The sequence below is a fragment of the Oncorhynchus nerka genome, linkage group LG9a, assembly GCF_034236695.1.
Source record: "Oncorhynchus nerka isolate Pitt River linkage group LG9a, Oner_Uvic_2.0, whole genome shotgun sequence".
NCBI classification, from domain to species: Eukaryota; Metazoa; Chordata; class Actinopteri; order Salmoniformes; family Salmonidae; genus Oncorhynchus; species Oncorhynchus nerka.
This window is the reverse complement of record NC_088404.1, coordinates 23,432,391-23,665,877: the sequence shown is the minus strand read 5'-3', so window position 1 is coordinate 23,665,877 and position 233,487 is coordinate 23,432,391. Positions and strand designations below refer to the sequence as shown.

Here is a 233,487-nt window from a genome sequence, read left to right as displayed (position 1 = left end):
CTTTTTAAACAAGTTTTTTTTCCCAGTTTTGTCCAACGAACAGATTGTAGTGGTAAAATAAAACGGGATACATTTTTAATGGAATTCTAAGCATCACTCTAGTCAAAACAGGCTCTGCGAACGTTCGATTACATTAATTTGCTATGGGCTCGCGCTAGTGTTCCAGTTTAGCCAACGTTCTTAAAACCTCTTGAAGCTGGGGGGCACTATTTTTATATTTGGAAAAATAACGTTCCCAAAGTAAACGGCCTATGTCTCAGGACCAGATGCTAGAATATGCATATAATTGACAGATTAGGATAGAAAACACTCTAAAGTTTCTAAAACTGTCAAAATATTGTCTGTGAGTATAACAGAACTGATACTGCAGGTGAAACCCTGAGGAAAATCAAACCAGGAAGTGGCTTCTATTTTGAAAAATCCATGTTCTATAGCCTGCCTTTGCTCCATTTAAAGGGATATCAACCAGATTCATTTTCCTATCGCTTCCTCAAGGTGTCAACAGTCTTCAGACATAGTTTCAGGCTTTTATTTTGAAAAAACGAGCGAGAAAGATAACATCGCGTCAGGTGTTCGCATGAGTTTTGCTTGCGCAACAGAGTTTGGGCTGCCATTGCCTCTCCCTCTCCTACTGATAAAGACAGTTACGGTTGATATATTATTGATTATAGATTTGAAAAACAATCTGAGGATTGATTATAAAAAACATTTGACATGTTTCTGTGCACATTACAGATATTATTTGGAATTTTCGTCTGCGTTGTCGTGACCACTCTTTCCTGTGGATTTCTGAACATAACGCGCCAAACAAACGGAGGTATTTTGGATATAAAAATAATCTTTATGGAACAAAAGGACCATTTATTGTGTAACTGGGAGTCTGAGTGAAAACATCTGAAGATCATCAAAGGTAAACGATTAATTTGATTGCTTTTCTGATTTTCGTGACCAAGCTACTTGATGCTAAGTGTACATAATGTTTTGTCGAGCAATCGATATACTTACACAAACGCTTGGATTGCTTTCACTGTAAAGCATATTTTCAAAATCTGAGATGACAGGTGGATTAACAAAAGGCTAAGCTGTGTTTTGCAATATTGCACTTGTGATTTCATGAATATAAATATTTTTGTAATATTATTTGAATGTGGCGCTATGCAATTCAGCGGTTGTACATTTGTGTATTTTTGTTGAGATGTTGAGAGCAAAACCTTTTCATTTTCAATCAAAAATAATTGTTCTGATAGCAACTTTTGTCCGACATATAGGAAGTCAAAGCGGACACCTACGCGGATGGCATCTCAGGTAAGCAGCACTGGACTGTACTGACATATCCTAAAAATGACATCTGCTGCTTAAGATTGAATGGTCATGTCTCAGTTATTGTTTTCATATCTATAAAAAAATAAGCTGTTTTCTTTACTTTCAGAGAGCGAGCTGACCAAGGGGTCGGAAATGTAGATATTGCCAGATGTTCACTGTCCGAGGAACAGGCCGCGGAAGCTTTATTGCTGGCAAAAGTGTCCATAACCAGAGGTAATTAAACTGTTCTGTGTTGTTTTTCTCCATCTCTGCCTGTCTTGTTGTAAATGGAACCTGTCTCACATGCATTCATTTGTTTATTTTATTAAGATGTCAGCTGCTAATTTTCAGATTTACACCACATAAACACAGCCATTTTCACTGGACTATCTGTTGCTGCCACGGCAGGATTTCCCTGGGGGTTAGCCTTGCAATAAGCAAGTGGTGAGACACATAGCCCTCTATATTTAAATGTTTCAGGTACACTCCAATAGGTGTCTGCGTCACATACATTATCTTCTATTGACATTATCTTCTATTGTTTGTCCTCAAGTATCTGTTTTCAGTATAAAGTACTCTGTAGCCACTTAGTGTGGACAGCAGGTGAGACCACACACACACAAAATAAGTCTCTCTTCTTCACTTCTCTTCACTTAAGTCTCACTCACCCTTCTCCCTAAATCCTCTAGGTTATATCAGCTGTGTTGGTGAACCCCTGCTGCATCTGAACTGGCTGACACAGAGGGCACAGCATGTTCATAGGTGAGATGTCACTTGGTCGGGTCAACAGGAAGAATCATTAAAGAGATGCTTTACATTGAAATACAGACAGAGATGTAGTAATCCCAAAGTTAATGATCCAAGGTCAGTTTTGCATTTCACCTCCTGATTTAAGATGACTGACCGTGTTAGAATAAAAAAACAAGGCTTAATCATGCTCTCTTGTCTGCAGGTATGTTTTGATATGAGAGAGGAAGCCAGTCCCGTCATTGTCACCTCACCTGCTCTTAAGATAACCTTCGGGAAAACTGAGAGCCCATGGCTGGTTAGGAGACACCGCAATTGAAATGAACTGAGAGAAGATTATGGTAGCACTGTAAGTCATGAATCATACGCTGTCTGCCGCTGTTCTTACCTCTTTCCCTTTCTGTCTTCTACACCTCTCTTCCCACCTCATCTTTCTTCCTCGTTTTATAATGCACACCATATGTGCATTGACGTACAGATTGAACTTGTATTTATAATACTGCAATTATCCTAATTATAATGGATTTATGTATCTATAACACCTGGATAATGAACTTTTTCACAGTCTCCACTGGTTGTAATTAAGTGTCTCACTGAAATACTTTCCTGTGTCCTCAGATTAATGCAGACGAAGGGAGTTAGATATGCATAGTTTTATTTCTGTATATATGAATTACAAATCAATCATGTTTCAATGTGTAATCATTGACATCCCAGGAGCCACAGGTGGTTAACACTGTTGAAGTGTATAATTGTAATACATACATGCAGACACAGCATCATTCAAATAATGGAGTTTGATATGACTGAAAAATAATGTTTCAGAGATTCATACCTGAACCTCACCTTTATTTACCAAGGAAGAGTACATGATCAGTGAATATATTAAATGTACAGACTACAATGTGGGAATCTACAGTACATGTGTATATAGGACTTGCATCCTTGGCACAATAAAGTTATTATATTCTACTCAATCCATAGGCTTCATTAAAGCCATTTAGACTTGAAGTTGATACAACAACTATGATAGCTGAGGTTCATAGACTGGCATGAATATTAGTTCAGAACCTAACGTTTTAGGGTCCGTACACAGATCGGCTACATACTGTAGCTAGCTGCACATGCATAGGCATACAGTTATTTTATCCTCCACTACACAATAAGCAGCTAAATAGTTAGCTAGCTATGTTACTTCAGCTGTATTGCAAGGCAAGCTTACACAATTGTACATTCAATTTGCAGTAAATACTTTAGCTAGCTAAATTCATTACATCCACTGTTTCACAAGACAATAGCCTGGTTTGCTGGTTTTCCCTAAAAGGGAGTCCCTAAAAGGTCTAACCTCTTGAACCTCTGGGGGCAGTATTTCATTTTTGGATGAAAAACGTTCCCGTTTTAAACAAGATATTTTGTCACGAAAAGATGTTCGACTATGCATATAATTGACAGCTTTGGAAAGAAAACACTCTGATGTTTCCAAAACTGCAAAGATATTGTCTGTGAGTGCCACATAACTAATGCTACAGGCGAAACCAAGATGAAACTTCAAACAGGAAGTGAGCCAGATTTTTGAGGCGCTGTGTTCCAATGTCTCCTTATATGGCTGTGAATGTGCCAGGAACGAGCCTACACTTTCTGTCGTTTCCCCAAGGTGTCTGCAGCATTGTGACGTATTTGTAGGCATATCATTGGAAGATTGACCATAAGAGACTACATTTACCAGGTGTCCGCCTGGTGTCCTCCGTCGAAATTGGTGCGTAATCTCCAGCTGCATGTATTTTTCCATGTGATTCAGAGGAGAAACCAAACTGCCACGAATGACTTATCATCGAATAGATATGTGAAAAACACCTTGAGGATTGATTCTAAACAACGTTTGCCATGTTTCTGTCGATATTATGGAGTTAATTTGGAAAAAAGTTTGGCGTTTTGATGACTGAATTTTCGGGGTTTTTTCTTAGCCAAACGTGATGAACAAAACGGAGCGATTTCTCCTACACAAATAATCTTTTTGGAAAAACTGAACATTTGCTATCCAACTGAGTCTCCTCATTGAAAACATCCAAAGTTTTTCAAAGGTAAATGATTTTATTTGAATGCTTTTCTTGTTTTTGTGAAAATGTTGCCTGCTGAATGCTAGGCTTAATGCTATGCTAGCTATCAATACTCTTACACAAATGCTTGTTTTGCTATGGTTGAAAAGCATATTTTGAAAATCTGAGATGACAGTGTTGTTAACAAAAGGCTAAGCTTGAGAGCCAATATATTTATTTAATTTCATTTGCGATTTTCATGAATAGTTAACGTTGCGTTATGGTAATGAGCTTGAGGCTATAATTACGATCCCGGATACGGGATTGATCGTCGCAACAGGTTAAACAACACAAATACAAATTCATTCTCCTAACACTAGCTAGCTGGCTAATGTTAGCTAGTCAGATAACTTGCTAAATAGCAATTTTCGTAAATTAACTTTATGACAAAAAAATATGCACAAACTTTTGTCTCTACATTAACATATTCTCAATTGTACATGTTCTGCTTGACTCGTTATGACTTTATAACAATTTACATCTGGTTCCACCATAATGTTTTGTCAGCCATCTTTGTTGAAGAACGCCACAAGGTAAGGGTGGCTTGCAGCAAAATTTGTCATTGAAACCACTCAATATTTTTGGTCATATAAAAACCTTGGGACCCAAATGCATAATGAGTGCTCTAACTCCCCCTTGTGGTGGTCTGGAGCAATGAAGCCGTGACGCTGAGTACCTCTAAGTCCCGCGGTGCAAGTTCACAACTTTTAAAGGAGGAACCACTGTATGCCCCCTTTATTTATCATACAGATCTGACTTGGTGTACAGGGAGAACACTGTAAGAACCGCCTAAGTTCTGAATTCTGCCTCTGTGCATATAAAAAGTGCTGAACAAATAGTTATATTGACTAATGTTGCGTCCGTCCTAGCTCGCTCATTAATGTCTTAATTGAAATTACGGATTGCCTCTTTTCCGCTTGTTGTCCCCTTATGCCATAGTTTGTACATCTCAATTGTCATTTGAAACCACATTTGTTTAAGCAAGTCAGCCATATTAGCTATGTCTTTTTTAAAGGCAGTAAATGACGCTGAATGAACTATTTCGCTGCCAGACAAGGATCCGCTGAGGTGCCAGGTGTAGCAGTGGTAAGATGTTGGAACTGCTTTTGGGACAGCTTTATGTAGGCCCTAACAGTTTGTGGGCACTGTTTGTCACTGTTATAGTGCAATTAATGTATTGTTTAGTGTTGTGTTGTGTAGTGGCATTGCTGGCAGGCATAGCACTTAAAAACAAAATGTACATGCTAAAATCGATGCTGCACCATTGTCCTGTCTTTATCGATAACATTGTGCACACAAGCATAAAAGCACAAGCTACATTGGCTACTGTAATGTTTGTAGGCTAGGCTATGTTATCGAGATAACAAAATATTTTCTATTGCAATAGCCTCAGTGCAGTGAAGGTGTCTGTCGGCAGTACACACTAGAATCCCACTTGACATCAAAAATCTCCTGAGGCCAACAGTTTATAGTTTCTTCTCAAGGTAAGAACAGTTGTCCAGAGAGGACATATGAATAAAACAATTGTTCCCTTATGTCAAGATCACAACTTATTCATCTCATGATCATGACATAACAAAAGTTGTTTTGTCAAGATCACAAGATAATAAAAAGTATCACGCATCATCCATTAGTTTTTTCAGATGCACGATAACCACCTCATCAAGGAGCCATGTGATTGCAATGCACCCATGGGGCATTTAAGCACTGACCAATGTCTAACAGGTAGCCCTGTCTCCCAGACTGTGTGCTCCCCGAAGACCACAACCAGTCACATGCAAGGAACAATGCAGCTAACTCTAACTTGGCTAATCTTGTTAGCTAGTTAGCTTGTTATCAATGCTGGTTGTTAACTTGTATAACTGATACTTTTATAATTATAAGGGACACATTAAATGTTTTGTGGATAATATTTACAATGGGTGAGCTCCACTCCTGACAGGCTAATCAGATTCAATTTCAGCCTCAGAGCTTGATCAGATTTGATAGCAGCCTCAGAGGCTGATGTCAGGATGCTGACTCGTAGGCTGTTTTATAGGTAAAGCTTCTTGCAGGCAGATTAGCTGTCAGCGCTTTATAGGCTGATGCATATAATCCAAAAGGGGGTGAAGTTTATTCCTGGCAGGCTGATCAGATTCAATAGCTGCCTCAAAAGCTGATAAATCAGTATGCTGCCTTGTAGGCTGTTTCTTATCTAAGGCTCCTTGCAGACAGACTACAAGGCTGATTTATCAGCCTCTGAAGCTGCTATTGAATCTGATCAGCCTGCCAGGAATAGAGCGTACCCACTCTTGATCATATACAGAACCAGTCAAATGTTTGGACACACTCTTTCAAGGGTTTTTCTTTATTTTCACTATTATCTACATTGTGAAATCAAAGCAAATGTTATGGGTCACATACACATAATTAGCAGATGCTATTGTGGGTGTAGATAAATGCTTGTGTTCCTAGCTCAGTGCAGTAGTATCTAAAAACAATTCACAACAATACACACATCTAAAAGTAAAATAATGGAATTAAGAAACATATAAATACTAGATTGAGCAATGTCGGAGTGCCATTGACTAAATGTAGAATGGACTACAGTAGAATAGAATACAGTATATACATATGAGATGAGTAAAGCAGTATGTAAACATTATTTAACCATTATTAAAGTGACTAGTGTTCCATTATCAAAGTAGACAGTGATTCCAAGTCTATGTGTATATAGGGCAGCAGCCTCTAAGGTGCAGCGTTGCATAACTGGGTGGAAACCAGCTAGTGTAGACTGTTTCATCATTGTTGGTAATCAGGCCTACTACTGGAAACCTGATGATTGAGTTGGAGGCGTGCGTGGCCACGCAGTCATGGGTGAACATGGAGTACAGGAGGGGGCTGAGCATGCACCCTTGTGGGGCCCCAGTGTTGAGGATCAGCGAAGTGGTGTTGTTTCCTACCTTCACCACTTGGGGGCGGCCCGTCAGGAAGTCCTGGACCCAGTTGCACAGGGCGGGGTTCAGACCCAGGGCACCGAGCTTAATGATGAGCTTGGAGGGTACTATGCTGTTGAATGCTGTGCTATAGTCAATAAACAGCATTCTTACATAGGTATTCCTCTTGTCCAGATGGGATAGGGCAGTGTGATGGCGATTGCATCGTCTGTGGATCTATTGTGGCGGTAAGCAAATTGAAGTGGGTCTAGGGTGTCAGGTAAGGTAGAGGTGATATTATCCTTAACTAGCCCCTCGAAGCACTTCATGATGACAGAAGTGAGTGCTACGCGGTGATAGTCATTTAGTTCAGTTACCTTTGCTTCCTTGGGTACATGAACAATGGTGGACATCTTAAAGCAAAGGGGACAGCAGACTGGGATAGGCAGAGATTGAAGACATCAAAACTATGAAATAACCCATATAGAATCATTTAGTAACCAAAAAAGTGTTAAACAATTAAAAATATATTTTAGATTCTTCAAAGTAGCCACCCTTTGCCTCTGAAAGCTTTGCACACTATTGTCATTCTCTTAACCAGCTTCTCCTGGAATGCTTTTCCAACAGTCTTAGAGGAGTTCCCATATATGCTGAGCACATGTTGGCTGCTTTTCCTTCACTCTGCAGTCCAACTCATCCCAAACCATCTCAATTGGCTTGAGGTCGGGTGATTGTGGAGGCCAGGTCATCTGATGCAGCACTCCATCACACTCATTCTTGGTCAATTATCCCTTTCACAGCCCGGAGGTGTGTTTTGGGTCATTGTCCTGTTAAAAAACAATTGATAGTTCCACTAAGTACAAACCAGATGGGCTGGCGTATCGCTGCAGAATGCTGTGGTAGCCATGCTGGTTAAGTGTGCCTTAAATTCTAAATAAATCACAGACAGAGTCACTAGCAAAGCACCATCACACCACCTCCTCCATGCTTCACGGTGGGAAGCACACATGTGGTGTCTCCCCTGAAAAGTTGATGTTGAGATGTGTCTGTTTCTTGAACTCTGAAGCATTTATTTGGGCTGCAATTTCCGAGGCTGGTAACTGTAATGAACTTATCCTCTGCAGCAGAGAGCAGAGGTAACTCTGGGTCTTCCTTTCCTGTGGCGGTTCTCATGAGAGCCAGTTTCATCATAGTGCTTGATGGTTTTGCGACTGCACTTGAAGAAACTTTCAAAGTTTCAAAATTGACTGACCTTCATGTCTTAAAGTAACGATGGACTGTCATTTCTCTTTGCTTATTTGAGCTGTCCTTGCCATAATATGGTCTTGGTCTTTACCAAATATTGCTATCTTCTGTATACCACCCTTACCTTGTCACAACACAATTGATTGGCTCAAATGCCAATCACAAATTCACTTTTAATAAGGCACACCTGTGTGCATGCAAAGAGCAAACAACAAGCTGCACAAGAACTCACTACTGTAATGGTCCAGGTTACAAAGTGGCTCAGTGACTCATGTTTTCATCTCAATGTGAAAAAACCTTCTGCATGTTTTTCACAAAAATGGCAACTGATACTACTGAGCCAGATCTATGTCTATGTGTCAGGGGAGAAGCTCCAGGTGGTATCTGATTTTAAGTTCCCTGGCATCATACTTGATTCCAACCTCTCTTTTAAAAAGCAGGTGAAAAGGGTCATTCAAATAACCAAACTCAACCTAGCTCATTTCCGATTTATACGAAATAGTTTGACTACAGAGGTAGCAAAACAGTAAATCTATGATACTCCCCCACTTACAACCTCTACGGGCTAGGGGGCAGTATTTTCATGTCTGGATGAAAAGCGTGCCCAAAGTAAACTGCCTGCTACTCAGGCCCAGAAGCTAGGATATGCATATAATTGGTAGATTTAGATAGTTTGAATCATGTCTGTGAGTATAACAGAACTGATATGGCAGGTGAAAACCTGAGAAAAATCCATCCAGGAAAAAAAATTGAGGTCACTCTCTTTTCAAGTGGTTTTCTATGGGGATCTCGATTTCTGTGGCACTTGCCTGCAGTTCCTTTCACTTCCACTGGATGTCAACAGTCTTTAGAAATTGGTTGATGTTTTTCCTTTGAGTCATGTTGCGCGAGTTGGAACCAGTGTTTTTCTGGATCAAACGCACCAAATAAATTTACATTTTGGAGATATAACGACGGAATTAATCGAACAAAAGGACCATTTGTGATGTTTATGGGACATATTGGAGTGCCAACAAAAGATCTTCAAAGGTAAGGCATGAATTATATCGTTATTTCTGTGTTTTGTGTCGCGCCTGGCGGGTTGAAATATGAACGTCATGTGTTTGTTTGGTGGGGTGCTATCCTCAGATAATCGCATGCTTTACTTTCACCTTAAAGCCTTTTTGAAATCTTGACATGTTGGCTGGATTAACAACAAGTGTAGCTTTAATTTGGTGCATTGCATGTGTGATTTCATGAAAGTTTAATATTTATAGTAATTTTATTTGAATATGGCGCTCTGCCATTTTACCGGATGTTGTCGAGGGGTTCCGCTAGCGGAACGTCTAGCCGTAACAAGTTTTAACATACTGCTTGAGTAGTTGGGCCCAAGCTTGCTGTACAACATTAAAACCCATTCAGTGTGTCTACAAACAGGCTCTCAAAGTGCTTGACAGAAAGCCCAATAGCCATCGTCACTGTTACATCCTCAGAAAGCATGAGCTCCTGAGTTGGAAAAATCTTGTGCAATACACCAACGCATGTCTTGTATTCAAGATCCTAAATGGCCTGGCTCCCCCTCCACTCAGTACTTTTGTTAAACCTGGCAGCAGATCCACAAGGTCTGACATGAGAGGTCTGTATAGTTCCCTTAAGGAAATTCACCTTTAGTCAATCTGCTTTCTCTATGAGAGGTTCCCATGTTTGGAATACACTGTCATCAGACACACAATACTGCACCACCTATCACACTTTTACAAAAAACATGAAGACATGGCTAAAGGCCAATCAGATTTGTGAACATAATCCCTAGTTGTGTATTGCTGCTTTCCATGTTGTCTGTAGCGTGTGAGGTGTGGAAACATCTTGTTGCTTTTATGAATTTTGTCTTGTTGCTTTTTGTGCTATTTTGCTCTATCTTCATGCTATGTCTTGCTAGTCCTATGTTGCTCTGCGTGTGCTGTTAGGGTTGCGTCAATTTGAATCTGGTATCAGGATAAATATGACATTGAGTCAACAATTGTATATTATGTATTTTTTATTAGCTAAGCAATAAGTGGTAAATGCAATTTTCGTATTTACGGGTTCTCTGTTCCACCTCGCAGAGCAAACAGAGAACTGACTTGTTCCTGACAAAGATATTATAAATATACTGACAGAGGTAGTTCCTGCTTCCGAGCCGGCCTGTCAGAGTAGAGACTGGGCGTGGTTTAGACTCACTCAGCCTATCGTTGATTGTTGGCACAGAGGCTGGTCCCAGCCCCCTAAGCGCTTCAGCGGTCAGTCGTTGTAGTTGTGTAGAATATACAGTTATCAGGCACCTGGCTCCTGTTATCTAGCAAAATACTGTTTGTTCTCGCAACACTACGTTTTGAATGTGCCCCCCCAACTCATTGCACAGGTCCTGTCTTCATGTCATTCTGTATTTGTCCACCATGAGAAAGGCCCATGGCCCTGAAACTGTTAACAATGTCTCAAGTCAGCAATGTTGCATAATAACACATACATCCACACAAGCCAACAGCAGATAATATTCAATCACATATATGGTAACGGGCTATAGTGGATAACACAGAATCTCACAGTGCTCACTGCTCAATGATTGTCTGTATTGTTACTGTAATTGTTTTTAATAACCTGCCCAGGGACTGCGGTTGAAAATGAGCCGGCTGGCTAAAACCGGCACTTTTACTGAAACGTTGATTAATGTGCACTGTCCCTGTAAAAATAAAAAATAAACTGAAACTCAATTGAAATGCATTCCAGATGACTACCTCATGAAGCTGGTTGAGAGAAAGCCAAGAGTGTGCAAAGCTGTATTTGTATTTATTATAGATCCCCATTAGCTGCTGCCAAAGCAGCAGCTACTCTTCCTGGGGTCCAGCAAAATTAAGGCAGTTTCTTTTAAAACATTACAATACATTCACAGATTACACAACACACTGGTGTGCCTTCAGGCCTCTACTCCACCACTACCACATTTCTACAGTACCAAATCCATGTGTATGTATTGTGTGTGTGTGTGTGTGTGTGTGTGTGTGTGTGTGTGTGTGTGTGTGTGTGTGTGTGTGTGTGTGTGTGTGTGTGTGTGTGTGTATGAATGCATGTGTCTGTGCCAAAGTTTGTGTTGCTTCACAGTCTCGCTGTTCCATTAGCTGTTTTTAATCTGTTTTTTTAAATCTAATTTTACTGCTTTCATCAGTCACTTTATGTTGAATAGAGTTCCATGTAGTCATGGCTCAATTTAGTACTGTGTGCCTTGTTAGGGAGTTGGTTCCGCTGTCGGGATCAAATCAGCGGAAATTTCAAGAGCGCCACCTATAGTTTTTGATAAAACTCAAACTTTCATTAAAACACACATGCAAGGTACTGAATTAAAGCTACACTCGTTGTGAATCTAGCCACCAAGTCAGATTTGTAAAATGCTTTTCGGCGAAAGCACGAGAAGCTATTATCTGATAGCATGCACCCCCAAAGTACTGGAACGTCACCTAAAACAACAGATTTTGCGGTAGCCGGCGCTACCCAAAACGCAGAAATAAAATATAAAACATTCATTACCTTTGACGAGCTTCTTTCTTGGCACTCCTATATATCCCATAAACATCACAATTGGGTCTTTTTCCCGATTAAATCCGTCATTGTATAGCCAAAATGTCGTTTTCCTTAGACCGGTCTAATCCAGGAATATTCCATTTTACAAGACGCAACGTCACTTTTTAAAATTACAAAAATTGCCTATAAACTTTTACAAATCACTTCAAACTACTTTTCTAAACCAACTTTAGGTATTAATAAACGTTAATAATCTATACAATTCATCACGGGGCGATCTGTATTCGATAGCAGCTAGTCTTGAAATCAGCGTCCATGTTTTACATTTTCATAACATCCTGTGGAGAGACTAAAACAGGAAAGGCCAAAACGTCATACAACCAAGGATTAAGTAGGCTGGAAATGCCAGCACTGGCGACATCGTGTGGAAGCTGTAGGCGTTTACAGGGCATCTTCATTTATTTGTAGTCGCCTTAAACAATACATTGACTGGCGGATTAATATATTTTTTGTGTTTTTGGAGAACAGTTTTTCGAGGGATTTTTACTCCTAAACACGTTATGTTATAGCCACAGACACGATTTAACCAGTTTTAGAGACTTCAGAGTGTTTTCTAACATTTAACATTTAACATTTAAGTCATTTAGCAGACGCTCTTATCCAGAGCGACTTACAAATTGGTGCATTCACCTTATGACATCCAATGGAGCAGCCACTTTACAATAGTGCATCTAAATCTTTTAAGGGGGGGTGAGAAGGATTACTTTATCCTATCCTAGGTATTCCTTAAAGAGGTGGGGTTTCAGGTGTCTCCGGAAGGTGGTGATTGACTCCGCTGTCCTGGCGTCGTGAGGGAGTTTGTTCCACCATTGGGGGGCCAGAGCAGCGAACAGTTTTGACTGGGCTGAGCGGGAACTGTACTCAGTCCTGTCCTCAGTGGTAGGGAGGCGAGCAGGCCAGAGGTGGATGAACGCAGTGCCCTTGTTTGGATGTAGGGCCTGATCAGAGCCTGGAGGTACTGAGGTGCCGTTCCCCTCACAGCTCCGTAGGCAAGCACCATGGTCTTGTAGCGGATGCGAGCTTCAACTGGAAGCCAGTGGAGAGAGCGAAGGAGCGGGGTGACGTGAGAGAACTTGGGAAGGTTGAACACCAGACGGGCTGCGGCGTTCTGGATGAGTTGTAGGGGTTTAATGGCACCAGCAGGGAGCCCAGCCAACAGCGAGTTGCAGTAATCCAGACGGGAGATGACAAGTGCCTGGATTAGGACCTGCGCCGCTTCCTGTGTGAGGCAGGGTCGTACTCTGCGGATGTTGTAGAGCATGAACCTACAGGAACGGGCCACAGCCTTGATGTTAGTTGAGAACGACAGGGTGTTGTCCAGGATCACGCCAAGGTTCTTAGCGCTCTGGGAGGAGGACACAGTGGAGTTGTCAACCGTGATGGCGAGATCATGGAACGGGCAGTCCTTCCCCGGGAGGAAGAGCAGCTCCGTCTTGCCGAGGTTCAGCTTGAGGTGGTGATCCGTCATCCACACTGATATGTCTGCCAGACATGCAGAGATGCGGTCGCCACCTGGTCATCAGAAGGGGGAAAGGAGAAGATTAATTGTGTGTCGTCTGCATAGCAATGATAGGAGAGACCATGTGAGGTTATGACAGAGCCAAGTGACTTGGTGTATAGCGAGAATAGGAGAGGGCCTAGAACAGAGCCCTGGGGGACACCAGTGGTGAGAGCACGTGGTGAGGAGACGGATTCTCGCCACGCCACCTGGTAGGAGCGACCTGTCAGGTAGGACGCAATCCAAGCGTGGGCCGCGCCGGAGATGCCCAACTCGGAGAGGGTGGAGAGGAGGATCTGATGGTTCACAGTATCGAAGGCAGCCGATAGGTCTAGAAGGATGAGAGCAGAGGAGAGAGAGTTAGCTTTAGCAGTGCGGAGCGCCTCCGTGATACAGAGAAGAGCAGTCTCAGTTGAATGACTAGTCTTGAAACCTGACTGATTTGGATCAAGAAGGTCATTCTGAGAGAGATAGCGGGAGAGCTGGCCAAGGACGGCACGTTCAAGGGTTTTGGAGAGAAAAGAAAGAAGGGATACTGGTCTGTAGTTGTTGACATCGGAGGGATCGAGTGTAGGTTTTTTCAGAAGGGGTGCAACTCTCGCTCTCTTGAAGACGGAAGGGACGTAGCCAGCGGTCAGGGATGAGTTGATGAGCGAGGTGAGGTAAGGGAGAAGGTCTCCGGAAATGGTCTGGAGAAGAGAGGAGGGGATAGGGTCAAGCAGGCAGGTTGTTGGGCGGCCGGCCGTCACAAGACGCGAGATTTCATCTGGAGACAGAGGGGAGAAAGAGGTCAGAGCACAGGGTAGGGCAGTGTGAGCAGAACCAGCGGTGTCGTTTGACTTAGCAAACGAGGATCGGATGTCGTCGACCTTCTTTTCAAAATGGTTGACGAAGTCATCTGCAGAGAGGGAGGAGGGGGAGGGGGAGGAGGATTCAGGAGGGAGGAGAAGGTGGCAAAGAGCTTCCTAGGGTTAGAGGCAGATGCTTGGAATTTAGAGTGGTAGAAAGTGGCTTTAGCAGCAGCGACAGAAGAGGAAAATGTAGAGAGGAGGGAGTGAAAGGATGCCAGGTCCGCAGGGAGGCGAGTTTTCCTCCATTTCCGCTCGGCTGCCCGGAGCCCTGTTTTGTGAGCTCGCAATGAGTCGTCGAGCCACGGAGCGGGAGGGAGGACCGAGCCGGCCTGGAGGATAGGGGACATAGAGAGTCAAAGGATGCAGAAAGGGAGGAGAGGAGGGTTGAGGAGGCAGAATCAGGAGATAGGTTGGAGAAGGTTTGAGCAGAGGGAAGAGATGATAGGATGGAAGAGGAGAGAGTAGCGGGGGAGAGAGAGCGAAGGTTGGGACGGCGCGATACCATCCGAGTAGGGGCAGTGTGGGAAGTGTTGGATGAGAGCGAGAGGGAAAAGGATACAAGGTAGTGGTCGGAGACTTGGAGGGAGTTGCAATGAGGTTAGTGGAAGAACAGCATCTAGTAAAGATGAGGTCGAGCGTATTGCCTGCCTTGTGAGTAGGGGGGAAGGTGAGAGGGAGAGGTCAAAAGAGGAGAGGAGTGGAAAGAAGGAGGCAGAGAGGAATGAGTCAAAGGTAGACGTGGGGAGGTTAAAGTCGCCCAGAACTGTGAGAGGTGAGCCGTCCTCAGGAAAGGAGCTTATCAAGGCATCAAGCTCATTGATGAACTCTCCGAGGGAACCTGGAGGGCGATACATGATAAGGATGTTAAGCTTGAAAGGGCTGGTAACTGTGATAGCATGGAATTCAAAGGAGGCGATAGACAGATGGGTAAGGGGAGAAAGAGAGAATGACCACTTGGGAGAGATGAGGATCCCGGTGCCACCACCCCGCTGACCAGAAGCTCTCGGGTGTGCGAGAACACGTGGGCGGACGAAGAGAGAGCAGTAGGAGTAGCAGTGTTATCTGTGGTGATCCATGTTTCCGTCAGTGCCAAGAAGTCGAGGGACTGGAGGGAGGCATAGGCTGAGATGAACTCTGCCTTGTTGGCCGCAGATCGGCAGTTCCAGAGGCTACCGGAGACCTGGAACTCCACGTGGGTCGTGCGCGCTGGGACCACCAGATTAGGGTGGCCGCGGCGCGTTTGTATGGTCTGTGCAGAGAGGAGAGAACAGGGATAGACAGACACATAGTTGACAGGCTACAGAAGAGGCTACGCTAATGCAAAGGAGATTGGAATGACAAGTGGACTACACGTCTCGAATGTTCAGAAAGTTGAGCTTACGTAGCAAGAATCTTATTGACTAAAATGATTAAAAATGATACAGTACTGCTGAAGTAGGCTAGCTGGCAGTGGCTGCGTTGTTGACTTTGTAGGCTAGCTGGCAGTGGCTGCGTTGTTGATTCGGGGGCTAGCTGGCTAGCTAGCAGTGTTGATTACGTTACGTTGCGTTAAAAGAACGACAATAGCTGGCTAGGTAACCTAGAAAATCCCTCTAGACTACACAATTATCTTTGATACAGAGACGGCTAGCTGTTGGCTAGCGGCGCGTTTGTATGGTCTGTGCAATGATCAAACAAATCAAACCGTTGTACTGTAATGAAATGAAATGAAAATGTGATACTACCTGTGGAGCGAGGCGGAATGCGACCGGGTTGTTGAGTTCTAATCGGTAGACGTTGGCTAGCTGTTGGCTAGCTAGCAGTGTCTCCTACGTTAAGGACGACAAATAGCTGGCTAGCTAACCTCGGTAAATTAAGATAATCACTCTAAAAACTACACACTCTAAACTACACAATTATCTTGGATACGAAGACAGCAAAGACAACTATGTAGCTAGCTAACACTACACTAATCAAGTCGTTCAGTTGAGGGTAATAGTTTCTACAGTGCTGCTATTCTTATTGACTAAAATGATTAAAAATGATACAGTACTGCTGAAGTAGGCTAGCTGGCAGTGGCTGCGTTGTTGACTTTGTAGGCTAGCTGGCAGTGGCTGCGTTGTTGATTCAGGGGCTAGCTGGCTAGCTAGCAGTGTTGATTACGTTACGTTGCGTTAAAAGAACGACAATAGCTGGCTAGGTAACCTAGAAAATCGCTCTAGACTACACAATTATCTACACAATTATCTTTGATACAGAGACGGCTATGTAGCTAGCTATGTAGACGGTGGGCGTCAGCTAGCTGGCTAGCTGCTGGGCAGATACGTTAGGACGACGAAATACGATAATTACGCAATTATCTTTGATACAAAGACGGCTATGTAGCTAGCTAAGAAGAAATTGCTAAGATTAGACAAATCAAACCGTTGTACTATAATGAAATGTAATGAAATGTAATGAAAAGTTATACTACCTGCAGACCGAAGTGCGGATGCGACTGCTCGCTCCAACCCGGAGCGATTATACACACATACTTATCATTTGCATATACTATATTCCTGGCATGAGTAGCAGGACTTTGAAATGTTGCGCGATTTTTAACAAAAAGCTGCGAAAATGCGCATGATCCATAACACATTTTTTTCAGAGAGTTTACTAAAGGTTGGTAACAGGCTGATTGGTCGGCTATTTGAGCCAGTAAAGGGGGCTTTACTATTCTTGGGTAGCGGAATTACTTTAGTTTCCCTCCAGGCCTGAGGGCACATGCTCTCGAGTAGGCTTAAATTGAAGATGTGGCAATATCGTCAGCTATTATCATCACTCATTTTCCATATAGATTGTCAGACCCTGGTCGCTTGTCATTGTTGATAGACAACAATATGTTTTTTACCTCTAAATCGCCCAACATCAGTGTCTGACCTCACTAATGCACTTGAGGCTGAATAGAAGCAAGTCACCACAGAAATGTTCCAACATCTAGTGGAAAGCCTTCCCAGAAGAGTGGAGGCTGTTATAGCAGCAAAGGGTGGACCAACTCCATATTAATTGCCCATGATTTTGGAATGAGATGTTCAACGAGTATGTTCAAGTAAGAGGAGTGTGATTTAAGGTCCAAATCTTGGACAGCAGAAAAGATTCCATAAAATAAAAACCAAAAACATCTGTTTATATTGTCTTGAGTAGCAGCACTGGAATTGGGTCAAAATAAATCCTTGGAGGATTGAGGTCACCCAGGAAAACAGACCATTCACACCCCCACTGCCTCTGCTTTGTTATTACCAGGGGACTCAACCTTGACTTCAGCACATGCTTCTAAAAACAAGTTTACCTCCTTACAAAGGCTAGAAACACATCTAAGCAATAGAGAAATAATATTACATTCTACTTTTATATTTTAGTCATTTACCAGATGCTCTTATCCAGAGTGGCTTACAGTTAGTTTTCAAGGTAACATCTCATTTGCTCTTTTGTTGATTTGCTTTCATTGTGTTCGTGTGGTTTTAAGTTGACTTGAGACCATATAGAATAACTACTGGCTGTCCCCTATAGGAGTTTCCCTAAGACGTGTGATGTGTGTGAGGAGATCCTGATAGAACACACTACTGACCTGCTCGCCCTCAAGTTTGCCCACAATGGCTTCTTCTACCTGGGGGCCCAGACCCAGATGAGGGGCTCTGCTCCACTGGAAGCCCCACATGACTCTCTATAGGTAGTGATTACACAGAAATGCTATTGTTAACTGTCCCAAGGGTACCCTTATCTGATGAAGCTTGTCGGGGCATTGCGATAGGTTAATGGGACTTACCATTTCTCAAACAACATGAAACTCAATGTATCCGTCAGATATAGCCTTCTTAGTAATACTGTATTTGTCCTAGTATGTGAACTCATGAGGGAACTCCAAGGCTCATAGTATTGCAGTAGTATTCTGTCAGGGGCTGGGGCCTGCCTATACATTCTCAGCCAGACAGTAATGGCCTCTGTATATTAGTGCTTACTGTGATCAACAATCACCACTGGCAGTCTGACCATGAAACTAGTCACAACAGTCGATTCAAATTGAATGATTCCATTGAATTTTCTCAAACACATTGATGGCTATTTATAACAAGGCATTATCATTAATCCTTAATTGTTTTCCTTGTCAACTGTGCTCTGCGATCCCACAAAATCAATGCATGCTTTATTATTTCACTAAAATAATGAACTAGCTAGCTAGCCTTGCGTCTGGCATTGCTGTATAACTGCTTTCATACCTGTACAATATCTACTGTATTGAGATTCTCTGTACTTTTGCCTGCAGGTAACTAAAAGGATTCTATTCTTTTGGACTTTTGGAGACTGATTTATACGACCAGGCTGAGAAAATGGCTAAAGAGGTCAGATGTTCCTCTGTGTCAATTTGCAGCTGTAAATCTTTACATTTTGTCCTCATAAAACGATGACCTCCGCTGATTAAATTGCCATCAAGGTAGGACAATCAAACCACATTCAGAAGACATTATAATTTGTTTTACATTTGAGTCATTAAACAGACATTCTTATCCAGAGCGACTTACAGTTAGTGCGTTCATCTTAAGATGGCAATGTGGAGCAACAACATCACAGTCATAATTAATAAATGTTTCCTCGTTAAAGTAGCTATCAGCAAAGTCAGAGCTAGTAAGAAAAGACAAGTGTGAGTGTTTAGTGCAAGAAAGGCAAGAGTGCTACTTTTAATTTTTGTAGAATACATTATGACTGTGCAGACGATTCATTTACATAGACAATCAACTCTACTTGACTGGACTGACAAATGTGTTACCATGGCTTTATTTAGACAGGCAGCCCAATTCGGATCTTTTTCCACTAATTGGTCTTTTGACCAATCACATCAGATCTTTTCACAAATGTTTTTCAGAGCTAAAATATATATATATATTAATATATATATATATATCAAAATATATATATCAGATTTGGGCTGCGTAGCCCATGAGAGGTGTAAAGTTGATTATAGTAGGAAATTAATTTGTATTGGACTAGTGTGCATTATCTGTATAATGAACTTTAAAGCTGTAATCCTTAATGGTCAAACTGCCATGTACGTTTACGATAATACAACAAAGTAGTTACTACAAACAACAAACACTGTTATTTTTCCCTCGGACATCATTGCACCCACAGTATATGTACTAAAATGTTTATCCCTTGATGTGCAACACTCCCCACCTCTGCTGACCATGGTGCTGTTTCCCACCACTGTGGATTCTATCTTTAAAATGCATGCTTGTTTTAAAATGTTAAAATATGCTCTGAACATATTCGATCAGCCAGGTTAGTGCTCCCAATAAGTTCATCAAGGGTCATTTGGCTTCGTAGACCGTGTACCAGAGGCCTTCCAAGACTCATCCTGTAGCAGCACTTAGGGGAGCAGAGTAAAAGGAATATGGTGTTGTGCTTCTGAGTGCTGCATACTGGGGTTCAGTCTGTTTCAAGTCAAATGGATGTTCAATCTGTTTTTGTTTATATGAAACCCGTGTGCTATTCCTCTGGGCAAAGAGCTAATCCAAAAATAATGAAAAGATGGTAACTAAAGTTACATGATGTCCCTGGGCTATATGGTGACATTTTATAATATGCCATACTGCAGTCAAGTCACCCTTATCATTGTATGGCTACATTGGGAATGGATAGAAAATGACTGTATCAATTTAACCAAGAAAGTAAAGAAAATATGAGCAAATTGATATTCCCTTGTTGGAGAGGCATTTGATTAGATCCGAGGAGGCTGCTGAGGGGAGGACGGCTCATAATAATGGCTTGAATGGAATACATTTATTGGTATCCAACACACCAAACACATGGTTTCCATGGGTTTGATACCATTCCATTTACTCCATTCCAGATATTATTATGAGCTGTCCTCCCCTAAGCAGCCTCCTCTGGATTAGATAGTCAACCATATGGCTGCAGTCTGCTGATCAGAAGTGACTGTTTCCCCTTGAGTGTCTCGGCACAGTAGGGCTTCAGCGGCCATGCTGGACGCCTGCTCCATACTCTATAGACTGGAGATGGAGGGTTAAACAATATTTCTACTGTACTCTTATTATTACACACCATGTGCTACTGTTCAACAACCTCCACTTCCTCATGTTGTCGGCGCCTACTTGAGGGTCTCCGGGAGTGGGCCAAGTGAGCACCACACCGCCACTACCACAGGCGCCTTACAGAACATAAGATGAGGGAAAACAATAAATGAGTGGTGGGGGGTACTCAGAGAGAAAGAGAGAGGGAGAAACCTCAGAGTAGAAAGGGGGCAGGACAGATGTGTCAATGCAGAGGTTTTCCTCCCTCTGACAGGCTCTGTCCTCCTTTCTCTCTCTCTCTCTCTCTCTCCCTCCCTCCCTCCCTCCCTCCCCCCCTGACAGGCTGTCTGTCTCTCTCTCTCTCTCTCCCCTCTCTCCCTCCCTCCCTCCCTGACAGGCTGTCTGTCTCTCTTTGTCTCTCTCTCTCTCCCTCCCTCCCTCCCCCTGACAGGCTGTCTGTCTCTCTTTGTCTCTCTCTCTCTCTCTCCCCTCTCTCCCTCCCTCCCTCCCTGACAGGCTGTCTGTCTCTCTTTGTCTCTCTCTCGCGCTCTCTCTCTCTGTGTGTGTGGCTGGTGATGGTAACATATGTGGCTGTAATGTGTTCTGACAACCCAGACCACATGCTCTATACAATGCATGTTCCTCAGCACACAACCCCATCTGAAACAAGAGCTCCATTAAATCAAATTCTGAGCAGATGTCATGTTTCAGAATGTTATGTTTTGCAACATGAACATGTAGTGTGGAGGCAGCGAAAGCACCTTTGGGACAATGCAGCTGTTTATTCAAGTGAAGCGAGGGAAACTCGATTCCATTATGCTGCTATTTTGAATTGGCCGACATGGCTCTTTCCCATGTATGATCTTTTGTTAAATGAATTTCCTTCGCTTAATGCATTCCTTAGACCCTGACACATAGAGTAGGCTGACCATAGAAATAGAATGTTTCAATATACACTTTGTCTATTCTATTTCTTTGAGGCTTCCTTTTATGTTTCCATGTTTGTGAACAGTGATGCATGCATGGTCTAGTCTAGAGATGGAACGCTGTCTGGTTCCATGTTTGTGAACAGTGATGCATGCATGGTCTAGTCTAGAGATGGAACGCTGTCTGGTTTGCTGTATTGTCCTTTTACAGTTTCACATAATTCTCTCTGTTGCAGTCACATGCTGTCGTGTCCTACAGTATCCATTGTCAAATGTTATTCTGTTGTATAACTTCAATTTACCGTTATTCCTGGTCTGGTCCTGTGTGGTTCAGTGAGTAAGAACATGATGCTAGTTGTTGGTTAAACTTCTGCAGGGATCACTACACAGAAAATGTATGTTCTCACTGAACTGTATGTTGGCTAATGCTTTGGACAACTCCATTGTCTTCTATCTTCACTCCTTCTGTGTGTCCAGAGCTCCAGAGGAGATATAATCAGCACCAGCTGGCTGGCAGCGTGAGTCTTCCCATGTGTCAGGACCTGCTAGAGTATGACCAGGGAAACTACAGCTGCATCATGGAGCTCCTGCAGGCCAAACTCTACCGCATGATGGAGATGGGGGCAGCGTCATGTGATCCCCCATGTGTGAACCCTCGGGGGGTTTCAGGAGCTCTATGGACTTCTGTGGAATTTCCTTTAAAATGATGCCTACACCTGGCCTAAAAAGCATGTTCAATGGGGAATCTCCTTTGAAGTGCTTTTTAGACCAGGATTAGCTATAATCTAGGTCAGAGAAAATGACCCTTGTGCAGTTTTTGACTGTAACACCAGTGTTCCACTAGTGGTTCATACACCCTTATGTTATATTAGGGAAATTGTATTTCCATAGCTAGGGCTGACAGTGAGGACTTGTGAAGAGCCCAATCAACAACCTCTGCATAATCAATTTACACCATTGAAGGTGTAAACTAGTGCTGAGCAATTTACCGAAATTACGATTATTTTGTGTTTTTTAAACAACTAATTGACCTATGTCTGTTAATTTATTTGAATTCCATTTCGTTCAGGTTTTTTCTGTGAGCTCAATGCAAATATGGCTGCAGTTTATCTAGAGATAAATCAGATCATGCCCGAACTGTGCGTTGTAGTATGGAGTTGTAGTTTACAACAGGCCAATTTTCTACATAGTCTAGCGCAATGACCATAATCCATTGCACAGTTATTGTCCGGTATTTTTCTTTTGCGCTTGCTATGCAAGAGACCTAAGAATGTGTGATCAAGAGGGCATACAAAGAGATCAGTTTCTTTGCGATATCTCGACCTGAAAATACACAATCAAAGTGATTTGATAGTTGGTATTCAGCAGTCTTAAAATATGCCTTATTTACTTTGAAGAACTAGTAAAATTGTGGTTTTGTCAGACAGCATATGCAGCAGCTCTATAGAGATGATGACTTGGAATGAAATGATACCAAGTCATCAAATAAAACAAATGTAATATACAAAACAACTGAAATATTTGATTGAAGTAAATGTGAATAAATTAAGTGGAGCCAGTTCAGAAAGGAAACCCTAGTGCCCCGCCTCAGGCTGATGCATCAATTAGAGGCTAGTACTGTATCAATCAGGCCTACCTTATTTGGCTGTGTATTTAAGCTGACCGGGTCTGCTCACTCATCCTACAGCCGCTTGCTGCTACTGCAACTATGAGCTGGCTTCTTTTTCTGCATTGATGCTGTAGCTAGCTGTTCTTGCTATGCTGCTGTTTATGATATAATATTTTCCTTGGGAACGCTTGCCAGCTGTGTTTGAACCTCCCACTGCGTTGTTCAATATGCTCATGTTGCAATGTTTGGCTGCTGCAGTGATGTCATTGATTGCGAGGATCAGCCATGTTGCTTCTCCACTGTTATCAGTCAATAGCCGGCTACAAACTAGCTAGCTAAGTAGAATTAGCCTCGGAGTAACCAATCATATAGCCTACTAGTTTGTTCCCAATAACAGTTTAAGGGCAGAGTCAGAGCGCTCTGTCAACACACATCCCATCATGAAGAAGCATCCCCACATCCATACAAGAAGGAAAATGTTTTCTGATCATGAGCAAGAGATGGTGCTTATCACAGTGATTCGATATTATTTTAGTCTATGTGGATGTTAATTGATTTAGTGCAGCATCAATATCATAGCAGCTATCACTGCATGCCGCGCAGCTCATGAGACCCCTGCAATCAATGCACCCAGTGACGGCCTACATTTTACAGGTCATCCCAGTCACATTAGTTAATATGACTTGCGCCAACAGTCACACTTTTAATGTTGTATAAATGATTCTGACTATGGTTATTATTCTTTGGAACCCTATTGCTTTACACAGTTTAAGCTAGAACGCATTACATTTAATTTGCGGACTGGACTCAATTAATACGAATCTATAGCTAGCTACACTTTTTCTGCTCTGAGCAAATCAGTATGTATGTATGTAAGTATGTGGACACTTAAAATGTGTGGATTCTGCTATTTCAGCCACATCCATTGCTGACAGGTGTATAAAATCGAGCACACAATCTCCATAGACAAACATTGGCAGTAAAATGGCCCGCACTGAAGAGCTCAGTGACTTTCAACGTGGCACCGTCATAGCATGCCACCTTTCCAACAAGTCCATTTCTGCCCTGCTTTAACTGCCTTGGTAAACTGTAAGTACTATTATTGTGAAGAGGAAACGTCTAGGAGAAACAACGGATCAGCTGTGAAGTGGTAGGCTACACAAGCTTACAGACCACTGAGTACTGAAGCGTGTAAAAATCGTCTGTCCTCGGTTGCAACACTCACTACAGAGTTACAAACTGTCTCTGTTCCTCGGGAGCTTCATGAAATGTGTTTCCATAGCCGAGCAGCTGCACACAAGCCTAAGATCACAATGTTTAATGCCTAGCGTCGGCTGGACTGGAATAAAGCTCACAGCCATTAGACTCTGGAGCAGTGGAAACACGTTATCTGGAGTGATGAATCACACTTCACCATCTGGCAGTCCGACAGACGGATCTGGGTTTGGTGGCTGCCAGGAGAACGCTACCTGCCTGAATACATAGTGTGAATTGTAAAGTTTGGTGAAGGGGGAATAATGGTCTGGGGCTGTTTTCCATGGTTCGGGCTAGGCCCCTTAGTTCCAGTGAAGGGAAATTTTAATGCTGCAGCATACAATTACATTTGAGATGATTCTGTGCTTTCAACTTTGTGGCAACAGTTTGGGGAAGGCTCTTTCCTGTTTCAGCATGACAATGCTCGTGTGCACAAAGCTAGATCCATACATAAATGGTTTGTTGAGATCGGTGTGGAAGAACTTGACTGACCTGCACAGATTCCTGACCTCAACCCCATCGAACACCTTTGAGATGAAGTGGAATGCCGACTGCAAGCCAAGTCTAATCGCCCAACATTAGTGCCCGACCTCACTAATGCTCTTGTGGCTGAATGGAAGCAAGACCCCGCAGCAATGTTCCAACATCTAGTGGAAAGCAGTGGCGGTCCGTGCCATTTATGATGAGGGAGGACAATACATTGTTTTCATGAGTATGGCCTTATTTCTATTACAGCATGTTGGATGACTGTCATTCATATTCTATTCACCCAGTTCAATGTAACATCGATAGGTTTAGGATACTACTTGACACTCAAATGTCCCCTATACCCATCATGAGGTTGCCACAACCTAGCCTATGAATGAAAGTTTACAACATACAGTATGTGCACACAGGTCGAGATACCATTTTTTTTTGACGGACAGTGACACATTCAATACAGACATGCACACTCTTGCCTGCATCTAGCTTATCTAGTGTGTAATCATTAGTCCAACAGCTGCAAACAATAGTTTATTTTGGACAAATTCAGGTAGTTTTATCCCCTTTTAGGTTGCTTCCATTTAAGAAACATTTTTCAACAGAATCGGTGGAATGAATACACCCCTGATCACGCATAAACACAGTTCACTTCCATAGCAGCCATGTTCTATTCACTCTAGACTTTATCCACTCTCCTCCTCTCACCTTTTCCCTTCATTTGTGGACTTCAATGAGCAACACATTAGCTGTATGTGACCAGGCGAAAAAACCTTTCCAAACCTTGTCATAACCGTTACAATCCAGCCTACATCGTTGTCCCCATATTAGCTAAAGTAAGGTCCTAGTCAACATAGCTAATATAACTAATATGTTAGTTATTCCGCTACAATCATGCAGTAATGTTACGGTGTATAGTCAGTAAGCAGTTACACCGAGGGGCCACGGTGGCAAATAATGAAATGGAAGAGTTCCAGTGTTGTGTTGGATAGTCATAGTCAGCTAGCTAACATAGCATCCGTCTGTTTGAGCAACTAAACTAGCCAGCTGCATTTGCTAGCTAACTAAGTGAAACTGAAAAAAAATGGCAATCACTCTCTCTCTTGCTTCTCCTTAATTTTTGAAGAAATTAATTTGTTAAAAACTGTTCAACTATTGTGTTTCTCTCTCTTTGAGTTAACTACTCACCACATTTTATGCACTGCTGAGCTAGCTAGCTGTAGCTTATGCTTTCAGTACTAGATTCATTCTCTGATCCTTTGATTGGGTGGACAACATGTCACTTCATGCTGCAAGAGCTTGGATAGGTTGTGTAAGTCTATGGAAGGAGGAGAGAACCAAGAGCCTCCTAGGTTTTGTATTGAAGTCAATGTACCAAGAGGAGGACGGAAGCTAGCTGTCCTCCGGATGCACCATGGTGCTACCCTACAGAGTGCTGTTAAGGCTACTGTAGACCTTCATTGCAAAACATGGTGACATGAGTATATTTAGTATAGTTTCATCAGAAAAGGATAACCTTTTCAATGTTTTACAATTTTATTTTTATGAAATTCACTGAGGAGGATGGTCCTCCCCTTCCTCCTCTGAGGAGCCTCCACTGGTGGAAAGCTGGTATATTAGCGTGCTCTAATCATGTGTCATGCATGTTACATCTTCCCTGTCGGTCCATCTTTGCGTTCTAGTAATATTATTCTAGTGACTGTTCTTATTCTACCTAAGGTATTGTATGCTATTGTAGCAATCACTTCATTCTAGTCATCACATATTAGTACTGTTATTCATTCTAATTTGTCTTGCTTTGTGTTACAGTATCTTCATGTCTTACATACTAGATCTATCATGTGATTAAGGTTTAAACTCTGTGTGGTGAATGTTCGCACATTCAGATAGGGATATTCTTCCTTCATTTTCTACACACAGTATGCGTGGCTGCCAATATTTGCATTGTGGTAGCACGTGCATGGTTAGGCTCCATTATATCACCTTGCTGAGGTGAATTTGGTGCTAATTCATACTGTTATGTTCTGTATCATCTGCACATGGTCATTATGGCATGGTTGCTATTATTGCAATTGCAAAGAGCACACCATTTGGTCGTGGTGACAGAGGCCATCACTAGCTATCCCTTCCACAGCATCTGCTTGGAGCATGGCAGTACAATGGCATATACTTTTAGGATAGTTGTAAGCAAGTTTACATGCGTTATCATGTATGCTTGTACATATGCAGGCATCTTATAGACCTGATGCAGCTCAGTATGCTACAGTCATTTCAGTGAGCGTGACTCATATCTACCACAATTGTTCTGGCCCAAATGCTGTGGGCCACCTCATGCACCATTCAGCAGTCGATCAGTGTGATATCTTGCGCTACTTGAATGGCGGTAGTCTGTCGTCGGCTAAACATTACTGGTTCTTTCCATCACTAAGCATATATTCTAAAATCATATATTCACTGTGTATGTACGCAGATACTGCATTTCACTATACCCGCAATAACATATTTTAAATATGTGTATGTGACCAATAAAATGTTATTTGATGCTGCCGAGCATTTTAGTAGGACATGAGGCTATTTACATAACCACCATTACTAACGTTTAGTTGCAGTTGTGGGGGGTTTGTTAGTAATACTCTATGTTTTATGTGATGGTATGTCATGGCTGAGCTGTGCCGCTCTACAGAGGCTTACTCTATGCTATTGTCTCTGTACAATGTTTTCTTCTATATAACCATGTATGCCTTTTCTATTCCAATTTCGGTAAGGCAAATGCAGCCTTATAATGCTCCAAAGCAGTGATTTAGTTCATATTGGGCGTCAGGACCCTTCAGCATGCAGTCTGCTCAGGAATCCATCGGTCTGCCTACTCTTCATGAATGAACATGCATATCAGAGAGCATCTCTCCTCTCTCAGTAGCAGAAGTTTGAGTTCACGTTAATTAAGGCAACAGTGTTGGGTTTACATTACGCTTCTCCAGAAGCTGTCAGTATGATGGCTTTATGGCTTCTTTAGTCTGAAATGCACACTAAATGTTTCTTCCCTTTCATTTTTGCATGATCTCTTAAGTTATGTTTGCATTATGGACTCTCACATGCTAAACATACTCTCATACACCCTTAGATGAAAGAATTGGCATGGAACATTGGTCATCATCACCAGATCGAACACTGCTTTGTCCACTCTTTCATATTATGCTGCCTGCATGCTGAGCACGGGCAGAACCTGGGGAACCTCTGTTCAACATTGATGCTGGCAACCAATGACAAGATACTGGAACTCATAGCTATGGGCCGCCCAATTCGGCATCGGTACTGCTTCTCAATTAATCCCGGCTTCACTCTGATCCTCTGCTGCTATGCAGTTACATTGATTGATTCTGAGATGAGATTGTGTAACCTACATGAGTTCCTGCAGTATTGCTATATGATCATGATTCTGCCAGCCCAATGTCCAGTAGCTATGTTGCATAGGTAGAATATCCTCATACACCAAGATGACAGCTCTTTGCCTCAATGGCCTTCAAAAATATCAATCTTCAGGCAATGACAAAAGACTACCTATCACCTTCACTCGATTGCAAAAAAAATGTTAAGGGGAGGGTGTTTCGGCTCATACAATTATACAATAATATTTTATTAGAGGCAGTCCGTTTTATGGCTTTCTATGGGTTTTTACAGTTGGGGAATACACTTTGTACTAATTTCTATTTAATTATAGCATAATCTAACCATTTCTGATTTAATTATGGACATTCACATGTTCATTGTGTTGGTAAAGCATTCTTAAACTGCTAGGAAGAGTAAAGGTACTCCAGTTGTCATTGCTCAAACTAACACTGCTTTCTGTCCTCTCGTTCATGTTATGGTACCTGCGATGGCAACCACTGGCCATGCCAGGCAACCCATTACTCATCACTGATGCAGCAAAGCAATTACGAGATGTTGGTTTTCATCATGGCTCCATCTCCTCTGCCAACGCTATGGGCCATCTCCTGAGCTATACGCAGCCATTCATTTTGCATTGGCGCTGCTTCAACGGCTTCTCTATCTGTCCCTGCATCCATACTGATGATCATGTGGTGAGTTCCTCTGCTTCCTATGAATGCTATATTAGATTAAACGCTAAGGAGATTTTCATGGCCCAAGGAGATTTTAGAACTCTGGGATTTCCATGGCGTATATAGTTCGATATGTCGGCATTCAGCCCACAGTCAACAGCATTGCTTTGGTGGTTAGTGTAATAAAGTTCAGTGCATATTAGCTACAGGTGGATGGCTGCGTGCATATTGCTTAGGTTGCTTGTTAGTAGACATTTCATGTAGGCCCACAGATGATTAGGCTACTCGTATAGTTCAGTGAGAGCACTTGGTGGTATGTCTCTAGAGTGGCTGGATTCACACTGCTATGTTGGCAAGATGGGAAGATAGTTCACACGTGCCAAGATGAAAGTCATCTTGCCTCAAGCGAGGGTACCCGGTGGTATGTCACGAGGGATAGAAGTCATACGTTGCTCAGTTTATGACACACATGGTTAACATTCTCACATAGTATTCATTATTGTGATGGTAGGTTTACTTTAGCTGGTCTACTTAATATCTAAACGGCGCGCTGCCATAACTACACATAGTCGGCTGACGTTAGGTTCTGCTGTTTTGGGGGATTGGTATAGTTTACCAAGCTCACTGCCTGCAGGCTATTTTATATTGATGCTTTGCTTGATCTGTGAGCTACCTGGAAGAATTAGAGCCTACACCGCCAAGACTTGCATTATTCATTGCTTAATAAATGGTTAAACATATTTCCACGTGGTGTTTTTCTTTCTGAAATTAAGCAGAGCCAGTTCAGAAAGGGAAACCTCAGTGCCGAACCTCAGGATGACAAATCAGCTGAGATTGCATCAGAGGTTAGTATCAATCAGGCCTACCTTATTTGGAGGTCTATTTAAGCTGACCAGGTCTGCTCACTCATCCTGCTGCCGCTTGCTGCTGCTGATACTATGAACTGGCTTCTAGCTCCCACCACCACCCCAGCATCCACCTGTTAGGTTCTCTGTTCCTGCTGGGGGATTGGTATAGCTTGCCACGCTCACTGCCTGTAGGTTATTTTATATTGACACTTTGCTTGGGCAGTAAGCTACCCTGAATAAGCAGACCCTATACTGCCAATAATCCCTGTGATGTTTTTTTCCTGAACTGATGGTTAATAAGCGATCAACAGTCATGGGTAGTCATTACCATCATGGGACTTTTGTTAATTATTATTTTCTATGTTACTGTCACGCCCTGGTCTTAGTATTTTGTGTTTTCTTTATTATTTTGGTCAGGCCAGGGTGTGACATGGGTTATTTATGTGGTGTGTTTTGTTTTGGTTTTTTTGTAGGTTATGGGATTGTGGTATAGTAGAGTTGTCTAGGTAAGTCTATGGTTGCCTAGAGTGGTTCTCAATCAGAGGCAGGTGTTTATCATAGTCTCTGATTGGGAACCATATTTAGGCAGCCATATTCTTTGAGTGTTTCGTGGGTGATTGTTCCGGTCTCTGTGTTTGTTTGCACTAGATAGGGCTGTTTTGGTTTTTCACGTTACGTTTTTGTATTGTTCGTCATTATCTTTATTAAAGATGTAACAAGATAACCACGCTGCAGTTTGGTCCGATCCCTGCTATACCTCCTCTTCAGAGGAAGAGGAAGAAGAAAACCTTAACAGTTACAGCATTCAACCCACAATGCATAGTGCATTTAAAGTTTTTTTTAAACAATCAAAATTGTGATCATTTAAAAAATAATCAAACAGAAACAACCTAAAAAAAAGCAGTAATCACACTAGTATAATCCCATGTTCACAGTTATTATGTAAACGCCGCCTGAAAGGCCTGAGCTGCCTTGCCTTGGCCCCAAGTCAGAGCAGGTCCACCAAGGCCATGGCCCAGTGAGTCCCAGGAGCCAGGTTGTGCAGGTGTAAACACAAAAGTCTAAGGCTTTGGCTAAATATAACATAATTACACCACTTCATATCTACAATACAAAATGTATAATACCACCATACAAAAATATTACAACGTACAGTGTCACGTCTGTCGTACGAAGGAGACCAAGGCGCAGCGTGGTAAGCGTACATTCTTCTTTATTATAAGAAGAAACACTGAACAAACGAACAAAATAAACCAACTGTAGTGCAGACAGGCAACTAAACATAGAACAATAACCCACAAACACAAAAGGGAAAATGTCCACCTAAATAAAATCCCCAATCAGAGACAACGATAAACAGATGCCTCTGATTGGGAACCATATCAGGCCACCATAGACATATAAATACCTAGACCTACAAAACACCTAGACATACAAAAACCCTAGACAATACAAAACTTGCTTACCCACCTTCGTCACACCCTGGCTGAACCAAAATATAAAGAAAACATAGATATTAAAGGTCAGAGCGTGACATACAGTTGAAGTACGAAGTTTACATAGACCTTAGCCAAATACATTTAAACTCAGTTTTTCACAATTCCTGACATTTAATCAGAGTAAAAATTCTCTGTCTTCTGTCAGGTAGGATCACCACTTTATTTTAAGATTGTGAAATGTCAGAATAATAGTAGAGAGAATGATTTATTTCAGCTTTTATTTCTTTCATCACATTCCCAGTAGGTCAGAAGTTTACATACACTCAACTAGTATTTGGTAGCATTGCCTTAAAATTGTTTAACTTGGGTCAAACATTTCGGGTAGCCTTCCACAAGCTTCCCACAATAAGTTGGGTGAATTTTGGCCCATTCCTCCTGACAGAGCTGGTGTAACTGAGTCAGGTTTGTAGGCCTCCTTGCTCGCACACGCTTTTTCAGTTCTGCCCAAACATTTTCTATAGGATTGAGGTCTGGGCTTTGTGATGGCCACTCCAATACCTTGACTATGTTGTCCTTAAGCCATTTTGCCACAACTTTGGAAGTATGCTTGGGGTCATTGTCCATATGGAAGACTCATTTGCAACCAAGCTTGCAAATTACTGATGTCTGACTGATGTCTTGAGATGTTCCTTCAATATATCCACATAATTTTCCGTCCTCATGATGCCATCTATTTTGTGAAGTGCACCAGTCCCTCCTGCAGCAAAGCACCCCCACAACATGACGCTGCCACTCACTCTGCTTCATGGTTGGGATGGTGTTCATCGGCATGCAAACTTCCCATTTTTTCCTCCAAACATAACAATGGTAATTATGGCCAAACAGTTCTATTTTTGTTTCATCAGACCAGAGGACATTTCTCCAAAAGGTACGATCTTTGTCCCCATGTGCAGTTGCAAACCATAGTCTGGCTTTTTATGGCGATTTTCAAGCAGTGGCTTCTTCCTTGCTGAGCAGCCTTTCAGGTTATGTCGATATAGGACTCGTTTTACTGTGGAAACCTGTACTTTTGTACAGGTTTCATCCAGCATCTTCACAAGGTCCTTTGCTGTTGTTCTGGGATTGATTTGCACGTTTCACACCAAAGTACGTTCATAAAAAAGTAGAAAACTAGGAGACATGTACACTTCTTTGGAAACTGTGTTAACAAACCTCCAAACGAGCTTCAATGCCATTCAACACTCCTTCCGTAGCCTACAACTGCCATTAAACACTAATAAAACTAAATGCATGCTTTTCAACCGTTCGCTGCCCGCACCTGCCCGCCTGACTAGTATCACTACTCTGGACGGTTCTGACTTAAAAGATGTGGACAACTACAAATACCTAGGTGTCTGGCTAGACTGTAAACTCTCCTTCCAGACTCATATTAAACATCTCCAATCCAAAATTGGAATTGGCTTTCTATTCCACAACAAAGCCTCCTTCTGTCAGGATTTGGCCAGGGTTGTTCCGGTTTTTGGTCACTAGATGCCCCCATTGTGCCTTTTGACCTTTTGTTTTCCCTTGATCCCCATTATTATTTGCACCTGTGCCTCGTTTCCCCTGATTGTATTTAAACCCTTTGTTTTCCTCAGTCCTTTGCTCTGTGTTTGTATGTTAGCACCCAGCCCTAGTATTCTGTTAACTCTTGTTGATCCCGGTGGATGCTCTTGTGGAATTCTGTTTTTTGTTCTTGTTTATTTATTTTTGAGTATCTTTTGAGGCTTTTTGTGCTATACCTACCACCTTGTGGATTTACCTTTTTTGTCTTGGAGGATTACCTTTGTTCTTGTGGAATTCCTTTTGAGGTTGTGGAGTTACATGTGTTCCTGAAGGACTTCACTTTTTACTACATTAAATACACCGTCTCAAGTACTGCTGTGTCTGCCTCATCTTCTGGGTTCTGCCGACTATTCGTGGCTCAGTTGGTTAAGTGACTGTTTTTCACTCCGGAGACCCGGGTTCGTAACCGGGTCCTGACAGAAAAAAAGGTAAATCCACAAGGTGGTAGGTATAGCACAAAAAGCCTCAAAAGATACTCAAAAATAAATAAACAAGAACAAAAAACAGAATTCCACAAGAGCGTCCACCGGGATCAACAAGAGTTAACAGAATACTAGGGCTGGGTGCTAACATACAAACACAGAGCAAAGGACTGAGGAAAACAAAGGGTTTAAATACAATCAGGGGAAACGAGGCACAGGTGCAAATAATAATGGGGATCAAGGGAAAACAAAAGGTCAAAAGGCACAATGGGGGCATCTAGTGACCAAAAACCGGAACAACCCTGGCCAAATCCTGACACCTTCACTCACGCCTCCAAACATACCCTAGTAAAACTGACCATCCTACCAATCCTCAACTTCGGCGCTGTCATTTACAAATAGCCTCCAACACTCTAATCAGCAAACTGGATGCAGTCTATCACAGTGCCATCCGTTTTGTCACCAAAGCCCAATATACCACCCACCACTGCGACCTGTATGCTCTAATCGGCTGGCCCTACCACTGGCTCCAAGTCATCTATAAGTCTATGCTAGGTAAAGCTCCGCCTTATCTCAGCTCACTGGTCATGATAACAACACCCACCCGTAGCACGCACTCCAGCAGGTATATCTCACTGGTCATCCCCAAAGCCAACACCTCCTTTTGCCGCCTTTCCTTCCAGTTCTCTGCTGCCAATGACTGGAACGAATTGCAAAAATCGCTGAAGCTGGAGACTTATTTTTTCCCTCATTAATTTTAAACATCAGCTATCCGAACAGCTAACCGATCACTGCAGCTGTACATAGCCAATCTGTAAATAGCCCATCCAATCTATCTACCTCATCACCATATTGTTTTTATTTACTTTATGCTCTTTTGCACACCAGTATTTCTACTTGCACATCACCATCTGTTCATCTATCACTCCAGTGTTAATTTGATAAATTGTAATTACTTGTTACTATGGCCTATTTATTGCCTTACCTCCTCACGCCATTTGCACACACTGTATATAGACTTTCTTTTTTTCTTCTATTGTGTTATTGACTGTACGCTTGTTTATTCCATGTGTAACTCTGTGTTGTTTGTCACACTGCTTTGCTTTATCTTGGCCCGGTCGCAGTTGTAAATGAGAACTTGTTCTCAACTAGCCTACCTGGTTAAATAAACTTAAAATAAAAAAAAACATGTCTGTTTGTACAGATGAACGTGGTACTTTCAGACGTTTGGAAATTGCTGCCAAGGATGAACCAGACTTGTGGAGGGCTACAATTTATTTTCTGAGGTCTTGGCTGATTTCTTTTGATTTTCCTATGATGTCAAGCAAAGAGGCACTGAGTTAGAAGGTAGGCCTTGAAATACATTCACAGGTACACCTCCAATTGACGTCAATTAGCCTATCAGAAGCTTCTAAAGCCATGACATCGTTTTCTGGAATTTTCCAAGCTGTTTAAAGGCACAGTCAACTTTGTGTATGTAAACGTCTGACCCACTGGAATTGTGATACAGTGAATTATAAGTGAAATAATCTGTCTATAAACAATTGTTGGAAAAATGATTTGTGTCATGCACAAAGTAGATGTCCTAACCGACTTGCCAAAGCTATAGTTTGTTAACAAGAAATTTGTGGAGTGGTTGAAAAACAAGTTTTAATGACTCCAACATAAGTGTATGTAAACTTCCGACTTCAACTGTGCGTGTGTGTAAAGTGCATATGCTAGCACTTGTGTTAGTATGCGTGTACTGTACATATTGTTTTTCTCATCCATTTCAAAACTCGAGCTTTGATGACAACATATCAGTTGGTGTAGCACTTGCAAGGCACAGCAGAGCATAAATTGAAATAGTTAGCTTTTTTATTTTACTGGACTGATGGTACCTGCATCTGATGGTAATGGAGCTTTCAAGAAACTGGGAACAGGGGGAAAAAAATTGGTCAAATCATGACGTCAGTGATCTTCAGGTCGGAAAATCTGAGCTCTAGAAAGATGCCAGTTTCCAACTTGGAATTCCAAGTTGGTAGACCTTTTAAAACGATTCTCCCCAGTCAGATCTAGTTTTTTTCAGAGTTCCCAGTTGTCTTGAATGCACTGCAGTCGAAAGTCAGAGTTACTAGTTCCCAGTGGTTTTGAACACGGCATTCGTATCACCGGAGGGAGGGATGGAGAGAGAGAGCAGCAGAGGGTCCGCCTCTCATGGTCCCTGCACTAGCCTTCCTTTCTTCCCTTGAGACTGACCAGAGAGAGACAGTTTTCCACCTGATGGCAAAACTCGAGTCGCACCGCATCTGCACAAATTCATGTTGTTCCTATGACCTGAGAAAGTTACATATTTTTAATATTATAATAGACAATGAGCTGCTAATAATAATAATAAAAATTCTGAATGAGTAGCCAAATGTATCGATAGCCCTATGTTGTCACGGCTGTTCAAAGGAGAGGACCAAGGTGCAGAGTGGTGAGCGTACATTTTCTTTATTTTAATCAAAATGACACCAAACAAAACACTAAACACTACAAAAACAAACCGTGAGCTCAAAGGCAAAGTGCTCTAAACAGTGACAACCTCCCACAAACACAGGTGGGAAAAAAGGGCACCTAAGTATGGTTCCCAATCAGAGACAACGATAGACAGCTGTCCTTGATTGAGAACCATACCCGGCCAAACACAAAGAAATAGAAATTATAGAACACAAAACATAGAATGCCCACCCCAACTCACGCCCTTACCAAACCAAAATAGGGACATAAAAAGGATCTCTAAGGTCAGGGCGTGACATATGTTATGTAATAGTGTGAGCTTATTGCTGAATGAAAACTTAAGACATGAACTCACTCATAACAGCAGCTCTTGGCTGTATTCTTTGAAAGTCTCTCTCTGATCATGGTTTTAAAAGTAGGCTAGTATCAAACGTTGCTGGTTGTGGAAGCTGTAGGAACGGTAATTTGAGCTATCCGATTGGCCTTTGCAGTAAGCAAACTCCCTTTAGCCACAGATTTCCCAGTCCACTGGGCAGGCGGAGTTTATCTTTTCAGACAATTAAAATGGTTTAAAATGGGAACACTTTGACAACCTGGTGTGCAGGGCCTTGGAATCAAGTGCTTCCTCCAACAGAGCAACACAAATAATATACAAAAAGGAGCGCAAGCCTTTGTCATCGGCTTTTCAACAGAAATGTTTGGTGAGCGACTAGGAATACTTTGAAGATTGACCAGTCGATCGTGATCTTCCAGTCTATAGGGATGGGAATGTAAAGCACAATGTAATGAATGTAAAGCACTTTCTAATGAGTGATAAATCATTTAAACCTGTGTTGGCTATCAATGGTCGGTCCGTAGGAAAACAATCCCTATATGTAGGTACAACACCAAGGTTGTTTTCACGTGGCACAAAATGTAAGCAAATGGGACGAAACGGGCAGGTGCAACCCAAACTTGGCCAGTAAGAATCGTTTGTTTATGTTTTCTGCTGCACAAGGTTTTGAAATGGTGTGCCCTAGTGAATACGACCCAGAGGAGCGGATACAGTACATTCTGTGTTGAAAACAAGTTTTGTGTCTTGTGTACTGTAATTGCCTTGTTTGTTCACATTTCTCTGAGAAATGTCTTCAGTCTGTTGCTGATTCACGTGGCCATGAAGTCAGAAGGGACGCATCACCAGAAATTTGCCAGGTACAATACATTGAGCTTCCAATTGAAAGGCCTTTAGCCCTGAATCACAACATTATTAGTGCTGCGGTGACTTCCATTACTGTTTCACTGTGATTCAAAATTGGCATAGATTCAGTGCATGTTACTTTCTCAAAATGTCCATTGATGAGAAAAAAGTGAATGGCTAAACACACAATTGGTATCTCTGTATAACATTGTTTTTTCCGTTTCTCCATAAATACACGACTACGAAAATGGTCCTCTCTCTGTCCAGTAAGATTCTTGTTTTTTTTCTGCTGTCCGCTCCCTCGTTAACATGAGGCATGTTTGTAAACCACAATGGGAGAAGAAGAAAGAAAATCTTGATAGTGCAATCTTGACTGTTAAATCAGTATGTTCTCATGGCTAAGCTTGTCCTTTTTGACGCTCCCGCGGTCTGTAAAATGCATAATGTCTAGGTGCAATACAGACACAATTCTCTGTGTTGCGTACACTTTGTACTGTATCCAGTGGTGACCCGTCATTCATATTTTGAGTGCCACCTGTTTAGCATTTAAAAAATGTTGCCTGGTTTTCATGTTATTCTGGCATTAATACGTGTCACATATCAGTTTGCAAACAATGAAAAAAAAAATAATAATTCAGTAAAAAAGCTCTCTTTTCTGCTTTCTTTAGTAAGATCCAAAAATGTGTTTCAGCCTAGCTCAGTGCTTCCTGCGGTGGTTGGGCAGCCAGCAGAAAATACGGAGCTTAGGGGTTGGTAATATTCTCTAGTTACGCCGTGATTGGCTCAGTGTTCTGTCACTCATGGGGACACTACGTCACCGTGAAATCTACGGGGAGAGCTTGAGAATTCAGTGTTCAGTGGAGTGTGTTTGTGGTCCAAGTCTGTGATTAAGGGTCTCTTTTCCAAGCTTAAAAGCATAATCATTCAACACCATGGACCAGAAAAGTGTGAATATATTGGCCATGCTGTCAATCCAGTATGACTTCTGCCACGTTCAAAACAACTGGAAACTCGGAACTGGGAAATCTCAGACTTCAATGAGTTCAAGACAACTGAAAATGAGATCCGACTGGGAAAATACGTTTTGAACGATAATCCAACTCGGAATTCCAAGTAGGGAACTTGGGCCTCTTTCTACAGCTCCGACCAGAAGATCACTGACGTCGTGGTTCGACCTTGTTTCTTTCCGAGTTCACAGTTGTCTTGAAAGCACCATAAATCCAGAGAATGCCAGACGTTGATGACAAAGTTTGATGACAGGAAAAAAATCACTTCTATAGTAAAGCATTGCATGCAATATCATCGCTGTTTCTTACTGGCATAGAGCAATAGAGTAGAGAGAGGCGCTTGCAGAAGTTGGACACATGAGGAACATTTTTGGTGGCCTAGGGTCCAGGGAAAAAATGGCCTTTATAAATGCATTTCATACAATTCTTCATAATTTGAGATGACTGGAGACTTAAGCAGAATATTTTTTAATACCTCACAAATGATCAAAATGACAGGCAATACTGACACTGACAAACTGAGAATCTGAGATCAATGAAAACGACCTTGTCTTGAATCAATCAAGCCTATAGGTCTGTGGAGACACATATTGCAGTGGTGTAAAGTACTTTAAAATACTTTAAAGTACTACTTAAGTAGTTTTTGGGAGTATCTGAACTTAACTATTTATATTTTTGTCAACTCCTACTTTTACTTCACTACATTCCTAAAGAAAAGTATGTACTTTTTACTCCATACATCTTCCCTGACACCCAAATGTATTCCTTACATTTTTATGCTTAGCAGGACAGGAAAACGTCCCTACTGCCAGAACATGACTCACGAAACACAAATGCTTCGTTTGTAAATCATGTCTGAGTGTTGGAGCATACCCATGGCTATCCTTAAATAAATAAAAAAACAAGACAATTGTGCCATCTGATTTGCTTAATATAAAGAATTTGAAACTATTTTTAATTGTAACAAGGACACCCTGTCATTAACTACCCGCAATTTTCAATGTGTTCATTTTTATGTTATGACCTGGCTCAAAGGCTATACCAAATCAAGTGTAACGTTAGAACAATATAGTTACATAGGATCTACTTGTAATTGTCATGTACCTACCCAGGAGCAAGCAACTCAATGTAACGTGAAACCCAGTAGGGTATAACCTTTATAATTACTATGTAGTTACAATGTAACAACCTTTGTACGGACACTAGTCTAAACAGGAGAAATTAGGAGACAGGACAATATTAGGTATAAAACTTTTAGTTACATTGTATGTACAATCTTTAATAACCAACCATGTAATTACAATATTGTTACATGGGATATGCACTGAGTGTACGAAACATTAAGAACACCTGCTCTTTCCATGACAGACTGACCAGGTGAATCCAGGTGAAAGCTATGATCTCTTAATTATGTCACTTTTTAAATCCACTTAAATCAGTGTAGATCAGGTATTCCCAAACTGGGGTACGCCAAATAAAAATGTGATTGGTATAAAATGTATAAAGGCGTGGGGGGACAAAATAAATGTATGCACGATGGCGCAGGGCTCGCAGCCGGTTTTGGTTCCGTGTTATTACCAACGCTGTATTGTAATCACATCGTTCGTGGCCAGTGTGTGCTTATTTGCAGCTATGACAGTGCTACTGGTAGTAGTGGTGTTTGCCCTTGGCTTACACGTGCAAATTCATCACACACAACATTCTATAATAGAAGTGCTATTTGACATGTCAAATTAAAAGCTTATCTAACGCGTCAAATAGTGTTATATGATGTGTATCTTTTTTGACACGTAAAGACCCAAACGGCGTTCCATAATTATGCCAAGTGCCTACTTTTCCCACCACTGCATATTGTACAATATGAGGAAATTATAGTCCTAAAAAAGCTTTCCAGTTTCACTGACTCACCCAATTACGCGCAGTTCATTTGCCAGCAATGGCCGATGTGCTCGTGCCAAAAGCTTTATCTCTCGCTCTTGTTTTACTTTGAAAACATTGTCTTCGCTCAACAGGTCTATTTGGAAGTTCATAACTTGGTAGCCTACAGACAGATTGGTTCTCTCTTTTCAGCAGGATCTGTGTTTTCCCGCGATTGTATTTGAAATATCGCGTGAATGGCCTGTTTGCTGACAGCAGTAACTATATAACTTTGGCAAATGTATTTTTAATTTATCAGGGGTGCTGCGGCACCACCAGCACCCTTCCCGCGCTATGATTCTATAAGGAAATAAATTATTAAGTGCAACACTGGAGAGATGAGAGTTGCATGCTCATGTTTATCAGAGCAGGGAGAGAGATCACGGAAAGGTAATCTCATTCTAGTTCTGTGAGAGATACATGCGCTTCTCTCTCTCACCACAACAATAGCTATGCGTTGGTCTATATAGGCTACAATGTTGCGCAAACCATAAACACCAGCCAGCCCAACACCAATCAATTCTTAGAATATCAGGCAATGTTTTCACATTACATTTTATAAGGGCCCGTAAGAATTACATAGGATAATTTTGAATGAACTCTGATTGCTTTAATTATAATTTTTACATTGCAAACAGTGAAAATAATGTTTAATGTCACAAGAGGCACCGGATCCTGGCAAATGGGTTCTACAATGAAACAGTCCAAAACTGAGGGGTGCTGGATCCTGTTCTGGCAGGACCCGGCTCAAATTAAGCATTACATTTATACATTTAAGTCATTTAGCAGACGCTCTTATCCAGAGCGACTACAAATTGGTGCTTTCACCTTATGACATCCAGTGGAACAGCCACTTTACAATAGTGCATCTAAGTCTTTTAAGGGGGTGAGAAGGATTACTTTATCCTATCCTAGGTATTCCTTAAAGAGGTGGGGTTTCAGGTGTCTCCGGAAGGTGGTGATTGACTCCGCTGTCCTGGCGTCGTGAGGGAGTTTGTTCCACCATTGGGGGCCAGAGCAGCGAACAGTTTTGACTGGGCTGAGCGGGAACTGTACTTCCTCAGTGGTAGGGAGGCGAGCAGGCCAGAGGTGGATGAACGCAGTGCCCTTGTTTGGGTGTAGGGCCTGATCAGAGCCTGGAGGTACTGAGGTGCCGTTCCCCTCACAGCTCCGTAGGCAAGCACCATGGTCTTGTAGCGGATGCGAGCTTCAACTGGAAGCCAGTGGAGAGAGCGGAGGAGCGGGGTGACGTGAGAGAACTTGGGAAGGTTGAACACCAGACGGGCTGCGGCGTTCTGGATGAGTTGTAGGGGTTTAATGGCACAGGCAGGGAGCCCAGCCAACAGCGAGTTGCAGTAATCCAGACGGGAGATGACAAGTGCCTGGATTAGGACCTGCGCCGCTTCCTGTGTGAGGCAGGGTCGTACTCTGCGGATGTTGTAGAGCATGAACCTACAGGAACGGGCCACCGCCTTGATGTTAGTTGAGAACGACAGGGTGTTGTCCAGGATCACGCCAAGGTTCTTAGCGCTCTGGGAGGAGGACACGATGGAGTTGTCAACCGTGATGGCGAGATCATGGAGCGGGCAGTCCTTCCCGGGAGGAAGAGCAGCTCCGTCTTGCCGAGGTTCAGCTTGAGGTGGTGATCCGTCATCCACACTGATATGTCTGCCAGACATGCAGAGATGCGATTCGCCACCTGGTCATCAGAGGGAGGAAAGGAGAAGATTAATTGTGTGTCGTCTGCATAGCAATGATAAGAGAGACCATGTGAGGTTATGACAGAGCCAAGTGACTTGGTGTATAGCGAGAATAGGAGAGGGCCTAGAACAGAGCCCTGGGGGACACCAGTGGTGAGAGCGCGTGGTGAGGAGACAGATTCTCGCCACGCCACCTGGTAGGAGCGACCTGTCAGGTAGGACGCAATCCAAGCATGGGCCGCGCCGGAGATGCCCAACTCGGAGAGGGTGGAGAGGAGGATCTGATGGTTCACAGTATCGAAGGCAGCCGATAGGTCTAGAAGGATGAGAGCAGAGGAGAGAGAGTTAGCTTTAGCAGTGTGGAGCGCCTCCGTGATACAGAGAAGAGCAGTCTCAGTTGAATGACTAGTCTTGAAACCTGACTGATTTGGATCAAGAAGGTCATTCTGAGAGAGATAGCGGGAGAGCTGGCCAAGGACGGCACGTTCAAGAGTTTTGGAGAGAAAAGAAAGAAGGGATACTGGTCTGTAGTTGTTGACATCGGAGGGATCGAGTGTAGGTTTTTTCAGAAGGGGTGCAACTCTCGCTCTCTTGAAGACGGAAGGGACGTAGCCAGCGGTCAGGGATGAGTTGATGAGCGAGGTGAGGTAAGGGAGAAGGTCACCGGAAATGGTCTGGAGAAGAGAGGAGGGGATAGGTTCAAGCGGGCAGGTTGTTGGGCGGCCGGCCGTCACAAGACGCGAGATTTCATCTGGAGAGAGAGGGGAGAAAGAGGTCAGAGCACAGGGTAGGGCAGTGTGAGCAGAACCGGCGGTGTCGTTTGACTTAGCAAACGAGGATCGGATGTCGTCGACCTTCTTTTCTTTTTCCTCCATTTCCGCTCGGCTGCCCGGAGCCCTGTTCTGTGAGCTCGCAATGAGTCGTCGAGCCACGGAGCGGGAGGGGAGGACCGAGCCGGCCTGGAGGATAGGGGACATAGAGAGTCAAAGGATGCAGAAAGGGAGGAGAGGAGGGTTGAGGAGGCAGAATCAGGAGATAGGTTGGAGAAGGTTTGAGCAGAGGGAAGAGATGATAGGATGGAAGAGGAGAGAGTAGCGGGGGAGAGAGAGCGAAGGTTGGGACGGCGCGATACCATCCGAGTAGGGGCAGTGTGGGAGGTGTTGGATGAGAGCGAGAGGGAAAAGGATACAAGGTAGTGGTCGGAGACTTGGAGGGGAGTTGCAATGAGGTTAGTGGAAGAACAGCATCTAGTAAAGATGAGGTCGAGCGTATTTCCTGCCTTGTGAGTAGGGGGGGAGGTGAGAGGGTGAGGTCAAAAGAGGAGAGGAGTGGAAAGAAGGAGGCAGAGAGGAATGAGTCAAAGGTAGACGTGGGGAGGTTAAAGTCGCCCAGAACTGTGAGAGGTGAGCCGTCCTCAGGAAAGGAGCTTATCAAGGAAGTGGAGAGAGAGAGAGAGGTAGGGAGGGAAGGGGAGAGAGAGGGAAGGGAGAGAGAGAGGAGGGTAGTAAGTTGTTAGTAGCACATGTGCCTCACCCTAATAATTTGGTACTTTCCCCCTCATAATTTAGCCTACTGTTCTGACTTGGTGGTGCACATGTAGCCTATAGCCTGTTTTAGAGAAATGTAATTATTGAATATTGTAAGAGCTTTCATTGTCTGCTTATATACCCCCTTTATTTATCCTATGGTTCTGACTAGATGTACAGGGAGAATACTGTAAGAATGGCCCATGTTCTGAATTCTGTCACTGAATTCTGTACATTTCAAAAGGGCTGAACAAATAGTTATATTGACTATGTCCATCCTAGCTCGTTCATTAAAGTTTTAGTCGGTCCCAATTCTCCCCTCATTTACTGGCTGATCCAGAGAGCCCATGTCCTGCATGCCTAGCCTAGGTATCCTGGGCACAGAGGGCCTAAAGCTGGACTTCATTTGGTCTGGACCAGAGGCAACTTCAGGGGTACCCTCCCCAAATTGCTTAGATGTTTGGCTGAAGAGTATTGCCTTTATTCTTCAGGTATAGTGGGGCAAAAAAGTATATTGACAGCCACCAATTGTAATTTTCAGCATAGGTATTGGTAGATTTGGATATAAAACACTCTAATGTTTCCAAAACGGTTAAAATGATATCTGTGAGTATAACAAAACTGATATGGCAGGCAAAAACCTGAGGAAAATCCATCCAGGAAGTACTCTTATTTTTTGAAGGCTGTTTTTCCATTGAAAGCCTATCCACCATACAAAGACTTAGGACCTAGTTCACGATCTCTACGGCTTCTTCTACGTATGGCCAGTCTTTAGGCATTGTTTCAGGCTTTTACTCTGAAAAATGAAGGAGATACAGCACTTTCAATGAGTGGACAGTGGAAATGTCCAGACATGAGTCCAGCGCGTGATCGGGCGCACGCATTTCTTGTTTCTCCTTTTCTATTGACAAAGCTTTTGTCCGGTTGAAATATGATTGATTATTTATGAAAAAAACAACCAGAGGATTGATTTTAAACATCGTTTGACATGTTTCAACAAACTTTTATTGTACTTTTTTGACTTTTCATCTGGATGTTGAGAGCGCGCTTTGTGCCTTTGGATTACTGAACTAAACGCAGCAACAAAACTGAGGTTTTTGGACATAAAGAGGGACATTACCGAACAAAAGAACATGTATTGTCTAACATGGAGACCTGTGAATGCCACCAGATGAAGATCATCAAAGGTAAGTGATTCATTTTAACGCTATTTCTGACTTTTGTGACACCTCTCCTTGGTTGGAAAATGGCTGCATGGTTTTCTGTGACTAGGCGCTGACCTAACATAATCGCATGGTGTTCTTTCGCCGTAAAGCCTTTTTGAAATCAGACACTGTGGTTGGATTTACAAGAAGTCTATCTTTACAATGGTGTATAATGCTTGTATGTTTCAGGAATTTTAATTATGGGATTTCTGTTGTTTTGAATTTGGCGTCCTGCAATTTTACTGGCTGTTGTCGAGGTGGGACGCTACCGTCCCACTGGTACCAGGGAGGTTAAGGAAGATTGTTTTGAATACTGATGTTATTAACCTTTCTGGTTGTAACATTTTTTGGCAAGACAGATCTTCCAAAGGTGGGGGAGTGGCAATCTTTACCAAGGATCACCTTCAGTGCTTGGTTGTCTCCACCAAGTCTGTCTCCAAACAATTTGATTTGCTGGTTTTAAGCATTTAAACTTTCAAATAGCTCTTTGTTGACTGTTGTTGGGTGCTATCGTCCTCCATCAACGCCGGCCTGTACTCTACATGCCCTAAGCTCTCTCCTGGCCCCTTACACTAAGTCTGAATTTGTCCTGCTAGGTGACCTGAACTGGGACATTCTTAAACCATCTGACCAAGTTCTAAAGCGGGGAGGCAGATGGCCTCCTGATTAGAGTGTTGGGCCAGTAACCGAAAGGTTGCAAGATCAAATCCCAGAGCTGACAAGGTAAAAATCTGCCAATCTACCCCTGAACAAGGCAGTTAACCCACTGTTCCTAGGCCATCTTTGTAAATAAGAATTTGTTCTTAACTAATTTGCCTAGTTAAATAAAGGTTAAAAAAAGCAATTGGACAAATCTTTCTCAGATTATTACCAATCCCACAAGGTATGACTACAACCACCCAGAAAAGGCTCCTCTCCTCGACGTTATCCTCACAAATAATCCTAATACATATCAGTCTGGTGTTTTCTGTAATGACCTTAGTGATCACTGTTTTACAGCCTGTGTTTGTAATGGCTGCTCAGTGAAACGACCTGTCCTGATTTGTCATAGACACTTGCTAAAAAATGTAATGAGCAAGCCTTCCTTCATGAACGGGCCTCTGTAAAGTGGTATAAAGTCAGCTTGATCCCCTCTGTCGAAGAAGCTGTCTGTGAGTATAACATAACTCATATGGCAGGCAAAAACCTGAGAAAAAATCCAACCAGGAAGTGGGAAATCTGAGGTTTGTAGTTTGTGTCTATGGGGTCATATTGCACTTCCTAAGGCTTCCACTAGATGTCATCAGTCTTTCGAACATTGTTTGAGGCTTCTACTGTGAAGGAGGGGGGAATGAGAGCTGATTGAGTCAGGTGTCTGGCAGAGTGCCATGAGCGCAGTCTCGCACGCTCATGGCACTCTTGGCTGCTCAGTGAAACGACCTGTCCTGATTTGTCATAGACACTTGCTAAAAAATGTAATGAGCAAGCCTTCCTTCATGAACGGGCCTCTGTAAAGTGGTATAAAGTCAGCTTAATCACCTCTGTCGAAGAAGCTTGGCTCTTTCATACCGTCCCTGGGAGGGGTGCGTCACCTGAGTGGGTTGAGTCACTGATGTGATCATCCTGTCTGGGTTGGCGCCCCCCCCTTGGATTGTGCCGTGGCGGAGATCTTTGTGGGCTATACTCAGCCTTGTCTCAGGATGGTAAGTTGGTGGTTGAAGATATCCCTCTAGTGGTGTGGGGGCTGTGCTTTGGCAAAGTGGGTGGGGTTATATCCTTCCTGTTTGGCCCTGTCCGGGGGGTGTCCTCGGATGGGGTCACAGTGTCTCCTGACCCCTCCTGTCTCAGCCTCCAATATTTATGCTGCAGTAGTTTATGTGTCGGGGGGCTAGGGTTAGTTTGTTATATCTGGAGTACTTCTCCAGTCCTATTCGGTGTCTTGTGTGAATTTAAGTGTGCTCTCTCTTTCTCTCTTTCTTTCTCTCTCTCGGAGGACCTGAGCCCTAGGACCATGCCTCAGGACTACCTGACATGATGACTCCTTGCTGTCCCCAGTCCACCTGGCTGTGCTGCTGCTCCAGTTTCAACTGTTCTGCCTTATTATTATTGGACCATGCTGGTCATTTATGAACATTTGAACATCTTGTCCATGTTCTGTTATAATCTCCACCCCGCACAGCCAAAAGAGGACTGGCCACCCCACATAGGCTGGTTCCTCTCTAGGTTTCTTCGTAGGTTTTGGCCTTTCTAAGGAGTTTTTCCTAGCGACCGTGCTTCTACACCTGCATTGCTTGCTGTTTGGGGTTTTAGGCTGGGTTTCTGTACAGCACTTTGAGATATCAGCTGATGTACGAATGGCTATATAAATACATTTGATTTGATTTGATGATAAAGAAAATGAGACTTAACTTCTTGGTGACAGGGGGGCAGTATTGAGTAGCATGGATGAATAAGGTGCCCAGAGTAAACTGCCTGCTACTCTGTCCCAGAAGCTAATATATACATATTAGTAGTAGTATTGGATGGAAAACAATCTGAAGTTTCTAAAACTGTTTGAATGATGTCTGTGAGTATAACAGAACTCATATGGCAGGCAAAAACCTGAGAAAAAATCCAACCAGGAAGTGGGAAATCTGAGGTTTGTAGTTTGTGTCTATGGAGTCATATTGCTCTTCCTAAGGCTTGCACTAGATGTCAACAGTCTTTAGAACATTGTTTGAGGCTTCTACTTTGAAAGAGGGGGGAATGAGAGCTGATTGAGTCAGGTGTCTGGCAGAGTGCCATGAGCTCAGTCTCCCGTGAGAGCGGGAGTCTCTAGAAACTCAGTCTCTGCGTTTCATTCCATTTCTACAGACAATGGAATTCTCCGGTTGAAACATAATTTAAGATTTCTGACAAAATCATCCTAAAGATTTAGGATTTGACAGCTTTTGACATGTTTCTACGAACTGTAATATGACTTTTCGTCTGAACTTTCGCCTGGACTTGCCCGCGCCTCGTGAGTTTGGATGTGTAACGCGAGAACAAAAAGGAGGTATTTGGACATAAATGATGGACTTTATCGAACAAAACAAACATTTATTGTGGAACTGGGATTCCTGGGAGTGCATTCTGATGAAGATCATCAAAGGTAAGTGTATTACTATAATGCTATTTCTGACCTCTGTTGACTCCACAACATGGCGGGTATCTGCATGGCTTGTTTTTGTGTCTGAGCGCCGTACTCAGATTATTGCTTTTTCCGTAAAGTTTCTTTGAAATCTGACACAGCGGTTGCATTAAGGAGAAGTGGATCTAAAATTCCATGCAAAACACTTGTATCTTTTAGCAATGTTTATTATGAGTATTTCTGTAAATTGATGTGGCTCTCTGCAAAATCACCGGATGTTTTGGAACTACTGATAATAATGTGCCAATGTAAACTGAGATTTTTGGGTATAAATATGAATTTTATCGAACAAAACATACATGTATTGTGTAACATGAAGTCCTATGAGTGTCATCTGATGAAGATCATCAAAGGTTAGGGATTCATTTTATCTCTATTTCTGCTTTTTGTGACTCTCTCTTTGGCTGGAAAAATGGCTGTGTTTTTCTTTGACTAGGTACTGACCTAACATAATCGTTTGGTGTGCTTTTGTCGTAAAGCCTTTTTTAAAACTGGACACAGTGGCTGGATTTACAACAAGTTTATCTTTAAAATGTAAAATACTTGTATGTTTGAGGAATTTTTATTATGGGATTTCTGTTGTTTTGTATTTGGCGCCCTGCAATTTCATTTTGCTGTTTGCGAGGTGGTACGCTACCGTCCCACATATCCCAGAGAGGTTAATACAAGGTCACATGTCGAACTGAGAGATTGAGCCTTGGGACTGATATTATATTAGAAACTGGCATCTGGTTTTTGGGTTGAAGATAAACTTCCTGTGGACCAATAGATAAGCCGCCAGTGAAAATGAGTGGTACTCACTGAACTCAGTATGAATGATTGAATAAGATCCTTTTTTGACCATTTCACAAAACACCAGTCTCAACGTCAACAGTGAAGTGGCAACTCCGGGATGCTGGCCTTCTAGGCAGAGTTGCAAAGAAAAAGCCATATCTCAGAAAATATTAAGATGGGCAGAACACAGACACTGGACAGAGGAACTCTGCCTAGAAGGCCAGCATCCCAGAGTCGCCTCTTCACTGTTGACGTTGAGACTGGTGTTTTGCTGGTACTATTTAATTAAGCTGCCAGTTGAGGACTTGTGAGGCGTCTGTTTCTCAAACTAGACACTCTAATGTACTTGTCCTCTTGCTCATTTGTGCACCGGGGCCTACCACTCCTCTTTCAATTCTGGTTAGGTCCAGTTTGTGCTGTACTGTGAAGGGAGTAGTATACAGCGTTGTACGAGATCTTCAGTTTCTTGTCAATTCGCATGAAATAGCCTTCATTTCTCAGAACAGGAATAGGCTGACGAGTTTCAGAAGAAAGGTCTTTGTTTCTGACCATTATAAGCCTGTAATCGAACCCACAAATGCTGATGCTCCAGATACTCAACTAGTCTAAAGAAGGTCAGTTTTATTGCTTCTTTAATCAGGACAACAGTTTTCAGCTGTGCTAACATAATTGCAAAAAGGTTTTCTAATGATCAATTAGCCTTTTAAAATGAAAAACTTGGATTAACTAACACAACGTGCCATTGGAACATAGGAGTGATGGTTGCTGATAGGGCCTCTGTACTCCTATGTAGATATTCCATGAAAAATCTGCCATTTCCAGCTACAGTAGTAATTTACAACATTGACAATTTCTACACTGTATTTCTGATCAATTTGACATTATTTTAATGGACAAAACATTTGCTTTTCTTTCAAAATCAAGGACATTTCTATGTCACCTCAAACTTTTGAATGGTAGTGTACCATTTAAAAAAATATATATTTTCGTTTTTACATATTTTTCTTCGCATATCTTTGAAAACATTTTGCTAAACCTCAGCTTCTAAATACTCTCCTGCAACCCGCCTCACCCAATGTAGCTATTTTTCCTAAAGTATTTATATTTACTTCGGATCCGGACCCCCTCAACTGAAGCTAGCCAGCTAACTACCAGCTATGCTAGCGGTCTTCAGCTAACCGGTCATCAGCTAACCTTTAGCTCGGAAAGCTCTCGCCAGTTCGAACAACGCGACTCTAACCAGAGCATAACGGACCTATTTATTTTTTTATCCCCGGATTCCCACCCCAAACGGAACATTTTTCAGCTGGATCTTCACAACTAGCTATCTAGCTAAACCGCAACCCCGGATGATTACTCTTGGCTAGCGTTTCCACCCACTTAGCTTGAAGCTAGCCCGGCCAGAGCCCCTGTGCTACCACCGTAGCATACTCCTGGGCTACAATACCCGGACCCACGACCGGTCTATCGATGTCACCGCATGAAGAGGAATAAACAGACTCACCCCATCGCGACGTCCCCCAAAGGCTAACTCTCTTGCCCTTGCTATCTCCTTGCCTGCTAACTCGGCCTGCTAACTGCTACCTTGTTTAGCCCCGGCCTACTAACTGTTAGCGTGTTAGCACAGGCCTGCTAACCGTCTGAATCGCCGCTTCCCAAACACTCACTGGACCCATATTTACTTTCTATCTCTTTTCGATTTTTTATTTGTTTATACCTTCCGGTAACCTGCCTCACCCAATGTGATACGGAATCGCTATTATTTTTAATTTTTAGAACACACTCAAGAACCTCCAGAAGCTAACCAGCTAACTAGCTACAAGCTATTTAGTCATTGTTAGTTTTTTTTAACCTGGATAACACTCGCCAGTCCAGCTTCCCTGCCCCATCCACCGCTGCCCCCTGGACACTGATCACTTGGCTACATAGCTGATGCACGCTGGACTGTCCATTAATCACGGTACTCCATTCTGCTTGTTTATGTTTTATCTGTCGGCCCCGTTGCCTAGTCCCGCACCCCACCATACCCATGTCTGCGCATTATGCCCTGAATATATTCTACCATGCCCAGAAACCTGCTCCTCTTATTCTCTGTCCCCAACGCTCTAGGCGACCAGTTTTGATAGCCTTTAGCCGCACCCTCATACTACTCCTTCTCTGTTCCGCGGGTGATGTGGAGGTAAACCCAGGCCCTGCATGTCCCCAGGCACCCTCATTTGTTGACTTCTGTGATCGAAAAAGCCTTGGTTTCATGCATGTCAACATCAGAAGCCTCCTCCCTAAGTTTGTTTTACTCACTGCTTTAGCACACTCTGCAAACCCTGATGTCCTTGTCGTGTCTGAATCCTGGCTCAGGAAGGCCACCAAAAATTCTGAGATTTCCATACCCAACTATAACATCTTCCGTCAAGATAGAACTGCCAAAGGGGGAGGAGTTGCAGTCTACTGCAGAGATAGCCTGCAAAGTAATGTCATACTTTCCAGGTCCATACCCAAACAGTTCGAACTACTAATTTTGAAAATTACTCTCTCCAGAAATAAGTCTCTCACTGGTGTCGCCTGCTACCGACCCCCCTCAGCTCCCAGCTGTGCCCTGGACACCATTTGTGAATTGATTGCCCCCCATCTAGCTTCAGAGTTTGTTCTGTTAGGTGACCTAAACTGGGATATGCTTAACACCCCGGCAGTCCTACAATCTAAGCTAGATGCCCTCAATCTCACACAAATCATCAAGGAACCCACCAGGTACAACCCTAACTCTGTAAATAAGGGCACCCTCATAGACGTCATCCTGACCAACTGGCCCTCCAAATACACCTCCGCTGTCTTCAACCAGGATCTCAGTGATCACTGCCTCATTGCCTGTATCCGCTACGGAGCCACAGTCAAACGACCACCCCTCATCACTGTCAAACGCTCCCTAAAACACTTCTGTGAGCAGGCCTTTCTAATCGACCTGGCCCGGGTATCCTGGAAGGACATTGACCTCATCCCGTCAGTTGAGGATGCCTGGTCATTCTTTAAAAGTAACTTCCTCACCATTTTAGATAAGCATGCTCCGTTCAAAAAATGCAGAACTAAGAACAGATACAGCCCTTGGTTCACTCCAGACCTGACTGCCCTCGACCAGCACAAAAACATCCTGTGGCGGACTGCAATAGCATCGAATAGTCCCTGCGATATGCAACTGTTCAGGGAAGTCAGGAACCAATACACGCAGTCAGGAAAGCTAAGGCCAGCTTCTTCAGGCAGAAGTTTGCATCCTGTAGCTCCAACTCCAAAAAGTTCTGGGACACTGTGAAGTCCATGGAGAACAAGAGCACCTCCTCCCAGCTGCCCACTGCACTGAGGCTAGGTAACACGGTCACCACTGATAAATCCATGATTATCGAAAACTTCAACAAGCATTTCTCAACGGCTGGCCATGCCTTCCGCCTGGCTACTCCAACCTCGGCCAACAGCTCCGCCCCCCCCGCAGCTCCTCGCCCAAGCCTCTCCAGGTTCTCCTTTACCCAAATCCAGATAGCAGATGTTCTGAAAGAGCTGCAAAACCTGGACCCGTACAAATCAGCTGGGCTTGACAATCTGGACCCTCTATTTCTGAAACTATCCGCCGCCATTGTCGCAACCCCTATTACCAGCCTGTTCAACCTCTCTTTCATATCGTCTGAGATCCCCAAGGATTGAAAGCTGCCGCAGTCATCCCCCTCTTCAAAGGGGAGACACCCTGGACCCAAACTGTTACAGACCTATATCCATCCTGCCCTGCCTATCTAAGGTCTTGAAAGCCAAGTCAACAAACAGGTCACTGACCATCTCGAATCCCACCGTACCTTCTCCGCTGTGCAATCTGATTTCCGAGCCGGTCACGGGTGCACCTCAGCCACACTCAAGGTACTAAACGATATCATAACCGCCATCGATAAAAGACAGTACTGTGCAGCCGTCTTCATCGACCTTGCCAAGGCTTTCGACTCTGTCAATCACCATATTCTTATCGGCAGACTCAGTAGCCTCGGTTTTTCGGATGACTGCCTTGCCTGGTTCACCAATTACTTTGCAGACAGAGTTCAGTGTGTCAAATCGGAGGGCATGCTGTCCGGTCCTCTGGCAGTCTCTATGGGGGTGCCACAGGGTTCAATTCTCGGGCCGACTCTTTTCTCAGTATATATCAATGATGTTGCTCTTGCTGCGGGCGATTCCCTGTTCCACCTCTACGCAGACGACACCATTCTATATACTTCCGGCCCGTCCTTGGACACTGTGCTATCTAACCTCCAAACGAGCTTCAATGCCATACAACACTCCTTCCGTGGCCTCCAACTGCTCTTAAACGCTAGTAAAACCAAATGCATGCTTTTCAACCGATCGCTGCCTGCACCCGCATGCCCGACTAGCATCACCACCCTGGATGGTTCCGACCTTGAATATGTGGACATCTATAAGTACCTAGGTGTCTGGCTAGACTGTAAACTCTCCTTCCAGACTCATATCAAACATCTCCAATCGAAAATCAAATCAAGAGTCGGCTTTCTATTCCGCAACAAAGCCTCCTTCACTCACGCCGCCAAACTTACCCTAGTAAAACTGACTATCCTACCGATCCTCGACTTTGGCGATGTCATCTACAAAATTGCTTCCAACACTCTACTCAGCAAACTGGATGCAGTTTATCACAGTGCCATCCGTTTTGTCACTAAAGCACCTTATACCACCCACCACTGCGACTTGTATGCTCTAGTCGGCTGGCCCTCGCTACATATTCGTCGCCAGACCCACTGGCTCCAGGTCATCTACAAGTCCATGCTAGGTAAAGCTCCGCCTTATCTCAGTTCACTGGTCACGATGGCGACACCCATCCGTAGCACGCGCTCCAGCAGGTGTATCTCACTGATCATCCCTAAAGCCAACACCTCATTTGGCCGCCTTTCGTTCCAGTACTCTGCTGCCTGTGACTGGAACGAATTGCAAAAATGGCTGAAGTTGGAGACTTTTATCTCCCTCACCAACTTCAAACATCTGCTATCTGAGCAGCTAACCGATCGCTGCAGCTGTACATAGTCTATTGGTAAATAGCCCACACATTTTCACCTACCTCATCCCCATACTGTTTTATTTATTTACTTTTCTGCTCTTTTGCACACCAATATCTCTACCTGTACATGACCATCTGATAATTTATCACTCCAGTGTTAATCTGCAAAATTGTAATTATTTGCCTACCTCCTCATGCCTTTTTGCACACAATGTATATAGACTCCCCCTTTTTTTCTACTGTGTTATTGACTTGTTAATTATTTACTCCATGTGTAACTCTGTGTTGTCTGTTCACAATGCTATGCTTTATCTTGGCCAGGTCGCAGTTGCAAATAAGAACTTGTTCTCAACTAGCCTACCTGGTTAAATAAAGGTGAAATAAAAAAAATATTTAAAAAATTTAAAAAAACATGCAGGAACCAATATTAATAATGAATAATGTAAATCATACATATGTGACTTGTTTGTGTAGCAGTATATAAGAGTTGAAAGGGAACGCCCTTTTCAGAGTTTTCATCAAGCTTGGATTGAGTTTGTGAACCTCTCTGGCCATGATAATAAAGATTGATTCATTTTAATTGAGTTAGTAGTGAATTTCCGTGACATTAAATCCATAGATTAGGGCCATATTGAATTTATTTCAAATGACTGATTCCCTTACATGAACTGTAGCTCAGTAAAACCTTTGAAATTGTTCCATGTTGCGTTTATATTTTTGTTCAGTATAGATAGCTAGCTAGCTACACACACTGGACCGGTGACCACATCTCTCAAGCCATGCATGTTTGGATACCGGGCGCACGCAATCTCCATACAAGGCAGACTGAGCAAAAGGCGCAACTGGGAGCCTGCAAACTCCGTACAGGGCAGATCAACAGGCACAACCAAAGGACATGGTGGGGGCTGGCGATCTTGATGAGAACTTGCGGGCAGTGTGTTCCGAACAACATTGACAAAAATGTATTTAAAAAATATTTTTTAAAGTATACCACCCAACAGGGCACTTTGGAGAATGGAAGGGAAAAGTCGCATGTGTTCTACACATGTAGAGCCCTATCTGTGCACATGCCTGGTTGTTCTGTAACACTGTAAATGTTGTATCTCATAGACCAAGTTTTATTAGCAAACATACTACATTGAAATCTATAAATAATGTTAAAAAATATCCTCATGTCAATATAAATGCAGGCTATCAGATAATAGCTTCTTATGCTTTCGCCGAAAAGCATTTTAAAAATCTGACACGTCGGCTGGATTCACAACGAGTGTAGCTTTAATTGAGTATCTTACATGTGTGATTTAATGAAAGTTCGAATTTTATAGTATTTTATTTGAATCTGGCGCTCTGCATTTCCCCTGGCAATTGGCCAGTTGAGACATTTGCGTCCCGCCTCTCCCTAAGAGGTTTTAAGAGAGGGATATTATGTTAGGAGCCATAAGAGATAATAGTTTTACATAATTTTGTGACAAGTCACGATACTTCCAATGTCAGCCTTGAGTCGTGTATGTCCAACAATGAGTAAGACGGAACACATTTCTATATGGTCTATACACAGCCCATGAGAAGATGCTCCGGAGGCTGTGCAGTGTAAGCATAGAAGTATGTCCTAGACTGGAGTGGCTCTCAAGTAGCCAGTAGTTTTTCACTCACTGTTTTCTTCCTTCTTGCCGGGCCATTCTGTTCTCTTCTTTGAGTCAGTCGGGACATTCTCTTCTCACACTGAGCTGATCTCATCCTGCATCTGAGATATGAGGATCTGGGAGAGAACAATGCCTGCAATCTGATAGAGACCAGAACACACTAGCTATGTACCGAATGGAACCATAATCACTACACACAGTGAACGACCTTCGTCCAGAGCCCCACGGGCCCTGTGCAGGACCAGCTCAAGCCTTTTGGGGGCTAGAGCTGGACGAAGATTTGGTTTTCTGCAGTTCTACACATTTTGCCATGGGGTAGAGAGACATTGTTTCAGACATTTTGCATGACCTATGCGATGTTAATGCTATCTGAGTGAGAGTGACTAACAAAATCAATGGGGGCCCCTGGAGGTCAAGGCCCCTGGGCAAATGCCCAGTAGGTTTTCTGCCATGATTACTACAAGTTTAGATAGCTGACTAGACTACTTTACTAATCTGAAAATGATCAACTGACATGGCTAATTGAGTGACTGTCTGTGACTGATATAAAAGCGAAAAATTGCGTTTGCACAACGAAATCAAATGTATTTATATAGCCGTTCTTACATCAGCTGATATCTCAAAGTGCTGTACAGAAACCCAGCCTAAAACTCTAAACAGCAAGCAATGCAGGTGTAGAAGCACGGTGGCTAGGAAAAACTCCTAGAAAGGCCAGAACCTAGGAAGAAACCTAGAGAGGAACCAGGCTATGAGGGGTGGCCAGTCCTCTTCTGGCTGTGCTGGGTGGAGATTATAACAGAACATAGCCAAGATGTTCAAATGTTCATAGATGACCAGCAGGGTCAAATAATAACAATCACAGTGGTTGTCGAGCGTGCAACAGGTCAGCACCTCAGGAGTAAATGTCAGTTGGCTTTTCATAGCCAACCAAATTTTTAATTTGCACCTTGTGTATTCTACTATGCTTTCGCTCAACAGTAAGTTGAGACCCTGACTGAGTTAATAAAAACATTTACTAGGTCGGGGGGCCCCATAGCAGCCTGGGGCCATAAGCGACCGCTTATGCCTGGAGCTGGCCCTGGCCCTGTATATGGAATAGGGTGCCATTTTTGACGCAACCTGAGTGTTAACTCAGTCCAACACACACTGTTACATATGGAAGATGTAACAGTGTGGAAGAAATCTCTTAAAGCTGAATACACCTCACTGAGAACAGTTTCTGAAGGTTAAAGCTTGAATGGCTTTACGATGCTCAGTGGATAAAATTATACTGCTTTGCACATTTCATCATCTCAGTCTAGACTGATATTTATTACTTAAATTAACACATTGTGTTTTCTCTAACATGCGTCGATAGGAACCTTTTATTGTGCAAGTGTTCAGAACATGGGGTGATGTGTACTATGCTGAATAAAGGGGAGAGAGAAGAAAAGAAAAGAGGGAGTGACTCCTTCTCATGACAACGACTCCACATCAAAGCTGTTGGAATTGTAATGTAATTGTTTTGACGTGACTCATGGGTAATTCACACACTTCTCTCTCGTAGGAAAAGTCCAGGACCAAATCAGAGAAGAGAAAGATGGAGAGAGTAGTGAGAGCAGATGCATGAAACGGAGGGAGAATAGAGCGCAGCCCATTTCATTAGTAACAGTTCAGTTGAGCTTTAACCAAGTGTTGGCTTGAATCTAAAATCTACCTGTGCATGATTTTGTGGTGTGCAGATCCACTCTGAGAATCCTGTGTTCCCCACTCCACCTCTGTATGTGCATTCTTAGAACAAAGGGGTTCCAGGTAAAAAAACAACACTTTTGTGTTATATGTAGAACCCTCTGTGGAATAGGTTTTGAATGGAACCCAAAAGGATTCTTCCTGGAACCAAAAATGTTTTTTAGGTTACAGATAGCAACTTGTGTATGGTTAACTGAGGCAAGGAGAGAACCAGAGCTAGGGCCCTCATCAACATCAGATTGGACTCGATCCACAGACTCGCCCTGCTTGCCCACACAACGCCATACACACTGTCTGCCATCTGCCTGGTACAGTTGAAACCGAGATACATCCATGAAGATCACGCTTCTCCAGAGTGCCGGTGGCTATCGAAGGTGAGCATTTCCCCACTGAAGTCAGTTACGATGCCGAACTGCAGTCAGATCAAGACCCTGGTAAGGACGACAAGTACACAGATGAGCTTCCCTGAGATGGTTTCTGACAGTTTATGCAGAAATTATTTGATTGTTCAAACCCACAGTTTCATCAACTGTCTGGGTGGCTGGTCAGACGATCCCGCAGGTGAATAAGGTGAAGAAGGTCCTGGGCTAACGTTGTTACACGTAGTCTGCGGTTGTGAGGCCTGTTGGACGTACTGCCAAATTCTTTAAAACAATGTTGGAGGTGGCTTATGGTAGAGAAATTAACATTCAATTATCTGGCAACAGCTCTGGACATTCCTGTATTAAGCATGCCATTTGCAAGCTCCCTCAACTTGAGACATCTGTGGCATTGTGTTGGTGACAAATCTGCATATTTTAGAGGGGCCTTTTATTGTCCCCTGCAAAAGGTGCACCTGTGTAATGATCATGCTGTTTAATCAGCTTCTTTATATGCAACATCTGTCAGGTGGATGGATTATATTGGCAAAGGAGAAATGCTCACTAACAGGGATGAATTTTGTGTGAAATGGTCTAACTCTCTCTGAATGTAGTCCATGAGGTTCTGCAGATCCAGGTCATCCCTATAGTACACAATAGATTGTTTCACAAACTTCTCCAGAGCGTCTCCGGTGTGGGGTTACAGAGTAGATGGGGGTTTCAGATGAGTAAGATCTTTAAGTACATTTGTAAAGCACTATCTTCATGTAAATCGGATTGTGTGAACATGGGAATGGTCCCTAGGGGACCCGTGTTGAGAAGGCTTCACGTAGGGGCCCATGGGCTGGAAGCATCGGGTCCTAATGTGCTATGACTGGTTTTATACCATATGCTTTTAGAGTGGTAATGAGCTTGCGGTTACCCTGGAGAATCTCCCCCTACCACCCCTCTCCCTCCCTTGCTGTCTCGCGCCGGCCTCATGCTAGCATGCCAGTGCACATCCAGAATGTCAATAGCAGCAAACTTCTTTTAAGGGATCTTGTTGAAATGGAACATTTGGTTCCACTTTGAAGTGGCAGAACATTTTGAATAATTTAGCGGATGTGGAGAGGATGATGCGAGCATTGTTTAACTGCCCTGTTTAGAAGTGGAGGATAGCACAGGTAGAGAGTAGGAACAAGACAGGCACCAGACAGTAGGTACAGTACCAGACCCCAGGCAGTGTAGAAACAGTACCTGGTCTGAGTAGAATAAGCCTAGGACAGCTATGGCCAGCTGACCAAAGTCAGACTGAAGGAGAACTGGAGAAGAGAGCAGTGTGGGTACGGACAGGTAAGGAATGGACAATAAAGAGTATCCCAGAGAAAGTATTTGGTCTGAAGGTACAGAAAGAAGTTGCTCAATAACAATGTTCCTAGTCCTGACCTTTGCCAATAGAAGGCTAAAAAGTATTTGTGCTCAACATAATTGTAGAGCACTTCTCCCTACTGCATAGTATGAAGGTGGGTTGAAATGAGGAAAGGAGATTAGAAAATGATTGGTCTTACTGCCTTCAGAAGGTGAACGTTCTCTCGCAGGGCTCCGCTGCAGCCGCAGAAGGTGATGAAGAACATGACCACGACCATCACAACCAGAATGACTCTGCAGGGTCGTTCAGGAACGTGTCTATGACCGTGTCTTCAAGAGATGATCACAGAAAACCATGTGATCTGACCCACTAGCACAACCTACTAGGAGCTGGGGCATATTTCTGGGCACCACCACTGGTGATTCATTTCACAGTTTCATAATGATATTGGAAAACAAGAAAGCAAACCATGGAATTCTATGTTTATTGTAGAAAGTCAGGTATTGATTCATATTTTCAAATATGGTTTGGTATATGCTGAAAAAAATTGGTCATACCTGTTGCTTTTTAACCTTTGCATATACCCCTATAGCAACAGTCAGCAAGTAGAAGACCTGAAAGAGAAGAAGACATAGATATGCATATGATCTCTTTACAATAGTAATAAAGAGGGAGGGGGGAGGGGGCTATCCTCCACACTTCCATCTTATGTAGCGCAAGTGAACAGCAAACCTGGTTTCAAAAAACAAATAAAGCAACACGTCACGGCACAACGCCTCTCCCCCTTGTGACCTACTTGTTGTGTGTATACACTGACATGTATGTGATAGATGTACACACACACACTACATGTGAATGTTTTTAATTGTATGTAAATTGTAAAGTATTTTGTCTGTAATGTCGTTTCTGTGTCGGACCCCAGTAAGACTCGCTGTCGCCATCGGCGCCGGCTGATGGGGATCCGAATCAAAAATAACTTTTTACAGACAGTAATTACATAGCAAAAATATATTTATTTGATAGACATTACATCTGGATAGATAGTAGTAAAAACATATCCGGTATACATTATACATAGTGTTTTATATATAGTGTCTTCAGTCATAACTATGTATTATACACTAGATCATAAGCCTTTAATCCCCTCAGCTACTCTTAGCCAATCCCATTACCCTTTTATGATTTCCATTTGCTGTATATTTTTACATTTTGCTCTGATGTTTCATATACATTCTGAACCTTTTTAATCGCATAGTATCCACAGGTTGTAAATTAAGATGAATATTTTTACTAAGGGCTCTATTCAATCTGTATCGCTGAAACGTATAGGGGCGGCAGGGTAGCCTAGTGGTTAGAGCGTTGGACTAGTTACCTGCAAGTTCAAACCCCCGAGCCGACAAGGTACAAAAATGTCGTTCTGCCCCTGAACAGGCAGTTAACCCACTGTTCCTAGGCTGTCATTGAAAATAAGAATTTGTTCTTAACTGACTTGCCTAGTTAAATAAAGGTAAAATTTAAAAAAAATAGCGCACTGGAAATGTTAAGGTCATTTCCTATTGAGCTGACATCTGCAGCGTTTACCATGAATGCAGTCTCCACTAAGGCGAGAACATTGCCTTTAAATTTCAGTCACACTGTAAAGCTGAATTTATGCAATATACTTGAATAGAGCCCAAAGAGCATTATTATATTGTTGATTGATTGACTATGGCTTTCCAAATCTCCCAACAGTGCTTTTTGTAGGATTAGTTTGAATGTGATTGTTCAGCCATTCCTGAATCTACGATCAGAAACAAGATACAGTACATGGGGCAAAACCAGAATAAGTGATCTAATGATTCAGTCTCTTTGGTGGCAAAATATAGTCAGAGTTGAGATGGTTGTATGCCCCATCATATACATAACATTCTGTTGGTTGCAATAATTTTGTATAATAATTTAAATGGAAAAACGAAGTTTTGAATCAATCGTTGTTTTGTGTATCAGTTCATAAACCATGTGCCATGGAATCGACACATCGAAAATCTCTTCCCCCAACTATTTTGGTGCTTCGTTCACCATTTTGTTCAACAAATGAAAATAATATTTTTTTTGTCAGATGATTTTCTTTTGCCAATTTTGATATTTAATAAAGGGCAGATAAACAAATTCCCTACCATCTCCCCTTTTCACCTGCCTCCTACATTTTTGCGGTAATGCTGCAATCAGTTGGTTGTAATTTAGGATAGAGCTAACATTTCCATATATTTTGTTAACTGCCCATGTGACATAACTCCACCATTCCCATTCATAATATAACCAACAACAACAAATAATCAAATCAAATCAAATCTAATTTATTTATATAGCCCTTCGTACATCAGCTGATATCTCAAAGTGCTGTACAGAAACCCAGCCTAAAACCCCAAACAGCAAGCAATGCAGGTGTAGAAGCACGGTGGCTAGGAAAAACTCCCTAGAAAGGACAAAAGAGCCAGAAGAGGACTGGTTCTGGCCTTTCGGGAGTTTTTCCATCTACACCTGCACTGCTTGCTGTTTGGGGTTTTAGGCTGGATTTCTGGACAGCACTTTCTGACATCAGCTCATGTAAGAAGGGCTTTATAAATACATTTGATTGATTTGATTGGTCAGAGCGATGGGCCAGTAACCGACATGTTGCTAGATCGAGTCCCCGCGCTTACAAGGTAAAAATCTGTTGTTATGCCCCTGAACAAGGCAGTTAATCTACTATTCCTATGCTGTCATTGTAAATAAGAATTTGTTCTTAACTGACTTGCTAGTTAAATAAAAATGTATGCAACAGAATTGTTGCACTGACCGCTGGAGATTACAAAACCTGCTCATGCACACACAAAAATGTTTTGAGGCAAGCTTAAGTCCGTAGCCGATGTCTATGTCCCTTTGTCGGTCATTGGTCAACAATTCAACAATTCAATTAAGTGTCTGTTGTTATTCAATGATAGACGACTCGATTTCATGCACATTTTTGCACTTGAGAAATACTGCAACAAACCTCTTAGTTAGATTTAAAATTGTGCAACTATCTCTTCGGCAAATACGTCAAAATTAGTGATGAATATCTTGAGTTATCGTAGCTTAATTTGGACTATTTTGAGAAAGTGAATACTGGCTACGACGACACAGGACAAACAGTACTATTTATACTTTTTTTCGTTTTTCAAGAGAAGGTCTTTTAAGGGAGTATTGAAGCATACTAGTTCGGTTCGTCTAGCCAAGTTCAACTAGTCGCCAGCCGAACCGAAGCATGCAGAAACCTTTAGTCCCCTCCTGTACTCCTTGTTATCTCACGACTGTATGGCCACGTACGACTCCATCACCATCATTAAGTTTGCTGACAACGGTCGTAGGCTTGATCACTGACGACAATGAGGCAGCTTATAGGGAGGAGGTCAGAGACCTGGCAGTGTGATGCCAGGACAACAACCTCTCCCTCAACGTCAGCAAGACAAGACAGCTGATTGTGGACTACAGGAAACAGAGGACCCAGCACACCCCCATTCACATTGACGGGGCTGTAGTGGAGCAGGTCGAGAGGTCCTCGGTGTCCACATAACTAAGGATCTATCATGGTTCACACACACCAACACAGTCATGAAGCGGGCATGATGTGGCTCAGTTGGTAGCACATGATGCTTGCAATGCTAGGGTTGTGGGTTCAATTCCCACGGGGGACCAATATGAAAATGTTTGTACTCCCTACTGTAAGTTGCTCTGAATAAGAGTGTTGACTAAAATGTAAAAGGAATGAATAGACCATTTCAGTGTCCTCAAAGAAATAAGTTGCATTTGCAAAGTATTTCAAGAAACTGGAAAACATATACAGTATAAATTTTCACTGCGTGCATTTTTCATTTTTGCATTGCATGCACCCCCTCGGCGCAGCATCCCCACCCCCAAACTACTTCCTGTGGCTTTGAGTGAGTCATGGTTGAATACATCAATTGTAACACATTTGGTGCATATTTGCCCATTTTCTATCCAGTCTGCTTGTTTTGTAATATATTAAACTTGATCATTCTTGAATAAAATGCCTGGTATAGTGTGTTTTCGAAGAGAAACTGTGTTGCTTATGCACACCAAGGACGCATGAGGGAGTTAAAATGATTTGTTGTGTTGTCTTTCCTTTATCAAATCATAGTCTGAAAAGAGTTGCTGTCATGACCTTCTTGGTTGGAGAGCGAGACCTAGCAACAGTGTTCTTTTCCCTATACCACATCCAGACAATACATCTGTAACACAGCAACACAGCTTGATTGGAGCTCCTGGGTCTTCTAATCAATACTGTAATTGCTGCTCTTAGGTTGGTTGGCTGACTGAAACATGACAATTGTATTGGGAGACTCTGTGGTGAAAGTATTCCAGATATGTTTTCAGGCTTTGAAAGGGGAGAGTCTGAGCCAGGCCAGGGGGACAAGACAGGAACAAAGGGCTGAAGGATTAGGCTGCAATACTGCAGTCTGGAGCCTGTCTCAGATACACACACACACACACAACTAGCCTAGTGATGTTCGGCTGCAACTGGTCCCCTGGCCTGGACGGTTCAATAACACACATTCAATCAATAAATCAATCAATCAAATGTATTTATAAAGCCCGTTTTTACATCAGCAGATGCCACAAAGTGCTATACAGAATCCCAGTTTCAATATATTCCAGGTGGGAGTTGCTCCTGCACAGTGGTGGAAAAATTACCCAATTATCATACTTGAGTAAAAGTTAAGATACCTTAATAGAAAATGACTCAAGTAAAAGGGAAAGACACCCATTAAAATACTACTTGAGTAAAAGCCTAAAAGTACTTAAGTATCAAAAGTAAATGTAATCGTTAAAATACACTTAAGTACAAAAAGTAAAAGTAGAAATAGTTTTAAATTCCTTATTAAAACCTTTCTGGGATAGTGTCTAGTTTCCTGAATTTCTTCCTGACAGACGTGCCCAAAGTAAACTGCCTGTTAGTCAGGCCCAGAAGCCAGGATATGCATATAATTGGTAGAATTGAAGTTTCTAAAACTGTTAAAATACTGTCTGAGGCTACAACAGAATTGATATGGCAGGCGAGAATCCAAAGAAAACCAAGGCTCTTATTATGGAAACCTATTGTTTCTATGTAAATCTGTCTCCCAGATTGCAATTCCTATGGCTTCCACTAGATGTCACCAGTCTTTATTCAAGATTTCAGGCTTGGTTTTTGAAAAACAAGCCAGAATTTGGAGTTTTGGTGAGAAGAGCACCGTAACAATATCAGTCTTTCGGCGCGTGAGGGAGAGGGCGCGATCGTACTAATTTTCATACTACTTTCCATATGAAATTTTATAGTTTATTTACATTTCAGAGTACCTGGGGATGAAATAGAAACGTCGTTAGACTTGTTTGGACAAAGTTTAGCGGTAGCTTTTTGGACTCCTTTGTCTGCATGTTGGACACAGATCATCCTGTCTTCAATTTTAACGATTATTTATTTAAAAAAATACCTAAAGTTGTATTACAAAAGTAGTTTGAAATGTTTTGGCAAAGATTACAGGTAACTTTTGAGATATTTTGTAGTCACGTTGCGCAAGTTGGAACCGGTGTTTTTCTGGATCTAACGCGCCAAATAAATGGACATTTTGGATATATATCGATGGAATTAATCTAACAAAAGGACCATTTGTGATGTTTATGGGACATATTGGAGTGCAAAAAAAAGAAGCTCGTCAAAGGTAAGGCATGATTTATATTTTTATTTCTGCGTTCTGTGTCGTGCCTGCAGGGTTGAAACATGTTTTTCTCTCTTTGATTACAGAGGTGCTACCCTCAGATAATAGCATCGTTTGTTTTTGCCGAAAACCCTTTTTGAAATCTGACACGTTGGCTGGATTCACAACACTTGTAAGCTTTAATTTGGTATGTTGCATGTGTGAGTTCATGAAAGTTTGATTTTAAGAGTCATTTATTTGAATTTGACACTCTGCATTTTCACTGGCTTTTGGCCAGTCCCACATATCCCATAAACTTTGGTGTTCAAGACTTACTAGAAACACAAGCTCTACATTGAACAAATACAATACAGGCCAACTAACCTACAGATGTAGGATCTTAATTTGATCACCCTGTTGAGGGGGACTTTCCTGCAATGCAGAACATTTAAAATGTTTAAAACATTTGAGGTTCAAAAACACTTCTGAAGTTTGTAATTTCCACATTGAAATTTCAGACATGATTTAGCCTTTCGAGAAATGCATCAACCCCTACAGAAATGTCAATTAATTATAATTCACATAAAAATTCATATTTCCTGTTGCTGCAGGATTAGTTTCCTGCTGTAGCAAACTGGCTCAAATTAAGATCCTATATCTGTATAGGCTTAGCATCTACAGTACAACAAACTTGTGGTTTTGGGCATGTACTGTAAAACATTTCATGAAACTATTGTACTGCACATTTTGGATAATCAAAATTTCTCAGCACAATGATCAATTTTGTTTAGATTTTAACACAACCCCTGAGACTTCTGGCAAGTTTTGAGTATTAATTAAGGTTGCAAAATTCATGAACAACCATTGAAATGTGAAAGTATTTTTCACCCACAACACATTTAATTTAGATATTGTTGATGTGAATGTCTAAATATTACAATTGTGAATTATCCAAAGGGAGCGTCTGCCTGCTGTTTTCATCTGAATGACATTTCCATGTGTAATTCACAAGTTTTTGTGCATGAAGTTGCATTAGGAGAAATCCCATGAAGCCTTGATGGAACATGGGAATGTGAGATGGAATCTACACCTCTAATATGATGATAGAAACCCTCATTATTTTGTTGAATGCTTTTTTTGTTGAATGCTTTTTAATTTTGAGCGTATAATGTCTATATAGCCTGCCATACACTTTCTCAGTCTGAACTTCTAACGTGAGTGGGGTGGTGGGGCTTCGTGACATTGATCGCAAGAGCAGCTGCTCACAGATTTGACAGCTATCTGATTGAATCTAGGCTTTATTAGAGTATAAAAGAAGATAGTTTTGGTCATAAAGTCAGTTTAGTCTAAAACAGAGATGTGGTAATTTGGCAAACTTTCTTTCTTGTACTTTTTATCCCTCATTTGTAGTTACAGTCTTGTCCCGTCACTGCAACTCCCGTACAAACTCATGAGAGGTGAAGGTTGAGAGCCACGTGTCCATCAAAACACAGCCCTGCCAAGCTAATGTGTTGGAGGAAACACTGTACAACTGGCAACCAAAGTCAACATGCATGCGCCCGGCCCACCACAGGAGTCACTAGAGCCATCCCCTAACCCAGACAACACTGGGCCAACTGTGCGCCGCCTCATGGGTCTCCCAGTCACAGCCAACTGTGACACAGCATGGGATTGAACCCAGGTCTGTAGTAACACCTCTAGCACTGCGATGCACTGCCGTAGACCTCTGCGCCACTCGGGAGGCCAACATTTCTTAATTAACAAAATCTAAAACAAAGCTAAATCAACTAATTGATGTGATCGAGTCCTTCAGCATTATGGCTGAAGCCTGAGAGAGAAAGAGTTTCTAACCTTGAGTGGTTCAAGATAGCCTTCCAGTGCAGGATGGAAGGAAGTTAGAGCACTGAGACTGAGATGTGATAGCCTTCCAGTGCAGGATGGAAGGAAGTTAGAGCACTGAGACTGAGATGTGATAGCCTTCCAGTGCAGGATGGAAGGAAGTTAGAGCACTGAGACTGAGATGTGATAGCCTTCCAGTGCAGGATGGAAGGAAGTTAGAGCACTGAGACTGAGATGTGATAGCCTTCCAGTGCAGGATGGAAGGAAGTTAGAGCACTGAGACTGAGATGTGATAGCCTTCCAGTGCAGGATGGAAGGAAGTTAGAGCACTGAGACTGAGATGTGATAGCCTTCCAGTGCAGGATGGAAGGAAGTTAGAGCACTGAGACTGAGATGTGATAGCCTTCCAGTGCAGGATGGAAGGAAGTTAGAGCACTGAGACTGAGATATGATAGCCTTCCAGTGCAGGATGGAAGGAAGTTAGAGCACTGAGACTGAGATGTGATAGCCTTCCAGTGCAGGATGGAAGGAAGTTAGAGCACTGAGACTGAGATGTGCTAGCATTCCAGTGCAGGATGGAAGGAAGTTAGAGCACTGAGACTGAGATGTGATAGCCTTCCAGTGCAGGATGGAAGGAAGTTAGAGCACTGAGACTGAGATGTGATAGCCTTCCAGTGCAGGATGGAAGGAAGTTAGAGCACTGAGACTGAGATGTGATAGCCTTCCAGTGCAGGATGGAAGGAAGTTAGAGCACTGAGACTGAGATGTGATAGCCTTCCAGTGCAGGATGGAAGGAAGTTAGAGCACTGAGACTGAGATGTGATAGCCTTCCAGTGCAGGATGGAAGGAAGTTAGAGCACTGAGACTGAGATGTGATAGCCTTCCAGTGCAGGATGGAAGGAAGTTAGAGCACTGAGACTGAGATGTGATAGCCTTCCAGTGCAGGATGGAAGGAAGTTAGAGCACTGAGACTGAGATGTGCTAGCATTCCAGTGCAGGATGGAAGGAAGTTAGAGCACTGAGACTGAGATGTGATAGCCTTCCAGTGCAGGATGGAAGGAAGTTAGAGCACTGAGACTGAGATGTGATAGCCTTCCAGTGCAGGATGGAAGGAAGTTAGAGCACTGAGACTGAGATGTGATAGCCCTCCAGTGCAGGATGGAAGGAAGTTAGAGCACTGAGACTGAGATGTGATAGCCTTCCAGTGCAGGATGGAAGGAAGTTAGAGCACTGAGACTGAGATGTGATAGCCTTCCAGTGCAGGATGGAAGGAAGTTAGAGCACTGAGACTGCGATGTGCTTTTTCAACCATTCGGTCAAAGAGATAGCTGAATGTGTAAGCTGAAAAACACTGGTAAAACAAGTGGAAAACATAAATTCTATGTTCGACATTGAGGTGCTGGGACTGCGAGGCCAAAATGCTGTGGATGCCAGGGAATGGAGTGAAAACGTCAGGAGGACTACATGAGAAGACTACTATAGGGGTTTTCTAGTTTTTACTTCTACTGATGAAGAAAAAATACAGTATTACCCTATGCTGGAAAATCAAAAAAAAAAATCCCCATTCATCATTGATTCTAATCACTTTATTTCAATACATATTACTAATACAAAATAGTATGTACAAAGGCTAAACTAGGTATTTTTTGCATAGACGGAACAGTGAGGTTAAAGAAAGCCAGAATGGAATGGCACAGTAAACTCCAATAACTACCACACAGGAAGGACAGATGACTTCATGGGGTAAAGCTCAGTAAAAAAGAATACTCGTACCCACATCAAGCAGTAAAAATACTAGATAAAATGGCCAATGTTATCGGATGCTCATCATCTGTAGAAACCAACTCATAAAATCAGAGAGAGAGAGAGAGAGACTCTGATGACAACTGTCATTTGAGTTTCTATTGAGATAGTTCATCACACTGTCTGCCGTACCGGTCCCTTAGGTTTAATTTAATTTAAAAGAGCACATTTGGGGGGGGGGGGTGTTTTGCTTGGTGTAGCCTAACCGCTGACAACAGCTCACTCATTGGTTCACTGCTGTTTGAAAATCTTACAATATACCAAAATGTTCTGTTTTTTAGATTCAAACATATACGGTATAGTTTTTTAGATTCAAACATATACAGTATAGTTTTTTAGATTCAAACATATACGGTATAGTTTTTTAGATTCAAACATATACGGTATAGTTTTTTAGATTCAAACATATACAGTATAGTTTTTTAGATTCAAACATATACGGTATAGTTTTTTAGATTCAAACATATACGGTATAGTTTTTTAGATTCAAACATATACGGTATAGTTTTTTAGATTCAAACATATACGGTATAGTTTTTTAGATTCAAACATATACGGTATAGTTTTTTAGATTCAAACATATACGGTATAGTTTTTTAGATTCAAACATATACGGTATAGTTTTTTAGATTCAAACATATACGGTATAGTTTTTTAGATTCAAACATATACGGTATAGTTTTTTAGATTCAAACATATAGGGTATAGTTTTTTAGATTCAAACATATATACGGTATAGTTTTTTAGATTCAAACATATACGGTATAGTTTTTTAGATTCAAACATATACGGTATAGTTTTTTAGATTCAAACATATATACGGTATAGTTTTTTAGATTCAAACATATACGGTATAGTTTTTTAGATTCAAACATATATACGGTATAGTTTTTTAGATTCAAACATATACGGTATAGTTTTTTAGATTCAAACATATACGGTATAGTTTTTTAGATTCAAACATATATACGGTATAGTTTTTTAGATTCAAACATATACGGTATAGTTTTTTAGATTCAAACATATATACGGTATAGTTTTTTAGATTCAAACATATACGGTATAGTTTTTTAGATTCAAACATATACGGTATAGTTTTTTAGATTCAAACATATATACGGTATAGTTTTTTAGATTCAAACATATACGGTATAGTTTTTTAGATTCAAACATATACGGTATAGTTTTTTAGATTCAAACATATATACGGTATAGTTTTTTAGATTCAAACATATATACGGTATAGTTTTTTAGATTCAAACATATACAGTATAGTTTTTTAGATTCAAACATATACGGTATAGTTTTTTAGATTCAAACATATACGGTATAGTTTTTTAGATTCAAACATATATACGGTATAGTTTTTTAGATTCAAACATATACGGTATAGTTTTTTAGATTCAAACATATACGGTATAGTTTTTTAGATTCAAACATATATACGGTATAGTTTTTTAGATTCAAACATATATACGGTATAGTTTTTTAGATTCAAACATATACAGTATAGTTTTTTAGATTCAAACATATACGGTATAGTTTTTTAGATTCAAACATATACGGTATAGTTTTTTAGATTCAAACATATATACGGTATAGTTTTTTAGATTCAAACATATATACGGTATAGTTTTTTAGATTCAAACATATATACGGTATAGTTTTTTAGATTCAAACATATACGGTATAGTTAACAGTGCCAACAAAAAAGCAACACATCAACAATGTCAGTCTTCAAACATGAAAGGCAAATGAGTGTACAGGGTATCATGGAATTTTGCGACACACTTTCCTTTATTTCAAAAATAGCAGGATTTAAAGAATGAAATGTAGTGCACCACCTTATATTCAGAGTGATTTTACATGTAGCAGAGAAACTCCACAGAACAAGGCTGACATGTAGCAGATAATACTGCCGTTTGCCACGACACTACATCAAACACACTATTCAAGAGCATACACTTCAGAACAGCTCAGATAGTCAGCTTTAGTGGAGGGGGATTAGGGAAGAGATTATAAAAATATGTCAAAGGTGGTACATAGAAATGAGCTGCTTCCTTTCAAATTCCCTCATAGCCGACAAAACCCCAACAACCATTCTTCCCTTTCCGTCTCTAGTCTGTGGCAGTGTTTCCATGTGAAGAGAGTCAATACTTAATGCTCATTCCAACTCCATGCATGAAATGTATCTCTCACTACAAGCTGCAATAGTGTAAAAACATGAATACAGTACTAACCTCAAAAAACATATGAACATTCATATACACTGCTCCTGAATGAAAATGTACAAATGCAAACAAACTATCAAAGGAATAAAATATTAATAAAATAACAATTAATGGGTAGGATATTAGTTAACACCCATACAGCTGAGAAAATGATTTCCAAAAATATACAGTCAGAGAGAGCGTAGGTGTTAGTTGGTAAGATCCTGCTGTCATTTAGAATTTCATTTCATATCAAATGATGCCAATAGGTATTAGGTTCATGAGTTCCTTCCTACTGTAGAGGTGCAACTGCAACAGTTGATCATTTGTGAAATTAGATTATTTACACTCAGAACTAGCATAATCTTAATGCAGTAAAAGGAATTATGTTGCTTAGTCAGTGTCATCTGAGATTTAACACATTCCACAGGGCAAGGTTGGGCAGGCATTTATAAAAGTGGTACAGGCATGGCTAAAGACATACCGCAGATAATAGAATAGCACTCTTAATTTAAAAGATCTTCGTATATCGTCCTACTCTGACTGCATGTTCCTCCCTCAAAACGGGACTTGGATAAATGCCTGTGGCAAAGTTAAGACAGGAAGGTGGTTTAGTTGCACCTTGAACAGGAGAGTTTCTTTTATCTTCAACTCTCCCGTCTAACTATCCTTTTATAATCCCAAGGATAAAATACTAATGATGTTATGTTCTCCGGATAACTGACAGTGAGCTTCAGACAAAACAAAGCCAAGTAGAACATAGTAAAACAGCATATTGTATAAAAGCAAGAGACAAAAAGAATTTGTGTTAAAGTAACAGGCCTTCTTATACTGCACCCCTACGAACATGAACAAACAACAATTGTTAAAACACTGAGAAACCAATTGACGATGGGAGAATGTGAGAGAAGCAAAGACATGAACAAATTCCCTCAGAAGAACAGAAACATTTCTGAATGGTTGAAAACTGACATTTCAAAGAGGGCAGTGACAGTTACACGTTACATGAATGACAACGGAAAAACAGTTTGGGATTTTGAGATGATTCTTGAACCACGTCTGACATATAAACAGTGTGAAGCTGGTTCGTCTTCAGGATTTTAAAATATATATCTATCTTCATGCTGAAGAGGCTATTCTGCATTTCATTCAACATCAAACCATTCCACCCGAAATCAGTTCACACAATGTGGCAATGTCAGACTTTTACAATACAGTAATGATCACAGATATGATCAGTTAAGTCTATGATGTTAGATGCAGTATTACTTCTGGGAGCAAGCATAGTGACAAATAAAACGCCCCTCACCACCACCCAATCTTACTCAAGGGAGAGGGTGCAAGGATTTACAAGGGAGGTACAAAGGATACACATGTAGGTCTACACTCTACAGCAAACAAGTTCTTAAGGGACCAAAAACAACTGTCACGTCGCTACAAATGTCTATCCTGGCATGTACCTTGCAGAATTTGCTGGAGCGCTAAATTGTGACGACTGTTTGTGGATGCACCCAGGCTGAGGGGATGTGAAGCCTGTGCTTTACATCAGCAGCTGTCATGTTTTCCCTGTGGAGTATGACGGGGGCATCCGGCGAATCAGAGGTAAAGGTGAGCAACAACCAACTGAGCCTGTGACGCAGCTACACACAAACCAGCATCTACTGCAATCTACCACTATGTAGGGTATGTACATCCCAATATGTTCAAATAAAGATGTCCTAATCAGCCTTAATGAATGACCTTAGATGATCCTGCAGATGATCCTTGCTGCAGACGGAGAGTGTAAAAGCTAGGCAGCAGTGTCTCTGAGTTAGCTGTGTTTGGTTACATTACCTCTACTTCCCCTTTATTCTTCATGTAGCAGTAATGCAGTGTCAGAGTTCTTACACTTCTTATCCCAAGCAGAATCCTAGCCCCTAACCCTCCTACATTTGTAAGATCACATTTATTAGGGCCTCCCGGGTGGCGCAGTGGTTAAGGGCGCTGTACTGCAGTGCCAGCTGTGCCACCAGAGACTCTCTGGTGGCTGCGACCGGGAGGTCCGTGGGGCGACGCACAATTGGCCTAGCGTCGTCCGGGTTAGGGAGGGTTTGGCCGGTAGGGAAATCCTGGTCTCATCGCGCACCAGCGACTCCTGTGGCGGGCCGGGCGCAGTGCACGCTAACCAGGCCGCCAGGTGCAAGGTGTTTCGTCCGACACATTGGTGCAGCTGGCTTCCGGGTTGGATGGTGCTGTGTTAAGAAGCAGTGCGGCTTGGTTGGGTTGTGTATTGGAGGATGCATGACTTTCAACCTTTGTCTCTCCCGAGCCCGTACGGGAGTTGTAGCGATGAGACAAGATAGTAGCTTCTAAACAATTGGATACCACGAAATTGGGGAGGAAAAGGGGTAAAATTAAAAAAAAATTAAAAAATTACATTTTTTAGCTTTGCAACTTCTGGGCCCGATTATCTAACTTCTTATCAAATTTCCCAAAGTACAGTAAACATTAAGCCAGTTCAGCATGTTAATGATGAATCAGTTTATCGATTACTACAAGCAGACGGTTGGCAGTGAACGCCTCTTAAATTTCCCTCTTCTTCTGCACGATGACATGTTAAAGGAAAACTGGGTTGCGTTCATTAGGGCAAGCATTGGAAAATGTGCGTTTCCAGGTAGTCCCACACTGTTTCGGTCTGTTTTGATGGAGCCTAATGGACATGATCCTGTTGGTAAAGCCCTCCTAAGTAGTTTAGAGTGTAGATATCCAAGTGGCCTGAACAGAAGTACACTTGTTGTTCAGGACTCCTGTGGTTGAGCCAAACATTGACCTACGTTGTGGCGCCAGTAACAGGACGCATTGCCGTATCTAAACCACTGCATCACCTTTTGATCCGATTCCCTCCCTCACCTTCCACCCCCTCTGTGACAGACTGAAGCAGGGGATGTGCTTTGAAAACTACAACAGCAGTAGCATCCAGACTAGAGGTAGAGATAGATACATCATCACTTAGTCTAGAAGGAATGTCAGTGGAAATGTGTACTGCGAAGAGTTTCTATCTCTCCTGCCATTCTGACATGTAAAAAGAAAGAGAGAGAGGAAGAGGAGAGAGCGAGAGAGGAGATGGAGAAACAGAGGGATTTTTTAAAAAGAGTTCAGGTGTGCAAGAGGAGAAACAGCAGAGAAACTCTTCAGACGATCAATGCTGTTGTAGACGTTTGAAGGCAGCCATCCATCCAGCAGTTCTGTTCTCTCTCTCCTCTCACATCTCACACTGCCTCCACTGCAGTAGCAGCTCCATCAGTCTGATCTAATGCTGCAGTCACTAGTCTCAGCCCTCAGAGAGAGAGAGAGAGCACCAGATATGTGCCAGTCCTGACGGGCCCGTATTAAACACATTCATTTTGTAACCGTCTATTTATTTGATTTCAGAATGGAAGTACTGGTGGTTATAGACTATCTTAAGATTAATGCACTAATTGTAATTCACTCTGGATAAGTGTCTGCTAAATTACTAAACTTTGAAATGTAAATGTAGGTGGAAGTTGAAACGAGAACAACACTGGTATGTTTCTTTGTGTGTTGCGTGGTGAGATGGTTATCTGGGTGATTTGGTTGAAATGACTATTGATTTCAAGATTTGTAATTCTTCCTATCACAGAACATTCCTGACGTTCCAAGAACCTGTCTGAATCCAGAGCACCACGCACTAAGGACTCCTGGCATTATAACCTTGATCCTAACCCCTGACCTCTGGCCATCCACAGCCTCAGCCTCATCCATTTTACAGCTCTGACAAGAGATAAGACTTAGCATATCAAACACTCCATTCCATATGAGCATAAAGAAAACATTTAGGAAAAAAATCATGTTGTAATGGGGAAAAAAACATTGTTGTCTGACATTTTCAATAACAAAAAGTTCCAGGGAGTAGAAAACTAGCATGCTATGTTGGAGCCTTTCATCATTTACAAGGGAAAGTTAACATAAATAATCAACACAACAAAATCCATGAAAGCCAGGAGGGAACTACAATATCTGTTTTGTTGTCTTCTCTTTCTTTGCCTTGCAGGGGGATGTGAGTATTAGTAAAGCGTTTGTCGTTTCACAAAATTCGTACTTCCCACAAAACTGTTAGTACAAGCACCCCAAAAATAGAAATGTACTTCTGAAGAGGAGAGCGATAACCTAAGGGTTCCTTGCCAAAAGTATATTTGTCCTTTTATCTTCCAGTCCCATTTTTCTTTGGCAAATGAATGGTGGAGTGGACAGAGCAGAGGAGGAGGGTGACACAGCTGCAGTCTGTACAGGGTTTCTGGGAAGAATGGGGAGGCTTAGTGATGCAGTGGGTAAGGGGGGATAGGGGGCCATCCAGAGTCTTTCCCATCAGGCAGCGTATGGGGCTCGTTTCACTGTGTGCCGTCTGTCACCCGCTAAGCGTCGTACTTCTTCCCCGTTCTATGGATTTGGTGGAACAGTGTCATGGAGAACGCCATGCCGAGGAGCTGCAGAGGAGAGGGAGAACACAGTGAATTTGAAGTCTAAATGGGTTTTATTATTGTTATTGACACAATGAATGGTACAGTGCAGCCAGCTCTGAGTGATGTGTATACAGATGTAAGATCTTAATTTGAGCCAGTTTGCTACAGCAGGAAAAAATCTTGCAGCCACAGGAAATGCAAATTATTATTTGGATTATAATTAATGGATATTTTTGTCAGACATTAAGTATCTGGTATAAAAAATATATATTGTCTGTGTCAAAACAAATTGTATTAGTCACATGCGCCGAATACAACAGCGAAATGCTTACTAACCAACAGTGCAGTTTAAAAAATATATGGATAAGAATAAGAGATAAAAGTAACAAGTAATTAAAGAGCAGCAGTAAAGTAATAATAGCAAGACTATATACAGGGGGGTGCCAGTATAGAGTCAATGTGCGGGGGGCACCGGTTAGTTTAGGTATTATGTACATTAAGGAAGAGTTATTAAAGTGACTATGTATTGATGACAACATAGAGTATCAGTGGTGTAAAGAGGGGGGGAGCATTGCAAATAGTCTGGGTAGGCATTTGGCTAGATGTTCAGGAGTCTTATGGCTCTTGGACCTAGATTTGGCGCTCAGGTACCGCTTGCTGTGCAGTGGCAGAGAGAACAGCCTATGACTAGCGTGGCTGGAGTCTTTCACAATTTTTAGGGTCTTCCTCTGACACTGCCTGGTATGGAGGTCCTGGATGGCAGGAAGCTTTACCCTTGTGATGTAATGGGCTGTTTGCACTACCCTCTGTAGTGCCTTGCAGTCGGAGTCCGAGCAGTTGCCATACCAAGCAGCGATGCAACCAGTCAGCTCTCGATGGTGCAGCTGTACAACCTTTTAAGGATCTGAGGACCCATGCCACATTTTTTCAGTCTCCTGAGGGGGAATAGGTTTTGTTGTGCCCTCTTCATGACTGTCTTGGTGTGCTTGGACCATTTTGGGGCGGCAGGTAGCCTAGTGGTTAGAGTGTTGGACTGGTAACTGAAAGGTTGCAAGAGCAAATCCCTGAGCTGATAAGGTAAAAATCTGTCATTCTGCCCCTGAAGGAGGCAGTTAACCCACTGTTCCTAGGCTGTCATTGAAAATAAGAATTTGTTCTTAACTGACTTGCCTAGTTAAATAAAAAAATGTCTGTTTGTTGGTGATGTGGACACCAAGGAACTTGAAGCTTTCAACCTGCTCCACTGCAGCCCCGTCGATGAGAATGGGGGCGTGCTTGGTCCTCCACTTATAAGTATTTTCAAATACACAGTCAAAAACAAGTACTTTTATTTGAGTATTTGAATCGTTAATTGTAAAAAAAAAAATAAAAAAAAATACTTGACCAAATTGCATTTAAGAAGATTTTCAAATAATTCTTTAAAAATACTATTTTTAAATACCTGGGTAAACGCATGCAAGTGTATTTGAGTCAGTGTATTCACATTTTTTTAATACTTCCCAAACTTCGGACGTTTGTGATATTTGAAATCGTATTTGAAACCTGGTCAGACTTTTGTAGCGGTTGATTTTTTGTAAGGTAAAATCAAGTCTGAAATTTCTAAGGGGAAATGACAAACTTCAGAAGCCTATTTAAACCTCAAATACTCTACAAGTTGCAGAAAGTTCTCCTGCAACAGGGTGATAAAATGAAGATCCTACATCTGTACTGTGCTACACTAGTGTTGTGTTACCTCTCTCTCTCCACACATAACAAGCTTCCTCTGTATCTCACTGAAGGAATAAAGTCAGATAAGTGAGCACATTATGTCAATTAGGCAAATTTTGATGCACCTGAAAAAAATGGTATTCTCTTTGAAGTTTTCCATTAAGAAATAGCCTGTGATACGCACGACTACTTTCACATCAAACAAAGTCGGAAGGCTGATCCTAAATTCTTTATCTGAAGCAGTAAGGACAGAAGTGAGTGGTACTCTTTATTATAGAACAGACCTGGGTTCAAATATTATTTAAAATATTTTAAAAACTTTCAGCGTTTGCCTTAGCCTGCCTGGAGTGCCATATGGATGGGGTTTACAGTTTTGAGACTGAAACCAGGTCTGTTACAGAAGCAGACTGCACTTACTGCAGCCAGAAGTTACCTTGAGTGTGTAATCACAGTTATTATACCAGTCTCCAGAGCAAGGCTAAGCACACACCACAGATCACACCCAAAACCATACACTGTCACACACAGACCCACACCCTTGTTGTGTATGTACTGACATGTATGTGTAAACGATAGATGCACACACACACTACATGTTCATGTTTTGAAATGTATGTAAATTGTAAAGTCTTGTCTGTAATGTCTTTTTCATTAGGTGTCGGACCCCTGGCATACAGGTGTACTGTACTGTCTCACTAATGGACTGTGGGATGTTATCTAGGTGGTGGGGTCAGGTCAAAGGTCAAAGCCCTGCAGAGGAAAGGGGTATATTGCCCTTCTGCTGCTGCATGCTCAGCCTATTATATACTATGCTTTAGAGGAGATCCAGATCCCCATTCTCTCTCATTCTCTTTCCTGCTCTCTTTCTCTCCCTCCCTCTCAAACACCCTATGCAAATGTTAGGTGTGTTTGGGATTTGTGTGTGTGCAGACAGAAGCATACCATCCCTGTGGTACAGTCTCAAATCATGGTGACTACACTAGTCTACATGAAAGAGATTGGGCTCTGCTGCCTCTGAGACAGAGGGTAGGTGATAGCAGAGTGACAGAATGCTGGAGTTAGACAGGTAGGGAAGACAGGAAGGGTAGACAAGGAGACAGACAGGTAGGGAAGACAGGAAGGGTAGACAAGGAGACAGAAAGGTAGGGAAGACAGGAAGGGTAGACAAGGAGACAGAAAGGTAGGGAAGACAGGAAGGGTAGACAAGGAGACAGAAAGGTAGGGAAGACAGGAAGGGTAGACAAGGAGACAGAAAGGTAGGGAAGACAGGAAGGGTAGACAAGGAGACAGACAGGTAGGGAAGACAGGAAGGGTAGACAAGGAGACAGACAGGTAGGGAAGACAGGAAGGGTAGACAAGGAGACAGACAGGTAGGGAAGACAGGAAGGGTAGACAAGGAGACAGACAGGTAGGGAAGACAGGAAGGGTAGACAAGGAGACAGACAGGTAGGGAAGACAGGAAGGGTAGACAAGGAGACAGACAGGTAGGGAAGACAGGAAGGGTAGACAAGGAGACAGACAGGTAGGGAAGACAGGAAGGGTAGACAAGGAGACAGACAGGTAGGGAAGACAGGAAGGGTAGACAAGGAGACAGACAGGTAGGGAAGACAGGAAGGGTAGACAAGGAGACAGACAGGTAGGGAAGACAGGAAGGGTAGACAAGGAGACAGACAGGTAGGGAAGACAGGAAGGGTAGACAAGGAGACAGACAGGTAGGGAAGACAGGAAGGGTAGACAAGGAGCAGACAGGTAGGGAAGACAGGAAGGGTAGACAAGGAGACAGACAGGTAGGGAAGACAGGAAGGGTAGACAAGGAGACAGACAGGTAGGGAAGACAGGAAGGGTAGACAAGGAGACAGACAGGTAGGGAAGACAGGAAGGGTAGACAAGGAGACAGACAGGTAGGGAAGACAGGAAGGGTAGACAAGGAGACAGACAGGTAGGGAAGACAGGAAGGGTAGACAAGGAGACAGACAGGTAGGGAAGACAGGAAGGGTAGACAAGGAGACAGACAGGTAGGGAAGACAGGAAGGGTAGACAAGGAGACAGACAGGTAGGGAAGACAGGAAGGGTAGACAAGGAGACAGACAGGTAGGGAAGACAGGAAGGGTAGACAAGGAGACAGACAGGTAGGGAAGACAGGAAGGGTAGACAAGGAGCAGACAGGTAGGGAAGACAGGAAGGGTAGACAAGGAGACAGACAGGTAGGGAAGACAGGAAGGGTAGACAAGGAGACAGACAGGTAGGGAAGACAGGAAGGGTAGACAAGGAGACAGACAGGTAGGGAGGACAGGAAGGGTAGACAAGGAGACATACAGGTAGGGAAGACAGGAAGGGTAGACAAGGAGCAGACAGGTAGGGCACACAGAGAATCACACAATAACAGAAGATAGTCAGACAAAAAGGAAAGTGAGTCAGACTTCTGAGTTGGGTACTTTAGGTTAGTCAGAGAGACAGACCACAAGGACAGAGAGACAGACAGGTACTTTAGGTTAGTCAGAGATCAGACCACTAGGACAGAGAGAGAGACAGGTACTTTAGGTTAGCCACAGAGACAGACAGGTACTTTAGGTTAGTCAGAGGGACAGACCACTAGGACAGACAGAGCGAGAGACAGGTACTTTAGGTTAGTAAGATTGCACACCACAAGGACAGCGAGACAGAGATGTACTTTAGGGTAGACAGAGAGTAAGACAAGAAGGACACACATGAGGAACATAGAGATGCAGCAGCATGCTGAGATCTCTTTATCAGGTCTCATATCACTTCCAAGTGTCTGGCTCTGGATCCACCTCCAGTGTTCGGCACAGCGCCAGGGGGATTTCATTCCCTCAGACAGGACCAGGGTGCACCAGACACCATCTTCAATATTTCAGTATGGCAGAATGTGTGTGTGCTACTACACCCACTGAGCATGGACCTTATTACGGGGCTGTCTCTCACAGGCAGGGTGAGAGAGGAGTAAGCTTGCTGCTTACCTGTACTACCAAGATGCACATGCCAATGGTTCCCATGAGATGCTTATTGTCATCGAGCCACTCCTCCACCTTCTCATAGCAGCCCTAGGGGACAGAAGGATAACAATCGAAGAGTGAGTGGACACTAGCACCTGACAGAGAGAGAGTGAGAAAGAAGAGAGAAGAGAGAATGATACAGGGCGATGGAGAAGATATAGAGGAATAGTGATAGTTGATGGAGATGAATAATGGTCTGCCGAAATTGTCAAGCAATATAACACGATACATTTTGAATGTGGGAGACATGACATATTTCAGACAAACAAGGGTATTCAGAAAAGAACACAGACGCAGTAAAATCACTGTAGCTATCATCTCTGGTTCATGCATACGGTTAGATGTTATCGCGAGTTCATTCGCAGGTCACAATTACTATCTCCATCCTGTCTATACTGAAACATACATGACTATCTGGTCATCCCCGCTGGGCAGGATTAAATGGCAAATATTAGAACTGAAGTCCCTGATGTTTTGTATTGTAAATGCTCAGGACCGGCATGTTGTCCGGTCCTCTAGCAGTCTGTATGGGGGTACCACAGGGTTCAATTCTCGAGCCGACTCTTTTCTCTGTATATATCAATGATGTTGCTCTTGCTGCGGGCGATTCCCTGATCCACCTCTACGCAGACCACACCATTCTGTATACTTCTGGCCCTTCCTTGGACGCTGTGCAATCTAACCTCCAAACGAGCTTCAATGCCATACAACACTCCTTCCATGGCCTCCAACTGCTCTTAAACGCTAGTAAAACCAAATGCATGCTTTTCAACCGTTCGCTGCCTGCACCCGCACGCCCGACTAGCATCACCACCCTGGATGGTTCCGACCTAGAATATGTGGACATCTATAAGTACCTAGGTGTCTGGCTAGACTGCAAACTCTCCTTCCAGACTCATATCAAACATCTCCAATCCAAAATCAAATCTAGAGTCGGCTTTCTATTTCACAACAAAGCCTCCTTCACTCATGCCACAAAATTTACCCTCGTAAAACTGACTATCCTACCGATCCTCGACTTCGGCGATGTCATCTACAAAATAGCTTCCAACACTCTACTCAGCAAACTGGATGCAGTTTATCACAGTGCCATCCGTTTTGTTACTAAAGCACCTTATACCAACCACTGCGACCTGTATGCTCTAGTCGGCTGGCCCTCGCTACATATTCGTCGCCAGACCCACTGGCTCCAGGTCATCTACAAGTCTATGCTAGGTGAAGCTCCGCCTTATCTCAGTTCACTGATCACGATGGCAACACCCACCCGTAGCACGCGCTCCAGCAGGTGTATCTCACTGATCATCCCTAAAGCCAACACCTCATTTAGCCACCTTTCCTTCCAGTTCTCTGCTGCCTGTGACTGGAACGAATTCCAAAAATCTCTGAAGTTGGAGACTTTTATCTCCCTCACCAACTTTAAACATCTGCTATCTGAGCAGCTAACCGATCGCTGCAGCTGTACATAGTCCATCGGTATATATCCCACCCAATTTACCTACCTCATCCCCATACTGTTTTTATTTTATTTACTTTTCTGCTCTTTTGCACACCAATATCTCTACCTGCACATGTTCATCTGATCATTTATCACTCCAGTGTTAATCTGCTAAATTGTAATTATTCACTCCTATGGCCTATTTATTGCCTACCTCCTCATGCCTTTTGCACACAATGTATATAGATAAAAAAAATTCTACTATGTTATTGACTTGTTTATTGTTTACTCCATGTGTAACTCTGTGTTGTTGTCTGTTCACACTGCTTTGCTTTATCTTGGCCAGGTCGCAGTTGCAAATGAGAACTTGTTCTCAACTAGCCTACCTGGTTAAATAAAGGTGAAAGAAAATATTTAAAAAAAATTGAAATCAAACTGCTTTACGCATAATGAAAGCAAAAGTTTACATGGTGACCAAAAATGCAGAACCATTTAAAATCGTAATGATATTCAAAACAATTTAATCCTTATCTTAACACACTTGCAAATGAACTAGTTTAGTAATATAATAATATAATAATAACAATAATAATAGTATAAATAATAATATAATAACATATGTTATTTAGCTTTTATCCATTTAAAAAATATAGATTTTTTTTTTCTGAGCAGAAAAGTACTCTTTGTTTCCCCAGGCTTGTGACATTGGAAAATACATTGGATTGTTGCACATTACCTACAGATGTAGGATCTTAATTTGAGCCAGTTTGCTACAGCAGGAAAAAAGTCCTGCAGCCACAAGATATGAATTGTTTTCTGGATTACAATTAATGGACAAGGGAAAATCAAGTCTGACATTTCAAAGGGAAAATTACAAACTTCAGAAGTCTTTTTAAACAAGTTTAAAATCTTGTGACTGTGAAATCTTGTGACTGCCCAGTGCCCACCCAGTCCGCTCACCCTTGTCCAAAACATGTTGGTGGAGTTGCGTCCGCATTCTTGGTAGTGCTCCTGGCAGCAGCGATCGGGCACCATTTTCTCCTTGAGGGCCTCATGCCAATCTGTGTACCCCACCACCCCACAACACTTCCACTGCATGACACACACACACACACACACACACACACACACACACACACACACACACACACACACACACACACACACACACACACACACACACACACACACACACACTTAGTGCTACCTGTCTGTGAGCCCTTAAACCAAATCTGATAAATACCACAGTAAGTAGTCTACTGTAATGATTTATGCTCCCTGTACAATGCAGTCCCTATGTAGCTTCAAGGAGCCCATAGCATATTTGAAGAAACAATATGGACTTTCCATACTGGATGTTCCGTTAATAATACATTTTTAAACATTCATGGTAAATAAGGCTTCGTAAATGCATTTTTGCACTATCCTGAGGTGAACTTGTGTCCACATGAAAGTTAGTGTGCAGTCATGATGATCCCAGAGTGTTCAGTGTGTTCACATACTACAAACCTCTGCTTGGATGATGTTCCATGCATTCCTAAGGCCTACGTTGTTGTCTGTGTTGTACAGAGACAAGCCATCCTTCAGGTCCTGCTTGGCATTCTCACTGACCTGAGGACAGATCACAGACAACACAGAAACCTTGATTACAACAATACGTGCTTCGCATTCTCGCTGACCTGAGGACAGATAACACAACCCTGGGTTAGATAGATAGCTTCAGGTGAGCTAGAAATCCAGAAGAAACATTGAATTATACTGTATATCTATTTGACTTTGACTGACGTCACTCGAATCCCTCCACTGAGCTTACATTTAAATATGCCTTATGTATTGCTATAGCATTTCCCTCTCGACTGGATCTTAACAATAAGGCTCATGCCATATCTAGTGGAGATACATATTTCAATTCTTGGCTGTTCCACAGCAGCCCTGTATACCCAGAGGGCTGGGAAACTGCGATAGAATATTGTAGACGGAGAATGGAGATGAGAGTCATTATATTGGGAAATTACACTGTGGAGTGGTTGCTGATAATTTCACAAGGAAGGATGGAACGGGGCTGGGGCTGGGGAAAGCAATTTGTATCATATTGAAATCTTAAAACGTAAGCACGATGTCTGTAGAAGTACAAGATTTCCCCCCATTGAAGTGAATGGCACATTAATTGTGCCAATGCGGTCAGTGGAAGATACAAGGATATGCAGTGTGTCTGTCATCTCTAATCTACACTCTGAGATGAAGCACAAACAGACTGACTGAGGAAAAGTGGAACAGTTTCCATTTACATTTCAGTCGTTTAGCAGACGGTCTTATCAAGAGCGACTTACAGTGAAGTGTATTTGTCTTAAGATGGCTGTGTGAGACAACAACATTGTTACTAAAGACTGGCTCGTTGTTTGGTAAAAGGTGAAAATTAATATGAAAGGACCGGACATCAAAGTACAATACTTCTGGACAGGAACTGAGCAGCAAGAGAATAACAACAATCGATTCTTGCTGAGGACATTGAAATATAAGATGACCCTTTGAAAGACCAGTAGTGCCCTACTATTCTGTGTCACAATCAGTGAGCCACAGCAAAACATTTGAACTCATTTGAATTATCTTGAGTGGTACATACTGATTCATAATCGGTGTGAAAAAAATAAAACAAGTGTAAATAAATGATTTGCTGAATTAATCATAAGAGAGGAATTTGTTTCTTCAGAGTAATTATAATTTCACAAAGAATAAAAAATGATCATTAATCATGCATAACCCACTTAAATTCTCCCAAATCTTTGAAATAAGATTACTATAATTTCAAATCATCCTTTTTTTCTCCCTCTCTCTGCCAAAGTGGAGCAGTGTGTGCGTAATGTACCTCATCAGTCGGGAGGAATCATCATATCTGTCTCTTAATGCTCTCCATCATTTCCCTGCACAATCATCCATCTCTCCCTCTCTCAGCCCCATGTCTCAATCTCTCCACTATCATCCATCTCTCCCTCTCTCAGCCCCATGTCTCCATCTCTCCACTATCATCCATCTCTCCCTCTCTCAGCCCCATGTCTCCATCTCTCCACTATCATCCATCTCTCCCTCTCTCAGCCCCATGTCTCCATCTCTCCACTATCATCCATCTCTCAGCCCCATGTCTCCATCTCTCCACTATCATCCAGCTCTCTCTCTTAGCCCCATGTCTCCATCTCTCCACTATCATCCATCTCTCCCTCTCTCAGCCCCATGTCTCCATCTCTCCACTATCATCCATCTCTCCCTCTCGCAGCCCCATGTCTCCATCTCTCCATCTCTCCACTATCATCCAGCTCTCTCTCTCTTAGCCCCATGTCTCCATCTCTCCACTATCATCCAGCTCTCCCTCTCTCAGCTCCATGTCTTCATCTCTCCACTATCATCCATCTCTCAGCCCCATGTCTCCATCTCTCCACTATCATCCAGCTCTCTCTCTCTTAGCCCCATGTCTCCATCTCTCCACTATCATCCATCTCTCTCTCTCTCAGCCCCATGTCTCCATCTCTCCACTATCATCCAGCTCTCCCTCTCTCAGCTCCATGTCTTCATCTCTCCACTATCATCCATCTCTCAGCCCCATGTCTCCATCTCTCCACTATCATCCAGCTCTCTCTCTTAGCCCCATGTCTCCATCTCTCCACTATCATCCAGCTCTCCCTCTCCCAGCCCCATGTCTCCATCTCTCCACTATCATCCAGCTCTCTCTCTTAGCCCCATGTCTCCATCTCTCCACTATCATCCAGCTCTCCCTCTCCCAGCCCCATGTCTCCATCTCTCCACTATCATCCATCTCTCTCTCTCAGCCCCATGTCTCCATCTCTCCACTATCCTCCAACTCTCCCTCTCTCAGCCCCATGTCTCCATCTCTCCACTATCATCCATCTCTCCCTCTCTCAGCCCCATGTCTCCATCTCTCCACTATCATCCATCTCTCCCTCTCTCAGCCCCATGTCTCCATCTCTCCACTATCATTCAGCTCTCCCTCTCTCAATCTCTCCACTATCATCCAACTCTCCCTCTCTCAGCCCCATGTCTCCATCTCTCCACTATCATTCATCTCTCCCTCGCTCAGCCCCATGTCTCCATCTCTCCACTATCATCCAGCTCTCTCTCTCTTAGCCCCATGTCTCCATCTCTCCACTATCATCCAGCTCTCTCTCTCTTAGCCCCATGTCTCCATTTCTCCACTATCATCCATCTCTCCCTCTCTCAGCCCCATGTCTCCACCTCTCCACTATCATCCATCCCTCCCTCTCTCAGCCCCATGTCTTCATCTCTCCACTATCATCCAGCTCTCCCTCTCTCAGCCCCATGTCTCCATCTCTCCACTATCATCCAGCTCTCCCTCTCCCAGCCCCATGTCTCCATCTCTCCACTATCATCCATCTCTCCCTCTCTCAGCCCCATGTCTCCATCTCAGCACTATCATCCATCTCTCCCTCTCTCAGCCCTATGTCTCCATCTCTCCACTATCATCCAGCTCTCCCTCTCTCAGCCCCATGTCTTCATCTCTCCACTATCATCCAGCTCTCCCTCTCTCAGCCCCATGTCTCCATCTCCCACTGAGTCTCTCTCTACTCTCTCCCTCCTTCCTACCTATCTGCTCTCTCTTGCTCATTACTGCTCCCCACAGCCACACAATCACAGGAGAGAACAGGGGACCAGTCATCATTGAGCCCAAAAGCACCTTCTTCGAACCTGGCTTGAAATGCAACATAATGATCAAGTGTTTACCGCAGTTAGCGAGGCATACTAATGACTGCAAAATAAACGACAGGCTTGATTTCTCACGACTTTGATCAATTTTTCTCTCTTCACAGCAGAAATGGTTGCAAACACATTGTGTGAGTTCTGATAAAACGCTTGAATCAAGTGTATGCTGATGGTGAAGTAGTTCCCTGATAGCAAAACTATGCCGTTCCTAGAGAAAAATCACTCATGATGAGATTAACTTTCCTCAGCACCTGTCAAAATGCATCAACAGAATACCTAAAGGAGACATATTGACAGAGTGTAAAATGTGTCTCATTATGGAGCACACTGTACTGGCTTCCTCTGGGCTGCAGATCCACCTGCATCAGCAGAATAGGATGGGAGCGAGAGAGGCCATCCATCATGTCCAAGCAAGCCAGGGGGATGCGGGCTGCAGGCTGGAGCCATGGCCAGGTGGATGGGATGGACAGTGAGAGGGAGTAAGAGAGAAAGGCCATTACACTACTGTAAGTGATTAGATAAGGAGCCAGCTTCCCACCGGTCACCGTGTGTCTCCGGTGCTGGAGACAGACACACTAACATAGAGGTGGGTTGTGCTGTTTGGTGTTGTCATGACATTAGCCTCTTTGGGTATAGCAACCCCATCCCCCTCTCCCTGCCTCCCCCTTTCCTCCTTCAACTAGGCTGCTGTGGTCAGAGGTCGTAAATTCCTGAGAAGACCCTGCCACATGGCCACATAGTAGAGAGAGATAGAGTAGATTTTCATGGATAACAAAGGAAATCCTTCCACCTCACAGAACTTCAGGTACGAACAAATGTCATGTTCCGGAGAAAGTATAAAAGATTGGTGAAGAATCCAGCTACGAACTGGTGCGTTTGTCACAACTTGGGGAAGCTCATGGGAGACGTGTGGCCACATTACCATAACGCTCTTTATATAATAGCCTCAGATATGAGGTTTACATCTAATTGTTGTATAAGATGAATGAGTGAGTATGATACTGTTTGTATAATTGTGTAATATGATTTTGGACTGTTTAATGAAGAAAAATACAATTCCATTCTGAGTTGAACTAAATCAGAGGACCGCCCCTGAGCCCAGTTAGGGTCAGACATCCTGGGACAGACATACTGAGCGTAAATATATATATTGATTGCAATTGTTCCCGAATGAGTGAGCGTTCATGTGCAAGGGATTAGCATTTCAATTGTTAGAATTATCAACTCTGTAGTGACTTCTTAGTCGATCCCCACTTCCCTTTTGTCTAACAAACCGCCATGCCAGTTTAGCCCACTAGGGCACATTCTCCTATCATTTAATGTAACCACATTTACCTTGTTTGTTTGTTTGTTTGTTTATGCATTTCTGTGAATTACTTAGTTAGTAATAAATAAATTATTTAAGACAATTGATGTATGGATGACTCATAGTGAAGACTGGGTTCGTGCAGATAACCAACCATTTACGACGTTTGGAATGAGACTAACGTGAGGTAAAGTAAATAATTCATTCATTCGAAGACTAATTGATCAGATAAAATATCTGAAAAGTTATTTTTAGGAAATGATAACTTTGTAATCTGAATATTTTTCCTTGGTGCCCCGACTTCCTAGTTAATTAGTTACGTGATTAATCAGTTGATCGCGTAATAACTAATTACAGAGAATCTTTGATAAAACTATCAGTCTTCAGTTAATGATAGTAAAGACACAACAGTGTCAATGTGTCCTGCCCTGGCTGCAGGGGGCAAGTGGCTCTGAGATCACTGTAAAGTGTTTCAGAGCAGACAGCCAGTGTGAGAGAGAGGAACACTGCTACCCCCTGCCTGCTAATGACCTACAGACCTGGAGGATGCCTGGCTCCTCTGGCTCCTTTGTCATGGAAGACAATGGCCCTGTCGGAAATCTCTCTTGCCTACTACTTACTAAAACTATACATTGTATACTTATCATAATATTTGTCTTACTTTTTAACTCTATATTGTATAGGGTTCGTAAGAAAGCATTTCACTGTAAAGTCTACACCTGTGGTATTCGGCCATGTGACAAATAAAATGTTAATAAATGTTATTCTCTTCCTCAATAGTGTACAGCGAATTTTACCAGATGAAAAGCCTAAATGAGTATGACATCCTGGCATTTAAAGCATACACATTTTCCTACATTTCACATACTATGAAAGGTCATATTTTCCACATACGGTCTAAGTAGTAGACTGCTTGGGTAAGTACAGGCATTTGGACACGGACCATGATTTTCCTCTGTCATGGAAGACAATTTCTTTCTCTCTCTGGGGCTTGGGTCACTTGTCCAGGTGAATGTAAAGAGAATAGCTTTTTAGTATCAAAGCTTTTTTAAGTAAAATATCCCGTTTGAAAATATACAACATTTTTTTGAGGACATTGTCCATTGTTTTGTTCACTTTCAGAAGTGACATGTTTACATGCTATTATTTTCTTATTTGTGGTGCAGGGAATTACAACTCCAGCGATTGCTACTTTGTAGAAAAGATAGCAGAGGTGATAGCTCCCACACACATCACCTCTGCTACCACTGTTTATCGTGTTGTCGTTTCAAGGTCAGAAATGGATTGGAATTGAAAATGAGAATTAGATGACGTAGTTGGCGAACCTGGACAAATAAGGGTTACATTCAGGTAAAAATAGGTAAGAAAACCACTAAAGGCTGTGTGACTCACCACACATCTTACAGCTTACATTGTGGTGCCTTAATGCTCACTGAGGGAGAACTATATTGTTGATCAAAGAGAAAATATTTCTTAGACATTCCCACGGTCAAATCCTAGCGTAATCCTCCTGACCTGCTGCCGTTGGATTTATTCTATCCACAGTTCACTGAACACTCCGCTACCTGGCCAGGGCTGCTACTGAGCACACCTGGGTTCAGATACTACTCACAATCGTTCAAATCATTTTACTGTTTGCTCTAGCCTGCCATTAATTGCCAGATGGTCAGGTTTGGCACTTTTGCTAATATTTTATTGGTTCCATTGAGACAGGCAAGTTCAATCAAGCCCAGCAAAAGTATTTGAAATTATTTCAAATAGTATTTGAACCGAGGTCTGCTATTGAGTCCCAGCCACACCACCTGGGACACTCTACGATACAGACAGACACGCACGGGTGTCCATGCTAAGAGCTGGCACAACAACACTCAGCCAGGCTGGGTACCACATGGTATCAGTCACATGGTTTGGAAAGGGACAGAGCACCCCACCCAGTGTCCCTTGCTAGTGCTCACGTATATGAGGAACTTGGGTTCTACTGTCCCAGTGCCCCACCCAGTGTCCATCGCCAGTCCTCACATACAGTAAGATACTCTGGGGGTCATCCCATGTCTGTCACATGGTTTGGAACTGGTCCCAGAGCCCCGCCCTTTCTATGCCCCTTCCTCAACAGTTCACATACACAGATCTCCTCCTCTGACCACTAACGGCTTGTTCACTGTCCCTCTAACAGAGAGAAACAACACCAAAAACAGCAGGGCAAAGCCAAGAAGCAAAAAGAGCCCAACAACACAAGTTCATTAATAGAGCTACTCTAATCTCCCTCTATAGACTGTAGAGTGATTAAGGTCAGTGCTGCCTGCAGGGGGTCCTGGCTGTGGACTGATAGACAGGGCAAGAGAGTGTAATTGAATGGTGGATAAATAATGTATGGGTGGGGATTTATAGTACAGTACTACTTTAATTCTCCCCATTTGTCCAGCACTGTGAGATGCCAGAGGGGCTCACAACCCCATACACACTCAAATGCTGTTGCGGTCTTCTAGCAGGGGCAAGAAGGAGCAGCAAAACCTCCAACCACTCCTGTAACCCTCTAGGGCCCGGACATCGCCCCGTCCTCCCTGATTCTCCATCCTCCCTTTCCCCAAATCAAACCAAATGTTATTTGTCACTTGCTTCATAAACAACAGCTGTAGACAGTGAAATTAAATGCTTACTTACAGGTCGTTTTCCAACCATGCAGAGTTCAAGATACAAGTAGAATAAAACAGAAATAGCGACATGAGGAATGGATAATGCATAACAATAAGGAGTAAAAAATAACATGGCTATATACAGGGAGTAACAGTGCTGAATCCATGTGCAGGGGTACTGGTAATTGAGGTAGCTATGTACATATTGGTAAGGGTAAAGTGATTAGGCAACAGGAAAGATAATAGACAGTAACAGCAGCATATTTTACATTTACATTTAAGTCATTTAGCAGACGCTCTTATCCAGAGCGACTTACAAATTGGTGCATTCACCTTAAGACATCCAGTGGAACAGCCACTTTACAATAGTGCATCTAAATCTTTTAAGGGGGTGAGAAGGATTACTTTATCCTATCCTAGGTATTCCTGAAAGAGGTGGGGTTTCAGGTGTCTCCGGAAGGTGGTGATTGACTCCGCTGTCCTGGCGTCGTGAGGGAGTTTGTTCCACCATTGGGGGGCCAGAGCAGCGAACAGTTTTGACTGGGCTGCGCGGGAACTGTACTTCCTCAGTGGTAGGGAGGCGAGCAGGCTAGAGGTGGATGAACGCAGTGCCCTTGTTTGGGTGTAGGGCCTGATCAGAGCCTGGAGGTACTGAGGTGCCGTTCCTCTCACAGCTCCGTAGGCAAGCACCATGGTCTTGTAGCGGATGCGAGCTTCAACTGGAAGCCAGTGGAGAGAGCGGAGGAGCGGGGTGACGTGAGAGAACTTGGGAAGGTTGAACACCAGACGGGCTGCGGCGTTCTGGATGAGTTGTAGGGGTTTAATGGCACAGGCAGGGAGCCCAGCCAACAGCGAGTTGCAGTAATCCAGACGGGAGATGACAAGTGCCTGGATTAGGACCTGCGCCGCTTCCTGTGTGAGGCAGGGTCTTACTCTGCGGATGTTGTAGAGCATGAACCTACAAGAACATATGAGCATATGTAGTGAGTGTGAAAGAGAGTGTGTGTGTGTGTGTGTGTGTGTGTGTGTGTGTGTGTGTGTGTGTGTGTAGCGTCAGTATGCATTAGGGATGCAACAGTACGTTGTCGAACCGTTCGGTATGCCCCCTACGGTTCAATACGCACCCGTGAACCGCAGAATTACAATATGCCTGTCATTTTCCTATAATTTCCAAAACTTGCTTATTGTGCTGCAGACTACATGCACGTTGTACATTCAGATCCACAGAACCAAACACGCAGCTTGTGAACAGGCAAGGCAGGCAACTGCTTGGGGCCCCAGGCCGTTAGGGGGCTCCTGCGGGCTGACAAACTTTACTCCACAGCAATGTCTCAAAATGTAGCAACTGCAGTGACCGCAACCCTCCCCCTTAAACAACCTATGGACAATTTGCAGTGACATGTCAGTAGGAAACCTCCCTAAAGGGGACCCATGAAGAAAGGGAAAACTAAAAACAAATATTCTCTCAGCTCCAACCTGACAATGGCGAGCGATCGCGAGACAGAGTGAAGCAAATTTGAAGAGGCACCGCCGTCTTTCAAATCTGCTGTGTGGGAACATTTTGGATTCAACGGTCAATACAATGACGAGAGTAAGAAGACCATAAACAAACAAAGTACAGTCTGCAAGCATTGCTTTATCACCATCAGCTACTCAAGTGGAAACAATTCTTACATGTGTCAATTATGTGGCCATCACCTGGCAGTATCCCTTGCAGGTGGAGCAAGGAGAGTCCACTCGTTAGCCAAAACACAACAATCTCTCGCCATTGCCTTCCAACGACAATTTGCAACAAATTCAGAAAAACAAAGAAATAACGAAAGCATTGGGAGTATTCATAGCCAAACATTTGCAGCCCCATTCGCGGTGGTTACTGATTCAGGATTTCATCACCTGATGAAACAATGTGACCGTGTTACAATGTCCCCTCCCGCACACATTTCAGCGGAAAAGTAATTCCCAAACTCTATGAAACATCATGGAGAGAAATTGAAAACAAATAGACACATCCAACCTATCTAGCTCTCTCCACTGATAGTTGGACATCCAGAGCAACTCAAAGCTACCCCTCTGTGATGGTTCACTATGTACTGGAAGCTACCTCACTGCGATGGTTCACGATGTACTGGAAGCTACCTCACTGTGATGGTTCACTATGTACTGGTTTGGGAGATGAAGAGCTACGTGTTGCAAACAAAATAAATGGATCACTAGTCACTTTAAATGATGCCACTTTAAATAATGCCACTAATAATGTTTGCATATCTTACATTACTCATATCACATGTATATACTGTATTTTATAGCATCTACTGCACCTTGCCTATACCGCTCGGACATTGCTCATCCATATACTTATATGTACATATTCTCATTCACCCCTTTAGATTTGTGTGTATTAGGTAGTTGTTGGGGAATTGTTAGATTACTTGTTAGATATTACTGCACTGTCGGAACTAGAAGCACAAAGCATTTCGCTACACTCGCATTAACATCTGCTAACCATGTGTATGTGACCAATAAAATGACATTTGATTTGATTTTGAGATACACACAGGAGACAGAGGGCTCAGAAACCACTGGAGCTATTGACTGGATTTGAATACAACTAACTTGAGACAACTCTTACAGTAAAGCCTAAAGTCGGTCTTACAGCACAAAAGGGTCCGTATTTACGAAGCCACTCCAAGTAGCAGAGCTGATCTAGGATCAGGGCCTGTATTCATAAAGCCTTTCAGAGTCTAATCAAATCAAATTGTATTTGTCACATACACATATTTTACAGATGTTATTGCGGGTGTAGTGAAATGCAATTAATGAACATGCACCTGTGGAACGGTCGATAAGACACTAACAGCTTACAGATGGTAGGCAATTAAGGTCACAGTTATGAAAACTTAGCACACTAAAGAGGCCTTTCTACTGACTCTGAAAAACACCAAAAGAAAGATACCCACAGTCCCTGCTCATCTGCGTGAATGTGCCATAGGCATGCTGCAAGGAGGCATGAGGACTGCAGATGTGGCCAGGGCAATAAATTGCAATATCCGTACTGTGAGACGCCTAAGACAGCGCTACAGGGAGACAGGACGGACAGCTGATCGTCCTCGTAGTGGCAGACCACGTGTAACAACACCTGCACAGGATCGGTACATCCGAATATCACATCTAAGGAAGTCTCTAGATTTTACTCACCTGAAGTAGTGTATATTGTGATAAATTGCAGGCCACACTGCTTGCCAATAGAGTTTTCAGCTACACTTTTCGTGGCTGTTTATTTACCACCACAGACAGATGCTGGCACTAAGACTGCACTCAGTCAGCTGAATAAGGAAATAAGCAAACAGGAAACCGCTCAGCCAGAGGCGACGCTCCTAGTGGCCGGAGAATTTATTGCAGGGAATCTTAAATCAGTTCTACCAAATTTCCATTAACATGTTAAATGTGCAACCAGAGGGGGAAAAAATCTAGATCACCTGTACTCCACACACAGAGCTGCGTACAAAGCTCTCCCTCACCCTCCATTTGGTATATCCGACCACAACTCTATCCTCCTGATTCCTGCTTACAAGCAAAAATTAAAGCAGGAATCACCAGTGACTCTTTGTTCACCCACGACTGCATGGCCAGGCACGACTCCAACACCATCATTACATTTGCAGACGACACAACAGTGTTAGGCCTGATAAACAGCCTATAGGGAGGAAGTCAGAGACATGGCCGGGTGGTGCCAGAATAACAACCTATACCTCAATGTGACCAAGACTAAGGAGATGATTGTGGACTACAGGAAAAGGAGGACTGAGCACGCCCCCATTCTCATTTACGGGGTAGTGGAGCGGGTTGAGAGCTTCAAGTTCCTTGGTGTCCACATCAACAAACTAGAATGGTCCAAACACACCAAGACAGTCGTGAAGAGGGCACGACAAAGCCTATTCCCCCTCAGGAAACTAAAAATATTTGGCATGGGTCCAGAGATCCTCAAAAGGTTCTACAGCTGCAATATCGAGAGCATCCTGACTGGTTGCATCACTGCCTCATATGGCAATTGCTCGGCCTCTGACCGCAAGGCACTTCAGAGGGTAGTGCGTATGGCCCAGTACATCACTGGGGCTAAGCTGCCTGCCATCCAGGACCTCTACCTGGCAGTGTCAGAGAAAGGCCCTAAAATTTGTCAAAGACCCCAGCCACCCCAATCATAGACTGTTCTCTCTACTACCGCATGGCAAGCGGTACCGGAATGCCAAGTCTAGGACAAAAAGTCTTCTCAACAGTTTTTACCCTTAATTAAGCCATAAGACTCCTAAACAGGTAATCAAATGGCTACCCGGACTGTTTGCATTGTGTGCCCCCCCCAACCCCTCTTTTTCTGCTGCTGCTCCTCTCTGTTTATCATATATGCATAGTCACTTTGACTATACATGCATGTACATACTACCTCAATCAGCCTGACTAACCGGTGTCTGTATGTAGCCTCGCGACATGTTTTATTTCTTTACTTACCTATTGTTCACCTAATACCTTTTTTTGCACTATTGGTTAGAGTCTGTAAGTAAGCATTTCACTGTAAGGTCTACACCTGTTGTATTCGGCGCACGTGACAAATAAACTTTTATTTGATTTGACCTGTGGGACAGGTACAGGATGGCAACAACAAATGCCAGTTACACCAGGAACGCACAATCCCTCCATCAGTGCTCAGACTGTCTGCAATAGGCTGATAGAGGCTGGACTGAGGGCTTGTAGGCCTGTTGTAAAGCAGGTCTTCACCAGACATCACCGGCAATGTGCACAAAGTCATCGTCACTGGACCAGACAGGACTGGCAAAAAGTGCTCTTCACTGATGAGTTGCGGTTTTGTCTCACCAGGGGTGATGGTCGGATTCGCATTTATCGCCGACGGAATGAGGGTGAGAGCTAGGGCCATTCCCCCCAGAAATTTCCAGGAACTTGCATATGCCTTGGTGGAAGAGTGGGGTAACATCTCACAGAAAGAACTGGCAAATCAGGTGCAGTCCATGAGGAGATGCACTGCAGTACTTAATGCAGCTAGTGGCCACACCAGATACTAACTGTTACTTTTGATTTTGACCCCCTCTTTGTTCAGGGACACACTATTCCATTTCTGTTAGTCATATGTCTGTGGAACTTTTTCAGTTTATGTCTCAGTTGTTGAATCTTGTTATTTTCACACAAATATTTAGACGTTAATTTTCTGAAAATAAACACAGTTGACACTGAGAGGATGTTTCTTCTTTTGCTGTGTTTACATATGAAATGAGTAAAGCAGTATGTAAACATTAATAAAGTGACTAGTGTTCCATTATTAAAGTGACCAGTGATTCCATGTCTATGTATATAGGACAGCAGCCTCTAAGGTGCAGGGTTGAGTAACCGGGTGGTAGCTGGCTAGTGATGGCTTTGATGCACCTGTACTGACCTTGCCTTCGGATGGTAGCGGGGTGAACAGGCCGTGGCTAGGAGTGGTTGATGTCCTTGATGATCTAAAGTAGGAGTGTCTTTGCCTTTTAGATCTTAATGAACAAGATTACATTGACAGAGGGGTACTGATCCTATAATCAGCACTCCCAAGTCCCCCTGTCTATTTATACCCGGTAAAATAAGGTTAAAAAAAAAGATATATAATAATAATCTAAAAGGCTAAACTGATCCTAGATCAGCACTTCTACTCTGAGTGGACATGAGCCCAGGCTTCTCTGACTGCCGATCACCCCACACCTTCACAGGTGATCTGAGACTGCTGTACTGCTGTTAAGTACTCTCCTATAAGATCATTTTGAAAGGCTCTCGTTTGGGTTTATGATGTTAAGCTGGTGATATCTGGAAATAAGGCTACGGCAGACATATTAACTCCTGATAGTGTGTGCCTGCCTGCCTTCCTGGGAGACAGGGATAGATTAAAATCTCTGAATGGATTGGGTGCTAACTGCTAAAGTCATTCCTTTATCTGTTGGAGAAGCTGAATTTGAGCAATAACCTCAGAACAAAGAGAATTAACTTATGTCCCGGAGGGAAACGACTTAGAATATATATAGAAAGATTTTTCCCTGACTCATTTTAAAAAATTTCATACAATGCCCTTGGACAAAAGAGGATACTTTCACAATTTCATTGCTAGTCCATTTGACCTACACAAAATGTATGTTTATTCTGTTATATACTGTTGTTTACTCAGTGTGCATGTACATTATATACTGTATTCTCAACATAGCTCGTGTTAATTTAACTACTACGGTACATACCATTTTCTTTCTGTCATTTCTTGGTTGATTGTTTAGATGTCTTTTTTGTGTGTATTTGCATTGTATTTACGTGACATTCTACTGCACGGTTGGAGTTAGTAACATAAGCATTTCCCTGCACCTGCTATAACTCCTGCTAATCTATGTACGTGACAAATAAACTTTGATTTGAAATATTTGGGTGCGTCATCTATCTGTGAACATTTATAGGTTGATTTTAAGACTTCACCCATGGCGGTCAATAATCTCATGAGCTTTACATGCTATCCAGTGTTCTCAGATTCTCAGACTCTGGCCATACATAGCAGCACATAGCAACATCCCTGGCTCTAGGGGTCATGGGAAATGCTGATCTAAAGATTTAGGTGGGGGAAATAAGAGAGTGGGGCTAAAACAGAGCTCAGGAGCAATTACACCGAGCCAACTGGCCAGGGGTTAGACTGCATTGTGCGGGCTGACCTGTGATCTTTTTAACCCTGGGGGTCACCTCTGACGGGTGAAGACGCTTAAACTCTCGCTGTGAGACAAGTGTCTTTGAAAGGGGAGACTGAGGACACTCAGCATAGAACAACTGGGCCGTGCTTATGTACATGACACCAGTACCCTATTTCATTTGTTTGTAACAATATACTCTTCAAACACGTCAAATTTCCAGATTGGGTTCTCCGGTACGTTTAATGATATGACCCAAATTATACATATTGATTGACATTATAGGTTTTTAACCAATTACAGCCTTCCTTTAGGACTGCACATTCAGCAAATCACCAGAAGAGGGAGTTCGCTTTGAATCCATTTTCCCATTCACTGTGTTGGTGGTGCTGGTAAAATGTACCTTACCTTCAGAATTAGCAGAGAGCCCACACTGGAAATGTGCTGTACTTGAAGAGTATATTGTTCCAAACAATGTCTTAAGCAAAGTCAAAAAGGCAACTTTTCAGATATTAATATTTGTAATATTGAATCAATTAAATCACACACTTTTTAATTCAAAATGAAGACATACTTCATATTTTAGAACAGCATACTATAAGGAATATAATGACATCAATATGTTGTTTGTATTATTAGGAGATGGCTGGAGTTTTACGGTCTGCTAACCAATTGTGCTATTGTGTGTGTTTTTTCACGTTATTTGTAACTTATTTTATACATAATTCTTCAGCCACCGTCTCTTATGCCCGAAAAGAGCTTCTAGATTTTCATAGCTATCTATTTAGCGCCATAAATCAATGCTGGCACTAAGGACACATGCAATGAGCTGTATAAGGCCATAAGCAAACTGGAAAACGCTCATCCAGAGGCGGTGCTCCTAGTGGCCCAGGGTCTTTAATGCAGGGAAACTTAAATCCGTTTTACCTCATTTCTACCAGCATGTTAAATGAGCAACCTGAGAAAAAAACTTGAGACTACCTTTAGTCCACAAACAGAGATGTGTACAAAGCTCTCCCTCGTCCTCCAATTGGCAAATCTGACCATATTTCTATCCTTGTGATTCCTGCTTACAAGCAAACTTGTCAATAAAGAAGTGGTCAAATGACGCAGATGCTAAGCTACAGAACTGTTTAGCAGGCACAGACTGGAACATGTTCCGGGACTCTTCCAATTACATTGAGGAGTTCACCACATCAGTCACTGGCTTCATTAATAAGTGCATCAATGATGTCGTCTCCACACTGACTGTACGTACATACCCCAACCAGAAGCCATGGATCTTTCAAGGAGTGGGACTCTAACCAGGACACGCTTACAAGAAATCCCACTATGCCCTCAGACGAACCATCAAACAAGCAAAGCATCAATACAGGACTAAGATTGAATTGTACTACACCGGCACTGACGCAACACTGAAGCATGCATGAGAGCATCAGCTGTTCCAGACGACTGTGTAATCATGCACTCTGTATCCGATCCGCTGCGCCACTCGGGAGGCCCCTACTTAGCTATTTTTTACACTTATTTTTCTTAGCTGCATTGTTGGTTAAGTACCTGTTGTACTTGCCGCATGTGAGAAGTAGAATTAGATAAGATTTGTATCATGTATGGTTCACAGATCATAGGGTCTTACTGGAGGCATGTAGGTCTAAAAAGGGCCTAAAATGGCCACTTTCATCATGATTTTCAAAAAAAGTCATACAAATGTAAAAATCATCCTTCCTCCCAATTAAGTTTATCTGTGAGAATTGCCAGAACAATCTGAGATACACATTTTTTGGGGGGGCTACGCTGGCATGGATTCTCCCAATTCTGATGACAAACATTGTGACTTCGTACAGCTGGGGTAGGTTACCAACCCCCGACCTCAGCCTGAAGCTATTTTCCTGCTGCAGAAGGCCACTTCACACCTATGTGTTAGGGACCTGGTTGCCATGGACCCGGTCAGCCAATCAGTGGTATATCCTGGGGTTGGAGACACCAGTCTGGCCCTGAACTCTTTTGTTGTCTCCAGGAGGGCAGATTGAGACAACCTTTATAAAGTCCTGTCCTCCACCTCAACTCACTTCTGGACCCCTGCAACATGAACAATCCTTCTTCTGGAGTCCCTGACTGGTGTTAGTGAGTCTTTGACCAAGCAAGTGTTCTAGTAACTGGTTAGGATTCAGTTGATATACAGTACCAGTCAAAGTACTCATTCAGGGGTTTTTCTTTATTTTTTACAATTTTCAACATTGCAGAATAATAGTGACGACATCAAAACTATGAAATAACACATATGGAATCATGTAGTAACCAAAAAAGTGTTAAACAAATCAAAATATATTTTATATTTGAGATTCTTCAAAGTAGCCACCCTTTGCCTTGACAGCTTTTCACACTCTTGGCATTCTCTCAACCAGCTTCACCTGGAATGCATTTCAATTAACATGTGTGCCTTGTTAAAAGTTAATTTGTGGAATAACCTATCTGGTAAAAGACCAAGTTCATATTGTGGCAAGAACAGCTCAAAAAAGCAAAGAGAAACAACAGTCCATCGTTACTTAAAGTCATGAAGGTCAATCAATAGAGACATTTTCAAGACATTCAAATGCAGACGCAAAACCCATCAAGCGCTATGATTATGAGGACCGCCACAGGAAAGGAAGACCCAGAGATACCTCTGCTGCAGAGGATAAGGTCATTAGAGTTACCAGCCTCAGAAATTGCAGCCCAAATAAATGCATCACAGAGTTCAAGTAACAGACACATCTCAACATCAACTTTTCAGAAGAGTCTGCATGAATCAGGAAGAAGAGAAGAGACTTGCTTGGACCAAGAAACACCAGCAATGGACATTAGACCGGTGCAAATCTGTCCTTTGGTCTGATGAGTCCAAATTTTAGATTTTGGTTCCAACCACCGTGTCTTTGTGATATGCAGAGTAGGTGAACAGATGATCTCCGCATGTATGGTTCCCACCGGGAAGCATGGAGGAGGTGGTGTGATTGTGTGGGGGTGCTTTTGACTGGTACTGTCCAAAAATGTATGTAGCAACTACAGATTTCCTCTTAAGTCTATCAAAAGTGTGTGAGTTTGAGCATGTGTCCATTAGGCCTACATATTTATTTTTTATCAGCATGAATTAGATTGAGCAATAAAAAATCCACTTTTATTCCATAGGCTTGGATCCGCACTATGCAGCTGTTGCAAGAGCACATTTTTCACTGGCCGTCCACTGGTTTCAGAAACAATGATTGATAGGCAGGTTAAACTTCTTGACTTCAACCATAATTGGGTTCAAATACAAATGTAGATTTGTGAACAGGCATCCACAACATCCAAAATCTGTAAGGCGCAAATAGATAAAATGATAGAGCAGCAGTGTGATTCACATTAATGCGCTTTGTAGATATCAATAATAAGTGATATCCGTATTGCCGTAGACTACACCACTACTGTCATCCTTACCTCCAAACGTTTAATCAAGTTGGATAATCTTTGGGTGCCGACAGCAGTCGCACCATTGGAAGACATTGGACTGTAGCCTACAAAAGCCTATTCCGTCTCTTTTCCCGCGATCCATCAAACATATTTGGTGTGTCATCATAGTCTCTGACTTGTGGTCAGACTCGCTCAGGTGGAACAAATTTAAACTTGCACCTTTTTTCAATGCTGATTTGAATGTCATTGAGAAAACAGAGAAGTGTCAAAGATGTTTTTCTAGTTTTTCAAAAATCTGTAATCTGATTACAATATTTTTTACTGGTAACGTAACGGATTACAGTTACCGTTTTTTGTAATCCGTTACTCCCCAACCCTGATTGTAACCCTGTCTCCTGCTGGTCATTATCAGTCCTCTTGCCAGGACTCTGGGACAGTTGTACCTATTTCAAAGACCACCACTTGGTGGCGCTCTTTTTCATGGTCACTGAGAAGTACTCTTGGGCAACTGTAAGGGTTTTCTGGAGTATCTTATAATGTATCATAGTCAAACACTCTTAACATTGGGGACATTAAAGTATCCTTACCTTATCTGAATACACAAAGAACAGGATGAGTAGTATCAGCTCTGCCAGCAAGATTATCAGCAAGACAATGAAGAACTGCAAAAGAAAGGGAGATAGAGAGAGGGGGGAGAATAGAGGGAGACGAAGAGATACAGAGGGAAAGACAGCAAGAGAGGGAGGGAGAGAGATGGAGAGAAAGTGAGTGCCCGAGGGCCAGTGAACATGCGTGGGGGAGGTTTAATTGCTCTACAGATTCATCTCCCACGGACGGACGCAGCCCAGTGCCTCCTCTCTCCTTCAACTAAATATTTACTCTGTCCCTTCTTCACAGCATGGGAGCGCAGCAACCGGCACATTCAGAAATTCAATTTGTGTAGAGTTCTATTAATTTTGTTATGCGTTTATTATTTGTGTCACGGTCTGTATGAACAAGGGATCACAGTGAAAACCACACAGACAATTGTTTATTGAATCTTTAGGTGGCCAGTTCAGCGTTAGATTGTTTAATTGAATGTTTTGTCTTTTGTTGGCAGGTCCCACAAAGTTTGTTTGTCATATTTCCTCTGGGTGTGGAAAGTTTCAGGAACAGCTTGTTTAGACAAAAAGTTAGTGCTCTGATTACGGTGTGTGTGTGTGTTTGTGTGTGTGCGCGCACGGACACATACACACTCACTTTCATGTCAACAATGTCGGCCGAGTGTGTCACACATAACAATCTTGCCCTTTTGCGATGGGCTCATTCAACTTGTCTAGCCTAGGCGCAAGCTTCCTGATGGAAAAGGTTCTCTGAGCTTTATACATTTCAAATAGTTCCAATCTAAAGAGAGTTTGTTCACAGAACAATTTGACAGATAATATGTCAGGCCGGTACCTCAGATCTGATTGGCCCAAAGAGGGCTAACTCCAATCTGATGTTTCCAAACAGACACAATTTATCTTCCCAGGTTTGGGAAGGTTTGGGCGAATAGCAATCAATCAAATTCATTTATAAAGCCATTTTTACATCAGCAGATGTCACAATGTGCTATACAGAAACCCAGCCTAAAACCCCAAACAGCAAGCAATGCAGATGCATGAAATACTCATTGGCTCAATATGATACGGCTTAAAGATGCATGATGCAGAAATTACTGTGCCAATTACTGGTTGCTAAAATTCTAATAGTTTGCCTAATTTCAGTTTATGTGGCAAAACAAGTATAGTGTGTAGACAATCATTGTACCATCTAAATCACAGTAAAATATATTTTCCATAACCAAAAATACTGTGTTTTCAGCTGTTTGAAGCTGGTGCACAAAACCAAAAGTAAAAAATGCAAAAACAAAATTGAAGACCTGTGTGGCTCATCTGGTAGATCGTGGCACTTGCAATGCCAGGGATGTGGGTTTGACTCTCACGGGGGACCAGTATGAATTCAAATGTATGCACTCACTGCTGTAAGTCGCTCTGGATAAGACCATCAACAAAACAACTCAAATGTAAAACCGGAAAGCAAGGAAATAGCACACATAGAACAGATCACCTGCTTCTTAGACTTGCTTTCAATGAGAATGACAGATCTTTAATTTACAGGAAGTTTACATACACTTACATATACTCATTTTTCAACCACTCCAAAAATGTCTTCTTAACAAACTATAGTTTGGGCAAGTCGGTTAGGACATCTACTTTCTGCATGACACAAGTCATTTTTACAACAATTGTTTACAGACTGATTATTTCACTTATAATTCACTGTATCACAATTCCAGTGGGTCAGGGGTTTACATACACTGAGTTGACTGTGCCTTTAAACTGCTTGGAGAATTCCCGAAAATTATGTCACGGCTTTAGAAGCTTCTGATAGGCTAATTGACATCATTTGAGTCAATTGGAGGTGTAGCTGTGGATGTATTTCAAGGCCTACCTTCAAACTCAGAGCCTCTTTGCTTGACATCATGGGAAAATCAAAAGAAATCAGCCAAGACCTGATTGTAGACCTCCACAAGTCTGGTTCATACTTGGGAGCAATTTCCAAACGCCTGAAGGTACCACGTTCATCTGTACAAACAATAGTATGCCAGTATAAACACCATGGGACCACGCAGACTTCATACCGCTCAGGAAGGAGATGTGTTTTCTAGAGATGAACGTACTTTGGTGCGAAAAGTGCAAATCAATTTCAGAACAACAGCAAAGGACCTTGTGAATATGCTGGAGGAAACGGGTAGAAAAGTATCTATATCCACAGTAAAACGAGTCCTATATCGACATAAACTGAAAGGCCGCTCAGCAAGGAAGAAGCCACTGCTCGAAAACTGCCATAAAAAAGCCAGACTTCGGTTTGCAACTGCACATGGGGACAAAGATCGTACTTTTTGGAGAAATGTCCTCTGGTCTGATGAAACAAAAATAGAACTGTTTGGCCATAATGACCATCGTTATGTTTGGAGGAAAAAGGGGGAGGCTTGCAAGCTGAAGAACACCATCCCAACCATGAAGCATGGGGGTGGCAGCATTATTTTTGGGGGGTGTTTTGCTGCAGGAGGGACTGGTACACTTCACAAAACAGATCGCATCATGAGGCAGGAAAATTATGTGGATATATTGAAGCAACATCTCAAGACAGTCAGGAAGTTAAAGCTTGGTTGCAATGGGTCTTCCAAATGGACAATGACCCCAAGCATACTTCCAAAGTTGTGGCAAAATGGCTTAAGGACAACAAGGCCAAGGTATTGGAGTGGCCATCACAAAGCCCTGACCTCAATCCTATAGAAAATTTGTGGGCAGAACTGAAACATTGTGTGTGAGCAAGGATGCCAACAAACCTGACTCAGTTACACCAGCTCTGTCAGGAGGAATGGGCCAAAATTCACCCAACTTATTGTGGGAAGCTTGTGGAAGGCTACTCAAAACGTTTGACCCAAGTTAAACAATTTAAAGGCAATGCTTCCAAATACTAATTGAGTGTATGTAAACTTCTGACCCACTGGGAATGTGATGAAAGAAATAAAAGCTGAAATAAATCACTCTCTCTACTATTATTCTGACATTTCACATTCTTAAAATAAAGTGGTGATCCTAACTGACCTAAGACAGGGAATTCTTACTATGATTAAATGTCAGGAATTGTGAAAAACTGAGTTTAAATGTATTTGGCTGAGGTGTATGTCAACTTCCGACTTCAACTGTACATTTCTATGTGAATTTGGTCAGGGTTGCCCAAAAAGTTACATATTACAGTGATGTGTTATGAAGCTTTTACACCAGAGTTCATTATTTATAACTGTGGTGTTCTGGCAAAGATCCAGGCCCTCCCTCTCTCTTTCTATTTTTTATCTCTATTTTTGTCTCTCTCTCTTTCCTTCTCTCTATTTCTGTCTTTCTCTCTTTCCTTCTCTCTATTTCTGTCTCGCTCTCTGTCCGTCTCGCTCGCTCTCTCTTTCTCTCTCTCGCTTCATGCTATACAAAATTGTTAAAGCACATAGTGCAGACGTAGTGATTTGCTGATGCGGAATATTCAATATGCTTTTAACTGATGTTTGAGATAGCTGCTCCAAGGGATTGGAGGTGTTTGAAATTCCAACTCGTCTCATTTTCAAGTTGATATAAAAAGTTTTGCATTCAGTTATGTAAACCTACTCGTGCGTTATCTTTTCAAACTTTGCTACTTAAATAACACTTGAGATACAACTCTTAAGTTAACAGTTCTCCGGGAACAACATGAGTCTAGACAAACAAGAGTATTCTTTGTATTAAATAATTAAATAAATAAAATAAATAATTATTTTTACCAATACAATGAATGTCTAATCTACATAACTCAAGCATGTGACAGCATGTGACAAAGGGCCTCACACTGACAATTCTTTCAATCAGGCTGTGACCATGGCCATGGAGGAATGGGAGACTCCCGCAGTGCCTGGCACTCGGGTCTAATTTTATCTGTGAGCCCCCAAGGTTTTTACTGAGGATTCATCTCCCCCGTTGAGCTCGTTAGCCTGACTGCTCTACTGAAGGCTGGTGTGTGTGTGTTTGTGTGTGTGTGTGTGGGACTGGGGTAGAGAGAGAAATAGATAGAGGGAGAGAAGAAAGACAGAAAGACAGAGTTGTATAAATGTGCGTGTGTGTTTGTATGTCTGCGTGCGTGGGCAGGCCAGTTCTTAACTCACACTCAGAAGCAGGCACTTGTTCTCCTTGATGGCTCCCAGGCAGCCCAGGAAGCCGGTCACCATGACGATGGCGCCGATCGCGATGACCAGGTTGGCAGCGGAGAGCGACGGGAAGGAGGGTGAGAAGGTGGCAAAGCTGCCCTGGGACACAGACAGCCAGATGCCAACGCCCAGCAGCCCACAGCCACACAACTGCAAAGCAAGAGATACCAGGTAAGAGAGGTTTAAAATAGAATCATCAAAGAGACATGTCTGTTCTGAATTAATTGGAGTTGGCAGAAAACAAGAGGCTTATAGTTTCTTTGCAGTACTGAAATGAGCATGCATATTCACAAGGGATGCAATGGTACACAGTATGTTGTCGAACCGTTCGGTACGCCCTCTACGGTTCAATACGCACACGTGAACCGCGGAATTATGATATGCCTGTAATTTTCCTATAATTTCCAAAACTTGCTTATTGTGCTGCACACTACACACAAGTTGTACATTTAGATCCACAGAACCAAACGCGCAGCTTGTGAACAGGCAATGCAGGCAACTGCTTGGGGCCCCAGGCCGTTACGGGGCTTCTGCGGGCTGACAAACTTTACTCCACAGCAATGTCTCAAAATGTAGCAACTGCAGTGACCACAACCCCCTCCCCTTAAACAACCTATGGACGATTTGCAATGACTTCTCAGTAGGAAATCCCCCTAAAAGGGCCCCATGAAGAAAAGGACAACTAAAAACAAATATTCTCTCAGCTCCAACCTGACAATGGCGAGCGATCGCGAGACAGAGTGAAGCAAATTTGAAGAGGCACCACCGTCTTTCAAATCTGCTGTGTGGGAACATTTTGGATTCAACGGTCAATACGATGACGAGGATAAGAAGACCATAAACAAACAAAGTACAGTCTGCAAGCATTGCTTTGTCACCATCAGCTACTCAAGTGGAAACAATTCTTACATGATGTGTCAATTATGTGGCCATCACCTGGCCGTATCCCTTGCAGCTGGAGCAAGGAGAGTCCACTCGTTAGCCAAAACACAACAATCTCTCGCCGTTGCCTTCCAACAACAATTTGCTACAAATTCAGAAAAACAAAGAAATAACGAAAGCATTGGGAGTATTCATAGCCAAACATTTGCAGCCCTATTCGGTGGTTACTGATTCAGGATTTCATCACCTGATGAAACAATGTGACCGTGTTACAATGTCCCCTCCCGCACACATTTCAGCGGAAAAGTAATTCCCAAACTCTATGAAACATCATGGAGAGAAATTTAAAACATATTGACGCAGACACAACATCTAGCTCTCTCCACTGATAGTTGGACATCCAGAGCAACTCAAACGGGGTGGCAGGTAGCCTAGTGGTTAGAGCATTGGGCCAGTAACCGAAAGGTTGCTAGATTGATTCCCCGAGCTGACAAGGTAAAAACCTGTCGTTCTGCCCCTGAACAAGGCAGTTAGGCAGCTAGGCTGTCTTTGTAAATAAGAATTTGTTCTTAAAACTGACTTGCTTGGTTAAAAATATATTTTTTATTTTAAAAAAGCTACCTCACTGTGATGGTTCACTATGTACTGGAAGCTACCTCACTGTGACGGTTCACTATGTACTGGAAGCTACCTCACTGTGACGGTTCACTATGTACTGGAAGCTACCTCACTGTGACGGTTCACTATGTACTGGAAGCTACCTCACTGTGACGGTTCACTATGTACTGGAAGCTACCTCACTGTGACAGTTCACTATGTACTGGAAGCTACCTCACTGTGATGGTTCACTATGTACTGGAAGCTACCTCACTGATGGTTCACTATGTACTGGAAGCTACCTCACTGTGATGGTTCACTATGTACTGGAAGCTACCTCACTGTGATGGTTCACTATGTACTGGAAGCTACCTCACTGTGATGGTTCACTATGTACTGGAAGCTACCTCACTGTGATGGTTCACTATGTACTGGTTTGGGAGATGAAGAGCTACGTGTTGCAAACTCGTCCCCTGTATGAGAGTCATACAAGTGCCGTTACCGTACGGTACCGTTACGGTACAGTTACCGTGACCCACAAACCGTGATACATCCCGAACCGTGGGCCCACTGTACCGTTGCATCCCTAATATTCACAAATAATGAAAAAATATATATTCATTATGTATTTTCATAGTCTTCACAAAGTATAAATCCAAGGTAAGTGAGCATATAGATATCCCCAGAAAGGCTGTAGCAGTAGGCTGACTACCCTCTACGCATCAGGGGAGGAGAGAACAACTAATCAAGAGCATTTACACCCATTACAGCATATTAACTGATTCTGTTAAGACAATAAGAGCTCTACCAATGATTAGGAGCAGAAATGCGTTCCGCCAGTCTGAGCAGCTTACTGGCATAGAACAAACACAGAATAACACACCGGCACCCATATGACACCAACCTGCCCCCCTCTACCCACCCACACCCACATGACACCAACATGCCCCCCTCTACCCACCCACACCCACATGGCACCAACCTGCCCCCCTCTACCCACCCACACCCACATGACACCAACCCACACCCCTCTACCCACCCACATGACACCAACCCGCCCCCTCTACCCACCAGCACTCACACGACTCCAACCCGCCCCCCACCACAAACACACACACACAGACACACACAATGCAGTCTAGGTTCATAACACTGTAGGGCAGGGGTATTCAACTCTTACCCTACGAGGTCCGGAGACTGCTGGTTCTCTGTTCTACCTGATAATGAATGATAATGGTGTCCCAGGTCTAAATTTGAGTTTGAGTTCCTCCTCAATACACTGCCCCTCTGCCCCTACAGAGACTGACTGGAACTTGACTGGACACCCAGGAACTTGAAGCTCTCAACCTGCTACACTACAGCCCCGCCGATGAGAATGGGGGCGTGCTCGGTCCTCCTTTTCCTGTAGTCCACAATCATCTCCTTAGTCTTGGTCACGTTTAGGGATAGGTTGTTATTCTGGTATCACCCGGCCAATAGGCTGTCTCGTCGTTGTCGGTGATCAGGCCTACCACTGTTGTGTCGTCTGCAAACTTAATGATGGTGTTGGAGTCGTGCCTGGCCATGCAGTCGTGGGTGAACAAGGAGTACAGGAGGGGACTGAGCATGCAACCCTGGGGGTCTCCAGTGGTGAGGATGTGTTGCTACCTACCCTCACCACCTCACCACCTGGGGGCGGCCCGTCAGGAAGTCCAGGATCCAGTTGCAGAGGGAGGTGTTTAGTCCCAGGATCTTTAGCTTAGTGATGAGCTTTGAGGGTACTATGGTGTTGAACGCTGAGCTGTAGTCAATGAAAAGCATTCTCACATAAGTGTTCCTTTTGTACAGGTTGGAAAGGGCAGTGTGGAGTGCAATAGAGATTGCATCATCTGTGGATCTGTTATAGTGGTATGCAAATTGGAGTTGGTCTAGGGTTTCTGGGATAATGGTGTTGATGTGAGCCATTACTAGCCTTTCAAAGGACTTCATGGCTACTGACGTGAGTGCTACGGGTCTGTAGTCATTTAGGCAGGTTGCCTTTGAGTTCTTGGGCACAGGGACTATGGTGGTCTGCTTGAAACATGTTGGTATTCCAGACTCAATCAGGGACATGTTGAAAATGTCAGTGAAGACACCTGCCAATAAGGTCAGCACATGCCCGGAGCACACGTCCTGGTAATCCGCCTGGCCCTGCAGCCTTGTGTATGTTGACCTGTTTAAAAGGTCTTACTCACATCGGCTACGGAGAGCGTGATCACACAGTTGTCTAGAACAACTGATGCTCTCATGCATGCCTCAGTGCTGCCTGCCTCGAAGCGAGCATAGAAGTGATTTAGCTCGTCTGGTAGGCTCATGTCACTGGGCAGCTCGCGGCTGTGCTTCCCTTTGTAGTCTGTAATAGTTTGCCAGCCCTGCCACATAAGACGAGCGTCAGAGCCGGTGTTGTATGATTCAATCTTAGCCCTATATTGATGTTTTGCCTGTTTGATGGTTCATCGCAGGGCATAGTGGGATTTCCTGTAAGTCCCACACTTTGAAAGCGTCAGCTCTACCCTTTAGCTCAGTGCGAATGTTGCCTGTAATCCATGGCTTCTGGTTGGGGTATGTACGTACAGTTACTGTGGGGACGACGTCCTCAATGCACTTATTGATAAAGCCAGTGAATGATGTGTTGTACTCCTCAGTGCCATCGGAAAAATCACGGAACATGTTCCAGTCTGTGTCAGCAAAACAGTCCTGTAGTTTAGCATCTGCTTCATCTGACCACTTTTTTATAGACCGAGTCACTGGTGCTTCCTGCTTAAATTTTTTATTGTAAGCAGGGATCAGGAGGATAGAGTTGTGGTTGGATTTACCAAATGGAGTGCGAGGGAGAGCTTTGCACGCGTCTCTGTGTGTGGAGTACAGGTGATCTAGAAATCTTTTCCCCTCTGGTTGCACATTTAACATGTTGAAAGAAATTTGGTAGAACTGATTTAAGTTTCCCTGCATTAAAGTTGCCTTGGCTCTAGTGATAAACGCAGACCGGACAGACGCTGGGATGCATCGCAAATGTTTTATTTTATTTATCCATTATTTTACCAGGTAAGTTGACTGAGAACACATTCTCATTTGCAGCAACAACCTGGCGAATAGTTACAGGGGAGAGGAGGGGGATGAATGAGCCAATTGTAAACTGGGGATTATTAGGTGACCGTGATGAGACACAGCCTGATACTGTGATGTTAGCAAACAGTGATGCGCTGCAGCCCGCCAGTGAAATGTAAGCGGAGAGGTAAGTAGTGACATTTTCCCTCTGCCTAATGGAATGAAATATCCCATGCAATCATGTCGTGAATAAGAAATCACAACAAGTTGAAATATGGTTAGACGCCGTGGTAAATCATAGCACCGCCACTCCTCCCTCCATCCTTTCCCTCAAATCAAATCAGTCACATGCAGATGTTAATGCGAGTGTAGCGAAATTCTACACAGTGCAGTAATATCTAACAAGTAATCTAACAATTTCCCAACAACAATAGATGGTATAAAATACAGTATATACATATGATATGAGTAATGTAAGATATGTAAACATTATTAAAGTGGCATTGTTTAAAGTGACTAGTAATCCATTTATTAAAGTGGCCAGTGATTGGGTCTCAATGTAGGCAGCAGCCTCTCTGAGTTAGTGATGGCTGTTTAGCAGTCTGATGGCCTTGAGATAGAAGCTGTTTTTCAGTCTCTCGGTTCCAGCTTTGATGCACCTGTATTGACCTCGCCTTCTGGATGGTAGCGGTGTGAACAGGCAGTGGCTCGGTTGGTTGTTGTCCTTGATGATGTTTTTGGACTTGACATCGGGTGCTTTAGGTCTCATGGAGGGTAGGTAGTTTGCCTCCAGCGATGCATTGTGCAGACCGCACCACCCTCTGGAGAGCCTTATGGTTGAGGGCGGTGCAGTTGCCTTACCAGGCTGTGATACAGCCCGACAGGATGCTCTCGATTGTGCATCTGTAAAAGTTTGTCAGGGTTTTGGGTGAAAAGCCAAAAGCCTCCTGTTGCGCCTTCTTCACCACACTGTCTGTGTGGGTGGACCATTTCAGTTTGTCTGTGATGTGTACGCCGAGGAACTTAAAACTTTCCACCTTCTCCACTGCTGACCCTTCGATGTGGATAGGGGGGGGGGGGGGGGGGCTCCCTCTGCTGTTTCCTGAAGTCCAAGATCATCTCCTTTGTTTTGTTAATGTTGAGTGCGAGGTTGTTTTCCTGACACCATACTCCGAGTGAGCTCACTTCCTCCCTGTAGGCTGTCTCGTCGTTGTTGGTAATCAAGCTCACTACTGTTGTGTTGTCTGAAAACTTCCTTGTTTGCAGAGGACACTCCCTCCTTCCTTGTGATCACACCAGTGCTTTCCAACACATTAACGCCTGTCAGCAATATATGGAGCTGTGTACTGTACACTAACCAACCTGGAAATCTGCAACCCACCACAGGAACGCAGGCAAACCTGGACACAATAAATAATTAATCACACGTACCCACAAGCTAAATGAGTTGGTTAATTGGACTGACAAATAGCGCCTTTAATACCTCTAAGCACTGAGCACTTAAAGCCGGCTTACATCCAGAGATGACTAATGGCTCTGTCAGCCTCTCTCAACATCATCGACACCCTCATCTAAGAGCCCCACGAAAGTGTGACTTTACTTTACAGTAAGAAAGAAACAAGTGTCTGAGTTAAAGTAAGCGTCTTCCACACTGCTGGTGTATATGAGTGGGAGTGGGGTCTGGGAGGGCTGTGTGATGGTTATGTGAGGGCTGTGTCAAGAGGGGCCGGCCAGAGGGGTAAACTTCTGTCTGCTACTGATGGTGGTGTCAAGAGACATCTCAATCCTAATGATTCCTACGGGGTCTGGAACCATGGATATATAAACCTGAGTCCAGGTCGTCAACCCCCCCCACCCAGTGGCCTTCTGTTGAGTGGGGGATCACCCGAATTAACCCTTGACATCTCCATTGTGAGGGCTGTGTGGCCTGTGTTTGTGTAGGCTAGAGTCGACGGGAGATTATATCGCTTCACATATACATGGGGGCTACAGGGGGTCTGCATAACCTTTTAAGACCTGAAATGGATGGAAAACACTCCTGTAATAAGTACCTCAGTCCCTTGGCAACAAAAGGTTGCCGAGTTGAATGTACTGAGATTCTACCACAGAGAATGTGTTGCCAGGGGCCCGATCCCGACTGCCTGACTAAAATTAGACCCTCTATCATAACAAACAAAAAGGAGAGCCCCTGTGAAGGTTAAAGGATGGAGCAAGAGATGAGTCCATGAAGCCTCAGCGAAGTACAGCGTTCGATCCCTCCGGAGCGGAAGATAAGATTGGCCACCCGATGGGCATCCTATTCAAAGGGACACAGGGAGCATTTGCTCCTTCCCTCAGAAAAACAGCAGTAAAACAAACAACTAACTTCTGTGTGGCTAACAAAGAGAGAGACCGACCCAGGAGTTGTTTGTTTGAATTGCATTAGATCAAGGGAGCATCAGCTCAGTACGGGGCCTCAAGAATGCTACAGTATAATTGTCACTCTGGATAAGAGCATCTGCTAAATGACTACAATGTAAATGTAATCATCTTAATAATACATAACCAACCACTCTCTGGGAGGAGTGAACCAGGAGTCCCCGATTAAACATAGAAAATGAAAATGTCAACTAGAAATGCTGTGAAAGGTCACGTATGTCTTTATGCTGAGTGGATATGAAGATAGATTTCCCAGCTCATGAGGCCACTGCCATAGCAATAGAATAACTAAAACGTTCCCTTTCAAGGCTTTCCCTTTCATGTCAATGGGTCTGTGATGGGTGGAGAGGCGGCCATATTGAGTGTACCTATAGGAGTAAAGCATGCTTTTTTCCGTTCTAATTATTCTCTCTCTATGGCCACAGTTGCTGTTGAGGGAGAGGGTTCATTGCAAGGACATGTAGTGGCGGTACTAGGTACATTATGAGGGCAGACAGGCTGTATTTACGAAGATGGAGCGCAGAGACGTTAGCCAGTCCAGGTGGAGGTAGGATCCTGTGCCTAGTTGATTGTGAGTAATGCACGAACGCGTCCAAGGGTGTCTGCTGTAAGTGACTGTGAAGCCATCCAGCCCCCACCCAATCTGTCTGATCTCTGTCTGTGTAATCTCTGTCTCACAATACCACTACTACCAGCCCTAATGTCAAACGTGAACAGATGTTATGTAGGGAAGCCCAGAGTAGAGAGTGATTGGTCGTTTGACCTTCGATGGTCGCGACTGACCTCAAGCCTGCCTACTGAGATAGGCTTTTTTTCACATCCCATCTGTGTGGATCAAATCAAATTTGATTTGACACATGTGCCGAATACAAGAGGTGTAGTAGACCTTACCATGAAAAGCTTACTTACGAGCCCTTAACCAAATAGGGGTGTGCTCGGCCCGCTTTCACTTGAAGCACACAATCAGCTCCTTTGTCTTGCTCACGTTGAGTTGTTGTCCTGGCACCACACTGCCGGATCTCTGACCTCCTCCCTACAGGTTGTCTCATTGTCATCTGTGATCAGGCCTACCACCGTCATGTCGTCTGCAAACTTAATGATGGTTTTGGAGTCGTGCCTGGCCACGCAGTCATGGGTGAACAGGGAGTACAGGAGGGGACTAAGCACGCACCCCTGATGGGCCCCCGTGTTGAGTGTCAGCATGGCCAGCGGTGTGTTGTTGCCTACCCTCACCACCTAAGGGTGGCACGTCAGGAAGTTCAGGATCCAGTTGTAGAGGAATGTGTTTAGTCTCAGGGTCCTTAGCTTCGTGATGAGCTTGGAGGGAACTATGGTGTTAAACACTGAGCTGCAGTCAATGAGCAGCATTCTCATGTAGGTGTTCCTTTTGTTCAGGTGGGAAAGGGCAGTGTGGAGTGCAATAGAGATTGCATCATCTGTGAATCTGTTGGGGCAGTATGCAAATTGGAGTGTTGATGGTGTTGATGTGAGCCATGACCAGCCTTTAAAAGTATTCCATGGCTACGGGGCGGTAGTCATTTAGGAAGGGTACCTTGGCGTTATTGGGTACAGGGACTACGGTGGTCTGCTTGAAATATGTAGGTATTACAGACTAGGTCAGGGAGAGGTTGAAAATGTCAGTGAAGACACAGCTGCTCAGCGCATGCTCGGAGTACGTGTCCTGGTAATCCGTCTGGCCCTGCGGCCTTGTGAATGTTAATCTGTTTAAAGGTCTTACTCACACTGGCTATGGAGAGCGTGATCACACCGTCGTCCGGAACAGCTGGTTCTCTCATGCAGGCTTGTGTTACTGGGCAGCTTGCGGCTGGGTTTATCTTTGTAATCGATGATAGTTTGCAAGCCCTGCCACATTCGACGAGCGTCAGAGCCGGTGTATTAGGATTTGATCTTAGTCCTGTATTGACACTTTGCCTGTTGAAGGTTGTCGGAGGGCGTAGAGGGAATTCTTTTAAGCGTTCGGATTAGTGTTCCATTTCTTGAAAGCAAGAGCTCTAGCCTTTAGCTTAGGGCGGATGTAGCTCAGTGCGGATGTTGCCTGTAATCCATGGTTTCTGGTTGGGATATGTACATACGGTTACTGTGGGTACGACGTCGTCAATGCACTTATTAATGAAGCCGGTGACTGATGTTGTATACTCCTCAATGCCATCGGATGAATCTCGGAACATAATTCCAGTCTGTGCTAGTGAAACAGCCCTGTAATTTAGAATTCGCTTCATCGGACCACTTCCGTATTGAGCGTACTGGTACTTGTAGAATTTTAGCTTCTAAGCAGGAATCAGGAGGATAGAGTTATGGTCAGATTTGCCAAATGGAGGGTGAGGGAGACCTTTGTACGTGTCTCTGTGTCAGTGGAGGCTGCTGAGGGGAGAACGGCTCATAATAACGTCTGGAACGGATCAAATGAAATGGCATCAAACACCTGGAAACTATATGTTTGATGTATTTGATACCATTCCACCTATTCCACTCCAGTCATTACTACGAGCCCGTTCCGCCCAATTAAGGTGCAACCACCTCCTGTGCTGTGCGTGGAGTAAAGGTGATCAAGAGGTTATTTTCTCTAGCTGCACATAACATACTGGTAGAAATTTCAGTCTTCCTGCATTAAAGTTCCTGGCCATTAGGAGCCTCTGGATGTGCATTTTCTTGTTTGCCTATGGCCTTATACAGCTCGTTGAGTGTGGTCTTAGTGCCAGGATCGGTTTGTGCTGGCAAATTGACAGCTACAAAGAATATAGATAAAAACTATTTTGGAAAAAAGTGTGGTCTACAGCTTATTTTTTCATCTTTATTTAACGAGACAAGTCAGTTAAAAACAAATTCTTATTTTCAATGAGAGCCTAGGAACAGTCAGGTTTTTACAGAATGACAGATGGTTACCTTGTCAGCTCAGAGATTTGATCTTGCAACCTTTCAGTTACTAGTCCAACACTCTAACCACTAGGCTACCTGCCGCCCCATCATGAGGGTCTCCAGGCAACCAAAACCTAGGCAACCTTAGGCAACCAAAACCTTGAGACTTCCACTAGCTGTTGTTGACAAAGAGACACACACCACCCCCCGATCTTACCGGAGGCTGCTGTTCTATCTTGCCGCTGCATGTAAACATCCAGCTAACTGTATATTATCCATGTCCTTGTTCAGCCACGATATTACAGTTTTTATTGTCCCGTCAGTAGGATAGTCTCGAACGGAGCGCATACAGTTTATTCTTCCGTGATTCCACGTTCACCAGTAGAAAAAGGGTAAAGGCGGATTATCCACTTGCTGATGCAGTCTCGTCAGGCATCCGGCTTGTCAACCTCTGATGTCCAGAAGCTCTTTTCGGTCATAGGAAACGATGGTGTAAACATTATGTCCCCAAAAAATTAAAACAGCTCAAAACAGCACACAAAATAGAACAATTATTGGTCAGGCCACATTGAATGGCGGCCATCCCCATTCTTTAACCAATGGATCTCTTATTATTTTACTGTAGGATCTCAAGATACTGAATAACTCAGAGCGGTCATAAAACAGACATAATGCACACGAGTGTACAGTAGTTAAAAGCCACATGAAAATGATGGACCAAATGTCCTTCCACATGTGAAATAGTTAGATCTTCATCCCACATGGTTCCACATTCCCTAAAGTTATGTGGTAGTAGTCCTGCATTACCATACTTCCAAGTCTTGTTTCTCATTAAACTGGTGGGAGAGGGAAAAGCCTGGAGTCGAGGCTAACTATGTGGGAATAGGGAGCCATATAAGACAAAAGCATAGTTTAATGTTGAGATGAAAGTAATGTGTTGGGTATTTTGGTTCTGGCTGCCTCCCTTTGCCGCATGGCAAATCCTGCAGTAATTAACTTTGCATCGAACGGGGCGGAGAGAGAGAGAGAGGGGCGCGTTGGGCTCTGACATTCTGTCTTAGCTCCCACAATCCCCTGGCTCCCTGTGCGCGCCCTTGCAGCGACACAGTCTCTCCCATTAAGCCAATGCTGGGAGTGTGTGGGGGCGGTACGCTGCTTTTTACTACTTCTCAGCCAGCGTTAACAAGCTTTTACTGGCTGATGGGGATGTGTTAACAAGTTTTTACTGGCTGATGGGGATGTGTTAAAAGTTTTTACTGGCTGATGGGGATGTGTTAACAAGCTTTTACTGGCTGATGGGGATGTGTTAACAAGCTTTTACTGGCTGATGGGGATGTGTTAAAAGTTTTTACTGGCTGATGGGGATGTGTTAACAAGCTTTTACTGGCTGATGGGGATGTGTTAAAAGTTTTTACTGGCTGATGGGGATGTGTTAAAAGTTTTTACTGGCTGATGGGGATGTGTTAAAAGTTTTTACTGGCTGATGGGGATGTGTTAAAAGTTTTTACTGGCTGATGGGGATGTGTTAAAAGTTTTTACTGGCTGATGGGGATGTGTTAACAAGCTTTTAGTGCATCATAACATTCAAATATGTATAGCATTGGCATACTGTACATACAGTGAGCTCCAAAGGTATTGGGACAGTAACAAATTGTGAGTAAGTTACATATATCATACACCCCCCAAAAAATGTCTTGAGGGTATGATATTTGTGCATCTGTAACTTTATCACTATCATTATTCACAATTTATTCAGGACTACCCGTAATCATGGTAGCATCCACATTTATCTCTTCATTCAAAGACTCAATCATGGACACTTACTAACAGTTGTGGCTGCTTTGCGTGATGTATTTTTGTCTCTACCTTCTTGCCCTTTGTGCTGTTGTCTATGCCCAATAATGTTTGTACCATTTTTTTTGTGCTGCTACCATGTTGTGCCGCTGCCATGTTGTGTTGCTACCATGTTCTTGTAATGGTGTGTTGCTGCCATGCTATGTTGTTGTCTTAGGTCTCTCTTTATGTAGTGTTATGTTGTCTCTCCCATCCCCACCCCGCAGGAGGCCTTTTTGCCTTTTGGTAGGCCGTCATTGTAAATAAGAATTTGTTCTTAACTGACTTGCCTAGTTAAATAAAATAATATAAAATAATAATGTAGAAGTGTTAAGAAACATATTCTATTCTTATTTACAATAAAAGTGACTCCAAAATGACACAATATAATATTTACCATTAATTTATTTTGGGCACAAAATAATCTGAAACACAACCAAAACAAACAACAAATGCATCCAACAAATGTGTAGAGTCACAAGCTTGACGTAATCCTTACGTGCTATGAATGTGGGACCAAATACTAATCATTTGACTAGTTGAATACACATACATACATTGCATTCTGAAAATATTCAGACCCCTTGACTTTTCCACAAAACTGAGAAATCGGGGGAGAAGGGCCTTGGTCAGGGAGAGAACCAAGAACCCGATGGTGACTCTGACAGAGCTCCAGAGATACTCTGCAACACTCCATCAATCAGGCCTTTACTGTAGAGTGGCCAGACATAAGTCAGGCATATGACACCCCGCTTGGAGTTTGCCAAAAGGCACCTGAAGGATTCTCAGACCATGAGAAACAAGATTCTCTGGTCTGATGAAACCAAGGTTGAACTTGGTGAAGCATGGTGGTGGCAGCATCATGCTGTGGGGAAGTTTTCAGTGGCAAGCACTAGGAGGCTAGTCAGGATCGAGGGAAAGATCTGAAAGAACGGAGAAAAGTACAGAGAGAGATCCTTGATGAAAACCTGCTCTAGAGCGTTCAGGTCTTCAGACTGGGGATAATGACTCTAAGCACACAGCCAAGAAAACGCAGGAGTGGCTTCGGGACAAGTCTCTGAATGTTATTGAGTGGCCGAGACAGGGCCCGGGCTTTAACCCGATCGAACATAAAGGTGTGCCAAGCTTGTAGCATTATACCCCAAAACACTCTAGGCTGCAATCACTGACAAAGATGCATCAACAAAGTACTCTGAAGGGTCTGAATAGTTATGTAAATGTTATATTTCCGTGTTTAAAAAAAATGTATTATACACTACCGTTCAAAAGTTTGGGGTCACTTAGAAATGTCCTTGTTTTTGGCAGCTTCATTAAATAGTACCCTCAAAACACTCGTCTCAACGTCAACAATGAAGAGGCGAGATGCTGCCCTTCTAGACAGAGTTGCAAAGAAAAAGCCAGATCTCAGACTGGCCAATAAAAAGAAAAGTTTACGATGGGCAAAATAACAGACACTGGACAGAGGAACTCTGCCTAGAAGGGCAGCATCCCGGAGTCGCCTCTTCACTGTTGACGTTGAGACGGGTGTTTGCTGGTACTATTTAATGAAGCTGCCAGTTGAGAACTTGTGAGGCGTCTGTTTCTCAAACTAGACACTCTAATGTACTTGTCCTCTTGCTCAGTTGTGCACCGGGGCCTCCCACTCACCTTTCTATTCTGGTTAGAGCCAGTTTGCACTGATCTGTGAAGGGAGTAGTACACAGCGTTGTACGAGATCTTCAGTTTCTTGGCAATTTCTCGCATTGAATAGCCTTCATTTCTCAGAACAAGAATAGACTGACGAGTTTCAGAAAAAAGGTCTTTGTTTCTGGCCATTTTGTGCCTGTAATCGAACCCACAAATTCTGATGATTCAGATACTCAACTAGTCTAAAGAAGGCCAGTTTTATTGCTTCTTTAATCAGGACAACAATTTTCAGCTGTGCTAACATAATTTCAAAATGGTTTTATAATGATCAATTAGCCTTTTAAAATGATAAACTTGGATTAACTAACACAACGTGCCATTGCAACACAGGAGTGATGGTTGCTGATAATGGGCCTCTGTAGATATTTGACACGCCCTGGTCTAAGTATTTTGTGTTTTCTTTATTATTTTGGTCAGGCCAGGGTGTGACATGGGTTATTTATGTGGTGTGTTTTGTCTTGGGGTTTTTGTAGGTTATGGGATTGTGGTATAGTAGAGTTGTCGAGGTAAGTCTATGGTTGCCTGGAGTGGTTCTCAATCAGAGGCAGGTGTTTATCGTTGTCTCTGATTGGGAACCATATTTAGGCAGCGATAGTCTTTGAGTGTTTCGTGGGTGATTGTTCCTGTCTCTGTGTTAGTTTGCATCAGATGTTTCGGTTTTGCACGTTACGTTTAGTGATTGTATTGTTCGTATTGTTCGTTATTATCTTTATTAAAGATGTATCGAAATAACCATGCTGCAGTTTGGTCTGCCTCTCCTTCGACGGAAGAAAACCGTAACAATATTCCATAAAAAATCTGCCATTTCCAGCTACAATAGTCATTCACTATATTAACAATGTCTACACTGTATTTCAGATCAATTTGATGTTATTTAATGGACAAAATAATGGCTTTTTTTTTTTTTGCTTTGTCCTTATGGGGTATTGTGTGTAGATTGATGACAAAGCATGTAAATGTAATCCATTGTAGGGGTGGCAGGGTGGTTAGCCTAGTGGTTAGAGCGTTGGACTAGTAACCGGAAGGCTGCAAGTTCAAACCCCCGAGCTGACAAGGTACAAATCTGTCTTTCTGCCCCTGAACAGGCAGTTAACCCACTGTTCCTAGGCTGTCATTGAAAATAAGAATTTGTTCTTAACTGACTTGCCTGGTTAAATAAAGGTTAAAAAAATGTATAAATAACAACATGTGGAAAAAGTCAAGGTGTCTGAATACTTTCCAAATGCACTGTGTAAGTGAATTTGTCCCAATGCTTTTGGTCCCCTAAAATGGGTGGACTGTAATTTAAGTGCTGTAATTTCTAATTGGTTCACCCGATAAGGATGAAAATACCCTCAAATGAAAGCTGACAGTCTGCACTTTACCCTCATAGATATTGTATTATTTCAAATCCAAAGTGCTGGAATACAGAGCCAAAATAACAAAAAAATGTGTCACTGTCCCAATACTTTTGGAGCTCAATGTATATATACTGTAGGGCTGTACATACAGTATATACTGCACACATATATATAGGCCAGTAACTGAAAGGTCGCTGGTTCAAATATGCGGGCCGACAAGGTAAAAAAATCTGTTCTTGTGCCCTTAACAAGGTACTTAACCCTAATTTGCTCCAAGGGTGCTGTACTGCTATGGCTGACCATGTAAAATAACACATTTCACTGCACCGATCTGGTGTATGTTACAATAAAACATATTTCTCGAGATACCTTTAAGTTACTCTACATGACGTTGCTGCCTGAGGTGGGAGAGTGTAGGGGTTAGGGAGAGATGCAGTTTATCGAACCGTAGAAGTGAAGGACCTCCAGATTTCAGAATGGCTAGGAACATTCTATTTTTTGGTTAAAGGGCTGTAGTACACAATCCCTGGAATACATCAAAAGAAAAGATCCAAGTCAATACAAGTCTACAGCTCTTAACATCGAATATACAGTAACTTAGAAATTTGGGGAGATGATAGAAAGAGGACATTGAGTTTCAAGGTTCAGCTGGATGAAAAGGGTCCTACGAGGGTACCAAGGAGATAAAGGCTGAATGAAGACCAGGCTTGTTTTAAATTTGTGACTAGACTACTGTACCTATTCCTTTAGCCCTTTAAGACTAGATTGAGTTATTCCCAAGTCAAAAGTCCAAATGGCATTGGTTACTAGCTGGCTGTCAGTGTTGTGGCTTTTGTGAGAGAGGACCGAAGCAATAACCTTATTAGCTTTTGGGAAAAGACTGGAGGACATGATAGAGAGCTCTATTTGACTGGAGGACATGAGAGAGAGCTCTATTTGACTGGAGGACATGAGAGAGGGCGCTATATGACTGGAGGACATGAGAGAGAGCTCTATTTGACTGGAGGACATGAGAGAGCGCTCTATATGACTGGAGGACATGAGAGACCGCTCTATATGACTGGAGGACATGAGAGAGAGCTCTATTTGACTGGAGGACATGAGAGAGCGCTCTATATGACTGGAGGACATGAGAGAGGGCGCTATTTGACTGGAGGACATGATAGAGGAAGCTATATGACTGGAGGACATGATAGAGAGCTCTATTTGACTGGAGGACATGAGAGAGGGCGCTATATGACTGGAGGACATGATAGAGAGCTCTATTTGACTGGAGGACATGAGAGAGGAAGCTATATGACTGGAGGACATGATAGAGAGCTCTATTTGACTGGAGGACATGAGAGAGGAAGCTATATGACTGGAGGACATGATAGAGAGCTCTATTTGACTGGAGGACATGAGAGAGCGCTCTATATGACTGGAGGACATGAGAGAGGAAGCTATATGACTGGAGGACATGATAGAGAGCTCTATTTGACTGGAGGACATGATAGAGAGCTCTATTTGACTGGAGGACATGAGAGAGGAAGCTATATGACTGGAGGACATGAGAGAGGGCGCTATATGACTGGAGGACATGAGAGAGGGTGCTATATGACTGGAGGACATGAGAGAGGGCGCAAATGACTTAAGGACATGATAGAGAGCTCTATATGACTGGAGGACATGATAGAGAGCTCAATTTGACTGGAGGACATGAGAGAGGGTGCTATATGACTGGAGGACATGAGAGAGGGCGCTATATGACTGGAGGACATGAGAGAGGGCGCTATATGACTTAAGGACATGATAGAGAGCTCTATATGACTGGAGGACATGAGAGAGCGCTCTATATGACTGGAGGACATGAGAGAGGGCGCTATTTGACTGGAGGACATGATAGAGGAAGCTATATGACTGGAGGACATGATAGAGAGCTCTATTTGACTGACTGGAGGACATGAGAGAGGGCGCTATATGACTGGAGGACATGATAGAGAGCTCTATTTGACTGGAGGACATGAGAGAGGAAGCTATATGACTGGAGGACATGATAGAGAGCTCTATTTGACTGGAGGACATGAGAGAGGGCGCTATATGACTGGAGGACATGATAGAGAGCTCTATTTGACTGGAGGACATGAGAGAGCGCTCTATATGACTGGAGGACATGATAGAGAGCTCTATTTGACTGGAGGACATGAGAGAGGGCGCTATATGACTGGAGGACATGATAGAGAGCTCTATTTGACTGGAGGACATGAGAGAGCGCTCTATATGACTGGAGGACATGAGAGAGGAAGCTATATGACTGGAGGACATGATAGAGAGCTCTATTTGACTGAAGGACATGATAGAGAGCTCTATTTGACTGGAGGACATGATAGAGAGCTCTATTTGACTGGAGGACATGAGAGAGGAAGCTATATGACTGGAGGACATGATAGAGAGCTCTATTTGACTGTAGGACATGAGAGAGGGCGCTATATGACTGGAGGACATGATAGAGAGCTCTATTTGACTGGAGGACATGAGAGAGGGCGCTATATGACTGGAGGACATGATAGAGAGCTCTACATGACTGGAGGACATGAGAGAGGGCGCTATATGACTGGAGGACATGATAGAGAGCTCTATTTGACTGGAGGACATGAGAGAGAGCTCTATTTGACTGGAGGACATGAGAGAGGGCGCTATATGACTGGAGGACATGATAGAGAGCTCTATTTGACTGGAGGACATGAGAGAGCGCTCTATTTGACTGGATAAATGGGAGCCCTGCTGTGTGGGTCCTTCTCAATGCTCAAGGTCAGGGTAAGTTAAACTGTAGAGACAAATTCACCAGTTGAGAGAAGAGAAAGAGAGGATGGAGAGAGGGAGGAGAGCGAGGGAGGGAGAGAGGGGGAGAGAGCGAGGAGGAGAAGAGCAAAAAGAAGAAGAGAGGAAGCGAGAGCAGCACTTCTCATGACACTGTCTGGGTGTTTTATCAGCAACCTGCTCAGTGACATGGAGAGTCACGCTACGCAGGACGCCACTTCAATCTTCCCCCTCAGTGGTGCAAGCAGGCCAAGCAGGAGGGACGTGACTTGGAGAGGGCCTGAGACTGGCGAGTGTGGGCGGGAGGAGTTGAACTTTTCACACTCTCTCTCTGAGGTCACAGCCGCAAACAACCCGGAATGATGGCTTTGATGGCTTTTGTTAAATAAAACTGCTTCAGCTCTTTTTTTGGGCTCTTGATATTACAATGGAGGTTGATCAGGGGTTGATTTCTGAAGGGGTTTGGTGTGTGTGTGGGTTGGTTCTTCTATCCTTGTGGGTACCTAAAATCCCCAAAAGTCCTCACAAGAATAGTTCAACAAGAAAGATTCTCCCTAGTGGGTACATTTCCCACATCCACATGAGGACAAAGGCTATTTTAAAGGGATTTTATGTGATTTTGGCAATGGCGCCCTTGATCTACTTCCCCAAAGTCAGATGAACTTGTGGATACCATTTGTATTTGCAGTTTGAACTAACACTAGCACAATTGCTAACTAGCGTTAGCACAATGACAAAGTCTATGGGTATCTTCTAGCATGCTAGTAAAAAACCCTAGACTTCGAGTCATTGTGTTAACACTAGCTAGCATTGACGCATGAAACTACCTCTAACTTCCTTCATACTGGACAAAGAAACATAACAATGGTATTCACTAGTTCATCTGACTGGGGAAGTAGATAAAGGGCCTGATGGCCCAAATCCCGAAGTATCTCTTTAAGCTTGAAAGTTAGATTTAGAGTTTTGGTTACAATTAGGTTAGGGTAAGGGGTTAGTGGTTAGGTTTAGCATTAGGGTTACAGGTTAGGGTAACGGCTAGGGAAAATAGGATTTTGAATGGAAATCAATTTTAGGTTCCCATGAGGATAGAAGAACAAAACATGTGTGTGTGTGTGTGAGTGTGTGTGAAACTGACCCTCCAAACTACTCGCTCACCTCAACCTGTTTATTGGCTTGACAACATAATTTTGCAACACAGAGGCTGAAACTGATGACTGACCTGGCCAGCTCAGAAGTCATCCATTCTGGACACAAAACTCTTCAGGAGTGTAATGGTTCAGTGAAAGTGTGTTTTGTTAAAGTATACCTCTAACATTACAGACTGGTGACAAAGCCCCCTAACTGTTTTGGTTCTGAGAATTAGTGCTCCATTATCCCTTTATCATTCCCAGCCACTCAATTCTTCACTTCATTGGAAAAAACATATTTTTAGCAGCAAACATGATTGCCCACCTTTAAAAGGGCAGTTAGCTCTCATTGATTTTACAATGAAATAACCCTGGATACTGTAATGAAGACAGACAATGTCTAACACCTTAGATTAAACGAGGGTGGGGCGACTTAATTATAATTTGTACACTCCAAATTCACCACAACTAGCCCAAAAAAATTTGATTGATTACATTTTCAAATCAAAAAATAATATAGCCCTTTTCTGATACAAAGTGCTGTACAGAAACCCAGCCTAAAACCCCAAACAGCAAACAATGCAGGTGTAAAAGCACGATCACTTGTCTCTTCTTTTATTTGTGGGAATATTTGGGAACAGATTTCCTAAACTAAACGATTTGTTTGCTGAATTCCTGGTTAAAGAAAATCACTCTCAGGACGCTTTTTAGAGCTGGCAGCCTGTTGCCGACCCATGATACAGGCCTACAATGCTGCTTGGAGATTGTGGCATATGGCCATACTATAGGCACATGGACAAGTTCAGGAAATGTACTTTTGACATAGGAAAATATCTGAAATGACTGAACAAATTAAACTTACAAATTACACAAGAAATTCTATAATTTCCTTTCCGTACTGAATCATGACTCTAAATAACGTTAGTCTAAAATAAATGGGAAAATGTATTTCTCATGAAATCCATCGTAAATCAAAAGGATCATATATACCAGTCATCTTTCCAGAACCAACCTTTTCAGCCTGGATGTCAAGTTAACTGTGCACAAGTCTAGTCTTGACTCATACAGCTTGGCAAAAGCTGCCATCTTTTTAGATGAAAAGTTATGAATAAATATAGGGAAATGTAGTTTCTATGATGAATACAATATTTTGGGGGACTTAAGCAAAACAGAGTGATGAGAATAGCAGTGGCGCAGCATTCTAAGGCACTGCATCTCAGTGCAAGCGACGTCACTGCAGTCCCTGGTTCGAATCCAGGCTGCATCACATCCGGCTGTGATTGGGAGTCCCATAGGCCATCACACAATTGGCCCAGTGTTGTCTGGGCCTAGCTGGAGTAGGCCCTCATTGTAAATAAGAATTTGTTCTTAACTGACTTGCCTGGTTAAATACATTTTATTTAAAAATAACATCCCTTATGCTTAAAAATGTATTCCTCTTGCTTGGCTCTCATCAAATACTAATGAAATCACAGTCGTCATTATACAGAACGTCTTACTTGATTATGTGTTAAATTGGAACGATCGGGGAGAGGGGCAGTATGCTCTCTTGTTGCCCTCATTACCCAGCAGAAACCAACAGACAGATGAATCTATGTTTGACGTAGTTTTGGCTGTTCAACATAACATTGGTTATGATCATACACTTACATCCTTTAAAAACCCAGGTGCTGGGCTTATAATAATGTGTACACTTCTGTGTGATCCGATGAAGATCCTGTTCGGATCGTAACGTTGCCATTAAAGGTAGTATAATAAGCATACGGAGTATGGGCCTTTCTGTTCTTTTCATGTACAACATAACAGCTTGAGTATTGTCAGTGGATTCTTGTACGGTTTTCTCATACCGGAGCGTAGTCTGTGAGTGTGAGCCATACAATATCCCAGGTAGATGTCTCGAACAGGAGCCCCACTGGGCAAGCACTGGTTGAATCAACGTTGTTTCCACATCATTTCAACCAAAGAAATCAATGTAATGGCGTTAAATCAATGTGGTAAACTGATTGGATTTGCAAAAGTAATCAACATAAGCGCATTTCATATTTTGTTTGACTAAACTTTTAACCTAAATCTAATGACATGGTGACATTTTGAATGATTTCACGTTGAATACACGTGAACTAAACATTGAACTGATGTCTGTGCCCAGTGGGTAGAAACTATTTTATCATTTACATTTACATTTAAGTCATTTAGCAGACGCTCTTATCCAGAGCGACTTACAAGTACAAGTGAAGTACAGAGTGAATATAATGACCCACAGCTTCTCACCTCGCTGTCTGGTTCAAAGTCCACGTATATATATATATATATATATATATATATATATATATATATATATATATATATATATATAGAAAGAGAGAGTTATGTTCAGAAAACTGTTCTGACGCTGAACAATACAGAAGAATCTCTTCTGCAGCTCAGATGAAATTGGAGGGCACCATCATACTGTGTGTGTGCGCGTGTGCGCTCAATATTGATTGGACTCGAGTCTGTCTAAACTATACTTTGGCACAAACAAATATACAGCATTTATAGCCCCGTCTCGATCTACATGACTATTGTTTTGCAACACCCAGCAGGCACTACAAACAAACACAACCAATGACTGCTGCCTGCTGGTCCTTATTACATTCAGGAAGCCTTTCTCTCTGCTTTACAGTAAAACACATCCTATGTACTGTACACTATCTCCTTGGTGTGTTCCTGGGTTGCTACTCTGCTCCACCGTCCTAGGTTGAGTATGGTACAGTAAACTTCCCACTAAATAATTCAGTAGGGCAATTTCGAGAACAGCACAGTGCTCTCGGGGATGAGAATAAACATGAAAAATACTTAAAAAGTGAGACAGATGCAGAGTATGAGATTAAAAAGCAGTAGCACCTGCTTAAAGTTTAATTCGGGGCACCAGAGAGTCTTTGGGAATTCAATTTTACATTAAAAAAAGCACAGTTGAAGGCAAAGCTGTGTAACAAAGTACTGTGTAAATGGGACTATCGCCAGTGGCTTTGAAATGATGCCTCTGTTGGAATGTTAATGTGAATGCCCCAATACAGTCCTGCTTCATTAATGCCCCATCCAGGTTTGCTTCTCCATCAGAGTCTTAATCAAGCGTTCCGATTCAGAGCGAATTCTGCTGACTGCGCCAGTTGTGCCCTATACACTGTCCTGCTAGCGGCTTGGTTGAGTTCTCTGAACCCAGTATGTGTAAGATTGGCTAGTTTAAGGGCATTTAGTACTCTCTGGAGAGAGTGAGAGAGAGATAGAGAGAGAAAGATACAGAGAGAGAGAGACAGACAGACACACCGGGACTGATACATAGACATAGAGAAAAAGAGCGAGAGAGAGATACAGAGAGAAAGAGAGGGAGACAGAGATACAGAGAGGAAGAGAGGGAGAGAGAGATACAGAGAGGAAGAGGGAGAGAGATACAGAGAGAAAGAGAGGGAGAGAAAGATACAGAGAGGGAGAAAGGGAGAGAGATACAGAGAGGAAGAGAGGGAGAGAGATACAGAGAGAAAGAGGGAGATACAGAGAGGAAGAGAGGGAGAGAGAGATAGAGAGAGGAAGAGGGAGAGAGAGACAGAGAGGAAGAGAGGGAGAGAGAGATACAGAGATGAAGAGAGGGAGAGAGATACAGAGAGAAAGAGGGAGAGAGAGATACAGAGAGGAAGAGGGAGAGAGATACAGAGAGAAAGAGAGGGAGATAGATACAGAGAGGAAGAGAGGGAGAGAGATCCAGAGAGAAAGAGAGGGAGAGAGAGAGACAAAGAGGAAGAGAGGGAGAGAGAGATACAGAGAGGAAGAGGGAGAGAGATACAGAGAGGAAGAGAGAGAGAGATACAGAGAAGGAGAGAGAGATACAGAGAGGAAGAGGGAGAGAGAGATACAGAGAGGAAGAGGGAGAGAGAGATACAGAGAGGAAGAGGGAGAGAGATACAGAGAGGAAGAGGGAGAGAGATACAGAGAGAAAGAGAGGGAGAGATAGATACAACGAGGAAGAGAGGGAGAGAGATACAGAGAGGAAGAGGGAGATAGATACAGGGAGAAAGAGAGGGAGAGAGAGATACAGAGAGGAAGAGGGAGAGAGATACAGAGAGGAAGAGGGAGAGAGATACAGAGAGGAAGAGGGAGAGAGATACAGAGAGGAAGAGAGGGAGAGAGAGATACAGAGAGGAAGAGGGAGAGAGATACAGAGAGGAAGAGAGGGAGAGAGAGATACAGAGAGGAAGAGGGAGAGAGATACAGAGAGGAAGAGAGGGAGAGAGAGATACAGAGAGGAAGAGGGAGAGAGATACAGAGAGGAAGAGGGAGAGAGATACAGAGAGGAAGAGGGAGAGATACAGAGATGAAGAGGGAGAGATACAGAGATGAAGAGGGAGAGCGATACAGAGATGAAGAGGGAGAGAGATACAGAGAGAACGAGAGGGAGAGAGAGATACAGAGAGGAAGAGAGGGAGAGAGATACAGAGAGGAAGAGGGAGAGAGATACAGAGAGAAAGAGAGGGAGAGAGAGATACAGAGAGGAAGAGGGAGAGAGAGATACAGAGATAGAGTGAGGGAAAGAGATAGAAAGAGAGAGAAAGATATCCATCTGTCTGCCTCCTGAGCAGCACTGAAGAGAGGGAGAGAGGAGTGACTCGAAATCAATCGGGTCGGGTCAGGAGAGGAGTACTAAAGGACAGGGCTCTATCTCAGCCTGTCCCACGCAATCCCACTCTTGGCTCTGACGCTCCTCCTAACAACTATCTCCAAAGTTAGGAGAGAGGAAAGAGAGAGAAAAGAGGAAAGAGAGAGAAAAGAGAAAGGAAAGAGAGAGGAAAGAGAGAGGAAAGAGGAAAGAGAGAGAAAATATACAGGAAAGAGAGAGGAATGAGAAAGGAAAGAGAGAGGAAAGAGAGAGGAAAGAGAGAGGAAGGAGAGAGGAAAGAGAGAGGAAAGAGAGAGGAAAGGGAGAGGAAGGAGAAAGGAAAGAGAGAGGAAAGAGAGAGAAAAGAGGAAAGAGAGAGAAAAGAGAAAGGAAAGAGAGAGGAAAGAGAGAGGAAAGAGGAAAGAGAGAGAAAATATACAGGAAAGAGAGAGGAATGAGAAAGGAAAGAGAGAGGAAAGAGAGAGGAAAGAGAGAGGAAGGAGAGAGGAAAGAGAGAGGAAAGAGAGAGGAAAGGGAGAGGAAGGAGAAAGGAAAGAGAGAGGAAAGAGAGAGAAAAGAGAGAGGAAAGAGAGAGGAATGAGAAAGGAAAGAGAGAGGAAAGAGAGAGAAAAGAGGAAAGAGAGAGAAAAGAGAGAGGAAAGAGAGAGGAATGAGAGAGGAAAGAGAGGAAGAAGAAAGGACAGAGAGAGGAAAGAGAGAGGAAAGAGAGGAAGGAGAAAGGACAGAGAGAGGAAAGAGAGAGGAAAGAGAGAGGAAGGAGAAAGGACGAGAGAGGAAAGAGAGAGGAAAGAGAGAGGAAAGAGAGAGGAAAGAGAGAGGAAAGGGAGAGGAAGGAGAAAGGAAAGAGAGAGGAAAGAGAGAGGAAGGAGAAAGGAAAGAGAGAAGAAGGAGAAAGGAAAGGGAGAAGAGAGAGAGAGGAAGGAGAAAGGAAAGAGAGAGAGAGGAAGGAGAAAGGAAGGAGAGGGGAAAGAGAGAAGAGAGAGAGAGGGGAAGGAGAAAGGAAAGAGAGAAGAGAGAGAGGAAGGAGAGGGGAAAGATGGGAAAGAGAGAGGAAAGAGAGGAAGGAGAGAGGAAACAGAGAGGAAGGAGAGAGTAAAGAGAGTAAAGAGAGGAAAGAGGACAGAACAAGAAAAGCACTGTAGATCTACATGCAGGCAGCCCAACGGGATTCTTCAATCAGCCGGGGCAGTCACCTGCACTTCAATTATGCATTGAAACAAGGACAGACAGAGAGACAGAGAGAGAGACAGAGGGAGAATGAGAGAGTGAAAGAAAGAAAGAAAGAAAGAAAGAAAGAGATAGACAGAGAAAGAGGAGGTGCTACTACAGTGATTGGAGCTCTAGAACAGCCCATGCTGCAAAGCAATAGAACAGCCCATGCTGCAAAGCAGTAGAACAGCCCATGCTGCAAAGCAATAGAACAGCCCATGCTGCAAAGCAATAGAACAGCCCATGCTGCAAAGCAATAGAACAGCCCATGCTGCAAAGCAATATAACAGCCCATGCTGCAAAGCAATAGAACAGCCCATGCTGCAAAGCAATAGAACAGCCCATGCTGCAAAGCAATAGAACAGCCCATGCAGCAAAGCAATAGAACAGCCCATGCTGCAAAGCAATAGAACAGCCCATGCTGCAAAGCAATAGAACAGCCCATGCTGCAAAGCAATAGAACAGCCCATGCAGCAAAGCAATAGAACAGCCCATGCAGCAAAGCAATAGAACAGCCCATGCTGCAAAGCAATAGAACAGCCCATGCAGCAAAGCAGTAGAACAGCCCATGCTGCAAAGCAATAGAACAGCCCATGCAGCAAAGCAATAGAACAGCCCATGCTGCAAAGCAATAGAACACCCCATGCTGCAAAGCAATATAACAGCCCATGCTGCAAAGCAATAGAACAGCCCATGCTGCAAAGCAATAGAACAGCCCATGCTGCAAAGCAATAGAACAGCCCATGCTGCAAAGCAAAGCTTCACCCTTTACTTCTCTGCTCTGTGAGTAGACTAAAGCAGCCATCAGAGGCAGCTGTCTCCTTTCCTCAGCGGAGCCACAAAGCACCCAAACAGTTTTTGAATCGCAGATATGAAGGATCACAAACACAAACCATCCTTGATGTTCTAATGAGGACAAAACAATACAAAACATAAACAGAGTTGATAAAGAAAGACACTACAAGAGCAACTGATTAAAAGAGCCAACTGCCGCTTGCTGTTGACATCAAACACTGGGGTTAACAGAACAAGTCATGGAGGTCCCATAAAACTGGAAGTGCTGTAAGAAATAGAAATATCTGTTAATGTGGCACTGGGTATACTAGTGCAACATCCCCTCCACTAAACTTCTCATCTATCGAGGCACACAAACACACACATAGAACAATCTGGCTCTGTGACTTGCCAGTGCATTTATCCCTTTCATCCAATGGTGCAGACAGTTAGACTGACGCTTGGCCTCCCTCCAGCCCTGTTTCTATCTAGAGAGATGCTTAATGAGGGGCTGTGCTGGCTCATCAGAGTAGGTGTGGTACAGGTTCAGAGGCAGCTCTAGCCTAGATAGTACAGCTACTTGGCCCGGAACAAAGGTCCACAGGGCTGCAGGTGATGAAAGGGCCCATCGGGCATGGCCTCATGGGTGAGATCTAAGATTTTTACTGTAGTACAGTAGACTGAGCTATTAAAGACCGGGACCGTGAGAGATACAGCTCACCAAGCACACTGAGCAATTATTACCAGGTCTGCTGATCTGTAGGGACGTACAGGCTCAGAGTGGACTATAGTGCAGATGATACACACACACAGTAAAGGGGGTGGTAAGCGGAGTTATATCCTCTGGGCTACTATGCATCGGCTGCATACACTAATATGTCCACTGATGTAGCTGTCCAAAGGCTGCATATCTAAAAGAGAAACTCTCTCCCTACATTAAACACAACAACATTGTTGCTGGGCTTTCCAGGCATGCAGTGGGACTGTCAGAGCTGAGCTGTCATGACTTTGGAGTCAGAGAGGCCTAAGTAGAGCCAGAGGCACTGAAACGCCAATACAAGTATATTCAAAGTGTCTGAGAATAGTCCTATAGTTAGTCTGAAGTGGTCTGGTCTGAAGTTGCCTCTCTGGCCTGGCCTGGGAACAAGTAAGGGGCTTGGGTGACTTGGGTATCAGGGTGATGGTATCCGAAAGGTCAGCCATTTTGACCTACTGCATAGAGAGCAAAGCCACGGGGGCTTCTGGGTCTATTGTGAGCCTCCCGAAGGGGTTTATTAGCTCATGTCTAATTCAAGGGCATTGACCGCTGTGGCCTCACTGCTGCCTTGCCTGCCTGTGCTATTGGGTCTGACAGGTGACTGAAAGTGGGCTCTGGTTACCACATAACCACCTCTCATCTTCAGCCATGGTCCCCAACATACATCAGACCCAGTGGCACACAAATGACTGATAGCATTTCAACACAACGTGATGGGAGGTTGGGTTACCATCGCTATCAGAAATTAGATAGACTTTCACTTAGACTGGAGGGCTGCACGAAACTGCACATTACTTGAGCGACTGTATGCGTATCAAGACATCAAAAGATGTTGACTAGGTATTGTGGTTCAGTTTGTGTGCCACTGCTACCTGTACCTGTTTCGATGATATGCGGAGTACCTGTCGTTTCACAAATGCATGGTTCATTTGGGAACATTGAACATGCTTATTCCAGAAGCAATCTGACTGTGTGCTGGAAACACACTTGTGTTATGCAATGTGCATAACATTACGCATCCCCTGGGAGGGAAGGAATACTCAAAATATGCACATCCACTTAAGTACAAACAATACGAGCATCATCAGGTATCTCCCCCCTAGTAAGAAAGACGAAGTTCACCATGGTGGGCGTCTAATCAATAGCCACTTTAAATCCACGCCACTGGCTAAAGGTCTATTTTCCCTCCATTTGAGGCTCTTCTTCATAACCCACCTTCTCTTCGTGTTGTAAACAACCTTAAGGCAGAGACAGAGAGAAGGAGAGGAAGAGAGAGAACGAAAGAGGTGACTGCTAAAGTTGTTATATGCTGCTGAGGGGAGAGAAGAGGATAGTCAATTCTGCTGTGTAGAGATACAGTGGCCTGGAACTACTCTATACAGTGGCAAGAAAAAGTATGTGAACCCTTTGGAAATACCTGGATTTCTGCATAAATTGGTCATATAATGTGATCTGATCTTCATCTAGGTCACAACAATAGACAAACACAATCTGCTTAAACTAATAACACACCATTATACATGTTCATGTCTTTATTGAACACACCGTGTAAATATTCACAGTGTAGGGTGGGAAAAGTATGTGAACCCTTAATAACTGGTTGACCCTCCTTTGGCAGCAATAACCTCAACAAACTGTTTTACGTAGTTGCGGATCAGACCTGCACAACGGTCAGGAGGAATTTTGAACCATTCCTCTTTACAAAACTGTTTCAGTTCAGCAATATTCTTGGGATGTCTGGTGCTCTTGCAGTCATCTTTGCAGGACGGCCACTCCTAGAGAGAGTAGCAACAGTGCTGAACTTTCTCCATTTATAGACAATTTGTCTTACCATGGTCTGATAAACATCAAGCCTTTTAGAGATTTTGTAACCCTTTCCAACTTTATGCAAGTCAACCATTCTTAATCTTAGGTCTTCTGAGATCTCTTTTGTTGGAGGCATGGTTCACATCAGACAATGCTTCTTGTGAATAGCAGTGTTTTTAATAGGGCAGGGCAGCTCTAACAACATCTCCAAACGCATCTCATTAATTGGACTCTGACTCCAATTAGCTTTTGGAGAAGTCATTAGCCTAGGGGTTCACATACTTTTTCCAACCCACACTGTGAATGTTTAAATGATCTATTCAATATAGACAAGAAAAATACAATAATTTATGTGTTATTAGTTTAAGCACACTATGTTTGTCTATTGTTGTAACTTAGATGAAGATCAGATCAAAATTTATGACCAATTTATGCAGAAATCCAGGTAATTCCAAAGGGTTCACATACTTTTTCTTGCCACTGTAAATGTGGACACCCCTTCAAATGAGTGGATTATGCTTTTTCAGCTACACCCGTTGCTGACAAGTGTATAACATTGAGCACACCGCCATGCAATCTTCATAGACAAACATTGTCAGTAGAATGGCCTTACTGAAGAGCTCAGTGACTTTCAACGTGGCACCGTCATAGGATTCCACCTTTCCAACAAGTAGGTTTGTACGTTTTTTGCCCTGCTAGAGCTGCCCCGGTCAACTGAAAGTGCTGTTATTATGAAGTGGAAACATCTAGAAGGAACAGCTCAGCCGCGAAGTGGTGGCCACACAAGCTCACAGAACGGGACTGCAAAGTGCTGAAGTGCGTAGAGCATAAAAATCAAGCAAGTCAGTACAATAATTGTTCATTGGGAGCGTCATAAAAGGGGTTTCCATGGCCAAGCAGCCGCACATAAGCCTAAGATCACCATGCGCAATGTCAAGCGTTGGCTGGAGTGGAGTAAAGCTCGCCGCCATTGGACACTGGAGCAGTGGAACTGCTTTCTCTGGAGTGATGAATCTTGCTTCACCATCTGGCAGTCCACCGGATGAATCTGGGTTTGGCAGGTGCCAAATGATTTTATTGAGTTACAGTTCATATAAGGAAATCAGTCAATTAAAATACATTTATTAGGCTCTAATAAACGGATTTCAAATGAATGGGCAGTGCACTTGTGTAATGCTCATGCTGTTTAATCAGCTTCTTGATATGCCACTCCTGTCAGGTAGATGGATTATCTTGGCAAAGGAGAAATGCTCACTAACAGGGAGAGAAATAAGCTTTTTGTGCCTATTTCACCATTCTGTGATTTTTTATTTCAGCTCATGAAACAATGTTGCATTCATATTTTTGTTCAGTATAAAAAAGAAATACAAATACACAATTTTTAGCTACATATTCATTTGAAAGAGGTAATGAACTGCTTCAATCAATCCCTACTAGAGTCGCGCCGAGAGTCGCGCACGACTATTATCTCTCTGTTTTATATTCTGTAATGAACCAGAGTTTAACCCTGGTGTGTTTTAGTACTTCCTACAAACTCGGCTCATTCCAGACAACAGGTTGCACATGCTGAATCAACAGATTTAGGCATTAACAAGCATTTGGAATACTACCAAATGGTGTAAAACCCCACAATCACACACACTGTATACACATGCGGTGCACACACCCACGCACACGTACACACTGGCACTTGCACCTGAAAATAATCCCAAATCCAGTCAGCTGATGTTCTGTAAGAGCTACAAAATCTGGACCCCTACAAATCAGCTGGGCTAGACAATCTGGACCTTTTCTTTCTAAAATGATCTGCCGAAATTGTTGCCACCCCTATTACTAGCCTGTTCAACCTCTCTTTCGTGTCGTCTGAGATTCCCAAAGATTGGAAAGCAGCTGCAGTCATCCCCCTCTTCAAAGGGGGGGACACTCTTGACCCAAACTGCTACAGACCTATATCTATCCTATCCTGCCTTTCTAAGGTCTTCGAATGCCAAGTCAACAAACAGATTACTGACCATTTCAAATCTCAGCATACCTTCTCTGCTATGCAATCTGGTTTCAGAGCTGGTCATGGGTGCACCTCAGCCACGCTCAAGGTCCTAAACGATATCTTAACCGCCATCGATAAGAAACATTACTGTGCAGCCGTATTCATTGATCTGGCCAAGGCTATGTCTCTGTCAATCACCACATCCTCATCGGCAGACTCGACAGCCTTGGTTTCTCAAATTATTGTCTCGCCTGGTTCACCAACTACTTCTCTGATAGAGTTCAGTGTGTCAAATCGGAGGGTCTGCTGTCCGGACCTCTGGCAGTCTCTATGGGGGTGCCACAGGGTTCAATTCTTGGACCGACTCTCTTCTCTGTATACATCAATGATGTCGCTCTTGCTGCTGGTGAGTCTCTGATCCACCTCTACGCAGACGACACCATTCTGTATACTTCTGGCCCTTCTTTGGACACTGTGTTAACAACCCTCCAGGCAAGCTTCAATGCCATACAACTCTCCTTCCGTGGCCTCCAATTGCTCTTAAATACAAGTAAAACTAAATGCATGCTCTTCAACCGATCGCTGCCTGCACCTGCCCGCCTGTCCAACATCACTACTCTGGACGGCTCTGACTTAGAATACGTGGACAACTACAAATACCTAGGTGTCTGGTTAGACTGTAAACTCTCCTTCCAGACCCACATCAAACATCTCCAATCCAAAGTTAAATCTAGAATTGGCTTCCTATTTCGCAACAAAGCATCCTTCACTCATGCTGCCAAACATACCAAACATACCCTTGTAAAACCGACCATCCTACCAATCCTCGACTTCGGCGATGTAATTTACAAAATAGCCTCCAATACCCTACTCAACAAATTGGATGCAGTCTATCATAGTGCAATCCGTGTTGTCATCAAAGCCCCATATACTACCCACCATTGCAACCTGTACGCTCTCGTTGACTGGCGCTCGCTCCATACTCGTCGCCAAACCCACTGGCTCCATGTCATCTACAAGACCCTGTTAGGTAAAGTCCCCCCTTATCTCAGCTCGCTGGTCACCATAGCATCACCCACCTGTAGCACACGCTCCAGCAGGGATATCTCTCTGGTCACCCCCTAAACCAATTATTTCTTTGGCCGCCTCTCCTTCCAGTTCTCTGCTGTCAATGACTGGAACGAAGTACAAAAATCTCTGAAACTGGAAACACTTATCTCCCTCACTAGATTTAAGCACCAACTGTCAGAGCAGCTCACAGATTACTGCACATGTACATAGCCCATGTACATTTGCCTTTACCTTATCTCACCTCATTTGCTCACATCGTATATAGACTTGTTTATACTGTATTATTGACTGTATGTTTGTTTTACTCCATGTGTAACTCTGTGTCGTTGTATGTGTCGAACTGCTTTGCTTTATCTTGGCCAGGTCGCAATTGTAAATGAGAACTTGTTCTCAATTTGTCTACCTGGTTAAATAAAGGTGAAATAAAAAATAAATAAATAAATAAATGTGGTCGTCCGTGCTCTGTGAATGTTGATGATGCTCACTCTGGCCTGCAGCTGTCTCCACATCAGGGGAAAAATGTGTGTACGTGTGGTGTGTACGTATGTGTGCATGCATTCATGCTTGTGTGTTATTTCACCTTTAGAATGAAACCAGACGCATACACAGTGCCTGTCTAAAGGCTAAACTCTCCCATATTATTCATGATTATGAAAAGCCCATTCAAAGACACCACCAGGTTGGCATAAGGATAAAACAGACTTGACTCAGAATAAGAATCACAATGAGTCTAGCCTTGACAGCTCAGTGTATACTGATTAGAATCAGAGGAGGCATACATTTTCCTCCGGCTACAACAAAAATGATAAGAGAGTGGCTGAGTGTTAAGGGAGCTCGGATAAAAATAATGAAAAGAAACGTCCTTCAGAAACTTATGCAGGTTTCTGTAAAATCCCATTCTAGCTTCTCAGTATCTCCTCTAGAATCGCCTGTTGATTTTTTTTTTTTTTTGTGATTTTTTTTTTTTTTACCCCTTTTTCCTCCCCAATTTCGTGGTATCCAATTGTTGTAGTAGCTACTATCTTGTCTCATCGCTACAACTCCCGTACGGGCTCGGGAGAGACGAAGGTTGAAAGTCATGCGTCCTCCGATACACAACCCAACCAGCCGCATCCAACCCAGAAGCCAGCTGCACCAATGCGTCGGAGGGTACACCGTGCCCCTGGCAACCTTGGTTAGCGCGCACTGCGCCCGGCCCGCCACAGGAGTCGCAATCCCCTGTTGATTGCACAGCATCCATCTCGCTCCCCATCTCTAATCTGTATTATCTAGCACCATTCACTGAAGGACTGTGTGTGATGGAGGGGGTTGGATTGTGTGCTTCTCTATACGTGTGTGACAATATTAAGGTTCTCATGGAGGGTTCCCTAACACACACTGACATCAGTCACACCTCATTCTGATGACACTGAATAATAAAAACTTACCCTCCCTCAGCCTCCACCTACACACCCACAAAACTAACCATAGACATACTGTACTGACACCCTCATCACCAGTGTAGGGGTAGTCCCTTCAACACTACCAACCCTTCATGCCCCTCCACTCCCCTTTGACCTGTGGAAAGGACAGGTTCTATGGTGCTGGGTGCAATGGAGCAGGGAGTATCCACCACTAACTTGCCCCCACTCCCCCTCCACCTTAACGGCTCATCGGAGGCAACTTTACAGTTGACATGCTAGTTAGCACAAAGGGAAGGCTTATGGGGTGTGTAAGGGCTCAGACACACTAATAGCGTTTGCTGGCCAAGAGTACTTAGCCTCTCTGAACAGAGTGCCGGACATAATTTCTGAACTGAGTACGCACCGATTTTACATGCAGAATTGCTTGAAAATGTCGTCAGTCAAACATTTACAGCGAGTGGCCCCTAAAACACACCCAGCTGTACAATCGGCAGACGAAATCCACATTCGGTGCGATGTGTGCGAGCCTTAACCAGTCTGTTCTAGTCAGCGAGCTCCTGAATCTATCACCCCCCCATCCCAAAGCATTGGAACGCATACATGGAGGTTTATTACAAAACCATATCCACACATGAATCCATTCTCTCATATTATACGTGTGAGGAATAACGCAGCCATTGGAACAGACCCGGGGCGAAGGAAGGGGAGCGGTGAGGGATCATGTAAGCCTGTTCTGACAGTTATGTTCCTCCAGACTGATCGGCTGGTAATGGCATACAGACGATGACCTCCACTGCAAAGGAGGCTGGGTAGTGCTGAAGGCCAAAAAGCCAAACGACCTAATCAACTCCCCCATCGCCCTGCTCCCAACTCTGCCATAAATGAATAGAAAAATGGTCCGGGACGAGGAGAATAAGCCATAAAGCATGCTTGTCATTTACACACAGGTAGTCCTAGCTATACACACATGACGTAGGCACATTAATAACATCAACTCACAGAGCCAAGTTTGAAGGCAGGGGAGGAAAGTAGAGACCCCCTCCACAAAATTGAAATATTACAATGTTTATCTGATTGTTCCAAGGTGAGGACGTCAGCGCATGGGGAGAAAAGTAATCTTGGTTTATCCAGAACTAAAGTATTGCGTAATTGGTCAGATGCTCGATTAAGTTCTCGGTCCATATGTGTTAATAGAAGAGATTGAACAAGGATCGAAACGGAACAAAGATCTCCACCCTCTCTCTCATTGCAAGTTACGGGCAAGTCTATGGGCCAATTGTCCCCTCCCTTGCAAAATTGTGATTTATCCAAAGTCCCCGGAACTAATGCTGCTCGTTATCTCACCCATCTCATTGTATCAAGACTGATCTATGCTACAACATCTGTCCAAGAGAGATTAGAAGAAAAGACACTGGGAGGAATGGGGACAATATGGATAATTGGCTTGCTCCTGAATAAATCAATACTCAGTACATAAGTATGAAAAAAAATACTGGTTAAATAAAATAAAACAGGGCCCCCCACGTGGCGCAGCGGTCTAAGACACTGCATTGCAGTGCTAGAGGTGTCACTACACATCTGGGTTCAATCCCGGGCTGTGTCGCAGCCAGCTGCGACTGGGACATGGGGAGGGTTTGGCAGACCAGGACATCCTTGTCCCATCATGCTCTCTTGACACCTGTGGTGGGCTGGGCACATGCATGCTGACACAGTTGCCAGGTATATGGTGTTTCTTCCGACACATTGGTGCTTCTGGGTAAAGCATGGCTCTCCCGAGTCCGTACGGGAGTTGCAATGATGGGACAAGACTGTAACTACCAATTTGGGAGATTAAAAAAACATTTATTCTTAAAGAAAACACTGTGGACTACGGCGCAGTCCCCCAAAAACTATATGAATCATTCTCACACCTGTAACATAGTCCTATATGTGTGCTATTAGGGTGTTCTGTCAATCCTCCACAGACTCCCAAAGGTATAATAAGGCAGTGATGCCTATTCCCTCTGGGCCTAGCTACAGTAGGTGGGGTTGCTAGAGTTCTACGAACGTCTGGGGTGGGGTTATGGGGTGCATTGAGACAACATCTCAGTCCCTCCCAGGCAGCTAGGTCACCTGTCACCAGACACGGGTTCAAAGACAAAGCCAGGCAGCAGGAGGAGTGAATGCCAACAGGAGGTCATCTCTCTCTGTGACAACTACACCTCTTTCCTTCCATACCGTTGGTGGTTAGCTTGGAGCTTAGTCCCTGGCCAAGACTTAAGGCACACAGGGGGAATGTGACATAGCTTGTCATGGGGTCTTCAATAATAAATTATGGTAATCCCCCAGACCTCAACCTTTCCTATTCCCTAATTCCAATCAATGGTGCTGTAATAGGGTCGTCATGATTCTTAATATAACCGATTGTTGTTGCAACTGTTGTATATTGTCTTGATAACGGCATTGGTATATCAAGCCAGTTAAATTGCTCAAAGATAGGACACAGGCTAACCCGAAATGGGGCAGCAGACTACTACTCAAACATCAAAGTCATCAAATATGTATGAGTGTTTTTGACAAATTCTAATTTCCGTACCCAATTAACTTTTTTGAAAAGATTTTAAATATGAAGACATCAAAGCGGGGGAAATGCACTCTCATTTCGAAAGGGGAAGGTTGATTATACACTTCAGGGGGCTTTTGAGATGTGATGCTGATAATTTGTTTACTTAGCACGAAAATACACAGATCTGGAGGACGTACTGCTGAGTGCACTTGCTGGGCAGCAGTAGTAAGACACTGACATCTACAGACTCACAGGGATTTGATGCAGATTTGATACAGACAGACAAATCTCTACTCTGTCCCTAAAACATGATTACAGAATGGCGAGATCTAACACTAAAGCTCTTGGCCTCCAATCGGTATGCTCCTCCATATTCAACCATCCATATTCTATAACATGAATGAGTACTGCCATTTGGCAGACAATTTTATCTGAAGCAACTTACAGTCATGCATACATATACATTTTGTTTGGGTGGCCCCTTGAATCGAACCCACAACCCTGACATTGCAAGCGTCATGCTCAAACAACTGAGCCATACACACTTGTAAAGGTGCTGTGTAGTCAACTTCCATGAAGAAGAAAAAATGCTGTGACAACTGGTTTGGAAATGAACCAGTGTTAACATGTAGAGGTGGTCGGGTTCAGATGACACAATCCTACTAGAGCACACCATAGAAATATAATATCCTGTTCTAGTAATATGGTTAGCCCTGACTTGTAGAGGCAGATCATCTAATCTTCAAATGTACCGAGCTGTGAGAACGTCCCACCCTCAACCAGGTATCTTCCACCGAGCATCTTCCACCGAGCATGCAGAAAGCCATGAGTACCCTCCGTCCTCCTAACCATAACCTGTTCCAGGAATAGAGGGGTGTTTGAGGAAAATGCTCCAGCCAGGCCTCTCGGGTTGCTTTTGTTAAAGCACCGGAGCCTGTGGCCCAGGTCAAAGTGAGACGCTAGTCAGGCTTCCTCCAGAGAACACACATCATACTGTCATAAGAAAGTTGAAATATTCTGCAGGAAACAAGAAATACATGCAAACAGCTGTAGGGAAGAGTAAACACTGCAGGGTACAATATTGACGTGGGAGTTGACAACTGTTAGGATCACTTGTTATCTGTTGAGCTGTAGAATTCAAGTTAAAAAGAAATAGCAGGCGGTGAATGCTGCCTTCGAGCTCGGATAAGTACTGTCAATGCACCCATAGAAAAAAATGTGCTATATAGAACCTAAAAGGGAGATCCCTTTGAAGAACTATTTCCACAGAGGGATCTACATGGAACCCAAACGGGTTCTACCTGGTTCCAAAAAACGTTTTACCTGGAACCAAAAAGGCTTCTCCTTTTGGGACAGTCACAGAAACATTTTGGAAAACTTTTTTCCAATTGTCAGTCATGTACCCTAAGAAACGGTTATTTCTGTGTGGTATAGAAGAAGCCTATTTTGGAGTAAACTGACATAAGCAATGACACACACCGAGGCATAGATTTCCCTTCAGGAGGCGCTCATGGGAAATGTTGGTCAATGTGACCTCTGGCTATGGGGTTGTCCACCTTGGACCCCCTATGGATTTTCTGCTCTACATCTTCACATACCAACGATCCCTTTCTCATACCGACAATTCCTTCGTATGTATTTCAGTCCATTCTGCTCTCAAGGTCTCATAAACACCTACTGTCAATATCTTACACCTACAGTGTCTCTCACATCTATTTGTATCAAACCAGGCAACATGTCACTTTGCATTCTGCCATTTTTGTGACTTATTCAAATATATTGTCTTTGAATTAAACAAGATATGTGTGTGTGTGGGTGGTTGGTTGGCTGAAAAGAAACAGAACAAAAACTGAAGAACAGTTCTGAAACTTTTGCAAAAGCATGAAATGAAACAGGTTTTATTTTATTTGTAAAATGAGTGGAAATGGCCATTGTCTACACAGATAATCTCTATTGGGTAGGATAATATCAGGTTGAGCAGGTAGTGTCTTGTCCTAGCTACTGTATCTGTGTGACTGAGACCTCTCAGGTGTAGGGGTGTGAACAGTATCATGTCAGCCTGTTTACCTCACTCAGCTGTTTCACAATTCCCACACCAGCCAGTCAGAGGTTATTGCTCACCCATGGCAGCTAGGGCTCTCCCAGTGTAAAATCACGGGGCCTCTCTACCCCATTTAACACTGTAAGGTCATGCCAAGTCCAGCCAGTCACTCAGCTGATGAAGGGGGGGGGGGGGGGGGGGCATATTTAGAGACGTCACTGAGCCAGCAATGAGGGGATCGCACACTGAACTGTTCCTGCAGTGCTATCAACCCAGCAGAAAGAAAAACGGAGGACGTAATACCGTGGCATATCAATTATAATGAAACTTTATAGAGACAGAAACGATAACAATATTTCCCCTTAAGTGTATTGAACCAATTCAACATAAATAGATAAGGATGATCCATGAAATGCCATTGTGGGAGGCCACAGCCACCACAGCAGAGTGGGAGCAGGGCATGGTCAGCAGGGGGTATGGAACCGTTTAACTGTGCCTTAGAGGGATCATGCCCATGGGATTCAGATCATTTGGACATAATCTGAATAGCATTGTGTGCCACTGTGATGTCAATGTCTATGGGCTATGTACTGTATGTGGACACATGGGCTGCAGTAGAAACCTACAGTGTAATCCCCGGGCACCATCACTCTAGGCATGCCTGGCGTAGCAGACATGGAACAACACCGGGTCCCTGAGGGCAATGCGGCATTCTGGGTACTTGCAGTGTTTCATCGGTCTCATGGCATAGCATGGCTGAGATTTTTATGCTGGCGCTTATAAAATCTAGTTTAAATTAAAGGGGTCAGATTGGGAGATATATTTAATTGTTTCGTTAATTTTGGTGTCCGCTTATAAATATCTGCCCTCGTTCTCTGATGTATTTATTCAATCTTAATTACATTTGAGAAGCTTATTGTATGGAAACCTCCAGAAATACAGTACATAGGCAAGCCACTTGTCTTGCCTGTTGAGGAACTAGGTGAGGAACTAGTAGGAGGTGATGTTTAACTGGTGAGGAACTAGTAGGAGGTGATGTTTAACTTGTGAGGAATTAGGAGGAGGTGATGTTTAATTGGTGAGGAACTAGTAGGAGGTGATGTTTAACTGGTGAAGAACTAGGAGGAGGTGATGTTTAACTGGTGAAGAACTGGTGGAGGTGATGTTTAACTGGTGAAGAACTAGGAGGAGGTGATGTTTAACTGGTGAAGAACTGGTGGAGGTGATGTTTAACTGGTGAGGAATTAGGAGGAGGTGATGTTTAACTTGTGAGGAATTAGGAGGAGGTGAAGTTTAACTGGTGAAGAACTAGGAGGAGGTGATGTTTAACTGGTGAGGAATTAGGAGGAGGTGATGTTTAACTGGTGAGGAACTAGTAGGAGGTGATGTTTAACTTGTGAGGAATTAGGAGGAGGTGATGTTTAACTGGTGAGGAACTAGTAGGAGGTGATGTTTAACTTGTGAGGAATTGGAGGAGGTGATGTTTAACTGGTGAGGAATTAGGAGGAGGTGATGTTTAACTGGTGAGGAACTAGTAGGAGGTGATGTTTAACTGGTGAGGAACTAGTAGGAGGTGATGTTTAACTGGTGAGGAATTAGTAGGAGGTGATGTTTAACTTGTGAGGAATTAGGAGGAGGTGATGTTTAACTGGTGAAGAACTAGGAGGAGGTGATGTTTAACTAGTGAGGAATTGGAGGAGGTGATGTTTAACTGGTGAGGAATTAGGAGGAGGTGATGTTTAACTTGTGAGGAATTAGTAGGAGGTGATGTTTAACTTTTGAGGAACTAGTAGGAGGTGATGTTTAACTGGTGAAGAACTAGGAGGAGGTGATGTTTAACTGGTGAAGAACTGGTGGAGGTGATGTTTAACTGGTGAAGAACTAGGAGGAGGTGATGTTTAACTGGTGCAGAACTGGTGGAGGTGATGTTTAACTGGTGAAGAACTGGTGGAGGTGATGTTTAACTAGTGAGGAATTGGAGGAGGTGATGTTTAACTGGTGAAGAACTGGTGGAGGTGATGTTTAACTGGTGAGGAATTAGGAGGAGGTGATGTTTAACTTGTGAGGAATTAGTAGGAGGTGATGTTTAACTTTTGAGGAACTAGGAGGAGGTGATGTTTAACTGGTGAGGAACTAGGAGGAGGTGATGTTTAACTGGTGAAGAACTAGGAGGAGGTGATGTTTAACTGGTGAGGAATTAGGAGGAGGTGATGTTTAACTGGTGAGGAATTAGGAGGAGGTGATGTTTAACTTGTGAGGAATTGGAGGAGGTGATGTTTAACTGGTGAGGAATTAGGAGGAGGTGATGTTTAACTTGTGAGGAATTAGGTGGAGGTGATGTTTAACTGGTGAAGAACTAGGAGGAGGTGATGTTTAACTTGTGAGGAATTGGAGGTGATGTTTAACTGGTGAGGAATTAGGAGGAGGTGATGTTTAACTTGTGAGGAATTAGGAGGAGGTGATGTTTAACTGGTGAAGAACTAGGAGGAGGTGATGTTTAACTGGTGAAGAACTGGTGGAGGTGATGTTTAACTGGTGAAGAACTAGGAGGAGGTGATGTTTAACTGGTGCAGAACTGGTGGAGGTGATGTTTAACTGGTGAAGAACTGGTGGAGGTTATGTTTAACTAGTGAGGAATTGGAGGAGGTGATGTTTAACTGGTGAAGAACTGGTGGAGGTGATGTTTAACTGGTGAAGAACTAGGAGGAGGTGATGTTTAACTTGTGAGGAATTGGAGGAGGTGATGTTTAACTGGTGAGGAATTAGGAGGAGGTGATGTTTAACTTGTGAGGAATTAGGAGGAGGTGATGTTTAACTGGTGAAGAACTAGGAGGAGGTGATGTTTAACTGGTGAGGAATTAGGAGGAGGTGATGTTTAACTGGTGAGGAACTAGTAGGAGGTGATGTTTAACTTGTGAGGAATTAGGAGGAGGTGATGTTTAACTGGTGAAGAACTAGGAGGAGGTGATGTTTAACTGGTGAGGAACTAGGAGGAGGTGATGTTTAACTGGTGAAGAACTAGGAGGAGGTGATGTTTAACTGGTGAGGAACTAGGAGGAGGTGATGTTTAACTGGTGAGGAACTAGGAGGAGGTGATGTTTAACTGGTGAGGAATGAGGAGGAGGTGATGTTTAACTGGTGAGGAATTAGGAGGAGGTGATGTTTAACTTGTGAGGAATTGGAGGAGGTGATGTTTAACTGGTGAGGAACTAGGAGGAGGTGATGTTTAACTGGTGAAGAACTAGGAGGAGGTGATGTTTAACTGGTGAGGAACTAGGAGGAGGTGATGTTTAACTGGTGAAGAACTAGGAGGAGGTGATGTTTAACTGGTGAGGAATTAGGAGGAGGTGATGTTTAACTGGTGAGGAATTAGGAGGAGGTGATGTTTAACTTGTGAGGAATTGGAGGAGGTGATGTTTAACTGGTGAGGAATTAGGAGGAGGTGATGTTTAACTGGTGAAGAACTAGGAGGAGGTGATGTTTAACTTGTGAGGAATTGGAGGAGGTGATGTTTAACTGGTGAGGAATTAGGAGGAGGTGATGTTTAACTGGTGAAGAACTAGGAGGAGGTGATGTTTAACTGGTGAAGAACTGGTGGAGGTGATGTTTAACTGGTGAAGAACTAGGAGGAGGTGATGTTTAACTTGTGAGGAATTGGAGGTGATGTTTAACTGGTGAGGAATTAGGAGGAGGTGATGTTTAACTTGTGAGGAATTAGGAGGAGGTGATGTTTAACTGGTGAAGAACTAGGAGGAGGTGATGTTTAACTGGTGAAGAACTGGTGGAGGTGATGTTTAACTGGTGAAGAACTAGGAGGAGGTGATGTTTAACTTGTGAGGAATTAGGTGGAGGTGATGTTTAACTGGTGAAGAACTAGGAGGAGGTGATGTTTAACTTGTGAGGAATTGGAGGAGGTGATGTTTAACTGGTGAGGAATTAGGAGGAGGTGATGTTTAACTTGTGAGGAATTAGGAGGAGGTGATGTTTAACTGGTGAAGAACTAGGAGGAGGTGATGTTTAACTGGTGAGGAATTGGAGGAGGTGATGTTTAACTGGTGAGGAATTAGGAGGAGGTGATGTTTAACTGGTGAAGAACTAGGAGGAGGTGATGTTTAACTGGTGAAGAACTGGTGGAGGTGATGTTTAACTGGTGAAGAACTAGGAGGAGGTGATGTTTAACTTGTGAGGAATTGGAGGTGATGTTTAACTGGTGAGGAATTAGGAGGAGGTGATGTTTAACTTGTGAGGAATTAGGAGGAGGTGATGTTTAACTGGTGAAGAACTAGGAGGAGGTGATGTTTAACTGGTGAAGAACTGGTGGAGGTGATGTTTAACTGGTGAAGAACTAGGAGGAGGTGATGTTTAACTTGTGAGGAATTAGGTGGAGGTGATGTTTAACTGGTGAAGAACTAGGAGGAGGTGATGTTTAACTTGTGAGGAATTGGAGGAGGTGATGTTTAACTGGTGAGGAATTAGGAGGAGGTGATGTTTAACTTGTGAGGAATTAGGAGGAGGTGATGTTTAACTGGTGAAGAACTAGGAGGAGGTGATGTTTAACTGGTGAAGAACTGGTGGAGGTGATGTTTAACTGGTGAAGAACTAGGAGGAGGTGATGTTTAACTGGTGAAGAACTGGTGGAGGTGATGTTTAACTGGTGAAGAACTGGTGGAGGTGATGTTTAACTAGTGAGGAATTGGAGGAGGTGATGTTTAACTGGTGAAGAACTAGGAGGAGGTGATGTTTAACTAGTGAGGAATTGGAGGAGGTGATGTTTAACTGGTGAGGAACCAGTAGGAGGTGATGTTTAACTGGTGAAGAACTAGGAGGAGGTGATGTTTAACTAGTGAGGAATTGGAGGAGGTGATGTTTAACTGGTGAAGAACTAGGAGATGGTGATGTTTAACTGGGTGAATGAAGGGTGAAATGCTCGAAATATAGCATGTAAGTTAAATAATGTTCTGCACTCATGTATCTTAAATGATACACTGTTCCAATGGAAAATGTATTGACGCGCAAAACAACTTGTGTAGCCGGCACAGTGTAGGCACCATTAGTGCTCTTATTCTAGACTAAAATGGTTTTCATAACAGTATAACCATAGCCTATAACAGTACAGAACACTTCTGTAACAATAGGAAAATCATTTTTCATGGACTGGAGAAAAGGTATGAGAGTATATTTATTTGACTGCACTTAATTTTAATCTAATTCTTTCTCTCCATTTTGTGTCACAGGGGAATTATTTGATTGATGTGAATCCCGGTAATGAAACAGAGGAACGTTTTCATTAAGTCTGGTCCTCCTTACACGTAGAATAGACTCAATTCAAGCCCTTCTGAAACAAAAAGGTTAACTTTATTGAAACATAATCATAAGTGGAAATCAAAATTACTAAATAGAGGAGGACTATTAAGAACACTTCAGGGAAGCGGACTTAACTTTTAATTGAGTTCAATTGAGTTCAATGGAGTCCAAATAAAGCACAGCTGGGATGGACAGATAGCATCCATCTCCAACATTCATTTTACACCAGGTGCCAGCTTTGGACCTCAAATCAAAGTGAGGCAAGTTAAAGCATACACGTATGCAACGTACACACATAGGGCCGGATGAAGAAATCACAGGCACCGGGGCTTCGTATTTTTTTTATAGCCCCCCCCTTCCCGGAACACCATAATGTTCTGTAAACAAATCTGTGGACCAAGATGAAATTGGATGCGTGGTAAATTTACTGTTGAAGAAAAAGCCCCTTTATAATAAAGCCATAATAAAGTTTGTCATGTGTAGGCTAGAGTTGAGCAGAGACGGTTTTAGGATTTTTAATTTTTTTGTCAGTTATATTATAGAAGACATTAGCTGAATCTTATCACACAAATGTGTGGCTACTCTGACACTGGCAAACAAAGATCAATCTGGTCTTGAACTCAAACAATAACTCAGGCCAATGAAGCGACACACAGTACAATATTAGGAGGTAATATACTCTATATCATATCATAGGCTAGAGTAGGCTACTAACTCACCTCACAATGACTCACCTAACGATGAAGATGAAGCTATAGGCTACTCACGGTGATGGCCAATGACTCACCTAACGATGAAGATGAAGCCATAGGCTACTCACGGTGATGGCCAATGACTCACCTAACGATGAAGATGAAGCCATTAGGCTACTCACGGTGATGGCCAATGACTCACCTAACAATGAAGATGAAGCCATTAGGCTACTCACGGTGATGGCCAATGACTCACCTAACGATGAAGATGAAGCCATTAGGCTACTCACGGTGATGGCCAATGACTCACCTAACGATGAAGATGAAGCCATAGGCTACTCACGGTGATGGCCAATGACTCACCTAACGATGAAGATGAAGCCATAGGCTACTCACGGTGATGGCCAATGACTCACCTAACGATGAAGATGAAGCCATTAGGCTACTCACGGTGATGGCCAATGACTCACCTAACGATGAAGATGAAGCCATTAGGCTACTCACGGTGATGGCCAATGACTCACCTAACGATGAAGATGAAGCCATTAGGCTACTCACGGTGATGGCCAATGACTCACCTAACGATGAAGATGAAGCCATTAGGCTACTCACGGTGATGGCCAATGACTCACCTAACGATGAAGATGAAGCCATTAGGCTACTCACGGTGATGGCCAATGACTCACCTAACGATGAAGATGAAGCCATAGGCTACTCACGGTGATGGCCAATGACTCACCTAACGATGAAGATGAAGCCATTAGGCTACTCACGGTGATGGCCAATGACTCACCTAACGATGAAGATGAAGCCATTAGGCTACTCACGGTGATGGCCAATGACTCACCTAACGATGAAGATGAAGCCATTAGGCTACTCACGGTGATGGCCAATGACTCACCTAACGATGAAGATGAAGCCATTAGGCTACTCACGGTGATGGCCAATGACTCACCTAACGATGAAGATGAAGCCATAGGCTACTCACGGTGATGGCCAATGACTCACCTAACGATGAAGATGAAGCCATTAGGCTACTCACGGTGATGGCCAATGACTCACCTAACGATGAAGATGAAGCCATAGGCTACTCACGGTGATGGCCAATGACTCACCTAACGATGAAGATGAAGCCATTAGGCTACTCACGGTGATGGCCGATGACTCACCTAACGATGAAGATGAAGCCATTAGGCTACTCACGGTGATGGCCAATGACTCACCTAACGATGAAAATGAAGCCATTAGGCTACTCACGGTGATGGCCAATGACTCACCTAACGATGAAGATGAAGCCATAGGCTACTCACGGTGATGGCCGATGCGCTCGTTGTGGCAACAGCCTATCTCAAGATGAGATACTTTGAAAAACAGTGCTGCTGTTTGCTACAAATTAGGAGTTGAGATTTTTTTTTAAATATTGGATCTAAAGACAGATTAGTCTTCTCTTTTCATCAGTAGTCATTTGCTTTCCAAACGGTGTGTTTTTCCCGCAATTGTGTTTTGAAATCTACAAAAGGCAAACCGACAACTGCAATAATCCATAGATGGCAGTTCCCATTCTGTCACACCCTGATCTGTTTCAGCTGTCCTTGTGCTTGTCTCCACCCCCCTCCAGGTGTCGCCCATTTTCCCCATTATCCTCTGGGTACATATACCTGTGTTCTCTGTTTGTCTGTTGCCAGTTCGTTTTGTTATGTCAAGCCTACCAGAGGTTTTCCCTCTGTTCCTGTCTATTGATTCTTCCTGTTTTTCCCGGTTTTGACCTTTCCTGTCCGGCCTGAGCCTGTCTGATGTCCTGTACAGTTGCTCCACTACTCTGGATTACCGACCTCTGTCTGACCTGACCCTGAGCCTGCCTGATGTCCTGTACAGTTGCTCCACTACTCTGGATTACCGACCTCTGTCTGACCTGACCCTGAGCCTGCCTGATGTCCTGTACAGTTGCTCCACTACTCTGGATTACCGACCTCTGTCTGACCTGACCCCGAGCCTGCCTGCCGTCCTGTACCTTTGCTCCATTACTCTGGTTTATCATCCCCTGCCTGCCATGATCTGTCGTTTGCCTACCCCTGTTGCTGTAATAAACATTGTTACTTCAACACAATCTGCATTAGGGTCTTACCTGAAACGTGTTACATTCAAGTCAGGACTGGCATCCACTGCTAGTGTACCCATGACTTTAACAGTCAAATTACCAGGGTAAGAAGTTACAATACCCTTCTATGGATTACATGTCTATGGCCACAACGCAACAGGCTTTTTCCAAATAAACCTGTATACGGTTTATATGGTATACCGCCCAAGCCCCTCACTCATGTATGCATGGACAGAGGAATGCGCAGACAGAAGAATGTGCACAGCCAACCAGACACACACACACGTTGGCCTGGATCCTATTCTACAGTGCATGGGTTATATATTCCACCTAGGCAGAGGAGTACAGGAGGTTTAGCTTGGTGAATGTCTTCATTAATGCTTCTGCATCTGTCGAGCCAGGCTGCTCACAGTGGGCTTAGTGAAAGAGGGCTGGCGCATTAATCTCTGCTATGTGACGATTGGAGAAACAGGGACCTTTGACGTAGCCAGTGGAGGAGATTACAGTGTACTAGGTCTGCCTTGGAAAGGCTCCCTAAAAATACCTTTCACTGTTTTACATACAGATTTAAACATCCACATTGGTGCATTTGACATTAGAGACACATGAGTGCCAACATTAGAGCTCACCTGATATATACTGTATACTGTATATACAGTGGGGAGAAGAAGTATTTGATACACTGCCGATTTTGCAGGTTTTCCTACTTACAAAGCATGTAGAGGTCTGTAATTTTTTATCATAGGTACACTTCAACTGTGAGAGACGGAATTTAAAACAAAAATCCAGAAAATACCATTGTATGATTTTTAAGTAATTAATTTGCATTTTATTGCATGACGTAAGTATTTGATCACCTACCAACCAGTAAGAATTCCGGCTCTCACAGACCTGTTAGTTTTTCTTTAAGAAACCCTCCTGTTCTCCACTCATTACCTGTATTAACTGCAACTGTTTGAACTCGTTACCTGTATAAAAGACACCTGTCCACACACTCAATCAAACAGACTCCAACCTCTCCACAATGGTCAAGACCAGAGAGCTGTGTAAGGACATCAGGGCTAAAATTGTAGACCTGCAGAAGGCTGGGATGGGCTACAGGACAATAGGCAAGCAGCTTGGTGAGAAGGCAACAACTGTTGGCGCAATTATTAGAAAATGGAAGAAAGTCAAGATGACGGTCAATCACCCTCGGTCTGGGGCACCACGCAAGATCTCACCTCGTGGGGCATCAATGATCATGAGGATGGTGAGGGATCAGCCCAGATCTACACGGCAGGACCTGGTCAATGACCTGAAGAGAGCTGGGACCACAGTCTCAAAGAAAACCATTAGTAACACACTACGCCGTCATGGATTAAAATCCTGCAGCGCACGCAAGGTCCCCCTGCTCAAGCCAGCGCATGTCCAGGCCTGTCTGAAGTTTGCCAATGACCATCTGGATGATCCAGAGGAAGAATGGGAGAAGGTCACTCCACTCGCCATGTTTGGAGGAAGAAGAAGGATGTGTACAACCCCAAGAACACCATCCCAACCGTGAAGCATGGAGGTGGAAACATCATTCTTTGGGGATGCTTTTCTGCAAAGGGGACAGGACGACTGCACCGTATTGAGGGGAGGATGGATGTGGCCATGTATCGCAAGATCTTGGCCAACAACCTCCTTCCCTCAGTAAGAGCATTGAAGATGGGTCGTGGCTGGGTCATCCAGCATGACAACAACCCGAAACACACAGCCAGGGCAACTAAGGAGTGGCTCCGTAAGAAGCATCTCAAGGTCCTGGAGTGGCCTAGCCAGTCTCCAGACCTGAACCCAATAGAGAATCTTTGGATCCCCGAAACCTGAAGGATCTGGAGAAGGTCTGTATGGAGGAGTGGGCCAAAATCCATCCTGCATTGTGTTTAAACCTGGTCAAGAACTACAGGAAATGTATGATCTCTGTAATTGCAAACAAAGGTTTCTGTACCAAATATTAAGTTCTGCTTTTCTGATGTATGAAATACTTATGTCATGCAATAAAATGCAAATTAATTACTTAAAATTCATAAAATGGGATTTTCTGGATTTTTGATTTAGATTCCGTCTCTCACAGTTGAAGTGTACCTATGATAAAAATTACAGACCTCTACATGCTTTGTAAGTAGGAAAACCTGCCAAATCGACAGTGTATCAAATACTTGTTCTCCCCACTGTATATATACACTGTATGTATATATGATTATATTTGAGGTGTGCACACAAGCCTACTGGGGGTTGAGGTCCTAAAAAATGTCTAAATATCACTGAAGGACAGCTCATCATTCCACTGCACCATCTCAACACTTACAACACAGGCAGTTTTCAGGTCAACTAAGGAACTTCAATGTGGGATCCCAATGCCATTCACATGGGCTGACCTCAATTTCAGAATAGGTGGAGAGTGAATAGATGCAATGTTGTCCTATTCTAGGGGGGAAGTTCAACCTCTCTTTTCCTAATACAAAAATTGAATGAATAATAGATTTCTAGAGGCAGCGTTGCAAGATGAAAACATCACTCTTCCTAAATCTAACCAGACCCCTAGAGTGAAGGAGTCTAGAGGACGCCACCTATTTCATCACTTAAAGTTCAGGACAAAAATTGAAAGGCAGTGAGTTACAAAATATGAAAAGACCTCGTTCAGAGTAAAGAGTACTAAAATGGAAACGGACCATTCCTGCTTTACTACCATTGAGACACAAAGCTTACTGTGTATCAAAATGTGAAAGAATAGCGGCTGAGTTGACCTTTTATTTGCTAAGCAGGACTAATTGATTCCTTGATTACCTTAATTAAAAATAACTCCATAATTATCCAGTTAGCTCAGCTGATCTCATCTCCCCCCGTCCCTGACTGACAGCTCTAGACAATAATAACTTAATTTGGCTGGGCACATTATCATTCTGATACTTGAAGAAAAGTGAAGCTTCTAGTCCGTTCCATCACAAGGGAACAGCAATTTATAACGGAACCACCTGGCTTTTAAATGTGATCATCCCTGTCTTCTTTGTGTGCTGAACACACTATATTTGGACTGGACATTGGTACAGAGCAGGCCATTATGAGAGGCGACCGGTCACAACCCAGGAAGGGAGTAGATCAGACAGAGAGAAATCCTACAGCCAACTCTGTCTCCACTGTATGCACAGGGTTGAGAACTAGACCAGCAAGCAACAAGCACATCACATGAGTTCAAAATCCTTTTGTGTGTGTGTTAACACCCCCCCCTCCCCCAAAATAATATTTAATCTAAAAACCGCTAATCCCATATACAGTATGATCTCGTCAAAAACTGTCACAATCCTTACTGTACATTTCATTCATAGGAATTTAAAGGGATTACTAGATATACAATTTAAAAAATCTATTAAAAAGACAAATGATTCCCCAAACAGCAATATAAGGCTAAAACATAACTGTAATGGTGGAAAAGGGATACATTTCTATGAGTTTCACAACACCTTATGTGCAATAAAGTACTGCTAGCTGAGATTACATGAATGCAACTTCAGTGAAGCATAAGATCACGCTTTTTGTCACCGTAGTTGTGAAAACACCAAAATGAATGCAGAGACCGATATCATGCATATTCACTTGGAAATTACCAAAGAATTACCAAAGAATTACCAAAGAATTACCAAATGTACAGTACCAGTCAAACATTTGGATACACCTATTAATTCAAGGTTTTTTCCTTATTTTTACTATTTTCTACATTGTAAAATAATAGTGATCAAATCAAATTTAATTTGTCACATACACATGGTTAGCAGATGTTAACGCGAGTGTAGCAAAATGCTTGTGCTTCTAGTTTCGACAATGCAGTAATAACCAACGAGTAATCTAACCTAACAATTTCACAACAACTACCTTATACACACAAGTGTAAAGGGATGAAGTATATGTACATAAAGACAAATGAATTAGTGATGGTACAGAACGGCATAGGCAAGATGCAGTAGATGGTATCGAGTACAGTATATACCTATGAGATGAGAAATGTAGGGTATGTAAACATTATATTAAGTGGCATTGTTTAAAGTGGCTAGTGATACATTTTTGATACATTAAAGTGGCTGGAGTTGAGTCAGCATGTTGGCAGCAGCCACTCAATGTTAGTGGTGGCTGTTTAACAGTCTGATGGCCTTGAGATAGAAGCTGTTTTTCAGTCTCTCGGTCCCTGCTTTGATGCACCTGTACTGACCTCGCCTTCTGGATGATAGCGGGGTGAACAGGCAGTGGCTCGGGTGTTTGTTGTCCTTGATGATCTTTATGGCCTTCCTGTGACATCGGGTGGTGTAGGTGTCCTGGAGGGCAGGTAGATTGCCCCCGGTGATGCGTTTTGCAGATCTCACTACCCTCTGGAGAGCCTTATGGTTGTGGGCGGAGCAGTTGCCGTACCAGGCGGTGATATAGCCTGACAGGATGCTCTCGATTTTGTGCATCTGTAAAAGTTTGTGAATACTTTTGGTGACAGGCCAAATTTCTTCAACCTCCTGAGATTGAAGAGGCGCTGCTGCGCCTTCTTCACCACGCTGTCTGTGTGGGTGGACAATTCAGTTTGTCTGTGATGTGTGCGCCGAGGACCTTAAAACTTACTATCCTCTCCACTACTGTCCCGTCGATGTGGATGGGGGGTGCTCCCTCTGCTGTTTCCTGAAGTCCACAATCATTTCCTTTGTTTTGTTGTCGTTGAGTGTGAGGTTATTTTCCTGACGCCACACTCCGAGGGCCCTCACCTCCTCCCTGTAGGCCGTCTCGTCGTTGTTGGTAATCAAGCCTACCACTGTAGTGTCGTCTGCAAACTTGATGATTGAGTTAGAAGCGTGCATGGCCATGCAGTCGTGCGTGAACAGGGAGTACAGGAGATGGCTCAGAACGCACCCTTGTGGGGACCCAGTTTTGAGGATCAGCAGGGTGGAGATGTTGTTACCTACCCTCACCACCTGGGGGCGGCCCGTCAGGAAGTCCAGTACCCAGTTGCACAGGGCGTGGTCAAGACCCAGGGTCTCGAGCTTGATGAGGTATTTGGAGGGTACTGTGGTGTTAAATGCTGAGCTGTAGTCGATGAACAGCATTCTCACATGGGTACTGTATTCCTCTTGTCCAGATGGGTTTGGGCAGTGTGCAGTGTGGTTGCGATTGCGTCGTCTGTGGACCTATTGGGGTGGTAAGCAAATTGGAGTGGGTCTAGGGTGTCAGGTAGGTTGGAGGTGATATCGTCCTTGACTAGTCTCTCAAAGCACTTCATGATGACGGAAGTGAGTGCTACGGGGCGGTAACAGGGAACAGGAACAATGGTGGCCCTCTTGAAGCATGTGGGAACAGCAGACTGGGATAGGGATTGATTGAATATGTCCGTAAACACACCAGCCAGCTGGTCTGCGCATGCTCTGAGGACGCGGCTGAGGATGCCGTCTGGGCCTGCAGCCTTGCGAGGGTTAACATTTTTAAATGTTTTACTCACGTCGGCTGCAGTGAAGGAGAGTCCGCAGGCATTGGTAGCGGGCCGTGTCAGTGGCACTGTATTATCCTCAAAGCGAGCAAAGAAGTTGTTTAGTCTGTCTGGGAGCAAGATATCCTGGTCTGTGACGGGGCTGGTTTTCTTTTTGTAATCCGTGATTGACTGTAGACCCTGCCACATACCTCTTGTGTCTGAGCCATTGAATTGCAACTCTACTTTGTCTCTATAGTGACGCTTAGCTTGTTTGATTGCCTTGCGGAGGGAATAGCTACACTGTTTGTATTCGGTCATGTTTGGTCACCTTGCCCTGGTGAAAAGCAGTGGTTTGCACTTTCAGTTTCACGTGAATGCTGCCATCAATCCACGGTATCTGGTTTAGGAATGTTTTAATAGTTGCTGTGGGTACGACATCGCCGATGCACTTGCTAATAAACTCTTATAACTTCCGACGCCGACAGAGATGGCCGCCTCGCTTCGCGTTACTAGGAAACTATGCAGTATTTTGTTTTTTTATGTGTTATTTCTTACATTGGTACCCCAGGTAATCTTACTTTTTATTACATACAGTCGGGAGGAACTACTGGATATAAGAGCAACGTCAACTCACCATCATTACGACCAGGAATACGACTTTCCCGAAGCGGATCCTCTGTTTTGCCCACCACCCAGGACAATGGATCGGATCCCAGCCAGCGAACCAAAACAACGACGCCGTAAAAGGGGCAGACGAAGTGGTCTTCTGGTCAGGCTCCGGAGACGGGCACATTGCGCATCACTCCTGAGCATACTACTCGCCAATGTCCAGTTTCTTGACAACAAGGTTGATGAAATCCGAGCAAGGGTAGCATTCCAGAGAGACATAAGAAACTGTAATGTTCTTTGCTTCACGGAAACATGGCTCACTCGAGACACACTATTGGAGTCGGTACAGCCAGCTGGTTTCTTCACGCATCGCGCCGACAGAAACAAGCATCTTTCTGGTAAGAGGAGGGGCGGGGGGGTATGCCTTATGATTAACGAGACGTGTGGTGATCATAATAACATACAGGAACTCAAGTCCTTCTGTTCACCTGACTTAGAATTCCTCACAAGAAAATGCCGACCGCATTATCTACCAAGAGAATCCTCTTCGATTATAATCACAGCCGCATATATTCCCCCCCAACCAGACACATCGATGGCCCTGAAATAACTTTATTTGACTCTATGTAAACTGGAAACCACATATCCTGAGGCTGCATTCATTGTAGCTGGGGATTTTAAAACTATGAAATAACACATATGGAATCATGGAATCATGAAGTAACCAAAAAACTGTTAAACAAATCTAAATATATTATATATTTGAGATTCTTCAAAGTAGCCACCCTTTGCCTTGATGACAGCTGTGCACACGCTTGGCATTCTCTCAACCAGCGTCATGAGCTAGTCACCTGGAATGCATCTCAATTAACAGGTGTGCCTTTTTAAAAGTTAATTTGTAGAATTTATTTCCTTCTTAATGCATTTGAGCCAATCAGTTGTGTTGTGACAAGGTAGGGTTGGTATACAGAAGATAGCCCTATTTGGTAAAGGACCAAGTCCATATTATGGCAAGAACAGCACAAATAAACAAAGAGAAACAACAGTCCATCATTACTTTAAGACATGAAGGTCAGTCAATCCGGCTGAACATTTCAAGAACTTTGAAAGTTTCTTCAAGTGCAGTCGCAAAAACCATCAAGTGTTATGATGAAACTGGCTCTCATGAGGACCACCACAGGAAAGGAAGACCCATAGTTACCTCTGCTGCAGAGGATAAGTTCATTAGAGTTACCTGCACCCCAGATTGCAGCCAAAATAATTGCTTCACAGAGTTCAAGTAACAAGCACATCTCAACATCAACTGTTCAGAGGAGACTGTGTGAATCAGGCCTTCACGGTCAAATTGCTACAAAGAAACCATTATAAAGGACACCAATAATAAGAAGAGACTTGCTTGGGCCAAAAAACACGAGCAATGGACATTAGACCGGTGGAAATCTGTCCTTTGGTCTAATGAGTCCAAATGAGAGATTTTTGGTTCCACGTACTGTGTCTAATGTGAGACAGAGTAGGTGAACGGATGATCTCCGCATGTGTGGTTCCCACTGTGAAGCATGGAGGAGGAGGTGTGATGGTGTTGGGGTGCTTTAACGCTGATTTTTCAACGCCAATACCGATACCGATTATTGGAGGACCTATAATTAAAAAAAAACGATTAATCGGCCGATTTTATATATATATATATATATATATATATATTTTTTTTTGTAATAATGACAATTACAACAATACTGAATGAACAAAGAACACTTTTATTTTAACTAAATATAATACATAAATAAAATCAATTTAGTCTCAAGGATAGGATAAAGTAATCCTTCTCACCCCCCCCCTTAAAAGATTTAGATGCACTATTGTAAAGTGGCTGCTCCACTGGATGTCATAAGGTGAATGCACCAATTTGTAAGTCGCTCTGGATAAGAGCGTCTGCTAAATGACTTAAATGTAAATGTTAAATGTAAATAAATAATGAAATATGTTCCATTTGGATTAAATAATGCAAAAACACAATGTTGGAGAAGAAAGTAAAAGTGCAATATGTGCCATGTTAAAAAGCTCATGTTTAAGTTCCTTGCTCAGAACATGAGAACATATGAAAGCTGGTGGTTCCTTTTAACATGAGTCTTCAATATTCCCAGTTAAGAAGTTTAAGTTATTATAGGACTATTTCTCTCTATACCATGTGTATTTCATAGACCTTTGACTATTGGATGTTCTTATAGGCACTATAGTATTGCCAGCCTAATCTCGGGAGTTGATAAACAGCACTGTGCTTCATGCATTGCGAAAAGCTGCTGGCAAACGGAGGAAAGTGCGGTTTGAATTGAAGAAATGTTAGGAAGAAATGGCCTTCACACAGTTCGCAACGAGCCAGGCGCACCAAATTGCTGCATATACCCTGCCTCTGCTTACAATGAACGCAAGAGAAGTGACATAATTTCAGGCACCACATTGATTATATGCAATGCAGGACAAGCTAGTTAAACTAGTAATATCATCAACCATGTGTAGTTAACTAGTGATTATGTTAAGATTGATTGTTTTTTATAAGATAAGTTTAATGCTAGCTAGCAACTTACCATGACTCCTTGCTGCCTGCACTCGCGTAACAGGTGGTCAGCCTGCCACGCAGTCTCCTCGTGGGTTGCAAAATAATTGTCATCCAAAGTTTTTGATTACCTATTGTTATGAAAACTTGAAATCGGCCCTAATTAATCGGCCATTCCGATTAATCGGTTGACCTCTAGGGCTTTGCTGATGACACTGTAATTTATTCAAGGCACACTTAACCAGCATGGCTACCACAGCATTCTGCAGCGATACGCCATCCCTTCTGGTTTGCGCTTAATAGGACTATCATTTGTTTTCAACAGGACAATGACCCAAAACACACCTCCAGGCTGTGTAAGGGCTATTTGACATAATTTCACATGTGTTATTTATTTTTTATGTTTTTATCTCGTCACAATTGTTCTACAAGAAAGAAAATAGTAGAAAAAAAGAAAAAACATTTAATGAGTAGGCGTCTCCAAATTTTTGACTGCTACTGTACATATTCAGAATAATCACCTACCATGTACGTACACAATTATTTCATGTGCATTACGGGAAGACAGAGACTTACAACAATACCTAGATGTACTAGTTAACTCTGATGTATGCTCTTTAGCACATGTTAAACAAGGTTTTCCCCAGGCATTAACACAGCGAAGAGACGCAACCAAGCACGAAGCTTAATTCACCAAGCCATAGCTAGGGAGGGAGGGAGGAAGGCAGGCAGTGAGGGAGGAAGGGGAGACAGTGAGTGGAGTCCTCAAGGCAGAAATGTAGTAAAATGAATGTTTTGAATATCAAAACACTAATGCCTTTATATAATACTTTTTAACTCGAGCGCAGATCTTTCTCTTTGGGAAAAGGATGCAGGACTGAAAACTCAATTAGGAATCTGAAATATGAAGAAAGTCCTAAAATGAGCAAGAACGGATAGCTCTATAAAGTGAGAGGGCTGTGCTTTAGGGCAGAGGAAGGGGTGACAGAGATTACCCAGAGAATGAGACGCACTAAACACATGCAAATCCCAGGAGCGGTGGCTGGTACATTTCCACTGCTCCCTGGGTGACGAACTGTAATGCAGTGGTAAAGCTGTGAATCGGAATCCAGCAGCAAGTGACTTACTACTGTTAAAAGGCACACACTCCTGACACATTAGAGATATAGGTTGCTGTAGCTCTGCAACAGAGCATGGCTTTCAGGTGTAGCTTTAAGGGACGGTAACTGGTACAGACAGTAACAACATACCTAACATTAGCCTAGCTGTGATCTCTGATCTGATCTGGAGTTTGGGGCCAGGTGATACTAAATACTAACACAAGCCTGGCAGCTTTGACTTCTGATCTGGAGTGAGATGTGGAGTGATTTATTAGTGGAACAAAGAGCCCCTGTGATGTACTGACTGCTCCACCTCATTCGTCATGCCGGGTAACACACACGGCCCTGACGAGGGCCTATCTCTACCATGTGACCAGGCATCACTTGGCCAGCTATATTTCCAGCCTGACATTATGCTCTGTCATTGCTAACGTCATGGTCTTATCCTGGTGCCCAAATCTATGAACAGAACAGCCCGCTTAAAGCTGGGGAGCAAGATACTAGAGCTGTGTCATGACACCTGTAGCAGCATGACAGCTGAAGTGTAATAAAGATGTACAACATCTCTCACCAGGTGTCCATCTAACAGAAAAAAAACATGGGTTTGACGTACTGTTTCTTATACTAGTCTACATCCTGGGGATCTATCTACAGTATGACGTTCCGACCAGGCAGATAAGCTTGAGGCACTTCCTAACTCCATCGACTACGCCATCTCACTCAGAACTCGCTTGGCTGGACAGAGAGAGAGAGGATGGAAGCATGCGCTGCATTATAGAACACTAGAGGAAACACCAACTCTCTCCGGGCCATTAGACAGAGAGGCTGGTGGAGACACAGAATGATCTCACTATACCGCTGTTTAATATTACATCAGCTTCCATAATCTCCATTACATCGTATTGTTTAGGGATGTGCATCTTTCCCTTTGAAGATGATTCGATACACATCTAGATGCATAGGATCCGATACAGGAACGATACGTTTTAGTTAGAAATTATCTGGTGCGATTCTGTTTGATTATAGGAACAAATCGATGTGATTCGGTCCGATGAAATACAATTCGAGGCACTAACATTTGTTGTATAAACACATTCATTTTCCATTCTAAATTGTGTGTGTGTGTGTAAATGATGGACAGCTAACTGCCAAAATAAAGGAAACACCAACAAAGTGTCTTAATAAGGTGTTAGGCCACCACAAGCTGAACATCTGCACCTTGAGATAGATTCTACAAGGGTCTGGAACTCTATTGGAGGTATGTGCCACCTTTCTTCCACAAGAAATGTCACATTTTCGTGTTTTATTGATGGTGGTGGAAAATGTTGTCTCAGGCGCCACTCCAGAATCTCCCATAAGTGTTCAATTGGGTTGAGATCTGGTGACTGTGATGCCATAGCATATGGTTTACATCGTTGTCATCTCTTCAAACCATTCACTGTCCACTTGTGCACTGTGGATGGGGGAATTATTATCCTATGGGTGCAAAGCCATGGTATAGCCAAACAAATGGCCTGCCCAGTATTTTTTTACATGACCATTAGCATGATGGGATGTTAACTGCTTAATTAAATCAAGTGCCACATGTGTGTGGAAGCACCTGCTTTTCAATGTACTTTCTATCCATCATTTACTCAACTGTTACCTATACAGTGCTTTTAGAAACTATTCACATCCCTTGACTTTTTCCACATTTTGTGGAAAGTGGAATTAAAAATGATTTAATTGCCATTTTTTGTCAACCATCTACACAACATACTTGGTCATTTCAAAGCTGAAGAAAAAGGTGAAACAAAACTTGTATTAATGGAAAATAAAACACTAATATATTTAAATTCGATAAGTATTCAACCCGCTGAGTAAATATATGCATGAATGAATTTATGAAATGTTATTTGAGTGTCAAATTGCCAATTGGCAACCCATCCCTTATGGGATTATTTGACACATGAACAAACAATTACAATAATTCATTATGGTGATTAAATGATAATTCTTCTGGCGCTCTCTGTAATGCGCATCACATGAAGAGTGAAAAAATGTAAATAAAAAAGTAAATAAATAGATAATAGTAAATAAGGTTATCCAAACAATAATAATTCCTAGAGCAGTAAAATAATATACATACATATACACTACCGTTCACAAGTTTGGGGTTACTTAGAAATGTCCTTGTTTGGAAAGAAAAGCAAAAATAAATTGTGCATTAAAATAACATCAAATTGATCAGAAATACAGTGTAGACATTGTTAATGTTGTAAATGACAATTGTAGCTGGAAACGGCAGATTTGTTATGGAATATCTACATAGGCGTACAGAGGCCCATTATCAGCAACCATCACTCCTGTGTTCCAATGGCACGTTGTGTTAGCTAATCCAAGTTAATCATTTTAAAAGGCTCACTGATCATTAGAAAACCCTTCTGCAATTATGTTAGCACAGCTGGAAACTGCTAATTAAAGAAGCAATAAAACTGTCCTTCTTTAGACGAGTTGAGTATCTGAAGCATCAGCATTTGTGTGCTCGATTACAGGCTCAAAATGGCCAGAAACAAATAACTTTCTTCTGAAACTTTTCAGTCTATTCTTGTTCTGAGAAATGAAGGCTATTCCATGCAAGAAAATGCCAAGAAACTGAAGACCTCGTACAACGCTGTGTACTACCCCCTTCTCAGAACAGCGCAAACTGGCTCTAACCAGAATAGAAAAAGAAGTGGGAGGCCCCGGTGCACAACTGAGCAAGAGGACAAGTACATTAGAGTGTCTAGTTTGAGAAACAGACTCCTCACAAGTCCTCAACTTGCAGCTTCATTAAATAGTACCCGCAAAACACCCGTCTCAACGTCAAAGGTTAAGAGAGACTCCGGGAGGCTGGCCTTCTCGGCAGAGCTGCAAAGAAAAAGCGATATCTCAGACTGGCCAAGATAAAGAAAAGATTAAGATGGGCAAAAGTACACAGATACTGGACAGAGGAAGATTGTAAAAAAGTGTTACTGTCAGACGATTCTAAGTTTGAGTTGTTCGGATCACAAAGAAAAAATGAAAAGATGCTGGAGTGCTTGACTGTCACGTTCTGACCTTAGTTCTTTTGTTATGTCTTTGTTTTAGGTTGGTCAGAGCGTGAGTTGGGGTGAGTTGTCTATGTTCGTTTTTCTATGTTGTGTTTTGCGTTTGGCCTGGTATGGTTCTCAATCAGAGGCAGGTGTCGTTAGTTGTCTCTGATTGAGAACCATACTTAGGTATCCTTTTCCCACCTGTGTTTAGTGGGTGATTGTTTTCTGTCTTTGTGTATTGTCACCAGACAGGACTGTTTAGTTTCGTGTCATTCTCTTTGTTATATTTGTTTTAGTGTTCTGTGTTTAATAAATTCATCATGAACACGTACCACGCTGCGCATTGGTCCTCCGATCCTTGCTACTCCTCAGAAGAGGAGAAAGACGAGCGTTACATTGACGCCATCTATCAAGCATGGTGGAGTCAATGTGATGGTCTGGGGGTGCTTTGGTGATCGTAAAGTGGGAGATTTGTACAGGGTAAAAGGGATCTTGAAGAAGGAAGGCTATCACTCCATTTTGCAACGCCATGCCATACCCTGTGGTGCTTAATTGGAGCCAATTTCCTCCTACAACAGGACAATGACCCAAAGCACAGCTCCAAACTATGCAATAACTATTTAGGGAAGAAGCAGTCAGCTGGTATTCTGTCCATAATGGAGTGGTCAGCACAGTCACCGGATCTCAACCCTATTGAGATGTTGTGGGAGCAGCTTGACCGTATGGTATGTAAGAAATGCCCATCAAGCCAATCCAACTTGTGGGAGGTGCATCAGGAACCATGGGGTGAAATCTCTTCAGATTACCTCAACAAATTGACAACTAGAATGCAAAATATCTGCAAGGCTGTCATTGCTGCAAATGGAGGATTCTTTGATGAAAACAAAGTTTGAAGGACGCAATTATTCCAATTAAAAATCATTATTTATAACCTTGTCAACGTCTTGACTATATTTCCTATACATTTTGCAACTCACTTCATGTATATTTGAATGGAAAAGGACATTTCTAAGTGACCCCAAACTTTCGAACGGTAGTGAATACATACAGTTGAAGTCAGAAGTTTACATACACTTAGGTTGAAGTCATTAAAACTTGTTTTTCAACCACTCCACAAATCTTTGTTAACAAACTATAGTTTTGGCAAGTCGGTTAGGAGATCTACTTTGTGCATGACACAAGTCATTTTTACTACAATTGTTTACAGACAGATTATTTCACTTATAATTCACTGTATCACAATTCCAGTGGGTCAGAAGTTTACACTGAGTTGACTGTGCCTTTAGAAATCTTGGAAAATTCCAGAAAATGATGTCATGGCTTTAGAAGCTTCTGATAGGCTAATTGACATCATATGAGTCAATTGGAGGTGTACCTGTGGATGTATTTCAAGGCCTACCTTCAAACTCAGTGCCTCTTTGCTTGACATCATTGGAACATCAAAAGAAATGAGCCAAGACCTCTGAAAAAAATTGTAGACCTCCACAAGTCTGGTTCTTCCTTGGGAGTAATTTCCAAACGGCTGAAGGTACTACGTTAATCTATACAAACAATAGTTAGTCCACAAGTATAAACACCATGGGACCACGCAGCCATCATAACGCTCAGGAAGGAGACGCGTTCTGTCTCATAGAGATAATTCTGTCATTTAGGTTAGTATTGTGGAGTAACTACAATGTTGTTGATCCATCCTCAGTTTTCTCATATCACATCCATTTAACTCTAACTGGTGAAATCCCTGAGCGGTTTCCTCCCTCTCGGTCAACTGAGTGAGGAAGGACGCCTGTACTTTGTAGTGACCGGGTGTATTGATACACCACCCAAAGTGTAATTAATAACTTCACCATGCTCAAAGGGATATTCAATGTCGGCTTCTTTTTGTTGTTGGTATCTACCAATAGGTGCCCTTCTTTGCGAGGCATTGGAAAACCTCGCTGGGCTTTGTCAATGAATCTGTGCTTGAAATTCACACTCAACTGAGGGACCTTACAGATAAATGTATTTGTGGGGTACAGAGATGCAGTCATTCAAAAATCATGTTAAACACCATTATTGCACACAGTTAGTCCTTGCAAGTTATTATCTGACTTGTTAAGCAAATGTTTACTCCTGTCGTTATTTAGTCTTCGGATTATTGATACTTATTGACTCAAGACATTTCAGCTTTTCATTTTTTATTAATTTGTAAACATTTCTAAAAACATTTGAACCACTTTGACATTATGGGGTATTGTGTGTAGGTCAGTGCCACAAAGTCTAACTGCTAAATTCAGTCTGTAACACAAAATGTGGAAAAAGTCAAGGGGTGTGAATACTTTCTGAAGGCACTGTATACACACTGAGTGTACAAAACATTAAGAACACCTTCCTAATAATGAGGTATTGAAAGCGTCCCACAGGGATGCTGGCCCAAGTTGACTTCAATGCTTCCCACAGTTGTGTCAAGTTGGCTGGATGTCCTTTGGATGGTGTACCATTCTTGATACACACGGGAAACTGTTGAGTGTGAAAAACCCAGCAGCATTGTAGTTCTTGAAGCACTCAAACCGGTGTGCCTGTTCAAAGGCACTTACATCTTTTGTCTGCCCCGTTCACACTCTGAATGGCACACTTACACAATCCATGTCTCAAGGCTTAAAAAATATTCTCCTCCCCTTCATCTAGACTGATTGAAGTGAATTTAACAGGTGATATTCAGAAGGGATCATAGCTTTCACCTGGATTCACTTGGTCAGTCTATGTAATGGAAACAGCAGGTGTTCGCAATGTTTACTTCACTCAGTGTATGTCAATGGTGTATGTAGGCATCTGAGCTAAACAATAAGGATAGCTGGGATTCTACCACCAGTTAGGGGGCAACGTCTTTTAAACTGAAATCACCATCACCCACTAAGTAATGTGTCTTTTTGCAATTTAAAAGTATTAGCTAGTAATGTCACTTTAAAAGTTAGCTATGACATAGCCAATATATATATATATATATATATATATATAGCACAAACCAAAACGTGCACCCCTTGGGGTCCCGAGGACCGAGATTGGGAAACACTGTCAGAGGCTTCAAGAAATGCCACAAAGCAGGACAACATTTATTGTCAGATCTCGCACCCCTCCTCAATATACTGGAACTCATCATAGGGTGTATCTTCGGTGCGTGATGTCCAGTCCTGCCCTCTTCATGGCCAATTATGTGTGAAACACATCTCACTGACTTATAAATACCTTGGATATTATCAAAACAAACCGGGGACCAGTCCATATCGGTGAATCGTTACATCATGTGGCAGGGAGAGGTGAAGGGAGATATATTGCAACCCGCTGGCTCCACCCCTGAGCCTTATATGGACTTCCTGCCCAACGAGGCGAGCCTGTGGATCATTAAGCCAGGGAGCACTGGGGGATAAAAGAGGAGGCGGCCTACACAAAGGGTCAGAGAACGGAGAGGGAAGTGTATGTTATGAAGAGTGTGAGGAATAAGAGAAATAACTGACTACCCCCACTGTGTACCGAACTGGATTGGCTAAGGACCCGAGTTTTAGGATTACTCCTGGAGAATGAAACGGACGATGAGAACGGATTGTGAGCTGTGAAATGGTGGTGAATTCCCCCCTTTTCCCCAGTGGGCAAAACTCTCTAATAAAATCCATTTGCATTCTATTTGTGCTCCTTGTGCGTGTTTGGTTATTGAACTTGGTGACGTGGAAACCCCACACCCTTGAACCTGCTACATTCCCTAGTATTGTTACTGTCACCCCCGATTGGAAGTTCCTCGTTTAAAAAAACAAAAAGAACAATTACTGTACAAACACTGTCGCCTGAGGAATGATGTCTGGTAATTTCCAATCTTTAAAGATCTCGCTTTACCATCTACGGTCTCTGCGGACACACTACTGTGGGACTGGGTGTTAATGTGCGTAGTTCTCTAATCTAAATATTTAATCTTTATCCTGTTATGTCTCTAAAGGGTAATGAATAAATCAGTCATAAAAATAGATACTTGGAATGTTGGCAGTGACGTAAATGGTAAATAGAGACAAATGGCAGAATGTATTAGCCTTTCTATTAGCAAATATATTTAGGATGCTTGCTATTACCATTGGTAATTGGTATTTCCAATTCTTGACGGCAAACTAAGATAATGAATATAGAATGGTTAGACCTTAAAGAGTGAGTGTGTATGTGTCCGTATACTGAGAGTATCTGTAATGTCCCTGATGAGAGCTGTCTAGGCTGTTTACATCCCTAGTCTGTCTTCCTCGGTATCCTCTTCATTACTCTGCAGCACGGCTGCTGATCCATGTTGTAATTTTTATTAAAAATCTTAAGAACGCAGGGAGAGGAGAGGGATTGGCTGTTGATGTTTTTTACTTTGTCTTCTTTACAACACTCGAGTCTGGAGAGACATGTTCCTGACTGTGAGAAAGCCATTAATATGGGAAGGGAGAACACTGAGGACTGTGGGCTCTCATTCTCCTTGACTGACGTGAGTAAGATATTTAAGCTCGTTAACCCTCGCAAGGCTGCCGGCCCAGAATCGCTAGCCGCGTCCTCAGAGCATGCGCAGACCAGCTGGCTGGAGTGTTTACGGACATATTTAATCTCTCCCTATCTCAGGCAGCTGTCCCCACTTGCTTCAAGATGTCCACCATTGTTTCTGTAGCCAAGAAAGCAAAAGGTAACTGAACTAATTGACTATCGCCCTGTAACACTCACTTTTGTCATCATGAAGTGCTTTGAAAGGCTAGTTAAGGACTATATCACCTCCACCTTAGCTGACACCCTAGACCAACTTCAATTTGCATACCGCCACAATAGATCCACAGACGATGCAATCACCATCACACTGCCATATCCCATTTGGACAAGAGGAATACATATGTAAGAATGCTGTTCATTGACTACAGCTCAGCCTTCAACACCATAGTACCCTCCAAGCTCATCATTAAGCTTGGGGCTCTGAACCCTGCTCTGTGCAACTGGGTCCTGGACTTCCTGACGGGCCGCCCTAGGTGGTAATGGTAGGAAACAACACCTCCACTATGCTGATCCTCAACACAGGGGTGGTGCTGAGCCTCCCCTGTACTCCCTGTTCACCAATGACTGCATGGCCACGCACACCTCCAACTCAATCGTGAAGTTTGCAGATGACACAACAGTAGTAGGCCTGATTACCAACAAGACGAGACACTACAGGAATGAGGTGAGGGTCCTGTCCTCTCCCACAACGTCAACAAAACAAAGGAGATGATCGTGGACTTTAGGAGACAGCAGGAGAGAGCACGCCCCATCCACATGGATGGGACCGCAGTGGAGAAGGTGAAAAGCTTCAAGTTCCTCGGCGTACACATCACTGACAATCTGAAATGGTCCACCCAAACCGACAGTGTGGTGAAGAAGGCACAACAGCGCCTCTTCAACCTCAGGGGGCAGAAGAAATTTGGCTTGGTCCCTAAGACCCTCACAAACTTTTACAGTTGCACCACTGAGAGCATCCTGTCGGGCTGTATCACGGCCTGATATGGCAACTGCACCACCCGAAACAGCAGGGCTCTCCATAGGGTGGTGCGGTCTGACCAACACAATACCGGGGGCACACTGCCTACCCTCCAGGACACATACAGCACCCGATGTTACAGGAAGGCTAAGAAGATAATCAAGGACATCAACCATCCAAGTCACGGCCTGTTCACCCCGCTATCATCCAGAAGGCGAGGTCAGTACAGGTGCATCAAAGCTGGGACCGAGAAACTGAAAAACAGGTTGTATCTCAAGGCCATCAGACTATTAAATAGCCATCACTAGCCGGTCTCCACCCAGTACCCTGCCCTGACCTCAGTCACTGTCACTAGCCGACTACCACGCAGTTACTCAACCATGCACCGTAGAGGCTGCTGACCTATGTACATAGACACGAAATCACTGGTCAATTTAATCATCTTTACATACTGTTTTACAGTATGGTCGAATTAATAAACTAAACTACTAGTTTCATGTGTATATTTTGTATTCTACTGTATTCGTGTCAATTCCACTCTGACATTGCTCATCCTAATATTTATATTTCTTAATTCCATTCTTTTACTTTTAGACTTGTGTGTATTCTGAATTGACGAGCTAGGAACACAAGCATTTCGCTACACCTGCAATAACATCTGCTAAATGTGTACGTGAGCCAATAACATTTGATTAGATTTGATTTGAGAGAAGAGGAGAGAAAGTGCCTGTTCTTCATTCCTGTCAGGCAGGGTCTGAGACCTGGGATACTCAGCGTACCTGCAGTAATCCTCTGCAAAACAACTAGCACCATGCTTCTCTGTGTGCTGAATGTTTTCCAATTATGACAGAAAGGCAATTTGTCAATTGCAGTGTATTAAACACCATACTCTCTGGCCAAATCAGTACCTGAGTACAATAAAGGTGTGAAGGTGCTCCATGGGGATGATCTAGCCAGGCCAGTGCTCATGGTGAAGTGAATGGCTTTTAGACTAGAAAGCCAGAACCATGTTTTATAGACAGTCATTAAGATTCTCCCAGCACTAAGCCTGAGCTCAGGCCAGGCATGTTGATCCCTATCATAATTAATGAAATCTCTCCTTATTCTATGTGCAGCATGAGGGACACTAGCCAGAACCACGGTCTTCATTGGGGACCCGTGGGTAGTTCTCTTGCATAATTTACTGAATTAAAACCCCCTGGTATCATCTAAATGAAGTGTAATAAAAGAAGAAGCCAGCTAAATTTGCCCTTGTTAATTGAGAATCTGCAGACTCTGGCTCCCAAAGGAAAGGGGATGTTTTGATTCCACACATCTCTATCCTTGTTAGAACCACAGAAACCCAGTCATACATTCCCTCCTTCTGTATTCACCACCTGAACAATGTATTCTCAGTGGGATTTTTCTGAATCCAATTTCAGATGCAATTCCACTTCCGCAGGGCGCTGTGTTTGCCATAGATCCACACAGTGGCTTCTAAGAGTAAGAAGTAATTAATATTCTTTAGAAGATAAATGACAGACGTTGTTTGGAAGAGCCACTGTGGACAAATTGGGCCCGTGTTCCCTGGAGGTTGTGCAAGCTCCTATCTTCTTATCTTCCTTCGATTGACTGGAAAAGTTCTGACATGATGGAAGATTGATCCAAAAGTTCCCAAATAAAAATATCTCAAGCAGGGGACAAATCAGTTTGCGTTTTCTGGATAGGGTAAAATAAACTATTGTTCACAGAATGGGTGGAAAACACGCTCTTAAAAATGTTGTTCAGAGTCGACATGTCATTACCTATTTAGTCATTAACCTATTTAGGCATGACCTATTTAGTCAACCTATTTAGCAAGTGAAACAGTCCATTTGGCATTGTTGTGCACTGTTAATTCTCTTCCTGATTGAGCCTGCCTGCCTGTTAAAGACTTCCCTCTTCCGTACGATGCACCAGGGAGAACAGATAGCTTTGCAAAACCAACCCAAAATAAAGGCGCCTTAGGGGGCTCCGCACTTACAATGGCAGGAAATTACCATAATGTTTAAGATGTTTTGGCAACAATGCGTCTTGCAGTGGGAACCAAACATTACAGGGATGAAGAAAATGTGGAATGTACCTTCTCCAGGTTAGGTACAAAACAAGGTCAACTTAGAGGAAGGGAGAAGAGCAGCGGTAGACCTTTTAATCCCAGTCACACCTGCCATCCATCGCTGAGGGGCTACTGCAACACAAACTGCTGCCCTCAGTCCCCCATATCACCACATTCACCTTGTGCAGCTGCAATATGAAAGAATGATAAGGCACTGGAGTCACTCACCAAACGTGTTGCTATCTCTCTCCAGACACTAACTGCTGCCCTCAGTCCCCCATATCACCACATTCACCTTGTGCAGCTGCAATATGAAAGAATGATAAGGCACTGGAGTCACTCACCAAACGTGTTGCTATCTCTCTCCAGACACTAACTGCTGCCCTCAGTCCCCCATATCACCATATTCACCTTGTGCAGCTGCAATATGAAAGAATGATAAGGCACTGGAGTCACTCACCAAACGTGTTGCTATCTCTCTCCAGACACTAACTGCTGCCCTCAGTCCCCCATATCACCATATTCACCTTGTGCAGCTGCAATATGAAAGAATGATAAGGCACTGGAGTCACTCACCAAACGTGTTGCTATCTCTCTCCAGACACTAACTGCTGCCCTCAGTCCCCCATATCACCATATTCACCTTGTGCAGCTGCAATATGAAAGAATGATTAGGCACTGGAGTCACTCACCAAACGTGTTGCTATCTCTCTCCAGACACTAACTGCTGCCCTCAGTCCCCCATATCACCATATTCACCTTGTGCAGCTGCAATATGAAAGAATGATTAGGCACTGGAGTCACTCACCAAACGTGTTGCTATCTCTCTCCAGACACTAACTGCTGCCCTCAGTCCCCCATATCACCATATTCACCTTGTGCAGCTGCAATATGAAAGAATGATTAGGCACTGGAGTCACTCACCAAACGTGTTGCTATCTCTCTCCAGACACTAACTGCTGCCCTCAGTCCCCCATATCACCATATTCACCTTGTGCAGCTGCAATATGAAAGAATGATAAGGCACTGGAGTCACTCACCAAACGTGTTGCTATCTCTCTCCAGACACTAACTGCTGTGACTTGTTCACTTTGAAAACAAGGCTAAATTATGTCTGAATTGGCAGCTTTTGCCCGTTCTCTGTAGTAGCACCTCAGTTTTGACTCTATCTCTTTATCATGCAGTGGTTCAGTGCTGACGAAGGCTGTGATTGAGATTTCTGGCAGCCCCTCTGTGAGCATGGTCCTGCACTGTGTGTTTGATGTGAAGGTTGGCTGCCGACAGTATGTATGTGCTGGACAGAGTCAATAGGATCCATAACTCCACACCCCAGTGTAATAATTGCTTAACACTATGGGCTACTGTATGCTTACGCTTAAACTCTATATGACCAGTTAGGTTCTCTACTGGAGCAGTAGAGAGAAATGAAAAACCTGAATCATTTAGTAAAAACGATGCCAGCTTGTATTTGGTAAATACAAACGCTTTCAAATAAAATTATCACCTTGAGGAAATATTGATGTGAAATTTGTACAATGAGCTCAATATAAATTCAATCCATCAACACTGCAATAGACTTATAGCTGTATATCCTGCCTGTAGTTTACTAGAATGCCCCAATTATCTTAATCTGAGGGTCTCTCAGATTTCAATGTTCAAAGTGGCAGTGCAAATTGTGTCCTCCAAGGAAAATAAATATTTGCATGCAAATCTTCTTATCGAAGTCGCAATCATTGGTGGAACTGGATCCATACTCAAAAAACCTGACCTGTTTTAGTTTCTTTGTCCAGTGTCTGTTCTTTTTCCCATCTTAATCATTTCTTTATATCGGCCAGTCTGATATATGGCTTTTTCTTTGCAACTGTGTCTAGAAGGCCAGCATGCCGGAGTCGCCTCTTCACTGTTGAAGTTGAGACTGATGTTTTGCGGGTACTATTTAATGAAGCTGCCAGTTGAGGACTTGTGAGGCGTCTGTTTCTCAAACTAGACACTCTACTGTACTTGTCCTCTTGCTCAGTTGTGCACCGGGGCCTCCCACTCCTCTTTCCATTCTGGTTAGGGCCAATTTGCGCTGTCCTGAGAAGGGAGTAGTACACAGCGTTGTACGAGATCTTCAGTTTCTTGGCAATTTCTCGCATGGAATAGCTTTCATTTCTCAGAACAAGAATAGACTGACGAGTTTCAGAAGAAAGATCTTTGTTTCTGGCCATTTTGAGTCTGTAATCGAGCAGACAAATTCTGATGCTTAAGGATACTCAACTAGTCTAAAGAAGGAGTTTTCAGCTGTGCTAACATAATTGCAAAAGGCTTTTCTAATGATCAGGTAGCCTTTTAAAAATGATAAACTTGGATTAGCTAGCACAACGTGCCATTGGAAAACAGGAGTGATGATTGCTAATAATGGAACTCTGTACACCTATGTAGATACTCCATTTAAAATCTGCCATTTCCAGCAACAATAGTCATTTACAACATTAACAATGTCTACACTGTATTTCTGATCAATTTGATGTTATGTTAGGCCTGCGTGTGTGTGTGTGGTACAATGTGTGAGGAAGTGTACCACACGTGTTGACAGATCTCTCTCTCCCTGATTACCATTGAAGGGTTTTCTCTATATGAAAAACCTTCTTTAATCACACAAACCCCATACATCTGAGACACTACAATGAGGTGTCAACGCTACAGACACCAGAGTGGAGATCACACAGTAGCTAATGAATCAACAGGCGGCTCGCTGTTCTCATTTGTTTGAGCTAATTAACCCCGCAAGCATCCGCAGGACGACCTCTGCTAATCTACACTCTTGACTCAGCCACCAACGACGATACACACAAATTCTCATACACTATACACAGTCACATCCATACACCTACAGAAAATATATTCAACAAATGACATGTCAAGGCTACTACTCTCTCTGGGGTCCTCATCTCCACTCTATTCAGTGGGTAATTGCAGTGTGATTAGCAGAGAGAGGAGAGGAGGTCGTAGATGAGATAGACAAGAGAGGCTCATATGGTAAAGCGACTGCCGCTAGTCTCTGGAGGGTTAGTCAATGTAACGGTTCTGCATGAGTGGCCATTGAGGATCCTCTCCAAACAAACACACACACATTCACCTAAACTCACACCCACACCCTCACACACACCCACTCATTCACACACTTCTTTGTGGGCTATAAGAGGAACTCCACTTTGACACATTGCTGGAGGCTCAGATTCCCCGGGGGCAATGGATGCATGCCAAGCTGCTCACTTCTGAAATATTAAGGGTAGAGTCCATTCTGTGTTACTAATTCTAGAAATGTGTGGAAAATATGGAAATAGGCAGTCGTGTTCCCGATGTTTGGGCTTGAGAACAAACACATATTTCTGCTGCCTTTATATTAGAGCCAAAGTCCCAAATCCTTCATATAATTGAGGTCATAAATAAGCCTTGGTGCCCTATCATGTCTCTGACTGACACTGAATGAAAAAAAATGTAATAATACACCAGAGACAAATCTATGAATGCGAGATGTCAAAGGCATGAGGAAATAAATTGAAGTTTAGCACAGTAAATAACTTCCCTGGTGTTTATATTTGTCGATGCATGATGTCATACATCAACAAACAAGACAGATTCCACTGAAAACAAACCGACCCGTTTCCATACTCTGCATCTCATCCTTTCAATTTTAGAGTTTATGATACAACAAAGCTCTCGGGTGGCCGATTGAGGTATAATCTAGAATGTGTCGTATGTAAACATCTTGGCGCCACTTAACTTGGCAGTGCCACTCTTGAAATTAGCAGGTTGAATTAATGGCCGATGTGCTTCCATATGGTGAGGATGGGGAAGCCCTGTCTGTCTCAATGTCAGGGGAGGTCTGTGGGAGGGCAGTGCAAAGGAGTAGTTTTTATTCCCACAGAGAGGGGATAAAAGGTCCTTCATATTGTGGCCAATGATAACATACAGCCTCTTAGCAGTCCCAGCTCAATGCCGTGGTGATAACCAGAGGGAGATTACGAGTAGAGAGGGGAGGTCAGGATCCCTTCTGGAGCTAAATGCCTGCCTGCCTGCCTGGGAAACTCAATGGTCTGTGAAGCAACACTGCTGGAAAGATCAATACCTTCCAATCGTAGTATTTTGTGCTGAGAAATCACTTTCCCCTGCAGCAACACAATGGAGGTGTGTGGAGAGGAGGTCAATTAAATTACACCGCTTTCAGCTCACATTCTCTGTTGTTTACTCCGAGCCATGTCACTAAACAAAGGGGGAAATGAGGCAAATAATATGTCAGGTGACTCAACACATTTCCAATGGTCCTATCCAAATGGCCATTGGCATCTTCAAAACTTGATTGAAAGCTCAAAGCTCTTTTATTCCGGCACCGAAATCTTAAAGCCTCAATCAAAGTAGACAACAATCTGAGATTCGAGTAGAAGGTTATGCAGCATCCAGTCTAAATGAACAGAAACGGGAAGCTAAGATGGGCGCTGAACTTCTCAAAGCTAATTTCCTCACACAAAGGTTAACAAAGCCCTTGGTTATAGTGACATTGTCATCCTGTGAATAAGCAAGAGTATATGTGACATGGTGTCAGCAGTCCATCAACAGATGGTTTTGTAGCCATGACGACTCACTCCATGTCTACAGCAACAGCAGCAGGTGCATAGGGTGTATCGACTCTGATTTCACAGTAGTCATACATTTAACTTCTAACAAACCCAACTCCACATTTGTCCCTCACACAGCAAGCACTGTGGTTTTCACCACTCAAGCTGAATTTATTTTCTTATTTGACCTTTTTTACAGTAATCATTTTACTCCCATTTCTTTTGGCTCTGGCTGGCAAACGAGAGGAAGTCCGAGAGAGGTTGTAATGACAATAATGATAACAAATACGATTTATAATTTATGCCTAGTTTTCGACTGGGCACTAATCCAATCTGGGTCCAAACGCTTCCATCATACCGAGGTCAGAGGAACTGTTTCACCAATAATACTCTCCCTTTCCGGGCAACAGAAATAAACAGAATAGACAAGGTTGGTAATAGATGGAGAGAAGCAGAGCTGTAAACATAATTTCCCTGTGGGGGGAAATGTTCAGAGCAGAGCTGCGGTCATCTAGTCTAATTCCTCCTCACATCAATATTGAAAAACTGCACTCTGCAACAGAACCAGGTCAGGCCAAGCATCTGCAGAACGAGGTTCATAATCCAATTGATGTGTCTCCAGATATGTGTCCACATACAGTCCAATGCCATCACAACTCATATCCCATTAAGCTAGAACATAAACCAAAATGTTTCAGATAAGTTGCTGGGTAAACAAAACCTCAGGATTTATCTCCCAACTCTTCCATTAGTGGAGACAGGATGAAGTGATTCCTATTCACTTGTTTAATCAAGAATGCATTTCTGTTGTATAACATGTCAAACTAAATATTTGGTTTGAAAACTGTCATATAGATGATTACGGTGTGTTTCAATTGTTTCTTTTTATCAATCAAGTATTCCCAGAGCTCCTGGAAAAGAACAAGAAACGGGTGAGGCCTTGTGGGAAGTCTTAAAACTAAATGCACACAATATGAAATTAGCATTAAAGAGATGTTCCCACTCGAACAAACATCTGCTCACGCCAATAAAGATAAATACAGTTTCTTAAGGAGACAATGTACACTGAATCCCCCGCTAGCCTCCAGTCACCATTGAGAGAAAAACCAAAGCAAAAGCTCTGTGTTGTGTTCATCATTTCCCTCATTATGTTGAGGTGCTGGAGGTTTTCACGCCTACATGGCGAGGAAAAGACATGCAGGATCCAGGCACTTCAGAGGGAGAGGGCGTGTGATCTATCACCCTCCGATGAGTAGACAACCAAACAGTGCACACTGGGAGCTGGAGAGGGGAGATACAGCAAATGAAACAGGAAAGCAAAACAAAAAACAACACAAACAACTGAGAGACATTGTCGGTCCTATGGGGGGATATAGGCCTGCAATCCCACAGAGTAATACATGCAGCCGCTTCTTTGCATGGCTGCTGTCCTTGCAGCTGTGACCAGGCGTCCCTGGAGTGCAGTCAGATCACTGTGAAGAGGCAACTACTCAGTAGGAGGGGCAGCAGTAGCATTAACACTTGGGAGTTCACATATACCAATAACATTTCAGCCTTTAGGCCAGTTTACTGGAGTTGAGAGTAAAAGAGGTAATTGCAGATTGAGTAAACAAATCTCTCCACAAGCCATTCACATTGGGCAAACTTGTGATGAAATATTCTTCCTTCAAATAGTTTTTTGTAATTCCCTTATTTCCCTGGTTGTTATTTTCAGTGTAATGGAAATGGCCTGCAGACTGCAGGGAGATGTGTGGATACTACAGGATGTGCTAGGGAGCAGCCTGTCGCTGCAGACCTGCAGACACGGGAGCTCTCGGCTCATGATCTAGTAAATATCAGCTTGCTCTACTGCTATGAATACTCAGCCATCCTTAGGTTCCAACCTGCAGTGAGCGCAGTCAGATTTGAGTTGGAAGGCTACTCTGCGCCACAAATAGGCTGTGTCACAAGGATAACCTTAAAAGCTACCATCTATAATGTCTATAAATTATCATTCTTAACCCTCTGAGCTGGCTCAGGCTGCACTTGCACACCTTACCTAGAAATGCAACAGCGTGATATGAAATGTACATGCATAGATTTAAAACATAGCAAAAATTGGGAGGAATGACGCTTTTAGTGTCAGCCGATGAAAGGCAAAGTGACAGGTCTAGAGAGGTAAGGAGTTCTACAGAGTATCTAGGTTCTGGCAACATTCAGTATGTACTTGTGCCTTTGCTGCTTGGCACTCTATATTTAGCATTATCTGTGCTTTGTTTTTCAGCCTGAGCCCAGAGAATGGGGAAGCAAGCGCCGAAAGAGTCCTTTGAAAGTGGATAAATACACTACAATCTCACCGGGGCGCATAGTCAGCGTATGCATTGAGCCACCTCCATAAATCAAAATACATCACAGCCATCCTCCAACCACTGCTGCAACAGGTGTCCCCTCCTCCCTCTCCCCTCGTCTTACTATGCAAATAGCCTTCCGTCAGAGCTGTTGTGTTTACTGAGCAATGTCCCTAGATTCTCTCAAGAGGCCCACCTAAGAAGGCTCGACATGGTAAGACGCTTGGAGAGCCCTTGCCTCAGAGTGGTAGGGAGGGACTGAATGCAGGATAAAGCCTGCTTCATCTTCTACGGCTTGAACAGCTCTTGCAGCGCACCCTGCGGCTCGAACGCTAACTAAGTCTGATGTTTACCGCAGTATAAACAGACAGCCTGATACTTACGGCAGTGTTAACTGCCACCTCCGCTCCTGGTGCTTTGTCTTCTAACTGGCTTTTCTTTCAGGAAGGCCTGTAACAGCGAGGATAATGGTAGTGGCTGTGAAAGTCGGCGGTCTCTTCGCCTGTCACACAGGTGCCAACAACAGCGGCTGGCCTTTATCAGCACAGCCTGGTGGCCAACTGATAAGAGCCTGTCCCATCCAAACAGGAACAATGAACCACAGGAGACCACCACTGGTTGATCCATGCAACAGCTACTAACAGTATCTGTGTGTCTACAAAAGCCCATCATCCAGACCATAGATTAGATATACATTGTAACTCAATGCAAAAAGCATTCTGGTTCCTAGTGTTTCCATTCACATTGTAATGGGAGTGTAAATCAACTCTTTCACTATCCTAACCATTAACATCAAAGTATGAGGAGGTATTGCTGCAGCTGCTAAAGCGGACATTTGTTCCTCCTCTTTAGCTACTTGAGTTACCCTCACTGCTGTGCATCCTATATGCTTGGCTATATATAATAAATGGTGTTTAAGAGATGGAAAAAGCTGTCTCATGTCCTGTGTGGTTGGACATACCAGAGCTCAGCCACTCTATTGTGTTGCACATTTTGAGATTGCCTGATCTCTCTAATCACCATGTTCTACATGACCTGGACATGGGAGAAGGTGCAGAGGACATTTAGATCAATAGAGGACTTTATATTTGCTTAGTGACCTTAGTGACAGAGTGCACTAATGTCGTGTTTATATTCACATCCAGGTACAGACTAAAGAAGTGTCTTTATACTGTAACTCCCAACATGAGAGTCTAATGAGGCTTGCATTGGCATTTTGGGTGGCCAATGTTGTCACAGTTTGGCATTTATTGTCATGAATTTTGCCCTGGAGGCAGCGCTACTGAGTGATCACTAGCTGGCACAGCTACAAAGTCATTATATATATTTTTTAAACCTAACCACACTGCTAACCCTAATGCCTAGTCCTAACCTTAACTGAAATTAGCTTGGTCTTAATGAATTTTTCATGAATTGCTACAATGTAGCCATTTTTTGCTATCTAGCGGAAATCTCTCAGTTCTGCCTCCAGAGCGAGTATCATGATAATAAACGTCAAGCTGTGATGTTGTCACCCGAGTTATTTAACATACAATATGACCATGAGAACTTAACAGAGGGAGCCTTATTTTTTGTTGAAGCCTTCATGGTCTTCATCAAACTTTATCAGGCTGACAAGCAAGGTTATCCCAAGCATGGATTCTCCCATGAACTACTGTCTGTCTACTTCTGTGTAATCAAGGAAGGATGACAATAAATAAATTGGGAACATTACCTTAGGGCATAAGACACAGATATAAATGTCAGTTATATAAAAGAGTGATCACCAAGTTGAATCGATCTTTTGCGCTTTGAGCGATCCAAACACACTTTGATAGTGTAATTCAATTAAATGAGTAAAAGAAAGGAGGACAGACAGTGAGTGTAATCCAATAAGGTAACTAACAAGCTGTGGCGTACAGTAGATCACAAGACCATACGGTCATGGTGTTCACCTCTAATCATTAGAGCCCACTGACTCTGCTGTGCGTCTGTTCTTCCCCTCATTACTGGAGGGAACACAGAGAGAGTGGCCATTGCTCCTTCTCTCTGAGCTATGACCACTTTACGTCACTTTATGTCCCCTGTGCCTGGGAAGAATGGTCACATTACCGCCAAAGAAAGTGAAACAAAGACGCACGGAATGAGGGAAGGCGAGAAGGGCATCTCCCCAACCATGAAAAGCCTTCCGTTTAATGGCAGCCTACTTTTCTTCATACCTTCGTCCTATCCTGAGGCTACACTTTGCGGAGCGCCTTTTGTTTCCATTTGCGACGTGAGACAATAACCAATAAAAAAATAAAATAAAAGGGAGAGCAAAAGAGCCGAATCCCGATCCTGCTGATATTTATTATCAGTGGGTCTATGAATAACTACTATCAGGTAATGGGGGCTTAGATGTCCACAGTTTGCTGGGGCCCAGAGCCGGAGCCCACAGTGACTGACACTCCGAAAGGAAACCTATTGACTGGGAGCTTCTTTTCACGTCTGGAGGTTTGCAGTAAATACATTTAAATGTGTATGGCTTCCAGGCCCTGTCAATGAATATACATGGGCCATGCTCTGCTGACCTTGCCTGCCTCCTGTACACTGGGACTCATTGTGGACTGCATTATGCAGAAACTAAATGTTGACAGCAGAAAACCATGGGAAGATACTAATCTATGTGATCCCTGCTGCACAGCAAGCCCACACAAATCCAATGGGCTCATCTCTGTGAATTGTAAATGCACTGTGATATAATGAGAGTGTCTTCCACACCAGCCTCACTCTGGTATTGATGAAGAGCGTAGATGTGTTTTGAAGACATATCGATGTTTTGTTTTGTTTGTATACAGTGCTTTTGTGCAACTTAATGTGCCTCGGAATTAAGTTATTCTTGCCGTTGAGACGAAAATGGAAACCGATGATCACCGGGGAATTCAGGGCTCATGAAGGCATCCACCTGTAATGCTTAATATCTGTTAAACAGCCAGCTTCCTCTAGTGAGAATCTTCAAGAGGCAATGTTCTGTCTGCAACCAAAGCAGATAAATAGACAGGGGGAGATGGAGGAACGTATGCTATGCGATTGCATTTCAGGAAGATTTAACACTATGTTAGCTAGTAAAAACTCAGAAAATAGGTCAGCTAGGATCACCATTTTATTTTAAGAATGTGAAATGTCAGAGTAATAGTAGAGGGACTGATTTATTTCAGCTGTAATTTCTTTCATCACATTCCCAGTGGGTCAAAAGGTTACATACACTCAATTAGTATTTGGTAGCATTGCCTTTAAATTGTTTCATTCTTATGGCTGAGATCCTGCTAACGGGATCGATATGACAACAGCCAGTGAAAGTGAAGGGCGCCAAATTTAAACAAATTCCTCAAACATACAAGTATTTTACACCATTTTAAAGATAAACTTGTTGTTTATCCTACCACAGAGTCCGATTTCAAAAAGGCTTTACGACGAAAGCACAGCAAACGATTATGTTAGGTCAGTACCTAGTCACAGAAAAACACAGCCATTTTTCCAACCAAAGAGAGGAGTCACAAAAAGCAGAAATAGAGATAAAATGAATCACTAACCTTTGATGAGCTTCATCAGATGACACTCATAGGACTTCATGTTACACAATACATGTATGTTTTGTTCGATCAAGTTCATATTTATATCCAAAAATCTCAGTTTACATTGGAGCGTTATGTTCAGTAATGTTTTGCTTCCAAATCATACGGTGATTTTTCAGAGAGCCACATCAATTTACAGAAATACTCATAATAAACATTGATAAAAGATACAAGTGTTACGCATGGAACTTTGGATAAAATTCTCCTTAATGGAACAGCTGTGTCAGATTTCAAAAAAGCTTTACGGAAAAAGCACACTATGCAATAATCTGAGTACGGTGCTCAGACACAAAAACAAGCCATACAGATACCCGCCATGTTGTGGAGTCAAGAGAAGTCAGAAATAGCATTATAAATATTCACTTACCTTTGATCTTCATCAAAATGCACTCCCAGGAATCCCAGTTCCACAATAAATGTTTGTTTTGTTCGATAAAGTACATAATTTATGTCGAAATACCTCCTTTTCCCCCGCGCGTTTAGTTCACAAATCAATATTCACGACACGCAGGCCAGACGAAAAGTCAAAAAGTTCCGTTACACTTTGTAGAAACATGTCAAACGATGTATAGAATCAATCTTTAGGATGTATTTAACATAAATCTTCAATAAGGTTTCAACCGGAGAATTCCTTTGTTTTTAGAAATGCAATCGAACGTAGCTACCTCTCATGGGTGTGCGCCTGACTGAGCTCATGACATTCTACCAGACCTCTTACTCAATCTTATTCTCTCCTCCGTCACAGTAGAAGCGTCAAACAAGGTTCTAAAGACTGTTGACATCTAGTGGAAGCCTTAGGAAGTGCAATCGGACCAAATCTACACTGTATCTTGAGTAGGCAAAGAGTTGAAAAACTACAAACCTTGGATTTCCCACTTCCTGGTTGGATTTTTTCCCAGGTTTTTGCCTGCCATATGAGTTCTGTTATACTCACATACATCATTCAAACAGTTTTAGGAACTTCAGAGTGTTTTCTATCGAAATATACTAATAACATACATATCTTAGCTTCTGGGCCTGAGTAGCAGGAAGTTTACTCTGGGCATCTTATTCATCCAAGCTACTCAATACTGCCCCCCAGCCATAAGAAGTTAACTTGGCTCAAATGTTTTGGGTATCCTTCCACAAGCTTCCCACAATAAGTTGGGCGAATTTTGGCCCATTCCTCCTGATAGAGCTGGTGTAACTGAGTCAGGTTTGTAGGCCTCCTCGCTCACACACGCTTTTTCAGTTCTGCTCACATATTTTCTATAGGATTGTGTTTAGGGCTATTGTGATGGCCACTCCAATACCTTGACTTTGTTGTCCTTAAGCCATTTTGCCACAACCTTGGAACTATGCTTGGGGTCATTGTCCATTTGGAAGACCCATTTGTGACCAAGCTTTAACTTCCTGACTGATGTCTTGAGATGTTGCTTCAATATATCCACATCATTTACCTGCCTCATGATGCCATCTATTTTGTGAAGTGCACCAGTCCCTCCAGCAAAGCACCCCCACAACATGATGCTGCCACCCCCATGCTTCACGATTGTGGTGGTGTTCTTCGGCTTGCAACCCTCCCCCTTTTTCCTCCAAACATAACTATGGTCATTATGGCTAAACAGTTCTATTTTTGTTTCATCAGACGAGAGAACATTTCTCCAAAAAGTATCCTCTTTATCCTCATGTGCAGTTACAAACCGTAGTCTGGCTTTTTTATGGCGGTTTTGGAGCAGTGGCTTCTTCCTTGACTTTCAGGTTATGTTGATATAGATATAGGACTTTACTGTGGATATAGATACTTTGTACCTGTTTCCTCAAGCATATTCACAAGGTCCTTTGCTGTTGTTATGGGCTTGATTTGCACTTTTCACACCAAAGTACATTAATCTCTAGGAGACAGAACGTGTCTCCTTCCTGAGCGGTATGAAAGCTGCGTTGTCCCATGGTGTTTATACTTGCGTACTATTGTTTGTATAGATGAACGTGGTACCTTCAGGCATTTGGAAATTGCTTCCATGGATGAACCAGACTTATAAGCATCCCAGAGTCGCCTCTTCACTGTTGAAGTTGAGACTGGTGTTTTGCGGGTAATATTTAATGAAGCTGCCAGTTGAGGACTTGTGAGGCATCTGTTTCTCAAACTAGACACTAATGTATTTGTCCTCTTGCTCAGTTGTGCACCGGGGCCTCCCACTCCTCTTAACATTCTGGTTAGTTTGCACTGTTCTGTGAAGGGAGTAGTACACCGATCTTCAGTTTCTTGGCAATTTCTCGCATGAAATAGCTTTCATTTCTCAGAACAAGAATAGACTGACGAGGGTGGCGCAGTGGTTAAGGGCGCTGTACTGCAGTGCCAGCTGTGCCACCAGAGACTCTGGGTTCGCGCCCAGGCTCTGTCGTAACCGGCCGCGACCGGGAGGTCCATGGGGCGACGAGGGAGGGTTTGGCCGGTAGGGATATCCTTGTCTCATCGCGCACCAGCAACTCCTGTGGCGGGCCGGGTGCGTTGCGCGCTAACCAAGGTTGCCAGGTGTGGCTGGCTTTCTGTGTTAAGAAGCAGTGTGGCTTGGTTGGGTTGTGTATCGGAGGACGCATGACTTTCAACCTTCGTCTCTCCTGAGCCCGTACGGGAGTTGTAGCGATGAGACAAGATAGTAGCTACTAAAAACAATTGGATACCATGAAATTGGGGGGTAAAATTCAAACAAAGCAAAAAAAAGAATAGACTGACGAGTTTCAGAAGAAAGGTCTTTGTTTCTGGCCTGTAATCGAAACTCACAAATGCTGATGCTCCATATACTCAACTTTGATCCCCTGCTGATTTTGTACGTTTGCCCACTGACAAAGAAATGATCAGTTCATAATTTTAATGGTAGTTTTATTTGAACAGTGAGAGACAGAATAACAACAAAAATAATCCTGAAAACGCATGTCAAAAATGTTATAAATTGATTTTTTAAGGAGGGAAATAAGTATTTGACCCCCTCTCAATCAGAAAGATTTCTGGCTCCCAGGTGTCTTTTATACAGGTAAAGAGCTGAGGTTACGCTTATAAACCACCAGTGGGGGTTCGTTGGAGAGGTGTGCATTTTTTTTTGTCTGATTGCAGAATATGCTTTTTCAGGATTGCTTTCATTTTCTCCAAACACTTGGTGTACTTAGTGCAAAATACTGTTGTGTTGTTTTTCTTATTTGGTTTACTTTTTTAGCAATTCCTCTCTTGGTTTTAGATATTTTCATAATTGCAGCATCCAGAGTTTTGTCCTTGTAGTCTCTCATTTTGAATGTATCTGTAATTTTCTTAGCTTTGCTGTCAAAATCTGACTGGAGGCCACAGATTTGTTTGACCCTGCATAACTGGCTATATGGTAGACCATTCTTGAGGGGAAGGGGATACATACTATCCGCACATAGCAAGGTATTGTGGTCTGTGGGCTTTGTGTATAAGTCTGTGTGAAATGAATCCTTCTCTTTAATGATCCATAAGTCCAGGAAGTTTATTGATTCTCATCAGTCTGCATGGTGAATTTGAGATATTCAGAGCTCTCATTTAGCAGAGTTTGGAATTAATTTAGTTCCTGCTGACTTCCTTCCCAGAGCACAAATACAGTTGAAGTCGGAAGTTTACATACACTTAGGTTGGAGTCATTAAAACTCGTTTTTCAACCACTCCACAAATTTATTGTTAACAAACTATAGTTTTGGCAAGTTGGTTAGGACATCTGGTTTGTGCATGACACAGTCATTTTTCCAACAATTGTTTACAGACAGATTATTTAACTTATAATTCACTGTATCACAATTCCAGTGGGTCAGAAGTTTACATACACTAAGTTGACTGTGCCTTTAAACAGCTTGGAAAATTCCAGAAAATGGTGTCATGGGTTTAGAAGCTTCTGATAGTCTAATTGACATAATTTGAGTCAATTGGAGGTGTACCTGTGGATGTATTTCAAGGCCTACCTTCAAACTCAGTGCCTCTTTGCTTGACATCACGGGAAAATTAAAAGAAATCAGCCAAGACCTCAAACAAAATGTGTAGACCTCCACAAGTCTGGTTCAATTTACAAACACCTGAAGGTACCACATTCATCTGTACAAACAATAGTACACAAGTATAAACACCATTGGTCTACGCAGCCGTCATACCGCTCAGGAAGGAGACGCGTTCTGTCTCCTAGAGATGAACGCACTTTGGTGCGAAAAGTGCAAATCAATCGCAGAACAACAGCAAAGGACCTTGTGAATATGCTGGAGGAAACAGGTGCAAAAGTATTTGTATCCACAGCAAAACAAGTCCTATAATCGACATAACCTGAAAGGCTGCTCAGCAAGGAAGAAGCCACTGCTCCAAAAACCGCCATAAAAAAAGCCAGACTACGGTTTGCAACTGCACATGGGGATGAAGTTTGTACTTTTTGGAGATATGTCCTCTGGTCTGATGAAACAGAAATATAACTGTTTGGCCATAATCACCATTGTTATGTTTGGAGGAAAAAGGGGGAGGCTTGCAAGCCAACGAACACCATCTGTGAAGCACAGGGGTGGCAGCATCATGTTGTGGGGTTGCTTATCTGCAGGAGGGACTGGTGTACTTCACAAAATAATGGCATCATGAGGATGGAAAATTACGTGTATATATTGAAGCAACATCTCAAGACATCAGTCAGGAAGTTAAAGCTTGGTCACAAATGGGTCTTCCAAATGGACAATGATCCTAAGCATACTTCCAAAGTTGTGGCAAAACGGCTTAAGGACAACAAAGTCAAGGTATTGGAGTGGCCATCACAAAGCCCTGACCTCAATCCTATAGAAAATTTGTGGGCAGAACTGAAAAAGCGTGTGCGAGCGAGGAGGCTTACAAACCTGACTCAGTTACACCAGCTCTATCAGGAGGAATGGGCCAGAATTCACCCAACTTATTGTGGGAAGCTTGTGGAAGGCTTCCCGAAACGTTTGACTCAAGACAAACAATTTAAAGGCAATGCTACCAAATACAAATTGAGTGTATGTACACTTCTGCCCCACTGGGAATGTCATGAAAGAAATTACAGCTGAAATAAATAATTCTCTCTACTATTATTCTGACATTTCACATTCTTAAAATAAAGTGGTGATCCTAACTGACCTAAGACAGGGAATATATATTTTTTAAGGTGTATGTAAACTTCTGACTTCAACTGTACATAATCTATGTATCTCTTCCATAGGAGGCTTTTAGAAAGTAGGGGGTGTGTCTCTGTTTTGTAAACAAGTGATTCCTCAAATTGTCCCACATACAGGTTTGCATAGTTGGGGGCAAAGGGAGAGCCCATGGCTACACCCTGAATTTGACATGTAGTTAATCAATCCAATGTGAAACGTGGGAGAGGCAGGTAGCCTACAAACACACTGGCAAAGATTTTAAACTGGGACGTAGGTGGACACTGGAATATCTTTCTAAGTGATAAGGTGAGGGCTTTGCATAGGTGCTTTGTTGCATTTTTTGTGGGACTGGAAAAAAATGCCGAAATCATAAAATAATGTTATTAACCAGTTCCCATGCTTTTAAAATAGCGGTTATGTTCCGGAACAGTATAGATCACTTTCGTTCTTGGTTCTGGTTCTGTTCCTCTATAAACATTGTTCTTTCACGGTTTTCAGTTCTATTCCCTAAACCGGTTCCAAACCCTGGTTATGAGTGAGATTTCCTAGAGAACTATGTTCTTCTAATAGTGAGATGAGGTGTGCTTTCATATCATATGAACACAGACATGAGTGACTGGGACTGGCAATTAATATCATCCTTCACATGTGAGGGCCAATGCAATGACGGTTATGTCCTGCTGCATCCAGCTGTCTCTGGATAGTCCTATTTCTGGAGAATGCCATTGGCACACAATGAATCAGCCCACCCCCAGACCAGGTTGAAGTCCAGCTGAGAACAGGATGACCTCATCTGGTGGGCCAACACAGTGTAAAATCAGCACACCAACGTCACACCGCCCATAAACAATGTCAATTGATTTGTGTGGGAACTGACTGTACACTGGGTGTTCACACATCTAACACTGTCATCATGTTTGGAATAGATGTATAGTATACATTAGCCACATGTTACATTCTAGTGATTATGGGCCATGAATGAATTAATAAATTACTGAATGGATGGATGGATAAATGAACAAACAAATGAATGCATTTATCCACCTATCGTGGTAAAGCAGAGGTCATTTTTAATCTAGCATAGTACAGCTTAATACAATTGCAGCCTTCCATATAGAGATGCATAATGCATAATGTGACCATGAAATCATTGTGCTTAGCACAGCTAATCAGAGACTAGAGAAAGGATAAATGTAAGAGGGATCAAGCACTAAACACACACTGATTGTGTCAGCTTAATTCAGCTTTCAAACAGCCACTTAAAATCGAACCCCCTCTTTATGGTTTATCTGTTTTTATCTGTTCATCTCATTCTTAAATGTTCCCTCCTTTTGCACAGAGCGATAAACATCATTACACCTCAAAGGTGAGTGAACATTTCATCAGTGTAAATGACTCACAAACATTTTCTGGATTTTTTTCTGCTCTGTTAATCAACATGTGCAGTCCCTTGATGAACATGTAATTTATAGGGTGTGGCAAATTGTTAGTTAATAAATAAGTATTCACAAGAGAGAATGAGAAACACAACACTGTCTAATATAAAAAATCTAAACGGTTGTACCTTTGAGCAGTTATAACCAGTCTTTCAGTTATTTCCCCATAAAACTGAGTTGGAATGATAAGCAACCTCTCCGCCTGAGGGAGAGTGACAAACAAACATGACATGATGTGTATGATGCCTTAGCAATCGCCAACAGGACCACTGAGATAGGGCTGGTGAGTCACGTCATAGGACTTGTCACTACACATCACGGTCTTCACCTGACTGGGCTGTCAGGGCCCTGGGGTAGGATTAGGGCCCCTACTACCCACCGTAACCCAGCCCTATGAATAGAGCCCATGCATCCACAGATCCAAGACTAGGAAGCCATTTTGGGTCTGCGATGGGTCTGTGTATTCAGAAGGAGGATGGAGGAACCCTGTCCAGCACCGTCTGTTCACCATCTCCCCAGGAGCTGAGCTCAAGATGGTCCATGTGGCCATGCCAGCTACAGCAAACCCACTACCAACCAGGACCTCATATTTCTATATTTCTTAATTCCATTACTTTACTTTTTAGATTTGTGTGTATTGTTTGTATTGTTCAATTGGAGCTAGGAATACAAGCATTTCGCTACACCCGCAAACATTTGATTTGATTTTGACAGACCTAGCGGAGAGAATTATGACAAACTAGCTCTGAGCACCATTTCACACTGAAATGTGTTGACAGAGAATCGTTAATGGGGCTACACACTGACCTTTCCCTACCCATTAGCACTACCTAAAACATCATGATGTCTCTCGTCATCCTGCCCAGTAAGATTGAGTAGCACTGGCTGTATTTCAAATCACACAGCTTCAATGCTTGAATGACATCAAGCAGAGGGATGGTGGTGATGAGCTCATATTAGAGTGTACAAATCACAGTTCTCCTCCCCTCTATCTATATCCACCTTCATCTGCTCTTTTGTATTTTGTCACAGAACCAGAAATCATCCATTACTCATGCCTGGTTTGCCTAATCAGCCTAATAAGTGTAGTGGAGACATCTGTCCAGAAATAATGACTCCATTCATTCAATTTGCCATAGAGCTCTATGTGTGCCGCATGGCCCACTTATACGCCATAAAACTATAAGATCCGTTCTAAAATGCTTTCTAAATGGGGTACTCTTCAGTGTTATAGATATATACGCTTCTAGTAGAAGGAGGCTGGTTAAATGCACTTCCTGCTTCAATATACACTTTATATGCTGTGGGCAATTAGACCTCTTCAGATCAGAGACGGCAAAACACATAAAACTCAGTCCCCTGTGAAAACGCAGAGTTCTACAAAGCAAATGCTCTTTTATGTCGGACTATGTTTGCATTTGCCAACATAATCCAACTGGGTTGTGAAATAAATGAGGAGGAATATGAGAGTGAAGTGTTTGATAAGACATGATGAAGGTCACAGGGACATGGAGAAGCTCAGTTCATGAAAAGAGCGAAGATTGGCAATTTGCATTTAGGAACCATGTTAAAATCCCTGTAAACTTGACAGAGTCAGTTCGCGATAGATAGAGTTGATGTTGCCTTTTTGCTGGTTTCCCCGTCTATCTTCAGGGAGGTTTATCTCGTTATAGAAAAAGATGCATCCTCTTCCACTGAGAGCACGCAGTACTGCATATAACACAGGGTCAGTATGTGCCAAATAAAGTCAGCTCACTAAAGTAATAATGATAAAAACATGGCAGTGATTAATGTCCAATCATTGGGCCGGGGCATTTGTGTTTTCGTTTACACCATCCATAATGCTGTGCAACCCAGTCATAGGTGAGTTATTACCTGGCAGGATGACAGGGCTGTAAAGACTAATAAATCAATAAGTGTTATAATGTTTAAAGCATAAATATGCCTGATGCAGATTAGTCCCTGGTCCCTCCCTCCTTGAGTGGTGCTCTGTGTCCTATAGGAGCCTGACAGGGGATCAAGTTGTTCACCCTGTCGCTGTGGGCCCATTCTCATTCGGACTGTGCACCACACTGGATCCCCAAGGCCAAATGCAAGATGATAACCGCTAGAAATGCATGTATTCAAAGGCAATTTGCCGCTCATATTTTGCATGCATCACTATTGGTGACTGAGATGCCAAAGTGAAGAGGTTGTGAAGTGTCTAGGTTATCTGACTTCAGTTTGGATAGAGGAAAAGAGATAAGCAGGAGGATGAGGAGAAGGTTGAGGAGGAGGAGGATGGTATCTAGATATGAGGGATGGAGAGCTATGGTGCGAAAGCAATCAAGCCCAATAGAATCAATTGCAGGATAGTGACCTTGGGGAAATACCCCTTAGATACAGTCAATGATGGATCCTCAGCCCAGAATGTCTAACCTCTGGAGGACCTGGCCAGTCAGTAAGACGGACCAGGCAGCTAATATAATTTCCTGATAAATTCAATTGGAAAACATTAGGGATTCTCATGATCGACCCGACAACAGTCTCACATGATGACCATTAAAGTGAGGCTCAAAATCCCCTATGGCAGCTACAACTATAAATATTCTATTAAATTACAAGAGGAGTTATGTCATAAACCCTCAAGGTTCCATAATGGGGTGAAAATGGCAGCCATCTTGATCAGGGAGAAATCCAAAACCAGTCTAATTGGAATTAACGGTAGTAGAGGCATAGGTGATGCATTTCCTGCTTTTACTTACGCAGGACAATAAAAGTAAGGCATGTGATGTATCAGAAATTGTGTAATGGAATTATAGGCGACCTAAAATATTGTCATATAATTATAAATACAGTTTATACGGGTTTTATACAAATGTTCTGTATAAATAGCCTCTAAAATATACACTGAGTATAGAAAAATCCAGGTGAAAGCTATGATCCCTTATTGATGTCACCTGTTAAATCCAATTCAATCAGTGTAGACAACGGGGAGGAGACAGATTAGAGGAATTTTAAGCCTTGAAACAATTGAGACATTTTTAATTTTTTATTTCACCTTTATTTAACCAGGTAAGCTAGTTGAGAACAAGTTCTCATTTACAACTGCGACCTGGCCAAGATAACGCAAAGCAGTGCGACACAAACAACAACACAGAGTTACACATGGAATAAACAAGCGTACAGTCAATAACACAATAGAAAAAAAAGAAAGTCTATATACAGTGTGTGCAAATGGTGTGAGGAGATAAGGCAATAAATAATTTATCAAATTAACACTGGAGTAATAGATGAGCAGATGGTGATGTGCAAGTAAAAATACTGGTTTGCAAAAGAACAGAAAAGTAAATAAAAACAATATGGGGATGAGGTAGGTAAATTGGGTGGGCTATTTACAGATGGGCTATGTACAGCTGCAGCGATCGATTAGCTGCTCAGATAGCTGATGTTTAAAGTTAGTGAGGGAAATATAAGTCTCCAGCTTCAGCGATTTTTGCAATTCTTTCCAGTCATTGGCAGCAGAGAACTGGATGGAAAGGCGGCCAAACGAGGTGTTGGCTTTGGGGATGACCAGTGAGATATACCTGCTGGAGCGCATGGATTGTGTATGTGTGCCATTCAGAGGGTGAATGGGTAAGACAAAAGATTGATGTGCCTTTAAACGGGGTATGGTAGTAGGTGCCAGCCGCACCGGTTTGTGTCAAGAACTGCAACGCTGCTAGGTTTTTCACACTCAACAGTTTCCCGTGTGTATAAAGAATGGTCCTCCACCCAAAAGACATCCAGCCAACTTGACACAACTGTGGAAAGGATTGGAGTCAACATGGGCCAGGCCAGCAAACCCTGTGGAAAGCTTTCAACACCGTGATGAGTCTGGGAGGGCAGAGGGTTCAACTCAATATAAGGACGGTGTTCCTAATGTTTGGTATACTCAGTGTATGTAAACAGACCATAAATGTATCAGATTTTGTTTTCTTGGAAAGCTGTGAGTTTGACTGCATTGTTTGAATAAAATGTTGGCATACTGGCAGTTAATTTGAAATACTACTGGAGTCATTCCCCTGAAACTGGTTGGGTTGCTAACACACATACAGTGCAGATACATTTGTGACATTCATTGTTTTACACAATATCTTATCACAGCTTTGGCAAACCATGGTTGACCAACTCCCTGACCAACATGGCTGACCTTTGGACCATCATAAGAAGTTTCATGTCCATTCTAGTATTCTAATTCCTAATTCTATGGCTACATCAAACACAGAAAACTGAGTGTGTTACGGTCTGCAGCCAAGGGGCATCAAAGCCAACCGCCCAAAATTATTAACTTAATAGCAGAGAGGTAATCCAATCAAAACCAAGTTATCGCTCAGCAGACCAAGTGGAAAGAAATTGTCCCAGCTTTCTCCCTCAGAGTTGAGACTGAGCTGGCGCGGCTAGGGGCATAGATATTTCCTTAATTTGCCTTTGGTTGACAGAGGAAAATGCTGAGTAGGGCGAGGCAAACGAGCTAGTCTAACATTCTACATTAATTCACTGCAGATTAGCGGAGTTAGTGGAGGCATGAGATAAAGACAAGTTTCCAAGCACCGCCTACACTAAGATTTTTCTGTAATTTCAACCGTAAAATACTGTAGAATGTACAGTAAAATAGCGTAAATGTCTTTTACACCATTAATGCTGTAGGTTGTATGCCTCCTGTGAAATTACTCTAACATACAGTAGTTTATGCCTACTGTAGATTCAAATGATCCGTTTCTGGTGCCAACCTCATGCTGTCAGGTGAGACACATGAAGCTCAGACTATTTTAGTAAATATCTTTGTGAAGTGGAATAATGTTTTTAGCAGCTAAATTACCGTATTAAGCTGGCAACTTTGGTGCCAATATGATGCTGTACATTTACAAGGAAAATGTTTACAGTTTACAGAACAAGGACAAGCATGGGCACACTTTATACTCAACACCTATTTGCATGAAGCTCCTTAGTAAATATTGTAGCACAATAAAACATACTGAGAGTCCCATTATTCTGGATATTAAAGGTTGGGGATTTTTGTAACAATGTAAAAACAGTGCAGTAGCTCTGAACGAAAGAAGAACCTGACTGTCTGAAAAGAAAAGTTACCTTGATACTACATCAATAAAGTTAACTCAACAAACCGACTGAGATATTATTTATACAGTAGACAAATAATCTGCTATAACTCTTTGACAAACTACACCCCCCACCAACCCCCCTATCTACCGCCCCCAAACCTCCCCAATCCCCAGCCTCTAGGCACCCCTGGAGTGAAACATACGTGCCCATATCCCATTTGATCTGCTACACGAGCTAATGAGCTCTGCAGAGGTATACTACGCAGCAGTGTGATGATCGAAGGAGCGGGGTGGGTGGAGATGGGTAAATTAGACTGATCTCCTCAGACACTTAGCTATTTGACACAGGCAGGGAGAGAGGGTATAGAATGGGGATATTCAAAGAGCAGGTTAGTGTAGGAATATTGAGCCAAGGCTTTACCATCTCCTGTGGGGGTGCTAAATACAAAACGTATAATAATTAAATGCATATCAACTACGTCAACATTTCTTCTTTGTAAATGTAAAGAGATTAAATGCAAGGTCCAATGCAGGAGGATCAGATATGTCATGTCCATATTTGTAAAAATGGACATGGCAAGATGATGTGCTTTTGTACTGTTACGGATGGATATGAATTGTCTTTATTAACCTAAACTATTGATCGATTTAGCTTCTCAATACTTTAATAAAAAAAAATATTTTCACCTTTATTTAACCAGGTAGGCTAGTAGAGAACACCTTTATTTAACCAGGTAGGCTAGTTGAGAACACCTTTATTTAACCAGGTAGGCTAGTTGAGAACACCTTTATTTAACCAGGTAGGCTAGTTGAGAACACCTTTATTTAACCAGGTAGGCTAGTAGAGAACACCTTTATTTAACCAGGTAGGCTAGTTGAGAACACCTTTATTTAACCAGGTAGGCTAGTAGAGAACACCTTTATTTAACCAGGTAGGCTAGTAGAGAACACCTTTATTTAACCAGGTAGGCTAGTAGAGAACACCTTTATTTAACCAGCTAGGCTAGTTGAGAACACCTTTATTTAACCAGGTAGGCTAGTTGAGAACACCTTTATTTAACCAGGTAGGCTAGTAGAGAACACCTTTATTTAACCAGGTAGGCTAGTTGAGAACACCTTTATTTAACCAGGTAGGCTAGTTGAGAACACCTTTATTTAACCAGGTAGGCTAGTAGAGAACACCTTTATTTAACCAGGTAGGCTAGTTGAGAACACCTTTATTTAACCAGGTAGGCTAGTAGAGAACACCTTTATTTAACCAGGTAGGCTAGTAGAGAACACCTTTATTTAACCAGGTAGGCTAGTAGAGAACACCTTTATTTAACCAGGTAGGCTAGTAGAGAACACCTTTATTTAACCAGGTAGGCTAGTAGAGAACACCTTTATTTAACCAGGTAGGCTAGTAGAGAACACCTTTATTTAACCAGGTAGGCTAGTAGAGAACACCTTTATTTAACCAGGTAGGCTAGTAGAGAACACCTTTATTTAACCAGGTAGGCTAGTAGAGAACACCTTTATTTAACCAGGTAGGCTAGTAGAGAACACCTTTATTTAACCAGGTAGGCTAGTAGAGAACACCTTTATTTAACCAGGTAGGCTAGTAGAGAACACCTTTATTTAACCAGGTAGGCTAGTTGAGAACACCTTTATTTAACCAGGTAGGCTAGTTGAGAACACCTTTATTTAACCAGGTAGGCTAGTAGAGAACACCTTTATTTAACCAGGTAGGCTAGTAGAGAACACCTTTATTTAACCAGGTAGGCTAGTTGAGAACACCTTTATTTAACCAGGTAGGCTAGTTGAGAACACCTTTATTTAACCAGGTAGGCTAGTTGAGAACACCTTTATTTAACCAGGTAGGCTAGTTGAGAACACCTTTATTTAACCAGGTAGGCTAGTAGAGAACACCTTTATTTAACCAGGTAGGTAGGCTTGAGAACACCTTTATTTAACCAGGTAGGCTAGTTGAGAACACCTTTATTTAACCAGGTAGGCTAGTTGAGAACACCTTTATTTAACCAGGTAGGCTAGTTGAGAACACCTTTATTTAACCAGGTAGGCTAGTAGAGAACACCTTTATTTAACCAGGTAGGCTAGTTGAGAACACCTTTATTTAACCAGGTAGGCTAGTAGAGAACACCTTTATTTAACCAGGTAGGCTAGTAGAGAACACCTTTATTTAACCAGGTAGGCTAGTTGAGAACACCTTTATTTAACCAGGTAGGCTAGTTGAGAACACCTTTATTTAACCAGGTAGGCTAGTTGAGAACACCTTTATTTAACCAGCTAGGCTAGTAGAGAACACCTTTATTTAACCAGGTAGGCTAGTAGAGAACACCTTTATTTAACCAGGTAGGCTAGTAGAGAACACCTTTATTTAACCAGGTAGGCTAGTTGAGAACACCTTTATTTAACCAGGTAGGCTAGTTGAGAACACCTTTATTTAACCAGGTAGGCTAGTTGAGAACACCTTTATTTAACCAGGTAGGCTAGTAGAGAACACCTTTATTTAACCAGCTAGGCTAGTAGAGAACACCTTTATTTAACCAGCTAGGCTAGTTGAGAACACCTTTATTTAACCAGGTAGGCTAGTTGAGAACACCTTTATTTAACCAGCTAGGCTAGTAGAGAACACCTTTATTTAACCAGGTAGGCTAGTAGAGAACACCTTTATTTAACCAGCTAGGCTAGTTGAGAACACCTTTATTTAACCAGGTAGGCTAGTTGAGAACACCTTTATTTAACCAGCTAGGCTAGTAGAGAACACCTTTATTTAACCAGGTAGGCTAGTAGAGAACACCTTTATTTAACCAGCTAGGCTAGTTGAGAACACCTTTATTTAACCAGCTAGGCTAGTTGAGAACACCTTTATTTAACCAGGTAGGCTAGTTGAGAACACCTTTATTTAACCAGCTAGGCTAGTAGAGAACACCTTTATTTAACCAGGTAGGCTAGTAGAGAACACCTTTATTTAACCAGGTAGGCTAGTTGAGAACACCTTTATTTAACCAGGTAGGCTAGTTGAGAACACCTTTATTTAACCAGGTAGGCTAGTTGAGAACACCTTTATTTAACCAGCTAGGCTAGTAGAGAACACCTTTATTTAACCAGGTAGGCTAGTAGAGAACACCTTTATTTAACCAGGTAGGCTAGTTGAGAACACCTTTATTTAACCAGGTAGGCTAGTTGAGAACACCTTTATTTAACCAGGTAGGCTAGTAGAGAACACCTTTATTTAACCAGGTAGGCTAGTAGAGAACACCTTTATTTAACCAGGTAGGCTAGTTGAGAACACCTTTATTTAACCAGGTAGGCTAGTTGAGAACACCTTTATTTAACCAGGTAGGCTAGTTGAGAACACCTTTATTTAACCAGGTAGGCTAGTTGAGAACACCTTTATTTAACCAGGTAGGCTAGTTGAGAACACCTTTATTTAACCAGGTAGGCTAGTTGAGAACACCTTTATTTAACCAGGTAGGCTAGTTGAGAACACCTTTATTTAACCAGGTAGGCTAGTTGAGAACACCTTTATTTAACCAGGTAGGCTAGTTGAGAACACCTTTATTTAACCAGGTAGGCTAGTAGAGAACACCTTTATTTAACCAGGTAGGCTAGTTGAGAACACCTTTATTTAACCAGGTAGGCTAGTTGAGAACACCTTTATTTAACCAGGTAGGCTAGTTGAGAACACCTTTATTTAACCAGGTAGGCTAGTTGAGAACACCTTTATTTAACCAGGTAGGCTAGTTGAGAACACCTTTATTTAACCAGGTAGGCTAGTTGAGAACACCTTTATTTAACCAGGTAGGCTAGTTGAGAACACCTTTATTTAACCAGGTAGGCTAGTTGAGAACACCTTTATTTAACCAGGTAGGCTAGTTGAGAACACCTTTATTTAACCAGGTAGGCTAGTTGAGAACACCTTTATTTAACCAGGTAGGCTAGTTGAGAACACCTTTATTTAACCAGGTAGGCTAGTTGAGAACACCTTTATTTAACCAGGTAGGCTAGTTGAGAACACCTTTATTTAACCAGGTAGGCTAGTTGAGAACACCTTTATTTAACCAGGTAGGCTAGTTGAGAACACCTTTATTTAACCAGGTAGGCTAGTTGAGAACACCTTTATTTAACCAGGTAGGCTAGTTGAGAACACCTTTATTTAACCAGGTAGGCTAGTTGAGAACACCTTTATTTAACCAGGTAGGCTAGTTGAGAACACCTTTATTTAACCAGCTAGGCTAGTTGAGAACACCTTTATTTAACCAGCTAGGCTAGTTGAGAACACCTTTATTTAACCAGGTAGGCTAGTTGAGAACACCTTTATTTAACCAGGTAGGCTAGTTGAGAACACCTTTATTTAACCAGGTAGGCTAGTTGAGAACACCTTTATTTAACCAGGTAGGCTAGTTGAGAACACCTTTATTTAACCAGGTAGGCTAGTTGAGAACACCTTTATTTAACCAGGTAGGCTAGTTGAGAACACCTTTATTTAACCAGGTAGGCTAGTTGAGAACACCTTTATTTAACCAGGTAGGCTAGTAGAGAACACCTTTATTTAACCAGGTAGGCTAGTAGAGAACACCTTTATTTAACCAGGTAGGCTAGTAGAGAACACCTTTATTTAACCAGGTAGGCTAGTTGAGAACACCTTTATTTAACCAGGTAGGCTAGTTGAGAACACCTTTATTTAACCAGGTAGGCTAGTTGAGAACACCTTTATTTAACCAGGTAGGCTAGTAGAGAACACCTTTATTTAACCAGCTAGGCTAGTAGAGAACACCTTTATTTAACCAGCTAGGCTAGTTGAGAACACCTTTATTTAACCAGGTAGGCTAGTTGAGAACACCTTTATTTAACCAGCTAGGCTAGTAGAGAACACCTTTATTTAACCAGGTAGGCTAGTAGAGAACACCTTTATTTAACCAGCTAGGCTAGTTGAGAACACCTTTATTTAACCAGGTAGGCTAGTTGAGAACACCTTTATTTAACCAGCTAGGCTAGTAGAGAACACCTTTATTTAACCAGGTAGGCTAGTAGAGAACACCTTTATTTAACCAGCTAGGCTAGTTGAGAACACCTTTATTTAACCAGCTAGGCTAGTTGAGAACACCTTTATTTAACCAGGTAGGCTAGTTGAGAACACCTTTATTTAACCAGCTAGGCTAGTAGAGAACACCTTTATTTAACCAGGTAGGCTAGTAGAGAACACCTTTATTTAACCAGCTAGGCTAGTTGAGAACACCTTTATTTAACCAGGTAGGCTAGTTGAGAACACCTTTATTTAACCAGGTAGGCTAGTTGAGAACACCTTTATTTAACCAGCTAGGCTAGTAGAGAACACCTTTATTTAACCAGGTAGGCTAGTAGAGAACACCTTTATTTAACCAGCTAGGCTAGTTGAGAACACCTTTATTTAACCAGGTAGGCTAGTTGAGAACACCTTTATTTAACCAGGTAGGCTAGTAGAGAACACCTTTATTTAACCAGGTAGGCTAGTAGAGAACACCTTTATTTAACCAGCTAGGCTAGTAGAGAACACCTTTATTTAACCAGGTAGGCTAGTTGAGAACACCTTTATTTAACCAGGTAGGCTAGTTGAGAACACCTTTATTTAACCAGGTAGGCTAGTTGAGAACACCTTTATTTAACCAGGTAGGCTAGTTGAGAACACCTTTATTTAACCAGGTAGGCTAGTTGAGAACACCTTTATTTAACCAGGTAGGCTAGTTGAGAACACCTTTATTTAACCAGGTAGGCTAGTTGAGAACACCTTTATTTAACCAGGTAGGCTAGTTGAGAACACCTTTATTTAACCAGGTAGGCTAGTAGAGAACACCTTTATTTAACCAGGTAGGCTAGTTGAGAACACCTTTATTTAACCAGGTAGGCTAGTTGAGAACACCTTTATTTAACCAGGTAGGCTAGTAGAGAACACCTTTATTTAACCAGGTAGGCTAGTTGAGAACACCTTTATTTAACCAGGTAGGCTAGTTGAGAACACCTTTATTTAACCAGGTAGGCTAGTTGAGAACACCTTTATTTAACCAGCTAGGCTAGTAGAGAACACCTTTATTTAACCAGGTAGGCTAGTTGAGAACACCTTTATTTAACCAGGTAGGCTAGTTGAGAACACCTTTATTTAACCAGGTAGGCTAGTTGAGAACACCTTTATTTAACCAGGTAGGCTAGTTGAGAACACCTTTATTTAACCAGGTAGGCTAGTAGAGAACACCTTTATTTAACCAGGTAGGCTAGTTGAGAACACCTTTATTTAACCAGGTAGGCTAGTTGAGAACACCTTTATTTAACCAGGTAGGCTAGTTGAGAACACCTTTATTTAACCAGCTAGGCTAGTAGAGAACACCTTTATTTAACCAGGTAGGCTAGTTGAGAACACCTTTATTTAACCAGCTAGGCTAGTTGAGAACACCTTTATTTAACCAGGTAGGCTAGTTGAGAACACCTTTATTTAACCAGCTAGGCTAGTTGAGAACACCTTTATTTAACCAGCTAGGCTAGTTGAGAACACCTTTATTTAACCAGGTAGGCTAGTTGAGAACACCTTTATTTAACCAGCTAGGCTAGTAGAGAACACCTTTATTTAACCAGGTAGGCTAGTTGAGAACACCTTTATTTAACCAGGTAGGCTAGTTGAGAACACCTTTATTTAACCAGGTAGGCTAGTTGAGAACACCTTTATTTAACCAGGTAGGCTAGTTGAGAACACCTTTATTTAACCAGGTAGGCTAGTTGAGAACACCTTTATTTAACCAGGTAGGCTAGTTGAGAACACCTTTATTTAACCAGGTAGGCTAGTTGAGAACACCTTTATTTAACCAGGTAGGCTAGTTGAGAACACCTTTATTTAACCAGGTAGGCTAGTTGAGAACACCTTTATTTAACCAGGTAGGCTAGTTGAGAACACCTTTATTTAACCAGGTAGGCTAGTTGAGAACACCTTTATTTAACCAGGTAGGCTAGTTGAGAACACCTTTATTTAACCAGGTAGGCTAGTTGAGAACACCTTTATTTAACCAGGTAGGCTAGTTGAGAACACCTTTATTTAACCAGGTAGGCTAGTTGAGAACACCTTTATTTAACCAGGTAGGCTAGTTGAGAACACCTTTATTTAACCAGGTAGGCTAGTTGAGAACACCTTTATTTAACCAGGTAGGCTAGTTGAGAACACCTTTATTTAACCAGGTAGGCTAGTTGAGAACACCTTTATTTAACCAGGTAGGCTAGTTGAGAACCAGTTCTCATTTACAACTGCAACCTGGCCAAGATAACGCAAAGCAGTGCCACACAAACAGCAACACAGTGTTACACATGGAATAAACAAACGTGCAGTCAATAATACAATAGAAAAAGAAAAGGTCTACATACAGTATGTGCAAATGAGGTAGGATAAGGGAGGTAAGGCAATAAATAGGCCATAGTGGAGAAATAATTACAATATAGCAATTAAACACTGGAGTGATAGATGTGCAGAAGATGAGTGCAAGAAGAGATACGGGTGCAAAGGAGCAAAAAAAATAAAATAAATAACAGTATGGGGATGAGGTAGTTGGATGGGCTATTTACAGATGGGCTATGTACAGGTGCATTGATCTGTGAGCTGCTCTGACAGCTGGTGCTTAAAGTTAGTGAGGGAGATATGAGTCTCCAGCTTCAGTGATTTTTGCAGTTCGTTCCAGTCATTGGCAGCAGAGAACTGGAAGGAGAGGCTGTCAAAAGGAGGAATTGGCTTTGGGGGTGACCAGTGAAATATACCTGCTCGAGCGCGTGCTACGGGTGGGTGCTGCTATGGTGACCAGTGAGCTGAGATAAGGTGGGGCTTTACCTAGGAAAGACTTATAGATGACCTGGAGCCAGTGGGTTTTGTGAAGAATATGAAGCGAGGGCCAGCCAACGAGTATCAGGCGTGTGCGTACTTGTGGTGAAGTTAGGTGCGGGAGCGCAGAGAACAGGCGCACACTTTATTACGTCAGGAGAGATATACAGATTGACGCTGCTGCGTCAAAAACCTCCTCCAGCCAACAAGGCAAAGTGTATAGCGTGCACAAATGTCACACAACATAAATGTATAGAACAGATGAGGCGGCAGGGTAGCCTAGTGGTTAGAGCGTTGGACTAGCAACCGGAAGGATGCAAGTTCAAACCCCCGAGCTGACAAGGTACAAATCTGTCGTTCTGCCGCTGAACAGGCAGTTAACCCAGTGTTCCTAGGCCGTCATTGAAAATAAGAATTTGTTCTTAACTGACTTGCCTGGTTAAATAAAGGTAAAAATATATATAAAAAAAATACATGTAGTGTGATTGGGAAATGCAAACCAGGTGTGAATGGAACAAGACAAAACCAATAGATAATTGAAGAATGGAGCGGCGATGGCTAGAAAGCCGGTGACGTCGACAGCTGAACGCTGCCTGAACAAGGAGAGGGGCTGACTTCGGCGGAAGTCGTGACAACGAGAGCATACAGGTCGCAGTGGTGGGTAGTATATGGGGCTTTGGTGACAAACGGGTGGCACTGTGATAGACTGCATCCAATTTGAGTGTTGGAGGCTATTTTGTAAATGACATCGCCGAAGTCAAGGATTGGTAGGATGGTCAGTTTTATGGGGGCATGTTTGGCAACATGAGTGAAGGATGCTTTGTTGCGAAATAGGAAGCTGATTCTAGATTTAATTTTGGATTGGAGATGCTTAATGTGAGTCTGGAAGGAGAGTTTACAGTCTAACCAGACACATAGGTATTTGTAGTTGCCACATATTCTAAGTCAGAACTGTCCAGAATAGTGATGCTGGACGGGCTGGCAGGTGTGGGCAGTGACCGGTTTAAGAGCATGCACTTAGTTTTACTTTCATTTAAGAGCAGTTGGAGGCCATGGAAGGAGATTTGTATGGCATTGAAGCTTGCCTGGAGGTTAGTTAACACAGTGTCCAAAGAAGGGCCAGAAGTATACAGAACGGTGTCGTCTACGTGGAGGTGGATCAGAGAATCACAAGCAGCGAGAGCGGCAACATGATGTATACAGAGAAAAAAGTCAATCGGAGAATTGAACCCTGTAGCACCCCAATAGAGACTGCCAGAGGTCAGGACAACAGGCCCTCCGATTTGACACACTGAACTATGTCTGAGAAGTAGTTGGTGAACCAGGCAAGGCAGTCATTTGAGAAACCAAGGCTGTTGAGTCTGCCGATAAGAATGTGGTGATTGACAGAGTCGAAAGTCTTGGCCAGGTCTATGAAGACGGCTGCACAGTACTGTCTTTTATCGATGGCGGTTATGATGTCGTTTAGGACCTTGAGCGTGGCTGAGGTGCACCCATGACCATCTCGGAAACCAGATTGCATAGCGGAGAAGGTACGGTGAGATTCGAAATGGTCGGTGATCTGTTTGTTAACTTGGCTTTCGAAGACCTTAGAAAGGCAGGGTAGGATAGATATAGGTCTGTAGCAGTTTGGGTCTAGAGTGTCCCCCCCTTTGAAGATGGGGATGACTGCGGCAGTTTTCCAATCTTTGGGAATCTCAGACGATATGAAAGAGAGGTTGAACAGGCTAGTAATAGGGGTTGCAACAATTTTGGCGGATAATTTTAGAAAGAGAGGGTCCAGATTGTCTATCCCAGCTGATTTGTAGGGGTCCAGATTTTGCAGCTCTTTCAGAATATCAGCTATCTGGATTTGGGTGAAAGAGAAATGGGGGAGACTTGGGCAAGTTGCTGTGGGGGGTGAAGAGCTGTTGACCAGGGTAGGGGTAGCCAGATGGAAAGCATGGCCAGCCATAGAAAAATGCTTACTGAAATGATCAATTATTGTAGATTTATCGGTGGTGACTGTGTTTCCTAGCCTCAGTGCAGTGGGCAGCTGGGAGGAGGTGCTCTTATTCTCCATGGACTTTACAGTGCCCCAGAACCCTTTGGAGTTTGTGCTACAGGATGCAAATGTCTGTTCGAAAAAGCTAGCCCTTGCTTTCCTAACTGCCTGTGTATATTGTTTGCATATCACGGGGGCTATTCGATGCTAATGCAGAACGCCACAGGATGTTTTTGTGCTAGTCAAGGGCAGTCAGGTCTAGAGTTAACCAAGGACTATATCTGTTCCTGTTCTATATTTTTTGAATGGGGCATGCTTATTTAAGATGATGAGGAAAGCACTTTTAAAGAATTACCAGGCATCTTCTACTGACGGAATGAGGTCAATATCCTTCCAGGATACCCGGGCCAGGTCGATTAGTAATGTGTTACTTAGGCCATTCGTAAACAGCACAAGCCTCATTAATCAGTTTGCATGGCGGTATTGGAATTCCATGTAAGGCATTATGAATGTTTGAAAGCTGGTTTCAGGATTTCAAACAATTCAGTGCACCTCTATTTCAGCACAACCTATACATCCCCTAGCAGTAAGGGATTAAGGTAACTTGTGATAGACTTCTGGTGAGAGAGGACGTCATTATGGTTGTTACAATTTGAAGTCCATTGGGGCCGAGGGGCTGTGGATTAGTGAACTTTTTAGCACTCTGTGAGGGCCGAAAATAGCAGGCAAATTGCTTCGACACCTTGTATCGAAACCCGTGTTATGGAGGAATGGGACAGCATGAGTGAAATGTTTACCAAGGCAATGCTTTATAGAGTTACCATTCAACTAGGAAAGCGCGTGCACACGCACACACACACACACACATGCACGCACACACACACACACACGCGCGCGCGCACGCATGCACACGCACGCACACGCACACACACACACACACACACACACACACACACACACACACACACACACACACACACACACACACACACACACACACACACACCTTGAAACTGTCAATAGGTTTGAAACTATTTTATTTGGGTGGTGGCTAGCAACATTTAAAACAAAAACGTCAACTTAAATACAGAAACTCCAATCAGCTAAATCACAGCAAACCCAATCTTGCTGTCCGACTCATAGTGTGTCTTCCAACATGTCATCCAAATGGCATATAAATAAGCAAGCATAGGAATTGATGAATGGACAGTTGGTTTCTCTACTCCCCTCACAAAAGATTAGCTTCGATATCACCACTGCTTTGGCACTTTATAAGGATGCTGAACGGACATTTATTCTCTAAATATAAATATCAAAATGAGGCTTTGCTTTTGATATATTATAATAATGACAGAGTGGTGGGATGTGGGCTCCAGGCTCACTGCCCTCCCTAACAAAGGAAGTGTTAGAGAAAGGAAGGAAACAGGGAGGTTTTAGGGAGAAGGAACCGATTAATAGTGGAGAGAGTGAAGGAGGGCAGAGCAGACCGGAGTTTCTGTCAGACAGCAGAGAGAGAGAGAGAACACAGAGCAGGGGGCTGCAAATACACCAGCGCCAGTCTGCTAGCTGACACACATGCTGGAGGAAATCACAGCCAACAGAATCTTGCTGTGTGTCAAACCAACATGTAGTCCAGTCATCACTGTCTTTTGAGCAAAGCCACTGTGATTCAATGTGATTGGCATAAACATTGGCTTTATTGCTGGTGCTGTGCGTCACCCGAAGGAGACTTTCAATCCCGACTACTAACCCACCAGATACTCTGACCCCCCGCAGCTCAGACTAACACTAATCCACATAAGTAAGAGAAGCCAGATGGTCAACAACTGCGGAAGAGGCCTGGAGATAAGTGCATTGGACATGCCTCATACTAGCACTGACTTTGGTGATAGCTACTTTCCTGAGGAAAATGTATTTACTATGACTGAGATATGTGGTTGTCCCATCTAGCTATCTTCAGATGAATGTACTAACTGTAAGTCGCACTGGATAAGAGCGTCTGCTAAATTACTGAAATGTAAATGTAATGTGTGGAGTGCCTGCCGTTGTTTACCTTGTGCTTCAAGTTACCACTGTAAGCCCTGTGGAGGGAATGGAGGATGAGGGAGTATAGCGAAGCTGGTGTGCGGCTCAGGGGAGGCCAACTCCGCTCCAATCTGAGGTGTCAGAGCTGAGGCCCTGGGCAGGTAGAGTATCCTTTCCCCCAGTTCCCATGCTCCTCTGTCTGTCCCTGAACTGGGGCCCACCACAGGCTTCAATCAGTCCCACCCCTGCCTCTAGACAGAGGGGCATGGGAACTGGGGACAGAGTAAAAAGCAGCCCTGTATCCTGACACACCTGGGATAGAGCTGCTCTCCCTGTGGCACTCGCAAGGTTACTCTACCTGCCCAGGGCCTCAGCTCCGACACTCCAGATTGGAGTGGTGGTGCGGAGGTGGCCTCCCCTGAGCCGCACACCAGCTTCGCTATACTTCCTCATTCTCCATTCCCTCCACAGGGCTTACAGTGGTAACTTGAAGCACAAGGCATGCGCTCGCACGGGATGTTCTCCAATGCTGGAAGGGAGGCCCGAGTAAAACAGTTTGGGAACAGCTAGTTTAAAGCACACTTTTACAAGTCTCAGTCATAAATGACAGCTCCAATAATGGTGAACGGGATGTGAGAACAACAGGCTTGTAGAATCATGACCATTTCCAGTTTTCAGTTCATCGTCACTGGTAGGGGGTCCTGCGTTCTCTGGGCATTACTGACTCAAATGAACCAAATGAGCCGAAATATTTGTTCTTTTGACAGAATGACTCGAGAAGATTACAGTCCGTAAAAAAAGCCAAACTTCCCATCACTAGTTCTAATGTTGTTTTTGTTACAAAAGGGGTGGCTACTTGCAATATGCTCCAGCATTCAGCATACTTATTTACTACCTGAAAATTGAGACATGCTGTGTCCTTCCTTCCGCAGCTGTGGGAGCAGGGTCAGTGGTATCCCTTGGCTACTTGATCTGATCTATAGTCTATATAGGCTAATTATCAAAGTAGCCTATTTTACATTGCTAACCAAATATAATCTCAGTGACTGTTCAAACAGTAAACCAAACAACAAGACACCACCCAAAAAGGTATTGTGTTGAGAAGCAATGTGCTTTTTTCTCTGTGACCAAAACATGTTTTATTTTTCTATTTGAACTGATATGGGAATGAATACACAAGCAGCATATCAAACTGGGATAATGTTTTAAGTTACACCGGGAAGTATACAAATACTTGCTAGCTAGTTTGCGAGGATTTCATGTTACCAAAAGGTGTCCGCCACTCTAAAAATCCCACTCCATCCACGTGCACCCACGCACGTAGATCAACGGTTTAGTAACCTTTACTCTCCCCAACCCCAGGAGGGTACATGCAGTGGTAACCTTTACTCTCTCCAACCCCAGGAGGGTACATGCAGTGGTAACCTTTACTCTCCCCAACCCCAGGAGGGTACATGCAGTGGTAACCTTTACTCTCTCCAACCCCAGGAGGGTACATGCAGTGGTAACCTTTACTCTCCCAACCCCAGGAGGGTACATGCAGTGGTAACCTTTACTCTCCCCAACCCCAGGAGGGTACATGCAGTGGTAACCTTTACTCTACCCAACCCCAGGAGGGTACATGCAGTGGTAAACTTTACTCTACCCAACCCCAGGAGGGTACATGCAGTGGTAACCTTTACTCTCCCCAACCCCAGGAGGGTACATGCAGTGGTAACCTTTACTCTACCCAACCCCAGGAGGGTACATGCAGTGGTAACCTTTACTCTCCCCAACCCCAGGAGGGTACATGCAGTGGTAACCTTTACTCTCCCCAACCCCAGGAGGGTACATGCAGTGTTAACCTTTACTCTCCCCAACCCCGGGAGGGTAGATGCAGTGGTAACCTTTACTCTACCCAACCCCAGGAGGGTACATGCAGTGGTAACCTTTACTCTACCCTACCCCGGGAGGGTACATGCAGCGGTAACCTTTACTCTCCCCAACCCCAGGAGGGTACATGCAGTGGTAACCTTTACTCTCCCCAACCCCGGGAGGGTACATGCAGCGGTAACCTTTACTCTCCCCAACCCCGGGAGGGTACATGCAGCGGTAACCTTTACTCTCCCCAACCCCAGGAGGGTAGATGCAGTGGTAACCTTTACTCTACCCAACCCCAGGAGGGTAGATGCAGTGGTAACCTTTACTCTACCCAACCCCAGGAGGGTACATGCAGTGGTAACCTTTACTCTCCCCAACCCCAGGAGGGTACATGCAGTGGTAACCTTTACTCTACCCAACCCCAGGAGGGTACATGCAGTGGTAACCTTTACTCTCCCCAACCCCAGGAGGGTACATGCAGTGGTAACCTTTACTCTCCCCAACCCCAGGAGGGTAGATGCAGTGGTAACCTTTACTCTCCCCAACCCCAGGAGGGTAGATGCAGTGGTAACCTTTACTCTACCCAACCCCAGGAGGGTACATGCAGTGGTAACCTTTACTCTCCCCAACCCCAGGAGGGTACATGCAGTGGTAACCTTTACTCTCCCCAACCCCAGGAGGGTAGATGCAGTGGTAACCTTTACTCTACCCAACCCCAGGAGGGTAGATGCAGTGGTAACCTTTACTCTACCCAACCCCAGGAGGGTACATGCAGTGGTAACCTTTACTCTCCCCAACCCCAGGAGGGTACATGCAGTGGTAACCTTTACTCTACCCAACCCCAGGAGGGTATATGCAGTGGTAACCTTTACTCTCCCCAACCCCAGGAGGGTACATGCAGTGGTAACCTTTACTCTCCCCAACCCCAGGAGGGTAGATGCAGTGGTAACCTTTACTCTCCCCAATCCCGGGAGGGTACATGCAGTGGTAACCTTTACTCTCCCCAACCCCAGGAGGGTACATGCAGTGGTAACCTTTACTCTCCCCAACCCCAGGAGGGTACATGCAGTGGTAACATTTACTCTACCCAACCCCAGGAGGGTACATGCAGTGGTAACCTTTACTCTCCCCAACCCCAGGAGGGTACATGCAGTGGTAAACTTTACTCCCCCCAACCCCAGGGGGGTACATGCAGTGGTAACCTTTACTCTCCCCAACCCCAGGAGGGTACATGCAGTGGTAACATTTACTCTACCCAACCCCAGGAGGGTACATGCAGTGGTAACCTTTACTCTCCCCAACCCCAGGAGGGTACATGCAGTGGTAAACTTTACTCCCCCCAACCCCAGGAGGGTACATGCAGTGGTAACCTTTACTCTAACCAACCCCAGGAGGGTACATGCAGTGGTAACCTTTACTCTCCCCACTCCCTCCCTCCTACTCCTCCTCCTCCTCCTCCTCCCAGTGTGGAGCTAGAGCTGCAGGTTATTGACGTGGGGGTTTATGTTCACCAATAGGGGTTAAGTACAGATTTAGCAACACAGGCCCCGGGAAAGTGAGGGCAGCACTGACACAATGACCTCAGCCGCCATCCATCGGTCCGGCCTAGCCTCTGATCCCTCCAGATTCCACACGAACTGTAAACACACCTTGCCTGATCTGAGCCTGCCTTGCCAATCAGACAGACATACCCCTCTGGCCCTGCGTGGATGTTTTGCCCTTGAGTTACATTGGAATCTGCTCTGTGCTGTGGACAGTTGGTCTCACTATAGTTCAGATATAATGTGCAGCAGCCTGGAGCCTGAGCCTCAGATGTGCCCCAGATTGCAGGGTGCACGTAGTAGGCTAGTGGTGACGTGATTGGAGATGTAGACCCTGTTGTGTTGTGATGTTATTATGCTTCACGCATGATTGGCTCCACACAAAAGACTCTGGCCCATCAACTAAGCCCCCGTAATCCACTGGTTCAATATTCCAGGGGATGCCCACTTTCACAAACAAAACAACAGATGCAAACGTTATGTCCACTGAAATCAAAACTGGGATATTTGATTGGATGATTGGATGATGGGTGGAAGTGCTGTTAAAGGTGTAAAACATATAGAAAATCCAGCTACATTTGTGATTTTCAATTTTTAGTGGCACAGCCCAATCTTTAAATCCAAAACATTAAAAAAATGTCAATGTGTGAAATACAAAGTAAATAAAAACCACAAATCAGATTAATCCTATCTATCTTCTCTTCAGTGGCTCACCAAAATGAATGGAAACATTCTCAGTCATTCTAAATCATTCATAATCAATCCACAGATATGTCATGCTTCCATCTCATACTGTCCTTTGCCTAGACAACTTAACACGCTAAATACTCATAATGTTTGCAGTAAATCAGCAGCACCCATGAGGACCCATGGTGTAAAGCCATCTGAATGAGTGGCAGCCCCAGCAGAGCACACACAGGGAGACATGGTGCAGCAACCATTTCAACGACTCAATGACAACCAGGAATAGTAACATGCAAATTATTATGAGCCCCAGCATAAATCTTTCTCTCACATATGCCTGAAGAGAAATCTTTAAATGATCAGTATATCAGGTTACAACTATTATGTAATATGGCATTTTATCATCTTGTCTTGCTCATATGACTGTTAAACGAATGACTACTACTTTTACATTTGTATCTGCTGAGTAACTTGTCAGCATCACACTGCTTCTACATCCATACAGATATATAACTAGCACCCCAAAAAAGAGAGAACGCATGATGGAGAGATGTGAAAGAGAAGAACAACATAGTAAAATAATGCTTTGCTTACCCAGAAGACGAGGTTGAAGAAGAACATCATGTACTTCAAACAGCAGAGACAGCCCCGTGCCATGTTGTACTTCTTGAACTCTAAAAGGAACACAAATGATAGATCCAGGTAAAAGACCACGTATTTGCTGCCTTTGGGCGCCGTGTACTTGTTATTGCTGCTCTTGTCTCCTCCGATGTTGACGCTGGTGTCGGCCGCTGTCCCAACCTGCCCCTGTGCCGTGGTACCGCGCGGCCCCGTAGAGCCGTAGAACGCGCCGGCGGTGAAGCCGCGGCCGCCGAATGGGCGGCCAGACGTGGAGTCGCGGACAAAGTCGGAGTCGAGGCTATCCACGGATGGGCTGCGGTGAATGGCTGACTCCTCACTGCTGGACTTCTCCATGCTCTTGGGCTAACACTGCTGCTGAGGGGCTCTCTACCGTAACACACTCTACCATGTCTCAGAGATGAGAGGACACAACTCTCCCCCTCCAGCAGTCTCCTCTCTCCCTCTCTGATCTGTACTGGTTCTCTCCAAGCCCAGAAACTCTGAATCTTTCTATCCCCCCAACAATGGCACAACTAAACTGTATTGGGTAAGTAAAAGGAAGACACAGGCAATATTCCCGGTTCTATGTGTCGTCTGCCTGTCCAATGTCTGCTCTCATGCTCCTGAGTTGGCCATGCAGAGAAGTCCTAGTCCAGCGAGGAGCATTATTACCCTGATGAGTTACAGCAAGCTACGTCCTTGAGTCAGTAAGTTTCAATAGTGTCCCCTGGATCTCCACACGGCTGTGCTGTGTGTGTGCCTGTGAATCTTTCTCTCCAACTCTCAGCTGCTCCACTTCTTCCTCCCTACTGCTGACCTCAGGACTGATTTCTGCCTGGGGAGCTGGAACCTTTTGCCTCCCCCCATACAACACAATCCTGTATCTGTATTCCTCTCTCCTCTTCTTCTCCTCCTTTCCTGCGCTCACACAGTCCTCTGTGCTTTGCGCTCTCCAACGTGCTGATGATAATCTGATTCAGTTATTCTCTCTCTCTCTCTCTCTCTCTCTCTCTCTCTCTCTCTCATTGTACAATTCTGTGCTCAGCTGCTCAGTCCCCCCGCTCTCTGCCTGTGCTGTCAGTCGCAGTGCCGTGGCTGATGTGTGCTATTACCGGCAAGATTCATCTAACAGGCATTCCCTATCCTATCCCCCTTAACTAGAGCACTGCCCTTGTCCCCCCCCTCTTCTCTCTGCTCTCCCTCTTACTCTCTTGCTCCCTGTCTCTCATCAACCCCTCCCCACTGCTGAGGGAGCAGCCAATGAGGCAGTTGCAGGCGGCTACAGACAACCCAAGCTCCTCCCCTGTGCCCCGACCATGTCTTTAATAAGCTGATCATAACACAGCATTGGCTATACAAGTTCATTAATTTCCTCAGTGTTGTCTGTGCTTCAGGGGGTCCGAAAGGCCATTCATTAATAATACGAAAAAGAGTCCAAGGAAACGTGTTGGTGGTGTGGGTGAAGGGTGGGGTGGACTTCTCTGGCACAGTCTGATAAAACCTTCAAACCTGTGATTTCATTGAGACACTTGATATATTTACGCTCAATTAACTTTCACAGTGGCTATTTATTTTCTATTTGTGAAAGGCTGGATAAGATGACATCAGAGCACGATCATGATTAGGAGGATTACTTCATGCAGACCTTGTCACAAAATCGTCAGTTGCACAATGTCGGCTCACTTCCATGCAAGGAGCACTGATAAATTGGCAGAGACCCAGCCTTTGGAATTATTGCACCATTTCAAGCATGGAAATGGGAGAGTGGCTTAAAGATACTCAACACTTTCCTATGGAAACCCAGGGTCAAACACCGACTCTCTCAGTTGTTTCACACATGGAGCTGACAACATATTACAGCTCTAATATTCTAGAGCTGCGTCCTTACATTTATCTAACCCTCTGGTTTGAAATACAATGTCAGAAGCCTAAATGTACATGATCTGTGAACAAAGAGAAAAATGCATTTTACCAGATCAGATATCACCCCCCCCCTGATACAGAGGCCATTTCAATCATATCGTACATGCTGATTTTATGAGATGGGGATGAAAGATTTGCAACCTTTTTATACAGCGTTTGACTTTCCTTTGCTATGCCACATCTTTTCCTTCAGAGAGCTACCGTACAAACAACAGCAATACCATTATCTGTCCAACCACTCACATAGCCCTTTCACTGGGTTGGGTTTGTGAAAACAGCCTAATCTTTACTCTGTACTGCTGTGCTGTGGTAACGGTCCCTCTCTCTGTCAGCAAGGTGAGGTTGAGTGCTCGTGATGGCTGCAGCTCAGAGATGGATGGAGCAGAGTTCCAACTGAATGGTCATTTACATTTACATTTACATTTAAGTCATTTAGCAGACGCTCTTATCCAGAGCGACTTACAAATTGGTGCATTCACCTTATGACATCCAGTGGAACAGCCACTTTACAATAGTGCATCTAAATATTTTAAGGGGGGTGAGAGGGATTACTTTATCCTATCCTAGGTATTCCTTAAAGAGGTGGGGTTTCAGGTGTCTCCGGAAGGTGGTGATTGACTCCGCTGTCCTGGCGTCGTGAGGGAGTTTGTTCCACCATTGGGGGGCCAGAGCAGCGAACAGTTTTGACTGGGCTGAGCGGGAACTGTACTTCCTCAGTGGTAGGGAGGCGAGCAGGCCAGAGGTGGATGAACGCAGTGCCCTTGTTTGGGTGTAGGGCCTGATCAGAGCCTGGAGGTACTGAGGTGCCGTTCCCCTCACAGCTCCGTAGGCAAGCACCATGGTCTTGTAGCGGATGCGAGCTTCAACTGGAAGCCAGTGGAGAGAGCGGAGGAGCGGGGTGACGTGAGAGAACTTGGGAAGGTTCAACACCAGACAGGCTGCGGCGTTCTGGATGAGTTGTAGGGGTTTAATGGCACAGGCAGGGAGCCCAGCCAACAGCGAGTTGCAGTAATCCAGACGGGAGATGACAAGTGCCTGGATTAGGACCTGCGCCGCTTCCTGTGTGAGGCAGGGTCGTACTCTGCGGATGTTGTAGAGCATGAACCTACAGGAACGGGCCACCGCCTTGATGTTAGTTGAGAACGACAGGGTGTTGTCCAGGATCACGCCAAGGTTCTTAGCGCTTAAAGTAAACCCAGTAATGCCCTGTATACACAGAGATACACTGATCCATGTATCTTGTGTTTCTACAGAGTATACACGGCTCTAACAAGTCTGACATCCTGGAGCTTGATGGTAGTGGTTGGAAGACAACACGAGACAAAATCACATTATACTAGTTCACGTCATCCTGGTGTGGGATGAGAATTATGAAAGCAGTCCCACACAGATAGAACAGGGGATATTTGACCCAGAATACTCCCTGTCCCTGGTGGTGCCATGGAGAGCTGAAGAAGCATTGGCTCAGCTCGCGTGGGTCGTCTGATCACAGCCCGTCAGGACCTTAACTCTTAATTCAATATGTTGTGTGTCAGTAGCCGCCACCTCAGAGGAGGACATGCATTCATCAGAGGGCTATTGGTATTTGTATTTATTATGGATCCCCATTAGCTGCTGCCAAAGCAGCCGCTACTCTTCCTGGGGTCCAGCAAAATTAAGGCAGTTTATACCATTTTAAAACATTACAATACATTCACAGATTTCATAACACACTGTGTGCCCTCAGGCCCCTACTCCACCACTAACACATATCTACATTACTAATACTAAATCCATGTGTATGTGTAGTGCGTGTGTGTGTATGCATGTGTCTGTGCCAATGTTTGTGTTGCTTGGGCCTCTTAGCTTGCATGTGCTGCTGATGCCTCGACCAGACACAAGGGCACGTTCCTCCTCTCACTCCCTCCTGAGCCAAGCCCAGCTCAGCTCATCGCCATCCACTCAACAGAAGAGAACAGAGAGGCATGGAGCTCTGAAGTCCTTTATTAGGCAACAAGAGGTTACTCAGAGAAACTCTGGAGAGACAAGGTCTATAGCATAGAGTCAGAGGAGTGGGCAAAGGAGCAGTGGAGATACAGTGTATAGATGTGGTACAGCAGAGCAGGGTTGGACAGGGATTCTTCATTCTAACTTTCCCTCTGATGCTGAATACACCTGGCAGCTCCTTCAATACATGCTAAAAAGGCATACTGGAAGGCGAGCTTCGTGTTCAGTAGGAATTCATCTTTGAATCCTCCATTTCAGGGCTCTTCTAACCAAGACACTGCTAATTTTCTATCATGGCCTGAAAGAGTATAACAACAAAATACAAGTAGAAATGTAAATATTAAATGGACAGTGTTGGTTCTGGCATATCTGTGTGGAGCTCTATTGAACTAAAGCTTATGTAGTCTATCCAATATTGCACCACCGCCAGCACAACAGAAACAGTAGGGGGTGGCGGGCTAGTTCTTATTTATTTACACAGGAGGTTGGTGGCACCTTAATTGGGGAGAACGGGCTCATGTTAATGACTGGAGCGGAATAAATGGAATGGTATCAAATACATCAAACACATGGTTTGTATGTGTTTGATGACATTCCATTTGCTGGTTCCTGTCACGTTCTGACCATAGTTCTTTTGTGTTTTCTTTGTTTTAGTGTTGGTCAGGACGTGAGCTGAGTGGGCATTCTATATTTTGTGTTTCTATGTTGGGTTTGTTGTTTGGCCTGATATGGTTCTCAATCAGAGGCAGGTGTTTGTCATTGTCTTTGATTGGGAACCATATTTAGGTAGCCTGTTTTGTGTTGGGTTTTGTGGCTTGTTGTCTTCTGTCTTTGTGTCTATGCACCAGTTTCAGTTTTCACATTTGTTGTTTTGTATTTTGTAGTGTTCTCATTTATCGTCTATATTAAACATGTTGAACACTAACCACGCTGCGCTTTGGTCCTCTCCTTTGTCCACAGAAGAAAGCCGTTACAGAACCACCCACCACAATAGGACCAAGCGGTGTGGTAACAGGCAGCAGCAGGAGAGGCAGCACTATTTAGAGAAATGGACTTGGGAGGAGATCCTAGACGGGATTGGACCCTGGGCACAGCCAGGAGATTATCGCCGCCCCAAAGAAGAGCTAGAGGCAGCGAAGGCGGAGAGGCGCTGGTATGTAGAGGCAGCACGGCGGCGCAGATGGAAGCCCGAGAGACAGCCCCAAAAATGTATTGGGGGGGCACAGGGAGAGTGTGGCAGAGTCAGGAGTCAGACCTGAGCCAACTCCCCCTGTTTACCGTGAGGAGCCAAGGATGGAATTAGAGCAGTCGGCGAAGTTGAGTTGTGCGTCTGAGAGTGTGGAGGAGTTATTGGACAAATTGGAGGAGAGTGAATGGAGGGGAGATTATGAAACATTCGAGGAGTTGTTGATAAAATTGGAGGAGAGTGAGGAGAGAGAGCTGTTGGTTTGGCGTAGTATGCACGGCATTCACCCTGAGGAGCGTGTTAGCTGTCTGATGCCACGTGTCAGTTCCTAGTACTTATCCTGAAACATGTGTTAAAGCTCCGGAACAATTGATGCCGGCTATACACACCAGGTCTCCAGAGTACCTTCACAACCCGGGTGTTCTGTTCCTGCTCCCCGCACTCGCCCTGAGGTGCGTGTCCTCGGCCCAGTACCACCAGTGCCGGCACCCCGCACCAGGCTTCCTGTGCGTGTCCAGAGCCCAGTACTCCCTGTTCCTCCCTCCCGCACTTGCCCTGAGGGGCGTGTCCTCGGCCCAGTACCACCAGTGCCGGCACCACGCACCAGGCCTACAGTGCGCCTCGTCTGTCCAGAGCTGTTAGAGTCTCCCGCCTGTCCAGAGCTGCCAGAGTCTCCCGCCTGTCCAGAGCTGCCAGAGTCTCCCGCCTGTCCAGAGCTGCCAGAGTCTCCCGCCTGTCCAGAGCTGCCAGAGTCTCCCGCCTGTCCAGAGCTGCCAGAATCTCCCGCCTGTCCAGAGCCGCCAGTCTGCCAGGAGCCGCCAGAGCCGCCAGTCAGCCAGGATCCGCCAGAGCCGCCAATGAGCCAGGATCCACCAGAGCTGCCATTCAGCCAGGATCCGCCAGAACCGCCATTCAGCCAGATCCGCCAGTGCCGCCATTCAGCCAGGATCCGCCAGTGCCGCCATTCAGCCAGGATCCGCCAGAGCCGCCATTCAGCCAGGATCCGCCAGAGCCGCCATTCAGCCAGGATCCGCCAGAGCCGCCATTCAGCCAGGATCCGCCAGAGCCGCCAGTCAGCCAGGAGCTGCCGGAGCCGTCAACCAGCCTGAGCTACCCCTCGGTCCGGAAGACTTTGTTTAGTCCAGTGGGGCCCTTTAGTAGGGTTGCCAGTCCAAGGTCAGTGGCGAGGGTCGCCGTTCCTAGGAGGACACTAAAGCGGACAAAGACTATGGTGGAGTGGTGTCCACGTCCTGCGCCAGAGCCGCCACCATGGACAGATGCCCACCCAGACCCTCCCCTATGGGTTCAGCTTTTGCGGCCGGAGTCCGCATCTTGGGGGGGGTCCTGTCACGTTCTGACCATAGTTCTTTTGTGTTTTCTTTGTTTTAGTGTTGGTCAGGACGTGAGCTGAGTGGGCATTCTATGTTTTGTATTTCTATGTTGGGTTTGTTGTTGGGTTTGTTGTTTGGCCTGATATGGTTCTCAATCAGAGGCAGGTGTTTGTCATTGTCTCTGACTGGGAACCATATTTAGGTAGCCTGTTTTGTGTTGGGTTTTGTGGGTGGTTGTCTTCTGTCTTTGTGTCTAGGCACCAGATAGGACTGTTTCAGTTTTCACATTTGTTGTTTTGTATTTTGTAGTGTTCTCGTTTATTGTCTATATTAAACATGTTGAACACTAACCACACTGCGCTTTGGTCCTCTCCTTCGTCCACAGAAGAAAGCCGTTACAGTTCCAGCCATTATTATGAGCCGTCCTCCCCTCAGCAGCCTCTTCAATAATTAGACCAATAGTGCAAAGTTGTCTTAGGTGGATTGTTTCTCCTTAAAACTATTGGAAGAAATTATAAAGAAAATATACATCTGTAGGATTACGACTCAGGCAACTGCTCTTAATGGAATCCAAAACAATTTTCACATGAAGAAATTAGATGTGTGATCGATCACAAGCCAAAAAACATCAAACAATAGCTTTATTTTGTTTTACAATGAACAAAAATATAACAATTCCAAAGATGTGGTACCCTTCCAGGAACTGAGTTACAGTTCACAAACTCAGCAAAAAAAGAAACGTGCTTTCACTGTCAACTACGTTTATTTCAGCAAACTTAACATGTGTAAATATTTGTATGAACATAACAAGATTCCACAAGTGAGACATAAACTGAACAAGTTCCACAGACATGTGACTAACAGAAATTGAATAATGTGTCCCTTAACAAAGGGGGGGATCAAAATCAAAAGTAACAGTCAGTATCTGGTGTGGCCACCAGCTGCATTAAGTACTGAAGTGCATCTCCTCCTCATGGACTGCACCAGATTTGGCAGTTCTTGCTGTGAGATGTTACCCTACTCTTCCACCAAGCCACCTGCAAGTTCCCGAACATTTCTGGGGGAAATGGCCCTAGCCCTCACCCTCCAACAGGTCCCAGACATGCTCAATGGGATTGATATCCGGGCTCTTCACTGGCCATTGCAGAACACTGACATTCCTGTCTTGCAGGAAATCACACACAGAATGAGCAGTATGGCTGGTGGCATTGTCGTGCTGGAGGGTCATGTCAGGATGAGCCTGCTGGAAGGGTACCACATGAGGGAGGAGGATGTCTTCCCTGTAACGCACAGTGTTGAGAATGCCTGCAATGACAACAAGCTCAGTGACGGACCCTCCACCTCCAAATCGATCCCACTTCAGAGTACAGGCCTCAGTGTAACGCTCATTCCTTCAACGATAAACGCGAAACCGACCATCACCCCTGGTGAAACAAAACCGCGACTCGTCAGTGAAGAATTTGAGAGAAATATGCTTTTTGTGCTATGGAAAATGTCTGGGATTGTTATTTCAGCTCATGAAACATGGGACCAACATTTTACATGTTGCATTTAAATATATTATATATATATTTTTCAGTGTAGTTTGGATATTTAAAGGCAGTCATGAATCCATTTTGAAGGTGCTTATTGAATTGAAATGATGTCCGTTACATCTACAGTCATAATACCGTTTAGACATTTAACACGGTTTCAGGCTCAAACTCATACAGCTTTGCTGACTCTGTGACCCTTGATGAACTCTCTCAACTGCCTACAGTATTTTAGGAGTCTGTTTTAAACTTGAGTAAAGAAAAAGTTTGCCCACCCCTGGCCTAGAGTGACTTACAAGCAGGAGCAGGGAGACAATTCTAAAGCCTTGCTGGAAAATCACTGCTTTGCTTTCTACTGCATATGTTAACTGAATGCGAGGGGGAAAATCCAAAGCAATCTCCTAAACCCCAGGATTCACAGCAGGCAGAAAGGGGGATACCAACTGATCTATGAAAATAGAGGTCAGCTCTTCAACATTCATTAAAACTGGTCTTTTTGGTTCCTGCAAAAGAGAACGAGTCTTTACCCTATAGCTTACCACATACTGTATGTGTGCCCTATGTATGTGTGTCCTATGTATGTGTGTCCTATGTGACATGTGATAGTAGATCATCTCCAGTGTGAAAGTCTCATGGAAGACTGAGCGTGAGTGGAATAGGATGACAAAGGGCCTGTTCGCCCATACTATCTCAGCTCTCATTCCCCTTGGTTATTCTATACACTATATACACACTGGGGCTGAAGCTGTTGCTGTGTTCATGGAGGACGACATGAAGGACAACATGGAGGACATGTCAGGTGATAAAACAGCCTAAATGGACCACACACTTCCAGGAACTCAAATGTCACCAGGGGCCAAACAGAACAAACAAGAGGGGGTCATCCCTAATTTGTCAGACACCAGTCAGTCTCCCGTGTGTCTGGTACCCCCCTGACAATCATTCCGGCTGGCTAAAGGTTATTATACATAGAAATATGTATAATAATAATACTGTCCTGTCCATCCTTGTCAGTATGCTAACAAGCTCTATTCTGCCTGGCCCAGTTAAATTGACAGATAGACGTCAATCCAATCTGATATGTAGGATTCTGTCTTGGCCTTTTATGATAAAGTCTGACATCCATGTAATTGAGCAATGAGATGATAGCAGACATTGTAAGTCCATCCCCGATGACTTAAAACAATAAAGTCGATAAAGGTGTCTGGAGAGTGTAACTAAATAGGGATTCATGATGCTCCTTTCCTCAGCAGACCCAACTAGAGGATCATAGGCAACATCCGCACTGAGTTAAAGGCAAGAGCTGCCCTTTCCCACTGTTGAACTGCACTGTTGTTTAAGCGCTTGTAAGTAAGCATTTCATGGAAAAATCTACACTTGTTGTATTCGGCGCATGTGACATATAACGTTTGACACTAATCCGGACCCTTATAAGAAATCCAACTATTCCCTCAGATGAACCATCAAACAGGCAAAGTGTCGATATAGGACTAAGATTGAATCCTACTACACCGGCTCTGACACCAGTCGGATGTGGCAGGGCTCTAAAACTATTACGGACTACAAAGAGAAACCCAGCCCCGAGCTGTCCAGTGACGCGAGCCTACCAGACGAGCTACATGCCTTTTATTCCTGCTTCGAGGCAAGCAACACTGAAGCATGCATAAGAGTACCAGCTGTTCTGGACGACTGTGTGATCACGCACTCTGAGCAAGACCTTTAAACAGGTCAACATTCACAAAGCCGCGAGGCCAGACGGATTACCAGGACGTGTACTCAAAGCATGCGTGGACCAACTGGCAAGTGTCTTCACTGACATTTTCAACATGTAGGTATTACAGACCGAGTCTGTAATACTTACATGTTTCAAAGAGACAACCATTGTCCCTATGCCCAAGAAAGCAAAGGTAAACTGCCTAAATGATTACCTCCCCGTAGCACTCACGTCGGCAGCCATGAAATGCTTTGAAAGGCTAGTCCTGGCTCACGTCAATACCATCATGCCGGAAACCCTAGACCCACTCCAATTTGCATACCGCCCCAACAGATCCACAGATGACGCAATCTCAATTGCGTAACACTGCCCTTTCCAACCTGAACAAAAGAACACCTATGTGAGAATGCTGTTCATTGACTACAGCTCCACATTCAACACCATAGTGCTCACAAAACTCATCAATAAGATAAGAACCTGGGGACTAAACACCTCTCTCTGCAACTGGATCCTGGACTTACTGACTGCTACTCGCTGTTTATCTATGCATAGTCACTAAAAATTACCTCAACTAACCTGTACCCCGGCACATTGGCTTGGTACCGGTACCCTCTATAAATAGCCTCATTATTGTTATGACATTTTCTTGTGTTACTTTTTGATTATTATTATGATTATTTTTTTAACTTTAGTTTAATTAGTAAATATTTTCTTAACTCTATTTATTGATCTGCATTGTTGGTTAATGGCTTGTAAGTAAGCATTTCACGGTAAGGTCTACAACTGTTATATTCGGCGCATGTGACAAATAACATTTGATTTGATTGTATTTTTAGTGTGTGACAGTAGGGGTGAGCTCCCAGGAAATCTGTGTACATGTATGGTTGTGTTGTTAATTAAGCATCAGACATTTGAAATAATGTCAAGAGTTGCTACTTGTGAGAGAAGTTTGTTTGTGGTTGTTTAAAGAAAGATGGCAGTATTAAAGTGAATTTCACACGCATTTTCACAAACACACTCAACCATGATACACACAGGTGGAAAACAGTGGAAAACAGTGGAAAACTCCCATCTGACATCTCCCATATTCCGACTACAGGAGAAGACACATATTTGTGCCCTCTTGTCAACCAGAGAGTGAGGAAGCTATAGAGATGACAGAGCAAACAGACCTCACACAGATAGAGAAGCCATGTCCCCCAGTCTAAACAGTAGACATGCAGGCAGATCCATCACACAGACCTCACACAGATAGAGAGGCCAAGTCCCCCAGTCTAAACAGTAGACATGCAGGCAGATCCATCACACAGACCTCACACAGATAGAGAAGCCAGGTCCCCCAGTCTAAACAGTAGACCTGCAGGCAGATCCATCACACAGACCTCTCACACCTAGAGAGGCCAAGTCCCCCAGTCTAAACAGTAGACCTGCAGGCAGATCCATCACACAGAGCTCTCACAGATAGAGAGGCCAAGTCCCCCAGTCTAAACAGTAGACCTGCAGGCAGATCCATCACACAGACCTCTCACAGATAGAGAGGCCAAGTCCCCCAGTCTAAACAGTAGACCTGCAGGCAGATCCATCACACAGACCTCTCACAGATAGAGAGGCCAAGTCTCCCAGTCTAAACAGTAGACCTGCAGGCAGATCCATCACACAGACCTCTCACAGATAGAGAGGCCAAGTCCCCCAGTCTAAACAGTAGACCTGCAGGCAGATCCATCACACATACCTCTCACAGATAGAGAGGCCAAGTCCCCCAGTCTAAACAGTAGACCTGCAGGCAGATCCATCACACAGACCTCACACAGATAGAGAGGCCAAGTCCCCCAGTCTAAACAGTAGACCTGCAGGCAGATCCATCACACAGACCTCACACAGATAGAGAAGCCAAGTCCCCCAGTCTAAACAGTAGACCTGCAGGCAGATCCATCACACAGACCTCACACAGATAGAGAAGCCAAGTCCCCCAGTCTAAACAGTAGACCTGCAGGCAGATCCATCACACAGACCTCACACAGATAGAGAAGCCAAGTCCCCCAGTCTAAACAGTAGACCTGCAGGCAGATCCATCACACAGACCTCACACAGATAGAGAAGCCAAGACCCCCAGTCTAAACAGTAGACCTGCAGGCAGATCTATCACACAGACCTCTCACACCTAGAGAAGCCAATACCCCCCTTTTCTCTCCTGAAATACAACATATGCTACCAAAGATATCAGTCTGTATCAAAATAAGACAATTGACGTTCAATAAGGCAACATGTTTGCAATGTTAAATACTATAGTTTATGATGCCTGGAGTTGTACTGTAGCTCACATGAATTCAAAGATACACAAAAGAGATATTACATTTACATTTAAGTCATTTAGCAGACGCTCTTATCCAGAGCGACTTACAAATGGGTGCATTCACCTTATGACATCCAGTGGAACAGTAGTGCATCTAAATCTTTTAAGGGGGGGGTGAGAGGGATTACTTTATCCTATCCTAGGTATTCCTTAAAGAGGTGGGGTTTCAGGTGTCTCCGGAAGGTGGTGATTGACTCCGCTGTCCTGGCGTCGTCACAAAAAGCAGGCCATCTTCACGGATCCATCGCATGGTCCCCCGCTCAGCCCGCTTAGGCATGTCGTTCACCTTCGTCTTCGGAAAGCCCACCCTGTTGGTACGAATGGTGCCACAAGCCCACACCCCCAGCTTCCTAAGGTCTGCAAACAGGGCAGGGCTTGTGTAGAAGTTATGCACAAACAGTTTATAGCCCTTCCCCAGCAGTTGAAAATCCAATAACGCCATTACAGAGTCATAGCTGAGTCCCTTACCGGTCGCACAACTGTTCTTCCCCTCGTAGACAAAGAAATTGCATGTGTAGGCACACACGGAATCAGCCAACACAAACAGCTTGTAACCCCACTTGGTTGGTTTGTTTCTCATGTACTGTTTGAGTCCAATTCTGGCCTTTGAGGCTACCATCCTCTCGTCGATTGACACGTTCTGGGCTGGCTGAAAGTACGTCTTGCAGGCCTCGACAATGCTGTGGTAGAGAGGTTTGATTTTGCACAGTCTATCAAACGCTGCTGTGCCCCTCTTCTTCTCATTCTCTTCATCAACCTTTGGGTCACTGATATTAAGCGCCTGTGAGATAACCAGAAACCTTTTGCAGGACATGACAGTCATGGGGAAAGGCAGTTGGTACAGAGATGATGTTTTCCAGTAGTCCGTCAGGCTTTTCAGCCTCACCAGCCCCATGTAGATGACCAGTGAGAGGTAGCAGAAAAACTCTGACATGGATATGGGCTTCCATGCTACCTTTTTGCCTGCTTGCTTCTTCTCCCCAAACTTATTTGTGTTACAAACGAGCGAATCTACAACAGATTGTGTGAAAAACAGCTGAAAAAGCTGAAGGGGGCTGTAAGTTGAAGTCATACTCACCTGAGGTCCTGGCTTCCTTTTCGGCCTAAAAGTTGGTTGGGGTGGCTCCACATCATCTTCTAGGATGGTGTGCCAACGCCCGTCTGTCCCTCTGTTAGCGGGTGGCACACTTCCCCTCTTCCTCTTCACACCTCTAGATGGCTCGGGAGGTGTGGAGCCAGAGACAGCAGGGGTACAGCTGGATGAACCAGCTTCAGAGGGGGATGGACAAGTTGGCATTGGGGGTTCCCAGTCGGAGTCAGTGCCACAGTCCAAAACAATGATATGGTTTGTGACAGGGATTCATGATTATTATGTTGATCAAAGGAGCAGGACAGCTAAGTCCTCTGGACAGTGGACGAGGTAATGTAATATTTAAAAGGCCCATAACAGTATATGGAAGAATGGAACGTCAGCAATATGAATCTTATTCAGTTCAGGGGGAAATCAGTCGAGTGTTGAAGTCAGGCCCCGGTCATCAATTTATTGGCTGTAAGGTCATTTAAAGTCCACTGTAAGCCTTCGAACAGTGTGTGGAAACCATCCATTCGTCCTCAACATGAGCTATCTAGCTCTTAGATTCTGAAGATTTGTGATTTCATTTAACCTTTGGATAACTCAAAGGTTCACGAGAAAGACACATGCACAGATGTGCACATGGACGTACACACTCGGACGTACACACTCGCAAGCCCACACATTATTATATTAAATAGCCCTTTTGTGCAGGAAAAATGGAACAAAACAAAGCAAAGCAGTATATGCCTTTGAATTAAATGGCATTTTCAGGCGAACAATGCACACACTGCTTGACAAATGCATCCCTGAGAGCTACTGTCTGTGATAAATGTTGAAAGTTGTGGGTTTCCTACCCTCTGCCTCCTCTCTGTAATGCCTTGAATCCATTGTCTTGCAGAAACTGGCGACCAAGGATATTTGAAGCCATCAACCAAGCAAACCTACATGAGTCCCTACACACAGCCAGTGCACACTGCAGAAGGTTGCATGCAACATCGATGTGAGATGCAAAGCTTTAAAGCTACAATCTGGGATTTGTTTTAGCTTTAAGAGACAGGGATCTCTTTTTAAAAGGTCATTATAAGTTACACTTGCCATGATGGATGCCTATCCGTCGGCACGCTTACACAAATCTAATAAAACACACTCCGGAAATGAACGATGGAAAAAAAACACTTCCACTTCTATAGTTAGTGACAGTGGGTTAAGTTACTGGCCCTAGACTAGTAGGAGAAAAAGTGAGTGATCCGGGGGACTTTTATTTTCGTCCGGTAGGGAACAGAGAGACGGATAAAAGGGGATGTGGTCTACGCCCCCCTGGCCTGACCGCATGGAACCATCTGTAATGTAATCGTCTCTCTGGGCACATACTTTCATCCCTGTTTCATTCCTGTTTCCTAAGAACCTGTGGATGATGTCCAGCCACAACCAAAGCCTATTTAGGGCTCTGGAGGTAAGTGTTTATATCAGCAGTCAGCTCGCCCGCAGATGGAGCCCTCTGTGAAGCAGTTTTCCTGTGGCGTCGCTCAGGCAATCCGACACATATTTAAATCTCCTCTGTTTCTCAGGGAAACAAGTTACAGGACACGGCATGGGACAGGGATAGAAATACATACACCATCCTGGGCACAGGCTAGGACGCTATAGAGAGAGATGGAGTGGGAAAGATAGAGAGAGGAACGTTAGAAATGGAAGAGAGAGAGCGAGACAGAGCGAGAAAGGGGTTCTGACCTGGGTCAGATCCTTTATTAACCTGATGGAAGAGAAGACAAGAGGAGCCCTAAAGATCCCTCTGTGGTTTCCACTAAGGCTCAGACTATGGAGTCTATGGCAAATCCCATTGATCTGTAAGTGTTCGGATCTCTGTCTGTCAATGGTTCAGGAGGAAGGGGTCAGCTTGCTGAGAGTTCACCTTGGTTTAATATGGAACTCCTACAGTGGGAAACAGCTGGTGACACCATGTGTGGAGCAGTTTGTGGAGAGTGTCCTATAAATGAGAGTTAGTCAATAAGACCAGGCGGAACAGGGTAGTATTTACAGGATACAGGACACAGCGCCGAAAGGTCAGGTGAATCACAACGATATTTCAGGGGCTGTCGCCTGCAATGCAAACAAAGGAAGGGGTGTCGACACGCCACTGTGTCGAAAGAGTGAGGGATTCGGGAACATGGAGGGAACATGCGTCCATCTATTTGTTCTGTTCAGAGAGGATAGACACAGTAGCTAGATGGCTGAGGACATTTCCCATTGTGCTCCTGCTCCACACCACATATAATGTCATTCCTCAAGCCTCTAATACCCCCTGTTGTTGGCTGCTCTGATTTACTATCCTATGTCATATATCTCACAACGCCATACTATTAGCATATCATTGGATAATAAAATACCACATGCATGCTCACATAGAGTACTACCCCAAGGGATGAGCGCCATACTGATCATAGAGGGGGACCCGGCAGGCACAGACAGCTCTATCTATATGAAGAATCTAAAGAGCCTTCTTCCTGTCCACTCCAACCAGCCCACTGGCACTGATGCCTGACTGCTACAAGCAAACAGAGAAGTCCCCCTAGAAGTGCCCAGGATCTCAGACCCACGAGCTGGGCAGCAACTCCCCTCGATATGGCCCTCTGTCAGCAGCCTGTGTACTGTGAACTGTGTATGTGTGCGTGTGCATGTGGTTGTGTGTTTGTGTACTGGGAGCTGGCTCAACCCTGGCCAGTATGGCCCTGGGTCAATCTGAGTAGCCACACTCTCCTGGCCGTGCACCCATGGACAGACAAACACAGGGCAGCCAGGAGACCAGATCAGCAGTACGCAGTAACCATGTCACAGCTCCCCAGATACGTTCTATTTGGATAAGCATTAGAGAAGTCACCCAGTAGGGCAGGGTTCATCAACTAGATCATTTGTACTCAGCAAATTGACGCAAGAAGCACAAACAGATATTGTATTTGACAAAAACATAATCATTTCAAACCTTGATTACATTGGTACACAATCACATACAGTATGTCTTTCTATTTACCAGTGGAAATATTTGGGAATAGATTTCCTACATTAAAATAATTTTGAGGTGAATTCCTGTAACCATGTGCGCTGAGAGTTGGGAAGCAACTTTTAATAAAATAAACGGAACATAATACAAAACAAGAACCTCGAACAACACACAGACACGAAACAGAAACTATAACACCTCAGGAAAGGACCAAGGGGAGTGACAGATATAGGCAAGATAATCAAGGAGCTGATGGAGTCCAGGTGAGTGTCATGAGGTGAAGGTGCGCAAGACGATGTTGACAGGTGTGCGGGATAATCAGCAGCCTGATGACCTAGAGGCCGGAGAGGGAGTATATACGTGACAATTCCTAGTGATTTTACAGTGTTTTATTTGGGGGGGCAAATAGAATCGGCCACAGGCCGCCAGTTGATGATCCCTGTAATAGGGATTATGGGGCTGGACCAAGGAAGAGGCCAGCCCCCCTCTCTGACAGGGACATGCTCCACTATTGATATGAATTCACAACTGCTGCTAATAAACCTGCCATGGAGATGAACCCAGTCACAGGAAATACTGTATGAGGCTGTAGAAGGCTCCCAAGCACAACCGGAGATTCACTCAATGAAGTGCTTCATCTGATAAAGTGCCCTCATTCAGAAAGTACCTGTACATGAAATTCCCTGGTGGCTTCAAACGCCATACCAAAGTGAAACACCAGGCCAAAGAAACTAGTTGATTACACTGTAAAGTGAAAGAAAAAAATATTTAACGGATGCATGTTTTATGCAACGCGCACTTATGGGTAAAAACTAGCCTCTTCACCTCGCTGCCTCTGCGGATCCACAGAGATCCCAGCAGCAGATGTCTCCGTGTGAGGTTACCGCCGTAGCTCTTTGGTGTGGAACAACTTCGGGATGAACGCCATCACCATCCAAACCTGCTGAATACCAAAGAGCATTGCCCTAATCTGTCAACACAAAACATTTACCTCACACTTTCTCTCACACTTTCACTCCTGCAGCCTCCCTGTGGATTTCCAGAAGGTAAATGAAGAGCCGATACAGAAAACAGAGTTTTTTATTTTACACTCCTGTTAGACAGTGATATGAATATTGAACAGAGTCCACGGTTAACATCTGATATTAAACCTACCAAATTATGGAATAATCAATTACCCACATTTATTCATTTCCCTCACAAAAACAACTCTGGCCTGCTAATAGGCAATGTATATGAACATATTGTGCATGGCCCTGACAGATGTTCTTAATTAAAGTCTGCAGAAGGAGGAAATTCTCTTGAGGGCTTAAGTTTAAATTAGCTCAGGCTACTTCTGTTATTACACTAATACGTACTGTGCTGAAGGCTCCCAATTTCGCACAGCCCTCTGAGCATTGTTGATTCTAAATGGACTTCTTCCTGCACTCCAAGCAAGCAAGAGTTTAGCAGTGAAATATATTGAAATACAATTGCCTGTAGATGATCTCAATAAAACCTCTTTATCGTTTCCCAATACATGGGACGGTGGGAAAGTACATTACGTATTAATTTTTTAAATACATCCATATATACATTACACACAGCTATAGGTAAATAATAAGGGGCAAATGAACATATTCTCTTGGCGGATTGCTTCGAGTGAGATTGGGTACAACAGCTCTCCAAAACTTCAGAGGAAAGTGGCAGGTGGGGATAGGCATGCAAACCCAGTCTGCCATTCTGTCATCAAATTTAAATCACTCTCAGGAGCACAAGTTCTCTCTCAAAATGATTTAGGGCCATTAAGTAGCTTCCCCCAGAGCGCCCATGGCTTAGGATTATAATATCTACCTCCCATGTGTAAAAACCATGATCTTGCATCTTGAAAAATTAACCATGTTTGAAGAATTTCCAAGACGCACTCAGGGTGTCTTTGATAGTTTAAACCAAGCCTGATGCAGACAGGCACACTTCCGCTATTATAAATCTAGATGAGAGAGAGAGAGAGAGAGAGAGAGAGAGAGAGAGAGAGAGAGAGAGAGAGAGAGAGAGAGAGAGACAGAGAGAGAGAGGAGACCCGCAGGAACACTTCCTCCATTATAAATCTAGATGAGAGCGAGAGAGAGAGAGAGAGAGAGAGAGAGGTTGGGGAGAAAGAGAGAGAGAGAGAGAGAGAGAGAGAGAGAGAGAGAGAGAGAAGAGAGAGAGAGAGAGAGAGGGGACCCGCATGATTTTACCATTTTAATGACATGGCTTTCTGGATGGAGACACATTGGATATGTACATTATGCAGTGTGTGGTTTTCCTGCAGATCTGGAGGACCCGGCTGGATGTGATACTGTTCATTGCCTTGAGTCGTCCAGGTAAAAATATTCTGCAGCTGTTGCTGTAGTGCCGGATGACAAGTCACAGCACACGGGCATCTAATAAAGTCTAAGTCACTTCCCAACATGCAGCACACCGCAGGCTTTAACTACACACACCATTAGAAATCAGATACAGTGTCTAAGACACAACCTGCCTACAGAGATACTGTATGTTTAATGCAGGCGTGTCCTCAAGTTCCTCTTCAGACATTGACCTTCACTGGTGAGAGAAAACAACTTGGGCCAACTCCTCCACTCCTACTCGTTAACATGAATACATGAATATAAAACACTGTAGCCCTGCCAGTGCCAGTGACCTGTTCTTTAGGTGTGTTTACTCCCCATTGACATCAGACTGCAGCGCTATAGATGACTGTAAATGTGAATGTGAGATATGAAGGACTGTTAGTACACTACATTAAAAAGCTTATTTAAGATGGTGAGGAAATTACTTTTAAAGAATGACCAGGCATCCTCTACTGACGGGATAAGGTCAGTATCCTTCCAGGACACCCGGGCCAGGTCGATTAGAAAGGCCTGCTCGCAGAAGTGTTTTAGCGAGCCTTTGACAGTGATGAGAGTGGTCGTTTGACCACGGACCCATAGCGGATGCAGGCAATGAGGCAGTGATCGCTGAGTTCCTGGTTGAAAACAGCAGAGGTGTATTTGGAGGGCAAGTTGGTCAGGATGATATTTATGAGGGTGCCCATGTTTACGGATTTTGGGTTGTACCTTGAGAGAAGCACATGGACGGAACACACCCTGATTTAATTATCTCTAAACTGTGCTGAGTGCTGACAGTACAGTGGTAAGAGGTATTTCTGAGGGAAAGGTTTCACACTCAGTCATTTGTACGGATTTTGACATTCCCATATCTGGAATCATCAAAACTAAAAGTGAACTGCAAGGTGCTTCAGAAATAACGCAGCCGAGGCAGCAGCAACACAGCAAAGAGTTTTCTTTGTTTATTTCTCCACTTAATGTTCTATTTTTGTGGTGCTTTTAATAAAGGAACGGTCAAATGAAAAGAGCACCCAGCCTGAGTCATCGAGATAATAGGATGTATCACGCATCATTGTTCATTCTTCTTCTTCTGCTCATTGATGTCATCTGATTCTTTCCTGTGAACCTAATATCCCTGCAGGGTATATTGGGTAATTTTTGTTGAACTATTGAACCAATGTGGAAACTACTGAGTATGAATCTGATTAAAATACACAGAGAAATATATAACATGGGCTATGCAGCCTAGTAGTGTCCCACTGTCCCGCTAAGAATACATTACCATTTCAAATAAATATCACAACTCAAGACCAGATATCCAAACATCAATTGTTCCTAGGTTGTGAGGAGTGAGATGTCCTGTCGACCATCTTGAAAATGAAAGCCCAGTGTCTGTATAACTAGAGCCACACACACACACAGATGACAGGCCTGAGCAAAGCAGGAAGAGATGCAGTGAAATCCCTATGTTAGTTTCACCAGTGTAACTGGAGCTCTGTTAAAGAGCAGTGCATTCACAAGTAATGCAGTGATTTATCTGCTTTATAATGAGCAGCTGTTGTAGGAGACAATAGCCCTGCAGCGGCCTGCACCGAGGAAGGCGCTTTCAGCAGCTAATGAGGCTGGCCTAGGCTGAACCACTACTCAACTACCACCCTTACTCTCCCTACAGTACAGAACAGTACAGTACAGGAGTATGAAGGAGGGAGGGAAGGAGGGAGGGGAGGAGGGTCGGTGGCACAGAAACCTGAATCACTCAGTGAGAGAGAGAGCGAGAGAGGGCCGGGTCCAACCACGATACATTTTGCTACGGCAAACAGAATTTGACAGAACATTATACCTCTATTTTGCTCAGGCTGTATGCCTATGACATTTTGTAATAGTGCAGTAGCATCTTAGAATGCAAAACAAGTGCATGTCTTGAGTAGACATAATGTAGAGCTGGCCAAAACCTGCCGTTCCCTGGTGTGTTTTGCATGAACTGTTTCATCCTTGTGATATCCTGGTCATTTTTGAATAAGCTCAATGCAAAATATAACGCAGAACACACCTTGCATCATGCACCACCCTGGGTACACTAGAAAAACATTCCCTTCTCCAAGTCAACGTACAGCTCAAATCAAAGTGTTGAGTTACAGCAGTACCTATCTCCTACACCCACTGTCCCCAATAGCAGAGGATGACTTGTCCAGCAATATACAAAGCCAGTTTAGCAGCTAGCCAGTGGAGGGGTCTGATAACTGGCCCGGTTCAGAGTAGGGATTTCCCTCCCTTCCTCCCAGCCAGCTGCTGAAGACTGTCTGTCACTCATTCACTCAGTCACCCTGCCTCCTCCTTCACACAGCATGAGAACCAAGCCAGTCCACTGCTCCACTTCCTGCAGCATGGATAAAACACTTAGCGAAGACAACAGGACAGTTCCCAGCTCCCAGACAGCATGGGAAAACACAGTGAAGAGAACAGGACAGTTCCCAGCTCTCTGAGCACTCTCCACACGTCTCCAAAGTGTCCAGAGTGTCCGTTTGACAGAGGTTGACAGTAATGCTGCTTCGGTATGTCAGAAAATTGTAGCAAAATGGATGGTGCCCTGTATGGTCCCTCTGCAATTAGAAGAGACCATACAGGCGTTGGTTGTACCATGTTCGCTGCAGAGGCTTTATAAATTGATGATGGGTGCTGCAGTACATGGTAGACGGCTGGGACTGGAGAGTGGTTATGAAATGCCCTTATCACTCAAGGAGCTCTGAGTGAAGACAGCCAGCCCAGTCCTCAGTTCACTGAGCCAATACAATGGAATAGAGAGGGATAAAGGAGGGAAAGTGAAAGAGGGTGAGTTCACCCCAGATTGATGGGAGAACAAAGTGGCAATCTGTCTAACTAAGCCTGTAATTTCACAGTGCAAGATAGGGGAGCGAGGTGAGCAGTAGAAGTAATAAACTGATAATCCACGGTCTACGGGTGTGGGAATCGACATGTCCCAACTAGTAACACTAGAACCGCTAAAGCAGACTTTTTGGACCGCTCATTCATTTAAAACAATTATTACTCTGCCATTTTAAAAACCATCCTCTGTCCTTGACGTTTCCTAAATATGTCAATATAAAACACTGCCATTGTTAGAATCTTAATATCACTAAAAGAACTGGAGTTATAACCAGTTTTATGAGGGCGCGAGTTTTCCTCCTCCTGACATTAGGGCCTGCCCTGCTACTCCCGACAATGGAATGTGCCATGCCCAGTTGATAATCACCCCGATAATTGCCTCGAAACTGAACCTAAACTATATCTAAACTCATTTCACTAACAGGTGAAATAAACGAAGTAAAGTATGATGGAGTAGATGAGTGAAGGGAAGCGAACGATGCAAAATTATGTAATCACCAATTGCGAATGAAGAACAGAGTAAGACATTTTATTATATTGGTATATTGTGACTATAATCTCAAAATGGTATGTACCCTATATCAGTCCAAAAAATCCAAGCAGTTTCATCAGTCTACTATAGCCTACTTGGAGTACACAGTGATAGCGTGTGTAATTTACAACTGCAAGAAGACCAAGACGAATGGATGCACATGCTTCGTTAGTGCTGCTACAAGATCTGAATGAAAGTGACTACGATGGCGGGGAAGAAATTCACTTCTTAGGGATAGCCCCCCTTTTTTTAAATGTTTGCCTAAATGACATGAAGCAAGGATATGCATATTCTTGGTACCATTTGAAAGGAAACACTTTGAAAACACTTTGTGGAAATGTGAATTGAATGTGGGAGAATATAACACAATAGATCTGGTAGAAGAAAATACAAAGAAAAAAATCAACCAGTGTTTTACCACCATCTTTGAAATGCAAGAGAAAGGTCACTGTTAAAGCCATCACTCTGGTTGTAATTCCGATAGTGTCCACAAGATTGCAGCAGTGTATGTGCAAAGTTTCAGATGGATAACTTGGAGTATGAATGATCCTCAAGACTTTTAGTGTAAAGTCCCCAGGTACATTTAGGCAAATTGTGAAGGAGACGTTCGCATTCATATTCCATTTTTCTGCTATAATATTGTCAAATCTGTATACTTGGACGTTGATTTAGCTTTCCAAGAATTAGTAGCCATATTATAAGTTCAACAATTGCAAAACAACCAGTTTTCATAAGTTCATAACTCTGAATATCCTGATAATTTTGGTCCAAAATTAAAAGTCATGCTGTCGTACAAGGTTAGAAGCTACATTTTACAACATTGTTTCCAGCTCATTGGCTATCTAGCTAGCTTTGTTTGATCCCAATTGGTGCTTATTTGACAAAGATACAGTTGTTCAAGTGATGGCCGCCCCCGTCATCGGCGTGCCATGAAGGCGTCGCTCTCTGACCAAATATGATGTCCTATAGGATATACTACACCCCTAATGAAATAGTAAAGTCTTGTTACCTTCTATGATCTCTGAGGAATAGATACAAACGTGATTTGACTAGTTCAAACACCGTTTAGGGTGAGATTTTCCCAGATTCCTTTCTTTGCAAATTGAACGAGTGGAAATACAAAATCGATCGTGCATGCTATATGGACCTTTTTAGGATATGAAAAATGATTTAATCTAACAAAACGACACTTCATGTTATCTCTGTGACCCTTTGGATGATAAATCAGAGCAAGATTTCAGAATGTAAGTACACATTTCACCTTCAGAGGTGAATTTACCAAACCTAAAGTGTTTTGTTGTTGTCACGTTCGTTGAACAAATAAGTGGACCAAGGTGCAGTGTGAGTAGAGTTCCACATATTTGTTACAGTGAAACTTCAAAACAACAAACAAGATTTAACGAACGTGCCATACGTAGCACACATAGGCACTAAACAAAACAATATCCCACAACGCAGGTGGGAAAAGGGACACACTAAGTATGATCCCCAATTAGAGGCAAATATCATCAGCTGCCTCGAATTGGGAACCATACTCACTCCAACATAGAAAATAAAACCTAGAAAACCCCTAGTCACGCCCTGACCTAAAACAGCATAGAGAACCCCGAGGGCTCCCTATGGTCAGTGCGTGACAGTTGTTAGGAGCTCTCCTCAAACAATAGCATGGCATTTTTTCACTGTAATAGCTACTGTAAATTGGATAGTGCAGTTATATTAACAAGAATTTAAGCTTTCAGCCAATATAAGACACTTCTATGTACCGACATTCTTGATATACTGCCTGCATGATTTACAACTGTCCCATTGATGGATCGCCAATCCTTATTAATCATGACTTCTCTGATGATTATTCTTCTGATTCTGAGCCTCAGCCTTAATAACCTACACCTCCGAGGCCTAAGCGCAAAAAATCCAGAACGGTGTGCACTGAGCAGGTGCCCACGCCACTACCAAATGAAACAGTGAGACAAGAGAGAGGAAGGGACGGCACGGTTAAGATAGAGCAAGAGGGTGACAATGCTTCTGGTCAATTATCAGCACAAAATGTCATCAATGAGAGAGCAGGCTCTACATCTCAAGCAAAAAACAACAACAGCAATGCACTCACCAGCTTTCATTGTTTATGTGACATGGACATGCTACAGCATTCAGGGACTGTACTGTGGCAAAGGCGCACACAGAGCTAGGAGACACTGCCTGGGACCTGTCTGTTGACGGATGAGCTGGAAGTGTGCGTTCATTTCAATCCTGTATGTCTGAGGCACATTTGGTGGATAGATTGTTTAAATGTAGAGCTTCTGGTCAGACATGTATGTGATACATTTCTTTGGAGAAACCATGTCACAGGATCGTTTCAGAGAGATCATGGTTTAACTCCATTTTGATGACAAAGAAACAGACAAAATCGACATTGGTATCTGACATATAAATAATTGACTCTTTTTTTACTGCTGTCAGACACATATTGATTTTCACTATTTATCAAGCACACTTGGCGCTTATAATTATGTTTGGGCTACTGATGCTTTAATCACAATATTTTTATACACTATATTTTTATACAGTATACACTTCTTCAAAATAGAAAGAAATCTGTCATTAAGAAATCTGTCATTGATGAGGAGATCTTAGTCGTGCAATTTTGCATCTATTTCTCAAGTGAAAAAAATTGCATGAGGACGAGTCGCCTTATGTTGAATGATAACAAATGTTGTCCAGTTGCAGATGAAGGGGGTGTAGACTTTGGCTAACACTTCAGCTTGCCTCGAGAGAAAAATGTTGTGTGCTTGAGCAGCCAAAGAAACCCTTGCCGAAGTCCAAAACTAACAAAGACGCCACAAAATGTTGTCATAATATATGCATAAACTGTTCCGAACGGTTTTGGCTGGGAAGCATGCGGACGCCTTAAGGCTTGCTGTTACAATTGGAACACTCTCTGCAGCCTCCTGTGTACACTCTACACTGTTCTGTGCGGCGCAGCGTGTCATGCTACTGTCAGGGAGAGATCTAGCTGCTCAAACACCCTGCAACTCTCCTCTCAGTGGGTGACTGTCACGACTTCAGTCGATGCCTCTCCTTGTTTGGGCGGTGTTCGACGTCGACGGTTTTCTAGCCATCGCCGATCCATTTTTCATTTTCCATTTGTTTTGTCTCATTTTTCCATACACCTGGTTCTCATTTCCCTCATTATGTGTTGTGTATTTAACCCTGTGTTTCCCCCCATGTCTTTGTGTGGTATTGTTTATCTGTTTCATGTATGCGCACGTATGTCTGGTTGCGCTATTTTGCGCTATTTTGTGTTCGTTGTGCTTTTGGTTCGCCTAAATAAAAGGCTCAGTTTGCTACCCACTATCTGCTTTCCTGCGCCTGACTCCCTTGCAGCCATTTACACATACCTGACAATGACAATCAACCCCTGATGGTTACAGAAGAGCAAGTCCATAAGGCATATATAACCTCATGGAAATTGTAGTTCTACTTTCTAGTTATTTGTTTTTGGCCCCGACGTGTTGCTGTGAATGTTGGTCCCCATTCGAAGTCAACTTAATTACTATGCATGTCATGACGGTGAGTGCTGACAGCATTTGTGTAAGTTAATTAGATAAAAGCTTTTTTCATGATTGGCAAAAGTGTCTAAATGGGGGTATAGAACTTCAATTTCTCAGTCAATGTAAAAGCAGTCATTCTTGTAGTAATGACACTCATCTCCATATCTTTCTTTAATCAGTTCATTATGACATGCAATAATTGCTGGATACAAGTGACTTGGTTGATGCTCTGTGTTTTATTAAAGAGAATACTTCAAGTTGAGTAAACATTTTTGCCATTTAGCAGACGCACTTGTCAGTGCATTCAACTAAGTTTAGTAGGAAAAAACAACCACATTGTACCGGTTCTCTTGTG

At 43.3% G+C, this 233,487-nt stretch overlaps 1 protein-coding gene across 1 annotated transcript; it reads right to left on the bottom strand.

Annotated features, from left to right (window-relative positions):
• Positions 1–69,092: 69,092 nt before the first annotated feature.
• Positions 69,093–208,872, bottom strand: LOC115134073 (tetraspanin-9). Its single transcript, XM_029667661.2, has 7 exons — positions 207,691–208,872; positions 103,657–103,848; positions 99,527–99,601; positions 81,658–81,759; positions 81,109–81,240; positions 78,678–78,761; positions 69,093–74,016 (listed from the first exon to the last, which is right to left on the bottom strand). The coding sequence occupies exons 1-7, from the start codon at positions 208,069–208,071 to the stop codon at positions 73,945–73,947; spliced, it is 1,038 nt and encodes a 345-aa protein (XP_029523521.1). The 5' UTR covers positions 208,072–208,872; the 3' UTR covers positions 69,093–73,944.
• Positions 208,873–233,487: the final 24,615 nt, after the last annotated feature.

Excerpts from the sequence above, each read along its gene's own strand:
- LOC115134073 (XM_029667661.2), bottom strand. The coding sequence starts at position 208,071 with ATGGAGAAGTCCAGCAGTGAGGAGTCAGCCATTCACCGCAGCCCATCC. Across the intron at positions 81,241-81,657 it reads GGAACATCATCCAAGCAGAG|TGGAAGTGTTGTGGGGTGGT; the intron begins GTTTGTAGTATG and ends TGTGTCATGCAG. Across the intron at positions 74,017-78,677 it reads TGTGCATCTTGGTAGTACAG|CTCCTCGGCATGGCGTTCTC; the intron begins GTAAGCAGCAAG and ends TCTCCTCTGCAG.